The following is a 283,683-nucleotide window of genomic DNA, read 5'->3' on the forward strand; positions in this document are numbered from 1 at the left end:
TTCCAGATCATCCACATCTTCAAAACTAAATGGGTCTAAAATCGAGTCAGGAATTTGTAAGATGATCAAATGCTGCAAACCTTTGTTCCATGTTCTTTTTTAACTGATCAAGGTGATCAATAAAAATTAAAAAAATTTCTTCAGGAAGTTCATCATCCACGATTAAACTTTTTTTTAGAGTCGGAAACAGGATAAGTTCTTAACGGCCAATAGTTGCCTTGTGGATTTCGAATTTGGCAATGAATGCTGAAATTATGCTTTTGGCCTTGATGAGGCTCATCTTGTTTCCTTGAAGCTTAATGTTGACTTCGTTCATTTCTTCAAAAATGTCTGAGATACGCAAGTTCCAATTTGCGCTGTTTCAAATTCTCACTTAAAGCAGGATCATGCAAGTCGAGAAACTCAGCTACAGAGTCGAATAATTCAAAGAAACGGCTTTGGAAAGCTATCTCACAGACGTATGTAAAAGCAAGCGTTCGAATTTTTCATCGCTTTCATGGCAAAGCTCTCGAAACAGGCGATCATTGAGAGAATTAATTTTGATCTTGTTAATACCAGTAATGACTAATTGTAAGGTTTCATGTAAAACACCACTCAATTTTTTTGCAGCCAAGTGTTGACGATGAATAACACAATGGATGGTAATCACTTCTGGCACTTCTTTTTTAAGGTGTGCAAAAAACCCAATATGACGACCCACCATGGCAGGGGCATCATCTGCTGCGCAAGCACTTACATTTGTCAGTGGAATTTCTTTTTCTTCAAAATAATCCTTCACCACTTTAAAAATCAACGATCCCTTTGTATCAGTAATCAAAGTTCTGGCGAACAACATTTCCTCAGTTATCTCTTTCAGCTCATTAATAAACCTCACATAAACTAATAAAATAGTTCTGTTATCTGTCACAGTTGATTCATCAATCTGTAGTGCAAATTTACTTTGTTTCAGAACATTTATGAGTTTGCACTCATCGTCAGCAGCCATTTCATCTATTCTCCTCGAAACTGTGTTGTTACTCAGGAGGAGAGATTGACTTATCTTTTTACTGAAGCCCCCCCTCACCAAGCAAAATTTCAACCATTTTTTTGGCAGCCGGTAGAATAAGAGATTCACCAATCGTATGAGGCTAACCACATTTTGCTATCAAAAGAGACACTTCGTAAGAAGCAAGAAGCCCTTTGTCAAAATCTGTTGCTTGTCTTCTACGTAATTCACCCACCTTTGGCCGTTTATCCGCTTTTGTTTTGAGGTCTTGAAAATAACTAAGAGGCTTATTTACCTCACCATGTACTCTTGACAAATGCTCTTTCATTCGCGAGGGCTTCATCGCTAGAAAATATTTTATCGCACAAAAGACAATGCGGAAACTGCACATTTTGCGGTGGGTCACGTGACAAAACCAAATGTTAAATACTCTGCTGAATACTGCCGGCACTTCTTTTTCGAATTCATATCGAGCTTCCACACTACGAAACATGCACAATTAAACAGAAATTCACTAAATCAAACAATAGAAACTACGTAAGGAGGCTTATGCGCCGATGACAAGATTCTGAATGACAACTGATAAGTAAATGCAAAAATCCATTCCTACACATATCCATCCACTTTTCAGGCGTTAAATATATGCTGGCGCCAACGGTCATGCACAGTGCTTACAAGATTTTTTTTTCATCCTCGTGAAAACAGCAACAAAATAAAAGAAATTATTTTTCGCTTTTGGGATTTTTTTTATCAAAACAGATTTGATTGAGCTGTAAATCATACATGCCTTATTTTCTTGGAGCGACTTTCTTTGATTTGGCATGCTTGGTTCGGAATGACACTACATAAGTATTCTGAAAGATATTTCTGAATTGTGTACCGATTTTTTTTAATAAATATAGTTTTTGAAAGGTCAAGAATTTCCCATTACCAGGTATCCGAATACCGGTCGCCCCCTAGAAGAGTTCGGTCGCTCCTTGGGGGCGATCGCCCCCAGGTTGGGAATCACTGTTCTACAGCTAATAGATATTCATACTGAAATTTAAGTAAACAATTTTATATAAAAACAATAACTCCTTTTACTTTGTATTAAAAATAAAACAGCAAAGGTCCATTTTTTTTCGAAAGCATCGGCCAATTCCATCGGCTTTTCGATGTTTTTTACGGCCGATGGGCCGATGTTACCTGCAAGTTAGCATCGGCAGCCGATGGCTAAATTGTTGGACCATCGGTCGAGTCCTATTAAAGAGTGCTAATTATACAAATAAATCATTTTATAGTTAGTTACAGATTGGTAGAGTTGAAAAAAAATATTCAACATTCTATCAGTTACATATTTAACGTGAACCAATTTAAAAAATCAGTTCAGGGTAGCTAAACAGTTTATTTAGTAAAATTTTTCTAGAAAAAAATGTTAGATAACTTACATTTACAACATTAAAACATTCAAATCGTGCAGGGAATAAGTAAAAACAAAGTTTTCCTTTATTTCACTTGAAAATTTCCTTCCCAAAAATCCCAGTTCATTCCCGGAAATAAATCCATTTTTTCTCTCTTCGCATCTTTAATCGCATGACACTAATATAAAAAGTAGTTTGACATGGAACGATTCTCAAGAATTTTGCCAAGTCACTAATGGTCAATAACAGTTAAAAATAAAGTTATTAAATAAACTAGTTAACCACAAGTCTTTTACGATTAATTTACGAGAATCTCATTACTAATACACGCACCTATTTTTTCTGTGCCAACAAATTTTTAAAACTTACTTTTATCATTATTCAATTTACTATAAAGAGAGATCAGACACAAATTATAAATAGTTTTTTAATAAGTTATTTACATTTTTACAAAAGGAGCAGACAGATTCATTATATACAAATATGTCTTTTAAAAGTTTCACTTGGCATATAGTGATATCATATGAAAATGGAAATACTAGGTAGAAATTTAAAAACAGTGATTGAAAAAGTAAAATTTAAGGAACGTAATTATGGTATAAAGCAACCATAAACTTTTTTAGTTTCAGGAAGCTCTAAAGCTCACAAGGTTTTAAACAGTGAGCAGATGTATTGTTAAAAAATTAAAAACTAAGTGACTAAGTTTTTATGCTTAACTATGTAGATTTTTTTCAAATCTGCAAAAAGAAATGAATAAATTTTTAAACAGGATTGTGAATACCAATAAGCTGCAGAAATGATTAGGAAAGTGTTCTCAATTTTACTTTTCAGATTAATTAATCTGTACAGATTTTTTGTGAATGCATTTTTTTTCAACGATAAAACGTTGAGAGAAGACTTGACAACCCTCAATTTTGGGAATTGACCAGGAGACTCATGCCATTTATCTTGAATTTTCTTCATTTATATCAATACATCTGGACAGGAAATAACCTAAGTTAAAAAGAAAATTAAAAAAAAAAAAAAAAAGAAGAAGAAAAAGCAGCTCAGCCCAATTCTTCTCTCTTGGTAATTCTTGTGAACTAAGATCTGCTTACATCCCCTGCTATGTAATACCATATGATAAAAAAGACATAGAAGTTGACAACAGCAGATATACTCTCCACATTCTCCAATGAATAAGTTCATTCACATGTTTTATTCAAATCTATATTCTCCAAGTCCAAAACTCAAGCATTTAATGCTTCTTCCCAAATTTAGTTTCTTAGGATAAAAAATAGATTTTTTTCTTTTTTCAACTTCATTTAATCTTCTCAATGAAGCAACAGCGCCGGATAGGCCCTTTTTCAGAATTCTATTCCATGTTATCCTGCTCTTGGCTGAGATGTTACAACTTGTCACCTTCATCATCTTTGGTTTATTTTTGGCAGGCAACCAATCTAAGTTTCGGTCCCCCTCTTTTTCAGGTATGAGATTGTTTAGCCAAGATTGCTTAAGTAACTCGATGGTTCTCCAATCTCATGAGGTGCCATGCACATTTAATCTCTTGTATTATTATGAATTTAATATCTGGCTCATATAACGAAATCAATTTCTTGAAAACACAGCAAAATTGTCCGTTTTTTTCTATAGAAAGGCATCAAATGAAGAACTTAGTCCAACAAAACTAACAGATTAGAGTCCACTATAAAAAAATTTCCTATATGATCCTTGAAAAAACTTCCTTACACACAATTATTTTCTTGAATATTCAAAATTTCATAGAAATTGGTTCAGCATCAAACACAAAACTATCTTCCACTTTAATAACCATAGGAATATAAACAACGAATTCCCAACTTCGTTCTGAACTAAATTGAAAAAAACTGTATGACTGCATCAAAGGAAAAAAATGAAGATGACAGAAGTATATTTTAGTATTACTTCTTTCTTCCAAAAAGTAAAATTTTCTTCCAACAAAGACAAGTGGTCTACAGAGAGATCTTGCAGCAATTTTCTTGGAGATATGAAGTTATATTTTGTCAACACTCTTCGCTAAAAGAAGGAAATTTAGCTTCAAGATTGCGAGATGAGGATGAATGGAAGATTTATTTCCAAGATAGAATGAGCTTCACTCATAACTCAGCTTCAACCGATAGCACACAACTTCTTTTTGATGAAAATTTTATGATGCTTCACATAAAGAGCTGAACCACATTTAAGGAGAATTAATATGAAAAGTGATCTGCTGATATTCAACCTCAAATCATATGGGAAATTGACATAACAGGGAACTGCAATAGATGCCCCACTGCTACTAGGAATTTGCTACAGCAACCATTGATTCTTTGCAGTTGATAACACCGGAGCTTGCAAAAACAATGCTTGCTTGATTTAAAAAAGCCATACAGTCCTCAGAAGATGAAAATGCTAAGGCACTTTCGATATAAGATACCGGTAAGTTTGGACGAAATCTATGAAAACAATACACAATTCAGATTAGTCAACATAAATAAGCACAGTATAGACACCAGAAAATGGTATTTCAAAATTTATCAACATTTCAGGCGTATCAGAAGGATCTTACCTTACACGAATTTTTTTCTGAAAGATAGTAATGAGTTCATGCAAATAAAAATAGTTCAAGTGAAAATTATTTAAACTCTTCGTAATCAAAGAAACTTGCATAAATGAAAATGTGTTTAAGAAAGAATACACATAACATTTCAAAATAAAGAATTTACACTAAAACATAAAATTCAAATTATACCATACTTACCAGAACATATTACAATGTATAAAAATAATAGAAAAATACAAAAGGATATACGTACGATTTTATGATGGCTTTAAGGGCAGTTTTCCTAATTCGCTCAATAAACCAGTCAATAATAAAAGAAGACATCTTAGGAGCATTTAAATAAAGCCTAAAAAATCTATGATAATTATTGTTTGACCATGCTTTAGTTATTTTTAAAGCATGTGATACCACCTTATCTTTCTTTTCATCAGTTGCTAATTCTGCTAATATATTCTTCATTTCTGTAAATAAAATACATAAAATTATGTTTTATTAATAAGCAAGTAAAGTAAAAAATATTTTCTACAAAGTAAGCTACACCAAGCAATTAATTTTAATATTGTTCTGATATTAAACATATTAAAAATAATTATTTTTTAATAACTATAAACATTAAATACTCAAAGACCTGCCAACCTTATGAAAAGAAAAAAAGGGAGATCCAGTCAAAGCTTTAAGGGAGAAAAAGGGAGATTTTAAACAATGCTATAATGAATAAAAAACACTGTTATATCACGTATTTCTAGTTTAACGTAGATTGATGTTACATAATGAATTAATTTAGTACCAGCAGTATGCTGCAGTAAATAAACACTCTGCTCTAGTTACTTCATGCTTGTTGCTGAAAAAACTGTTTATCTCAGCATGCTCTTTGGATGCTTTGGCTCTTGCTTCCACATTGTTTATGTGCTTTTTCATTTGAATGTGCTGCACGATGTCATTTCTTCCTCCATGGCTGATACTAATGTCTGTAGTGCACTTTGATTTTTTCTTGAAAAAGAACTCACTCGTATAATGGCTCTTCTAAGTTAGTAGATATTTCTTTTTTCCAGACATAGCTAAAGATGAATGTTAAACTACAATACACGCTGTACATCAAGGATCAAAATGAAAACACGCGGCGCAGTTAGCATGCTTCTGAAAACTGAACGATACTATGAAAACCGCAACGCCGCCTGCGTGAGATAGAAGTAGAAGTGCGAACGTAGAGTTAAACCAAAACACCATCTCCAGAAGCGTTTTGATCAACACTCCGAACGCACCCATTGGTGCTTGCCACTCAGGTTGCGTTCGACGAACCTCACCGGTCAACCGGTAAGTAACCAGTTACTAACCGCGGCGTTCTATGATCAACCGGTTACCGCAGCAGTTACCATTCTAAGTAGTTGATTGGTTGATTGGAGCACGTGATCATTAGCTGTCACGTGCTTAACAAACCGGTCGCTCTCGGTCGTGCTCGTCGAACGCACTCTCAGTGAGCAGTGCAGATTTGCTCTGCTAGCCACGCCATCTATTAGGACTGTGAGTAACTATTTTAATAAAGAAAATAATGCTTAACTTAAAAAAAAAAGAAGAAAAACCCGAAAAGAATAAATAAAAGGGGGAAATGGATATCCAAACGTACAACTGGGAGAGATGGCAAGTCTGTACTCCTGATTATACGTGAGTCAATCGACTATTATGAACATGTATTTTCGCAGCAAAAAGCTAATACCAATAGCTGTTTTATTGTTGTAAAGTTGTAAATTTAAACTCAGTTGCTTTTATTTTATTTATTTTTTATGCTTTCTTCATCGTACACCCTTGTTTTTTTAATGAGGTCAAGTTCTGTTGTTTAAAAATACAAAGCATTCTTTCCCAACTGTATATATTTTTACTTTTTGTAGAAAGTATTGTGCATCAATACAACTAAGATAATGAGAAAGGACAATTTTGAATTTATTTGTCCCTCATTTCACCCTTTTTGCAGTTTATCCACGGCCTGGTGAAACTCAATTTCGGGGATAATTGGAAGTTAACTGTACATAGGCTTTGGTGTGCCCCCACGCAAGATGAAAACTTTTTTTTAAAGTGTTATTTTTTTAGGGCGTGCGCCCTCATACCATTTGCATCCGCCATGTGCCATGGGAGTTGTGGGGGGTGCTATGCATGACACTAGTAAAACCCCTCTTGCTGGTTTCCTTAATCCAGAAGACAGAACCAAATTCCATTTTCATAATGTTTGCATTTTGCTTTGACATTATACTGCAATTTTCAACATTGAACTTAAGTTCTGAGCTTTTACGGAATTCTTCTTCTCGACATTTAATCTACATCTGAAAGATTCAATCACACCAAATTGTTGTACTACCTTTGATGCACTTTTTAGTTGCTAAAGCATATCGAGAATCCTTACCCTTTCTTTGATTGTCAGAAACATTTTTTTTCCCCCATCTACTATGGATGAAGCAGCATGTTTAACCGCCATTATATTCCATAACTTTTCATATTTAGAATGAGAAATGCAGAGTGGTTCTGTAAGTGATGCTAAAGGGATGGAAGTTCATTCACGAAGCCCATATTTAGTAACCAATAAAGAAGTTGACACCTAAGCACCGTTTTTCCCTCCCAAAAATGAGGAATTCGCACTAGCTCTAAAGTCTGACGCGTGAAAAACTCTGGTTAGTTGAATAGTTCAGAAAAAAGAACCTTTCAAATACTTCCAAACGGAAAATTTGTCTAGGGTTGCCTGGGTTTCCTGGGATGATCTTTGTAGATGATAGAGTGAACCCTTCCTTGAGTTAGTCTCTGATTTCTTGGGTCTCTTAATCTTTCGATTAGCTTGGCTCATTTCAATAATGAAGGCAATGGAATCATTGGTGATTGAGATGTGTGCTTGCCACGGTCTTGGCAGATCTGATGTCGTTTGCCGCCCTTAGCCGTATTACCGCTCGTTCCGATTTGGATGCATCCATGAATAGCACTACTTTCCTTAAGTACAATTTCCTCTACTGCAAACAGGTTTAACCGCTGAACGGCATTTGAGATGCATACCTTATACCAACCTTCATATACTCGTGTAGTTGAGCTCTAATTGAATCATTCATTCTGATTTTATTGCACATGTCCACTTTTCATTTGGGAAACCCTTATATTTTTTAGGTTTTTACAGATTATATCAGTAACTTTACTTGATAGAGTAATAATCTCTTTATGGTAAATAACAAATTTGAGTTGTTTACTATAAAAGCTGTGCAAGTTCATTTCAATAAAAAGATAGCAAATAACAATGAATGCAGTATGTCACAAGCTTTCTATCTTTAAACAGTTCTAAAAGAAATCCTTGAATTTTTTTTTATTTTGTCTGGATTAATTTAATTGATTGAAATACTTATTTGTAGGTGTTGCTGACGTTATTTACAGAGCAAATGGATTAAACAAAGAACCAAAAAGTACATACCTAAAGTACTTTCAGTAAAAATTGTGTAAAGTATATGGTATCCTTTAAATTCCAGGGCGTTGCCTTCACCAATTTCTTCATATAAAACTTTTAGTTGAGACTGACACTGGTTGAATTCAGTACGATCTCCCTAGAAGACATTTTGCATTATTTAAATATTAAACTTCAAACAAGGACATAAGTAATCAATGCAGGGATGCACAAATTATGGCCCATGAGCTGAAAGTGTCAAGTGTCTCACAATGCTTGAATTGGCCTATCGGCAGTTCTAAAAAAAAAGTACTTTTGTTTTTTAACATTTTAAAACCTAATTTACTATTTATCATTCAATTTCAGGATTTCAAGTTTAATGCTGCCGATTTTACTGCTATTTTTGTTACCATTTTCTAAAAAAACTGGACTAGCACAAAATCGGTACATTAATGAAAAAAAAAAAAAAAACATGAAACAGGATGCTGTGCCGATTAATGCAAACATTGTATGGGCTTCAACATTTACTTGTTATGCATTTGGGAAATAGACATTTGGCGCATTCAGAGGGTTGGTGCAGCAATCTTAAAACATATGAGCCGCTCAGAAGCCAATGCGGTTAAGTCCATTTTTGGATATTTTCTGATTTTTGGAAATTTTGATAAAATAAATGTTAATCTTCTTAGTTATTAAAGGATTTACTCGTTGGTTATTTTTTTCTTGTTAGACAGCCCTTTTTTTAATAGCTTCTGAACATGTTGTATAATAATTTCAGAAGCCATTGTGAATAAGTCCACCTTTTATTAATATTTTTTTACATAAACTTTGAAATAAAAATTAAATTCTTCTTCTTCTTTTGATATTTGTTGGCAACACTGAAAAACAAGAAATTCATTATACAAGAAGTCATAATCCCAGTGGCAGATACTTGAATTCAGATTTTTCTATTGCAAAAATGTATAACCTGTATGTCGAACAATGTAATGAAGAGCAAATTGTACGAGTAAAGGAAAAGTTTTATTACCATATATTTTCGACAAAATTTAACTTACATTTTAAGCAACCTTCAAAAGATACTTGTGCAACATCCGATTATTTGGTAATAAAAAAGCAATCTACAATAGATGAAGAAAAAAATGCAGCTGAAGTTGAACATGACGAACACTTGCGAAATGCAGAAATTGCCCGTAATAGTATGGCAATGATCGAACTAACACCGGTATTCTCCACTCCGGTTAAAACTCGGACCAAGGCTTAAACCTCGAAGTTGAAAAACTACTCTATTCTCCATCCCGGTTTGGCTTTAAACTCGGTCACGGAACGCCCACTTCCAGAGCTCGGCTTGTAACCGCTACTTCGACGGTTTAAAACTAGATTTCCTTCCCATCATTCCTTTGTGAGCAAACAAAATGGACGACGGCTGTTTGGATTATTTTGAGTGATTCGCAAATGCTAGAAACTATTGATAAACATTCGCTAACTTGACGTCAGAGAAACAAAGATTAATTACAAAATTTAATCAGAATTAACATCCGTTATAGGTGTTATCAAAAAGGACGGCCGAAAACATTAATGCAATGATCAACAGAATGGTGCGAAAAAAATCATTTTTTTTAATTTCAATGCCACTGTAGCGCGGAAAAGTTGCGATTGGTAAGCATTTTTTTTTTTTTTTTGAAATCTGATTTATTTCTGCGCAACTCCTGTTTCTTCGTATTTTAAACTTTCACCTCAATTAACAACAAAAACGTTACAAAAGAATACTGCATGAAAAAATAACTATTTGGGGGGGGGGGGGGAGGGATTAGATGCCACTTCTGAGAGAATATCTTAGAACACTTTCGTCCCTTACAAACTATCCTTTATCAAATATTTTCTTGAACACGAAAACTTATTATTTTTTTAATGCAGCATTGCTCCAATTTTAAAATGCAGGTCAAACAATTTTTAAACCGCTAATAGTTTTTTAAACATTCTTCCTTGAATTACAGTTATATAACGTCACAACGGAGCTTTTATAATTGCTAAAGTTTTGTTTTAAATTTGTGAAAAATGTGGCAGAATAGCACTTGCCATTATTTTTATGAGTTTGGGGAAAATGAAAAATGGTCTGAAGCAAAATAATCAGGAGTGCTCACCTCGGCTGTGGGAGGAGGGGGGGGGGGGGGCGTTATGGCGCAGAATATGCCATGAAATTTTTCGGGAGGGGGTCTGTTCAAGGAATAATTTCTTCTTTTTTTAGATGGGTCATCCAATTTGGGGGGGTCTTTGAAGTGTTCGGGAGGGAGGGGTGTGCCCTTGCTCTTAGGGAGGGCGGGGGCACCCCTGGAAAAATCAATTACTTTTCTTAAACAGTAGTACCTGTTGCAACTTTTTTACTCTAACAAGGTATCTTGTCCAATTGAGAGACTCTGAATTACATAAATCATTCCAAGACAGAAAATGACAGAATGAAGTTGAAGGTTCCACAAAATTTCAATGCCCAACACAATAATACCTAAATGAATTTAAAATTCTCTTTGTTTCAAATAATTATAAATAAAACGGTTCAGGAGATTTTTAACTGCAACAGAAATTACTATTACGAGCTTCACAAACACATTAATGTGGAAAAATATTCTCAATGGATGAAATAACATTTGATTTTATGCTAGGGAATGTAAATATAGAAGCAATTAGAATGTGACTTTATTTTTGCATACAAACACGCATGTAATTACAAGACAGGGGATGAGAAAGAGCTTTGAAAAACAAGTAATTGTAAAAATTAAGGTGTGAATGATAACAAGGAATTTTTACATGGGCGTCCATATGCAAAATTTTAAGAGGAGGGGGGGGGGGGGGACTCAGGTATTTTCCATATGTTTTAGCAGGATATTTTCCCGCGGAAACCGATTTCAGTACAGATTTTAGAGCGAATAAAATTTGACATTTTTACTTATTCAATAATGGCTGGAAAAGAAATGTTTTTACATTTTAGCAAAGAAAAAAATACTAAAGCAAGGAAGTTGTAATTTCTAAAGAGGTTGTGGGGGGGGGGGGGGGCTTGAGTCCCTAATTGCCCCCCCCCCCATATGGGTGCCCTTGAATTTTTGGATGATAAAAATATAAAATTATTTTTTCAACTTTTAGAAAGGACTATATTGTTGGGAAAAATAAATTCTTCACATGGAAAACGAATGCAAGGCAAAATTCAGTTTATGAATTTGCCCTGTGTCGTTTATATTAATAAGTTTATGGATTTTAAAGACAATAAATGTTAACAAATGTTTCATGAAATGGAACAGATGGAGGGGGGATGGGATCGGGTTCTAAAGCTAATACATTGTAACAAGTTTTTAATAATATTATAGATTATTTTTCTTTTCTATGTTTTTAATTCTTTTCTTTATTTCTTTCAAATGCATTTGCAACATAGTAGAAAATATTAAGCTTCTATATCATTCAAAAATGTTTACTTCACACACAAGAAAAAAAAACATTTATGACTGACAGATTTTCAATATTAGAAAGAGATTAATATATTAATCAGTAGTGTATCTAGATTGGGGGGAACTACAGTCTGCTCCGGAATTGCATCCAAAGTGGATTTCAAAGTTAGTAAAATAAATAAATTTTAATTAATTCTCTGAAGTTTTCCCTTTTTTTCTTAAATCATATTTAATTCATTAAATGTCAACGAAAACAAAGCACAACATTGCGCTTGGACGGAGCTCGTTACATATGCGTCTAGGGCAAATTTTACATAAAATTTATTCGTAAATATTAAACTCGTTTTTTTAATAGTTACAACGCCAAAATAAAAATAAGTTGTTGTTTCTAAAAAATAGCACGAACTTAATATTTAATAAAACATCTTTTGGAAAGAGGGGGGGGGGGGGGGGCGGATTTCGTAAATTACAGCCCGGCCCAGATGAAACCCTTGCCAAGAATGTGACTATATTATTGAATTAGTTTTTATTTCATCTTGATTAATAACAAGATGGAAAAAAAACATTTAATTAATAACAAGATAAAAAACTTTTTAAGTTTCTATACAGAAACATTTAAAAAATGGATTAATGTTTTTAAATTTCAAATTGAGTCTAATAAAAAAAAAATTGCATGAACTAGATCCATTTTGCTACTCCCAATTCTTATTATATGTCAATCATTCTTCTGCGCGCGAATTTACTACCACGTGGAATGCGGTCATGTAGAAAATCACGTGAGTCACTCTACCCAATGGTAACAGCCGTTTCATTTCTCCTTCAGTTAAAACTCGGCTCCCCTAAATCGTGCTTGAAATGACTTGAAGAATACGCACCGCGTTCAAAACTAGTTTTCCCTTATTTCTCGGTTTTGGGGAGCCGAGTTTCATCTCCGTTCTGTGACGGTATTGAGAATACGGCCGTAAGAGCTTCAGATGAAATATGTATGTTCAGTTTTGATTTCGAAAAAGCATTACCATTTCCGAAACTATCCACATCAGTGGCTTATTACAAGAGAAACTTATTTGTATACAATCTTGGTTGCCATGATTTAAAGACTAACGAGGGCTACATGTATATTTGGCCTATAACCCAAGCATCGCGGGGTTCATAAGAAGTGTCATCGTGTTTATCTAAACACATTAAATTGTACGCAAAGGATTTTCAAAAAATTATAATGTATTCAGATTCATGTTCAGGACAGAATCGAAATATAAAAACTGTGTTAAGTTTAATGAAATTGGTTCAGAGTGAAGGCATAAAGGCTGAATCAATTGAGCTTAAATTTTTATTAAGTGGGCACAGTTATTTGCCCAATGATGCTGATTTTGCACTTATAGAAGCTTATGCAAAAAAATTCTGTATATTTATAACCCTAGTGACTGGTATCATATAATACAAAATAGTAAAAGGAAGAACCCTTTCAGAGTTGTCGAAAAGAATCCATGAGAATTTCTTTTCACAAGACCATTGGAAGAAGCTGTTACCAACAGAAAAAAAATCAACAAGTGGATTAACAGTCAATTGGCTTAATATGAGATGCCTAAAATTGGAACCCAAGCAGCATTAAGTTCAAACATAATTTTGACGAGGATGATACCTTTCATGTAATTGATTTTAAATAAATAAATAAAAAAAAGGTAGGCCAGTAAATTTAAAAAATATAACTCAACCTATATTCAGAACAATTTCAAGAGAAACAAAAAAAGACATCATATGTTCAGTAAAGTATATACCTCCAATTAAACACAACTTTTACAGGACATTAAGGACAACACATGGAGATCAAGATTTACATTTAAATAACTTGTAAGAAGATGGTTTTTGTTATGATGAATAAACATAAAACTTATGACAATAAATGTTATTTTATTATTTTTACATAAATTTCTTATATTTTTCATCTGCCAAAAGGTATTAGTCCTAAAATTTTTAAGATGCTGTCATTTAGATATACTTTGAACTAAAAGAAATCTAGAATTTGTGCAAAGTTCTATGTTGAGTTGGAAGATATGTGTCAAAATTCAGCAGTTTCTGCAGATATTTCATATTCTTTCATACTCTGAATTGTTTTATTATTTGCTACTCTAACTCAACTCATTTTATTTATTATTTTAATAATTTATTTATTAATTAACATTATTTAATTTCTCCTTCATGCATTGTAAAATTAACCAAAAAAACGTGGTTCGACACCTAGGTTTGGATTTTTATAAAATATTGTATCTTTGCTCTTTCAATGCATTTTAGAAAGCATATATATATATTTTTTTTTGGAGAATCTCAATCAGTTTAGGTTCCACAGAAATGCATAGCAACAATGAAGTTTAAAAACCTCCTGTATAAAAGGATTTTGATTTAGGGCTCCCTATTTGTGGAAAAGGTCACGTTGGTTACCTGTGTATACAATGCTTGAAGTACTTGCAGAACAATTTTGGTGAAGTGATTTTGCGTCGCAGAACTTGGTTAAGTGTTTTGCTTTGGGGATTATTATTATTATATTTTTTTTCATTTTTCCATTAATCTTATACAGCAATTTTTTTTAAATGATTTTTTTTTAAAAATGTAATTAAGAACATACTTTAGTATAAATTACTTTTCTAAATAGAATTAGGTTGCGCTCTTTTGTTTTTGTTAAATACTAGAATTTTGATTACAAGTTTTCGTAAAAATAGGATATTAAAAGCTTTCAAATGTCAATACTAAATTTCATAAAAATGGGCAGTAAAAGAAAAATACTGGATTGGTCCCTCTACTTATTTGTTGGCAGAAAAGTGTGCCTCTTTTAATACAGCTGCTTGTGGCACTTTCTGCAATAATTTGAAAGAGTCCAAAACTAGGAAGAAGGGATGAAGACTTTTCTGTTTTGTCTTTTTGCTAGTTGTTTACAAACCCAAAGTGAAAGAAGTTGAAAAAGATACAATCTAAACTACCTCGTTAGACATATTTGTGTGTCAAACGTTAAAGACCTACTCTTTAATATTTTCCCTACATGAGTGCAGAAATTAGTTATGGTATTGTTAAGTTATACCCCACCCCCACTGGTCCACAACCTGATCAGTTCCTGTCTTGCTGTCCTGCCTTTCTGTCACAAAAAAGTTGTGCATCCCTGAATTAAAGAAACTACAAAACTTACCTTTTCTAGTGCAATCCGAGCATGTGTTTCATAAACTTCAATTGTAAAAGAATTTCTTATGCACTGAACCTAGAACATTATAACATAGGAAATAAAATATTTTCAACAGTTTGATTTTGTTACACATTTCTTATATGCAAAACAGTCTTAAAAGTCTAAGATTCCACTTTATGAGGAACTCTTAAAAAATTGTAAGACAGATTTTTTTTTTTGCACAATTAACACAATTTAGCATTGTTTTTGTCCACTAGAAAAAAGTGTTGTGTAATATCCAAATATAATTTAATACCATAGAATATCTTTAATATCTCAGTAACATAAAAATAGTTTCACTCACACATTGTAAAAAAACGAAGTATCATGTATTACTAAATATAACTTTCACATTTAACTTCTGGATTTTTAACAAACACTACAGTTACATTTATATTTTAATTAACCGTTATAATTTCTGTCTATGAAGTTTTTAAACATAAAATAATCTATTCCAATCTAAGATTTCTTTATCCTTTTATATGTTCATATTTAGTAAAGTGCACTTAATTTTACAAGCTTTTATAAAAACCTTTAAAAATATATGACATGCACATACATACCGCAAACCAATTCTGAAATAAATTGATTTACACTAATTTCCTGTAGAAAAGCTGCATCGAGGTAATTGTTGCACTCAGAAAAAGTGTGACAAAAAATAAAAAATGCTCAGAAAAGCTGCATCACCAAAATGGCACACTTAAAAACAACTCAACCATGGTAAGACAGGGCAGCAAATATCCATTAAAAGTTTTCTTTAAACTGTTTCAAACAAAAAAAAGTTTGAACCTGTCTGCTCAATTTTAAAAAAGTTGGGGGGGGGGGGGGGGGCAGACAGACTGAATGACACATTTTCTCTATATCAGAACCCTACATTTTAATTTTTAATGCTTTAATATTTTTAAAACTATTTTATTAATTTTTAGCCCCTTTTTTTTGTTTTTAGCCATATTTTTCAGATGCAATTATCCTTCTTTTATTTTTTCTCTTTTACTTTTACGGGAAAGTAGGTTAAAAAGCTTCTAAACAGTGAGCACGTCAAGAACAATCGACACCTTGTTACAGGTAAAAAATTCTGAACAATTTATTATTTAACAACTAATAAAGCAGTGATCAACGTTTTACAATGGATGCAGAGGCTCAGACAGCCGTGTGCAAATGTATACACAGGCATCTTTCTCCGTAAACGGAACAAAGAAATTGGTAAAATAATTGAACTAATGTGTAGCGGTTAATGATGACTATGTTGAGACAAGTTCACAACATGTAAGAGCAATAAATTTCCTTCATTCTGATATCTCTCTTAATATTTTATTTCATCAGAAACTTATTTTATACTATTGGGGACATTATCAATTACACCTTGTATATAATACATCAGTATTGCCATGGGAAGTTAAAGCATCGTTTCTGCAAATTTTTCATGCTTATTTATTATTTTTTTGCTATCTATGGTACTTTAGCCTTGCTGTACAAGCTGCTTTTCACCGAAAATGAAGCACAAAAACACAGAAGTCAAACTCCAACATTTCCCTATAGTTAGTATGGAGAACAAAACGACTTTTCTTAAAATATCCTAGAAACTCTTTTCTATAGATACTGCGCTTTACCTTTCCACAGCAGAGGAAACAAGCTTACCACTAAATCCTGTCTGATAGACTTTAGTTGCTCACATGCATAGTGATAATCTTGATTTGTAACCCAACATTTTTTCACATGAGCTAAAGATTTTTTTAATATCTCTTCCGGCCGAACACTAGTAGGGTCAACAGCCTGCAGAAAGAACCATTTTAGGTTATTTCCAACAAATCTATAAAAACATATATAAAACAAAAGGAGATAGAAGCAATAACTGTTTAATAATTTCAAACATACTACAAATCAAATGAAACACTTAAATGAGTACCAAAGATTATTACTTCTTGATAAGAGCATTAATTTCTGACAGCCTATGGGTTCCCATACGTAGTGAAGCAGATAAAAATTATATAATTCTCCCACAACAATTTAAATTTAAAAACTTTTGTCAGGAATATTTAACAATAAAATCCTTGGTTTACAGTTTATTTTATGTTTCATGACAGCTTAATCTCCACTTCAAAAAAATTCAACTTTAATAAAACTTATCAATAAATAACATGTTTAAGGAAACATGAAGGCTTTTGTATTTTTCATCCTGAAACTTAATACAGTAGAGTCCCAATTAGCCAGGTTAATGTGTACCAAGACTAACTCAGATAACGGGGGAAAAAAAAAAAAAAAAACCTTGGTAAAAGCGAAAAGTATAAAAAAAAGAAAGTAAAAGAGTAGGTATAAATGAAATATTTTAACAAATATAAAATTTATAAGAGTACAACACATACAATTCAAATTCTAATTTAAACTTAAGCATACTTTACGAAAACTAAATAATTTTTACACAAAAAAGTTCTTAATCATTTTTTAAAAATCAAAATATTTGATGGCTCCTGTTAAAATGGAAATTTGAAAAAATCAGGATTCTACAGTACATTTACACTTTCTATATTACTCATTCAAACATTTTACTTATTAAGAAACTCTTACATCTAAAATTAAACTTATACAAGGCATTTTTCACTTGAAAATCCACATAAAAATAAGTCAATTGAATTAGAACACCTGTTGCACACACTCATCATTGCCTTAAAATTAAATACATACTCCAGTTAAACGTAAGAATGGCTTTTCCAAGTCTTGGCAAGTTCCTATGATAGCATCAGAGTCCCATACACCATCACCATTTTCATCAATAATCTGTGAAAACAAATAATGTATGTTTACGTAATTCAAGATACAATTAGGAAAAAAATATGAATGATTGAAAGAGAGAATCTATCTACAGAACTAATTTAACAATAAAAGAATAGGTTTTTTAAAAATTGGTGTAATAAGCTAAAAAGAAAGATTAATTTCACAGATCCTCATTAAACATGATTTTAGTATGCACATTTAAGTTTTCTTTTCACATTAATAAAATAAGCATGCAAATATGATAACAACGTTTTTAGTTTCAATTTTCATTCCTCTCTGATCCCCCCCCCCCCCCCCCATTGTTATCTAAAAAGATTTGAGTACATTTCAATTGTATATGCATTCTGGCTCGCTAGAATTATTGCAGTAAAAAAAAGTTGGACACCACATGTTTAAACTATTATGGATGTTGTGGTGAAAATATTTTATATTCCATAAATCTATGTTTCATTTCTAGCTGATATCCTTTGAATTATGTTATCTAAGATATCTGTACATTATGCTGTCCATCACTGTATTATGATAAATATTCACATGAAAGTAGTAGTTTTTATTAAACTCAATTATTAGCTACGTTTTCGAGTAGTCCAGTAGTTTTGAATTAAAAACACAGAGTTTTGCAATGAGGCAAAAAAAGAAAGTTATCTCTACAATTTCACTACAAATTGAAGGCTCTAGCTGTAAAGATTTTCATGTAAATTGGTATGGTTTTTACCTCGATACTTTTAATTTCAAGATAAATAAATGATTAAATTAGAAGATGGATAACTACGAGTGGGTAAAAATAAATAAAGACCTTCTCCCCTGCCAGGTATAAGCATTTTAAATTCAAATATTGAACTCTTTCTAAGATTCAACAATGTACAAGGGCAAGGCAAATAAAAGTGAGCCAACCAACCCTACGCAAGAATGGTTAGGTCCAGCATTTGCAATGAACACGCGTAGCACATAGATACCCCTCATTTTAAAGTGATGTGAAAGTGTGGATGCTCCAAAATAGGAACAATGGTGTGGTCTGGTTTGTGATAGCTGAAGTTGTTTCACTAAAGCAAATTAGTCGTTGTATGGCTTCCGTGAATGGTGCACATTGCATTTCATAAGCCATTGTGAAACATTGGAGCAAACGGTTCAGAGAAGGACGTGAAAGTTGCAAAGATGATCAAAGACTGGGCTAAATAAAGTTGCAATCCCTCCCGACACAATTGCGCAGGTTGAAGAGCTGATCAGACAAGAACAAAGGATAAGCATCGATGAACTGGCAGACATTCTCCATAAAGCCCAGATTTGTAACCAAGAGACTTTCACATTTTCAGGAAACTGAAGAAACATATCAAGGTAACAGATATGTGTTGGACGAGGAGGTCGTGAAGGAATCGGCTACAGACTATTTGAATTAGCAGTCCAAGAAACTACTTTTAAATAAAGTACTCTGCCATATATTCACATTGGCTCACTTTTATTTGTCTTGCGTTTATATTTTTTTTAACATTGAAAAATGACTTGAATGTGACATTAAAATGCGAGACTTGATTTTTATAAATTTCAAACTTCATGATATTGAGCTTTTAATTCAACGACATTGAAAGAAAAAAAAAAAAAAAAACTTAAGCTACATTTCACATGCATAACTCAAATTTCCTTCAAAACTGTTTCTAGTACAGCTAGAAACTAATGATACATATTGATCAAGAACTTCAAATGATTGAATGCAGGGCTCAATATGTGCAGATGGAGTTGACAGCAAATGTCGAAAGGATAAAGGAAATCATTTTGTAAAACTGGTATCTACTCATAAGCTTCTAAAGAATCCCGAGTTAGGGATACAAAAGTTGAGATAACATAAAACACTTTATCCCCCTCCCCCCAAAAGATCTAGATGTAAAAAGAATGCTTCGTATTCCCTTAAAGATATTTTAGTCACCCTTTCAGTTAAAACAAACTATAAAAATAATTTGATTAAATAATCAAATACTTACAAATTTGGGGGACTCCATTTCAGTTGTGGCAGTGAAAATCATATTACTCTTAGCACTCTTCCCATTTTTGTTATCAAAACGAGCTGCCCTTTTCTGCAGACGTTCGTCTGAGGCTGAATCTGGCTCCAAAGTAAATACCCTGATTTTACCATAAATGAAACAATTAATGCATTGAAGGCAAAACAAAAACTGAAAATACAGATATTAAAGCTTGCACAAACTTACATTTTATTCTTCTTCTTCTTCTTTTTGTTTTTATTTAAGTTAATACTGCTTTTTACATTTCGAAAATCTATTGGTCCGACAACACTTGAATTAAGAGCTTTCTTTGAGCCTCGACTGTCATCACTGGAGTCAGATAAGCTAAGAGAAGCAAAAAAAAAAAAAAAAAAAAAAAAGATAGTATTAACCAATCAATCATGGTTGTTGAATTTAGTGGCCAAAGCCTTTAGGGAAGGATAATTCCACATTGAATCAACAAATTGCATGGGTCGTGTAACAGCACTTTTGATTTTGGTGAAATTTGGTAGGTAAATAAACCAATATTCTGTACCTCCCTAATAGTTATATTTTTGTTTCGAGAAAATTTTTATTCTTGAGAAACAGTAAACACCTGATTATCCGTGAGTCAATCGACAATAATTAAGAACATGCATTTTAGCAGCAAAAAGCAAATACTGTACCGTAAAATCCCGAAAGTAACCCCCCTATCGATTATAGCCCCCCCCCCCTTTTTTAGTGGAAAGTGAAATCACTTTCAAATCCTGAATATACCCCCCCCCCCCCTCCACCTGAAAATTTTCAGATCATCTTCATTTGCCACTCCCTCTAAAAAAGAAGGATATCATTTTCTGCTTTACTTAGAAAGCATTTACAAAGGTTTACTCCATGTGCAGTTTTGCTTTTTTAAAAAAAAACACAATGATTTAAACAAAAAAAAAAAAAATGATCTCACAGTTTATTCCTTTCAAAATGTCGAGACTCCTTTTGATGCAAGGGCGCCTTTTTTTTCATATGTATTACAAAAGAAAGTCATACATTTTTACTGCTTTTTATTCATTTTGGAAGGAGCATTTTTGTTTTGACTTGTGAAACTGAACGATCTTCAATTCGGCGCCATTTTGAATACGTGACACCATTTTGGAAAGGTGTTGCTTAAAAAGTAGCGCGAAACTTAAAAATAACCTCTTTAAAAGGAGAAATAATGTAATTGAGCAAGTTAAGGATCATCAGAAATGTAAATTTTACTAAATCGAGTAAGAAATGTCTGTATTTGCGTTCGCGAACTTTGCAAAGCTCAGTTTTCGAAATTATGATCTTCATAACGAATTTGCGGCCGTGATTGCGATTTTTGCTTCTATTCTGAAACAAGAACATTAAGATTTTGCTTCTTTTACTGTAACCTTATTACATTCAGTACATAATGAATTTTAAAGCGATAAATTATAGGGGTTTTGCCAACTTAAGTTGCAAAATTCTTTCTTTCGAAAAAAATGGTGCCCTCATGCAATTTATTACTAACTAGAAAATTATGACAGGTTTTTATTAATTAATTTCTCTCTTCATTAATATTAACTCTTATTTACTTATTTCTTTTCTGTACTCTAAAATTAATGCTACTAAAAACAATTTTTTTGGCTAATTTTTCAGAAAAATCTCGATTATAACCCCCCTTTCTGAAATCAACAAGTTTTGTTTTAAAAATAGGGGGGGGGGGGGGTTACTTTCGGGATTATACGGTATATTTTTTGTAAATTTCTAAATTTAAACTCTGTTGTTTTTGTTTTATTTATAGTGCTTTCTTCATTGCACCTACACCTGTTCTTTATTGATGTTAATTTCTGTTGTGAAAAAATAAAAACATTTTTACTGTACTGTATATATTTTCACAGTTTGAAGAAAGTATTATGTATCAATACAGCTAAGTTTTTGAGGAAAAGGACAATTTTGACTTTGTCCCTTACTTCAGCCTTTTTGTAGTTCATCTGCGATTTTTATCATCCGCGGTACTTGTGCCACTTAATTTTGCGGATAATCGGGAGTTAACTATATAGCTATTCTTTTGCTATGCAGATGAGTAAATTTTGGCATTTTGGATCCTTTTTTTTTAAAGCTTTAGTTATTGTATTCAAATAAGTAGGAAGATGAAACACGGCTAATTGTTAAAGCTGAAAAACTATCTTTCATTTGTACAGAAAAAGAAATAATTTAAGTTGAGCCTAATCAGAAATTTTCCGGGGTTAAATCATGGTTCGAAAAGTGATATTTTCGTCTTGTGCAGCCTAAAAAAGTCGATGAGTGACTTAAAGTAGGAGGAGGTAATTTATGGTAGGAGTTTTTCCTGTTGCAATTAGCTGCGCCTACTAGAAGAACGGGGAAAAATAGGCTGATACTAGTAGTCTTTCATGATGAAAAAAATTGCTTAAAATTTACATTGCCTTTTGAAGCAAAACAAAAACTGTTTTGTATTCTAAGGCAAAGAAGAGATAAAAAATTCTTTAAATAAAACATTTCTTATTGGTGAAAAATGATGTTTTGTAAATATAGTTCATAAAAATTAACATGTACTTGTTGTGTAAAATTTTATTTCGTTAAGGCAACAATTAACAGTTAAGTCAGTCTGCATAGAGGACTGGATTACTTAAAGCTACAAATGTCAAAACACGTTATCTTTACAAGTAATGGGAAAGAGTTGGTAAGTATGGATAGGTATTAGTGGTGTGGTTTTCCTTTTAAGCTGTCAAAAACGGCATGAAAAGCTGTCAAATCTCTAGCAGTTTAATGCCCGATAAATCATAAAACATACAAAATGCTCAAACAGGGTTCATACACTTTTGGTTAAAAAAAGTTCCCTGACTTTTCCTGGTTGTTTTTTTAGAAAATTCCAGGTTACTCGCTTCATTCAAAATTTAAGTTTAAATATTAATATTTTCAAAATAATTAAAATTGTTTAAAGTAGCGATGCAGAAGAACTGAAACTTCTCCCCTTAGATTTAAAAAAAAAAAAAAAATTTTTCGTTTGTTTTCTCTGTCAAAATTTTAAGTTTGTTTTAAACATTTTGTTCAAAATTGTTTTAATTTGTTTACTATTTGTTGAAAACAGAGTACTTTCAACTTATTTTAGCGTTTCTTTGATGTTACGCATAATATTATAGCGTTTTGCTGTAGTCCTGCAGCAACCTTTTAGCATCCGCTTTTGGTTTACAATACTTTTTATTTTCTTATAAGTAGGTTACACGAAACATATTGAGCAAAATGCAATGCTAAATTTCAGTATAAAAATGATTAACTTGTTGCATTAATCGGCATACCATGTAATGCATAGTAACAAAAATCAACATCCGCTAATCATAGGCCAATGCCAATAATCTTTTTTCTTTTTTTTCACATATTAAAGGACGCATACATTAAAATTTCAAACTTTCTTTTCCAGAAAGTAATAGTTAATTTTCAAAAATTCATAACTTTTTGCACATTTAATGTTATTTTCAATATTACACATTGATATAAACGTCCAATTCTGTTTCTGGAAGTTTAAGTCTACTTCCATTGTGCAAACGATCAAATATGGCGACAAAGTGAAAAATTTAAAATAATAAGTAGATTTTTGGATTTGTAGTATAAAAGTAGTAATAAATAATTAATAATCCTTAAAAAACTACAATAAAAGTAAAATAGTCAGTATTTAGCACATAAGAGTCTAAATCAATTAAAACAAAAAAAAATGTTATGAAGATTAAATTTTGCATTTTTCGAGAAAATAATTACAAATTTTCCGGAAAAAAAGGGCACAATTTGTGTTGTTTTCAATAGTTTGCATTGCAATTAACATCCAATGCCGTTTTCGGGAACTTAGGCACCTGAAAAAGTGTTGTGTACTTCCATCTTGGGAATGACCAAATATGGCGGCTATGCCCAAAAATAAGAAATAACTTTTTTTTTTAATTTGTTGCATGAAGGCAATTAAAAAATAATAAATCTTCATGATACTACAATTCTTTGAAAAGTTTTTATCACATTTGCGTCCGAGGCAGTGAGGATAAGATTACGTTTTAAGAACAAAAATTTTCATTTCTCAAGAAAATTATTTCAAATAATAATAGAAAAACAATTTGCAGACCATTTTTTGTTATTTTCATCAGTTTTCAATTAAAGAAAACATCCAATTCTGCTTTGTTTTTAGAAACTTAGGCGTTTTTGGATCGTATCTACTTCCATCTTGTGAATGACCAAAGATGGCGACTATGTTTCACACGTAGCTGAAATGATTTTCCGATCAAAAAAAAAAAAAAAACGATTTTCCCCGATCGACCCTCCCATCTACAGGTTGTGCTTCCGAAACAGTAAATTGTCTTCTCTCCTGTTGAGTTTGTGCATAATTGCTGTTCACCTGATTTTTTTTTCCCTTGGGAACTACTGAGAGCCAAAAATGGCGGCTGCTGAAGATTTTTTGGGTCGCCACTTTTTTCATTGCTTTAAAATTGTTACAATTTTTTTAAAATACATCGATAAAAACGAAGATTAGATCTTATAAAACGAAATTCCCTGGGAAAAGAAAAATTTTGGGGACACATTTGGAAAATTCCTTGACATTTTTGACTAAGTCATTTTCCCTGATAATTCCAAGTTTTCCCGGAGCGTACGAACCCTGAACCGAACAGAATGTTGTGGCAACCCATCTAAAACTTTAGGCAGTAGAAAGAAATGCGTTCCCCTCACTGACTCCATGCAAGAAAATCTGCGCTCTTTTGGCGCATTTTTCGTTGTGAAAAAAAAACGTTCATTTTTCGATTGCAGTTTTTAAGTGCCAGCGTCGGTTTAGATAAAAATTTACAATTTTTTTCGTGAAATCACAATAAAAACGAAGACTAGATCTCATAGTACTTAATTCCTTGGGAAAAAAAATTTTTGGAGGACAAAATTTGAAAACTCCCTGACTTTTCCCTGACATTTTTGACAGTGTCATTTTCCCTGACAATTCCCGGTTTTCCCGGAATTCCCAGAGCGTACGAACCCTGTCAAAATTTATACATTGTACAGAAGAACCTTACAAGTTGGGAGCTCTGGGCTTTTTTTGTTAAACTGTATATATTCCAGATTATAATTTACGAAATAATGTCTTATACCTAGAATGTCTTTTTCTCCTGAAGACTTTTCTTGGTGGTGTGCGGGATCTTGATCTGGAGCGAGAATAAGATCTTGACCTTGATCTACAAAATTAAAATGATATAGGAAGGGAAAACAAATAAATAACTATAATAATACAAATAAAATATCTTTACCTAGACCTAGAACGATATGTGTAGTTATTTCGATGCTGGAAATAATGCTTGGGACTCTGAGAATTAGCTGTCCTAAATGCAACCTGGGTTTTGAAAGGTGGTGTCGTCTTCTGCTCTTTTTTCAACTTCTCACTGTGAAGACTATGAATTAAAACAAAATTTAATAAGTATCATAAAAAAAATGCTATCAACTTTACAGATTTTTTTTTTAATTTAAAAAAATCCTTACGTTACAATTTATATTAATGATGTAAAAAAAAAAAGCATAGAATGTAGAAATGCTTTTGAGGAAATAACAGTTTAAACTTGAGATAAAAATGATTTTATTATGGGGAAGATGACAGGGTGCAAATTTACAAGATAAAATACAAAATTTTAAGATTATGAAGATAAAAGCTGCGTGTGAATATTTTAAAGATTTTGAGGATAACAGACTCTAAGGAATTCAAAGTTTTGTTTGCATTAGCTTATGCATATAATTAGTTAATACAGTAAAATCTCATTACAACAGCTTCAAAGGGAATGCAAAATTTGTTTGTTGTAACAGGAATTTAGGGTTTTTTTTAGCACTTTTGTCATTTATTGTACGTTAGCTTTATTACAAGCTTGCTTATTTGATTTCCGCCGGGAGGAAAAAAAAAGAACAACGTATAACTCCAACATTTTCTTGTTGTTTGTATTAAATCAAAAAATTGTTTCTTCAAATATCTTGAGAGCTCATCTTTGCAGTTTACCTGCTCATGGCAGTGTATATCTAACATATGCAAGGTATATCCACAAAGTAAGTTCCGTTTGCTAATATAGAAATATCGTATACGGATACAGGAAAATATTTTTTACTGTAAAATCTACAACTCCTACATTTGTCATAGCGTGGTAAAAGTTTTTGTATCCCTTCTTCACAGAAGGTTCCCGCCTGCGTTTTCAACTACTTGGTAACTTATTCTTTCAGCTCATCATTGCTGTTGAAGTGTTGCCCATCAAGGAAAGATTTCGGCCTGCAAGAAGAGGTGAAAATTGCTAGGAGCGAGGTCGGGGTTATAAGAAGAATGGTCAAACATGTTCTAGCCAAATTCCTGTAGGAGGTCTTTTGTTACATGTCAGGCATTATTGTGAAGAAAAAAACACCTTTTGACAGGAGACCCCTGCGCTTGTTCTGTATGCATGGTGTAATTTCTTAAGTGTTTCACAGTAAACTTTTGCACTGATTGTTTGATCTCACGGCAAGAAATCAACCACAAATGTGCATTTTCATTAAAACATCATGTAAAACTTATTTCTAGAAACCATTAAAAAATTAAGATTTTTTTTTTCGCACCTAAATATTACATATTCAATAACATTTCTTTAGTGTTGTGAATTTCCTTCATAGCTTTACTGTTACATTTGAGAAAAATATTATCAAATACACATTAATTAAAACTTATTGATATTTATATTTATGTATTACAAACATCGCAGTAAATACTAATTGAATTAGATTGTACCCTTTTGGATTTACATATTTTTGGACAGTTTAAGACAGTTAAAACCACCTATCCTGTCCTAAACCAGTTTTGGAAAGTCTAAAACCCAATCCTGACACAAGCCTTGGTACAAATAAAAGTTATTGCTGTATAACATTTTGTTATATAGCAGATTATAAAGAAATCATCATTTTCCTAAGGAAGAATTTTTTAACGTTGTCTTAACAGCAATTAAAACTGGACTGAACATTTATTTCATTTTTAAGGATATTTTATTGTACTGTTATTCATTGAAATAAGAAATTTATATTATACATACTTCATTCTACACCTTATCAACAAATCATATTACAAAAAAATCTTACAAAATTCCTAAAATGAGTTCTGGAGATAAGTTTGATACAACACAAAAACAGGCAAAATATGCATGTTACATAACAGTGATATACCTTGGTAATGGTTCATTAGCCCAATCTTTTTCATAAATGGTGCCTTCCCTCTCAGCTTTCAGCAACTTGGTGCGTAGAATGAGTTGCACCTGATCCTTATCCTTATCATCTTTACATCTCGAAAAACTAGCATCAACATATTGCCTGAAAATGAAAGCATGAAATTGTATCAAGAAAATATACCATTATGACATACATTTATCTATCAAAAGAAAGTATTAAGGAATTTTAATTGCAGTGAACCAGGGTTAACTATACAATACAGAAGTAATTAAGAGTGCAATAATGCTAATGCATATGAATCAGTGTTAAATAACAGAGACATAGCATATGAATGAGTAGTTCATATGATATGTATTTTTACTAATTATGACTTGTGTCATCAATACTAAAATGTAACTTTATTCTTAAGGACCAGAAGTGTCTAACAAATAACTTAATGTTTTTGAACTTCAAGGTATTTTGGGTTTGTACTGTATTTTGAGAAAACATAGTAACACTAACAATCACTCACCACTAATAAGAGAATTAAATTAAACAGAAGTCTGTTACAGAATTCATCACTAATTAAAAATTAAACAGAAACATACCCTTTTTAGTCAGTAAAAATAAGTCAAATCTTTTAAAGTATTAAGGAAATTTGTTAACAGTCATTCATTTTGTTAAGTAAAATTCTATTAGGTTAATATTTAAAACATGAAAAATATATATGAGTCTAAATATTACCTAAGAGAAATTGGATATCTGTCAATATCAACAGTAGAACTTCTATAAAATAAAGATTAATTTTTACTTAAATGTATAAACATTTAGTCTAATAACACAATACATGTTCTAAAACATATACTGACAACAAAAATAAATCAGAAGTAAATCTATATATATATATATATATATATGTATATATATATATATTTAATCTGAAACTTGTTAAAAGAAATCAAATCAATAACTTTTGATCGATTCATTTTCTACAATTGTCTAATGGTGCCACAGTTTTCTGGTTCAAATGCCACTCTGAATAGCAGTGAGCCAGTGACCTTTTTGAGTAGTTCATGCAGATGTAACCAGAGGAAGATGAAAACAGAATAAATAGAAAAATATTTTTTGTGATGGAAAACAAAAGGAAATACTAGAACAACAGGAGGTAGCTTTGATCATTCTGAAGGGAAAAATGTGACTTACAAGAAGTTCTTGAAGTTCTTAGAACTTCAAGGAAAAAGTAATGATTTCAGTGAAAAAAAAAATAAGCACCAAACTCTGATTTTTCCATAGTTTTGGTTGGGACTCATGAAAATTAATGTAAGATTGAGAGCGATTCACAAAAGCAGGAACAAATAAGTGGCTGAATTAACTTAGGTTTACACAGGCATCAGAACACACAAGTAAATTAAAAGCTGCAAAACATTGGAGACATTTACTATCAAAATATCTCTCTGAGAATCAATGCTACAGGACAACAAAAATTATTTTCATTTTGTGATCTTGAAAATACTGATATTTGCATGCACTGATTAAGTGTTTTAAAATAAATAAAAGATGACTACTTGATACATATCAATTAAATATAAACATTAATTACAACAAAATGTAGACACATCATTTGCACCCATGACTTTGAAAAAAGTTAGAAGTTCCTCTGAACACCAAAAGCCATCAAGTTTCTAGAGGGTAGTTCAGCATCATCAAATTCTCCCTATTTGTTGTTATCATCTCTATTCTTCCTCACCTGTATTAGCTTGAATTTGAGTTACAGTATCCTCAGAAGTGATAACATTAGCATTCATAAATATTTTTTCAAATTCTTTTCTACAATAAATGTAGAAAAATATATTATCACTAGCTCTCAGGATTTATGACTCATCTATAACTTTAGGTTGACTTTGGAATGTGAAAGGAATCTTTCCAAAAAGTGCAAGCAGAGCTGGAAAATAATAGAAGTTTTATGAATTACAAAAATATTGCTAGCTTTAAGTGGCTTTGCTCATTGAAAGAGAGTTATGCTCCCAAATATTTCCGACTTTTTTCATAAAACCGGATTCTTGTTAAATCAGGGCTCGTTATAAACAAGTTTAACTGTAATATTTCAATAATAAACAATCAAATCAATTTTATAAAATTATATTAACTGCATGTAACATACTTGTATGCTGTTTTTTAAAATATTTCTTTAAGAAAAGCTGTATAAAAAGAAATCCCTGTATTTTATGAACAAATTTTCTAGTTTTCTATTTTTTTTTCACAAAAGAATAAAATTCTTTGGTTTTCTTAAAATCATAAACAAGGGTTTTCTCAATTAAGAAAAAAACTCTAGGACTTAGAAATCTTCAAGCGAGCATGGCCACAGGATGGGTATGCAAGACCCGAACAGAAGATAAAATATAAGATACTAGTCGACCCGTGCGGAACTCCGCACTGTGCTTTGAATCGTTTCATAAGGTATTTCTCTCTTTAAGAATTTCAAAGGAAGAACATTATGAAGAAGAACCGAAAAAAAAAAGTAAGCGTAGAAGAGAAGGCATGTAATTTAAAGACATCAGTAACAAAACCTCGTTAAATACAACGTTGTGATAATTTGATCATCGCTCACCTTTTGGTCGTACATATTTTCAATTCAAACATAAATATCATTAAAAGTGTGGCTGAGTAGTGACTTGTGAAAAAGCAATAATTGTGCATGTAGAAAAACAGGTTGTGGCAAACAGAGTCCTGCCCATGTGAGCATCTGACGGGAAAAAAAGAAATATTAAAGAGATATTTATTGGCACGGATTCGAATTGGCACCATTCTGAGTAATAGCCCGACACCCCAACAAACCTAGCAATTGCGCCTTCCTTTTCGAAAGCTATTCATTGAAGGAATGCGTAGTAAAAATCAGCAAAAACCTTTTTGCCAATAATAATAATAATAATAATAATAATAATAATAATAATAAGATCATGCTTCTATGTTTTGTCATTAACCAGCATGACAAGATTTAAAATTATTCGAAAAGCATGGAATTTGATTAAAGAATGACGAAGATCTCACGTAGCGATTGAAACGAACATTCTAGAGAAGTAATAAATTAGATTGAAAAAAAGTGTTTTTATCTTTGAATATTGAACTATTTCACATAGAAGGTTGCTTTAACAGTTACGGCTTAAATGCCCGCACATGTTTCTCTTTTAATCGAACACTTAAAATTCAAAACCAAAACCAGTTGAACTGAGTCTGTTTTTTAAGTGTAATTTTTCGAACGTGGACAAAATGTTTTTTTTTTTTTTCAGCAGAAAGCAGAGGAGTAGAAAATGATTTCTTGCTAATGAAGTTGATAATAATTTTAATGCTTTATATCGTATTCGCGTGAATAAATAAAAAAAAATTGAAAAAAAAAAATAGAACCGACTTCAAAATTGCTCTAAAAAGTGAAAAATAATTTCATTCTTTAAACACCATCGATAATGCTTTTAAACATAACTTTTGAAGTTGCCGCAAAAACAAAACGTAAAATCCAGTGTAACGATGCTTCGTTCATATTTTTTTCAGAAAAGCATCCAAAGTTACGAACGAAACATTTATATCGTTATTCAAATATGTTGTCATCAATGCATAATTTATGTGATAGTGAAGAAACTGGGCCTGGTTAAATTTATAGTTGTCGTTGAGTTATGACTGTGAATGATTTTATCTATCGTTTTTGCGCCAACTTCAAAAATTATGTTTAAAAGCATTATCGATGATGTTTAAAGAATAAAATTATTTTTCACTTTTTAGAGCAATTTTGAAGTCGGTTCTATTTTTTTTTTTTTTCAATTTTTTTTTTTATTTCATTCTTTTTAGTGTAAATGTAGATATTTTAGTAAAAGTAAGAAGTTACCTAGTAAGAAGTTCGGCTCTATATCACTGTATTGCTTTAGAAAAGCCTTTATTCAAAATTATTATTACAATTACTATTAATGTTACATGGCACCAAACTTTTATAACAATGAGTTTCATATTGTCACGTAGATGAAGATAGCGAAGACAATGTGAAAGCCAAATGAAGCGAATACTCGTTAGTCTCAACTCGAGATCTTTATTCAGAACCACGAATGAACGTTACATCTCCTTATATACAACTTGAGAAAGTGCTGGAACTTTCCAGACTTGAAAAGATACAAAAATTAATAGAACATTCGAGAAAATACGGGAAACAGTAGAAACGAAATTTTAGTAAAATTCACTTTGTCCCAGTCGGGATTTGAACCCGGGTCGCTCGTGTGGAAGGCGAGAATTCTACCATTGAGCCACCGTTATCCACGAATGAAAAGTGCGAACTTCGCTACAATATCATTTAAATCATTTAATAGGGAAATTTACTGTTTTTTGCCCATAACTTTTTTCTAAAGAACAAATATGGTCAAACAAAGTAATGGACCTAAGTTGAGCCATCCCCTATCCATTAAAAAAAGAATCATCAAAATCGGTTCCCTAGGTGAGACGCTATGAGTGGACAAACCGCCTCCTTTTTGAAGTCGGTTAAAAATTAAAGGTTTACTGGTTGAAACTCGTAGTTTTAATTTGGCGTACTATTTTTTCATTTGTACAAAAGGTCGAACACTGCTATTAGAAACATTTACATTTCAGCATACAATGAAAATGTTTTTCTGCACGAAAAAGATTTCCTTTTGGTAAATCTAATACTTTTTTATGCTTACATTATGCTGAGTGGTCTAGATGTAGTCAAAGCTTAAAAAAAGGAAGAACACTCTTCGATTAACAGTCAACTTATCCGAATGATAACTGTAGCCTGCATAAAGGAGTCGAAACACCAAGTAGCAATCCCACTGCATTTATTTTATTACGTTTGTATGTTATGAGTACATGTAATGCGTAATACTAATATAAATTTGATATTCTTTCGGACAGCCCAAACTTGCCCGAAGTTCGAATAGTTTATAGCCGAACGCTCTACCGAAAAAAACTTATCAATTTAACCGAACAACTAAGTCCAGTGCTTTTAAGGTTTATTAAAATATGAACGCACACACAGGCTATTTTTTTTTTTTTTTTGCTGAAAGCGACGTAAAAAATGGAAAACTGCATTAGAACTTTGCTTTTAAAAAATGCATAAGAACTACAGGCATCATCAAGGTTTTGAAACAGCAAGGGACGTTTTCGAAAACTTGATTTTTCGACCGTAAGTCTATTTTTCTTCATTAGCCAGCCTGATAAGTTTTAAAATGAGAAGGGAATAATATATAAGATAAGATATTGAAGAAACATTTTTTATTCTTGAAAATTTTTACAATTTTTTACCGCAGGCTGCTTGAACCGTTATGACTTAGATGGCAGCACGTGTTCATCATTTAATAGAACGGTTAAAATACAAAATAAATTGAACTATGCTCTTTTTTTAAGCGTAGCTTTTCGAATGTAGTAAAATTGTGATAAGCTATTTGTTTTTTTGCAAAAAGAAGAAAAAATATATATTTTACCCTTCAAATTGAGGTAGTATTTTTTTTATTTGTACAAAGAGTCAAAAACTCATTAGAAGAATATATATTTTAATATACGATTTATTATTTTTTTTTCTGAACAAAAAACAATTCTATTGTAGTCTGAAATCTTAAACCTGTTACTTATATTTTCGCTTACATTATGCTTTAATTTTCTTACCAGAGCCAAAGTTTAAAAAGAAAAAAAAAACGTACAATTCCGAAGTAATTTAGCACAAAGTCACTCCAAGTTTCCATATCAGCAAGGAGCGTTTCCTTCTCATTTATTCTATTCCTTCATAGTCGTTATTCACTTAATTAAGTGTTCATGTAATGCGCGATATTGCTTTAATTTTTTGTTGCAGATTGTCCGGACGTGGGCCCGAACGCGCATTCTCCTGGTTACGAAGAGAACGCTCTGCCGATCAAGCTATTCAGCTCTGTCGGTCCTAGCGCAAATTAAAGTTATAAGTTAAACCGAAAACCTCATTCTGGTTCTTTAAAGCAGGTTTTTCGGCTGAAAAAAACAATTTTTAGACCGTGGGTCTATTTTTCGTCAGTAGCCAGCACCATAAGCTTTAAAATAAGACGTAAATCAAAGAAATCGATCAAGAATTGAGGAAAATCTGGCGTAGAAACCAAAATCAGGCTACAGAAATAATATATAAGGATAGGAAAGACTAAAAATAGTGTTCAATTGGCAGGTGTGCATAGTTTAATATTAAATAAAAAAGAAAGCATAATTATTTAAAAAAAACATTTTGGTTTGCTTAGTTTTATTTTTTCACTCAAAAGTCAGGGATTTTTTTCACTCAAAACTCAGAGATTTTTTCACTCAAAACTCAGAGTTACCGCTGTACAGAGAAATTTGACACTTTGTGTGACATTTATAATTTTTTATAACACAATTTGGACACTAGATAAAAATTACAAATGAAATGAGTCAAAATGAAATTGGGAGAAAAAATAACATAGTGGAGATCAGATAAAAGTCATAGTAAATGCAAATTCAGGTAAAAATCACAAAAAGGTGAAAGTTCACGGAAAATTGGAGGATTCGTATTTGTTAAAATTGTACAAAAACAGATTGCAGCATAAAGTCACTGTTGGAATTTTAAATCATATGATAATTTTATTTCAAAATGGAGAATTCAATACTTTAAAGACAATAATAAGGTTGAAAAACAAACTTGATACTTACGAGTTTTGATGCAACATATAAGGATGTAGATTTGTTTCACATTTATTCGAGCCTTGAAAAGTACTTTCCTTACTTTGAGGCTCTGTTGATGGAAAAGTTTTATTTGGAGGTGTTTTTTTAGGAAGACTAAACCTGATGCCACCACTTCCAGGTGCTTCTGCAATACAAAAAATTAAAAAAAATGAATAGCAGATTTTTTTTCTTAAATCTATACAATGCAGAAAAGTACATAAACTTAAGGACAATGTACAGTAACCTAAACAAAAATATAAAGGAATAAAAGAAAACTATTTCTCATGTAAATTTGCCGATTCTTCCACAATCCAGGGAGAGTGGCATTTATCAAATTAGAGACATTGAAACTTTAAACATGGACTCTTCAAAAACATTAGTCTAAAAAAAGAATCTAGAACAGGTATCCATTGGTAAAGTAAATTTTGTTAAGGTATTTATTTCAATTAACTTTACTCAATTTTCATATTTTTTTGAGGCAAATATTGTTTTTAAAACTAAATTTCAAAAAATATAACTGTTGGAAAAATATTTTGAATAATCTTAGTAAATACACAAGCATACACATATAGTGATTATTAGAAGTTTCAAAAACTCCTTAAAACCATGTCTTTTCTTTCACTGTACTTATAGTTATTTACAGATTATATGAACGACCACTTATATATACTCACGTTTGTACGAATGCTTGAAAAAGGAGTTATCATTATGCATGGAAGATGGTGGGGATGAGGGAGGCGGCGGAGGAGGTTGTGAAGCTAACGAAGAAACTGAAATGTTTTTAGTATTCGGCTCTTCTGGTTTAGATTTTTCACACTTAGTCTCTGCTATAGAATTTGGAGGCATTGGCAGATTTGGATTCGGAGGAGCCACTGGAGTTGTATAAACAGGAGCATTGCTACTCATCATATAGTTAAGATTCTAAAATGAATAGAAAAACATTTTTTGCATGAATATTTAATCTGGGCACTACAATTTAAACTTAAAAATCTTTCACGGGACAAATAATGTTGATAAAGATTTTTAAGAATAATCATTTAATTTTACACAAAGTATTATTAATTTTATTTCTATTAAGTTTCAGAAGTTGATTTCTTATCATGAAAAAAGCTTTCAAATAGAAAACAAGTCCACAACATAGCTAAATAGGTTTACAATAATATTTGTTTGGAGAGAATAATTCGACTTTTGATTGGGAAAGACTGGGAGGGGGCACAACTTGCATTTAAAAAAAAACAGAAAAGAAAAGAATTAGATAATGCAGCTATTCAAAAATACTTACGTAATGATAATAAGCATAATTAGTTGCATATGGAGGGTACCTAATAAGAAAAATATATTATAATTTAATTACATATTGTTTTTATAAAAACATTGTGAAAAAATACTTCTTTGAAAATATCTGAACTATTAGCAAAATACAAGGACAAATGCTAAATTTGTTCACACTATAATTTTCTGAAAGATTTCAATTTTCATAATGCCTTCAAAGAAAGGCACATGTCATAAATTTAGAATTTTAATTTGTCAAGTTTTTCTTCAAGGGCAGGAAGGACTAATTCATTGGCGTAGCTAGGGTGGGGCGGAGAGCCCCGGGCAGCACACTTTTGGGGGCAGCAATTCAACACACCCAAAAGAAAAGAATCTAATCACTTTAAACAAACAGAAAAAATCCTTTGGAATGTAAGGTTTTGATATAACTAGACAACTGCATTCCTCAATGTCCAAAAGCTAAAATTTGTCCGTAGTGAGCACCTGAACCTCCTTCAGCTCCTTAACGTACTCTATGATAGACTTAAATTGTATTTTTAAAACTTAAATTTTGGAAAAAATTCTAGAATAGACCCCGACTTTCTAAGGTCAACAAAGGCTAAAAATAACTTCAGTTTTGATGAAGATTCGGGATGCACTTTCAAATGTGATTTTTTGATGTATATTTAGAATGTTTCTCTGGGATAGGTGCCGGACACCCTTCTCTCAGTAGAAATAATACAGATTAAATTATTTTCCTTTCTCCCTCAGATAAAGTCAGGGTTCATACTCTATTCGGATAAGAAAATTCCACGACTTTTTCATGACTTCATAAAAAGTTTCATGCCCTAGTTAAACAAAAACTTGCCAATTTTTGAAAATGTGAATAAGCAAAACTTCAGCGTGAATGCTACTACTTCATCAAAGCACTTGTTTGTGATTGCAAAAACATCAGTGCAAACTGCAAAAACTAAACTATTCTTATTTCTCTGCTTTATGTAAATTTAAGCAAAGAAAAAATACAGTGAATATACAGTAATGTAATGATGCCTAAATGTCTAATTTTTTTTTTCCATAAAAGAGCAGAATGATAAAGAATGGCACGAAGGTTGAACGAGTCATTCCTAAGTTTGGATAAATTTGCTTTAAAAGTTGCCTTTTAGTGTCAACAATGCATCGAATCATCCATGTAACTTGTCAGTATTTTAGTTCTTTAAAGTAAAACCAGTATGGTTTTACTTTAAAGAAATTCTTCAGTTAATTCATGTTTCTAAAACAGATATTTAAAAAAAACATTCAGATAAATCTGATTCAAATGAACTTTTTTACTAATTTATGCATTTTTCAAATGCATATAAATTAATAGGGTTCGAAATTCTAGAACCTAGTGTTAGATTCCGAGGATCAGTTTTGCGGCTGTATGTTGGGCACTGCTGTTTTAAAGTATTAGAATACCCTTATTTCTATATACTATTGCCTCATTAAGGATCTTTTTTTCCCAAAACCTTCAACAATCTAAGATAAACTTGGATAAATTTGATAATTAAGTTTTCACGAGTACTGAAACAAACTGGGATGCAATTGAGCTTCGTTTTTTGAGTGGGCGTGGCAAAATCAAAAGCATGCAAGTTCGCTATTCCAGAATATAAAATATAAGAAGTGTTTAAAATAGAGACATACCGAGTAGCACTTTGGCCGAGTAGCTGAGTACTCGGCCTTTCACTACTCGGCTGAGTACCAAGTTACCGAGTACCAATTAGGTTTTAAGAAGAACCACCGACACATACGTAGTACATTTTGAACTTATTGGAATAGTAGTATAGACCTTCATATTCACATAATAGTTTTTAAAACAAAATTTCAGCTGAAATTTAATTATACATTTAAAAAATTTTGTTTGAGTCAAAAATTTTAGGAAAAAGTAATTTCTAAAATTAAAAATAAACAAATAAATAAAAAGTATGATTAATCAAGTTGAAATTAAAACAAATTATACCAATCTATTATAGTTCTAGTCTGCCAAACATAAATAATTTTTAAAAGCAAATACAGGAACACTGCAGACACGCCCTTCTGCGTTACAAGGAACGTCTTTTTCAGGGCATAAAATGTGAGCTAATGAATGTAAAGACATTCGATAAAAAAATCCGACTTTTGTCGGATGTTTTTATTTTTTAAGCAAAAGTATTTTTATATTCCTTATAAATAATTTTTGCTCGTAGGAAAAATCCATTTAATGATATAAAAATTCCATATTTTCTATACTTACCTTTTTTGCCCAATTTTTTATAAATAAATTTTATTATTTTAGGAGACATTAAAATAAAGATTTACTCCATTGAAGCAATATAAACTTCATTATTCTCAAAATTTAACCTTGGATTGTAAATTTGAATTGTCATTGATTGCAGTATATTATATACCTGCGTTTATTATTAATTGTAATATCTGTCTTGAACAATATTCAACTTTTTGCAACTACTCAGTATTCGCCGAGTATCTGATCAAAATTTGGCCTAGTACCGAGTACTCGGTACGTCTCTAGTTTAAAATAATGATAAATTCAAAACTAGTGATGGCCAAGCAGCAAAACCATAATGCAAAAAAGAAGGGCGGCTGCTACAGAAGTGGATGCTATGGGATTTCAAAATTCAGATTTGTTTTTGGGATTGTTCAATTTTTAAAGTTTTAATAGCTTTTATATGCAATATTGTTAAATCACTCAAGATTTATAATGCTCTTTCAGCTAATGTTACTTTCTCTTTACCCAAGACATTTTCCCATGACTTTAAATAAATTTCCATGATTTTTAACAAAAATATTATTCTTCCATGACTTTTTTAGGTCTGAAAATTCGTTAATTTTTTCCCCCATGACTTTACAGGATTTCCATGACCAGTACGAACCCTGAAAAGTTTTCAATTTCAATAACTTTCGATGGTTTAATGCACTATATATGTCTTAATGAAAGGGTAGCAGAAGCTGTAGCTACGCCACTGGACTAAATATGAATGAAGGTCAAGTGTAACATATGACCTTCCTCTAGAGAACCAATAAATTGTTTTCTTGGGTTTCAAGAACACTTCGTAATATTCAAGATATAGAAACAGACATTTACCTCAATCAATTCAAAACATTACAGAGAGAAAAAGGTTTCACTAAGGATATGATCTTTTATGCTCCAAAATATCAAAAATTTTTAGTTAATTGTTTACTCGTTACAAAAGCTGGCTAAAAAGCTACTTTTCAAATTGTTTTTTTCAACACTTACCCTGGAAAAGTTTGATACATATTTGGATTCGGCCAAGCCCCATAACCACTTTGAAATTCATTTGAAACAGCTGAATTTTGAGTATTAGTTTCTGAGTTGTTTGTTTTTGGTTGTTGGACTGCTTGTAGAGCTTCATTGGCTTTTTGCCATTCTTCTGGAATTGTTGTTGGCAAAGAAGGCTTACACATTCCTGGAATCGGATATGGCCTAAAACAAATAAGAAAATATTAGCAAGATCAATATCTAAAAAGGTTCCTCCGCCCCACCATTTCCAATTAGTAGGGTCTAAATTAAAAGTATCAATACCAAATGCAGTAAAAACCTGTTCAGGCCTCTCAAGGGACTGATATGAAACTAAAGGTTATAAATGAACACACATAATTTTAAAGAATAGCCAGAAAAAGGGGTACAATTTCTGTAGAACCAGGAAAAATATGGTGAAAAAGATGAGCAGTTATACGGATGCAAAATTGTTCAATTACACTTAGTGATGTAAAATACCCGGGTACTTATTTTTAGGGGTAAATACCCAGGGTATATACCTGGGTAAATATCCAAAGTGGGTATTTACCCGGGTATTTATTTCAAAAATTTAGATTCAACTAAAATACTTTTCTGTATGTATTCCATCATGTATATATAACCAACCATATACAAGACAATAAATTATTGCTCAAAAATTGTATTTTGATCACATATTTAAAGAATTATTGTGTGAAAAAACTTAGCAATCTAGTATGATATTCACATTAAATGCATTGGTTATGCCTACTCAATGTTGATAACCAAATTTCAGATATAAAAAGCCATTCTACAAAAAGTAAAACGCTTAAATTGTTACAAAAAAAAAAAAAAAAAAAAAAAAAAGCAAGCATCTCATTTAAGTTTTAGAATAGGTCATTCGACATTCTGAGTCTTTTTGATAAGATTTCATTAGCCTTTAATTAAAAAAATAATAATACAGTCGACTCCTGCTACAACGCAATACAACTTACACGAAAGGGCTATAACGCAAGTTTTTCACGAGTAAAGAATTTTAGAGCTAACGCGAACTCCTCGTCGACAACACGATTTTTTTTTTGGAAGGAAGTATTGGGTATTGGCTTCGTTATTGGCTATTAAATATTGATTTCGTAAATGTTATTACATCCCTTTAGCATCACTGACAGCAGCGAAAGTTCTCATACCAAACTACTCTACGTATCGGGTTATTAGTGCATCAAATAACCACTCTGCATCTTTCTTTTTTTTTCATTCTAATTATTAAAGTTGATGAAATAGAATGCGTCTTCGTGCGCTGTTTCATCCAAAGTTTGAAAATAGGAAGAAAAAGAAAGTTCCTGCCAAAAAAAAAAGGGGGGGGGGGGGGGTTAAGATTCTCGATATGCTTTAACAACTTCTATTAAACGTTGACAGTAGCATGAAAATAAGTATGAGTGAATCTTTCAACAATTAAAAGTCAAAACAACAGAACTTAGACTTCAGAACTTAGTTTCAATACTGAACTGCAGAGTAGTGTCTAAGCAAAGTAAATTATGAAAATGGAAGCTGCTGTTGTACTGTGGATTAAAGAATTCAAGAAGAGAGGCTGTTGTCATAAAAAAGAAACGTTATAAAAGACAAGGCGAAGCAACCATATTTAAAAATGTATAAAACGTATGAAATGGGCAATTCCATGAAAAGTGAAACCAGTAGGTCAAAATTTCATATTTGCAGTTATGTCGCTATATCCAGGGGTCTGTCCAGGATTTTTCACAGGGTCCGTTTTTTGTGAAAAATCAAATAATTTTGCAAAAAAAAAAAAAAAAAAAAAAAAAAAATTTTTTTTTTTTCAAAAACGAAAGTTTATAGACTCTTGAGATGGTGGAAACTGCATCATTGACACTTGAAGTTGAGTGTTTTCCCTCTTTTCTGTTGAGAATATCATTCTTTAGTGCTTTTCTAGTATTGGGGGGGGGGGGAGGCATCGCTCACTGGGAGATGGGCACCCCTCAAGTATCAATATTTATCTACCATTCTACATCATGTTAAATAATACTAGAAATGTTATTTGTATAGTATTTAAAACAACTGTAAGAAAAAAAATTCAGTCAGGGGTTCAGCATTTAAATTTTTAACCCAAGACACTGTTTAAGAGCACAGAGTTTCGTTTAAAACTTATAAATTCCGTGATTTTTACAAAAATAAAAAAAATATTTTATTTGTTTACTTCTTAACTAAGCGTACTAAACATCGAAAATGCGAAAAATCAGATTCCCATAGCGGATGCAAAGAGATTGCAATCCTCAAAGTGCCCAGTAGCAGAAACTTTCAAGCCAGTCTGCGACACTTTTGGGCAGTTGAAAATAATCTGCAGCATTATTATTAGTTTTATTTTAAGTTTTCATAAAATACAAAAGTCCCTTCAGATATGTTCCAGCTTGCCAGTGGCCACTAGACCCGAAAAACTTAGTGGCCCCACCATCACCGAATTTTAAAGTATAAAAAGTATAAGGGGGGGGGTCACTACTTTCATAAAAGTATATAGAACTCTGCACACTATGAAAAACAATTATTCAATTCATATTTATTTAAATGTGGAAAATTCAAGTCAAAATAGGTTTTTGAATTATTTTTTTTAATGAATAAATAAATAAATTAGTGAATGAGATGTTGGCAGGAAACTGCATTTTAGATGAATGTTTTGGTTTATAGGAGAGCTTCCAAAGCAATGACGATCAAATACAATTGTGCAGATAACAATTCATTTTTCATGAAAATGATTTTAAAAAAACATGATTTATTGTATATTTTCTGTTACCTTCAATAGTTTGTATTGAAGTAAACTGATCAAAACTTGATCCGATTCTTTTTTTGGGAACTTAGCCAAGTAATAGTCTCGTCTACTTAAAACTTGTGAATGACCAAACATGGCGTCTACGCGAAAAATTCAATGATTATGAATAGATTTTTTTTATTATTTGTAAAGTAGTAATAGAGAGAGATTCAAAATCCTTTCAATAATCAGTTTTTTAGCACATTAGCCTCTAAATCAATGAATATAGAATAATATTGTAAAGATAAAGTTTTGCATTTTTCAAGACAATAATTAAGAATTATCCGAAAAAAATGGCACATTTTGCACAATTTTCAACAGCATGAATTGCAATATACATCCAATTCCGTTTATGAAAACGTAGGCACTTCATGAGTCTTGCGTACCAACATCTTGGGAATGACCAAACATGGCGACTACGCCAAAAATTAAAATCTTCATTTCTGAATTTGTTGCTAAAAATAATTTTAAAATAAAAATCTTGGGAATGACCAAACATGGCGAGTACGCCAAAAATTAGGATCTTAATTTCTAAATTTGTTGCTAAAAAATGATTTAAAAATAAAAATCCTCTTGAGACTACACTTAAGTTGAAGAGTTTTTAGCGCGTTTGCATCCAAAGCAATGAGGATAAGGTGAAATTTTAAATATAAAATTTTTCATTTCTCAAGAAAACTATTTTAAAAAATCCAAAAAAAAAAAAAAAAAAAAGATTTGCTGCACATTTTGAGTTATTTTTATTAGTTTGCAGTTAAATGAAACATCCAATTCTCCTTTGCTTTGGAAAATGTAGGCACTTAAGCATCTCATCTACTTCGATCTTATGAATGACCATATATGGCGACTATGTTTCTAGCTGAAATGCTGAAGCATCCATCGCTTTTCCGGTGAAAAAACGAACTCCGAACAATCTTTTTGCCAAGTTGTATATCTTTTTCTTTCTTTTATTTATTAATTTTTTCGTTCTTTTTGTTTTTTGGTAAAATTAACTGCAGGCCGCTGAAAAATCTGCGACGCACGTCTAGCGTCTCGCAATTTCTGCTACCGGGTCAAAGTGAAGGCATCAAAAGTATAAAAACAGCTTGTAAAATAAATATTTTGGATAAAATTATTTTAGAATTGCATTTTAAAGCCCTATGATAAACATATCATTAATATCTGGACACAGTTGAAGCAAAAAAAATAATAATAAATAAAATAAAAAATAAACTATCGATTCAGCATTTTAATTATTGACTCATAAAAGAAAATGGAATTCCGCTTTAAAAACCTGAAATAAGCTTTGTTACAAAAATAAAGAACCCTTTTCATTTATTTGCATCCTAATAAAGCGAAGTTAGCTTGAAAAAAGAATGAAATATGATTCTCATATCAGATGTAAAAAGATTTCGTTTTTCAAAATGTAGGCATCTATAGAAAAAAAACCGGTAAATAAAAGAGTTTATTTTAAGTTAATTATCCTTTTTAGCATCGAAAAATCAAACTCATATAACTTTCTCCCAAAATAACAGTTAAACATCGCACCGCTAGACGCTAAGTGGTGATTAGTTTGAATTTGGTAACCCTATCTGAAGCGATCACATCCCCCCCCCCCCTACTACCCTTTGCAGTTCTAAGTTCATTTCGCTGTATATTATTGATTATTAAATCATGAGTGGGGAGAAAAGTGCTTACTACGCCTATTCAGAGAATGTTGACGCATTTTCAAAGAAGTTTACAACAACACCGCTGCATAAAACAAACAAGCAAAATTATAAACCAAACTGACTTTCAGCTGTTAATTTCTTTCAAAGAAACCAACAACAGGCATTATATTTATTTGGCCGTAGTAATTATTTATGGCTTGCAGGAGCATCACAAGAGTGCCGATTTTTTTTTTCTTTTGCGAAACTAGCTGATTTTGTATAAGTGGATTCCTCTAATTTAACTTTAAAAAAGGTTCCAACCATTATCGTTTTTATACAGGAAATATGCTGTATTATTTTAATCTGAGATTTGCTCTTTCAATAAACAATTTGTGAAAGATCCGTTTTTGTTTATCAGCATTTTGTGAAGGGTCCGTTTTGGTTGATCGGGATTTTGTGAAAGGTCCGTTTTGGTTGATTTGATTTTTGTGAAAGGTCCGTTTTGGTTGATTTGATTTTTGTGAAAGGTCTGTTTTGGTTGATTTGATTTTTGTGAAAGGTCCGTTTTGGTTGATCGGATTTTTGTGAAGGGTCCGTTAACGGACCCAAATTTGCTCTGGCCAGACCCCTGATATCATACATCATTGTAAAGCTTGAAATGTGTATTTTCAGAATATTGCATTGCTTTTTAAATAAAAACTAAATAATAAATTTTTTTTCCTAGTTGGAAGTATGATAGACGTGTCTTCAAAACAATCCCAAAAAAATACCACATTTTCAAATGCTTATTTCTAATCGCAAAATAAAAATAAACAAAATTAATTGCAGTGCAGCTTAAACTATTAACATAATACTATAATAACAGGCATTTATTTTAATTTTTTTACAAAATAAAATAAGGCAATTTAAATTTTTAAAAAATGAAGTTCAATGTTACGTCCGTAACAAAAATTTAGCAAAAGTTGTCGTTACCTCCTAAAAAATCAAAATTAAAAGAAATCCTTTTTTGTCCTTTTAGCAATTCATCAGAGTAATTGTTTACCATAATTTAAAACATTAGAATTTCTTTAGTTTTAAAAAAAATGGCATTATAGACATAACATTTTTTGTTACGGACGTAACAAAAAGCAGTACGTTACGTCCGTAACACATGTATATTTCCAGGATGGGCAATGAAAATATAGTGTATGACATGTAATATAATATAACGAAACTTCTGATACTCTGTTTTTTAAATTTTTATACATATTAGTGGCTATTTAATTTCATTTTTTTAAAATTATTGAAATACACATCGTCGCCTCAAAGCAAGATTAAGACATGTAATCCCAGGAATAACACTAAGATATCCTACTGTTGCTCTGAGACGACAACATGTGTTCCTCTCAAGGTAAGATTTTTTGTCCCCCAAATCATGCAATAAATTCAATTGGTGTTAATAATTCTAGATTAGCAATTAATGCTTAATAACTTGCATAAAAATATTCTAGAGGGTTCTTTAATTTCTCAAACTTTGCTTCATCAATGCACTATGACACAAAAAAATAGTGTTCTCCAAGTAGATTTTTGTGAAAATTACTTGATCATTTAACCTGATGAAATCCAAAGTATTTTGTGCATAATTTTCACTAATAAAGTTTTTTTTTTTTTTTTCAAGAAATTTATATTACAGATATTAATTATAGTTTTTCTCTTCAAACTTCTATCATTCTGAAAGCATAACCAAATTGATATTACTTCTTATTTAAAAACTAACTAAGAGATAAGAATTTTGTCCTGTTGTTTAATAGTTTAAACCAAAGTTACTCTGAGTTACTTTATTGTTATTTACTCTCCACAAAAAACTCAACTACTGAAATTTGAATTTTTTTCAAAAAATCTGTTATGACCAAAAATTAGGTAAAGATAATCAAATTCGAAATTGCAAAAATAAATAAGCAAATAATTAAACAAGACCAAGGTAATAAATTCTTTAACTCTTTAGTTATTAAAATAAAAAATAAAATAAGCTAATCTGATGTAGCAGTGTCAAAATAACTACTAATTGCCAAAAATATAAAAATATTTACAAAATGCAAAAGGATTGAAATCTCAAACAAGGGAAGCAAATTTTCGCGAATTAAGTTTAATGTTGTCATGTTTCCCATAAAAAAAATTATATTTTACTAAAATTAAACATAAAATATGCTAATCTAAGGTAGCAAATATGAAAATAACATCCGATTAGTGAATATATTTAAATATTTGCAAGATGCTAAAAGATTAAAATTTCAAACACGAGAAGCAATTTTTCGCAAAGTCTGAGTTCGTTCGACGTGGCATGTTTCATATGAAATAAATTTATTTGTTTTTTATTAAAATTAAACAAAAATATACTAATCTAAGGTAGCATATGCGAAAATAACATTTGATTAGCCAAAATATTTAAATATTTGCAGGATGCAAAAAGATTGAAATTTCAAACACAAGAGTAATTTTCCGCGAAACTCGAGTAAGTTCAATGTTGTCATGGTTTCCAAATTAATTTCTTTGTTAATTAATGAAATTAAACAAAAAATAAACTAATCTAAGGTACCATATGTCTAAATATCTTTCGGTTGTAAAAAACATCAAAATATTTACAAGATGCAAAAAGGATTGAAATCCCAAACACGGAAGCAATTTTTTGTGATGTTGCATACAGAGCACATGTTCAGAAAATTGCATTGGTGAAATACTTTTTTAAAACTTTTGAGCACAATTCGTTGATTTTTGAGAGAATTTAAGCACTAAGAAACTTTTTCAAGGTTTTAAAACTTTTTCAAGGTTTTCAAGCACTTGAAAATGAACTTTTTTTTTCAAGCACTTTTCAAGGTTTTTCAAGGGCGTACGAACCCTGTATACAACAGAAAATTTTTTTGTAGCTTTTAATGTAACCAAATTAAAATTACGCATATTTAAAGTCTGTGATTGTTACGTCCGTAACGGTGGAATTGCCCAAATGTACTAAAGGAGCATAAATCATCACTATCTTTATTTTTCAACTGATGAATATTTTTATCGCATCTACTGTACAGAGTTATAGTGCAGCATTTTATTATTACTACATACTGTATGTGCCGTGTTGTTTTATTTTATGTCTTTCCCTCCCATTGATCCTTCATTTCGTGCAACTTTAAGTATTTTATGTTGAATAAAACGGCTTTTTTTATTTTTTAAAAACAGTATAAGTTCAGCTCCTTCATGTGAAAAACTAATGTATAGTTGAGGAATACTTTAAAGCAGTTTAAGGGGTGTTCAACAGTGTGTAAAAGAATTTGTTGTGTTTTTCTAAAAAATTGTATACGTAACATTTCTCTACAACATGAAATTCCAACTTACGCGAGGAGTCTTGAAATGCATCCCTTGCGTAAGTTGGGACTTGACTGTACATAAATTTTTATATTTTTAATATTTCATTTTAGGACCATGTTTTAAAAAGAAAATCATTACCTTTGATACCAACAAATTTTTTTTTGCAAAATGCGCAATTATTAGGGGATTTACCCTGCCTTCGGATGAATACCCCAAAAAATATTTACCTCCCACCCTTCATCACTAATTGCGTGTATTTAAAAACAGTTTGAATAAATCATCATGAAGTACCGGGGACCAAATGCAAATGAGCAAGGCAAAAGAAAACAATATTTTAATTTTTTGCTCATTAATGTAAAAACTATTTCTATATTTGCCACGTTATCACTTAAACAGCAATGAAATAAATAAATAACATCACAGTCTTAATAACTTCTCAGTTTATTCTTCCAAACATCCCTCATGCTTCTCTTTTTTTTTTTTTCATTTTGGATATGACTAATCTAGATTGTGATTTTGAAATTCTGAAGTTCATCATTGAATTGCTTATACTTCTCCAATTATGACATTGAAAAGAAAGATTCTTTGTTTCACGACATGTTTCTTTCATAATTTCATCAAGTCTTTCAGTAAAAAATATTATAAACTGTGTAATATATATGTATGTATTAGTTTTACCAATTATTTCATATTTAGATTTAAAAAAAAATCCCATTCACTGGTTGCATTTTTTTGCAAAATATCCAGTTTTTGGGTATTTACCCAGGCCTTGGGTAAATACCCAAAACATATTTACCTACCCGCTGGGTATTTACCCGATCCACATCACTAATTACACTTGAATTCTAAGAAGAGAGAGACTCAGTTATCTTATAAAGCCATATTAAAGTCCAAATTCTTTGATTTTTCCTTTATTTGCTGCAATAAAGATCAATTTTTATTCTTCCGCAAATTGAACCAATTTAGATTCGCAATAAATTAAGAATATTTTATTGGCTAAAAGCATCCAAAAATAATTTGAAAATTGTTTTTTAGAAGACAAATAACTAAAGGGTTGCCTAAAAATAATGTCACACTTTTTTCCAACATTTTTGACCCCCTTTGCTACATTTCACCTTACTACTTCTTCCTTGTCACCTGTCGCACTATTTTTCATAAATAGCAAGTGATATCATACCTTTTATTATCCCGCCCTCCCCCTTATCAAAAGCTCACAATTTTACAAATCCCCGCCTCTCTCAGGGCGTGACATTTCTGTACAGCCCTTACGTGCCTTCCTGTTTACAGTCATATTCAATAAGGGAAAGGGTGTATATGATTTAGGTGATCAGAACAATGTTAATTCAATCTCACATTCGATCAAACAGCACAAAAGAAGGAGTTAAACATTTAAAAAAAAAAAAAAAAAGAAAAACAAACAGCAAATGAATTTTTTAAACTCGGATTTCTGACAAAAATTTCCAACTCAACTACTTTATCTCCATAATGTTGTACAATATTTTGTTCCATTTTTTTCATTAGAAAGATAATCATTTTCTCCTCAAGATATGCACTAGACTGTCCCCCCCCCCCAAAAAAAAAATTCTTTCTTAAATAAATCAATATGCATACCAGCTAAAGTTGTGCCAAATGACATTTTAAAGGTGTGGTAAAAATTTTAACCAAATATTTTAAGATTTAACAGACCTCTCATGAAGATCCAAAATCATTTTTTGCCCCTTTTTGGACACAAAATGTGCATGAACAATAAATATTAAACCAAAAAAAAATATTTTTGTTGTTCATTTATTTGTACATCTAAACCATAATAAAGTTTAAAAAGTAATGTTTTTCACATTAAAAGCAATTAAGAACTCTGAGTCTCTTAATTTTAATCAAAATCGTATGTAGCAGAACATTGTCGTTTTGTTCCTGACTTAAAAGTTAAGTACCACTAAAGTTAAAATTGCATGTTAGCATTTTGCACACAAACTAATGCTTACATTATTTTCATTTTTGATAAAGTTTTAATTATTTTTTTAATTTTTGATTTAGTTTTAGGTTTTTTAAAATCTTTATAGTTAAGTTTAATTTTAACTTATAGTTGAGCTTCACTTTAACTTATAGTTAAGTTTTTTAATTCAGAATGAATTTCAAAAGCATCTCCTATTTTGGAGATTTAGGTATCACATACTAGAAATGCTGGCTACTAATATGTTTGAACTATTCTATTCATCATCAGAACCACAAATTGCCATTTTTGCTCGATTGAAAATGAAAAGCAGGGTCATTCCACGTCAAATCAACCACAAAAATGGGATTTTAACACCCACCGTCTCGGAATTTGATAAAACTTGGTATACTTCATCCCTTTATGGTTATAAGCAACCCCCTAATTTTTTTTTCTTTCAATATCAATTCGTTTTGATTTTATAGCCTTTTGAAATTCGGCGATTTTGCATTTTTTATCATTTTTGAGACACTCAAACTGAGAAGATGTTGTTCATTAAAAAAATTGTTTCTTGGTAAGTAATGCTATAATCTTTCTGAAAATTTTTGCATAAAATGTAAAGACTTTGAACATGTTGATAAAAAATATCTTAATAGTTTTAGTTTACATAAGAAATTTTTAAAAAATTAGAAAAGTGAAAATTTTAAATTTTTTTTGTCAAAAAAAGGTGCTGACATAATTCTGAATTTCAACAAGAGGGTCAGCTTTAAAAATCATAATTTTTTTAAAAAATGATCATGAATATGTATTCTAACTTATCCAATAAAAAACATTAGGGGACTTTGAGGGATTCTGCCCCCCCCCCCCATTCTGAAAAAAAAAAAAAAAAAAAAAAGCAGGAAACGTCATACAGACAATCTCTTCCATATTCTTAAAAACAGAATTGTCAGCAATTACGACAAAAATTCAAATATACAGTGTGTTGAACATTGGACTGAAATGTAAAAAAAATCTAAGCTTCTTTTTCATTTGAAATAACTTAAAAATATGGGGTAGTTCCACCCCAAATATAACGTAAAAATGGGATTTTAACATGTACCACCTCAGATTTTGATGAAACTTGGTATACTTCCTTATTTTGTGGTAAAAAGCAACCCCTTAGTTTTTTTTTCTTTCAATCTCAATGTATTTTGATATTATAGACTTATCAAATTTTTTGATTTTGCATTTTTTGTCATTTTTAAGACATTTAAACTGAACTGTTGTTTAATGGGAAAAAATTGTTTCTTAGCAACTAATAAACTTACCTTTTTGGAAATTTTCATAAAAAATGCTAAGATTTTGAATGTTTTTATTAAAAATATTATAATAATCTTGGTTTATACTAAGAATTTTTAAAAAATTGGAAAAAGAAAAATTTTGATTTTTTTTTGATGAAAAAAGCCATTGTCCAATTTTTAACATCAGGGTCAGTTTTAAAAATCATGTTTAACAATGAAAAATGATCATGAGTATGAGTCCTAACTTCCCCTATGAAAAAGGTTATGGGTCTTTTAGGGATTCTGCCCCCCCCCCCCCCTCTTCAGAAAAAAACGAAAGCATCAGAGAAAAGCTCTTCTATGGGCAGTTCTCAAAAGGTGGGAACAAAAAAGTTAACTTTGAGCAATTTCAAAAATTTTCGAATTTGATATCAATTTTTCTTTTATTCTATAGTATGCATACCTAGAACACAAAATATGAACATGAAAAGACAGCAGGTATTTGTAAAAATTGTTAATTAGCAAATTAAATCAGCAATCTGTAGGTAACAGATTTTGGACATTGTTGTCATGTAGGTAACGGATTTTGGACATCATCATAATGTAAGTTTCACCATTTTTGACAACTGTTAATCTGATTTTTAACTTTTCCAATGAAAATTTATTTACTACTTTTTGAATTTTGCAATTTAATGATGAAGAGGATATTAATGAAGTACTTGAATGGCTATACATACTGCTCTTTACACATAATAAAGTTTTGGAATGATTTTGAAGAAGTTGATGAAAGGTAGAAAAAAGCTTCATGGAAATAATTATACAAACTTGTAGTTTGATTTATTGGGACAAATAAGGAATAAAAATAGAAACAAATAAATACGACATATATATTTTTAAAGGAAAAATAAACAAAATATGCTTTAAGAAAGAATGTAAAAAATGACATCAGTTTTAATGACGAATATTTTTTCTAATGTCATAAGAATTAAAACGATGTCTGAAAAAATTATTGAAAAAAGAAATTCGTATTTCTATTTCGAGATCGTTAAATTATGTTTAAAAGAAAGAGAAAAAAAAATTCTAAAATAATAAAAGCGGCGGGAAAAAAAATTGCTAGCGCAGGTGATAACGTCGCCAAAACCTGGTGCACGCTGACAGATTAACTACATTTGTTAAACTGGAATCCCCCTCTGGTAACCTTGAGCGTATCGTATACTGTGTTGTCGCCAATGTCGCCAGCGGAAGTTTGCTTGGCGATGTTAGCGCAAAATGGCTTTCGTTCGATCATAGAAAGCCATGTTACTACTGTAATTTATGCATTGTTCAATGTGTAACGTATTAATTATGCAAAATACCAATGGATTAAAGAAGATAACATTATAATAACCTTTTTTATTGAGGTTAGAAGACAGTGGATCATCAAAAATTATGAATAAACGGACAGAATTATCGGCATCAAGATCGCACGCCATTTGGACATCTCACATGTATGTTTAAGAAAAATCATTTTTCTTCTAAGATACTGCATAAAAGCTTATGAAAACACTTTTAAACAATTAAAAATTGATTCTGAGGATCGATAAATACCTTTAAAACGAAAACATCATATACTTAGTACTCAAATAACAGCATTTTAAAGATCGCAACTTTTGGACATACATCAAATTTCAAAGTTACGTTTTTTTAAAATCGTTTACAAAGTAAATAATCTATCTTTATTTTTGTTATCTGTGTAAAATATTAACAAAAAGTTATTCAGTGTAAGATTCATACCTTTAATTTTTTTTTGAAACGTATGGAAATAATTAAAAAAAAATTTTTTTTAATGGTACATTTGCTCAGTTAACGTTTTGGTATGTCCAAAATTGTGCCTTTTAGCAAAGAAAATATTTTTTTAAGGGCATTTGAAGAGCTTTTTTTCCATAATTTATGTCAATTCTTGTCTCTATACAGCATTATAATTTACCTCAAAAATTTTAGAGAATTAAAATGAAAGTTATTTGGTGTTGAAGCTTCAAAGTTGAAGTCTGTGTTTGTTCCCACCTTTTGAGAACTGCCCCTATGTCTTTGAAAACAGAGTTCCCAACAATTATTTTTTAAAAAATATATATATAAAGTGTGTTTAATATTGAAGTCAGACATATAAATTTAATATTCAAAACTTTTTTTTAAATTTGAAATAGTTAAAAATTGTTTAAAATATAGACATTCTGAAAATAAGATATCATGAAATTTAAAAGTTACAGACAATAATATCTGCATACAGATTACTGCATTTTAGTTAAGACAACGAAAAACAAAAATTAACTCTTAACACCAATTTATAATCATGCAGTTTCTAGCACTTTCAGGTTCCCCCCCCCTCCCACCTAAACCCTTATGTTTGAGAAAAATTGCTATAGTGGAACTGTATTTTGTAGTAAGTTACCGCCCTAATTCTCCTGGCTTGCTAATTCTGTATTAGCTACCAGTTTGTTTGGCTCTCTTGGCTCCCTTAAGAGATTTTTCGCCTCCAGCTCATGTGATTCCTATTCCGGGCTGATGAGTGCTAAAAAGCATGAAACTGCAGTCCTCGGATGGAATAACTGAGCTGGCGGTGTATTTTAAGTACAGTGGAACTGTTTTTCATTTTAGTGTTACTGCTGTACAGCAACAAATTCATCCTTTTCATTTCTTGAAAATAGTTAACACCCCTTAAAAGTTAATAGCTTGATTGCTTAGTAATAATATGTTCTAAATCTTCCCCCCTCCCTTCATAGCAAATGAGGAAATAAATTGCATCTCTCATATTCAATGGATTTTTGTATATTTTTTAATGAGAATAAGAAACTAAATTAGTATTTGCAAGGGAAAAAAACAATATTTGTCCGGATCCCCCCCCCCAACATAACTAGCATCTTTTCCTCAACTGCTTTTGGGAGTGTACACTAGTGCAATGGAATTAAGTGCAATAAATATAATAGAGAAAAGAAATTAATATAAAATGTGCTAATTCAAACTACAAAGGAACCTCCATAACTCAACAAACCAAGGAAACATTAAAAAATTTCGACTTAAGTGGACGTCAACTTACTGGGGTTCTAAAATTTTAATTCCTAAAGAGTTTCTGTGTGTACAACTTACTTACTGATGCTTAATATTCACATTATGAAAACTAATTCCAGTAAAGGAATTTTCTATTCTTTTCGTTTTTTCTTTGAAAAGTATATAGTAAAATCAATAATATATTTGAATATATTGTGAAGCATAAATACATAATTGTTGAAAAGAGATAAAAGCTTCTTGTTAGTCATGTCTGTTAAAAATAAAAAGTCCTGCTCACACTTATTTAGAATACAGGTATAATGGTGCCTTCTTTCTCTACAGTTTGGTATATTTTATCCTATCCTTTTAGAATTGCACTAACAGCACAGAGTGGTTACTTACTCCCCTGGATAAAAGATAGAATTCTCTAAAAGAGATTTCCTAAAACTCTGAGAAAAAGTTGATATGAAAGAATGTTGGTAGCAAAAATTGAACTAGAATAGCAATTGGGTGTGGACTGATAGGGGGTTCTCGCAAATGTGTGTCAAGCTAGATAGATTTTCAGTCATTGAATTTGGCATTGGGCCAACCCTAAGAAAAATAAATGTCCAGTTACAGGGGTTATCAGTGTGTCCAGTTACTGAAGTTTCACTGTATTTAAACAGGAATATTTAGAGTAGAATGTTTATAAATCATTTGTATAAAATAAAAAGTGGCTTTAAACAACATACCGTAATTCAGGGGCGGATACAGAAAAATCTTTTGGAGGGGGCACGGGAAATTGAACTTTTCTGGGCTTATCTGTTTGATAAGCGGAAAACAAACCCATGTTTCAGTTTGATATTGCATTAGATTAATGAAACAAGTTAAAAGCTCTGCGAACTAGAAGTGTCTAGCTTCGAATTTGTCTTTTAGTCTGTTCTTTGCCCAGTTGGTTAGAGAAATCATTACTGGACAGATATCAAATTTTTACTTGTATTTGGCCTAGATCTGATTACACACAACACAATAATTAGAATGACATACATATTTTCTAATCTTCTTAGTAGGAAAACAGACATAAGGTAGAAGGAATTTAAGAACTATGAGCTGGTATTTATAGGATTTGTGATACTTTGTATTAATTGCCTAGTTATAAATTAGAATTAGATGATTTCTCTTTTAGTTTCTATGTTGTCTTAATGCATACTAAACAATAATTTTTAGTATGCATAAATTGTTGTAGGAAAATTTCGAATTTCGCGATAACCTGTTTTTATTGTTTATTATTAATTTATTTAATTAACTACTTTCAATTCAAAAAAAATCTTGAGCATTAAAATGTTTAAATTTGGGTTCAAACACCAATGTATGTCATTATTCAAATTTTTTTGATGCTGTTAGTAATTAGCTAAGTTTGTAAGATTGTGATCAATTTTTTTTCTTTTATCAAAATAAGGGGGGCAAGGGGGCAGAATCCCTCAAAGTCCCCTAAAGATTCTCATTTTATATGTTAGCACACATGTTACTGATCATTTAAAAAAATATATAAATTATTTTAATTTAGACCCTCATGCCAAAAAATTAAAATTTTCAGTTTGTTAATTTTTTTCAATTGCTGAATATAAATTCAGATCTTTGATATATTTTTTTCTAAAATGCTTGAAGTCTTAATGTATAATGTGAAAATTTTCAAAAACTTTTTATCTTTGTTGAGAAATAATTTTTTTTGCAAACAGCTGCAGTTCATTCTGAGAGAACTGTGAATGACAACTAACGCAAAATCTCAAAACTTTGAAGGGTCATAAAATAAAAACAATTTTAAATAGAGAAGAAATACTTTAGGAGGTTACATAGGACTATGAAACATAGAAGTATACAAAGTTTCATTGAAATCTGAGATGGTGGGTGTTGGGGTGTGGTTAAACTGACATGGAATGATCCAGCAGTGGTTCCCAACCTTTTTGACTTAATGACCCCCTTTTCAATAACTTTAAAACATCCTGCGACCCCCTATGTGTCTATATACAGGGTGTTCCGTTTTAATGTGCAAGACCTTTATTTTCGCAACCGTTAATCCTAGATGCATACTTTGAATTGCAAAAATGTTCAAAATCAGATGCAGAGTTAAGATATTGAAAGTTTGAAGCAAAAATAAAAATGTGTCAAAAAATTTTACTTTTTATACGGGCCCTAGATCACCTAACATATTTAGGGACATAATCTCCATTGAAAAATATTACTAATGCAAAAAACTTGACATTTGTGCGACAGAAACTCAACCAGATATTAGAGTTCAAATTTTTAGGGACCATACAGAAGATGAGATTAGAACTTTTCGCGCTCTCAGAAGAATGACAGATTGTCGATATATTTACATTTTTTAATATTATTCAAAAAGAAATGCAAATGTTATGCCATGATATGCAAAAAAAACAGTACAAAACCTCGAACAATTTGAAAATCAATCTATGCACACATACAATTTTAAACCGTTCTTGTCAGCTATATTTCCCCCCAAAAGTTGTTATTGATGGAAAGTGAAAAGTGATGTAAGTCACAAACGCTGCGTTTCATATCTCGGAGAATGTTGGTTGTACTAAATGTCAAACTTTTTGTGTTGGTATTATTTTTTAATGGAGATTATTTCCCTGAATATAAGTTAGGGGACCTAGCAGCTGACGCAAACTGGCAACACTTCCTGCTATCATTGCAGAGTGATTCATAATAAGAACGGATTATTTGCGAACGATCTCTCACGATTCGTCGTTTAGCCAAGAATTGTTAAACATGCCTACATTGAAACACGTGTCTCGCCGAAAATTGCGTGTCTATATCGTGATTTCAATCCCTTTGCACCCTGAATATATTTCAATTAGTTTAGTACTTTTTAGGTATTTTATTATATACTGCTGTAACTCGACTTGTTTGATATATTATATTAGTAATTCATTTATTTATTAACATTATTTTAATTGCTCATTCATATTGCGTATTTCATATTCATACTATGTAAAATTACCCCCCCCCCCAAAAAAAAGAGTGACACGTTTTAATAAAACTTTACATGATTGTTTTTCTATGTATTTGGAGAATCTTGCACAGTTCAGGTTTTACAGCCTGTTCAAATTTTGGGAAATTTATAGTTTTCACGATCAACTAAATTTTGTAAGGTTTCTACATGTACAATGCTAGATGTACTTGCAGAACAATTTTGGGCAAATTATTTCACATTGCAGAACATCACAAAATATTCTGCTTTAGGGGTAAATGATTGTGCTGAGTGAGCAGCAAAATTAGCAAGAGATTTTAATTTGCAACTTACTAATAATGATGAACAGCATTAACTTATTTATCAAATGGCAGAAATAAACTGAAAATTGGTAGATTTTCCAGTTTAAAATTTTTTATAAATAATTTCAGGAAAATGAATATTTACAATTTTAATTATTGCTCATTATTAAAAGAAAAGTATAAGAGAAAATGTTTTTGTGTTGTGCAAATTTTATAAAACTTAGAAAAACAAAACTATTTCTTAATAAATTAGGTTTTTGAAACTCTTAAGGGTGTTGAGCTGTCATTTAATACTCTACAAATTGTCTAAAATTTTGCAAGACAGTTATTTACATCAAACGTCACAATTACCCATGGTATACGAGTTGAAATTCCAAAAAATGTTTTTCCCCATACAATTTTGAGACAGTCTAATATGCACCATTGGGAAATACAGTGGAACCTCTATTTTACACTTTCTGTCACACCAGTGATAAAAAATGCTCCAAGCGAGAAAACGCAAAATCGGGATCTTGTTAAAAATTGAAGCATACTGTTTAAAAATACTTTTATCCAAGTACTGGGAGAAATGTATAAGGGGCATTCCACGGTATTTTTGACATTATGTAGAGTCCGTAACGTGACCTTTTTTTGCCATAACTTTTTAATTTACCGTTTGATTTGCAAATTATTTTAATTTGAACTGGAGTGTTGGTAGGAAAAGATCAAAATAAAATAATATGCTAATCAAACAGTAAATTAAAAAGTTAGTGCAAAAAAGGTCACGTTACGGACTCTACATAAATGTCAAAAATACTGTGGAATGCCCCATAATCTTTTACTTGATTTAGTTATTCATTAAATATTTTAATTTATAGCACAATCTTTATCTGCAATAATATTTTTTTTGCAAATTTGCTTCTTGGTTGGCATTTACAATTAAAAGTAATTTTATAATTTTTATGTTTAGAATCTCTTGATTAGCTGTTAGGGACACCCTTGATTATTGCTTCTTCTTTTATATTAACATCAAAAACGGGTAGTAAACATAAAGAGAAAATTCTTGATTTGATAAGGTTACATGCTTCGAGAAAATTTTCAAGATGAGTAACTTTTCACTTCAGGGTCCCTCGTACCTACCAGTTTATGGGTTAACCAGTTGGATGGGATTCTAAAGACAACTCTGATTTCTTTTTATCCAGACCAGCAGCCAAGCAATCCTTGGTCTAGTACCCCCAGGGATATCGTCTCACTTGGAGGATTTTGTGACTATGAGCATATTTAATATCCCCCCAATCACCATTAATGAAGACGGTGGATCTTTGAACGGCTAGGACTGAACTCGGGATCCTCCGGTCAGAAGTCCGATATCTTACCGATCAGGCCAAGAGTGTCAGCAGCTCTAGTTCTCAATTGCTATGAAGAAAGCTTGGATGATCAGAGGAAATCTCTCACAAAATATAATTAAAACAAAAAGAATGCCCGAGCCGCTTCAAGCAACTATAAACGAATTTTCTTGAAAAAATAAAAATATTAGGAAAGGTTTGTAGATGAAAAATAATTTTTATCTGTTTGTAGAAAAACACATTGAGGCAGGGGTGATAGTGGACTCAAATAAAATTTTCCGGAGACAGTGAAATTTTCGGAAACTGAGGAAGCTGCTAATTACGTACTGAAAGTCTGAACTTGGCCCTTCTAGCAAAAGAACAAGCTTTAAAAGTAATTTTTTTTTCAAAATGGCAATTCCTGTCTATGTATAGAGTTATAATTTTACTCAAAAATATTTCAGATAATTAAAATGAAAGTTACTTAGTGTTAAAGCCAAAACGTTTTGATCTGTGTTGCTCTCACCTTTTGAGCACTGCTCATGACATAATTTAAGTTAAAGGGAAGTAGAAAACTTCAATTACCATATGAATGAGAAAAAATAGTATTCAAAATGTCTTGACAAAAGTTGTGACAGGTACAAATGATTAAATACAATGCTTACCAAGTGGCCATCTTGCACTTTAATTAGAAGAAACCTAAAAAGAAAATTTTATTAATATTAATGATCAATAAAATTAGAAACTAAGTAAAAATAGCACAGAAGTGTATGAAGTATTTCGGTAATTAGGAATTTGATGCGGTAGCATAACATTGGACAGTAATTGTTTTATAGGACATTATTCTGCCAATTAAAGCAAGGTCGAAATACAATGAGAACAATTGAAAAAATTGGCGGTGCTTACTCCCACTTATCGAAATCTTCCCCGAAAGAGTAAGTAACACCACAAGACGAACTGAAGAGTGAAAAAAAAGTATTTCATTGCAAACCAATTTTATAAGACTTTATTTTAGTGTCACGGAAGACCGGGTACATAGCTAGTTCAAAAAATAAATAAATAAATAAATAAAATACTGGGTTTGAGCAAATCACACAGTATATTTATCAGCACGGTATTCACAGTATTCAAAAACTGAGCACTTGAAGAAATTTAAAAGAAAAATCTACAGAATTTCGCAGCTTTACAATGGGAATAAAATAGGAAACCATACATACCAAGAAATTATTCCAGGATTGCGGACTGCCTACGAAGTCAAAATGGCGATCGTATGAAATATGGGTGAAAAAAAGCTAGGTTGGAACTTTCAATTACACTTCTGCGTGTGAATTATTTTGAAGGTTCAAAATTCCTGCAGGAATAAAACTTTGAAATACTACTTCATTGTCATTACGTCGTAATGGCTTCCGCTGCACGAGTAAACAACACGTACATTGCATATTTCACCCATAAGAATGAAATAACTACGGATAATGAGAAATTAAAGTTTCCTCAATTGAAAATTATGAATTTTATATGTTGACGTAGCGACGAACTAAACTAATTTTCAGTAAGCTTGTTATTTGCTTTAAATTATTTAAAAAAAAAAAAAAAAATTTCATCCCGTACAACTCAACACGAATTTCCTTAGGATTGAATTGGATTGGACGATTCTTGTGTGTCAGGAATGTTTTGCTTTTCTGAGGAATTTATCTCTTCGGAAGACTTGAATGAAGTTTTTATGTGCTATTTAATTAAAACTATAATTATTGTTTGCAAATATTAATGCCTAAATGAAGCTAGAAAATTATGGTTTGTAATAGATTTGAATATCATAAAAATACAATTTTAAACATTTATAAATTTAAAAAGAAATCTTCATTTCTTCCGTATAATTGTTTAAATGAAAATGAATACAGTGTTATGATAAAATAAAAATTTATTACTTGATTCAAATTAACTGTATGTTTTAATGGTTATGATTATCGATTTTTAAACTCATTTCTTTGATATTTGTTCTAAATAAGGTGTTTTGATTGTGCCTCTTTTAACTAATCTATTTGCAATAATGGAAAAATAATTTGATACGTTCTTGTTCTTTTATCTATGTTGTTGATTGGAATTTGCTTATTATTTTGCATTATCTTGCCTGCAGAGTATTGCTTTTTTTAATTGCTAGTATTAGTTTTTGTTAAGTGTTCCCAAAATATCATTAACAAACATGCTATTTATGTTTGAAGTTGCATGCGATACATAAGGCAAACATTTATTCGCCATAATGTATAACTTATTAGCATCTAACCAACAAGCTAATGTTTTCAGCTGTCAGATGAAAGTAGTTTTAAAATTCATTTGACAAAGTGAAAGTGATCCTACTGTTATCTTGATTTTGACCTACACATATGTTAAGAGAGTTTTATAAATAGCTATTTAAATACAATAAATGCTTCTGTTCTAAGGCTTATGACATTCTTCCAATGTATCTAGAATTTCTATAGTATAACTATTCGGATGAATGCGTAAATGACCTAGCCTTTATGTGCATTCATCAAGACGTGTCTAAGAACACTAAAGGAGTGTTTTTAATTAATCTCGTGAAAAAACCACGAAAATTGGATATAAGGTGAAAATAAAGGCTATTACAAATATATGTTGCGCCCCTCCCCCTGTTCTTCGTTTTAAAGTCATCGACACATCAATAAAAATAATTTATTTTAAGCAAGCCAGCAAGTGGTAGAAATAAATAATTACTAAGCCATAAAAACAGTTTGTAGCATTTTCTCATAGGAAGATGAATAAAAGAGAAAGCAATATTTTCGATTTTGGAAACTCGTTCCAGAATTTTTTTCTGAGTACTCCACTACAAAAACCTATCTTAAAATTGTAATTTTTAACTTGTGGCTTCTATTTTTCTTATATCACAATTAATTTCACATAAAGAATTTCTCAGTATTAAACTCGTTTAATTAATTTATCTTGTTTTTATTTTTCTTTTTTTAAGTTCAAACTTGACATGGAAGAGAAGTATGTACTCCCAATTATTTATGCTAATTAATACATGGGTGTTGTACATGGATAATTGACAGGGGTCTGGCCAAAGGAAATTTGCATCCGTTAACGGACCTTTCACAAAATCCCTATCAGCAAAAACAGACTCTTCACAAAATTCTGATTAACCAAAATGGATCTTTCACAAGTTGTTTATTGAAAGAGCAAATTTGAAATCAGAATAATGCATATTTCTGCTTATGTATTAAACATTAAGCATATTAACCATAATTTTTGAAACCTTTTTTTAAAGAAATTAGAGGGATCAGCTTATACAAAATCTGCTAACTTTGCAAAAAAAAAAAAAAAAAAAAAAAATGGAACTCTGGACTCTCTCTGGACTCTTGCAATGCATCTGCAAGTGATAAATAACTAATGCCAAACAAATTTTATGTGTATTTGTTTTATCATAGCTATTTTGCAGTGGTGTTTATATAAACTTTTCTGAAAAGTTAGAGTAAGCACTTTTCTCCATCAACACCTCCCCCCCCCCCCCTGCTCATGATTTAAACAACAATGATAATAATAATATATGTCAGCCAAATGAACTTAGAACTGCAAAAGGATAGTAGGGATGGGGAAAAAATGCAGGGTTACCAGTTTTTAAATTATCCCCACTTAGCATCTGGCATCTAGCATTAACATTTATTGTGACTTGATTAGAAACTAATTCTAATCATTTCACCAGCTTGGCAATATTTGCATTTTTACGGTGCAATGTTAGAACCTTATTTAGTGGAAGAAAATTGTATGGGTTTCAATTTTCGATACTAACAATGATTAACTTTAATGAACTTTTTTATTTTCCGTTTTTATACTTTTGAAATTCAATCTGTTTACATCCAATATGAGAATCATATTTTATTCTTTTTTCAAACTAAGTTTGCATTGTTCGCATGCAAATAAATGAAAAGTGTCTTTATGGAACTGATGTGATATACCCCACCCTTGGCGACTTTTTCCTGTTGGCGCCAAGAAAGCGTCGCCAAGAAAACGATGTATGATGACATATGTCATACAAGCGCCAACAGGAAAAAATCAGATAAAAAAACATGATCAAAGCACTTCAGAACACAATATATATAAAAACAACATAAAAGCACAACAAAAAACATCACGAATATATGCTTCAAAAATGTACAGGGCCGGGATTTTTTGTAAACATATTAAAATACAATTAAATAAATTATTGTATTAATTACAAGTCGAAATTAATGCGTTAATTTTTTTTTCATCATTTCTCCGGGATACGAGCCCTCGGTCTCATAGTACTTTCGTAATGAGACCTCGGCTCGCCGGCTCTGCCTCGGTCTCATTACGAAAGTACTATGAGACCTCTGGCTCGCCAGGACCTCGCTCCGCTCGGTCCGTTATCCCTCCGACTGTTAATATACATTACAGTCGGAGTATGGTTACAGTTATGTATATTTTCATGGAGACACCCAAGGGTGGCTCCTTCCGTTCAGTGTACAATAATGACACAGTTTTAAGTGTGAAATATGCACCATTATTGTGCAGATTTATTAATAAAATTCAGCATTTTTAAGAGTACAACCGAAAGAACTTTCAATTGTTAACATAAAATTCAGTACCTAAAGGAGGCACGTTAATAGAATGTCTAAATAATTCGTGGCATCGATAAGAATTAACTTTTAGAACAAAATAACCGTACTATTTCTGTAAAATTAATTTACATACAGTAAAAATAAAGTTAAAAACTACACGAACCCCTCAAGGATTTGTAAAAACAAAGAATTTTGGAAGTGAGAGGTTTTTTTTGAATTCTAAAATAAAGAACTTACCTTTTTATATGGTATAAATATTCACACTCAGTCTAAAACAATACATCATATGACAATGGCACGTTACAGATACACACCACGTTGGAGTTAACTTTTAATTAACCTTCAAGTTTGAAGAAACTGGCATTTTCTAATGTTTTTACTTCAAAACACAACTACTGAATCTAAACTAAAACACAAAATAAGCATTCCTGTAAGGTATATTGCACAAAACAACACGTATCTCTCCTGCGTAAAACCAAGTAAAGAACCCAAGTAAACAAGTTCGAACAAGTTTGCCTTCGCGTTGCCAACCACAGGTTAGTTTCACCAGGGATGCCATGCTTAAAAATTTATCGCCTTATTGGCAAGAAAAATATTTCAATTTTGTGCAAAAAATCGGATGTCGCCAAATGGGTGGGTCACATTGTACCGTCTTTATTTCTGTTACAATGCTTATTTCAAGTTTTTAAAGCGAAATTCCATTTTCTTTTATGAAGGCAGTTCTCAAAAAGTGGGAGCAAACACAGACCTCAACTTTGAAGCTTTAACACCAAATAACTTTCATTTTCATTAAATTAAAAAATTTTTGGGTTAACTTACAATACGGTATGGAGACAAGAATTGACATAAATTATGGAAAAAATGCTCTTCAAATACCCTTAAAAAATATTTTCTCTGCTAAAAGGTACATTTTTTCGGACATTCAAAACGTAAACTGAGCAAATGAACCATCAAAAAATTTTTTTTTTAAATTATTTCCATACGTTTCAAAAAAAAAAAATTAACGGTATGAATCTCAAACTGAAAATTTTTGATAATATTTTCCACAAATTACAAAAGTAAAGACATATTATTTATTTTGTTAACATTTAAAAAAAAAGGAAGTTGGAAGTTAGATGTATGTCCAAAAGTTACGATCTGAACAATGCTATTATTTGAGAACTAATTATATGATTTATATGTTTTAAAGGTATTTTTGGTTCCTCAAAATCAATTTTTAATTATTTTAAAGTGTTTTCATATGTTTTTATGTAGTATCTTTGAAGCAAAATCATTTTTCTTAAATATATATGTGAGATGTCCAAATTGCGTTACGATCTAGACGCCGATAATTCTGTCCGTTTATTCAATATTATAAATTCCATCCGTTTATTCAATATGATCTTCTGTCTTGTAACCTTAATAAAAAAAAAGGCAATTATAATGTTAATTTCTTCAATCCATTGATATTTTGCACAATTAATACGTTATGCATTGAACATTACAAAAATAACTGTAGAAACACAAGTTTCGATCGTAACGAAGGCATTTAAGTAAACAAAATGGCAGCAAAAATCGCCAAGCAAACCCTGATTGGGGACAAACATTGTACAATAAGCAGAGGGTTACCAGTGGGGAATACCGGTTTTCGCCAACAACATGGGTTTTGGCGACTTTATCAGCTGGGCTGGCAAAATGGATGGATTTTTAATCGGATTCTACGAAACCATAACCATGGGCCAATCCAGGATTTTTTTCTCACTACCTATTTTTGTGAAAGTATTGCATCATCCTATTTTTGTAAAAGTTTTTTTTTAGCAGCATTGTTTTTGTGAAATTTTAGACGCATCCTAATTTTTGTAAAAGAAGTAGTGGAACAAGTGAAATTTTAGTTCGAAAAGTGTAACTGTCCTCTAGTATTATTTTAAACAGGTTTTGTTTTTTTTTTGTGGGGGCGGGGGGAGCTAAAAACCTAAGAAGTACGAAAAATACCATTGTAATTTCAGCTTCACGGTCTATGTACTGCGTACAATATATTAAATTATTAGAAAAACAGTTCCTAAAACAGATGTTTAAAGATTACGATAATATTGCATAAATACACTTTGGTGATAAACAGCTAAAAATTAGTTAAAATACTACAAAAAGGTTTCTATTTAAGCAATTGTTCATATAAACCTGCTTATAATTTTATTTTATGAGTATATTTTGTTTTAAACAGATAAACAAATTTTATATTTTAAAATGAATTTTTGTGAAATTTTCGATGTTTTTTGTGAAGCTACTGATTTTATTACTTGATTTTTGTGAAAGTACCGATTTCAAAGCAAGATTTTTGGGAAGGTACCGAAAAACGGTAGCAAAATCAGCCTGTATTGGGCCCTGATAACAAAATTTTATTATTTAAAGACCAGCATATAAAGTCATTCATGTACTTCATAAATCCCTTATTTTTCATTGCAGAATTTAAAAATAGATAAAATTTTCATTGGAAAAGTTCAAAAACTGAAACTTTCATAATGGTGATGTCCAAAATCTTACCTACTGGACAACTGTATGTTCACAATCTGTTACCTACAGACCGATCATTAAATTTGCTATTTATTAATTTTTATAAATATCTGCTGTCTTTTTATATTCGTATATGATGCTCTAGGTGTACATACTATGCAATAAAACCAAAATTGATGTCCAATTTCAAAATTTTAAAAATAGCTCAGAATTAACTTTTTTGTGCCCACCTTTTGAGAACTATCCATGAGTCAAAAATTAAAATTTTGAATCGATGGTTTAATTTTATTTTTCTTTCCACTGTGTCAAAAAATATGAATGATATGTTTATCATAGGAGGCTAAAATGCAATTCTAAAATAATTTCACAAACTATTTATTTTACAAGCCGAATTTATACTTTTAATGACTTTGATACACTTTGAGGATTGCAATCTCTTTGCATCCGTTATGGGAATCAGATGTCTTGAATTTTTGATGTTTTGTTAAGAGGTAAACAAATAAAATCTCTTTTGAATTTATAGATTTTAAACGAAATTCTGTGGGTGTCTTGGGTCAAGAAGTTAAATGCTGAACACCTGCCTTCTTTTTTGCAATTATTTTAAATACTATATGTGTGTAACATTTCCAGTTCAATTTAATGCAATGTAGAATGATGTATAGATATTGATACTTGAGGGGTGCCCATCTTCCAGAGAGTGATGCGACTCCTCAACCCCACCCCAAATAGCAAGAAAACTCTCTAGATTGATATACTCAACAGAAAAGAGGAAAACATCTGACTAAAAGTTTCAATGATGCAGTAAAATTTTGTTTTTACAATTTTTTTTTTTGCAAAAATATTTGATTTTTCACAAGATTATTTCATTTTTCACAAAAAACGGACCCTGTGAAAAATCCTGGACAGAAGCGTGATTGAAAAACACAGAGAGTCCGAAAATGACCAAACATGTAGAAAAGTGTGTATTTGGAGGCTATGAGTAAAGTACACGGTGGTGTATAAAATACTTCGGATTTAAATATGATACTGTACTGATACAAAAGTAATACATTTGTACTAGTAATAAAATATGTAAAAAAGTTTAGCATAGTTTTTAGCTTTAATTATTTTAAAAATTAAAATTTTGACTGTACACATAATCCGCACACGGATAAACGGGAGTACAGTGTAGGTAAGAGTGTGTTGAGATTGTTTAGAGTTTGCTACTGTGCAATGTTTTATTCAGTAAATTACCGCCCATTAGCCAGGGCTAAAGCAGAAATACATGAAATACACCACCAGCTCAGTCATTTCCAGCCGAGGACAAGCACGAAACTGTATAAGTGAACTACACGAAACTGTATAACTTGATAAGCATGAAACTGTAGTCCTCGGCTGGAAATGACTGAGCTGGCGGTATATTTCAATGTTTTATTGTTAACTTGGGGGGGGGGGGAGGGAATTAAAAAGCACATTGGGCATATAAATGTCATATTAAATGGACTTTTTTAACTTTATTATTTATTATAGGGCTGTAAGATTCCAGTTATTCAGATTTTGCATTTGTTTTATTGCCACTGGATTGACAAATGCAAACATTTTTCTAAAGATGGAAATTGAAGTCATAGAGCCAAAGGTATGGTATAGATTTTAAAACTTTGATTCTGGCATAGAAATTGATAGGGATGCAATTGATTTAAAAAAAATAACAAAATACTTTTAAATAATGATTTCAGAGAGCTCCTCTAGAATTTCCTGTGGATGTAGATGGAGCACCAGTGGAAGTTGTCGAAGTGGTTAAAGCAATAAAAAAGGTTTCTTGATTTTTCACTGTAAAATGTTTTATATAGTTACTTTTTGCAGTCCTGAGCTTTTAATTCTCTGTTATTCCCCTTTTTTCCTCAAGAAAAAAAAAGTATTAGGTGTGTTTTTTCTTCTAAAACATTTTGCAAAAAAGTGATTTTTTTATTTTAACAAAGTTAACCAATGAAAAGTTGTTGGTTGCATCCGATACATTAATTTTTTGACTTTTGTCCAATATCTTTACATTCCTAGCTCACTTCTTTTTGCAGTGGGCTCTTGTATTCAAAGTAAGTCTGCAGTTTTGCACTTTTATAAGCACATTATTGTTGATCTTACAGTTATTTTTTGTTTGTAGCATAGTTATTTATTTCTTAGCTTCTTTTGACACGTTGACTGCCAACCACAAGATAACTCATACTTGTTTACTTGGTCATTCTAGTGCAGCTACGATTAAACTCCGGATATATCAGTGATAATATCAATAGATGGTTTCTAGGGGGGGGGGGGGATCAATGTATGACCAGAAATTTTATTATAAAGCAAACAAAAGATATCATTATAAAAATTAATTCAAATTCAAGAAATAAAATAATATTTTATTGTTTGTAGAACTTCTTAAAACCATCTTCCACACAAAGGGCTGGCTTCTCTTTACAGGCTGGTCTGTGTTTTACACCGTTTTTTGCATGGGGTATACGACATGGTTTTGTTGGATACTGTTTTTTTTCCGTAGGTGGTTTCATTTCTTATGCTTTTTGATGATAACTATGCATTAGAATGAGGTTTTTAGTAATATAATGTGATTAAATAAAATTGTCAGTTTAGGCCAGATTTCTGAAAATTGCTGTGGCAGTCAATGTGTTAATCACACAGATTATTTATTGATGGTTATGTTTTTTCTGTTGGAGGAATAATATATTACCTTAATCATTAATTATGCACTGCTGAGCAAGTCAGATAAAATATACATAAAAATCGTAAAGAGCTCATTATTTTCAGTTTTAATTAAAACTAAATGTAATTAAAATTTTTTTACAATGACTAACTGAGACTGCAATCGTTCCACCTTGCTTATCGACGAAGTAACTTACTTTAAATGTGCAAAAAAATGTATGAACTTAAATTTTGTTTTATTTCTCAAAACGCAAATGAAAAATCATTTCATGAACTCAATTCGATTCATAATGTTATAATCAATGCTCGAAGATGACGATAAAAGATTTTTTTAGCTAAAATGCAAATATGTAACAACAAAATATAGTTTTATTATTATTGAAAATATACATTGAAAAGTGTGTGTTTATGGTAAACAGTAAAGGTGTGATTTATTTCTCTTCTATAACCATTTTCTTTAAAATTTCAATTTTTGTTTTTAGAATAGAACTACTACAAAATATTTTTTGCTAGTTGCATTTTATAATAACCTCAAAACTGTTGTACAGTACAACCTTGTTTATCTGTACAACGTGGACCAAAGGTAATCTGGATAGGATTAAGCAAATCTTTAACTAAGCAGACTTACTGTTCATTATGACAAAATACCATATTTTGTAGTAAAATTATGAGAAGTAGTTTACGAGACATCAAAATATGTCAAAACAATTTTTGTACAACTTCTTAAAAAATAATGGGTTTCTGGTTCGAACACAAGTGGCGTTTGAATAAAGCACGATCATCCAAATGCTATAGTTCAGCTGCAGTGGTGTTAGTTAGATTACAATAAATTGTACAATCTATGCAGGAACTGTACGTTTAATAAAAATAACCAGTGAATGTTTGGTGTACGTTTTTACTATCCTACGTTCTTACTTGGTACTTACGTTCTTGCTATCCTAATTTAAAATTATCTATGTAAGCATAATTTTTTTTAAAGGCTACAAATTTGATCCGGAAATTTGTATAAACAAGGTTCTGCTGTACTTGAATAAAATTTGTTTCTGGGGTTACATTTGTAAAAGTTAAAATAATGTTTTGATTATAGGTTGTTTTCATTTATACATTGTTTTACTCCAGTCTCTTGAGCGACCTATAAACTATGCTTTACTGTAAACACATGAATCAAAATTAAAGAAAATTTCAAACCGAAAATTGCTGCTATCATTATTAGATACTCATTTTATAAATGCCAAGTTTATATGTTTTGCATAAATCAAATTCTGAATAATTGGCTCCAAATTTGTGGCATTGTGACTAATTGTAATTTTTAATTTTAATAGTTGAACAAAACAACAGGCCATATTAATCAGCATTGCTGGCCATATGTTGGGCATCACTGGCTTATATAAATGTTATATTTCTATTAAAACTGATAATAAATTGTAAACTTTTTTATCTATTGCACACCAGGCTTTCTAACTAAATAGATTTTGAACTATTTTCAATACCACTTAAATTTGGGCATTTAATGATTTGGAATTTTTTCAGTGAAAAGGGATAGAGAAGTAGAATGATTTTTTACATAATTTCAAGAAAATTTTAAGTTTTGCAGAAAATTTTAATTGAGGCTTGTCACACTTGTTTGAAACATATGATCCATGTATGCATTTCTTTCTTTATGAGAAATTAATCATTTAATCAGGAGTGCACTATTATAGCCAATATCTATATTTATATTCGATAAATTTGTACCAATTAAGCAGTGAAAATTATTTTTTTCTTTTAAATACTTTCAATATGTCTGGAACAAAATAACTATGCTGAATGATTTTATTTATGATAAGTAAAAGTAATTGATTTTTATTCAAAAGGAAAATTAAATCAAAGAATTAGGAAATGGTTATATGCGTGTCTGATGTTCCAAACTTTTCAGATTATATTTGCATTGAAACAAAATCTTTTTCCCTGTAATTATATGACTAATATTGTTAAAATTTTACGTAAGAAAATTCTTTAATACTTCTTTATTCTTATGCACATTTTTGATGCTTCATTTTCCTTAAATGTATTTTGCATAAAAGGCGACTCTTTTTATTTTAGGTTGCAGAAAAAGTTTTATATCATTGGGATGTCTTCCCAATTGTTTTACCTCCCCCACTCACTGTGGTTACAAGTGAAAATAATGGCAACAAAAAAGTATTTATGTTCAATATTTATATTATTATTATTTTTAAAATAGCAGGGGCCATAAAAATAGCATTGTAATTTTTGGAAAAAGAAATTGAATTTTTGTATGTTTCTATTAGGTGTGGGTTTTCTAGAAAATTTGGAACTTTTCCCAAGTACAGCCAAATCTGGTTTTGGCGAAGTATGCAATAGGGAATTGTCTTGTTTTAGCAAAGGCTTTGGTAATTCCCAACTCATTTTACGTGAGAACAGTGTTAACATTCAAAATATCGGTATAATGAAATTTATTACGGTGAAATGATTTCACTGGTCCTTTGGACTTTGTTGTATCTAAACAATGAAGATTTTGTAAAATTTTGCTTCCGTAACCTACAGGCCCCTTTTTGCAGAAGTTATTAAATAATTAGCAAATATTAAAGCTGTTTGCAAACTTGTTTCTGACTGGAATTTTAAAGTATTATTAAAACAATCTCGAGAATATATTGTAAACAAAAAATCAAAGAAAATTTTACAAAATAAGATCTAAAATAATTGCTTGCACAATTCTCTGCTAATAATGAAAAAAGGGGTCTGGGATGGGTTTAAAAAATAGGCTACCTCTCCTTCTATTGTTGTAATACAATGATCAACCTTTTGCACATGCAGAGCGTCCATGCACCTGCAAAGTTATGGAAAGTCATGGATTTTGACTATAATCAAGAATAGTCACGGAAAGTCATGATTTTCAGCAAAAAGTGCTTAAAAATCATGGAAACTGACAACTGGTCATGGCTTTTGAGTTCAAAAACCTGCAAATTAATCAAATTCTACAGATTAGGTCCAAAATTTATGAATCTTATCCGTTTCTTACGCTTTTATGCTTCAGTTCCAATTTTTCATATTTCAAAATTCGATTCTATCTGCTTCTAAAATGCTCGCTTTTTTTCTTTGCAATGTGATTCTACCATTTGGTCATTTTTAACTATGTGTTTAGCATTATTTTTAACCCTCCTTTTTGTCTAATTGTATAGTTGAAGACTATACTTTTAATTTTACCGCACTTATTCAATCCAAAAATTTTAAGTCATTTTTACCCAGTCAAGTCCCCCACCCCTCCCAGAAAATAATGTTTATAAATGGTACTCTCAAAAATGGAAAAAATGCCATAATCAACTGAAAAAAGGTCGAGATTGACCGGTTGATTGCAGTGGAGGCGTTGCCGACCGCTGGTGTAGATTATAATTATTGTGGAAATCTTAATCATAAAAATGTCATCTTTCTTTTTTTTTAAGCAGTTATGTTTGTGATTATTCTTTTTTGTCCTAAAGAAACTTAAAACAATACATTTTTAATATTATGCTGAAAAAAATTTTCTGTGGTTTACCTGTTTGGTTTTTCCTGTTTAATTTGATTTTCCTATTAATCCATGTTCATGATGTTAATTAAATAATCTAGAAAAAATGCTGATATATTACTGTGTGGACATGCCACAGAAGGAGTTGATTCTATAATTCATTAAATATATTGAAAAAATATCTTTGATTCAAATTGTTATGATTATTAATTTTTATTCAACTTTTACAGTCAAAACCTCTTATAGTGCGAGACTTGTTTATAGCTCCAACATTTGAAGAACTAAATCTTGTTTCCATCAACCAAAAAGGAGAGCCTCAACCTCTAACTCAAAAACAATTATTACACATCAGAGAATCTGGGTATGTTTTTTTTTAGTCAAATATTAAACTAGCAGTTAAAATAAGTGATTAGTAAACATTTTAAATTAAATATACAGTTTAAGTTTTGGTTAATCAATTCTAATTACGTTAATGTATTTTAAGGTCGTATTTATGCATCACTTATGCTTACTTCTAATATTATCATAAAAAGTTTTTATTAGTCGTAAATAATAGAAGTTTTGAATGATTAATTTTGAGGTAAACTGGAAATAAAAATATATTTTTCATAAATCAAATTGGCATAATCATGTACTGTATGCAGTAATCTTTTTTTTTCCCCCAGAATTTTTTGATCAATTAAACTTTGATATGCACGAGACTGGAAGGGCTTCTATATTTTTATTTTCCTATGAATCTGAGTAAATGCCTATTTGCCCATATTTCTTAGAATTTTTAGTCCCTGCTTCCTTTCAGCTACATTTTTTCCCTCTTGATTTTCAGACACCTCGATTACTCTGAAAAACCATATTTTTAGAATCTTCCCAGTTCCAAACACAAGCTTCACCGAAAAATTGTGTGCCTTGTTTGATATTTTAATCCTTTTGCATCCTGTAAACGTTTCAACTAATTTGAAAGTTTGTATTGTAACATATGCTACCTTGACTCAGCTTATTTTATTCATTATTTTGATGATTTGTTTATTTATTAATTTTAGTTAGGCAAACAAGGTTCGTACTGCCTTAAAAAACTCTTAATTTCATCAAACAAAATTAAGGTCCCTGAAAAACCTTTAAAAATTCTTTAGATTTCTGAAAATTTCCTTCATTTTTGAAAACTATATCAAGTTTGGTCCCCGTTTTCTTATTTTTTCTATTGTCCTCCCTCAACTCTTCATCCTCCACAATATCTGCCGCAGGGGCGGATCCAGACAGAATTCTCAGAGGAGGCCATTTGGAAAAATACGATGCTATGGAAATTTTTTGAGTTTTACAAATATCAATATGGCCCACCTTTAACTAGAGCATTTTTTAAGGAATTTTCACTAGGCGACGCAAGTTTAACATAAAGGCTGTTACCATCCCAATAATTTCCCTCTTTTTCTTAACAAACGTGTGCATATATTGTCGCCTCAAAGTGGTATTCTTGTATTTAGTACTGTGTTCTGAGGCGACTGTATAGTACTTATGATTCAAGAGGAAACCGATATGTACCAACCGTAAGTGTAATATTAACTCCAAAGTAAAGAGGGCCTGGGGGTTTCTCCTCCGGAAAAATTTCGAATTTGTAGTCTTAAAAACGCATTTTAGATGATCTTTGGTTGGTTAGGGGTAGTGATGTAAAATACCCGGGTATTTATTTTTAGGGGTAAATACCCAGGGTATATACCCGGGTAAATACCCAAAATGGGTAAATACCCGTGTATTTATTTCAAAAATTTATATTCAACTAAAATACTTTTCTGTATACAACCAACAATATACAAAACAATAAATTTTTGCCCAAAAATTGTATTTTGATCACATATTTAAAGAATTATTGTGTGAAACAGCTTAGCAATCTAATATGATATTCACATTAAATGTGTTGGATATGCCTGATCAATGTCGATAGCCAAATTTCAGATATAAAGAGCCATTCTACAAAAAGTAAAAAGATTAACTGGTTACAAAAAAAGCAAACATCAATTTTTTAAGGTCCTAGGCTTTTATAACGCAGTAATATGTCCCTGCATCAAAATGTAACGAAATGTCGCTCAATTCATTATTACTATTTATTTACGTATATCTTATGCAGAAATTTCCTCCAAACTTAGTTCAATTGTTCAGGTGTATTCTGTATCACACATACACATATATATACACACACACACATAATATACATAAACATTTAAAATTTTTAATCTTTTATTTTAGGATTTATGTTTAAAAAAGAAAATAGTCACCTTTTAATACCACCTAAAATTTTTTTGCAAAATGCGCAATTATTAGGGGATTTACCCTGCCTTCGGAAAAATACCCAAAAAAATATTTACCTTCCCACCCTACAGGGGAGCAAATGCAAATGAGCAAGGCAACAGAAAAGAATATTTTGCTTTTTTTTGCTTATTAATGTGAAAACTGTTTCTATATTTTCCATGTTATCACTTAAATATCAATAAAATAAATAACACAATAGTCTTAATAACTTCTCAGTTTATTCTTCCAAACATCCCTCATGCTTCCTTTTTTTTTCATTTTGGATATGACTAACCTAGATTGTGATTTTGAAATCCTGAAGTTCATAATGAATTGCTTATACTTCTCCAATTATGACATTGAAAAGAAAGATTCTTTGGTTCACCATATGTTTCTTTCATGATTTCATCAAGTCTTTCAATAAAAAAATATTATAAACTGTGTAATACATATATGTATCTATCAGTTTTACCAATTATTTCACATTTAGATTTTTTAAAAAAATCCCATTCACTTTTTTGCAATTTTTGTAAAATACCCAGTTTTTGGGTATTTACCCAGGCCTTGGGTAAATACCCAGGTAAATACCCACAAAAATATTTACCTACCCGCTGGGTATTTACCCGATCCACATCACTAGTTAGGGGAGAAGAGGTTCGATGTTGCACCTCTGCCTATTTTTCGAAATAGTAGCTCTAAGAATGCAGTTTTAAACGATCTTTTATGATCTTAGAGGGAGGAAAAATTTGAGGGCCCATCTAAGGAAAATTTTCTGATTTGTAATCTTAGAAATGCATTTTAACTGTCTTTCGTAATATTAAGGGCTTGGGTGCACCCCCCCCCCCCCCCCGGCCCATTTTTCAAAATTGTAACCTTAAAAGCGCAAACATTCTCTCCAATAATGCTAAGAAGAAGGAAGTTTGGGGTTTCTCTGGCGCATTTGTTTTTGCCATTGTAGAGCCAAAAACGCAGTTTAATACGATCTTTTCGTGATGATACGTGGAGGAGATATTCGAGGGCCCACACCAAGAATTTTTTTAAATTTGAAGTCTTTAAAGCTGCATTCTAATTATCTTTGGTAATGGTAGGGGAGAAGAGTTTGAAGCGTTCCCCCCGAAATTATAGCTCTAAAAAGGCTGTTTTAGACGATTTTTGATATTAAGGGGAAGATAGATTAAAAGTCCCTTCCCAGGAAAATTTTACTAAATTATTGACGTAAAAACACATTCTAGACTATCTTTGGTAAGGTTGAAGCTGAAGAGATTCTGAGGTCCACTCCCAAAAATTTTCAAAATTGAACTCTTTAAATTGCAAATGTAGGCAGTGCCAGATTCATGAGTAACTTTTAGAGGAGCCACAATTTTTCAAAATTGAAGCTTCAGAAACGTCAAGCTCTTGAAGCAAAACGTAGGTCAATCTTGAAGAATGTCAGCGAAAATGAGATGTGGGGGACCTTCCCCTGGAAACTTTTACTAGTTATTTTTTAAAATGGTGGTTTGTAAGCGATCTTTGGTACTATCAACAAGAGAAAGAGGAAGGGTTTGAAGGGTCCCATATTAAAAAGGGAATGCAGAATACTTACATAGCACTGCATAAAGCCAGGTTAAAACTTAAATTCAATTTTAATTTAACGCGCAATCATTAAATGTACAACTTTTTATCAGACACTTACTAACACATATCCCTTTTCTTTCCCACATGGAGGAAGTAAACACATCTAACAAGACGAGCACATTATGCTAAATGAACCCAAATATTTGGTATACAATTATTTTTTGAAAATTTCGTGTGGAGGCCATGCCCTTCTTCTGGCATTGTTTCCATTCTTGTCGGACTTCACATGGATAGCAATGAAATCTTTTTTCAATTTAAGCTGGGAAAGAGGGTTTAAAAAACTAGACTTGAAACTTCCTCAGTGTGGTTTTATGGCTCCCCGGTGTTATTTTTATGTTCTTGTTAGACTTCCAGGAATAATAAGAATTTTTTTATATTTAGCTCTAAAAAATATTTTAAACTATTTCTGAAACTTTTTCAAGCTGGCCATGACATCGCTCTCATTGTTTTCCTTATTGTTAGACTTTGTATGTGTTATAACGGAAATTTTTTGCATTTTTGCTCAAAAAAAGGGGATTTTAACTGTTCTTGAAATTTTCTCAGAGGGGCCATGGCCCCCTCCCTGTATCCGCTCATGATCTGAAGAAAACGTATGTTTGGGAAACATGCCAACAATGTTAAACACATGTTTCGTCAAAAATTGCATGATTTGTTTGAGATTTCAATCTTTTTTACACCCTGCAAACATTTCAATCATTTTTAATGTTGTTTTTTTTTTTTTACCATATCATGCTACTCTATATCTACTTATTTTATTCATTATTTCAATAATATTTTTATTTCTGTAATTTATTTTAAAAAAAATGCAAAAGCTAGTCAAAAAAATGTGGTTCAACTCCCAGTCTCGGATTGTATTGAAACTTGGCATGGTTACTTTTTATATGCATTTGAAAAAAGCTTTCAAAATATTAATGGTGAATCTCTAATGGTTTAGGCTTTACAGCCTGTGAATTTTTTTGTAGTTTCATGATTAAATTAGGCAAGTTGTTCTTTTGATCCTGAAATAATATTATGAAGTTTTTAAAACCAAATTTTGAGTTTGAATGCAAGGATAAAAGATAACCAATTATTTTTTCTTTAATTAAAAGAGATATTTTTCTCTGAAAAAAATATGAAAAATTGATATAATTGAGTGATGTACCAAGATTGAACTTGAGCTCTCTCAACCCTTTATTTAAGAACTCAGGGGTTAGAAACTGCTGCCTCTCTTTCTGAATTTAAATTTGTATAAAAATAAACCAACTTGCAAAAAATGGTGCAATGCAGTCAGCAAATTATGGTGAAAGTGTAACCTTAATTTCATGAGGTTATGAATAAATCAATTTGATTTGTTCATAACTGGGAAAGGCAAGTTCGGAAAGGTGTAATTTCTTGCTAAGAATGAGTTGTGTTTCTTGTATTCTCGGCAACACTTTCTTGAGTTGATTGTGAGATTATTTTTTTGGGCCAATTGCTTTAATGACCAAATTTTACTTATTCAACATATTTTTATGTTTGTGAAATAAATAATTTTTAAATAAATTTGCTAAACCTGACTGTCTCAGATTTTTTTAAGAAAATCGCAGAAATCACACTTTGGGACACCTTAAATACATTCAACCGCTTGACTATTTATTAACACTCTGTACTATTTCTTGAATATTTGTTGGACAGTAAAATATCAGTATTTTGTGTACATTATTTTTAGAAAATTTTCTGAAATTAATATCAGAAGTACAATAAAAATAATGTAGTTAATGTAGTGTCCATTGATATTTTTTTTAAATCTTTTTTTTTCTTTTTTTCAAAATACTCTCCAATTGATCCCCCCCCCTCCTCCATATTTCTCAGCTTCTTAGTTTGGCATGTCTGGGTATGTGCATGATATTCTCATTTTGGATAAAAATAGCTTTTTATGTTGAATGAACATTGTTCAATTTTATATTAAACAGGGAGTTTGAAGTTGATAGCATGAATTTCCCTGGACAAGTTCACAAATGGAAATTAAGTCAGGTACTACAAAAAGGAACAAAAAATGTTCATGACACTCTGTTTCAGGTAAGTTTAACTTCTGTTTATGTATTTAATATTTCTTTTTCTTTTTTTTTTTTTTTGGTTCATTTTTACAAAGTATTATTATAATTGTAATGATATATCTTTCTGCATGAGTTGGTATTGCACATGTTTGTTTGTTTGTTTCTAAAATTCTTGGTTTTCTTTATAATAAATTTCAATTTCATGAAGAACAAATTTTGCAATGAAAACTGCATAAATGTTTCAGAATTCAGTGCAAAGAAATAGATTTAAAAAAAATGTATAGTTAAAACTTTTTGAAAAACCCAACGAAAGGTTGTGAATACACACCAAGATTTATGCAAAAATAGAAGATGAATGAATAATTTGTAAAAGCTAGAATTCTGTGTGTGTTTTTTTTTTTTTTTTTTTTTTTTTTGTCTTTTCAATCTTCTTTTTAAAAGAAACCTATATTTTATTTCCCATTTTCGGACTCTTTTTTTTTTCTTTGCTTTTGAAGGTATTGATGTATTTTATATAACAATTCAGAGTGCTTCATTAGCACGTTTATGTTTAGCTGCCATGGCGGCTGGATTAGCCGCCTACACCGGATTGGTGTACATCGAGAGCTTCGTCCCTATCTTGCCACCAGTTGCGGTACATTAAGATAAGATTTATACACTCTCTTTTTAAGTAAAATTGATTTAAAAAAAGATGCCTTTGTTGCCAAAATTGAGAGATCTTAATGTTAATCTTTCTTTTAAAAAAATCTGCAATATTGCTAAAATAATATAACATTTATTCTAGCAAACAAGTGTAATATTCTCTTTCAATATTATGCTTGTGAAATAAGTTTTTACTTTGTGCAAATAATTATATATCTAAAATGTTCAAACAATAAAAATAAATTAAAAAAAAAAGAAAAAAAAAAACCCTACTCGCGCTTTAAATTTAAAGATCCCACATAAATTTTTGGTCAGAGTGAGAGATCCTACCTTACTTTTTTCGTCTAGCGTAAACTCTAATCAGTGTTTTTTTTTCCTGTGTGTGTGGGAGGGGAGGGGGGTGCTGGGTAATATCTCTTGCTCTTGGCGGGCATATACAGACTACATTTAAGGAGGGAATGATGCTGAGGATTGACACCCCCTGCCCCCTCGAACAAAGCTACGGTTTTCAGTGCAAAAAATTTCTAAAACTGCTTGGGTGTCGATAAAAAGCATTAAGTTAGCCAGGAATAAGGCTCCTAATAGAGTATAACTGTTACTAATTATTTTTTAAAGCAATGAATAGAAGTCGTGTTTCAAGTTTTTACCTTTAAAAATAATTCATGAATTGAAAAGATTACAAAAGATGAAATTGTTTATATTTTGTTCATAAGTGTTTGAACATAATGGGAACAGATAATATTGTTGGCGGTTTAGGGGGGTCATGACCCCTATGACCCTGCCCTTGTTTCTACCTCTGGTGGGATAAACACCCCTGACTTGAGGGTCATAAGTTTATTCTATTTATGCCAAAAAGTAATAAAATTATAATTATTAACAAACATCCATTATCTGTTTTTTAAATTCTTTTTTCAGCAAAATCTTGAAACAACTGCAAGTTCTCTACTGCATTTGATATTTTTGTTTCCTAGTTATTAAGACATTGTGTTTAATTTGAAAGAACGTGATTAAAAGCAATAAACCTCTCCCAAAAGCAATTTCTGTATCTGCCACTGAACCAGGGTTACTGATAGAGCACAAGACCGCAAGAATGGGCGCTTAAAAGGAATTTCACTTGAAAAATGTTTTGTTGCAGGACTTTCTCATAATTTTGTAACACCTGTTGAATTGAATAACAAGCATCTTTAAAAATCTCTCTCAATTTTTAAAAATCTCACTCTAATTTCAACAGAGGGTGAAATTTTCTCACCCACATTTTTTCCTCTAATGGGAAGCTTGCACTGAACTGCAGTGATAAGCATAATTTCTCTAATTAGGAAATTTAATTTTCTTGTTAAAGTAAACCTTCTATTTTCAGGACATTGCTTTATCAATGCATTTGTTAGTAATAATTGCTCGCAATCGTCTACTTTCCAAGTTCTTCAGTGTTTCTCAGTCAATGCGTGCCTTCCTCCGTGGGTTAGCTATCCTGTTAGGTATGTATCAGGAATAAAAATTCATTTATTCTTATTCTGTTATGTTTCTTATTGCTCTTTAGAAAGTTTTTTAGACCGGTTTAGCTAAAGCGTTGTCAAAATATTCAAAGCAAATGCTATTCATTAGATTGCATTCATTTTGTTAATTTTGAAAAATGTCATTTTTTTTTCATATATAAAATTTTGAATTTCACAAATAATTTGGCCTTAAATTTTGGGCAAATGAGCTTGGAAGTGTCCAAAACATTTTTTTTTGGGGGGGGGGGGGGGGGATTAGCCTGAATGGAAATCCACAAAAGTTGAAATAAGTTAATAGTTATTATTTTTAAGGAAAATTATGCAAATCATTTTAAGTAAGTTGTTTGATATTGTTTTTTTACATTCTACATTTTCTTGATACTGTTCCCTTGGCACTCCTTCTTTTTTAAATTTTTTTAATGCCCCTTCTTTTTTAATCATGAGGTAGGCAGATGTTTTCATAATCTTTAATGTTACATTTTAAATTGCTGGAGAGGGTAAGGTAAATTGGGACTTTTTATGGCAAAGGGGAAGGAGAGAGTCAAATGGGTTGAAAATGTTGAAAAAAAGTGTGACATCATTTGTGGATAGATTCTTTCAACAGATTCAGTCTCAGATTGAGCTCTATGACAGTGACATTACTGATTTTTGGCCAAAGAAAACTCCTCCCATGTGCTATTATCAAGCAACTTTTCAACTTTCTCCGAGATCTGCTGTCAGCTCCTTTATAGTTGTAATTCCCGAGCTGAAAAAAAGCATTAGGGTTGGTTGGGGTAAGTGGATTACTGGGGTAAGTGGGTCACCCCCTAAAACTGAAATATGGATAAAGTTTTCAAACTTTTTTGCACAGATCACAGGGCTGCCATTGCATGCTAAAAAAGCGACTATTTTGAAGAGTTGTAGACTATAACGACTATTTTGTAAAAAAAACTGCTACTATTTCAGCCGAAAAGCGACTAAAATTTAAAATACATGAGAGATGTAAAAAAAAATGGAACTTAAAAAAAAACGCTTTAGCTTCAAGTATCATCGGCTGAACTTTTCTAATTTCGAACTCACTCAGGTGTGCCAAATTACTGGAAAGTTGCTAATAAATTACCATTACAATTATATGGGTGCTAATTAGGGATCCAATTTCTGAATACCAATTAATTGGCTGTTGATAATTGGCAGAGTGACCTTAATGATTTTTTTAAATACTCCAAATTTCTCCATCATATTTTTCTCTTACAATTTTGATTTCAGAAATAATTAATTGTTTACTTCTGAGAAAAGATTTGTTTTTCTCCAGTTTCCTAATTTTCCCAAAATAATTTCAAAATTTCATCCAATTTCTTTGAGCGACTCTTCATATTATTGTTAATTAAATTACACTATGTTCACTGGGCATGAAAATTTAAAAATATTAGGGTTTAGCCTGAGATCAGCAGGCTTATTTAAAACACATTTAATTTAAATTTATCTTTAAATTATTAGTAGCCATTTAATCTTTATTTTTTTACAAAAGTTTTATTTTTTATAAAACACTTTTATTTTTTACATAAAAATTAAGATTGAAGAAAAGCGTCATCATATGAAAAATCTTGCAACGTTATTTACATGTGTATAGTTATTCAAAAGAGAGAGAGAGAGGGAGGGAAAAAAAACATTACTTAAACCATCGGTTTGTTAAAAAAAAAAAAAAAAACACACACAATGAAGTATGTATATTTTGTTATTTAATCAAATGATATTAAACTAGGTCCCGTCCCAAATTCTTTCGAGTTGAAAAAACGGTCTGTCTGTCTGTCAATTAATATTCTGTAGATTTTTTTTTGTTTTAAAATATTATGGTATGCATGTTATACCACAGTATACTCGCACGTACGCTTCTTGTTTCGTTTTTATGAGGTTTTGAAAGAAATTGATTCACTTCATTTCCTAACCAAAGGAGACCAAACTTTACTTCCCCGTGAACATTATAATCTTCCCATATCAGGGTTGCCACGCTCCGGGAAAACCTAGAATTGTCAGGGAAAATGAAAAAGGCCAAAAATCATCAGGGAAATGTCAGGGAAAATGAAAAATTGCATAATTTTCTAGAAATGTCAGGGGAATTTCTTTTATTTTCAGATCGTTCTTGATCGTTCTTAGCGTTCTTGATCGTTCTTAGCGCGGCCTGCGGTCTATGACGTCAAAAAAAAAAAAAAAAAAAAAAAAACTTTCAGCCTTGTTTTTCCCATTCGTCCATTCCCATTCGTTGTTTTGTCATTCCCCTCTTTCTCCTTCCCCCTGCAGTTCTTATTATCGACTCTCTGCCATTGGCGCGCACTATAGCAATCCGCAGAGGACATGCGCAGAAAGTAGTCCTTTTCTTCCTAGTTTGAGCGGGCTCTATTTAAACGCTGCTTGCCTACGTCAGCAATTCTGACGCAGTACATTGTTTTGTCTGCGAGTGCGACTGAAGTTCTTAATGAGCTGTAATAATCTTTTCATATTTTATATTATTTCTCTAAATTAATTAATGAAATCATATTCTTCTAAACAGTTTTGTTCTGTAAATTTAGTTCATTAGACAGTTTTAAACTTAGAAAGTTTCTTTTTTACAGAAGTATCGCTAATCTTTTAGTATTTTGGTAGTGATCTTTAAAGACTTTCAATGTGCTTCTTTCTTTCAAAATAAAAGTAATCCGATTAAAAAAAAAAATCTGCACATCAGAGAAGCTTCTGATCATTGCTCAAAATTTAACTTTATGACAGGGTGCCATCAAATTTTTTTGGGGGGATTTTTTAATTATTTATTTTACTTTATTTTTATTCAAATTATTTATTTTATTATTTTCATCTGTGTATTTTATTGCGGAGGGAGCACAGAACTTTTCTTTCAACACAATAATAATTAAAAATAAATAAGAAGGTTAAAAAAATAAATAAAAAAAGAGAGTTGAAAATAAAAGAAGTGCTAAGACGTTCAGAAATATTGAGGAATGGGGGGGGGGGGGATGATTAACAAACAGGAGAAATATGTGGAGCTAAAAGATGCATGATTTTTTTACAGGTCAAAGTCTAAAAGCGCTGTGAATTTAATGGATTAGAGGAGTGGAAGGCAATAATTGAAAAAGTTTAGGTTTCATAACTTTTTAGTTCAGATTATTTTAGCAATTAACTTTATTTTTGTGATACGAATTTCACAATTGTTAATTTAGCAGTTCTTTCACTTATGAAAGGCAGTGGCTCTTCGCTATTGAAAAGAAGATATGCTACATTTACATAAATTCTTTATTACAGTGATTTGCTTCACTTGTGTTAGTACATTAAGGTGGTACAAAAATGCACTTTAAAAAAAAGGTTTCTCCTAAAAAACAGGACACCACTCAATGTTTTTAGACTTGTGGATAGTAATATACTGGAAGAATTTTAGCTTCCTATTTCAACTGAAAGAGGATGCTCGCCCACCTCCCCAAACTTCATAAGTATGGGGAGGCGGTTAAAAAAATACATTGAACTAAAAAAACAATGTTACATACTATAATATGCACGAGTTATATGCATATACATTGCAATAAAATAATTACTTACATTAAAAATTTAAAAAAAAAAAAACAGCTGGGGAAATTAAATGTTTCTAAATTTGTGACTTTTTCTATTCTAGGGGTAGTGTTAAATTAAGGGGTCATTGAGCAACCTTTTAAAATTTGAGTATGAGGCTAAGACTTTTACAGCACAATACTATTAGTAAGTCTAAAAAAGATAAGGGGTGTCTTGGACTTGAGCTGAGAAAAAATTTTTTTTTTGAACCACCCTTAGTACATATTTTTGATTATTTCAGCTTGAGTAAATTAAATTTGGTAACCACTGTTTGTAAAGTTTGAAAATGAGGTAAGTTTTATCAAAATTTGAGATGCATATATTAATATTGCAAAATGAAGGTGGAGATCGATAACCTGGAATTTTTCTCAAAACCACTTGGAAATGTCATTGAATTTCATTCTTGAACTTCCTTGGCAACCCTGCCATATGTAACGTTGTTCGTATGACCTTCAGTTTTGATGGTGATGACATAAAAAATTTTCATTAGAAATTGTGCAAGGACCTTGGGGGGGGGGGGGATTGAGAAATATTCCTGACTGACCTGCTGCTGATCCAGTAAGAATAGTACGGTAAATCATATTAGTCCATATTGATTTTACTTGGGGTCCAGTTCCATTGCATATATAAGGCAAATTAAAGTTTCGCAACAAAATTATTGGAATACTGTCTTTAATTTTAATAGAATAAATGTGGACTCTTAAAAGTATTCTTAAGATACAGAGATTGTACAGAGTCCCTAAAAGGAGATGACTTTAAACAGGCTTAAAGTATATCTGCACGCGTTCATCAAGGGAACCACAGGAAAAGTTTGGTAAGATTCACCGGCAAATGCAAATGACACCACTCTCAATGTTGTCTTAATTAGCGTTCCCGTTATGCGTTTTTCAAAGGGCGCGGCGCCCTGCCCCTTTTTATTAAAGAACTGATGCGCCCTGCCCTCTTTAGACCCGAAGAAACGCGCCCTGCCCCTGCAGTAGAATTTTAATGATGCGCCCTGCCCTTTTACTGGTGTACAAACAATTTATATTTACGATATCCGAAGGGGAGAAAGGAAGAAACGATGTCCGAAAGGAAGATTCAAAATCATGACGTCAGCGCTTTCGCTCCCCATCGAACGTCGATGGAAGGAGGGAGGGAGGAGGGGCGGGAACTGACCGACCCAGCTCCTCACACCGTTTTTTTTTTTTTCTTATTCCATGCGGTGAACTGGGCAAAGCACGTGCAAATTTCCGGTCCGAACGTTTTTCTGAGATCGCTATTCTGATTTTTTTTTTTTTTCCCCGTCATGCCTTCTATGAATCGCAAGCGGAAATACAGGGAAGATGCAAGAACAAAAGAAGGAGCATACTGTAAGAAAATAGTAGATATGTTCAAAGAGTAAGTGCAAGAATTTTATTTTTACATTAATTTTTTTTAATACTATCTTAGGATCGGCATCGCTTCAATTAGTGTCGAAAATCGGAGCAGCCACGTGCTGTTTTAAAGTAGAAATTGAACTACAATATTTCCTCCTTAACGTACCTGAAATTATCATTCTACAAAATAAAATAATGAAAGGGGAAAAAAAAGTTTCATAAATGAACTTACGATTTAAAAATAAAATAGGAAAAGGAACTAGCTTGCGCAAGAAGAGCGAACCTTGGTGATGCGAAAGTATTTTATTGCAATTTTTTGTGATCATCTTATTATCATTTTTTAAAATTTTAATTGTGTCCCAAACGAAACACATATGAGTAATTTCTTTCTTTTTTTTTTTCTTTTTATTATAATCGTGAATGAAAGCTGTTTTTTGCTTTCTTCGTTTGTTGAGCACACTTGCTGCAACAATCTTTCAACACCTGCTTTTGGACAATTTTCCATATTCCAAATTAGTGAACAAAATTAAAGGTATTTATCCAGAATTCAGAGTTAAATTCAATTTTTAAAGGATGAGTTTCATTTACAAGATATACTGCACTTAGTGCGCAGCAATCTATGAACACGTGCTTTTGATTTATCATTTTCTTTGTCAAGTTAAACAAAATCGTAACACTAAGTTTATTCATTTCATTTGAAACATTGAATTATTTTAGCGATTTTTTAATCCCTCCTTCGATTGCATGTGGTAAAAACGCGTGCGGTATTTTAGCACTATGTATTCAGTTGCTTTTCCGTAGGCATTGACTAATGGCGTAGCCGGGGTTTAATTTAGGAGGAGCTACAAGCGGTTCGCATAGCGGGACAACTCAATCTCACTTCCCAAAACTCCTTGTCCCTCCACTTTTTAAATTTCAAAACTACAGATTGATCGAAAAATAATACCGTTGATGAATTCATATGTTTAACGAAAGTAAAATTGACTTAATAAGTGAATTTTATATTTCTCTTTAAAATGGTACATCGCGCGATTTTTTTTTCATTTATTGTTTTATAATATTGCGCTGTTTCTTTCCCCACAATCGTTTTCAGGAAAATATTTATCAAATGAAATATTTGCAACCATTCGCATTTATATCGTAATATCATTCATGTCGTGAATAAAGGGCGTGAATCAGTGATGGCAGATCACCAAGACCCAAGACCTCCCCAAAAAGGTTTTTATTCATCAAACCTGAATCGTAACATTATAATTTTTCTTTTCCTTTTTTTTTTGAATGATTTTCTTCTAATTAAGTATAATGTAAGTATGGTATAAGTGCATGCATCGTTCAAGAAATTTCATTCGGTTAAATTAGATTCCCCTCCCTCTCCTGAAAATGTAAGTTTCAGCCCCCCTTCCCCCTTCTATAACCATTTGATTTATTTACGCTGCTTTATTTCACTTTCATTTTAAATAACACATGCATAATTCTAGCACAGCGCTGTAAGCCAAGGCGAAGCTCTTTATACTATCGCTATTTTTAAAAATTAGTCTCTTTATATCGCTATTTGAAAATTTCGTGTATTTTCGATCTTTTCCCTATTTCTTAATCACATGTGACTATTTTTCTCTCTCTCTCTTTTTTTCTGCAATCTTTACGCGCACGCCGAAGTGTCTAAGTTCATCGGCAACGGAGTGTACGCATGACGTCATCTTCGTGGAATCTGGTGATGAGGTTCTAATAAAACGCTAGTTTTGGGCTACGGAGGCAGTCTCCCGAATAATAATCGAAATGCTAATTGCGACGATCTTTGATGAGCGTAGGGAAAGGTGTTAAGTTCAACCGTTCCAGTTTCTTTTTTTTTTTTTTTAATTTTTTTTTTTTTATAAAGCTGAATACAGCCCTTTTTTTTTTCTGATACAATTATGCGAGGTAGTTTTCCTGAAAGGCTATTATTGGCCCAAAGTGGAGGATTGTTAGTATCGAAAATGGGGCGGGGGGGGGGGGAGTTTTGGAATACAAATATGCAGGTAGGAGTGGAGGCGATTTTGTGATATAATTATGAGAATTACTTTTTCCAGATGGTATTGGCCCAAAGAGAAAGAATTTGGAAGTTGCCAGTCTCAAAAGTGATCCAGAGGGGAGTGAGGGAAATTTTTGTACTACAATAAGGGGAGAGGGACGTAGGGCCGATTTTTGTTATACAATTATGGGAGTTAGTTTTTCTGAAAGGTATTGGCCCAAGGAGAAAGAATTTGGATGTTACCAGTCTTAAAAATGGTGCAGGAGGGTGTGGGGGGATTTTTGTGATACAATTATGCAGGGAGGAGTGGAGGCGATTTTTGTGATGAAATTATGGGAGTTAGTTTTTCTGAAAGTCATTGACCCAAAGAGAAAAAATTTGGATGTCGCCAGTCTCAAAAATGGTGGTGAGGAAGGGGGGGGGGGTTGCAATACAACAATACAGAGGCGGGAGGCAATTTTCGTTATACATTTATGGAAGCTAGTTTTTCTGAAAGGTATTGATCCAAAGAATTGTTGAACTACGCACAAATTTTGCAAACAGATTATGTAATTGTTGATAAAAGTTTGTCGCAGACAACTACAAAACTTTCTGCCACTGGGGCTGTTGGAGATACCCCCAAAATGTTTTTGAAACAGCTGTCTTAAAAAATTTAAGGCTCACCTAAAAAATCTCTTAGCAAAAGCATTCACTGTGAACCAAATTTATATTTCAGTTTGCAATGATATCATGATGTAAACCAAAGCATGGAGACCTCAATTATTTTATTCATTTATTTCTTCAAAACCGTTAACATTCAGCAATAACTTTCTGAAAACACGGTAATAGTGCATAATTCCTCAATGCTGCATGTGTCGCATGTCATGCTTAATATTACCATGTTAGTGTAATCGTATAGCCATCTTTTAATCTCCGTTTTGGGCTTACGAACCTTTTTATTTTCTCACTAGTGTACAATACTATGCATATTGAACTAAAATACAAAAATATTTTTTGCATAATTATTTTTGTTTCTTTTATTGATTGGCTATTTGTATAAGGCACAGTAATCAAAGGTGAAGGGGGCCAGGGTGCCCCCCTGAGAGGGGGGTTCATAGCGCAGATTCAGCCACGCCATTGAAATTTTTAGGTGGGGTTGTTTGAGGGCATTTTTCGTTTTTTTTTTGGGGGGGGGCTGTTTATTTTGAGTGGGAGGTCTTTGCGATAATTAGGGAGGGGTGAGCCCTTGCTCGGGGAGGGGGACACAATTTGAAAAACGTTACAAATATTTCATGATACTAAATTTTTTCGCAATTTCTTGAGTTGGGATACAAGAAAAATCAAAACAGGAAAACATCAATTATTAGAATTAAAATATGAAACCTTTGCGTAGGTATTCAAACTTAAAATATTTTAAACCCTCAGTTTTATACTAATAAATAGATAAATTTCATCATTGAATAATTTATCTACAATATTTTACAACTACAGAAATGCAAATGCACAACATATTAATGGAACATAAGTTTTTCACTGCATACTACATGCAAAAACAAAATTGAGTTTTAATTCAAAAATGTCCTTTTCAAAAAAAATGTAAGTAAATACAACAAGTTTATTTAACGATTAAGCAAGCTAGCCCTTATTTAACAATCAATCCAAAGTAATAATTTTTTCCTGTCAATTTCGTGATTTTTGATTACATAAATATCAGTTTAAATATTTAAATAAGGAAAATAATTTATGCCTCACACCAGGCTGATAATACAAGGAGAATAATACTCTATATTTTAAATGCATCAGAAATACAGAATGCTGAAATAAGTCATCTCAAGATAAGCCAAATGGCTCTAAAAGAAAGCAGTTTATTGACTAAAACAGTTTCAGCATTAGTAGATGCTTAATATTTTTGTTTGATGCAAAAAAATTTCAGCTCACTCTAGTGTGATGACACTTTTTTTTTTGAATCAATAAGCATAATATTCTTTGTTCATGAATAACACAAAAGTTTTTTTTTTTTTTTTTTTACTGACTAAGCAAAATATTAAATATATTACATCAAAATTTTTTGTTCTATAGTTTGTGAATTAGTTCCCTTTGGTCCCTTTAGAACAGTTAATTTATGATTCCACCAAATAATTCCTGGTATGTAGAATCAATTTTGGCAAATTTGCCAAAACTATAAGTAGAAAAAAAAATGAAAACACTAAATGACTGCGTCTATGTAAAGTTGGCTAAAGAAGAACCATTATCAACATTCAACCCATATAAATCTTGAAGGTTTTCCTTCAGGTAAGTTTCACAAATAACTAATCACCAGCTTTTGTTGCTGAACTCTCAATTCCTACTAAGTCATCATAGTTGTCTTGTATTTCACTAATACAAATCATCAACATATCATAGTTGCTTTTGATTTTCAAATCCTCACTGTTATGGGGGAACCACTTACCCCATAGAGTGGAGACCTCTTATAGCAAAATTTTAAGTGGTAAGTGAGGCTTCTCCTCTTAAACAGTTTTTAATAATATTTCACTCAAATTCTGATTTTACAGTATGCACTTTAAGTTAAACTGTACGTGAATGTTTACTGATCATAAAAAAATAAATGCTAACCAGGAAACACTTTGAAAAATGCTGCTTAAACTCGCCAAAAAAAAAATTTCAGATTTTTTTTTTTTACTTAGTTCTCTGACCTAGAAAAAAAATTCCACGTAACCCAAATACAGTAGAAGACCATTATTATGCACACCTTGGGATCAGAGATTTTGCGTTATACAGGTTTTTGCGTTATATAGATGATTTCACAAATTTTTAAGCTAATATTCAGCATTTATCTATATTTTCGCACTTCAGAATGAGTTTTGTCTGCAATGTGTATTAAAGCACTATAATATTACAATTAGCCATTCACAAATAAATATGTTTCACAATCAAAAGAAAGTGAATTATCCTGCACTTCTGCAAGCTTCATGGTTTGCATAACAACTGCATTTGTAAGAGCCATTTGGTATATTCTGTTTACTTTGAGTACTAATTTTCATTTAAAAGCTTTGAATTCAGATGGAAAGACGAAAAACTGTCACAGAATTCAATTTGCCTAACAGTTTTTATGTTTGCAAAGAAAAACAGAGGGATTTTTTAAACTACAAAACCTTTTGTTCACTTCTGAAAAGTTGTGTGGTTTTAAGAGAATTGCGTTATATAGGTCAGCATTATAAAGGTATTCTACTGTATATGCAAAACTAATCACTGTGATGAACCATGATATGGATATTTCAGTTTTCGGGGGTGACCCACTTATCCCAGTGTCCCACTTCCCCCAATCAACCTTACTTTTGAATTTACTTGGTAAATTTTGTTTCAGTATATGTAACCTATAATTTACATATTTATAACTGTAATCATTGTTATTTATTTACATTTAAGAGCAATAGTTTGCATCCAATATGAACAATTTACGTCCGACACCAAGCTAAAAATACATTTTAAATAATTTTATTCGTTATAATATCATTTGAAAACTGAAATATGCTTAAATCATTAGTATACTTTAGAATTATGCTGTTTTTAAAATTAAAATGTAAGCCAATTCACAGACTTTTAACAATGCTTAAGTTAACCATCAATTTTACTATTTGTGTGTTTACGTCAGACACCAACTCTTTAAATTTTTTTAAATTATACTTTAGGGATCTATTTTGATGAACTAACATGATTTTTTATTCAGTAGGATGTAGTAAGTATCTTTTGATAAATTTGTTTATGTTGGAACAGTTTATATTTGGTAAATAGAATTAAAACTGAGAAATGTTTCTTCATTTTTTACCTCCGACACCATAGAATTGCCCAGAACGTCCTTTTAAAGAAAATGTAACTATCTCTGCTGACATCTTGAGAGTTACTTAGTGTCATAAAAATTAATTATTGATCACTAGATATATAATTTGAATCTAAATGTGAAAATTATGAGTATATTCCTGTGAGTTTCTTCCTTTTAATTTAATGACTACAATACATATAGTAGTACATGGTTTAAAATATGTCATAAAAGTGTCTTCAGGTTCACTCCAAACCCGGTTGTTTAGGAAGAAGAAATTCGCAATTTTTTCAACTTAAATTTGACCCAATTATAAAATACGACCATGCACTCACACCTAGATCTAATAGGGGGTCATTAAGTGTTATTTAAAAAGAAAAAAAAAAGTATGTTGCATTATTGTCAACAAATTTGCTGAAGCGGGAATTTTTAGAAGCTCCTGTTCTTCTTTTTTGGGCGGGGGGGGGGGGGTCTTCGTGATTTTGGAGGGGACGCATCGTTGCTCTTGGGGGGGGCACCCCTTGTGTTGACCTCCTACTGGGTTACCCTCCCCCCCCCCCAAGTGCCTTTTTAGTTCCCGAAAAGTGCCTCTTTTTCCATGGAAAATGCCCTCTCTGAGAAATTTACCCTGCCCCTTTTCGAAAAAAATGTGAACACTAGTCTTAATCTTTTAGTTTGTTTAGAATCCACGATTCTATATACAAACAGTGACTCATCAAACATCTGTAATACATTATGAGGCAGACCTTTTGAAGACGCTATCCAAATGGCCCATTTTTTTTCTTATGAAGCATACGAAGTCTTTCTGAAGGGAGCCATTCAAAGGAGCTTAAACCTGGAATGGTCAGTTTTTCAACCACTAAGGAAAATTGCTGCAATTAAGTTTTTCAAAAAATAACTACAAACACATCCTCAGTCTGCCTTTTGATTTTGGTTAAATTTTTAAAACTTTTTTCAGTTCCACCATGTATGTGGATAAACATTAGTTTGCATTTTGGTATCATAGGGGAGTCGCTGATCCGTTAATAATTTAATTGCTTGATTGTAAACGTACTCATTCAGTAGGTAGCAATCATGTATTAATCTTGTCCAGAACATATAAACATTCAAAATAAACCCTTTCTCGTTATAATATTAGTAAAAAAAAAAAACCCTCAAAGGGTAGCCCGAAATTTATGCAGCTTTTAGAATCACGGATTAATATCCTCTATTTGTACTACTGGAATTCAAAAATTAATTTGCTCAAAGCAAATCCCAATTATAATTCATTTGAATAAATTTTGATGCATTAACTTTCTGCGAGTCTAAATGTTTCGCAAGATGTACAAAACTAGACTTCTATATACCTTATCCTCTGCAGCCTCAAATACATGCACAGGTTTTGGTGGTTCTTATGCCATCATCATTATTTTTTTTACTTGTTTCTATTCCTTAGCATTCAGTTCATAGGGAACCTTCAACTATTTTATCAAAGCTAGTGCGAGACCATCAGTGCTTGTGTTTACGTATATAACAATAGATCAGTATGAAACATAAACTGGTAGCATATATGCATAATTTAAAGCCTATGTCACTTAGTGAGAATGCACCTTTCATATAGTGGAAGAATTTTTCAAATAGCTGCAATTGTTCCGGAGATTACCTCGAACACATAAACACACAAAAATCCACCCTCTCTCTTTATAATATTAGTATAGATAATAATTTTTTGTGGAATCAAAAATTAATAATTTAAATTGTAAGTTGTAAAATGTATGATGTAATCATATGATTATTAGAAGATTTATATAATCAGTAGTATTATAAATCTAAGTAGATTTATATAAGTATTTTTAAAGTAGATTTATATAATTAGAAAGAACAAAATTACTGAAAAAAAGTCATTAAAAACTGGGGTGAGGGTATCTTAACTGAAATTTATTAAATAATCCTTTGGTATTTCAATCAGTTTTACACACTTTGTTTTTACTCTGTACACTCTCATTCTACATGCTACAGTAATGTTTCCAGGAAACTACATTTATTTATCGTCAACAAATGTATTCATCCTAGTTTTTTATTGAAGATATGCTTAAAAAGATATTTTTTCCACAGATAATTTGACAAAAATTAGCTGATTACAAATGATCGGCAAAGTGTCTGATCAATCAGCGCATCTCTAATTATTACTATTTAAAACATAATATCAGACAATTTTAGATACTATTTTCTTTGTTTGGCGACTATTTTGAAGACTATTTTAGTAAAAGGCTACTAAAACGACTAATTTGAGGACCATAACTCAGTGGCAGTCCTGAGATCATATTAAACTTCATCACAGTGATTGGTTTTGCACATATTTGGGATTTTGTTGAATTTTTTTCTAGGTCATGGCTCTTTGTCAAAAAAAAAAAAAAAAAAAAAAAAATTCCCCAGAGTTCAAGCAACATTTTTCAAAGAAGTGTTTCTAGGTTAGTTTTTGTTATTTTTCACGTATAGTTTAACTTAAAGGTCATGCAGCAACACGAATTATATTATTAATAGAATTATAAAATATAAGTGTTAAAGAGGAGGGGTCCCACTTACCCCGTACATTTTTGCTATACGGGGTAAGTGGGTGCCTCTCACTATGGGGTAAGTGGGTCTCCCTGTAATAATGGGGATTTCAAAATCAGAAGCAACTCTGATTAAATATTTTTATTGGTGAAATACAAGAGAACTGAGTTGGAATTGATAGTTCAGCTACAAAACATGCTAAAGCTGGTGATTATGTATTTGTGAGACATACATGAAAGAAAATCATTAAGATTTAAGTAGGTCTAATGTTGGAACTTGATAATACAAATTAAAAAATACTGTTGAATTTGCAAACATGAATAAAAATAGTAACACTTTTTATTGGTATAGTGCAGATGATGTTGCAATAATTACTGAGGATTAAGCGATAATGGTTCTTCCTTTGAAAACTTTACATAGATGCAGTCATTTAGTGTTTCCAATTTCTTTTTTAACTTATAGTTTTGGCAAATTTACTCAAATTGATCTCTATTAACTGTATTATGTTCATTAAACACACCTTTATGTGTAAAAGTAAAATATATCCCTATAGGCTTTCAAATAATTTCACAAATAAAATTGTTTTGTTTTTCGTTTTAAAATTTTCTGTGATACAGATTTAAAAGACGGTAAATAACTCATAACTGGATGCATTTACAAAAAAAAAAAAAAACCCTCACACTAAAAATGTACATACTTTATCATATAAGACTCCCTTACCCCTTTTTTAGATATGCTTCATTTAAATTTATATAAAAGGGGGTTGACCACTCACCCCTTACTATGGGGTAAGTGGGACACTCATCCCATTTTTTAAAAATATAATCGTTAAGAATATTTAAAGCATTATTTTAGAAATAATGATGAACTTTTGTCGATTAATAATGTCCAAGATAAAATAAGACAATAAGTTTAAATGTTTTTATTTCAAAACTGTTGTATAAAGGTGTCCTAAAATGGTTCGGTGGGTAAACTTGACACATCGAATTCAAAAATTGGCAAACACTTATTGAAGGTTAGAAAAACATTTTAATTAAGAACTGTTAGTTGAAGCGTATATACAGTGCACATAAATTATATATATCGAAGATTGGGAGCTCAAGTCCCATCAAAAAGGGCGACTTTCATCACATCGAAATCCTACATTCATCAACGGTAATGCAGTGGCGACTAAACGCTCGATTCAAGTTCATGCTAGGAAGCGTTGAATGGCTGTTGCCATTCCAAATCAAATCATTTTCCACAAGGTTTCAAAAACGGACTATTCTCAAAAGAGGTCCCACTTACCCCAACCAACCCTACATACTTGTTGAATTCATTTTCATCCATCAGCTCACTTCTGTTGTATTAAAAAGGGATTGTTCCTTGTTACCCCAAAACACGTGTATTCTCTGAAATTTTGTACGAAATGATGTAATTTTTCCTTTTACTTTTCTGCATAAAGATATTTATTTATTTGTTACATAGCTATATATGTTTGTGTATTTACTTGAAAAATATATTGATAAAATTTTTTGTATTTTAAGTTTCTAATTTTCTTCATTTTTTCTAGATGTGTTCATAGGTATTCCTTCTCTGTCTGCCAAAAATTTAGATGTTCGAATTCAAGAAGAAAGGAGTAAATATTTAGTTGCTGAACTGACTGTTAGGGTAACAGGATCTATTGATTACTCAGTTTCATTTTGTGTGTTTTTAAAAATATTTTTCATTAAAATGTATTAAAAGTTTTACTTCATTTTTTTTCTTGAAAAACTTTTAAATTGGTGAATATCTAGAAATTCACTGCATTATTTTTACACTTATTTTCATGCAAAGAAATAAATTGAAAATTTCTTCTTTCAGCCCAATTTCGAAGATGATATTGATAGCTTGTGTCAATTTGTTAAGCATCAGATTCGAAAGCAAACAATGGAGAAATACTGTTTTGTAAGTTTTTCTTTCATGTCTCCTTAAGAGAAATGCTCTTAAAATTTATTGTAACAAAATTGTTGGTTTTATTCTTCTAAAGTTTCGAAATTCTCTAAAACCTATATTTTTAATGATATGCAGTTAATTCCTTAAATAGAAGGATGAAATTTTAACATATTTGATAATGTTGAAGATGCACCATTTTGTGATTGACGTGGTAGCAAAAAATATAAAGTGGTGTAGTGAAACACTTTTTGTTGCATTTACCTCATTTGAGAGCCTTTCATTAGAGACAACTAAACAGCTTTGTTGATGCATATGAGTGTTTTGAAGATTTTGTCTTTTCCCTAATGAAGCATTTTTGCTTTTATTTTGTGATATATTGTAGCATTTGTTGAGTTTAAAAAAAAGTTAAAAAAACATGTATATTGAAATTTGTTTTATTTTACAGGAAAATGAAAAATCCCCCCCTGTCCCATATTTGTTCCAAACGCCTAAAGGACGTGAGATTGATTTGCGCCTATTCAATAAAGGTAAAACTTGATTTAAAATTTTATAGTAGTTTAATAATCCTTTTGTATTTGCTTTTTTGCCCAAATTATAAAGTGAGATCTTGTTATAACTGATATCTCTTTTGTTAGTTTAGTACGTACCAGGTCTACTCTGTAAATGGAATTTAAAAATAATGAAGCTGCCCTTATGTTTAAAATTTTTTTCCTAAATTTATGCATATGTATTTTGTTTAAAAAAATTTATTATGGTAGACTCAAAAATCTGGAGTAATGAGGCCGAATTATGAGTGACTTTAGTTAGTTTTGTGGAAACCCGGAGTGCTAAGAGTGAAAAATACGCATCATTGTGGAATAATTGCATCGGTTTTGCCAATTTTTTAACTTATTTTCATAAACTTATTTGCACATAGATATTTTTCTCTTATGGTTTTAATTAATGTTAATTATAGATTTTTAATTATTATGTATGCAAATGGTGTAAATATCTCCAAATCTTTGTTATAGAAACTATACGTAAAGCCCTTCCTGCTATTGCAAATATTTTAGAAAAAGAATCGAGAGGGTGGTTCTTACCATTTAGAGAAAAAGTGATATCAGAATTAAAAAGTAAGTCTGTAGAAATTCAATTTTGTTTCCAGTTATGTATTTTTAAAATGAATTTTTTTAAATTCAAACATTTAGTAAATATGCAAGAAATGTTAGTTAGGAATATTATCCACCAGAAAACTTACGATACTTGTTGCCACTGCAATGCGGCTTTGTTTTTAAAATTTAGTAAAACCATTTTTAATTTATATGCTCATACACACTTATCTGTAATAACATAACCTCATGCATTATGAAAATAAGATAGAATTGTTGAGTTTTTTATTCTATGTGTGTTACGTGAAGTAGTTGAAGTAGTGAAAATACTTCTCGGAGAGTAGATATAAAGTTAATTTTCATTTAAATTTCAGAATTTGTAGCATCCTTGAACCTGTTTTTTTCTAATTAAAAATTTATTATTTTTCTACTAATTATAGTTATTTTTAATATCCTCAGAATCATGGGCGCTTATGTGCAAAATTTTAAGGAGGGGGGCTCAGATATTTTCCCATAGAAACCAATTTCAGTACAGATTAGAGTTATTAAAGTTTGACATTTTTAATAAATTATTCATTAATGTCCGGAGAAGAAATGTTTTTACATTTTTGCATAACAAAAAGTACTAAAAGCAAGGAAGTTCTAATTTCTAAGAGGGGTTGAGGCTTGAGGCCCCACTTACCCCCCTATATGGTTGCCCTTGCTTACAATGAAACAATGTTTTGGAACATTTTTATTTTAAAAATATATTTTATTGCACTCAATTATTTTATGGTTGATGTCATATACCTTCATGTCTTTGGGTGTGTAATAATTTGAAATTGGTCCTGATTGTGCACTTCTTGCAGCCCTCAAAATTTTCATTTCTGAGGTTTGAACTCTGAATCGTTCGTTGGATTTTGACAGTCCAGGTCTCTGATGCATTTAAAAATATCCGCATTACCATTACTTTAGAAAATTTTGTCAGAGTTTCTCAGGGTTTTATTTTTTAGGATTCACCTAGGTTCAAAGATCCACAAATGTGTTGAAATTTATGCAGTTTATTTTTTAAATCTTTATTTTTGTCACATGAGGTATCTCATCCCCAACGTCTAAAGTATGAGACTTGTTCTATTGTCTTGTTGTCTAAGACGATTTTAGTTCTTATATTCTGTTTACCTTTGAAGGCCTTCATTTTGGTTGTCTTTAAGGATATCTTCATATTATAAGTTTGACTTAGTTTACATAGATAATAAATTGATCTTTGTAGGTCATCTTCATTATCCTGGAAAATTGTTTGCTTGTTAGCAAATAATATTGTATTGGTTGCAGTGGCCTGCACAGAAATTTTTGGGCGCGTCACAAATGACTTTTACGAGGCCCCTTCCATATCCTTTACACCTACGTCTCTACAATAATTTCACCAATCTGGGGCCCTTGCCAACAGGTGTCTCTTCTCTCCCCGTGCACATCGGTGATTGATTGATGTTTTGGAATCAATAAACATACCTTTGGGTATCATCTGTTTCTATGATTTTATTAAATGGTCAATGTAAATGTTAAAGAGTGTGTGTGATAAACTGCAACCCTGTAAAACTAATGAATGTGCTACAAAATTGATGTTTTTTCTGATTCAAATTTGATACAAAAATTTGTTTTTTAAATTCCACATTTGCATATTGCTGCACTTGTCCCTACTTGTCCCTGCTTTTTAGAGCCACCTTTTCAGAGTTAAAAAAAAAACCTCACAAATTACTATAAAACATTGTATATAGGTAAAATATGTTATTAAAATCCTTCTCCTGACAATAATTTAATTTTGATAGAAAATGCAAAACTGTTGTGCTCAACATGGCAGAATAGTACATTTTGTAATTTGCTTATGCATGCCTTTGTTTATTTTCCTAAATCTGATTTGTTTTTAAATTTTTCTTCTTACCCTTTCATAAACTTTCAAAATTTTAAGTTACTTTTATGTTATTCCAGCCAAAAAGCTTTCTGAAGATGAGCTTGAACGGGTAAGTGTAATTTTAACGTTAAGAGAAAACAAAAAAAAAAAAAGATAATCTAATGATTATCTTATGTAATTCTTGTTTTTTTTTTCTTTTTTTTTTCAGCAAGCAAATATTTTAGTTTTGGATGAATATTTGAGAAGAGTTTTTGCAGCTATTTTAACCCATCCTCAAATTCAGGAATTAGGTTCTGGAATTGGTAAGTTTAAGAAGCTCTTTAATAATGAATCCAACTATTATATTATAAGTTGTTACTGTGCTCCATCTCAAATGATGTACCCTTATTTGCTATATAAGTATCATGATTTCTGTTTTAAAAGGTTCACTTTTGGTGGAGCAAGCTCAGGCTGTTATATTGATGCATAGAGCTGTTGAAAACATGCATCGACGTCTTAAGCAAACTCTGTCACAGGTTTGAAGCCGCTATTATTTGATATTATTTTTATTTTGTTTTTCATAAATTAGCTTTAAATTTCTTATTTATTTTCCATATTACTATTTATCCCTTCTTTTACCATTGTAGCTCAAAAGATGTTTAGAAGAATTGAATCCCGTATTGTCTCGTATTCAGCCATGGGTTCAAGAAAGACTTCAAGTAGCTGAGGTACGTAGAATCGATATTGTTCTTTTTTTTTTTGGGGGGGGGGGTCTTTTTACATTGGTTCTGTATAATTTTATTAAAATTCCCTATGCTATTAAATATAATCACGTAATAACATTAAAGTATGACCCAATTATAAATAATAATAATTGTTGCAAAGTCATTCTGCAGTGCGGAGTGACTTTGGCTGTTGTGACAGTGTGGTTTTTCTGAAAACACATTAACCTACTATCTAATCGATCTCTAATTTTACAGTTTTGTTAATGTGTAGTTTGAATAAAATTTCTACAGTTCATTGTTTTATATTGTTACTTATTTTAATGCATAGACATTTCAAAAAGTAAAGTAACAAGAGCTGTGATGGATGTGCAGCTTCTCTGTGTGAATAAAAATCACCCTGAAGATACCGAAAATGATCAGAGCTCTCAAATAGTGCTGGTGGATGGAGCTGGAAGTCCACTGACAGAACAAAATGGCAGTTTGTTAGAAGAAGGCTGCATTGACGGCTACCAGTGAAACAAGTAGTATGATAAGGTTTTTACGTTGGAACGTATTGGACCACCCTCCTTACAGTCCAATACCTCCCTACGCCAAAACCTTTTCACACTTATTGTTTCATCGGCAGGACATGTTTCTGTCAATCTAGGCATCTTCTAAATGACATTTTGTCCTGTTAGTGGACACCCAGCTCCAACCATCGGTAATGTTTGAAAGCTCGGATCATCTTCATTATCTTGAACATGATTTTTATTTATGTAGAGAATCTGCACACCCGTCAGAGAGCTCTTCTTACCTTACTTTTCAGAATGCTCCCATGTAACTGATTTGGTTCCATCTATTTTTTTTAAAAAAATGTATTGACTGTTTAATACTTGTCAAAGCTTGAAAAGACAAAAATAAAGAATTTCTCATTTCATGAGAAATTCTTTATTTTTGTATTTTCAAGTATTTCATAAGTATTGTGACAGCAGAAAAACATTGTTTAAGGTAATAAAATTTGACAAAGAGCATACTAGCTGCAGATTATTTAAAAAAATATATTAAACATGTTTACAGTTGGATTTCTTTCACCTAAATTCATTCTAAATTGTGCTTTTTCATTGCTTAAACTTGCTCTCTTGCAAGCACAGTTTTAAAGCAATGGGAGCAGAAATGATGTTGCTGTACTTCATGTAGAGGTAAATCAGTTAAAACCTCAAAACCTTAGTGCATGGAGAAAACTAGCAAAATAATTTTTTGCAAATTTTCTACATTTATTGAAGTAATTGCAATGCTGTGTAGTTGGGGAAAGAGAACACTGTGTCTTGAAATATTTGTCTTTCAAAAGTAAAAATAATGCAAATGAAATACAAACTTCTGAACGTCAATGAAATTTTTCAAAGGTTAATCAGCACAGATAATGGCAAGGTAGTGAAAAACATATGAAATTGCTAACTTAGTTTTTTTTAAAATGAAGTTTAGATTAGAATTTCAAGTGCTGAGACTTTGCTGACTTACCTTTTTGTGCAGCAGTGGTTTAGTTGATTGCAAGTTAGTTTAATTTTTCGAAGTGAAGGATTAAGAGCCAATGTTTGTAAGAATCAGGCAGTTTACGGCATTTGTGATTGTTGACATTTTTAATTTTCTTTATTTTCATTTATTGTTCCTTATCATGAATGTAATGTTTGTGAAAAATATGAGCTTTGTCTGCCTTACCGTTTTTGGGAAATTAAAATTTTAAATTTAGGGGACGTGGCACATTTTTGCGTGTTTTTCAAATTTGCAGATTTTAAAGTTCTTGTTGCTTTACGCGCCCCTATAATGACATGGATTTTTAAATTCTATACTATTATATGGTCTTCTTAGATACTATTACAGCTGTCAAATCGGTGTCACTACGAGGGCGATGGCCACAAACTCCGTTTAAAAATGACCGAAAATGAATTTTTTTACTACATTCAATGCCAATTTTCTCAAAGCGCCTTCATGATGACACCAACGTTTTTACATAAATTCCTAGCTACACTTGCATACATCAAAAATATGTAATAAAATTGGTGTCACTATAAGGGCGCCAGAAGATATTAGAACTTTTATGTGATAAATTTCACAAAAATGCAAATGTTTAAAATCTAACTACTACTCTCGCCCTCATAGCAGAGATCTGAAACTAATTACATTTGATAACCAAGATGTTTGTCTAACATATGAAATAAAAAAATCGGTGTCACTCCTATTACTTTCGGAAATATAATCATTTGAAATTAGCATGTTATGGAGTTATTAAAAAAAAAAAGACTTTTCTAATTCGAATGGCTTTTTGCATGGTTCGTTTTAAACTTGAATATAAAATTACAGTAGTGACACCTAAAATAGTTTGTTTCTAATGCTTTTTATAAAAAAAAAAGCTTTATAAAAAGCATTAGAAACACAGTAAATCGATATAGGTACAGATGGACGTATTGTGTAATGTGCATTATGGCTAAAATAGTCGTACTAATATTCATATTTTTCCAACCATACTAATTTTTTATCTGTTATTTATATTAAAAATGCAACTATTTATAACATAATGTCTTAAATAGTAACGAACATAATGTATTATATAGCGAGCATTCAGAATCTGAAACATAATTTGAGAGTGATGTAGACTAAAACAAAGAAAACGTAAAAAATCAAATCACCCAGTTTCAGAAAGACGGTCATCTCTTATTGATATCTGGTAATTTTGTAGCACTAAAGCTTGGGAAAACATGGTCTCCCGGACCAGAAGTTGACCCATTTGCTAATCTGAATACAACTAGCCCCCTCATAGCAGAGATCTGAAACTAATTAAGTTTGATAACCAACACGTTTGTCTAACATTTGAACTAATAAAACTAGTGTCACTCCTACTACTTTTGGAAATATAATCATTTGAAGTTAGTATGTTGAGGTGCATTTTTTTCATTTATTATTATTATTTTTAATTTATCTTATTTCTTTATTTATGTATTTTGTTAATTTAATCTTATCACACCCAGATAGTGTTTTGACCATATTTATTTTTAATTTATTACAAAGAAGCAACGTTTAACATAAACAGCTTTGGGCAGTGAGAGCGTCTTTATGTTGAATAGAAAATGCTTGTTTTGATATAGGTACAGGTGGATCTATTGTGCATAATATGTTTGGATTATCATACCAATACTCGCCTTTTTTCCGGTCAAATAAATTTATTTATTCCAATCCTTCTTGCCATGCATTTGACCTTTACTTGCAAATGGTCAACTTCTACTATTTCTCCGGGATACCATGTTTTCCTAAGCTTTAGTGCTACAAAATTACCAGATATCAAATAGAAATGACCGTCTTTCTGAAACTGGGTGATTTGATTTTTTATGTTTTCTTTGTTTTAGTCTACGTCATCCTCAAATTATGTTTCAGATTCTGAATGCTTGCTATATAATACATTATGTTCATCACTATTTAAAACATTATGTTATAAATAGTTGAATTTTTAATATAAATAATGGATAAAAAATAGTATGGTTGGAAAAATACGAATATTAGTACGACTATTTTAGCCATAATGCACATTACACAATACGTCCATCTGTACCTACACTCAAGAGCCAAAACATTATGACCACCCCTAACTTTTTCAAAGAATTCGTCTGGATGACGTGGAGACTACATGATGAAGTGGGGTTGGTATATAACTGAGGCTGGAGAAGGTCATGCTTCATACAAGCACTTTCTTTTGCGAATTATGGGAAAGGATAACGATCTCAGCGAATTTGATCGAGGGCAGATTGTGATGGCCGAAAGACTCTAAACGAGCATCTTAGAAACTGCAAGACTGGTAGGTTGTTCATGATCTGTCGTTGTTAGTACTTATGCGAAGTGGAAAAAAGACGGTGAAACCAACAGTAGGCGTAAAAGTGTTGGATGGTCACGCGTCCTCAAAGATAAGGGACGTCGGAAGCTAGGCCGCTTGGTAAAGCAAAATCGGAGGCAGACAGTTGATCAACTGACAGCTCAATGCAATGCAGTTGCGAGTGAAAGTGTTTCCAAACACACAGTTCAGCGGACACTGTTGGATATGGGACTGCGCAGCAGACGTCCTACTCGTGTGCCTCTATTGACCAATCGTCATCGCCACTACGCCTACAGTGGGACCAAGAACACCGAGATTGGTCCTCGGATGACTGGAAGAGAGTTGTCCGGTCTGACGAATCATGATTTCTGGTTCATCACATGGATGGTTTTGTCAGGGTTCGCCGTCTTACAGGCGAACAGTTACTCCTGTCTTGTACCGTTGGTCGTAAACAGGCTGATGGTGGCATTATTATGGTCTGGGGGATTTTTTCTGGCAGGCTCTGGGACCCTTAGTTGTGGTAGAACATACCATGAAGGCTGTGGATTGTTTGATCATCGTGGCAGATCAGGTGCTCCTGTACATGGCGTCGGTCTTCACTACTGGAAATGGCATCTTCCAGCATGATAATGCCATATGTCACAGGGCTATAATTGGGTTGGAGTGAACCCAGCAGCATGAAGAAGTATTCCAATTAATGCCTTGGCCACAAAATTCACCGGATTTAAATCCTATCGAGTACGTTCGGGACTTCACGGAAAGGCAGCTCAGAGCTGAAACACCCCCATGTCAAGAAATCTCAACTTAGCCTGACCGCTGCATTAACATTGGGTAAAATCTATTTCCAGACGTCTACCAAGAGCTTATGATATCCATGCCAAGGAGAGTCGCAGCTGTTTTGCAAGCCAAAGGTGGCACAACGGGTTATTGACTGGGTGGTCATAATGTTTTGGCTCATCAGTGTATATCGATTTACTGTGTTTCTAATGCTTTTTAAAAAGCTTTATTTATAAAAAGCATTAGAAACATATTATTTTAGGTGTCACTACTGTAATTTTATATCAAAGTTTAAAACAAACCGTGCAAATAGCCATTTCAATTAGAAAAGTCTTTTTTTAAATAACTCCATAACACACTAATTTCGAATGATTATATTTCCGAAAGTAATAGAAGTGACACCGATTTTTTTATTTCATATGTTAGACGAACATGTTGATTATCAAACTTAATTAGTTTCAGATCTCTGCTATGAGGGCGAGAGTAGTAGTTAGATTTTAAACATTTGCATTTTTGTGAAATTTATCACATAAAAGTAGCAATATCTTCTGGCGCCCTTATAGTGACGCCAATTTTATTACATATTTTTGATGTATGCAAGTGTAGCTAGGAATGTATGTAAAAACGTTGGCGTCATCATGAAGGCGCTTTGAGAAAATTGGCATAGAATGTAGTAAAAAAATTCATTTTCGGTCATTTTTAAACGAAGTTTGTGGCCGTCGCCCTCGTAGTGACACCGATTTGACAGCTGTAATAGTATCTAAGAAGACCATATAATAGTATAGAATTTAAAAATCCATGTCATTATAGGGGCGCTTAAAGCAACAAGAACTTTAAAATCTGCAAATTTGAAAAACACGCAAAAATGTGCCACGCCCCCTAAATTTAAAAATTTAATTTCCCAAAAACGGTAAGGCAGACAAAGCTCATATTTTTCACAAACATTACATTCATGACAAGGAACAACATATGTGAAAATAAAGAAAATTAAAAATGTCAACAATCACAACCTGCCTGATCCTTACAGACAATGGCTCTTAATATTGTTTGATTGTTGTCTTTTGGCTAATTACTGTTTCTTAGAACCTGACATTGTTCTATGCTTTAATAATAATTATTGTGCATTTTTATGCATTCTTTATTTGTGTTATATGTGATGTAAAATGTTATTAGAGCAAAGAAAACTTTTACTGTGCACTTGACGTGCTTGTATTTAAAACTTATTTGATCTTTCAGGAGGAATTTATTTTAGATCATCGTTGGGATGCTCATGAAGAAGCTCTGGCTCTTTGTAGGCAAAGTCACTTGGAGCAAACTTCTTATTTCTTGCAAAGAGATTTAACTTTCATGCGAGAAGTATGTCTTAAACTTGAAAGTTAGTGCCATGTGCGTTAATCTTGTGCCACTTCTTGATAATTTTTTAGCTTTTTTTTCTGTGTTTATTGATACAATAAAATTTAAATTTTACCAGTGTAATAAAATCTCAGAATGAAATTCTAAGCAGGAAAAACTTCATGTACGAAGGACAGGGGGAGGGAAGGGAGATTCTATGTTGTGTCACTTTCTTGTGTACAGAAGCGTCTTTGGGCCATCCTGTTGTCTCATTCAAAATATGTTGAGCTTGCCCCATCATTGTTGTAGCACTCAGTTATTCATAATTAAAAACTTTTCAAACGTTATTTTTTAATTTTTTCTCAGTTTTTTTTTTTTTTGTCAAGTCTTTTCAATTCTGTTAGGTTTATAGTCCAGACTTTCTCCTGTCTTGTCGGCCCATAACTGAAAAATGTTAATCAGAAATTCTCAAAACTACCTCAGTAGCAGAAACTTTCTAGCCAGTTCGCGACACTAATTTGGGCAGTTGAAAATAATTTGCAGCATTATTAATAGTTTTATTTTAAGTGTTTATAAAATACATAAGTCCCTGACAAAGGTCAAGATTGAGAAATTTTCCAACTGGGCAGTGGCCACTAGACCCAATGAACTTAGTGGACACCACCATCGCCAAATTTTAAAGTATAAAGGGAGGGGGGGGGGGGAGGCAGTTTTCACTACTTTCTTAAAAACAAATAGAACTCTGCACTCTATGAAAAAAATATTCAATACCTATTAATTTAAATATGGAAAAGTTAAGTTAAAATAGGTTTTTGAATTTTTTTTTTAATGAATGAATAAATAAATTAGGAAATGAGAAGTTGACAGGAAACTGCATTTTAGATGATTTATTGAACATTTTACATTATCTTCAAAAGTTTGTATTGAGGTAAACGTCCAGTTCTGTTTTGGGACACTTAGGCAAGTAATAGTCTCATGTATTTCCATCTTGCAAATGACCAAAAATGGCGTTGACGCGGAAAATTCATGATTATAAATAGATTTTTGAATTTGTTGCATAAAAGCAGTAATAAATTGAAAATCCTCAAAAAATACAATTTAGATGAAATAGTACGTTTTTAGCACATTAACCTTAAAAGCAATGAAGATAAGATAATATTCTAAAGATAAAATTTGGCATTTTTCAAGATAATAATTAAGAATTATCTGATAAAAATCACACATTTTGCATAATTTTCAACAGTTTGCATTGCAATAAACATCCAATTCCATTTATGAAAGCGTAGGCACTTAAAGAGTCTTGCATACCAACATTTTCGATTTGACCAAACTGAAATGGCCAAAAATTAAAGCCAAAATGGCCTAAAATTAAGATATAAACTTCTAAATTTGTTGCAAAAAAATAATTAAAAAAAAATCCTCATGAGACTACTTTAGTTGAAATGTTTTTAGCACTTTTTCATCTAAAGCAATGAGGATAAAGTGAAATTTTAAATATGAAATTTTTCATTTTCCAGGAAAATTATTTTAAATAATCCCCCTCCCCAAAAAAAAAGCGATTTTTAGCACACTTAATAAATTTTCCATTACTTTGTAGTTAAATAAAACATCCAATTCTGCTTTGTTTTTGAAAACTTAGGTAGTGAATCATCTTGTCTACTTCGATCTCGTGAATGACCAAATATGGCGACCATGTTTCCTGCTGAAATGCTAAAATATCGCCTTTCCGGTTAAATAGTTTGCCAAGTTGTATTTCATTTTTTTTCTTTTATTTATTTATTTTTTCTTTTTGTTCTTTTGTAAAATTATCTGCAGGCCGCTGAAAAATCTGTGATGCACGTCTCACGTCTCGCAATTTCTGCTACCCGGAAAACTACTCTATAAAGTTGAACTAATCACACTAAATGTTTTTAAGGATTTGTAAGTTATTTAAAAAGATCTTTTAATAGTATGCAACTACTTAACTTTTTATTTTTGTTATAGATAGATTTGAAAGGTTTGAAAACTGTTCTGTACATAACAGATTTTGATTGCTAGCAGGAGAAATTTTGCTTTTACCGTTTTGGACTGAGTACCTGCAAGTGGCATTTTAAAACTTAATTTTAAATGTTCAAGTTTAACTAATATAAAAAAATAAGGTCTGGGCTCTCCTTATTAAAAAACGGGGGGGGGGGGGGGGGGGGGGGGGGCAAAATTGTCTGTTATATGAAATTATTATTTACACTGCTCAGTATCTGACTCTTAAAATAACTTTGTGTTTTTGACTTTTAAAATTTTCTTTAGAGGGAGCCTGTTCTTAAACAAGAATTAAGTAGAGTTCGTAATCCAAATCGTTATTTTCACTGGAGAACACAAATATGGTGTCCTCATCATTGGAATGTACGAAAGGTATTTCAAGGTGAATCTGAAATAGTTCCTACAGTTATTAGTCGCACATCATCTTCTCTTGCTCAGCCACGCTCAGATCCAAACCAGGTAAATTCTTTTCTTTTTCTGAAGCTCAGGCTTGCTTCCCATCTATTTTTACGTCACTCAATGTTGATGCATATTTCTAAGGAAAAAATAATATAGACTGTTTTTAAATATTTGGTACCTTTTAAGTTTTGTAAGAAAATATGACTATTAAACTTCATTTTTATTTGTAAAAAATCAATTTTTCTGGGAAAAAACCTTAAAAAAAAATCTATGGCTTCAAAATTTCCTGAAATTTTGCATCTCTGAATGTGCCTGACTCTTAAATGTTAAAAACTATTCTAATTGCAGTGTATTTAAGTGAAAAATTTTCCTTCATTTTTACAAATTAACTGATTTTTTAGATCATTCTTCTTTTTTTAAAAAATAACATTATCTTTAGCAGAGAGTATATGATTCCCCCCCCCCCCCCATATTTACCAGTGATTACAACTATGCTAATATTTGTCACTTTTTAATTTTGAGGTAAAGGTTCTTTTTTTGGACCCTTTTCTAGATTTCAAGTCCATTTTCCCCTTCAATGCGAACTGGAAATTTGCTAGTAGCTTCTGTAAGATTTTTTTTTTTTTTTTTTTTTTGCGAAAAATTAAGTAACAAAATAACATTAATAATAATAATAATGAAATAATAATAAATAAATAAATAATAATAATTTGGCAAAACTTATTTTTTGTACAATAATCTTATACTTTTCCCTTGTTTAACATAAAATGAAATTTCTTCTTTTAAAAAAACCCATGGGGTATTTGTGCAAAAAATATTTTTGACAGTCTCTGCCTTGTTCAGTTTTTATATTGACTGGAGTTTTGTTTAACTTAAAACATTAAATTAATGGCAAATATTGGTGCAATTAAAATATATCCCCTACCCTTTTTGTTAGCTGAGATATTTGGGTTTCAACTTCTCCCTTTATTTATTGACCCTCCATCATATTGTAAATTTCATGTAAAATTAAGCTTTTTCAAATGGTTTCAGAGTGTGCATTGGTTTTTGTGTAGAACCTAACATACCTTTTCATTTTGTGCATAAAAATTAATAGTATGTTCTTTTTTTCTCCTATACAAATTAAACCGTATATCTTTATATATTACTTTATATGTTACTCATGTGTTGTATTCGCCATAGCCTGTATATTTAGTAGAAAAGCAGCGCATGCATACCACAACTACTAGAACTGCTTTCTGGAGGTGGATAAACTACTGTTATCGCACATATTCTTGGCTTTGTAATGCCATGTTTATTTTTGGGGTAAGTGTCTTTGAAGAATGTTTTATTGGTATTATTTTGCGTTAAAAAGATTCTTAGTATAAACATTTTTAAAATAACAGGTTATTATTCCATGGTGCAGTCCAGTGAGCCTTCGTGCTTTATTTTGTATTCGCCCATTCATACCAGATTTAGAAGTAAATCAGATTGATGTGAGTATACAAGTATTTCTTATATATAAGAATTTTTATATGCTTAAATTGTTAATCCTACTTCATTTTTAAATCTAAAAATTAAAGGTTAGGGAAATATCCCCCCCCCCCCATCCCAATGTTTGTTGTCTCAATTCCTCTTGATTATTGTTTAACAAGTCCTCTACTGGTGCTGGGAATGATTTTTTTTTTTTTGTTTCATTAAGAAAGTGTCTACTTTCTTTTCTTTATAATATTGTTTTGATCTCAAAATATTGTTCAAAATGTAAGTAATAGATGCATGATGTGATACAGAAAAATAAATAAATAACAATAGATACATTTGTTTCTTATTCATATGAGTTGAAAATAAGTAATGTTTCAAATTACACCCCCTCAACTCCTCAATTTATTTCTGAATATTACTATCTACATCAAATTAAAGTAATAATTTTCAACTTTATTCAAATTAATATTTTAACCAAGAGTGCCTACTGAACCACTAAAATATTTAGAGGTTCTTGGTATTCTTTCTTTCTTTTTTTTTGGGGGGGGGGGGTTACCTCATTTTGATCATCTACCTATTTCTAGTATTGAATTTTCAAATTTTCCTTTGCATATTTATCTTTCAAATTTTTAATTTAATGTTTAACTTAATCACATTTAAATCAGAAAATTGTACAGGGTAAACGTAAACATGCAATTTTTTTAATAGCAAACCATTTTTATTAGTAATACTAGCAAAAATACCCGGTGTTGCCTGGGTCAGTAATAATTATTAGAAAAAATCGTTACTTGCTTTTGTTTTCTGTTTTAAGTAAAAGAATTTAAAACACATCTTTTTGACGTGATTAAAAATCGAGTTTCTTCCTTACCCATAAAACTAAAATAGCAATAAGTATAAAAACAAAGTAGTATTGATTTAGAAACGAAAGCACTATATTTAAGCATATACAAATTTAAAAAACATGAAATTAATCTTCTCATGTTTAAAAAGATTAATCTGTTGATACTTTTTTTTTAAATGGAGTCTAAAACCTTCTCTGTATGGCTAATGAAGTACGAAGTGATTAAAAAAAAGTAGCTGCGCTCGTAATCCCCTTATACTTGCTTTAGTTATTTCGGGAAATTTCAATCATTGTGGCTCTTGGTGCGATTTTACCGAATTTGCGAAAGTCGTTTCGAGGTACCTTCGATGATGCTCCCCCATTCTTTCCTTACTTTATAAAACGATATGATATTAATTTTCGTTACAGAGATATCGTCGCCAGATGCTGAGATATTTTTGGTCACCATAAAATGGCGCTAAACAGTTTCATCCGAAATGTTACCAAAATAAGTAATAAAATTTGGTGATTGTTTGAAATTGTGCAAAAAGGAAAATTAATGGAAGTTTTTGTGCTGTTTATGGATTTGCCTAATTTAGTTGCTGGATTATTTAACACAGTAAAAAAAAGTCTTTTGAAAATTCTTTGATTGGCGATATTTTGTTTACATGGTGAAAGCTGAGAAACATTATGACGTAGTCTTCGGCTTCAAAAACAGCAACGTTGAAAAAACTGCCAAATGCATCAGCTACGGAAATCTTTCTGCAAAAATTTTGGCGATCTGCTGGTTGTTTGGATAATGAGTAAGTGTTCAATCAGCATAAATAATAATAAAAACCATTAATTACATTAAAGTTCCGTTTAAATGGAAAATCATCAGCCAAATCATGTATTATTTGCCAATCTTGTGCAAAAATCTTACTTCAAGATTTGACTTGAGAAAAGCCTTGAACAATCACGAAAAGCAAAGAAAGTCAACAATACAACAATTGTCGCTATCGACAGGGAGTTGAGATGATACACTAAATACTGTATTGAGTTGAGGAAAGCCTTCGAACATGGATCTAAAAAGCTCATAACTCGTTTTTTATTCTACTTAGAAATTTCGAACAGGTGCCATCTTCAGCAGAAAAATCAGAGCTTTCGATGGACATATAATATAAATATGTGCAAGTATTTTTTCATCCCAATATTAGAGAATTTATACAAAAATTGTGTTTTATTGCCCCCCTAAGGGGGTTTTGCCCCCCATAACGGGACGAAAACTACCCTATGTGTTATTCTGATGCATAAGCTATATTATTGTAAAGTTTCATCAAAATCCGTTCAGTAGTTTTTGCGTGAAAGAGTAACAAACATCCATACATCCATCCATACATCCATACATCCATCCATACAGACAAACTTTCGCATATATAATATTAGTAAGATAATCAAGAGAAATTGTATGTTTCTTCAATTTTGTGAGAACTACTGAACAAAAGGTAAAGCTTTTTCTTATGCAAATGTTTAGCTAAGCAGTGATTTCAATAATAAAAAAAACATGTGCAAGTAAGTTATTTGCAATCTACTCGCATTCCATTCCATGGCAATCAGAAACCTTAAAAATGTGGGTTTGACAGGGGAAGTGCAACTACTGCTTCGAAAATTTACGATAATTAGGAGCAATGTTTATTTGAGTATATCTGTATTCCGTAAGGTTTGTTATTTCTTACACTTGTGATGCATACACATTTATAGGCCATAAGTGTATTATGAGCCATAAATGGCTAGTTTCATTAAAATCTATCCAGTGGTTTTGAAACAATATCAATCAAAACTCAAATTATTTTTGAGCACCAGCTTGTGTATAAACAGAATTTTCTTAAATTCCCAATGCAGAAATACACTTAGGATTTCTTATTGCAAAAAATGAAACTTACAGTTCAGAGTTAAGCATAGAAATGTAGGTAGGGTGGTAATAACATAGTCAATAATTTTAAATGTCCCAAAAAAAAAAAAAAAAAAAGAGAAGAAAAAAATGTTTTGTAAATTTCATTTTAAGGTTTACAATTATCTACATATGACGTCAAACTTTTTTGCAACAGTTCTAATCCACCTACCTTTGTCACAAAATGTCACACTCACCATACCCCCTCCTTGTCACATATCTCACTGTATTACATAAACATGCATGGTTGCAGTCTACTGTTTTAAATTAATGTTATGTCCTAGTTGCAGTAAAAATTTTTTTCTTATCGTTAAGTCAAACAAATTTTGTATGCCAAGTCACCAGCGTAACTAAAACTACCTTAAGCAGGCCTGTCATTAAATTTTTTTACAGTTGGGGGGGGGGGGGCAAGGGTTTTTTTGCTCAATACCTGTACATTTTATTGGGAAGAGGCTACAAAATACATACAATAGTGCCTAGTTTCATTATGTTTCTTGAATCCAGGGAGACAGAGGTCAATTGCTCCCCTCCCTCCTCTGATGGCCCAAAATGATAGGCCTTGCCTTGAAGACTATTTTCAGAAGCCCTGTTTTTTCAAACTGTGAGAAATAATTTGTCTGCCGCATAAAAATTTCCCTTGCCTCCTTAGATTAAAAAATGTTTGTCTGTCTCTGCTCCTTGTGATATAGTAATTTGGTCAATTAAACTTACTTTTTTTTAGTCAACTTTTTTACCACATTTACTATGCATTACAAATTAAGTATTGCCTTGCATCACAGACGAAATCAGCATCCATTTTACAAACTGTAATTTTGCTAATTATTATGCTAAAGTTAGTCAGTATTTTGTAAGTTTTGGTCAGTAAAATCAGTATTTTTGATCTTCCAAATAGTTTTACCACCTCAATTCATCAATAATGAAATAGCTGCTATTTCTCCATCAAAATTCGCACGTTTCCCAGCAAGACAGCTAGTACTTGAATATACTCCAGCACTGGCATTTTAATGACATTTTTGGTCGAACCATCTACGTACACATGAAACCAATTGTCCAATGGGTACTTGCTATGTTATGAAAATATTGAATGTTCCCTCATTGATACTTTCATTTTTCACAGCATTACTGATGTTTATCCTTTTTGTACCTTTTGTGAGTGTATATTTATTTGTCGATATATATATATATATATATATATATATATATATATATATATATATATATAATATGCAAGCCAAATACCAAATATTAAACAAATTATGAAAAAATAATGATGATAAAAAGGAAAATTGCAAACAGCTATTTAATAGGAAAAGACAAAGTATGAATCCAGAGCTCATCAGCCATGGAGGATTTAATATATATGGTCAAAAGACCAAAAAATTTAACTATGAACTAAAAGAGAATGTTTGAGCTCCAGTACATGCAATATAGAGTAACATTAGGCTAATGTACCACATGTTAAACTATAAACAATAAACAAGAGCTCAGACCTAAAATTAAAAGCAGGGGGTTTCGCCTCGACTAATTAGGAAAACAAGTTTCGATAATTAGCCATTCATTTTTGTTTAGTTTATAGTTAAATTTTTTGGCCTTTTGACCATATTTATTGAATCCTCCACGGCTGATTACGTGGATGGCTAATTATCAGAACCTGTTTTCCTAATTAGTCGAGGCGAAACCCCCTGCTTTTAATTTTAGGTTTGAGTTCTTGTTTATTGTTTATAGTTTAACATGTGGTGTATTTGCCCAATGTTACTCTATATTGCATGTACTGGAGCTTAAACATTCTCTTTTACATCATAGTTAAATTTTTTGGTCTTTTGACCGTATTTATTGAATCCTCCATGGCTGAAGAGCTCTGGATTCATACTTTGTCTTTTCCTATTAAATAGCTGTTTGCAATTTTCCTTTTTATCATCATTATTTTTTATATAATTTGTTTAATATTTGGTATTTGGCTTGCATATTTTACATTTACTTGGCTTTTTAGTTTTGCTGCATTGCAAATCTATGGGCTTCTGGTGTGGTCTTTTCAGTATTTTACACTTTTATTATATATATATATATATATATATTCAAATGCTTTTTCGAACGTTTATTTCTTTAGGGAACATTATATCCAAGGAAATCATCTTTAACTCACACTTTATGCTCAAGACTGTTATTATTGTGGAGGCATATATCTAAGTCTAGAACAGAGTTTGAATCTAGACCTGATACTGGTGAGTAAAAAATTTTCTTATAATTCTTTGTAAATATGTATGCTAGTGTTCAACAATTGGAGTCAAAAACATAATTGCAAATTCTAAAAACTTTGTCTGTTACACATATTATTACCAGAAAAAAAAAGTTTTTGCTGTGGTTTCCAAACTTATTTATGCAAATATTGTTCTACCCCCTTCAATTTTCTTCAGTAGATTCTGATTAAGAAAAAACTATTTTAGTCTTCCAATTTATTTAGTGAGTTAAAAAACGTCGTATTTTAGCTAAAGTCGTTTTTGCACACCTAAGCATAATTAATTATTATTTTATTATAATCTGAGTATTGATAGTTTTATTACGTTTGAGGAATTGTACCAAATTTCAGAAAAATAGATGTTAATTTAAGTGAAAAATTTAATGTGATGGATGGCTTCGATTTTGAGTGTAAATTTTTTCAAACTGTGGGGTCATTGAAAACATGTCACTGCTCTTGGTGCAGGTGCTCAAATCTGAACACTATTTTCTGATATTTATTTTCCATCATTGGTGATATGGTGGTAAAGGAGGGCTAGCGTTTAAAAAAAAGGAAGACTTTTGCAAAGGGGGCATTTTTGTTGAAAAAAGTATGACACCATGGATGTTTTGAACCTAAGAACTTAGTAGAAACATTAAAAGAAATTTTCATCAGCTTTAGTATGCATTTTAATTTTTTTGCAAGGCTCTGTAGACAATGAAAATGGTTTTTTAATGTGCTTCCACTTTTCTTGGTATGAACAGTATATAATTTTTTTTAAGGATTTATTGGGAAAGGATTCAGCCGCCACTTGAATCGTCTGTGGAATTATTTGGTTAAAGGTGCATTGGGAACATTACTAATTGTTTTCTTCATGCCAATCATTTGTTCATTCTTGTCATTCCTATCATTATGCATTGCTCTTTCTGCTCCGCTCTGGTAAGTTTAAAAAAGTCGATTTTTTTTTTTATTTTTATAAATTCAACTAAGTATTTCAAATGTGTAATTTGATACTCTTTTTTTTTTTTTTTTTTTTTTTTGTGGCGTAATATTTCTCTGGAAAATATTTTCTAGTATTTTGCTTCAAAGTAATTATGTTTTACAATTACACTTCTGTTTTTATTATTATTTTGTTCTTTATTTTTGAATTTGTATAAAATATTATTCAAACTACACCTTTGAAGTAAAAAGATTTATATGCTTAAATTAAATGTAAATAAACTGATGCATAAAAGTACATGAAAAAGAATTTAGCCACTACTAAGAAACTGGCAATAGTATAGTTTTTGAGTGAATAAATGATCAGAAATTGGGGTGAAGAAAGAGTTTTATTTATGAGTAGCAATAGGAAAAATGTCAAAATGGTATGGGGTGAAACTGCTCCTAGCTGATTCTTGATTAGGCATAGGGTTTATTAAGTTGCCAATATCCCAGTTCAGCAGATATGTCTCAAATGAAGATACCGATCACAGAATTGGGACATATTTGTACACAGGCAGAATTTGCTTGACCAATATGTTTGATAGACTGCAAGTCTGAAGACTTCAGAGGCCAGTTGTGGCAATGAAGAGGTTGAAGACATTGTTGGGAAAAACATACCTGGGCCCAAAGTAGCTCACAGCAGAAGTAATAGTGTATGGTTGTCCCAACTGATCACTCTGCAAGCTGTCACACCTTGCGTTGTGGTTTGTTCAGTAATGAGTATTATATTGGAATGCTCACTTGTTAGACATCTTACACACATAAAGTAGACTTCTGCAGTGAAAGTACAGAGGAATTTGTGGCTAAGGATCACATTTATTCAATTGGACACTGACTAACTTAAGAGCAGCATCATGCAAGATGATACTGCTTGTGGAAGAATGTCAGTGTCAAGCATCTTAATGGACATTGAGATTCAACACAGTACCCCAACCCCCGTATGACACCTATGCTAGGAACACCACTGATAGAGCATGAATATCTGAAGCTGAAGTAGTGGAGAAAAATAGGGTGCTTTAAAGTGTTTTGTTTTCATTAACGAATTGGTGCTAAAAGTTTAATCACTTATGCAACACAAAAATGCATTTCTATTCTAAGTATTGTAGTTTGACTCAATTCTTTCTTGTGCATATTTTTTGGCTCAGATGTATTTTTTTATATTTTGAAATAAATCTTAAGTTTTTTTCTTTTTTCAGGGTGCCTGCAGCAACTTTCATTTTTCATTTAGCCATGGTGTTTTTATATGATTTTGATAGCCCTGGTAAGATTTTTGTTCTGTTTTCACAAATTGGCACTGGAATATAAAGTGGATATTTTTTTAACTGACAAGTTTAAAATAAATCAATTTAAAATGTAATATGAATGTAACTGCTTATACGTAAATAAACCAAAAGGTTAAGATACATATGTTTCATTACATGTTGGCATTGCCCTCACTGGAGGCAAAATTAATCAAATTAGAAATTCTTCAGAGCAACATGTAAACATATAAAATATAGGACAACAGTTTTTGTTTCAGGTTCTTTTGTGTCTCAAAGGCAAAGTTTCAATGAGGATAACACTTCACTGTTTCCATGACATAAAGCTACTAAATGAAATGATCTATTTGTACTTTTTAGTAGTTTGTTATGTGTGGCTAGAAGTTGTGTTTGTAGTTTTACTTTACATGATCATTTTAGAAAAGTTCTGAATTATAGTCAAAAACAGACAACATTGCATAGGTTTTTAGATAAAAGATTCCTAGGCTCTATTAGTGCTAAAAAGCAAACAAAAGAAAAAAAACACATGAAAAAGGAAATATTTGAAGGTCTGTTACCTGATGTTTTTGTGAAAGGTTACTCCCCTCTCAAAGATTTGCATCAACGTCCCTCTTCCTTCCTCTCCGCATTCCACTCAATTCTTCAGCAGATGCAAAATGTACTTCATTTTTTTACTTATGCATTTCCTGTGCAGTACTGTGTATAGTATTGATTGTTTTTCATCGTTTTATGTAAACAGTCATCTGTGATCTGGAACCAGATTAAGGCAGTTTACATTATATTTTATGTGGAAAAGTGATTGGTTATTTGTACAAATCATTATTTGAACTGCCTTTTGGAACTAATTGTGTACAAGAAGTGAGGTTCACTATAATTCCTTTAAAGCTTTTAAATAGAAGTTGATCCTTTATTGCTGAGCTTACCTATTTAAATTGATCTCTAAATTTTCTTTATGAATTTTCATTGTTTGCTCACACATACATATACAATGTCAATATTGTTTTGAAATTCTTTCCAGGTCTTCCAAGAAACAAAGTATGTATAGTAATGGAAGCTTTATTGTGGCATATATGTCTCCAAGGTGTTTTACAGCCTTTTTTAGCGGTTGTGGTGGCCTTCATTATTTGTCCTATCACATCTCTTGTGGTGTTTTTATGTGAGTGTAACTTTTTCGTTTCTTTTAAAATAATAAATCTATTTTTTAATCTTCTAGGCTCCAAGTTCACGCACTGCTAAAAAAGCTCCCTGTATTGCCGTAAATGCTTCCTAAATTGTTTGTAAATCAGAAGAAAAACAAATAATTCCCCCTCTGCAAATTAAAAGACTTTTTTTAATGCCTACTTTTCACTTAGTTTATTATATAATTACCTATATTCTCTAAGTAAGATATACCCAAATAAAGTACAATTTATTTATTTGCAATGAATAAATAAAAATCACTTATAAATTGCTCAGGTATGATTGTTTATCATCATGTAAAATCCTATTTGTTCTTAAAACATCTTCAGTTTCTTAGATTCAAATTTTTTTCACTGAATTTAATTTCTTTACTTTTTAATATTATGCATTTTTTAATTTGTGCCATTTATTCTTTTTTCCTAAGTTTCAATTTTGCGGTGCAGCTCTAGAATATTGTGGGACATTTCTATATTTCATCTCATTGTTAAAAGACGTGGTCGTGTGCCATCAAGTGATAGCTGGTTAGTGAAAAGAATTTCTGGCCCTGGACTTTCAAATGAACATTTTTTTCAGGTGAGGCTGTTTATTACTAATAATAAAGCTGAAAGTCTCTCTGTCTGTTCGGATCTCTGTCAAGATCTCTGTGACGCGCATAGTGCCTAGACTGTTCGCCCGATTTTCATGAAATTTGGTACAGAATTAGTTCGTAGCATGGGGGTGTTCGCCTCAAAGCAATTTTTCAAAAATTCGATGTGGTTCTTTTTCTATTCCAATTTTAAAAACAAAATTATCATAAGATGGATGAGTAAATTACGAAATTATCATGACATGGAACCGTAACATGGGCACAAGCCAATTGGCGAGAAAATTCACCATACATTATTTGTAAATATACAGGCGAACCAAAAGACCTTTTAATTTTCTATTACGGGCAGAGCCGTGCGGGTACCACTAGTATTTAATATAAAGTGTTCTGAAGCTCATGATTCAAAAATAGGGCAACAGTAGTATTCACCAATATTTACCAAAAGTGTTAATTTGGCAAATACAGTAAAATATTAGGGATGATTATCAGGCTCAAAATTTTGAAAATGCATCATTAGGGAGAATAATGGTATAAATTTATATGTAAATGATAGAAATTTAATGTTTTACTTTCACTATTAATGATGTACTCATTCTATGCACATCCAAGCTGGAGGCAGATGATGAATGATACTCATACCTGCAACTAAGTTTTTTTTTTTTTAATGCATGCACTAATGCTGATGTAGCATTATGTTTACTAATACACAAATTGTTTTTTACTGGAAGCTAATAGTCTAACAATTTTTATAGCCAGTCTCGTCATTTGAGTGATCTAGGGGGAGGGAGCTTGATTCCCCTCCTCTTGGATTTTAGAAACATAATGAAATTAAGCTTTTTTGTATGCATTTTGTTATTTCTTCCTTATAGAATGTGGTGAGCACAAACCCTTTGCCCCTCCCCCCTCTCCCTGGAAAATTTTGAAATGATAGCCCTGCTTATAGCACTTTTAAACTAAAAATATTGCACTCTCTACATTAATAATTCTATGTTGAACATGGAGGAAACTTTTTAACATTGTTCCCTACCTTTTAGGAGACAGTTTAAGATTATCATTATTAGTTACAGCAGTAGCTTCAATTATTGAAGTACTGCTTAAGATATATGCTTTAAGATCCTGTACAAGCATATTTATGTAATTATTAGAATGCATAACTAATATTTTGTGAAGCAAAATTATAAATAAAAATCCTAAGTGGAATTTAGATTTAAGTGATAAATTGGAAATATTTGGTTCATACTTTTTTGTTATTTACTGCTTTTAAAGTACAGTTGTTGACTTAGATTAGAGGATAAAATTATATTTATTTTTTTGTTCAGCTTTTGTATGATTTGAAAGTTTTTCTACAGTGGGATTTTTTGATAATTAACAAAATGTTGCATTTTCCCCCCTTTTTGTGTGCAGTCAAACCTTGTTAATGTGGAATTCACGGGACCATAATAATTATTTCATGTTAACTAGATTTCATCTTATCTGATAAACTTTGTTTTGATTTTAACTATCGGCACTAAGCAAGCTTTTCATGTTTAGCAATGCTTGTTAATGTGTAGTGTAGATGCTTGTTAATTAGATGTGTATTAGATGTTTGTTAATGTTGTTTGTAGTTGTGTTAAGTGATTTCATGTTAACAAGGTTGCAAGGTTCCACTTTATTTTCCCCCTATGTCTGCATGTGTATATGTGCTGAAATATTGTGTTTAACAGTGTAAGTCTTTTCATAAAATACAGTCAATTCATGATAACTCAAATCTAAAAGTACCGACAAAAAGCTTCGACTTATTGGAAGTTTGACTTACTGCTAGTTTTGGTTTTCAACATTTTTAAAGAAAAACCATCGAATATTTTAATTAATATGTACATATAACAGACAAAATTACAGAACTTAAAAGTTTTGAAGCACAATATGCACAGTTCAATAAAAAATATTGAGAGAAAAAAATCAAAAGCATGGTTTTCATTTCGATATACTGCTGGGACCACTTGAATAGAGCTGATTCTACTTCAGGAAAGGTGCACATCTGGACCCCATGTGAATAGGTGCCCATTAGTTTTTGGCACCAGTGTTTTTGATATGTCCAGCCTTTCTTACTTCTGTCAATAGCTTACTATCAGTTTATTTCAATTATTATTGCAAATATGGCCTTAATTAGTTGTTTTTCTCTGAATTAAACATAATTTTCTTAAAGCGTTAGTTTATTTTTTGAAACTTCATAATTTTAAAGGTACATTCTTTTAAAGAGCCCCCATAAGCAACCACCTTCTTGATTGATCCATTTATGATAGACCAACAGATGTGCAGCTGCAGAAAAGTTTCACTGCAATTTTAAATTGCTGCATTTCAATGTATTAATTTAAGAAAAAGTTGGAAAAAGTTATCTCCGAGATTTTATTGACATTTTGTATTCATGCCAGTATGTCAAATTTTCATTAGCAAATTTTTCCTTTCAAAGATCACTCCGGAACAAGCATTGGCTGCTTTTGAGGCTAAATTAGAAACTGAAGAACTAAATGCTTTTAAAGAAGAAGTAGAAAGGATAATTTTACTTCCTCAGCAAATATATAGGTTTGTTTTCTTCTCCTTTTTTTTAATAACTATTTTATACTTATAAATTGATCAGCATTTCAAAGTAAGTTTTCTAATTACTGTTTTTTTTATCGTGAAGTTCATTAAAACAAAATGCAGATTTTTAACAGAATTTTCCTTTTTTTTAAAAGGGAGTTTGTATCTCAGTGTTTTCACCCATTTTCTGCTACTTTGTGCAAAGAAGGTGTATATAAGGATGTGGAGAAAGAAGCTCAAGACCTTTTGACAGTTTTAAGAGATCAAGTTGAAAGGTTCAATAATTTGATTCCTGATTTAAAAAAAAATTATAAAAGTAGATACCATTTTCTTTTAATTCTTTATGTAGTATAAATGACTATTTATGCTCATGCTTAAGGTTCGAAAAAAAAAATTGTATGCAAATGTTGCAGTGCTAGTTCATGAAAAGAAAAGAAAAAAAAACTTATTCTAACGGTGTAAGAACTTGGGAGATGCACTTTTGCAGCTTTGATATTTTTTAATTAATTATTCATTAATTTTCAATTATGATTTATATATATCTTTTGAAATGATTTGAAATACCCTGGTATGATCAGTTATGGTCCCACTCGCTTAGTATTTTCATTCTGAACACTTGCTATGGTCATGCTAGCTGAATTCAATTATTTTCAGGAAACACATTGAAATTCAACAATATTGAAACATTTGTTTTTCTTACATTATAATCAAATTTAAAGTATCTTGACTTACCAACGCAAGCAACATTAAAATTAATTAAAAAATAGATACTGTCAACTCGCTTTTGAAAGGTTTGTCTGAACAACAGCAACGGAAATTAATTAAATTAAATAGAACTATTCTACTGCTGCATTGTTTATTTATCCTTGCCAAATTTAATTTAAGTTTTATCACCAATCCAAAATAATAATTTTAAGTTAAGAATGCCCCTCCCCCCCTCTCAAAGTCATATGTTCCCATAGGTGAAATACTTAACTTTTAATTGACTAATTATGGGCATATTAAAATGAAAAGATCTTATCTAAATTATTAGCAAAAATACTCCTGTATGATAGAGGAAGCTAAAAATGTATTTCCTCAGAACAAGAATAATTATTAGTCATTTTATTGTTTTGTAAAGATATAACAAAAGGATTAATGATGTCTGTGAACAAGCAGGATGCCATTTTCAACCTTCAGTGATTTTCCCCCTCTGTTCATACTCTCTGAATAAAAGTAATTATATTGATATGATGCATATTAAGTAACAAAATATAACAGCACTGTTTTTCATGTATATAAGAATTAAATTATTTTTAGCTTTTTTATATGAACTAATACTGCTTTCAAATGAAATTTGTTTTAAATTAAATGCCAGCATTTTTTTAGGCGAAAAAAAGAACTCCAGACTGGTCTAAATGTGAATGTGAGATCAAAAGTGAAATTAACTGCAACTGATCTTCAGGTAGTAGCTATGCACTGCAATATCTCTTTGTTGTTATTCTTTGCCAGAAAAAAAATATTTATACTTATCTGCATTCATTGCATTGTTTTAATTTAGAGTGTTCAATTTTTTTTTTTTTTTTTGTAGCATGTTTCTAATGACGATAATCCTACATTTTTTCAAAAAAAGTAAATTTATCTCATTTGTTGCTTTGATTTAAAAATGTTTTTGTATCACTCAAAGCATTACAAAACATGTCTTACTCCATGAATACAAAATTGAATAAATATGTTTTTTTTCTTTCTTTTTTGGGTCTTAAATGATCTTATCCGTCTCCTAATTTCAAAACTCGAAGAAAATGGATTTTTAAAACTTATAACTTCTATATTTTGCTTTTAAAAATTATTTAGTTATTTTTGTTGTTGTTATTATTATTATTATTATTATTAATATTATTATTATTTGCTTCTTTTAAGTCTTAAAATTTTGATTTTATCATTTATTCCGTGTTTTTTCCTATTTGTTGAAAAATATTAGTTTATGGGAGTACCTTCGTTTATTCTAGTTCAGACTCCATTTGCAATTGTTGAGGTGACAGCAAGCTATTGTTTTTTTTTTTTGAGCAATCACAATTGCTTATTGTTCTCATTTGACAGTCCTTGGCGTTATGGTTCCTTTTTCAGCTTAGACCAGGGGCCTCTGCAGCCCCACCGGCTTCTGGTCCTGAGCACTGTCCCCCTTTAGCCGCTTTTCTTGGTCGGTGGCGTCCATATCATACACACACACCCTCGCAAACATACACACTCACACACACGCATTGTTATGCACATACACACTCTTACACACATACTCACACACACCTAAGGGCATACACACAGGTCTACGCACACACACAAGCCTATACATGCATGCATCCCACCCCTTCACATCTCATTTTTTAGCCTAATAATGAGCTTTTAAAACTTCAATACCAACAAATTCCTGAGGGCAGTCAAACCCTGACCCTTCCCGTAACTTGGTTAAAGATAGTATGTTCCAAAATGTGGGGGGGGGGGGGGGTATTTAAGACATCAACTTCGAACTTTAAAGTCCCCATCTCATTCAGAGTCTCCCAAAATAGCTTCAGGTTGGGTTTTGGAAACTTTATTTTCCAAAAAATTCTAAGGAAGAGACTCTAAATGTCCACGAAATCACCTAAAGTCGTCACAGTTGGCTCTAAATTTTGTTTTTAGAAATTTGTGAGGGAAGCCCGCAAAGCCTTTTTTTTTCTCAATAATGAAGAAATAACAATTTTAAGCTCAATAATAAGCTTAAAATGAGCAACAGTTTCGAAGAAGATTTCAGGTGGGAAAACTTTCTCTGAACTCTCTCTCTCTCCTAACGTTGTTCGTCAAACAACGGATCAAGTCCCGTTTTTAGGACGTCATTTTCAAAGATTTTCCAGGGGAGACGGGGGAGTCCCTAACTTCTTCCCAACGTTTGGTAGACTTCCAAACATATTTCGAAAAATTTTCGCCACCCCTTTACGCTACCAATGATAGCCTATAACAACGTTTTTGAAACTTCGGCATCGGAAAATTTCCAGAGAGCTCCCGAACGTTCCCTACTATCTTTAACGTCATCAAAGATGGCCTACAATGGATTTCAAGTTGGAAAATATTTCGGGAGGAAAATCCAGTATTTGTTGTAGTTAGGGTTCCCTTACACAACTAAATACAAACTATACATGTTTTTAAGTTCAGTTGAAAAACTTTCCGGACAGCGCCCCTGAGCCTTCCCCGATCTCTTCACGTATCCAATAGATAGCCTAAAATTACTGTTTTAACACGTCAACTTCGGAAAATTTCCTTGAGAAGTCCCGACCCCCTGACATCACCAAAGGAAGCATAAAACTGCTTTTAATTTTGAAAAAGAAAAAAAAAACATCTGGAGGGAGCTCCAAGCCTCTTTTCCATTAGTATTACTGAAAAATCCCTGAAAATCCGATTTTTGACTTAACTATTGGAATTTTTCGGTGGGGCTCGGAATTTCTTTTTTTTTTCCTTCTGCAAAAAAATATGAAGAAAAAAAGTTTATTTTCCTCTTAATTAACACCTTGTTATTTCTTTAAATACTTGAATTCACTAGCTACTTCTCACCAGAAGGGTGGCGCATTGGGGAACCACCCTGGGCGGCAGAAAGTGTATCTACGCCACTGGGGAAAGGGTCCTGCTCGTAGGAGGGGGGCTTCGGGATATTTAGACGGAGCCCTTGCTCTTAGGAGGCACCCCTGCAGAAAATCTATATTCTCTTCTCGAAAAAAAAATTAAAGAAAAAAAGTTTGGACTATACTGGTTTTTGCATTAAAGTCCTCAATTGTAGACTTAAGACTATCGTTAGTGACTTTAGGACTACAAAGGGATCTCATACCTGAAGTACCTTAGGGACCCCGTTAAGTCTAAAGCTGGCCCTACTTACAAGTAATGTTACTCAAAAAAAAAAAAAAAAAACTTGCCCCTCACCCTCCTTTTATGGAACTCAGTCCTAAATCCAAGGAGCTCTCCTTTCTAAGTCTAAATTTGGTCCTGTTTCATATTATGTTGATCGTAGTCCAGACTTGCTACCAGACCCGTATGTGATTCTGAGATGAAAAATCTTGCACAGCGATAAATTACGACTGAGCAATGAAATCTCTTGCCAACTGATAGCATTTAGTTGAATCTGTCACAACCAGTGAATACCAGGGGTGGGCACAGAAATTTTCGGGCCCGTTACAAATGACTTTTACTGTCCTCCCTCCATCTTGTTCACCCCTACATATAATTCACTCCTCATTTAAAAGTTTCGGGCCCCCTTCAGGATCGAAACCGGGCCAACAGGTGCCCTCCTGCCTTGTGCATGCCAATGCTAATGTATTAACCGTTTAACTGCCAAACTATTGACGGAAGATCAAATTTGAGTAATTTTTTGAAATTATGTCTATTTATGTCTAGTAAATACAGAAATAAAATAAAATTTCCAGAAAAATTTTTTTTACTATGTTTTTCAGTGTGTTCCAATTTTGGAACATTGGCGCTTTGCATGAAGTTTTTTTTTTTTTTTCAGAGAGTTTTTTTAAACTAAGAGGTTTTGAATGCGGTTTTTATCTTAGCATACTTTATTACAGAAAAAATAATATTTTAAATTGCATTTATGTACATACCAGAATTCAGAAAATCCAATACAGAAATATCTAATGCCCATGATATGAAAGGAAGCATTGCTGGTGAAGTCGTTTGTTGCAGTGGAAACATTTCTTAGTCGTATTTTTTTTGCACACCGCACAACATCCTTGGGATGCAGATACAATATAATGTCCGTCTGACATTCTTGATCGTTTATGTAAATGACAACGAGGCCCTGGATGACTTTCCTTCCACTGGTACTTTTCTTCTTAAGAGGTGAATTGTTATTTCTCTTCGGAACTCTAAATGTTTCATCTTGACTTTGTGTAACTCACAATGAAGTAACCAACTAGCTACAACTGAAATATTCAGACTAAAAAGATTCCACCACCATTTTTTACAACTAAAATTAGGTCTGTAGCTCCCTAAAAGTTTATCCAAGACGTCCACACCCCCCATTCCTTCATTGCATCTCTTGATAAGATGAGGTTGTGGCACACTTGCATTTCTGCTCATTTGAGTAACGTTTTACAGATGCAAGTGGCTCATGTGTATAACAATTAGATGCTACTGTAACCTCTGCATTTTCATTCCAGCTGCACATGTACACTGATCCATCAGATCGATAGTCAAAATTTCCTCAATCTTCTTTAGAAAGGGCTTTTTTGGATTTCAGTGGACAATGGCCAGTTCGGTTTTTACGAATTGTTCCTGTTGCTCGTACACCTTTTTTTGATAGCTGAGAAATTAAGTCATATGATGTAAAAAAGTTATCAAAGTATACTTCATGCTTAGACGTGTCAGTCAAAACTGAGAATAGGTCATTTACAACTCTGGATCCTAATTGCACATCAGGGGATCCTTCTTTTTTGCCTGAATAAATCTGCATGGAATATGGGTATCCACTTGAAGAGCACAGCATCCAAATTTTGAAGCCGAATCTTATTGTTTTTCCTCTAAAAAACATTTTACATGAATGCCGACCGTAGTAGGGAACCATAGATTCATCTATGCTCAATTTTTCATGAAATACACCAAATTGTTGAAGGTTTTTACACAATTCTTCGTAAATAGGGTATACTTTTCCAAGTTTGTCATTTTGTTTTAATTCGTGGTTGTCCATCAAATGAAAGTTGTTTTTTATTTTTCGAAAACGATTTCGAGGCATAACTGTTGGTACAATTGGCACAGATGTATCTTCTGCACTGCTCCAATACATATCTTCAGAAGGAACGGAATGGTACCCACTCAATAGCAGCAAACCAAAAAATTGTAGGATTTCATCTCTGTCAACATCTATTGATTCTCCTTTTTGCAATGCATACAAGTTTGTCGTAGTATTTGCTAAGTGTTCAACATACTGCAAAGGTAAAATTTTAAAAAATAAATCAATTGGAGATAAATTCACTATATTCGGAAATGCGTGTCGAAGCGGTTCAATACTTTCTGACGAAATCAGTTTCTGAAAATTAGCTTTCTTCTCCCAAGTTAAATCCATTTTCATTCTTTTTCTACTTTTATTGCCTGATAATTCTAACTTTTTCTTTTTTTTCCGTTTTCATTCGCTTTTTACTTTTATTATCTAATGATTTCAGGCTTTGTTCTTCCTCCGATTTTTTTGTTAAATTTTCACGAGAGTTGACGGAAAAAATGTCCACCTGTCCACATACATCAATTGGTGTAATAGGTTGTAACTCGTCTTCTAAAATGTCTTCTTCCTCAGTGATATTGCCTGGTTCATCAGGGGGTAATTGGCATATATCTACATCTGACAAATCCAAATCTGACAATGTCTCTAAATAAGCCACAGCTTGTTCTACAGTAAGAAATCTTGTAGACATTTTTTAACATTTATGAACAGTTGGTATACGTCAAACAGAATTACGTTTCGCTCGAAAACAAAGCTAGCGAATTATTGAACTGCATGTAAAATATGAAGAATAAAACGCTCACTAATATTTTTTATTATCACGTCACAATGCAGCTGTCCGAGCATGTGCGGATTCGGAGCCATATAGTCCATCAAACAGTAGACTGTTATTATTTTCTTTGCTAATGAAACGTCATATCCTTTCAAAATATAAACTTACTTGGTTTTGCCAACATCTACATCAGAGTACATTCAAAATGAGAAGAAAAAAGAAACATATATAATGAAAAATGAAATTTCACCTTTGAAGTCGAACGATTTATTTCTTGGAAATTTGACTCCCTAAAAGCGCCAATGTTCCAAAATTGGAACATGCTATTTTGAAGGGGTACACCTTTTGGAAATATCATTGTACATTTCTACAAGCATTTTAAAATCATACATTGAAGTATTTTTCACAACTATAATAAATCTCATCACATTTTCTGAAAAAGCCAATTTTTGGTAAATTTTATAAGAAAAAGTTGCAAAAAGTTAAAAAAACATGCATCTTTGAAAAATCGCAGTAAATAATTGAAAATAAATAAACAATCAAGCAGAAAATCAAAAAATACTTTGAAATAAGACTAAACTGTGTTAAAAAAAACTTGTTTATTTTAACGTTTTTTCTTAGGAAAATTTTCAGTTAAATATGATGTTCCATTTTTGGAACATTGGCGGGTAAACGGTTTAACACCCCCAAAGCATAGCCATGGCCGACTCATTCATAGCATGGCCAGAGCCACTTTGCCTAATGGTGCAAGTCTCTTCAATTTTTGTTAATAGATATAGATATTTTGTTAATAGATAGACAAATATAAGTTTTTAACGCTCTTTTTTCGTTCCAGGCCCTTTTTCAGGCCGTGTCAGGTCCCAATTCTTTCCCTCCCATTTCTTCAATGTGGGAGCCATGGCCCCCAAAAATAAAAATTAGAGAAAAAGTTGATGAGAGAGGAAAGTATTTGTACGTGTGGACTTCGGCTATTTACTTTGGTTCCCGCTAGGATGGGGGGGGGGGGACCTGTTTCCAAGCGCTTTTTTTATATAGAGTAAACAAATTACATGATTTTTTTTCTTGACACTTTAAAAAGTTTTATGTGTGAATTTAACACTAGAAAGACGGAAGCGGTCATTTGGACCGCAAACGATTTTCAAATACTTATATCTGCTGCGTTTAATTTTCAAACTCTTTTTCCTTCAGTGACTTTTCCTAACTATTTATTAAGATCTTACAACAGTAATTTTTGTCCTTTAGGATTATTATTATAGTCGCTATAAATGTTTATACCTAGAAAGACCGACAACAGTCATTTTGACCGCTTTGTGAACCTTTCTTTATGCATCCGTTTTCTTCTTTTTTCTCTTATCAGTTGTGTGTACTATGGACTATTGTTAGCTGTCAGGGTGAGTAATGTTCTTCTGTGTTTGAGTAGTATCTGCTGGGTCAGGTTTAATTCTTTGAACTGTTAGGAAAATGCGAAACACCTGCTGGTTTCATGGTTTCAGTTTTCTGCTATCTACACACTACACAGGGGGCAAAGTTGAGAAAGGTAAATTTGAAAAGCATGTGACTGGACACGTGAAATTACTTTGTTTCTAAAAAGAAGTAAATATAAACAGGTGAGTTCCAAAAATGTTTGCTGGAATTGTTTTGTGCACCAAAACATGTGCTTTGCTTGAAGCATTGACGTTTATTTTCTTCGGTGATAATGAAATGCTCAGTCACATAATTATCTTCATGATGTCAAGAAGAACCGTTGACAAGCAAAACTTATAGGAACATTAACTCCTGAAACAGTTGCAGATTTATATCTAAAACAGATTACGGTTCGAATGAACAGTGTGACTTATCTGAAGAGAAATATATTCCTTGCGATGAGAATAGTTTGCTTTCATGAGGTTAGTGCAAATATTTTTCGGAGCCTAGATTTGCAGAAAAGGATTGTTCTTCTGAGTTAGAATCAGAAGAAACCTCGCTAATAAAAACTGATGCTCAAAATATAAAAAGTAGTGAAAGAAAAAGGGAAAAGTGCCGACGCCGAAAAAAAGGGGCAAATTTCAAAAACAGAACTCCTATTTCTTCAATTTCCTCCAAGTCCCCTTCACTGATCAATTTTGCTGCATATAAATAAGTATCTACCTCAGAAAAAAGATTAAAATAGTGTGAAATTAAATTATGCGGAAATAAAACTACGAGCATTTGTTCTAATTGCCAAAAAAAAAAAAGAAAAAAGAAAAAACTGTTAATGGCTAATATACAGGTGACGCGTTAACATATTAAGTATTGCGAAATACTGTAAAATAGTAATGCACGGTATCTTGCGATATTAAGATATTTTTAATCCAACACATGCATGGTTGATTATAGTACTTGTTAGTTATTACATGCTATAAAAATTTCCTCTTTTTTGTACAAATTTGCTCTTTCTCAATGCCAATGGTGTAAAGCATGTGTATTTCACTTGATCGAACATAAAATTAAAAAAAAGCTATCCGAGACTCATTTGCAGACTATATTACGATTAAATAGTTAAATTAAACTCTGAAATGTTGAAACAAATCTTTTCTATGGATAAAAATCTCGAAAGGAGGAAATTTCCTATCTATTAAGTACGGCGGTCAATGTGACCGCTGCTCGTCTTTCTAGGTATACGTAAAACGCCGTCTTTCTAGTGTTAAATATATTAAGTTCAATAAAAAAAAAATTGCTTGATGTGGCCCACTCGGCGGTTGGCCCAGTCGGGGATCCCCGACTAGCCGACCTGGCCAGTTCGCCCCTGTATATATATATAATGTATTCCTCTTGTAGTATTTTATTCTTTTCTCGTAACTTTTTGAAACAGCATGCATGATTTAGCTTGTGGCCTTATGTTTCTTGGTCCTACATTATTTCAATTTTGTTATTTTATAAATTGTTTAAAAAATGTGGTTATCTTTAAAAACTTTTGCTTTATTTGTTTGATTTTTAAGTTAAACTTTCTTTTTCTTTGCAGCCTACTCTTCATGTAGCTACTGTCATTCTGCAGAGATTTTTTCCTGTTCATGTGTTGAAAAGACTTCAACTCAAAGAAGATGAATTCTGGGATAAGAAAGGATTATCATATAGGGATTGGTCTGGTAAGTTAAAAAAAAAAAATTGCCTTGTATATGAGTGTCAAAATAATGGAGAACAAAATCCTAATTTTCAACTGTCAATTCTCCTCTCTGTCATTTTATTTCGTTCTTTATTTTAACATCCTGAGTTATAAACTTACTATCATATGCTACTGAACTAGTTTGTTTTATTGTAATTTTTATGACTCAACTTTACAAGCATATTACAAAATTTTCTATCATTCACAAAACTCAGTCACTCCATTTCACCTATTTTTTGCATATAAGGTAATATATTAAGTTCTGCACATAATTTTACCAAAGTGTTGATAATATAATGATATTTTTCAGGATTTGCTGCTCAATTACTATCAGAAATTTTCTCCATTGATTTTTTAACACCACTTGAAGAAAGTGACACATGCTATCAACTAGAAGTAAGTCTAATAAATTCATGTTAAACGGTGCTATCAATATGTATCTGTGTATCATTGCTGGGTAAAATAAATAGCAGATAACACCTTTTTATTAATCACTGCACAACTTGCTTTATTTTGTTGAAGTTAGTATAAATGATTTAAAAATTAGTATTAAATTGATTATATTAAAAAAGAAAAAATATTGCTGTTAATAAAAATGTATTTGTTTAAAAATCTCAGTTAAAAAATGTCAGGAACAAAATTATAAACAAAACTGAAAAATGTAAAATTCTGGATTCTAGTGAAATTTTGTTTGAATCCCACATTCTAGTGTGTACCCTGAATTGAAATAAATGGTGTTTAGTCCAGTCACAAATAAAAAACATGTGTTGGCTTGAAATTGTTAATGTGCAAATATCAACTGTTTGAAGAAGTGAGTGTATGAAACTAGTTCGAGCTCCCAACCAAGTGCAAAAATTGTTTTGATGGTCACTTTTGTTGTTTGAGTGAAGCCATTCAAATTCTCTTTCCCCTGCATTGTAGTCCATTTTGGACATTTTTCGATCAACGTAGAGTCAAAACTGATCAGCTGTTGATAGCAGTGAACAGTATACAATTTGCTATTGTTATTTGAAGTTTTTTTAATTTTCATTTTTGTTTAGGCCCATGGAGTGAGTCTTACAAGATACACAGAAATGCTCCAGTCTATTGCACATCAACCTCAGGTAGATTTCACCCATGTTATACACATACCAAAAGGTAAATATTAGTTAATATTTTCCATGTTGTACTAAAAATATGACATTTTAGGATTTCAAATGTTTGCATTTCATTGTATAAAACTTTTTGTGTTGCTATCAGTTTTGTTGTTATATTGAAAAAATGAGACCTTGTACTAATTGATGAAAAAGATAAAAGAAAATGTGTACACAACTTTGTATTGGTTCTGCAATCATTTTTCATATGTTACATGTATTGGTTTTATTATAAATGTCAGTTTTTGAAGATTTGTTTCCAGTAATGGCAACAACTTGCGTTTAAGATGTTTTAATGATAAGTTTTTTTTTTATAAGGAATCATGTATCTGGGTTTTGCACTTAGATGCCAGTTGCTGGACTTAAGAAGCCAGTATTACTTATTCAAGTAAAATTTGATCGTACTGTCAGTGGCAATTGTTATTAAAGTACTAACTCAAATTTTTTTTCATTTTGCTAAATCCACCAATTGCCGACAAGTTCAGTGTTATGGGAGGGAGATGAATAAGTCATATTGCAAGTCATTTTTGACTGTGTCATGTAACTCGACTCATAAAGTCAAAGTTCTCCAAGTAGAGCTTAGTCATTTTGAACAGGTCTACTTCACATATCTCAAATCGCAACTCCTGGTATCATGTGATAAGCAAGTCTAAAACCAGAAATTGTATTTTTTACCTTTCACGCTTCATGCACAGAAGCATAATTAGGGTGACAGAAATACACACATTTCGCATTTTTTTTCAATAAAATAAAAAATATTTGATTGTTGCACCATCTCTGATTTTTTTTCATATGTTGTACGTTGAATGTATAATGATAATAATTTAAATGAACATAAGGGTAATTCTCTCCAAATAGGCTAAATAAGAGTTAAAAAATTTTTTTCTATCAACTTTGTTAAAACAGACAATTTATTTTTTTATGAGTTAATCTGAGCTCATCTATATTAAGAAAACTATTGGCTATGATTAATCATATTTATTTTTTCTTACTTTGCACATTTTATTATCTTTTTTAGTATACGAGGTTTGTCCGGAAATAAGTATAAAACTTAAATAATAACTTTATTTTGCAATTATTCAGGTATTACAATATGATCTCCTTCAAAGTACTCTCCCTGAGACAAGATGCTCTTCTGCCAATGCTTTTTCCACTGTTGATAACAGTTCTGAAAGTCTTAAGTTGTAATGCTGTTCAGTTGCTGTGTCGTTTCTGCCTTGATGGCTTCCAAACCTCCCAAGTGCTGTCCCTGAAGTACCATTTTGCATTTCGGAAACAGGAAGAAGTAACAAGGGACTAAATCGGGTGAATAAGTCTGGTGGTCTGTCACAGTGATTGAGCTTTGGGTTCAAAAACTTACGCACAACAAATGACACGTGAGCGGGCGCATTTCTTCATTTCAAGTTTTTGTGTCAGAATTTCGTGAACGATTGTTTTGGGCATTGCCAGCTTGTCAGCTATCATTCTGACTGTCAGTCTGTCTGACAATCAATTTTTAAGAACACAAGCCCGAATTTGTTCAACATTTTCATTAGAATTCGATGTTGAAGGGCGTCTTTTCACATCTTCTCGGCCTTGGTTCCCTAAGAGAATTGTCTCCATAAAATTGTTTCAAAACACTCAAAAATCTCACAGTCATTCTTGCCTAGCTTTGCAAGAAACTTGATGTTGATGCGCTGTTCCTCAATCGGAGAAACTTGATGTTGATGCGCTGTTCCTCAATCGGAGATAGCTCCATGCCGACGGCAGGTGAAAAAGGGTGTCTTTGAACTAGCAGCCACACACTCCTACTTACACACAGAGTGCTCTGACTTGAACTGAGCATTTAGGGGATTGGCTACAGCAACTGTCACTTCCTGACGCCCCCATGACGCCGTGATACGTCACTTCAACACATTTATACGTATTTTCTGGTCAAACCTCATATAAATGAAGGAGTGATGCTAATCATAAAATTTACCTAAGTGAAAATGGCTGCAAGTTTGGTGTGTTGATTAGCATTTATTTATAAAAACGATAGTTTAATTTTAATCTCATAACATAGTAACCTAAATTCATCTCTCCTTTATCAGTTACATCACTTCTTTCTTATGAGGGAGTAATGAAATGGCCATTTATTTTTTTTACAATCATTTGAATTGAGATTAGGCTTACTGAGCTATGCTTAAATACTTTTAAATCAACAGTAATAAGAACTTTTTAATATTTACTGGTATTCAGAGGTGTTAATGAGGTAAAAAACTTTCAGTCTACTCCCTGTCAAAATTTCCCTCTGAGAAAAATAAAACTAAAAATCAAGTTACTTTTCTTTTTTGATACAATGTGCTGTGATGGCTACCAAAACATTCTAATTTCGTCAAACAGCTTTATGTGCCCTCTAGAAGCAGTTAGACAAACTTTGATAGATCATTGAGGGAGTGACATAAGAAGGTGGAGACAACATTCAATAATGATATTCAAGAAAATATTTTCAGTAATAAATTTTACGAATGTCAGGGGTAGTCTGTAACAAAGTTGACAAAAACGCAAAACATATGCTCAAAATAGCAATGTTTGTATTTGTTGATACTTTTTATTTATTGTCCTAAAAGTGTTTTAAAATGTTGTCTAAATTGTGTCCTATTCTTTTCTAAATCCACCCCCTGTTTTGTTATTTATTTATTTTTTAAATATAATTATAAGTTAAAAAGTTCTATCATTCTTGACATGCTTCACATCAAATCATTTTCAAGTGTTTTCAATATTTCTTGCATTTAGTGTATTGGAACTTCTGTATTAAAACTCACATTTTCTTTTAAAACTTCATCTTTAGGTAAAGTTCATGTTCATTCTCCATATTTGGATCTAAACACTTTCAACCCAATAAACGCAGCTGCTAATTCCATTCATAAGAAGGAACCTAAAAGGCAAGATTTTTTGTATTAAGTTTTCTTTTAATTGCAAATAATTTTTAATTTTCTTTTGCTCATAATATTTTTGTTTTCAGGCAAAAGTTATATCCGTGGAAAGTAAAATGCATTAGTCATTCAGAGAAGCTATTTATTCCTTTACCCTTGCCACATCCTGTTCAGATTTCTGTCATTATCTTCAATAGAGAAAATGAAGACCCAATACCGATAGAAACTGATCTTTGTTTAGAAATCTTAAAGGTAAATATTTATATTATACGGTTATAAAATCACATGTGAGTAATTGGATTTTCAAGAAAAGATTTTGATGAAGATCTTAAACTTGACAATCAGTCTGTTAACTGCTGCATTCAGCCTAGTCCCACACATGAAGCCACAAGGACTGTTTGCTGACTCATTGTTTTATGAACTTTGTAACTAGGCGATTTTTTTCTTCTCTTAATTTGTTTAAAGGAATTTTATTTAAAAGTAGGAAAATATAATTTTGACCTGAAAAATTAAAATTTTTTAAAATATCCGTTGCTTTGATAGTTTACTTGACTGTATTGTCACCGATATTCTAGGTTTTGAAAAACTCCCAGAAAGGTCAGAAAATTTCACTTTTGAGGTTCTATCGACATCCTGACTGTGGGAAAAATCTATAAGGACAGAATGACAAAAATGTCTTTTTTGAAATGCCAATTAAATGCAATGAGCTTTGAAATTTTGTAACTCAGCAACAAAAGCAAATTCATGGTGGGTGACAAATGCTGCTTCAGAAGAAGAATTTACGTCCATAAAAACCTTAATTTTTTAGTATAATAACAAAGCATGAATAATAGGGTGGAGTGAAAAAAAAAAACAATTTTAATCACCAAGTAATAGTGCAGAAAAATTGCCTTTTGTAGAGATGCAGTCAAAACCCTTGAATGCTAACTCCCTTAGCTCAAAATTTTGCTTAATACTAAAGAAATGCTTTTAATAAAAACAAAGGAAAGAAGCCATACTTTTACAAGAAGTTTTCTTACAAAACAAACTTTGGAAGGTTGAAAGATCTACACTTCAACGCAAGCCAGTGTCTAGCCATGCATGGTCATGCATCAACATCGTAATGCTCTGTAATTTGAGATTAAGTATAGAAGTGATTACTTTCGATGTAAAAAACTTTCATATAAATTAAATTAATCTTTACGTACGTATAAAAAATTGGAGCAATCAAGCATTTCTTATATTAGATGCAACTTGTAACAGCACAGAACCTCGAAACAAAAGATATTGCTAAATAAATTCACCTGGCTTTTGAGTCTTTAAATTGTAACCACTTTGCAAACCACAAAACTGGCTGGTGAGTATGACTATTTTCTTGACTGCTGACAATGTTACCTTAGTATTATAGTATTACATTGTGGCATAAGATTTCTGGACTCTTACCCGACGTTAATAAATCTATCTTTCTTAGTTGAACCACAAATTAGCAGACGCATCTTTGTCTAATGTTGCATATCTACTCAATTAGTGATTGCAATATCGGTATTTCGAGCAATTTTGCAATTTCGTAATACCGGTATTTGCTGAAATAAAATACCCGTATTTTTGGTTTTAGCTAAAAATAATAAATAGTTTCAATTAAAGATTTTTCAATTTATCTTATTAAATATATACTTAAATTTTAAATGTACATTTCTTTTTCAATGATATATAACCAAAATCAATCTATTGATGTAAATATTAGGCTTCAAAAGTGCAAACTAATAGAATATCATTTAACAAAAGTTGCGGAAAGATCGATAAATAATATTTTCATTACTCACAATGGTGAGATGAATCACATGTTTGTGCATTTTTGAGCACTATGTTTTAATTTTTTCTATTTCTCTGATCACTCACTTTCCTTTTTGTGAAAGATAAGTTTGAGTGTAATTTTAAATGTATTTGTTCTCTGAATAATTTATTCCAATCATCATTTGCAGTAATACTTTATGATATTTTCTTTAAATATTTCTCAACTGTACTGAATTTTGGCAAAAAACTTTTTCGTGTTCAAGCCAAGTTCAAATGGTAATTTGTTGTCACTGGTATTGGTTTGTTAAACTGGTATTGGTAAAAGAACGTGAAAAGGGATAAGGGAAACAATATCAAATTTAATCAAGTTTATCGTAAATTTCAAACCAAAGGGCTAATAATAAAAATCAAACTCAAACCTCTCCTGCTCAAGAAAAAATGATGTTAATATTAGAAAAGTATCATCTCTCGGAAAAAAGTTACAACTAGCTATAAATGTAAAAAAAATATAATAATACACACAATACAACACACACAAAATGATTTTTCCAAAAGTAACGTGCAAAAGGTCGGAATTATTTGAAGGTGAAGACTTCTTTACCATTAGAGGAGGGGTATCGTGTATTGTTTACAATATCACCGACCTGTGTGAATCCAGAAAGAGTATTTTCAACTGTTGGAAAGTTGAGCATTAAATGAGTTCCAGGCTTTGAGACAATTCAATAGATGCATTATGTTTTTTAATATTATTGATTTTTTTATTACAACATGTGTTCCTTCATTTGATATTTGTTCAAAATACGTATTCATAAACTTAATAATGCAATTTGATAATGCAATTTTTGTATAAAATTATGAAATGTGGCAACGAAACAATAGGTCTACAAGCATTTTTTGGCAATTTCAAATACCGATACTAATACCAGTATTCCAGTATCACGTTTCAAAAATATCGAATACAGGTATTGAATTTTTGGTTCGGTATTGCAGTCCCTATTTTCAGTGTATGACGTAGGAAGTTTTGGAATTTTAACAATTCAGTATAGATATGCCATCAGGTGGCATATTATTCAAAGCTTTTTTTGAAATTCCTCTAGTACTGTTTGACCATGTATTGTATGTAATTTGGCAATCGGCCAAGTAAAGACGATTCCATCTGAATGAATCTGACAGGTGAGAAGGGAAAATAGCGATGGGATATTGGCACACACGTTTTGTGTCACTAGTGCCTTATTCATTTATTGCATTCTCTAAAATAAAATGAGGGGAAACAAAAACAGTTACTATGGAAACAACAAAAACAAAATAAAATGTTTTCATTTTGTTTGGGAATGTAAAAGAAAAATGGTAAGCTCAAAAGTATGTTGTGAATAAATAAATCAATTTTTGTAGTGAGAATATAGACTGAATATACTTTAGATTAAAATAATATTGCCGTGAGCAAATTTTCATTTTTACAAAACTGGGGCTAAATAATAGAAAGGCAAAAGTACACATATGTAACAAACAAACTAACACTACCTATAAACTAATAGATATGTCTATTTCCGCCTATAAACCGGATATTAGCCTTTCCATTTAATCAATGGTCAGACAGTAAGTGAAAGCTCTAATTTTTCCTAGTTCTGCCAGTTGAAAAGTTCATGGCAAATGTATTTATTTTCAGTGCAAAGGAATTGTTTTATTTTTCAATACTTTTATGTTGAAAAAAAAGTGTCTTTGTGCACAAATATTACTCTGCTGTATGTGTGACTCCTATAACTTAGTATACAGTAGAATTCTGCAGTGGGAAGGTAAAACTTAGTGTCTATAGGAATGAGTTTTGTTGAGATATTTGAAGAAACGCATTTTGAATTCTTTACTCACAACATGGAAATGTTGAAACTGGATGTTTTCAGGGGTTTATTTTCAGTGGAAATCAAATATACAAGCTTGTATAATAAAGTTAAAGTAAAATATTGGACAGAAATACAGAAAAATAAAATAAATAAAATAAAATGAAATAAATAAAATAAAATTAAAATTAAAAATTTGCACATTCTTGACTTTACTTTCCCATGGCAGAATTCTTCCATTACATAATGCTTGAAATTTTTTCTTGATGCTCAAACTTATGTAAATGAAAAGATTAATTCTTTAAATCATCATCTTTGTTTTGTTTTATCCCTACTTTTGTTTTCAGGCTATAGCAGATGGTGCCAAAAGTTCAGCAGTAATGATGTATGAATATGAAGACAGTCCTATGGATGGTCAGAGTTTGGCCACTACTGCAGATGATTATCGTGCTGCAGCTTCGGATATGGAAACTATGGCTTCCGAAGATCGATATAGTCGATCAAGTCTGAGTTGTAGTCATAGTCAACAACTAAGTGCTGGGGACAGTATCGCTGTCAATTTGGCATCAACTGAGGATGTCACGTTAGAGCCAGAGGATCAAAAAGTGACATATAGTCACAGTTCATACAGTACAACAGTATAAGCTTAGTTGCCTGAATTGGGGAAAATTTCAGTTGATTGATTCTTGATGAGAGAAAATTGTATAAATAGAGTAGAAAGTAATTATTTGCTTTATTTAGGAGACAAAAGGAGATTGCCTCTGTAAAACTATAGTGCCTAGAAAGAGTAGTGTGCCCACCGGCGCTTTTCCCCCCTCGATTCTTGAAGACAAATTTTATGAAAACCGCTAGAGGGCAGTGAGGTCAGAGTGCACGTTCAATTTCGCGGTGTTTACGTTAGTAGACTTGGGATTTTGTTACAATTTAGTTCCGCATTTCTCTTTTTTACCTTTATTTCGTGAATATTTCATGAATTAGCGTTTAAGGCTTTTAATGGAGGCATCAAAGTTGAACATTAGAAGAAGTAAAGCTTCATCTTGTTTTGTACCAGGGTGCAAAAGTGGGTACAAAACATGCAAGGAAAAGGTTTCGCTTTTTAAAGCTCCAGCAGATAAAGAAAAACTAAAGAAGTGGAACTCGTTAATTCCCAGGTTAGATAAAGTTTTCGATAAATATTGCTAAATTTGTGCTCTGCATTTCGAAAAACATTTTATTGAAACACATTTTAAGCACATTATAAATGATGAGGAAGTTTTGATTCCTTGGGGAAAACCTTTTATGAAAAATGAGGCAATTCCAACAATTTACCCAAATCTGCCAACATACTTTACTAAAAAATTACCAAAGAAAAGGTCCATCAGGAATTATGCAGTTAAGAAAAATGTTCCCAGTTTGAAAAAAATAAAACTTGATCTTTCCGCAGATGAAACTGAAATAACCACGTATAAAGCTATTATAAATGAAATTGTGCATATTAATTTGCCTAACAAATATTGGGTTTGTATGAAATTTAAAAAATCTCCAAATATTGTAGTTTTTGTATATAATGAAAATTATGTGGAAAATAATATTGACGATAAAAAGATCATTATTGAAGTAGAAGAAAATTTACAAATCAATGCTACTATTTTAGTCAAAGGTGTAAAAGTAGATTATCCTCTCCTTAAATCAGTATTGGATGTCAGAAAACTTTTTATTGACGTTGAAGCTAGAATCCTGTGCAATGGTATGGGTACATTATTTGGGGTACTTAATTATTAGTAGAGAAATAAGAGACGTGCAGTTATTGAATACTTATAGTCTACTATTTTCATTGAAGATAAATTAGCATTAGGTAATTTTATATGCTTCAAAAAATAAATGAACACTCATGTAACAAATAGCACTTGCATAACGTATTCCTCGAGCGCAGCGCCATCTGGATTTTCTTCAGATCTGACCTCACTTTTTCTCCGTCAATCGGCACACTTCTCTTTCTAGGCACTATAGTAAAACTGCCAAAATAAGCACTATTTGTTTTTTACATTCTTGTTTAAAAGTTCTCTGCCAGTGTTAATTTCAATTCTGGGTGCAATTGTTATGACTGTATGTTGTATCACTTCATATCTTTTTGTCTCTTGATATTTTTTTAATAAGGTGTATTTTTAAACAACTTAAAGCTGGGTACAACTTAAAAGAAACGTTTCTCATACTTTCTTCAAAAGTTGTAGAGGATATAAAGCACAATTAAAAAGCATTTAGACATTAAGCATTATTTTTAGATAACTTTAGAGAGATGCCTGAACATTTTTTCTTCTTAATTTGTTCTGGTTTCTTAATGTCCTTAGGAATACATTGTTTGCTGGGAAAACTTATATTATTAATTATATTGTGTGTGTTTGGTGATAAATGAAGCAAATGTGTTTTGCTAGTAGTTCTCGTACGAATCAGGAAAGATTTTAATTTTTAGGTTATATTCATTAAACAATTTTATGTATATATTGTTCATAATCGTTGCAGAAGCTGGTCTTCAGAAATGATCTTTTTTAATATACATGTGACTCATAATTTAATATATAGGTTTTTTTTTTTTTTGTTTTTTTGTGTGCTGTGATTGTGCAAATGCAGCCTGTTGTGCATTTTATAGAGCTTATATGTACACCTTGTATCCTGTAATATTTTAGCATTAAGTATTCAACATATTTTCAAATTTCTACTACTTAATATTTATTTTTTGGTTTTGAACGACTCTCCAAGCATTACATATTTTAACGCCTTCATTAACAATAACGTCATACCAATGAATTAGAAAATAATAAATAAAACCCTTTTTTGTATTGCAAATTTTGCTGATTTTCTTGTATAGTTTAAAATAAACTTTATGATGGAGATATTTCAATTAAGGTTCAAGGGTACTTTTTTTTGCAATTATTAAGGATTCTTTTCTGCACAAGGCTGTATGTAGTATGTTTTTATCTTTTGTTAAATTATAAATTAATATATAACTTGTTTTATTCATTTACACTTAACACATTTGTTATTTTAGTGTCTATATTTTTTATTTTGTATGATTGGTTACTCAAGTTCATTTGTACCTGTTCATTATTTTATTTCATTGTTCGTTCATCACTTTTTAACACAAGTAGAAGTTTTTCTGAATATTTTTCTTTGAGAATGGAAATGTGCAGTTTTTATTTGCGAACCTTTTGAAAATTTTACCATTTTTTGAAAATATTTTGAACAATTGATTTTTAATTGAAAATCATTCGACAAAAGTTATATACAGTAATCAGTTTCTAAAAGTGAATTAGTTTAGATTTCATTATGGCTAATGCCTAAGATTCTATTCATCTATTTTTACTGCCTTAAGAGGTTTGAATTTCAAATTATTTTATTACATTAGGATAATCTCATTATATAATTACTTCTGGCTTCATGCATGTTCTATAAATATGCTTATTATTAAATATAGTTTAATTCTACTGAAATATAGTTTCTACAAAAGTAATGATTTGGTATTATGTGAAAATCGAAGTGTTTGAGTAATATGTTCTAATTCATGCTATTGCTGAATGGAAACCCTGTGAATATTATATAACAATATATTGCTGAACGTCCTTAATCCTAGCTGTACAAACTGACTCATTAATAAAATATATTGAATTCTTTTAAGGTTCAATTACTTGAAATTTATGACTGTCATTTATGAAAAAAAGAAAAATAGAAGTACAGCAGTACTTCTCTAATGTGACTGCATGCTTCTATAAATGGGATTAACATGATTTGGTGGTGTGGTAATGCTGTGATTAGAATCTGCGATAGGGGAGTTAGTTTTATTAATTCCTGTAAGAATACAATGTGGATTCATACTATTGTCGACACTTTAGGGGGCTGGGGTCATGAGCCTCCCCTTGCATCTGCCCCAGCTGCTGATTCAACCTTCCCTACCTATATCTTAGGATGTTAGGGACATGACTTTCTGGAGAGTTTTGGCTTCATGGTGATTATCTTGTTTTGCTAGGCAGTCTGAGATCAGTAACAACAACAAATCAAAATCAATTTAAAACTAGGAAAAAACTGTGTTGGGTGAATGTGAATCTAAATCTCTTGAATCCAGTTTTGATTTGATGCGTCAAATGTTCACATGCATTTTTGGACCTCTGTAGCGAGGATAAGGATCGTGTATTGGTCTGGATTGTTACTGGGGTGAAACTGGGGTTCATCATTATGAACCTGAGTTTAAGCAAGACTCCATGCAGTGGCATAAAAAAGAAACAGCACCGCCCAAGAAGTTTAAGGTGACGCAATCGGCTGGAAAACACAGGGCGACAATCTTTTGAGATTTAGAAGGAGTGTTATTGATTGATCATAAAGATGTCTCTATAACGGGAGAATATTATGTTTCAACATTAGAACAGTTGGAAGATGCAATCAAAGAAAATGAGAAGAAAAATTGATGAAAGGTGTGTTGCTCCTGCATGACAGTGCTCTAGTTCACAAGAGTAGTCTTGCGTTGGCTGCCCTGCACAAAGTACGCTTTAATATTATAAAGACCTGGCTTCTAGCAATTATTACCTGTTTCCCAAAATGAAAAAAGTGTTACATGGGAAGAAATTTAAAAGCGATAAAAGAGACAATTTCAGCGTATTTTCGGAGATTGATTCAACATTTTTTGTGAAGATATAAACAAATTGATAGATCTGAGAAGTGTATTCGAGTTGCATGTGAATGTATTGGAAAGAAAAAATAATATTGCATTTTTATTTACTATTCTTGCCCTCCATTCCACAAACTTAAAAAAGACCCCCCCCCCCTCTGTCTTTCACATATTTGCAAATTTTTGCAGTTCACTTCAAACCACAATTTTGTAAAAAATTTACAAAACTGAAGCTCTTAGTTTCTTTTCTGAATATTAAATGGCAGCACTCTAGTCTTGAAACATTTATTTTTTCTACACAGTTTGTTTTTTAAAATGCCGTTTTTTTTTTTTTTTTTGCAACTACAACTACTCATTTAAGATTAAATAGACCTAAAAATACACTAGTGTGTTATTCTACACTTAGTAAAATATTTGGAAGCTATTATATTCCATCAGAATAACTCATAAAAGGTAGGTAATACACTGGTGGACAATTGCTAAGGACGGATGGCAATAGCAGCCTTAGCAACCACAAAATGGAAGGCAAGGAAATATGGAAATTAGCATAAGTTCGGACACAGTAAGACGTGTCATGAGTATGCAAATTTTAGACTCATGATGTTGTTGGTCACGTAATAGCCCTGATAAGCGATATAAAGGATTGGGCGCATAATGACAATTGTTGTTTAAAAGCAAAGTTTGATGGGAAAGAATCCTTTGACGAACTTGCATTTTTCAGTATGTCTTCCCGACATCCCTTAGATGATTTTGTGGGTGACCGTGTGGTTGGCAACATCGAAGGAGGGTAGAAAAATTTAGGTGTTGCTAGGGAGTTCGATGTCAGACACAGGGTTGCTTCTAGAGTTTGGAAATCGTTTCAAACAAATGGAATGCATAGCAAATGTCACGAAGGAGGTCGTGTATGCAATACGACGTCAGCAGAAGATCGGTACTTAGTGGTAGCAACAAAAAAAAACCCAGCGAAACACAGCAACTGAGGTAGCAGAGCAATTTCCTGCTGCTACTAGCAAGCAAATATCCCGAAAAACTGTAGCCAGAAGTTTGAATGCAGTAAGACTATACACCTGTCTATCTTGTTTTGTACCTCCCATTGTCTACTAGTCAGTGTTTTGCTCGCTTGTAATGATGTCTTCAGCATCGCAGTTGGAGAGAAGTCCTCTGGCCTTGTGTACTACTCTCAGATGAAAGCAGGTTCAGTCTGTCCTCTAATTGTGGACGACAACTAACCTGGCATGAGAGTGGTATAGCATACAAGTCGGCAAACATAAAAGAAAAGGACTAGTATCATACAAGTTGTGTTATGGTATGGGTAGGATTATGATCAATGCCTGTACGTCGCTTGTGTGCTTCCAGATAAGACGATGATGGCTAGTGATACATTAACGTTTTTCTACTGCCTCATGTTCACATGTTCTGTGTTGCTGTGTGCGATAACTTCGTTTTCATGGTTGGCAACGAAACATGTCGATAACAATCACCTTCCGGGAGTGCCTAGCTTACTCAAAATATTCAACCTATCGGATGGCCAGTACGTTCTATAAATCTGACACATATTGAAAATGTTTGGGATGCTTTTGGGAGCAGTCTTATGGGTCGACAACAACCTCCAATAAGCAAGGACACCCTTATTCGTGACTGACAGAAGAATGGGATAAATTATCCCCACAGCTGCTGGCTAATGTGGTGTAAAGCATCACATGAAGTGTGGAAGTTTGCATCGCTCTCCATGGTAGCCATATCTCATATTGACTTCTTACGCCAGAATGCCTGGGGGCGGTAAATACATTGACTCAGTTTTACGTATTCATCCCAAAATGACCGTTTTGTCTTTAATCACTTTTCAACGCCTTCTGGATTTCAGAGTACAAAAAATTATCGTCATTGTAATGTTCTAGAGTTCTGGCATTAGTTTATTTCACTTGGCATCGAATTACACTGACTTTGTTACGTGCTACATAGCCGATTGGAATCCGTCCTTAGCAATTGTCCACCAGTGTATAAGAAATTCGAAAGCCGTGGGATACATTATATAACTTTTAACAAAATTCAAGAAATTTAACCAATGTATTTTATATACTGCACCCAGGTACGTCTTGATGTTAGAGCACTGTAATCCCCGAAAAATTAATTTCTTCATTCGGCAAATTTTGTCTGAGGATTTGGCAAATTCGGAGACATATTTGAAAATTTTAAATTACCGAATGTCCCTTTTCATTAGATATACGTATGTGTGCATATCTGTATGTATCATTCAGCAAAACTTGGAGTTCCATTCGGAGAATTGAGAATTCTAGCTCTTCCAAAAATTTAAGTTCAGGGTTCCATTGACTGCAGCTTAAAGGGGTGTATAAAAATATACTAATGGTTATGTGTTATAATATATAAACCTATAACTTTACATGCTGTCCATGACTTATCTTAAAACAATCTGAAGAACACTCTTTCAATTTATTAGATTGTTAAAAAGAAGAATAAAGAAAATAAGAAGAAAAAAATTACTTAAATTCCTTTTGAAAATGCTTTCACAAACACAATATAGAATTCTAAATAATCGAACAGTTTTAAAACTTAAAATTTAATTCAGCTAAAACGAAGCAAACAAATGATTTTATTAATATTTACATTATTGGAGAGAAAAGTGCATATCACGACTTTTCATAAGTTTTAATACCCCTTTGAGGAGTTAAAAAAAAAAAAATGACATTCATTCAGTAGCGTTGTATAAAATAAATGCTTTGATGAGTGAAGATGGGATGCCAAATAATGTTCTGCTTACAGGCACTAGGCTTCCCAGCATTTTTCATTTATGTATCCATTTTTTTAATGAAAAAAAAATACAGTACCCTGCACAAGAATTGGCATTTCATAAAACGTGACCTACAAAATTGTAACCTCTTAGCCACTTTTATGGAATCTGGGTATTTTCTTATCTCATTAAGGTATTATCATTTCACTTCATCCAAAATGATATCAATTTAATCACTGATAATCATCAAAAAGAAATGATGGAATTGATGATATCACCTACACACTTTTTTCGTTCCTCCATCGTTTACATTTTCATCAATGTTTTTTGCACTATCCTTTTCTTTTCATTACTGCATAATTGACACAACTCTGAAAAATAAGTACTTCAAGTATGCTTTTCAAAGTTCCATGTTCTGTCAATGAAATCCTCCGATAATTTTTTATCAAGAGCGAAATATTTTTCGTCAATGTTCGTAGCATTTTGTTTAATATTGTTCATATCATTTGGCAATGTCTCGGATGTTTTTCTATTCTTGTTGGCATGTCCTTGTTCTGCATCAGGACGCCGTTCCTTTTTCGCTCGACGTTCCCCGCGATGTTTCGAAGAATGTTTTCCTAATTCATCTGCCTTCACTAAAGGCATGTTGAGTTTTGTCGATGTTCCCCCGCTTGATGATGGCAACGATTCGTTAGTGTCTGTTCCCGACACTGGAAACACTTTCAAAGTAGACGGAGTCTTTGAGCGACTTTGTCGTTGTTGTTGCTGATGACGCACCGAAGGCACCAAATGTACCGGTGGCAAGTTTAATACTTTTTGGGAAGGAACTGATTCTTGTTGGGAACCCAACCAGCTGATTAATCTGTCCCTTCTATGTATGGTCAGTAATGCTGGGGTTGGGCTTCCGCAACAGCATACTTCACGACCACTGATGACACAGCAAGCTAATGACAGTAAGCTATCTGCTGTAGCTGTGGCTAATAGCAACAACTGAACTGCAAATGGCGATGCATTTTCAACACCACGCCACACTAAAGCTCCAGCTACATCTTCCATGTATACTTCGGCTACTAGTCCCATAGCTGTAAATGTGGCCAAAAGACCAGTGTTGAAGAAACCAAGCACAGAAAGAATTAATAATGCAATCAGAAGAGACTTTCTTTGTGGCTTTTGCTTTCTAGCTGTTAAAATAATGCATAATCCAGTAAAAATGGCAAAGAGTCCACTCCATATGCCGCCGTACATCCAAGCGGACCAAGCTTGCACATAAACGGCCATCCCCCCCAAGAGAGCTAAGCATGCTCCACATAAAAACTTGGCTGTTCCTAATCCACTTGCTAAACGAGTTGGAAAACCAGAGTATGGGATCACTTCATCTTCACTTTCAGCACGAACAGCAGGATAGAATAATGATGGCCGACCATGGTATGCCAAGAGTCCATTTTGACCCTTCACTACTTGCTTTTCCATTTTCAGTTGCTCGTGTTTGTCATCAAAAGAGCCTAAAAATGAAATATTTCTATTATAATTCATATAAAAACCTCGCTTTTTAAGATACATTTATTTTGACTTGCAGATATTTATTTTTCACACTTATAAAAGTGATAAAATCCAGAAAGGCAGAAGAACCTTCTTGCAGATTTATTTGAAATAGATCTATCGATAAACCCAAGCATTCTGTTAGCTTCGTTACTTGCTTATCATGTGTTGTGGAGGAATTCACAGTTGTGGTTTTTTTATTACAATTTTAGCAAAAATTTCGCCCTCGTTGTTAATTTGACCGTTATGATCCTGTTCCAAATAGAAAAAAAAAATCATGTTTGAGTATCAAATTTTAGAATCACATTTATAAACAAAAATGCCTGGCCAACCCCAGACCATTACAAGTCTGATAAATGTGGTGCGTGTGAGAGCATCCGTCCAAGAATCCCCAAAGCATTTAACACATTAACAAGCAGCTGCCTAGAGATTTTCTGATAGGAATGTATAAGGTGACCATGGCCGTGGAGGAAAAAATAAATGGTCACCTTAGGAATGTAAGGAAAATCCTGCATAATGTGAATAATTTTACTTGCAGAACAGGATTGTGTTCGCCAAGTTGAAGCCAAAGACGAAATTTTTGCTGAATAGCAGTGAAAAAACCGCCATTGTGAATATACTCCTCCACAATGCATGACGATGATCACTGCACCATGCTATTGCTACTGCTGTAAATAGCAGGTATACTGCCAGGCCCATCATTTCAAATTTTTTCAGGATGTCAACGTGCCTCGTTTTGCACTTTTATTTTTCTGAAACTTGAGAAAAATGGTCAATCCCAACGTTACAGGTATAAAAGATTTTTCAAATCAAGTAAAATCTTCTGCGAGAAGTATGACCTCGAAATTTGAAAATTATGAACAAAAGCACTAAGTTACATTTGGTCAGATTTTTGCGTTTGGAAATCTCAAATGTGCTGAAAATTGATCAAAAGGTTAGTATCCTTAGAGAGGGCAAAAATGCCTCGTTTAGTGCTTGAAGTGCTGCTTAAATTCAGTAATTTCAATATTTTGAACAGAAATACTAAAGTACTCGCTAATTTAGTTACAGTAAAAAAAAAAGTCATACTTTTTGTGTTGGAGGATGTCAACTGTGATAAAATTTGATGTTCAAACCAAAAACGGTCAGTGAAGTGACCTATTTTTTATGACTTAATTAAGTCATGTGTTATAGACTTAACTAACCACCCCCCCCCTCCCCATGTGGATTCCTGAGCATCAAAGGACCGCTGTGCCGAAGGCGAGGTAAACATGGGAGCCCATATGGGGGTGGGGACTCAGCCCCCCCTCAGAAATTAGAACTTGGTTGCTTTTGATACTACTTTTTTCTTTGCAAAATCGTAAAAACATTTCTTCTCCAGCCATTGATGAATAAGTTATTAAAAATGTCAAATTTTAGTAACTTTAATCGGTACTTTTCTCCGCACGCACCCCACCTCTTAGCCGTAGGCCTTAGGTTCCATCTCACGGGGGGGGGGGGGGTCCGCGTAGCGGGCCCCCCGCGGGACTGAGTGCGGCGGTCGACTTTAATCGGTACTGAAATCGGTTTCCATGTGGGAAATATCGGAGCCCCTCCCCTTTAAAATTTTGCATATATGTGCGCCTATGGAAGTAAAGGGACACACACAGTATCCATTTTTATTAACACGCTTTTATTAGCTTCACCTGTATGTATGTATGTATCTTGTAACGGAATTTTGCAGCTCAAATTTCGCCAACTTCCTGCGATCGGATTCTTTTGAAATTTGGCACGCGACCTCAGACCCGATGACAATGCAATATTCTATAGTCAAATTAATTAATTAACTCTTTTAATTGTGAGTTTCCTCCAATTTTAATCAATATTTTGGCATAAATCCAACAATGTGGAAAAGGAAAAATTAAAAAAAAATACTTTAAAAAATACTCGCAAAAATTATTTAAAAATATCTACGAAAACCTTTAATTTTTTTGCATCAGACAAAATTTGTTCCAATGTTCCAAGGTAATTAGAACATGAAATTTAATTGTTTTTAACTGATTTCATGCCAAAATTTAGGTGAGCCTTCAACTGGAAATTCATTGCTGATCAGACCATTGTTGAACCATGGCCCCACTGAATGCGCTGGCGCTTAAGTATTCAGTGGGGCCATGGTTGAACATAGCTTTTATTCAAATGCATCTCAAATTTTCAAAGTAATGTAGATATGATTTCCGCACACATGCATCGATGACTGAGACAGTGGCGGATCCAACCGATTGTTTTGGGAGGAGCCATCCGAAAATTTTGAACAAACTCCGAACTCCCCAGAAAATTTATTAAAATGAAGTTTTAAAAACTCGATTTTCGGGGTATGGAGACATTAGGTGAGTGGGTGGTTTTAGGAATCTCCCTCAAAAATGTTTCAAAATTTAAATTTCCGAGTTATTTTTGAAAATTATGAAACTAAAAACGCATTTTGTCTATTTTTGATGATGTACGGAGAAAGGTCAGGTTTCGGGCGTTGGCCCCAAAATACTTTTTGGAAATAAAGCTTAGAAACCAAAATATTCTGTCATTATACGTTAAGAAGTTAGAAGAGGAGGGGTGCTCTTCTTGCTCTTCAGCTGTCCAGCCTAAAAATGCACCTTTAGGTAATGTTTGCTTACATTAAAGGAAGTGTGAAGGTTCTTAGAATCCTTCCTTCCTGGAAATATTTTGCCTTTGAGGCTCTAAAAATTCCATTTTTAGCTATATTTATACATATTTTAGAAAGGGGTGGAAGATTCGTGAGCTCCTCCAAAAACCTTCTTTTTAAGCTATCATCACGATATAAACTAAGGAGGGAGGGGGTCCTATTAAAAATCGTTTGTAATTGAAGTCCCAAAAAAATTCATTTAAGTTGCTTTTAAGCAAGTTAAGTGATAAGGGCTGGATAAGCTAGTTTCCGTCGACATTTTTTCCAAATAAAAGACTTAAAATGCAATTTTTTGCTGCATTTGTGAAAGGGCATAGGAAAAGGGAGTTCTCCCCCTAGTTTTGAAATTAAAGCCATAAAAACGAAAATTTAGGCTCTCTTTGTTCTTGTGAACAATAGGTATACTCTGAGAACAGCAGCATTTAGAGATCGTCCAAGTGTCTGTAGTTTGAATCGAGAAATGATGTAAAAGATGGAGAAAAATTTTGGAAATAAAAGTTTTGTTTTGAGTATAGGAATATAATTTATCTCCCAGTTAAGGCCTACACTTCTTTTTCAGTAAAACACATGTGCTAAATGTTGTTATCTTCTCATAATATTTTTTCTTTTTTTTTTTGTTAAAAAAAAATTCCTACAATCACAAGGCTTTGGGAGGGGCCATGGCTCCCATGGCCCCCCCTCTAGATCCGCCCCTGGACTGAGATGGATTAGCATAAAAGATTTTGAACAATGTTGAAATGAATATTTTTCGTAAAACAAGTTAAACTAAAAAGTAAACAATAAAATAATAGTTTAAAAAACTATTAAAACACGCTTTCGTAAGAAAATGAACTAAAAACTGACAAATAATCTTTGGATGATAGTAGTTGACCAATCACTTAATTTTAATGTAATACAAAAAAGCGTGGGGGGGGCTTCTTATCAGTTGTCTTGAATTTCCTCCATTTGTTGTCCATGCAAAAAATGTAAATAGACAGCACCCCACGCTTTTTTGTATTACATTAAAATTAAGTGATTGGTCAACTACTATCATCCAAAGATTATTTTTCAGTTTTTAGTTCATTTTCTCACGAAAGCGTGTTTTTTTAGTTTTTTAAACTATTATTTTTTATATATCGTCGCCTCAGCGGAACAGTGAGAAAACTAGTCCCAGGAATAACAGTAAGATATCCATCCTATTGTTGCATTGAGGCGACGATATCTGCACCTCAGTCAGAGGAACGAAATCACATTATGATAATTTTACAGTAAATAGAAAAAACTTTTTTCTGGTTCACATGCAAAGGATGGGACGTACGCTCTTTTAACCCTTGTAAAAAGCTGAAAAGGAATTTTTTTAAAGAATTACGTTCACATGGCTCGATGCAGCATAGGTTTCTACATCTAAAGCACTAATAAACAGAAAATCGCAAATTTTGGAACGTCCTTCTATCTCTGAGGTACAGATATATAGATTGAAATAGATATTCGTGAAAAAGCTAAACACAACGAGTATGTTTCACCGTAGGGGGCAGACAATTTATCGTCTTTCAGTTCTACCAGTCATCGCAGTTTGGCGCAAGAAATAATTTTCCAAACTATTTCTTCAACATAAAGAAGACTAATAAAATACGAAATCCAACATAAAAAAATGTAGAAACTTTTTGTCTGTTGGCATTGGCTCGACATAAAGTGCAAAACCATCAGATTCGTAGTGCCGTTCTTCATGAGCGAAGATGTCTAAAATTTTGGATGTCACAAGGTCATAAAAGTTCCCACTTCCGTGTTCTTCCCATCCTGCATTTCACAACAAAACCCAGTGCACTTTTTCAGATTCGTATCTTGAGAAATTGGAAATGAGAGTCGATCATCCTTTTTTTAACGATGGGAGAGATTTCTAAAAGAAAAAAAAAATAAATAAGAGATTGATTTGGATCGTAACCTGCGGGTTGCTTTGGTAACGGGTCAGTCATTTTAAAATTGTTTGTATAGAAACAAACAAAATTGATTCCTTTCATTCGATTTTGACTGCCGTGTGTTTGCGAAAAAAATCGCAACTCATGTGCACTAACTATCGTTCAGTGAAGCCATGCATGGGATGATACCAAGTGTAATGATGAATAAATAGTTATGCTGCTGCTCTTAGGTTTTATAAAGTGACTAGACGGCAAGATTTTGGAGGAACAATCTCGCTTTTTGTCCCGCCAACCAAATGTCTTGATAAAATGGTCCGCTTTTCGTCTAAAGCACCGCTAAAGTCCCACTTCCACTAAATGGAAGAAACTAAAAAAATTCAATTTTAGGCATCTTGAATTAAAATTTTGCTTTGCGCAATTACGAGTGTGTGTGCAGACATGTATATGTAAGTGTAGGGTATGGACACAACCGCCCTGGAGAAGTGGATTCTGCTGGAGACGGTGCTCGCTGGAAGAGCAGCCCTAGCGGTGCCCGTCAACGGTGGTGCCCCTGTCCAAAACTGACGGGCAGACGTCCTTCAGCGGTAAAGTGAAAACAATTAGCAATTCGCGATTGCTCAATAAAATAGATTTTTCAATACTTTAGTGGGCATTCATTGCTTTCTTTCAACCATGATAAACTTTCAGTATTCACTCAAGGAATTTTTAGATTTTTTGACAGGCGGTGAAATTGCTTCTTACAGTAAATATGATTAATACTTTTGTCGATACATGTATACTGTAAGCTTAGTGTTATTGACGCGCATATTCAGTTACTTTTCAACTGAAGTTTTTCATAGGTACATGCGCCTAAATTATTTCTCACTTAGTAGTTATGTTCTTATTTCAATATTTAAGAACAACTGCTACGATTTCATAAAATATGTATGCTGCAAGGGGGCTTAGTTCAAAATTATTTTGCACTAGAAAATTGCCGGTCAAGATATGGCGGATGAAAATTGCTTCCACATTTCAACGAAGCAATTGCCTGTTTGGTGATAGTTTGATAGTTGAAATTGACCTCCTCCGAAATAAAATCCTGGCTTCGCCACTGGCTATGGTCGTCCGAAACTGCAGCCATGAATGATCAAGCTGACCACTTAACCCCGCACCAAATCGAAGTTATTTTTCCTACTTTACACGTTCGGCTGGAATTAGAATGCTTCTCGTTCTGCATCATTACTGGAGCTTAGTTTGCGCTCATTCTTTCTATTCCCGTTCCGCCATTTCTTTGTTTCTGAAACTATAAAAAGTTACGTTCGCGAGAAAAAAGGAGAAAGAATAAATTTAGAATAAAAAAAAGAGGCACGCTTCCGACATACCTGATGATTTCCGTGTGCCGCTCAAGACTGAAAATGCTGAGAATTTCAACTTTCCAGCAGGTACGATCAGGGATGGACTGTAATCTACTTTATGATGGATAGGGTTTAACTCTTTGAGGATCACAAGCTTAACGACAGTATATGTTGATTAGAAAAATAAAATTATAGACAGGAAAAAAAAAAAAAAACATCCAGCATCCATCTCCATTCATTTGAATTTTGACATCTTGAATTCAAACTTTGTTTTTCGCAATCACGAATTGCGACGGGTGGAATCTACTCGTTCGATTTCTTATTTCTACAAATGGAAATGGAGAAGAAATTCGCACCCATCATATTGTGATTAGTGATTTTCTATATTTTGTAATACAAGGCGTGCCCATACAAAAAAGTATTTATGGTGCTGCAATAAGGATATGGTTATTAGGGCCAATTTGCAGCTGTACACTTCCGATAAAGATTATATTTACAGCATATACCGTTATGGTAGTCTTAAATGATGGGAATTAGTAATTTGGAAATTTTGCATTTGGATGAAGTTATGCTATTAAAGTTCTTCTAACTGAAGCTAAGCAGTACATAGATTGTTTTTACGACATGGTAGAAGATTTGAAACAATATTACAAGTATGAGGAGTACCAATTTCTGCATTCTTTTGCTGTAATTTTTAAATACGTTTGAAAACTATACTCGGGGTGGGGATACTTGATTCTGTTACTTTGATGGAAGGTGAATTCATGATTCATTTACTAGAAGATAGTTTCAAGCTATTAGTGGCGAAAGAATCTTTATAGAATGGGACTTGGTTTAAGAAAGTGATTACCCCTGGATTTTCGAAAGAAATTTAGTCCTGGTTTAAGGAAAGAATGTTTGGTGAGTAAATGGTCTTTATTGATTGCATACCACTCTGAATTCTTTGAAAAATGTTTGAATAAAATCAAAAAAATACCAGCTTTAATATTCAGTACAGCTGGATGGCGTAGCGGAAAGGCGTGGGCCTCCTGCGTCTTAGTTCCTGGTTCTGACCAGTGGTGGCCAGTTGGTGGATTTTCGAGATTAGAAAATCGTCAGCGCCCATGTCGTGTGATTATGTGGCATTTGAAAGATACCTTGGGTATTCGTTTGGCTTTGAAAGCCCTAGGCAAACTTAACCCCTAGTGCAGTTTCGCATCGAAGAGAGCCCAGGTTCTTCCATCTGGTGAAACCGGATGCCAAAACTATCTACGCCATTGACATCCGCGCCTTAATGGTTTCACATGAAACACTGGATGCCATATCATAGGATCGCGCGAGGTGTATAAAAGGCTAATTAACCCAACGCGGCACCATTAAAAAGAAGGGGGGGGGGGAAATCAGAACAGAAACATTCAAATGTAGCAAATACCGGGAAAATTTTTTTGACCAATATGTGGTGACCAATTTGAGACGGAAGAAGTAGTTTTTAACTTAATTTGTTGCTTAAAATTTTAAAACAGAATAAAACAAAATGCCAAACATTACAACAGATAAATTCTCTACTGATTTAACACTCTTTTTCATATCATCCAGGGTTATATGCGGATGGTCCTCATATATACAATAGCCAATTCGCATGTGCCAGAAACCACTTCGATGCGAAACTGCACAAGGGATTAATTTCGCCGTGGGCATTCAAAGCCAAACGAATACCCAAGGGATCTTTAACATGCCACGTACTCATACTACATGGGCGCTGACGATTTTCTGAATCTCGAACATCCAACAACTGGACAACGCGGGTGTAACGCTGATCGAGTAACGTTGACGTCATCAACAATGAAGCTCGTGCCATACCATGATTAATTTGATAATATTTTCTGGAAAAGTATGACATGCAGGGAAATGCTTTATTTTGACAATGCTAAACTGGATCCGGTACTGTTTTACTGGAAAGACTGTCATTTTAGGAGAATGAACGAACGAAAAAGTGGTCAACAATGAACGCTGTTTACTGGAGTTAAGGGTTCATCCACTGGAGTTAGGGTTAAAATTTCAACTATCAAAATATTGTAAGGATCCGGCGCGACTTCCAACTTTCTTGAAAGGACGACACAGTTCTTGATTAAAAACACAGAGAATTTATTTACACTATGTACAGGAAAGATCGTCAACAACTGCTAAATTAATCATCAGCAATTAAGCAAAAATCACACCACACCGTAAACTCAACGGTTACACACGTATTTGCTTCCAAATACGAAAAACAACACAGCGAAAAGCCTCGCAATAAACAGAGCTAATACACTCTCAGTTCGAATCCTCAATCGAAACTAACTTTTTATCTCGCGGGGCGCTTTTATAAACATCGAAAGAAATCTCTCAAATATTCCTCAAGATTCCAAACGCTTCTTGAAAATAGTAGACCGTTATCAAATTTTATCAATGAACAAAGAAGAAATAGGGGGATCGTATACTTTAGCCGAATGTATAGGGGTTGTATATTTAATACGGGAAACTATTTACCGGTTACGTTACTACAATAATTACTATTTACAGAATTTGTAACAATATCTTCAAACAGGCAATTGCTTCGTTCAAATGTAGAAGCAATTTTCACCCGTCATACCTTGACGGGCGATTTTCTAGCCAGATGAGTAATCAATTTAGTTTTAGTTGATGTTTATTGTTATAAAAAACTTCCATCTTGGTGCATTGTACGTCTTAAAACTTTCACTTGGATTCAGAAATAAAATTTTACATTAAAAATAAGTAAACAAAACTTACTTTAACGTACGATCATGTGTGAAGAAACATTTTTTGACAGCTGTCTTCTTTCACATGTGATTCTTCAGCAGACTGCAAGATGAACTCTGCAAGAGAGAAACTTATATGTTAAAAACACGGTGACATACTTCGTAAAAATAAGAGCAACCCGTTTGACTCGGCAAAAAGGCAAATTTGGATCAAGCGTAAAACACAATTTTGAATTGTTTCATTCATTAATATCAGGTTTACAAGTGAGAAGGGTCAAACACTCATGCGAATATTTTTAACTTAATCGCAGAAGGGAATGAAGCTTGTGGCTAATTAAGAGCCCAGCAAGCACAAAATCAATCTCGTTTTCAGAGTAATTTGAGCAAAGTTGTTGAGTTGTGTTACCGGTTTGTTGTAGAAAGTTTTTAGCCCTAAGGAAAATGCACAGAAGTTTCCATATGCGGATTATATCTGGCTTACCGATTATCAGTGATGTTTGAAAATCATCTATGTCATTTTTATAGGAACAGATTTTGAGACGCTCATTCGTTCACCAGGGGTGCCCAAGTGGAGGGGGGGGGGGGTCATGGCGTAGACTGCGCCATTTAATTTGCTAGGGGGGGGGGTGTTGAGGGGTGCTTCTCACTTTTTTTGTGGTGGTGGGGCTTTTGCTTTTTTTTGGGAGGGGGGTCTTGGTGATATCTAGGGGAGGGGTGCGCCCTTGCTCTTAGGGGGTGGGCACCCCTGCGTTCACTACGGAGATAAGAATGTGAAAAGTTATAGCAACCATCATTGATATATTCCCTAGCAAACACACATACACATATACAATGAAACCTGTGTATAACGATATTGTCTATAACAATAAACCTGCCTATAACGATATTTTCCTTTTCATGAAGAATGAAAGCGTCTACAACGATAGCCTGTCTATAACAATATTTTTTTCGGTCCCAACAGTATCGTTGTAGACAGATTTTACTGTATACACAAACACACTCAAAAAAAGTGGGGGGGGGGGGAGTAAAATTATTTGAGAGCACTGGGATAATCTATGTTTAAAACTAGGACCGCGTTATCGTCAGGATATAGAGAGTAATCATATACGTATTTCAAACAGTGGATTATCAAAAGTCAACTTTTACGTACACTAAATGAGTGTAAGTGCGTTCAATTTCTTTCTTAAAAAATCTCGTTTGGAGGCCAAACTTTAGAGCCCACTGAAAACAAAAACGCATGATCGACATCAGACCGTTACAACGCTGCAAAGTCGTGGCACACGTGATAGCGTCTATCCAAGAATCACCTGTTTAGCCTTTAAACAAGCAGCTGCCTAGCAATTTTCTGATACGAATGTAAGAAACATTCTGCACAGCGATTTTTACAACACGAATCGATTTTTTTCTATCCGAACATGATCATGTCGACCAAGTTGGAAACGATTGTAAAATTCTTGCTGAGCAGTAGTCAAAAAACTACCATGACGAATAAACTCCTCCACAACACACGACGATGCTCAACGCGCCATGCCGTTGCTACTGTTGAAAATGACGTGTAAACTGATATCTGTTGATAGCACTTCCATTACTGTATCCCCACCACGATCAGCATCACCAAATACGAGAGGAATATATATAGAGAGAATGCTGTATTAGGCATGTTTTTTTTTACATTTTTAATAAAATTTATCAAGTGCGCGTGAGGCAAGGTGAAATGGTTCATTTTGTTTATTTGTTCATTCATTTATAAAATTCCTTACGTATCCGCTTATTTATTAATGCATTTACGTTCCTTCATTTGAGGCAGTGAGAAGCAAAGGGATGTCAGTGGGCATTTTCAAATTTTAAGCAAAACGCGTTTTAAAGTTGCGGTCCTAGGTCGACTCTCATTGAAAAATTGTACTAAATCGTACTGTATAGCAGCACCTATCAGCACTACTAGTACTATCTCTTGCCCCAAGATGAGAGGTTTAATTACCATTTGTACTGGTTATCTCCAAGTTTTTAATTTTGCCAAAAAGGCTGTGACCAATAAAGGGTAAGCAAACACACAGCGACAGTTACATATTCTTATTAGCATGGTTCCAGTGATTAGTTTTTGCCGTATTTCATTTTGTGTTTCCGTCCCCTACGCGAGTTATCCCCCTGGAAAATGAGTAAAAATTTTACGTTTGACCTTGAACTTTAACCTGTTGCCATTATTTTAATTATTAAGTTGCAGCCACGTAACTCAGCATGTGAGACTATCATCTTATGCACTTTAACACCAAAGCGTAAAATTAACTGCCATAAATGTTATTCAAATAGATTTTGGCAAAAATGCTAAGGTCTAAAAGTCCCATTTTTGACTGCGAAAATCACTTTTGATGACCTCTAAAAAATCAAGGGTTAATTAGAGAAAAAATAAAAGTGGTTTTAAGCATCATTCATATGCATCTTTTTGTGATATGAGTTCCAAAAAAAAAAAATAAAAATGGTCGAGCGCACTCATCCGTTGAATCTGTATGGAATGAGCCTTATTCATTCATTTGAAGCAAAATATTTTTCATATTTTTTTTTTGAAAAATAATGTTTTAATTCGAGATTTATTGCAAATTACAATGTTCTTTCTTTATGTTCAATAAAGTCGCCCTTCAAGGTATGACGGGTGAAAATTGCTTTTACTCTTCTACATTTGAACGAAGCAATTGTCTGTTTGGTGATATTTTGATATTTGAAATTGTAACCCTAACTTCAGTGAATTAACTCTAAACTCCAGTAGGTAGCGTTCATTGCTAACCATTTTTTCCGTTTTTTCATTCTACTGAAATGTCAGTCTTACCAGTAAAACAGTTAAGTTACGTGAACCAGTTCTGCCTTGTCACAATAAAGCCTTTCCCTTCGTGTCAAACACTACCGAAACATATTATGAAATCATCATGCCGTGGCGCGAGTTTCATTGTTGAAACTTGCGGGTTACTTGATCATTGGCTATTATATATATAATTATTGTAATTTCGAAAACTAATTTCCAGTTTGTTTATTTTAAAACAGATAAGATATCTTAACTATTTTGCTTTGCAACACATTCCCTTGCGAAGAAATTGGATTGACAGGCTGTTTGTAAAATATTGCTTTGATGCAAAAGTATTTTGTTTCCTGTAAAATCGTACTATTTCTGTGTTTTCGTACGCATTACTAAAAGAACTGTCTGTGTAATTTTTTACTAATTTGATTTTCTATTAAGGTTACTGTGATTTGCTAGCAGTTTTTTTTACTCAATTGGTTTCGCTTAATATTCTGCACTCCCATATTTCAAACATTTGCACCGAACTACCAATTGGCAGAAAGATTAATTTAAAACATTCCTCTAAATTGTTTTTCAAGTCTCACACTTTTAAACATATTTTAATGACCTTTCGTAAATAACTTTTTTATGATAAAATGTAATGTGTACCGTTAAGTGCGCCAATTTTTGCGACACTTTTTGATGATTTTAAAGCGTATTAGCTTTATTTACCCTCTAGAACTCTTGCCGTGAGGAAAATACTCACAGCAAGGGGAAAAAATATTGTTTGATTTTGTTTCGTCAAATGTTTTATTTGTTTCAGCAAGTATTATCATTTTGTATAACATGTGAGATGCTTAGAATCAGTAGTCAATGAAATATTTTCAAGTACAAAACATTTCTGGCGTTTTTGAGAGAAATACGTGATGTGAGAAAAATTCTCACACGACAAGTTGTCAGGTCAACCATTTAATTTGACGTGAGTTCCGGAGAGTTAAGATAACGGGATGGGGATTTTACCCAGTATAACTATACACATTTCAAAAATGTAATATCGTGACTGGAGAAAAAAAACAGATAGCTAGGGTAGGGGGTGGAGAATTTTCTCGTGCGGCACAATGTTGGATACATGAGTGCTCCAACTTATTATCGCAACCTTTTTATTGTTCAAAAAAAAAAAAAAAAGAAAGAAGTTCGGTCTGTTATAATATTGTCACGCTCAATCATTCACCTCCTGTGGATGCTGGTATTTCTCGTTAGAAACAAGGCCCAATCTAATATTAGATCCATGAGGCCCGGTCTAAGGGCCCCTTCTAGAATGGAAGGCCCCTCAAAGTTGTAGGTCCCTTCAATTTACGAGTTAAACCGTACCATTGCTGGTGGATTCTCGCTAGTGTGCTAAATTTCCTTTATCTACCAGTTCGTTGGCGCTCTCAGCTTAAATGAGATAACAATTACCCACAGTTCAGTTATTCACCATTCCAGACTGACGAGCTCTAACAGGAACGAAACTGCAGTCTCTGGAAGTAATAACTGGGCTGCCTGGTATATTGCATATAGTTTTGATTTGTTTATTATGATGTTTAAAATCAAGAGCGGAACATGAATATTAAGTGTATAGCAATGTCAGTTTTTAGGATCAAAACAAGCATTTTTTGCAACTAGTATTTTATTTAGGTAGTTTACTTCCTAAGTGTGCCCTAGTCCGTAGCATGTGCAATAAAGAAAATGGTGTGCTGTAGCAACTCTACAGCACTTTTTTTCGGTTGTACAGTTGAAGGGAGTTTCCACAGATGTCTGTGGTCTACTGTCCTAAAGTTTAGAAATCAGACGCTGGTTAGAAACCCCTAAAGAATCGTGGAAGTGTTGGCTACAATTTGATTAAAGCAAAGCCAGGTATATAATAGGAACTTCAAATTTTCGTCCTACTTCAAGTTTAATCATGAAACTGGATCATTGACATTTACATTTCGGACAAAAGCTGACATGGACTAGTAACATAGGTTTACTTAAGCAGTTTAAGTAATTTAAAACTTAAACTGTTTAAGACTTCTTTAAGTGAAAGTGACCTTTAAAAATAACTCATTTTAGCGCTTTTTCCAGGAATGCGGAAGTGAAAACAGAACAGCAAAACTATGAAGAATTTTTTAACACGAAGTGGAACAAATTTCAAATAACGGCAAGAAAACTTAAAAAAAGAAAGATAAGACTCTCTTGTCTTTAAGAAGATGTGAACTCTTAAGACTCATTCTTGAATGTCGAAATTATGCTTGAGTAGAGCAAAAAAAGACGACACTTCTGGTTTTGACTGAATAATAAAGCAATTTGAGGGCATTTCGCACCACACTCGCGCTAGTTTTCGAAGTAGAGAAAGTTTTCGAGAATGGGGACAGAATTCATGTTGATGATTCGTCAGCTTTGAGAGATATTCTGTGAAACAATTAGTCACGACATCTTTCATGTGATGTTTACGCATTGGATCTGCTGTTTAGAATGAAGAAATGTTTGAGTGAGATAGTAATTACAAGATTCCAGTGCAAGCAAAATGTCGGAACGATGTCATTAAAATATGATAAAATAAAGTAATTAATATCAACGTCAAAAAGCACAAATAGCAGATTACTGCAGACACGTGTTTCAGCGTTACAAGGAATGCCTTTTTCAATGCAAAAAATGAGCTTATGGATGAAAAGACATCCGACAAAAGTCTTTTCATCCATAAGCTCATTTCTTTTGCATTGAAAAAGGCATTCCTTGTAACGCTGAAACACGTGTCTGCAGTAATCTGCAATTTGTGCTTTTTGACGTTGATATTAATTACTTTACTTTTCAGCACAAAGGTATTTTCTTATCTTATGATAAGATAGTCCGATCATAACATAAACAGTTAGTTCATAGTTAAAAAAAAATTGCCACGCGTAAAGTTATTTCACTTTACTTTCAATATCGGTTTTTTTTTCTTTTTAATTTTCATTTTTATGTTTCTTAACTATGTTAGCTGTAAGTGACAAAAGCAGAAGGAACTCCACTTTCTATGCTTTTATCCAATTATATGTTTTTTTTTTTTTTTTTAAACGTCTTGAGATATGTTAGAGGCGGGTGGCATTCGAGGAAGGGTGTTATTTTTGAAAAGTTTTAAGTTCAAAGTGAAAGTGTGTAATACATAAAACATACAAGGAAATTAATTTTATTTAACTAGACGTTCCGCGGACTGTTTACAGTATCGTACTTTTCATTTTTATTCATAATTATATATTACCTGATATAATTATAAATTACCTACAGGATAAATTACCTGTTAAAACACCTACTGTTCTTTGTCGTGATCATTTTATTCGACTAGATGATCTCAGAAACAGTTTTATAGCTCGGTTTATAAATATTAAAATTAGGCATACAAAAAAAAATCGAGAGTAAAAAGCAAAATTAAATTTACAAAACTACAACGATGCTCAGTAGAAAGAGCGTAATTACTGCAATTACACATCCAATTTATAGATTACAATAGATAGCGAAATTACATCATACCGCGAGAAGAAGCCGTTGCTGAATTGAGCCGTGATCTACGTAATTAGTGCCTACAACTACAATCATTGTTCAGGTGACCATTGAGCAGCGGTTCATCCAACTCGCTATCGAAGCCAATGACCGTTTAAGGAACTACGACTAATTCACACCTAACCTTTTTTTTTTTTTTTTCAGCAGCACTTAATCATTTTCGCTGACCGGGCGATAAGTGAAAGAACTCTGCGAAAACATGTCAGATGTACCATCTGCTTTCGTTTTCGATATAATTTTGTACTTCATCTTAATTCCTTAAATATAGATATTTAATTTTTTTTTTTGCGTACATCAGTAGGTGTCTAAATTAAGATTTCCCTTCATTAGATACAAACTAGCACATATTTTAAATATAAAGTAATTATATATATATATATATATATATATATATATATATATATAATTACTAATTATATATATATATATATATTAATATATATATAATTGATATATAATACGAGCATACTGCCCCGATTTGCTGCAATTTGTGCTGCAAAGAAAAAAAAAATAAGGAACAATTTTGAGTTTTTCATTCTTTTCTCTTCTGTTTGCCTTCTTACATTTTTCCCTAACGAAATTTGCCGCCCCTAAAATCTGATGCGGTGGCACAGGTCGCCCACCCCAGGAGCCGGGCCTGGAAGTAATTAAGGTGACTTGATAGTTTTTACTGCTTAGTTACTCCCAGGGTTCGTTGATTTAAATCAAGAAATTAAAAATAATGATTTAAATAAATTGATTTAACAAAATCTCTGATTAAAATCAAGTGATTTTTTTAAACAAAATCATTGATGAAAATCATCTGATTTTATTTATATAAACTAATTTTGAATTTTCAGAATGTGTTGCTCTAAATTTAACTACACTACATAATACAACTGGCTTCAACTGGCAAAACTACAAGATCCCTCTTTCTGTATAGCAGATTTTCAGACTCTTGCAGTATTGCTTTTACTCCAAAATTAGTTCAGAACAAAATAAAAAATTTTCTCATGCATCGAGACTAATATTGTTAAGAAAAGTAATTGTTCAACATATTATTTTACACTAAAAATATATGTGATGTCGGAAACCTTATCTTTAAGCAAAGCATAAAACAAAATCACATCTTATCTAAACTGTATAATGTAAAATCGTAAACAATTACTGAATATTTAGAGAACTTATCCTAATATGTAAGCTGAATGGATTCATTAGTTTAGATTGTTTTATTATCAAGTTTTACCACCACTTTCTCCACTCTCGATTGAATCCGTTTCAAAACTTTTGTCGACTCTAAACTAAAAAACATAGAAAACAGCAAAATTTTAAGAATGTTTTTTCTAAAAAGTATGAAAATTATAATTCCAGGAAACAGTGGTACCATTAATTAGATATAAAGTTGCTTTTTTATCTATTGTATGAAATATATTATGTTTGTTAAATATAAAATTATTAATATCTCAAAGAAATAAAAAAAAAAAAAACTGATGATAAAAAAAATTCGATTAAAAAACAGTTCGTTTTTTATTTAAAAAATAAATAAATAAATGGAATAAAATTAAAATAAAAAAAAAATCACAAACGCTGCTTGCTCCTAGTATTGAGTACACTTCATTTCAAAAAATAAGCCAACAAACAGTAAAATTAGCTCAACGCGAAAAGAAGAAAGACTTAAGCAATAAACCTTTGCAGTGAAATGGCTAATTGATTATAGTCAGAAACGCTCTTATATTGTCAGCCTAACACCAACACTAACATCTGGTTTAGGGCTCGACCGATGGCATTTTTTGGCCGATGGGCCGATGCCGATTGTTGGCCGATTGTTCAAAGACGGCCGATGGCCGATGGCCGATTGTTTTCCTCCAAATGGCCGATTGCCGATGGCCGATGGCCGATGCCGTTGGCCGATGCAAAAAAAAAAAAAAAAAAAATCAAACAGAAATTAATTGATAAGATTATCAGGGATTTAAAGGATCATTGATTTATTTCACTTTACTTCCTTTCTAGGAATAAGGAAGCGTAATCACAAAAAAAAAAAAAAAAAAAAAAAAATCAGATTTCTCGACCTAAATTTCTATTTTACGATCACCCAATTTAAACTTCACAAGTTTTTTCGGCACATCTGTACATGCCTATGTACCTAAGAACATATAGATGACCAAAATATCCATTTTGAACGCCTCCTCAGTTAATTATCGCAAATTCTCTTGTGATGTCTTCATGCGCGTAAACTCGCGTCACTTAAAAACGTTATGAAGTAGTAAGTTGAAAACGCATACGTACGTAGTATGATCTAAAAGTTCGAGGACAAGTTGTATAAAACCTTACCCTGAATAGTTCACATTACCGAAGCACATTTATCTACAAAATAACCTTGGACGACTGTGCACTTCTGCCAACGTTCATATAGCTTTTAGAAGCACACCTGGAAGACATTTTTCGCAACCTCCTGTAAAGCCTCTTGCGCTGCTGCTTTAACTTCATCGTGGGTAAGAAGGCGACTTTCATGTTGCAGATGCAATGTTCGATTGGTCAATAACCGTCGTCATTAATGGGGACTGGGCGACGTTAAATATGCTCGTGGTCTCAATGTCCTCCAAGTGAAACGATACCTCTGGGGGTGCTAGTACTAGGTAGCTATTAGCTCCTGGGCTAGTTCAAAATTCTCACTAACTGTTCGATCCGGTGATGGTGCTGCCATCTATCGGTATATAAAATAATAGAGGCAAGGCACATAGTATGCAGTCCTCGACATAAATACAGTTGAAGTCAGTTGTGACTCTTGAATAGAATAGAATAGGATTGGTCAATACTCTGATATGCCAAACAAATAACCTAACGTTTCGTCGAACTTAGCTCCGTGTGACTTTTACCTGTTCCCAGCAAAAAAAAAAAAAAAACATTTGCATGGACGCCGCTTTCTTCCGTCAGGAGAAGATAAAGCTGCGTCATAGAAGGTAGCGAAAAGTGGCTTCTAGGAGTGATTCCAAAAGTTATATGAACACTGGCAGAAGTACATAGTCCCTCAAGGTGACCTTTTGAAGGTGGATGTGCTTCGGTAATGTGAACTATTCTGGGTAAGGTTTTATACAACTTGTCCCCGAACTTTTGGATCGTACTACTTACAATTTGTATAGGGTATTTGTACAATGTTATGCTTCTCCTTTTTTGACTGCTGTATGATGAAATAGAAAGAACAACAGCCAAAAAAAAAAAAAAAAAAAAAAAAAAAAAAAAAAAAGGAAGATAAACAAAGAGACTGTTTAATAACCTATTGATTTTTTTTAAATTGAACATATAACTAAGATTTCAGTAATATTGAAAAAATGTATGGATTTAGGTACACTAAAAATAGTTTAAAAACATTAAATTATGTTGTTTAATCATTCAAAAAGAAAAAAAAAAAGAATAAAACTATGAAACCGTCAACAAATAACGCAATTTAAGTGGAAAGATTGCACATAGACATTTTTTAGTCATCAAATTAAACAAAAAAGACAACAGATAAATTACAATATTAAATCATAATAGGAATATTTTCGTACTTATTTAAAATTTATGAATAGAAAAGTTTGCATTTTTCATAAATTTTGCTGAAAAAAGAAATAGCCATGAAAAGAGCGAGGTTCTTAAAACGCAGCTACAATAAACAAACTCAATATTTACACCAAGTTAATAACTGAATAAATATACTACTTGATCTGTTGTTTACACACATAATATTGAACAATTTGGTTGTTTAATCTTTTATGAAGCTTTACAAAGAAGTTCAAATTAAATTTTTCAATTTAACAATAATTTTCTGAAATTTAAAAAATTGCATAATAGAAAGTCCTTGAAACTTTTCTATAAAAAAACGAAAATAACTCATTCATTGATTTTATAAAAATACATAAAAATAGTTACTTACAACAGAAAAAAAATCGATCGCTATTAATGATGCAAAAAAGATGGCGCATTACGAAATATAGGTGAAACAAGTATGAGAAATACGCAAAATGACATTTCTTGACCAAAATAAATAATCGCTAAATATTTAAGAAATGCTTGAAACGACGAGGGATGGTTTGGGAGGGGGGCCACCCTCTGATTGTGGAGTAACTCACACTTCGGCCCCAACTTCGACCTCATGGTTTTAGTACAGAACCGCTACCACCAACGCCTCGGAAGAGTTTCTGAATCTACTTCAGCACTTCCGAAGAAAAAATTCAAAAGTCCCTTTGATTTCCAAATTATGTCACCATTCAAAACGTCTTTAACCAATTTCTTACATTAATGCTCTAAATTCTTTCGAAACAATAAATTAAGTTTGAAAAACAAATCTTTAATTTTATGAATGGTGTTAGTTTTAAACAACTCAGAAGTACAACTAGAGTTTAATTTCAGAAATTGAGGGAGTGGGAGGAGGGCCACACAAGTGTTCTCGGAAATTCAAAAAATAGTCGTAAAAAATAAGAGTTCAAAATAATTATAAACATGGAGCAGAAAAAAACTTTTAAAACTTGCACCCGAGTTTGTTTTGACGTGCAGTGGCGGATTTAAAATATAGCAACTGTTGCAATTGCGCGAGAGGCCTCATAACCATAGGGGCACCATAGGAGTTACAAAAATCCTTATGCTATAGGTTTTACAGCTTCCGTGATAGAGAAAGAGGGCTCCAAAATGTATTTCAACGGGCCCCAAACTTGTAACTCCGCCGAAGCGATACAGAAAAGACTGCATTACTGTGATTCATATTACAAATATCAAAAAATTAAAAATTACCGTCGGTTCAACGGGAATCTAGCAAAATGACCCAAAAAACGGTTTCGCCATCTCATATTTGTTTCCATAGTCTCCAATTTGGCAATATATCACCAAATAATCGTCAGTCTAAGACGCTATATTAGTTTTGCATTGAAATATGTAATTAATAGCCGCAAAAAATGAGTAAACTGGCTTTTCAGAACACCCGATCGAAAACAAAAAGGAAAGTGCACAACTGGAACGTACGCACACCCCACATGCGAAAATTTAACCTTCTACAGCTTAACATTTTTGAGTTATGACTTATGAGAGATATATACGTACATCCAGCTGCAAGAAACAACGCAATAATTAACTTGTTTGTACCTGAATGAAAAATTAAAAATTTCTTCAGGGGTGACTAAAAGAAATTCGTACTGAAATTCAAGTAAAAAATTTTATTAAGAAAACAATAACTCCCTTTACTATGTATTAAAAAGTAAAACTGCAAAGGTCCTTTTTTTTTCAAAAACATCGGCCAATTCCATCGGCTTTTCGATGTATTTTAAGGCCGATGGGCCGATGTTTCCTGCAAGTTAGCATCGGCCGCCGATGCCGATGCCGATGGCTAAATTGTTGAACCATCGGCGCCGATGCATCGGCCAGGCCGATGCATCGGTCGAGTCCTAATCTGGTTTATGGTTACTCAGAGTTATTTCCGACGCGTTTCGCATGTGGATCATTCTGAATTTGTGTGCAGATTTTATATGCATGAAAAAAATTACTTTTTCCAAGTTAAAGGTTTTTTTGCCCTACTGGCGGTGACTTACTTTTAGCACAATCTTATATAGGTAAAATATGAAATTTTCTAACAAAAATGTAACGAAACAAATTCTCAATTGTTGAAAAAGAAATTGCAATGTGAACTCAATGTGACCCTACAATCACCAATTTCGATTGACACATTCTTAAACTAGCGTTTTCTTTCCAAGGCTAAAGATGATTGATTATTTTGATGAAGGTTAACCTGTATACTAAATCATTTCAATTGTATATTTCAAGTTTACCAGGTTATTGCAGTTTTTTTCCATCAATCTATTCTGTAATAACTTATTTCAGATTTTTGACTGATTATGAGTTTTGCCTCATTACTTTTACTTTAGCAATTTGAACTAACCCGCTCAAAAGAGAACAGATTGATCTCTGAAGTTACTGACGGCTAATCATTATATCAGTCGTACTCCGCTTTTTTACCCCCCCCCCTCTAACTATTTCTGCTTGTTGCAACACAAAATTTAATGAAGATTCTTGCATTATAAAGAAATCATTCTTTGGTAATTTTACTGAATTCGTTAAGTAAGAAACTCTCTTAAGGGTCAAACCAATTTGTAACTGCTTTTAAATAGGAAACATGTGCAATTTTAGAATGTACCCGAGCACAAATAAACTTAAAGTTTACCATTTTCTTTTCTAATAAGAAAGCACCAACAATTGTTGAATCTTATCGAACTTGTATGAGAATAAATTTCATTTTTCAAAAAGACTAATGTTATAAAACGTTTAGTGCCTTGAAATATGTAATTAGGAAAAAACGGACGTCCCTAAATTGCTTTTACTATGCTGTCCGTGTGTTGCAAGTGGAAACAATAGCTTGTTCGCATCTCGAAATAAATATACCAAAATTGAGAATGCCTGTTGTAAACGTACGTCCGCAGAAGCAATACCAATTTTATAAAATTCAACCAATGCAAGAAAGAAAAAGTAACTGTAATTAAAACTAATTGCGTTCTTTGTGACTACTCCGGCGATGTAGGCCATGTGAAATTTTTATAGCTCTTGATTATCTTTACAATGGTGCAGTAATTATTTGCTTACAGCGTTATGTAACCAGTTTCGAATTTCAACTAAGGAAAAAACACTGCTATTTATATTATGGCGTCGAGGAAGGGCGATGATCACCTGAAGGAAAGAAGGTTTATATCTGCGCATTATATTAAGACAACTGATTTCTTTGATGTTAATAGTTTTCATTCCATTGTGAGCTTGCTGCCTCATTATTAAAAGTAGATGCATTTTATAGGCAAACACAAAAACAGAACATGATTAACATTTATTCAATCAGGAATGAGCTTTTTTAAAACGTAAATTCATTTGTATTTTTATTTTACGATTTTATTCTGAATTAAGAAGAAATGGCAAAAATTTATTAAGCTGAGAATACGTAGTAGAGATTTATTTTGCCTATAGTTGGGCAAACCTAACCTAGCAGCACCATAATGTTATGATTAGGATCAGCGTATCCTCTACAATGCTGCTAGTTTAGGTTTGACCCTACTATAGTTGATACAATTTGATTGCAGTTTCAAAATTATCAATATTCTGATGTAGATAAGCCGCTTCCTACAACCAACCCACAGGAGACAGGAAGCTTGCAGCTCAGGTACACTCACTTAGTGGCCTATCAGATGTAGTTTACGGGAAAATGTGTTCATTATGCACCCATTTTAAATTACATTAAAAAAAATATCCGAAATTTTTTTGAAACATCTTTTATTATTTCCCAAAAGTATCCAATCAATTAATATAATATTAACTTTTCAAATTATTCGTTTTTTTTTTTTTTTTTTTTTTTTATGAGTAAAATCTAGAAACTTCTAAACAAGTAGTGTATTTTGACCGCTCAACATTATTTTCAACATAATAGTTTCTATTTAACTGTCAATAAAAAAGCATGTGACTCTAATTTACAAATTAGTATTGTTGTAGAATTTTTGATTTTGATGGATTTTTCAATTAAATATATGCCAATAATTATAGCAAAATTGCAAAATGAGGATTGAAAGGTCGATTGAAGGTCACGGGAAGTCAATGTGACCTTCCAAAAAATTCCTTATTTGGCAAATTTTGCTTGACGATTTGGCAAAATGATCGTCATTCGGCAAAAATTTGGAGTTCTATTTGGCAAAATTATTATCATTCGGTGAACTTTGGAGTTTCATTCAGCGAATTATGAATTTCCGCCTTCCAAACATTTAAGTTTGGGGTACCCTTGCAATGGGGCAAGCCATTACGGCCAGCTCAGTTTACGAGACCGAAAGCTCTGGGGTGCAAGGCAGATGTCGTGGTTAGGAGATCAACCGATAACGCGGAACTCTCAGGGTTTAGTTCCCAAGCACGTTTGGTACTCATTTTACCGACCAACTGAAGGGATGAAAGGCTGAATCGACCGTGCCCAACCGGAACCGATCCCAGGTTTGCGGCTTGGAAGCACGAAATGAGGCGGACGGAAGCGCGTCACTGATCTTTGGATACATTAGTTAGTGCATGCAAAATAAGAGATGAAAAAAAAAAAGTTTCATTGTTCCCCGTCGTTTTTCTACATCATTTATACCATATGGGGCCGTGGTAGCCTGATCGGTAAGGCATTGGACTCGGGGCCGGAGGGCCTCGGGTTCGATCCTTGCTGGTCGAAGACCCACCGTCGTCATTAAAGGGGACTGGGCGACGTTAAATATGCTCGTGGTCTCAATGTCCTCCAAGTGAAACGATACCTCTGGGGGTGCTAGTACCAGGTAGCTATTAGCTCTTGGACTAGTTCTAAATTCTCATTAACTGCTCGATCCGGTGATGGTGCTGCCATCTATCGGTATATAAAAACAGTGGAGGCAAGGCACTTAGTATGCAGTCCTCGACATAAATGCAGTTAAAGTCAGTTGTGACTCTTGAATTTATACCATACTAAAATATGACATTTCGCTCAGAAATATAGTGCTGGCCAAATTATTAGACTAAGACTGTTTTAAAAGCAAATTCTTTATTGATTACATAACTATGGACACATTAACGAACAGTGAATTAATTATCTAATATTTAGTATGCATTCCCTTGTTCTTATTGAGCATTTTAAGTCTTTTTGGCATACTTTTCACAAGGTGTACACCATTTCTTAACTTTTTAAAAAAGGAGGTAAAAAATTGTTTATATTCACTATTATATATACTCACATGCACATACTCACTAATTCCCTAAAACTAACTTTAAATATAACAGAACAACTAATAAAAAGAACTAGTGAACTGTTTGAGCTGATTGAGGTTATGTTCCTGGTTGGTAGATAAACAAAGAACACATAAACAAAGCATTCATTGCTGCCACCTGCAAACATTAAGCTATGCAAAATAACGTAATAATCAGTGTACAGTATGTACTGTACTTTAACAGTAAAATAAATATTATTTTAGTACAAATAGTTTACAAAAAAAAAAAAAAAAACTCTGTAGTTCAATAATTTGGCCAGCACTGTAAGTATTAACTTCACCAGAGTTAAGGCATAAATATTGAGCTAAAAACTTTCAAACTCGTATGATAAATTGTATAATAATTGGTTGTATCTTAATTGAGCATGTTATCCTTTGGGCATCCCACGGAACAACTCAAACAACGTCGAGCAATAAAAGCTCCTCAATCTCTTTGATGAGTACCAACTTGACATAAAAACATTAGCCAGAAACACATCATGATATAACTTTCAACGGCTGCAAACAAAGGCAGTAGTGTCAAAGGGAGGAGCCGGTGAAAGTGAGTGAGCCTCGGAAATCGTGATCTCGATCAGCGGCCATTGTCAGCACCTAAAGTACGTATATCTGGTTTCCACATCACAATGGACTTGCCGCCCAATTTTGCCGCCGATTCGAAACAATGACATGACTCAGATTCGTGAGTCGGTGCACATCAGAGTTACCACGTGGGAAATGGGGAGGAAAATCAAAATCGCTTCACTTCAGTTGATATTCATGGCAATGGAAAGATGATTCTAGGGATGTCCAGAATGGAATTTTGGGAATCTATTGTTTGGGTGAAAAGAGTGTTGAGCTTGTGATCACGTATTTTGGGAAAAGATGCTGAAATGAGAGTTAAAAATAAATGAAATGAACCCATTGTCATTTCGTCAAATGGATGTTCCTATCATTCTCATGTGGTAAATAAAACTTTGAACTATTGCAATTTAGAGAAAAATGGACATGCATTGCAATATGCTTTTTAGAAATATTGTCTTCAACGAGTGAATGAACTTAATTTCCCTTTTTTTATTTGCAAAGCATAAGCATTTGCTTGTACTTTAGAGGCAATTTCTACTAGAGAGAGCAAATTTGTTTTGGCATTGTGGCAAAAGCTTCAGTTTTACGTTACAATCCATTAACGATTCTTGACTGTTGTTAGTTTAACTCACTGAGATGAGATAAAATGGAGGGAGTGAAGACTTTCATTCGTGAAGGAAAGACCCCAAGTCACGAGATAGATTTTAAAGAAAAACATTGGCAGAAATCAGGTTTCTTTCGCTAGTTTCATGCAAAGCGCGTCAATCATTCGTCGTTGTTGAGTCACGTGATGTGAGGTCTTTGCTTAAGCTTTTGCTTAGCCAATGATTGGACTTGCTCCCTCCATTTACTAATTCCTGCTCTAAAAGTTTAACCATACTGACTGGAATTTTCAAAAGATTTCTCGTCAGAAAATCGATGAATAGCAGAATAACTGCACGGAAATTTGGCAGCATGACTGAATTTCAGGTGACAATCAAGCAAAACCTGACTCGTGTTGATGACTGGAAAGTAATCCCGATTCATGTCTATTGGACTCTGCTTAGGGGTAACGTAGAGTTATCTTTTTTTTTTTCTTTTTAACTGAGAACATATTTGTAAAGATATTTTATGTTGTTGAAATCATTGCAACTTTTGTCTATGATCTAGATAACCCAACGCAAGTACTCTGAACCTGAACCGCAATGATGCGTTAACCACAGTAACCTTTAATGTAGATAGCAGTGCTTAGTTATTCTGACTTAATTAAAAAAAAATAGAAGTGGGACAGCTTTAAATAAGTTTAGTAATTTATTGTAAAAGGTTCTTATATAATTAGTATTTTTCAATTTTTAATTTCAATACGATTTTTTAAGAGCCTTTCTTCAGTTTGAAGCTAGTAAATGCAGCGAAGGAATTAGAATGTTAGTTGGGCAGTGAAAAATATTGAAATTGTAAAATGAAGTTAGGCAGAATGACAACACGTAAAATATGTTTAGATACATTAATTATTTTCGGATATCATATGAATATTTTCATAACACCCTAAAATATGTTTAGATACATTAACAACACCTAAAATATGTTTGGATACATTAATTATTTTCGGATATCATATGAATATTTTCACTTGTTGAATAAACTATGAAAAATGTGAAAACTTTCTCCCGTGTTCCAAATATGGAAATGTTTTACATGTGTTATTGTTGTTGGTGGAGGCTTGAACAATTTTAGCGAATTTCAATGTTCTAAATACGAAAATGTTTTATACGTGTTATTGTTACTGGTAGACCACGGGACAGTTAAAGCAAATTTCAATATTCCATATATAAAAACGTTTTACATGTGTTATTGTTACTAGTAGAGATCAGAAAAGCCAAAAATCTAGCAAGACATCGTTGAATGCAAAACGTTCAAACCATAAAAAACATCGGACCCTTGTCTCCTAATAGGGCCGGAAATACAAAATTCAACATTTGAATAACATTACCAAAATTTAAAATTTTTCTCATGAGAAAAATCCTTTTTCTGGCCACTTCCCCCCCCCCCCAGAAAATTACATGGTACAGTCCTGCTTCCAGGATGTACCATTCCTTCTCTAATGAATCTTTCCAAGCCCTGCAGCGACCTCTGACACTTCATTATGAAATCAAGGCAAAAACTTCGAGAGACATACTCCAGTGCTAGCGTCATCTAGCGAAATGTAAAAGGAAGCCCAGCCTTTCAAAATATCCTCCCCGAAACAGGTTGTGATGAGCACCAGCATAAGGTGGTGTTTCGTATTCATGTCATGACCCTGATCCGCCCCAGCTCCATGTATACATACGCAAATGATGGCTGGGATAATAATACAACTCACGACGAGCCGCATCGTGCAGCGAGGAATATTTTGCACCCATTCACGAAATCATCTTCACTCACTTTCGAGCGTACGAGCTCAATAATTGAAGATTAGGAAAAAAAAAAAAAAGCTGCAAACGCCATCCATTCCCTCCAGCTCCTATTCCAATGCAATAAAATAGGGTTGAAAGTTATTTGATGATTGGTTATTAGCTGCAGCTACTGCTAAGTTCTCTCTACTAATATCCCAGCTTCAATGAGAGGACATCTTAGGCAGTGAGAAGCAAAGCGATGTAAGTAAACCTGATTAAGTTTTAAGTAAACTTTTGAGACATTTCTTTATGATTAGAAAAATTTTTAATGGCTTGGTTATGCTCCAGTCAGGGCGGATTAGTATGTCAGGGGGCCCAAAGCCAAACGCGTTTTTGGGGCCCTAATGTAGTTAAATCATACATTTTTAGCCAATTAAGAGCCCCTAAAGAGCGGGAGCCCTAGGTCATGGCCTAGTTGGCCTATTCAGTAATCAGGCCCAGTATACAGTCATTACTCAACTCTGTTACACTCCAAATGTGACAGTCATCGACATATTTGAAAATTCTTCACAAATTACATATGTACAAACCATTGATACTTAATTGTACATAAAATAAATAAATGAATAAATAAAAATAAATGGGTGGTAATTATTACAATTGATTAAAAATGCTCAAAAGTGCCGTACACCGTTTGTACTATTTTCACAAGAATGACCCGGTAACAACTACAAGATTAATTTTATTCCTTGCTTACGTCAAAAACGACATTTATTATTTATGTCAAAGATGACATGTTAATAAGTCAAAGTGACACGCATTTTTCAGCTTTTGCGGATGCTGTACAAGGTTCAGAAATTTCGTACAAAACACACCGCTCAGAAGCACGCGGGCAATCTGTTACAAAGGTAAATGACGTGTTAGTGACAGACAAATCTTGAAAATGATTGGAATAAGATTATGATATCACTCTTCTTGATCTTAAAAAAAAAAAAAGATTTGATTCTTTTTTCTTGAACAAAATTATATTCTAAGAGATGCAAATCGCGGCCATGGTTATGAAAAAAGCTCTTAGTCATGCTTCAAGAACTTTGGAAATCAGAGACATTGCTTTACAATGTTTGTCTGTGAAGCGGGAAAAATGTCTTTCCGCATGACTTTGGGCATTTGACAGTGGCAAAAAACGAGACCTTTCGAAAGAATGAGAAACAGAAAATTTTAGTTTCATAGAACAAGATATTATTTCAGAGCACTTGCACATTGCGCCCTTTTGTAGATATACGAATCGGATTCTTCATCAGAGCAATAAGAATGAACGTCTTCTTTGTCGAAGATCACAAATAAACAATAAATTTTTGCTTTCCGTAGTTGTAAAAGTGCTTATGTTTACCTTTCTTGTCTAATTTTCACTAATTGTCAACAACCACTTGTTATTGGTTTCACCGGATCCACTTGTTACCATTTTACAGACCCTATTTAGTTGTCTCTCTCGTTGATTAACACCGATTAACCCAAATACGTTCTTTTAACCACAAACTGGGCCCATTTAACTGAATATTATGCTGAAATTATCCAGTGGCGTAACGAGCATGGGTGACACCCGGGCGTTAATTTGTGGTTTCACCCCACTCTACAAACTTAAAAAAAAAAAAAAAATAATAATAGAATAAATAAATAAAATATTTTATCGTTCTACGTAAACATGAAATTCATACAATTTTCAGAAACAACTACATTTGTGTACAACGAAGTTTTAAGCGGGTTAATGTACAAAAAACAAATAAAAACTATGAACGCTGCTCTACACGCATATGAGCAGGGATGTCCCGTGGTCAAAACAATAAGGGGGTGTGTATGAAATGGATGGTCCCTTATTTTTTCAAATGCATCTCAAACACAGGAAAATAAAATGGGTTTCAGTTTATTGGTTTAAGAGAAAGTCACTACTAAAGCATTGGTTTCCTAGAAGCAAACACGCTTAGCGTCGGCGTCGTTCCTCGCCGAGGCGAAAACTTGATTCTTCTGCTCATGCGCGCCCGAGCCAATTCGGCGTTCTGAGTGGTCACGTCGGAATCTACTTGACTTTGATTTCAGCGTTACGTCGATGAGCGACGTCGAAGATCGGCGATTCGCTTCTAGGAAACCAAGGCTTTAGTCTAAGTATTGACAATATGAACCCAATCCTCTGCAAATTATTCACTCATTGATATGGAGGGGGGGGGAGGAGGGCGGGGGGAGGTCCCGGACATTTTTTTTAATTTGTAGTCTTAAAAATGCATTTTAGCTTCATATTTTTTAAAAACTTGCATAATCACTTTGGGTGCAACACCACAGACGGGTGACATCCGCCCCTCGCCCCCCTGTAGCGACGTCCCTAAATTATTATTTACCCATTCGTAAAAGGTGCTGGAAATTTCTTAATGCGATTATCACGTAAATGATGCTTAAGCGTGCCATTGTGCATCTTGGGTTATTTTTTATTTTTTAGACCAGCCCATTCAGGAAAAAGAAAATAACAAGTTACACTTACCAGACTGAATCATTAAAAAAAATTTTTCTCTTATGATGCATTGTTTCCTTAGCATCAACAAAAATTGAAACGACGTCTAATGAGGGCTGAAAACAAAGCCTTGCTTTGAATATGAAATGTGGGTTTAGATCAAAGCATATTGAATTAACATTGAGGGGGGAAGTGATATCTAATTTTTGGCCTACATTAAGACCATTGTTCTTAAGTTGCTTTTCAACAAATGAAGATTTCCCGATGCATTTTTCGCCTCAGGATTTCGTGTAAGAGCATGTAATTCAAAATTAAGTATACGGCATTTCCATGTTTGACGAGAATGGAAGGTACGTTGGTGAAATAACGGATTTATCAATATTGAAAAACAACGGTTAAATTTCGGTGACATTTTATTTGTGTATGGCGATCTAATTGTCATTTTGTTTTGATCAAAATTTACATAGAAACTGTGTATTTGGGGGGGGGGGGACTATCCATTATTTTCTCTTTTTTTATTGGACTTTCTTTAAATTGGCATATTTGAGACACTATATTTGAATAGAATGTAATTGCACTGGATTTATATAATAACTGCGTATTATACAAACTTAGTAATATATTCAACTTGTATATTAAACTTTTATATACCTAATATACAAGTTAAATATAATACTAGGCGTATTATATTTAATTTGTTTTTAAGTGCAACGCTTTTTTTTCACACATGATGTTAAAAATTCGGTTTTTAACCCAAGAACTAGAAACTAAGGTAGATATCTAACCCGGGTAAACTCGGTTTTCAGCATTTTTAGCAATTCAGATCGTATTTACATTTGATAAAATTGAATTTGCTCTTCACCGGTTTGGCAAAAGATAAATAAATAAATAAATAAATAAAATTAAAAAATGAATAAATAAATAAATACATCTTGTACTTATGAGTCATTACAGCTTTCAGAACGATTTTACCTGAAAAAAAGAAACTCATGGTGTAAATATTTATCCTGGTTCGTAGTTTACAGGTAAAGACATGGGTTTGTAGTTCTAGAAGAAAAACTTTATTATTCTACAAGCAAGGCCTAACACACGTACCAAACTGAAAATTTAAATTGAAATTAAACGCAGAATTTCTTGTTTGATATGCAGTAGCAGCTAATAACTGTGTTTTAAATCCAAATTCCATTGTTCTTCTCTTTAAAAATATAATTAGTTTCCTACTCTAAGGAAATGACATGTTAGAAGAATACCTTCCGTAAAAATCATTCCAAAATAAAATTTGGCATTGTGGTAATTTCGACAACTTTGAAGGTAGAAAAACCTATACCATTTGCAATTGCTATTTATGTGGTACTGTACATAATTTAACTCACTTCATTTGCTCAAAATTACTTAAATTCACACAAAAGGAAGTCAGTTTAAAAGAGATTATTCATATGAAGGTTGAAGTCCTTTAGTTTAATTAAATGCATTATTCTCATATTTTTACCGCGTTACCTTGACCAAGTTATGTACTACATTAGTCTTTTTAAAGACGCGCTAAAAGCGATTCCGAGAGAATGAGCAAATTACACCAATAAAAGCTAACTTGCATACCTTATATTGTTTATAAGAATTGATGCCGTACGAATTTATTTTGCCCCCAGTTGCATGATTACTAGTAAAAGTATATTTCTAAATATTATACAAGCTTTCATTTTTCGTGTGATGAAATAGAAGTCTCTTTTATCTTCGTTACAGTAGTTAAAAGTGAGGTGAAGGTTTTAAATGTTGTCAAAAAGTCACATTGGTTTTACCAAGCCAGTTTATTTAATGTTAAGTTTTCCAGTCTCGTTTGTAAAATTTTGACAATCACTTTTGTATGTTTCAATGTTAGACATGGTCGATGAAAATTTATATATAAAAAAAATTCAAATTCTGCAATACTGTTTTTTTTCTTTTTGACGAAACAATAAAATTAAAATTTAGTAAATAAAAGTTACAACGACGGACGAATATAACCGCTTAATATGTATTTTTTCATTTCCCTTATTCTTTCAAAAATTTTCGCGCTTGTTAATTCCAACTGTTGCTAAAGTAAAAAGTTTTTGCATTAAAATATCAACCGTTTCTTTCACATACTAATGATTATTCAGTAAATGAAAAATACCAGAAGATTATTTTTTTTTAAATAGGAAAACATGTTTGGGAATTTGTCAAATAATGCTACCTGGACATATAACCGGTAGCTGAGTGTGAACAGTGTAATCTGATCAATATTTCTACTCACAATGCCATTTTCCATAGAAAAATTAGTAGCTTACAAGCTCAAGTCGTTAAAGTCTTACCTAAATTGTTCGTATGTTTGATTTTACTTCGACTGTTGCATAAAGATTTTATTTTGATGATATAGCTGTGTACCTCAGAGTCAGAAGGACATAAGTCCAAAAATTTTGATTTTCCGTTTATTAGTGCATTGTACAATGTACATAGAAGCAGGGCTGTGGAGTCGGAGTCGGACTGTTTTTGAAAAAAAGGAGTCGGAGTCGTTCGAAAGCATGCCGACTCCGGGTTTCTTTTTTTCTTTAATTTTGACTCTCCTTGCAATTTTTAATAAAACTGACTGCCACTGAATTTTATAACATGTATAAAAGCCTACTCGCCTACTAATAAGAAAATAACTGTCACTGTAGCAACCAGCTGGCTTAATTGTTTATCGAACTTTCAGTAACAGCTACCTAAGTCGCAATCTCCTAGTTCGCTTATTTTTAAACTTTATTTAACTGATAGCAACTGTCAGCAAACAGTTTTGTTGCTTAACATTTTCTATGTAATCCACTTTCATATAAAAATAATAATATATTTTTTACCTCGATCTCAATTATAAAATAGTAAAAGGAAATTATCATAATATGACTTACGTCCTTCTGGCTCTGAGGTACAGATATTAGGAACAGAATCTTTAGTGGGTTGAAATTCTATATTTGCCGAATCGAACTCCAAATTTTACCTGATGAAACGATACGGGTATGCACACATAAGTGCATCAAATAAAAAGAGACATTTGGGAATTTAAAAAATTCTAATATTGCTACGATGCCACCAAATTTCTCGAATCGTCAGACAAAATTTGTCTAATATGGAATTGTTAGGAGGTCACAGTGACCTCCCTTAACTTTTCATCAGGGCGCCCCCTGTTTTGCAATATTACTTTTTATTCATTAATGTGAGACAAAATAAATAAGTCGTTAGGAGAACGAAGAAGCCAAGAAGAAACTTAGAGCATGCGGACTTATCATTTGATTGTGCTCATTTTAGTAATAAAAGTAGCTACAGTGCTGCTGTGCGACGTTCATTTTCATTTATAGCTTTGATAATAACCTACATTTCGTTTTTTTTTAGCGACTAATAACTTCTTGTTCTTGTGCAAATTACTGCTAGAGACGAATAGCAAATATTTGCCTTCTTAAGACATTTAGGGGGAGGGGGGGGGCATTCAAACCCGTTCCGACATTCCAAAAACTGTTAATTTCATCCGCAGTCGTAAAAACACCAGAAAAAACTTTCAACTAAATCGTTGTGTATGTAAGATTACAGTAATATCCCCTTTCTCGCTTTACAATCAAAGAATTTACGATGCCCAGTGTAAGAAGGGGTATTTGAAATGTCTTCTCTTGGTCACGCAACATTCCGTGCAGTTGAGTTACCTGTTTTCTCTTTCAGTTACAAACTGATGTTGTGGTTTTAATTAGAGGGAAATATTTTTTTGCAGTGTTACAGATCTTTGCTAGAGAGAGAGAGAGAGAGCAAGGTTGGTGAAACAGTAATGGGAAATAACATTGTGCTGTCAAAACTAATGTCCTATTAACACTTTAATGTTGTGAAAATGTTGGATGAAGGTCAATTTCGTTCATTTTAACCACAGAATTATGAAGCAAGTTAGAGCGAAAAATTTTAAATGAACAACTAAAGCGATTTTTGAACTGTTATAAGCAAAGAGAGAAAGAGAGTTGAGCTATGCGATACTATTTTTACAAAATTTCAATTGTAAATCTTTTTAATCCGCAGGCAGTATAGAATATATTAATTATATAAGATTATTCTGTGGCTGATACTAAGCGTAATTGATTTTCAGGATTTTAAAATAGTAAATATTTTGTGCAGAAATTAATTTTTCAACTTATAGTATGGCAATGATAACAAGACGTTTGGGTTTGGATAAGATTATTTCTGCTTGAGAACGAAAAGGAGGAATTCTCATAGTGGCACCCGTGCTTAAATACCCCCAACAGTCTAACTACACAGTGGCTTTTAATCTCAGCTTTTTAAGGGCCACAAATTACTAAAATTACTTAAGTTCTATTCTATTGTTTAAGAAAAAGTAAGAAAATGACGGTTTTCTCCTTTATTTTTTCCCTTTTCTTCTGATTACCGGTGTGGAGGCTGTGTACTCTCACAAACATATTTTGAGCGAGTGTTCCCTGAAATCGGCTTTTCTGGTTCTCCTTGCGTGTGTGCGTAAATTAGGTTTGATTACAAAGGTCTCTACCCTCCTCTTACAAAAAACGATTTTTCCAGTATCCCCGATATTTCTATAGGGCCCTTAAAAGCACATGGACAATAACTATCGCACATCGTGTTGGCCGAAGCAATCCGACTATCCCCATCTTTATTTCAACAAATGGAATCTTTTAATTCTTCGTCTTTCAGGGTTTGATTTATTAGAGAGAGAGAGAGAGAGTAAGACTATAACTCCTTCCAGTATATGACATCAGTATTGAGGAAAGACGGAAAGCGATTTATCTCGCAGCACTTACAATGGAAGATGAGTATGCAAGTACGCATCAGAAATGAATTATTTTGTTCCGTGTCTGTGGCTGTAATTTCGAATCGATCCGGAATTGCTGTCTTTAATGACGCAGCCAAAAGAAATACCAATCATAGAAGTTAAAATAATTTTTCCCTTCGCAAGTGTTTTCACCGAAAGCAAGGCAGGTTTTTTACCAACACATCTTACCTAAGGTATGGCAAAGGTCCATTTAATGTTCGTCTTGCTGGTACTTAAAATATTCAGTACTCGCTCAGTATCGAGTCGCAGGAGAACGTGAAAGATCAGAGTTTTTTCAAGTAGTCAGTTCTCTATCCATTTTGTACCAGTAAACTTTTTGCAAAGATTTTTGTAATTACATGAAGAGTAATGAGACCAAATTAAAGAAAAGAAAATAACCTCACAATTTACGATGAGCACCAGATAGGCTTACAATCAAGAAAAACCGATTGAAAAGGAAGAATTTTGTGTTGAAAGAATTTTCTGCTAGTTTTTAAACATTTCTTAGAAAAACGTTTTTGAAAATCGTTTGTCGTAAATGAAAAGATGAGTTCGCAATGTCACAAAGCTCACGTAATGTTGGGCGCCGGCGAATTCGAAATCGAAACATTTGGACCGGCTGTGTCCAACGTTCCATGTGTCCGCAATGAAGTCCGTCACATAAGAAGCGTCCATTGTTTCTCATTAAACTAAAGATAAGACCTTGTTACTAATTGGCATCTTTTACTGTTCCATTGTTTGACACTTGTTCAATGAGACCACCCACTTCAAATATGTAATTAATTTTCTTTGGAGTTGTCTCGCTGTTACTTTTCGATGGATTAAGGTACGACTTCTGTAAAAATGACGTTATTTCCGAAGACACTAGTTCTTTACTATTCACAATAAGGCATCTATAACTACACTGCCGTGTGCAGGTAAACTGCAGTATCTGCAGAAATGAGTTTTCGAGATATTTGAAGAAATGTGTCTTGGATTCAGTACTAACAATAGGGAAATGTTGGAGTGAGACGTTTTTTTCGCGCCTTTTTTTTTTCCAGCGGAAACCAAAAAAGCAAGGTTGTACAATAAAGCCAACGTACAACCAGATGACAAAAATGCAAAAAAAAAAAAAAAAAAAAAAGGCAAATGAAAAATTTGCAGTTACTGCTCTTAACCTGCCCACGGCAGAATAGAAGGCGTCTCAGTACATATTTGGTTTATGGCTGCTGATAGAGGTAAAACGAAGAGCAATCCACTTACACCTGTTCAATAAGACATTTGCCTCGTCCGCCAAAAACTGAAATATTTTTACGTCTTAGACTAGTTTCTTAAGACATCTCAAAGTGGATCCAAGTTCTAGAACTGAGAATTTAGTTTAGCATAAAGTTGGTAACATAAATTGTAACTCGGATATTTCTAAGAGGGAGCTCATTATTCGTATCAAAATTTTAAATAGTCGATCTTCAATTGGTTTATTTGAATTTGGCGTTCAGTTTTCAATTAGAAGAACAAAATTAAAATTAAATAAAGGTAGATATTATTTCATCATTAATATTTAATTCCTTTGTTTAAAAGAGAAAAAAGATAACTGGTGTTATTTTACGCTATTAATTATTCGTCTGCAGTGCATTTGAAAATTTCAGCTGTAGCAAACGATTGGTAGATATATGTGTTTTCGAAGGCAATAGTATCTAACAAAGTGGAACAAAATCTAAAATGCGGCAAATCTGCAAAAAGGAAGAACAAATAGTGAAAACGTTAAGAAAAAAAATGATCAAAGATAATGAGCTGGCAAAACGAGTAATACATGCGCGAGGGGAGTTAATGAATCGAAAACATCTCACACTGTTGTGAATTTCGCCTCGCTCTGAATGAGCTACAATTGGTCGGAAAAATACTTTCACGCATGGTACCAATTTGCAAATGCTTTTTTCTAATTTTTTGAAACATAATAAGGAAACAGTTTGATTTTTGATTTGTTCAGTGCTTGTTCAGTTCATTGCTTGCAAATTTTATTTTTATTTTATTATAAATTCAAGCGTCAATTGAGGTCGTTTGCTTGAATCGTTCAGAACATCAGAAGCAAAATGTTTACCTTTGTTTAGAAGCATTAAGTGATAAAAGCAATGTTACTAAAGCAACAAATTAAAAAACATATTGCATTCACGTTAAAGTATAAATCAGAGACCTTCATGCTCAGTTTTATGGAGGGAATGAACCCCAGAAGTTTCTTAAAGAAAGCGGGTCGACACTCGCAAAAGATTTATCAAAGTGAAGAAGGTTGAATACTCCCGGCATAAATCTGTATCTCAGAGCCAGACGGATGTTAGTCCAAAAATTGCGATTTTCTGTTTATTAGGATGTGCATTTAGGCTTCTGCATTGTATGTAGAAGCCTATTCCGCAACGAGTCATGTAAACGGAATTCTTAAAAAAGGGGAAAAAAAATATTTTTCAACTTTTTCACCAGGGTTAAAAGGGCGCTCGTCCTATCATTTGCGTGCGGCAAAAAAAAAAAAAAAAAAAAAAAAAAAAAAAAAAGTTTTTCCTCTCTCCTGTAAAATTATCATAATGTCACTTACGTCCCTCTGACTCTAAGGTAAAGAAATTAAGTGCGAAAAGCTGCGAGCTTTGAAGTAGGCGACTGTGGAGTTAAGTGAAATAACTGAGACACTTATCTTTTTCAAAATGAATGAGTTGGAAATTGGCTTGGAAAATGGCAGTACATTAAGGAAGAACAATATGTTTAAAATAAAACTTGCATTAAAATTTTATTTTTAATTTTTGGCAGTAAATTTACACCATGTGAAAAAAAAGGTGGAAAAAGTTCATTAGTTTTTACACAGAACAAAGTGAAAAATTAAAAAAACAAAAACATTTCTAATAAAATATTTTCTATTTCATTATTAAAAACATTTTTCATCAACTGAATGAATAAAAGCAAAAATAATGAAACAATAAAAGAATAAATAAATAAATAAATAAATTAATATATGAGAAAACAATGAGTGAATAATATAGTGAATTAATAAGAAAGTAAGTGAACGAATGAATAAATAAGTTGATTAATAAGTGCAGGATTGTTCATGAATTAATTAATTAATGAAAACGTAAGTAATCTAATAAATAAATGAATAAGTAAACGAAAAGATATAATGTAAAGACACTTATTTTCTCGAGCCGTAATTTACGCGAAAATGAAGATATCAGTGATTTTTCAAATTTCACATGAACAGAGCCTAAACTTGATTATACAATATGACTTTCAAAGATTTTGTGAGGCAAAAATTTTTGTGATTATGAAAGACTCACGAAAATCGCTAAAATTACAGCCTCGTGAAAACAAAAGCTTTTTTTACTTAGCTCCGCCTGCACTTGACAAACTATATCAAACTTTTAAAATGAAAAGTAAATATCTCTCTGGGCAGCAGTAGATCTCAATTAATACTTGAAATGTTAATTCAAAACATTTATCCTTTCATAAATTATATTTTTTCCATATTCTGAGACATCGAAATCTTAATATTGGGGGGGGGGGGGAGAAAAAGAAGAAAAAATTAAAAAATACGCATAAACTACTTTTCAGTTGAAGATTATTTTTTAATTAAAGATTAAATGCGGATAATGTTAACATAAGGCAAATATTTCTGATTAAAATTACAAACTACTTAAGTTTTAAAAAATAGTTGTTGCTTCTCAGCTGTAATGAACCACATGTCCCATACATTTACACAAAATCTACTAAACCACTTTTCATAAAACTTCACATTCAGTATGTTGTTTACGCTACCATTTAATAGTTTTATGTTAAAACATTGACCGTACTCTACAGCAAAGGTTATGGTTCTCAAAGGGTTAAAAACATTTTACATTACGTAAAAAATGTCAGTTTCAATTCCTAATTCCTTCCTGTAAAACATTTATTACCAATGTTATCTAATTGAGGAAAAATGACCTTTTAGGCAGTGAGATATCCTTTTTCCTTTCAGTGACATAAAAAACAATCAAACGTTGTGTTATCAGCCTGAGGACTGCTGTTAGCGCAGCCAAAGTGGTAGATCTAGCATCTAAAAGCAGGTCACAGTTGAACGCGCGTTTTCATATGACGGAGCAAATCGGGTTGAAACAGGATTTTAATTGACGTATGAGGTGGGGGTGGGGGGAGGGTGAAGAACAAAACAATATATTCTCTGAGCTTTTGTTTCCTTGAGAACTTCTTCTCAATATTTCCCTGTTTTAATGCCTTATTTTTCTCAAGTTAATGCTCTTTGACTGCTCGTTTGGGACTGATTATTCCAAAATCTCTTCTCTTTCTCATACAAATCGATTTTGAGAGAAGATTTGCCTCTGATTCTTTTTATATTCCCACAGAGCTTTTTGATATTATTTTCGATCGTGGGTCAGTGTTCTGGTCTATGTTTTATTGGATGGAATCATAGCTTGCAGTTAACAATTGCATGACAAAACATTTAAGTTTAAAGTAATATTTGCTTGCGAGTGTATTTTTTTTCTAACAATATGCTTGGATGGGAATGTAATGGGTATAGACTTGGGTAAAAAATATTTGATGAGTTTTGACCAGGGGTGGGTACAGACTATCATTTAGACTTATCATTTTAGACTCTCGTTATTCATCATCATGTGCGAAGCTACGGTTTTGGGTGCGAAACGTTTCTAAAACTGCTTGGGTGTCAATAAAAAGCATCGAATTGGCTAGGAATAAGGCAACTACTACAGTATAAAGGTCACTAATTAATTTCATAAGCAATAAAAAGTAGAATTTCAAATGTTTACTTTTAAAAACAATTAATGAATTGAAACGATTAGGAAACCGTTTACATTTTACCAAAAAAAAAAAAAAAAAATGTTTAAACACTATGCGAGCGGATGATACTGTCGAGGTTTGTATCTGCCACTGGTTTTTACAACTTTTTTTTTTTTTTCTTCAATGTTCCTGTTTAAATGTTAATAGTGGCAGAATATTTTCTTTTCAGCTTAAATCTTTTTTCAGTGTTTTTTTTTTTTCGCCTTTTTTGGACTGCTTCTGAAAATGCTATTAACAACTGAAATCTTCACTTTGTCGCTATCAAATATTTGATCTCCCAGTGCTATAGTAAGCTTTACATTTTTTTTTCTATATTGTTGAAAAAAAGTTTTTTTTTTCCTCGCGTATCTTTATTTCCCAACAGATTATGATAAAATAAAGCATTCAAAGGGCAATTTTGTTGTGAAATACGGGACGTAAAATTTAATGAGTGGAGTCAAATTTTTTGCTGTGTGAAATTCTTTTACAGTTCAGTTCAGGCCGAATTAATGCACATCCATTAATCCGAAAAATAAATATTTTACACGCTTTCCCTTTCGCTTAAGCAACTAAGGAATGCAATTCGCAACGTGACTGAATTATTCTTCTGACAACAGTAAATAAGAATTAACACGTGACCAAATGACATAATGACATATTTTTTAGCATATGTATTGAATATATTATTGCACTGCTTCAATTAAAATTGCAATTCTTTTTTTAAAAATTGTTCTGAAAAGCGAAAATTCAGACAAATTTTGTAGCTGGATAGAAGGGTTAATATTTTCAAAACTATTTCCATGCAAGAACTTTAAAAAAGGAAAATGTTTTGGAATGAAAATGTCTGAAAGCAACTAATTATTAAAAGTGAGAAACAATTTCTGCTACCTTTTAATTTTTTTTCTCAAAGCGTAAACAAACTGCTGTTTGAAGGATATGTTTCTACTCTTTCCAGAAAGAAAAAAATTCCCACTTTATAAGTTAAAAGCATTCTGTTAAAATTTCCAAATTCAAAATAAACAACATTATTTATATTGAAAAAAAAAAGAAATCCAATCCTTTTTGAATGTATGAATAAATTACTTTTGGTTTGATGAGTGGATAATGTTTTGAGAAAAATCATAGAAAAGTGATCACAATTTTAAAATTAAAAAAAAAAAAAAGGAATTTTATAGCTATAATTATTTTTTCTTTTGAACATGAATTTTTGCTTGAAACTACAACGAAGACCGCTCAAAATTTTTCTGCGGAAGTAGTGGTTTAGAATTTCTATTTTAACACATCTTCAGACACAAGAAAAAAAAAAAAAAAAAAAAAAAAAAATCACAACTGAAAAAATTAAAAACTAACGTTCATAGATAGATAAAAATCTTGTTCCGGACATACATATCGTCGAAGAACATTTTGTAGAACAAGTCGCTTTGGTAAAGGAAGAATTTTTACTGTCGGAAAAAGGAGAGAAAAAAAAATAAATAAAAATTAGAGGTTCCTCAATGCAAGGAAAGAGTTTGTAATTATCTCTGGATCGGGTAAAACCTTTTATATAGAGATAAATGCAGATGCATTGTGAATTTTGATGAATCAAGAATTTGCCTGAACGACCTGAATAAACAAGTCGCTTTGGTAAAGGAAGATTATTTATTGTCGGAAAAATGAAAGAAAGAAAATTAAAATAAATAAATAAAAATTAGAGGCTCTTCAATGCAAGGAAAGGGTTTGCGATTATCTCTCTACTCTACTATAACCCAAATTAAAATAAGCAGAGTAGAAAAATATGTTAAAATCAACTTAATATTTAGTTTAGATTAAATTCACGTATATTTACAAAGAAAAGTCCATTTCTCCATTCCATTGACTTTCAAAGGTACAAAAAGGTACATAACATGTTTGAAATACTATTACTGCATGCCTTGGAGAAATGAAAACTGATTTAAGAATGTATAAGTACTTTTCTAACGTATTCCAGTGAAGTTCACTGACGTTTCATGGATGAACGAAGCACAAGCCCACCTCGATTGAGGGGTTGTAGAAAGCAGTGTAATAGAGGAACAGGAAGCCAACTTCATGGAAAGTCCATGAATAGCCGAGGTTTTTTTTATCACAGGAATCACAATGCTTACCTATTGTACAGAAAAAAATCTGTCAAACTGAAAAAAAAAAGTACCAACGAAATGGACATAGCTCTAAAACTGTGTGGGTGCAGAAACCTACTTCAGTTAAACCGATTTGGTCAACTATTTGAATGAAAGTTTCGGTGAAACGATAAAGTTCACATTTTCGAATGTTTCAACGTTGAGGCTCGCCTTTCACTTATTTTTTTTCAATAGAAATAACAAGGAAGGGGGGGGGGGAGATTCTAACAGAATTTCAGATGAAAAGATAATCTAGAAATATGAGCAGGATCTAAGAATTAACCGATCAAAGATTGGAAATTTAAGATCAAACTAAATTTTAAATTGCGTTTTAGATAGCAAATATCACGTGTCAAATCCATTTCTGGACTCAATTGGTCTGAACCGATCTGATGCAATAAAGCAAAGCAAAGCAAAATTTACAATTTCTGCTTTTTCTCTAAAATGTTTTTCTGCTTTTTCTCTTAAATATTTCTTGCTAAAAATGGCAATTTTGAAATGAAGTTAGACCACAAAACAAATATTTGCTGAAGAATTAGCGATATCGTTATTTTATTCCGTTTCATTTGGGACGAATACATTTTTCTTCAGTGTCGAGAACTCCACAAACAAAACACCAACCTTTCCAGCGCCTATATTCGATACCATTACCAATACAAATTCATTCTAAAAATAATTTAAAAATAGAACACTGTGCTGCCTTTATTTATTCACATTCTGCCAACAATAATTGATTAAATGCGTGTCAAATTTTCGATGTTGCCCGGTAATAACACTCTACGCTTTTGCACAACAATAGAATTGTTTCTGTTTCGATTTAATTTTTTCATTATAATTTTTCGTCACGCCCTACTTCAAATACTAGATGTTACATTGAGTCAAATCGCCTTCAAAGTACAATCAAGGAAACAAAAGAAGTAGAATAAAGTCTGCTAAGGATTTTATTGACAGCTGATGCCATAACTCGGCATTCAAAGGACAAATAGTTTAACGGAGCACAATAGTAGTGGAGGGACGCATAACGGTCCCGGCGGAAGCAATGTCACGACCAACACGATATCAATTGACTTCCTCCAAGAAGATCATTAAGATTTAAATCACGTAAAAGTGATCGGAATTATAATAGAGGGCCTACGCAGTTTGTCTGCTTGAAACTATGTTCGGTATTTATTCAAGGTTGAATTCAAGTGTTTTGTCGGGTTTGATGAATGGCGTAACGTAGTTACCAATTTTTGTGCTGCATCGTATAGACGTTATCGCATCGTGACAACATTATGTCAACGGACACGACAAGCGAAGAGCTTTCGAAGCAATATATTGCAAAAAGTTGAAAAAAAGCTGTTATAGTAAGCATTAACTATATTTATTTTCCGTGATAAATGATATCCAAACAGTGTACCAATGCACTTGGAGGATTTAGAAGAAATCCGTAAGTTTTCTACTGTGAGAAATACTTTGGGAGCAAGTAAGAACTCTCACGTAAATCCATGGTGAACTGAAGTTTCAAAACAAACGATAGAAAATGTAAGACAAGAAATTTCTGGGAGTCGACAATTCAGATTTTTAAGCAGTTTTTGATGTCTCCACCAGTTTTCACAACATTTCCTTCCCCCCTCCCTCTGTTTTTCAGTTTTAATCATATTTTTTGACAGGTTAAAGGGGGGGGGGGATTTGAAATTTTGATCAAACTCATTGAAGTATGAGTAAGGGGTGAAACTGGGGATAAACCCCGCATTTGGAGGGGGGACTATTGTTGGAGGAATGAAGCCATGGGGGGTATTTGAAAGCATTTGAATGATCATGTTCTCTCTAGATATGCACTGTATTTTTCGTGAGCGTTGAATGCTTCAGTGAAATTTAGGCAGAGCGTAAATACAGAGAAGAAAGAAATGATTTTGAGAGCAATGTTTTTGGGAAAAGTTACTAATGTATTAGCAGGAACATGGGAATCAACGGAAATTTTTCCTAGGAAAATACAAGGATAACTTAACTGCTGTAATCCAACGGGCTCTATGGCAGCGTTTTTCAACCTTATGCCTGTGGACTGGTGAAATTTATAAAAACATTTCTCGAACCAATGTTTTTTTTCTTTCTCAACAAAAAAGCTTTCATTTGAAAAAACTCCCATAGAAGTTAATTTGCGCAATTTTATTACAATTTACTTTATATAATATTAAAATACAAAGACAGGTAATTCCATCAACTTGTAAAAAATATTCAAAAAATGCAGTCCAGTTAATAACAGACAAAACAAAACAAATAAATGGACAAGGAAAAAAAAACCCTTCTAAACATAACAAGTGGTAAATGTGAGAGCATTCTTGCATTGACAATCTCCCGAGGCAATACACTACCTAGATCCTAAATTTATGGGCTTTAAAATAGAAAATATTGTGAACAAAATTTTATAATTCTTGATTTTAAAAATAAACTTCCTTTTTCACGCAGACAAGTGAAAATCTCAAAGGGCAGGTAGAATTTCACCGGGAACCGGTGCTAATTCAGACTGTTGGATCAGCGGTTGAGAATACTAGCTTGACAGAATACAAACATTGTTACTTTATTATTTTTTTCTAGTAGTGCATGTATATTGGACATCAAACCAAAAGCTTTATACAGTCAGCGATGACTGTAAGTGGTTCAACCGATCAGGCACAACAGACAATGAATACCTTGCCTTAGGTGACCATTTATGTTTTTTTCTCAAAACGTAACATTTATTAATTTTAGGCATCCGGGCGTGTTTGTTAAAAAGAAGAAACTTCTTTCTTTGAAAAGTTTATGACAGACAAAAACAGAAATGAATGCTTAAAAGAGAAGAATTGAGCATTGAGATTTATAAAAGAGATTAGCTTGAGTCCATTTGGTGCTGATTTTAAATAAGGATGAAATTCTTAGCAGAATTTCATGCAATTTAGTCATACAAAATCATTATTTCTTAAAGAACTGCGATTTCCAACTGTGCTTTTCCGCCTGCATACAAATTCATCATGAGCAAAAATATCCTGTCTACAAGTGCAATAGCCCCGGGCAAACATAAAATATATTGAATAATTATGCTTGATTTTATTTTTTGGTATGAAAATTCTTAAACAACGCCACCCAGTGATTTTCGGTTGAAACAGTCAGTGTTCGTTTCGTCAATTCAGAAAAAGGAACATTTCAGTATGTGGCGGGAACAACTGGACACTGGACAGTATACCTAAAAACAAGACTGTACCGCACGGTGGTTCAAAAATACATGTAAAAACGAAGTTTCACCTAGATAACAGGACACCCCTCAATATTTTTAGACTTGTGGATATTAATGTACTGGAAGAATTTTAGCGTCCTATTTCAACTGAAAGAGGGTGCTCAATCCCCTCCTCCAAACTTCATAAGTATGGGGAGGGGTGTTAAAAATACATTAAACTGAAAAAACAATGCTACATATTATAATATACACGAGTAATATGCATATACATTGCAATAAAATAATTATTTACAAAATAACATCTGGAGAAATTAAATGTTTCTAAATTTGGAATTTTCTATGGTACGGCTAATGTTAAATTGAGGTGTCATTGAGCACCCTCCTAAAATTTGAATAAGAAGTTAAAACTTTTACAGCATAATATTATTAGTAAGTCTTAAAAAAATAGGGGGTGTCCTGAACACTAGCTGAAAAAAAGTTTTTTTAAACCACCCTACGTGTACCGTCCAAAACAGGCCTTATGGTCATCTTAACCATGGCCCAAATTGGCATTCGACTTTTGTGTAAGAATGCTTGTAATCAACATAATGGCCACTACAACGGTTACTAATTTACCATAATTTTCTACTTGAAGCGTCCTTGCGCGCTGCTAATTTACTTCTGTTGCTGAAACCTTGATGAACGCGTCGTCCGAATATCATTCTTCTTTGCTAGGAGGTCACTTTTTACCAGTGTGTTATGAAACCAGCATTTTTGATTAAAAGGAAAAAAAAAAAAAAAAAACTAAGTATTAAAATATACACGGAATAATTTAGATGTGATTTAGTATTGTGCTGTTTGCTGTTAAAGAATCCTTTTGATGAACCTTATGATGCAGGTCTGAAAAGACCTTGACACATTTTAAAAATTCATAGAAAAGCAAAAAATTGTCGTATCAATATACGGTTTGTGCCATAATGCTTCACAGGATCAAATGTTTTTTTTTTTTTTTTGACATCTTGGGGAAAGAGAGAAAAAGAAAAAAAAGGGGGGGGGGGAGAAAACGAAGCAAAAAGTGTTATATTGACGGATATATCGTCACTACAAGGAATTCTTACTGTGACGATACAGCGATTACTTATTGCTATTTTTTTTCTCTTTTATCCTTTTCTTTTTTTCCCTTTTTTTACAATGTCATAATATTTTTTTTCTGAACCTATGAAGTATTATGGGTAAACCGCATATTGATACAGTAACCGCCACTTATAAAATCACTGGATTATAAAGTCAGCCGCTTTAAAAAATCAATTCTGGAAGGACAGAATCATTACAATATCAAAGCGTGTTAAAACCATCTTTCAATAAAATCACTATCGCCGTTTTATGAAATCTAGAATTTGGAAAGTATTTGATAGAAATTTAAAAAGACAATTATTATAATGTCAAAAATTGAAGCAGACATAATAGATTCCGAAGTAATGTCGCACCAAAAAGTGGAGGAATCAGCTTCGGAAGATGAGGAAATTGAAGTGCCAAATTTGCCCTCTTCAGTGGACGTCAAAAAAAAAAAAAAAAAAAAAAAAAAAAAACGCTTGGTTCCATACGATACACTTTAGAACTAAGAGAAAGTAATGATAAAACTTTCATAATCCTTTATGAACTTTCAACTAATGTTGAATCTGTATTTCAAATTCTGTTAATGAAACAAAAATAAGTCAATATTTTCAGACCTTTGTGTAAACAAAAACCCCTCATGCATGTTACGTCAAAATGTCAACTGTGTTTTGAAACACTAAAAATAAAATATAATTAACCGTAATTCATTTCTTTTTAGAATAGTTAAATTTTAAATCCTTTTATTTTTTTAAGTGTAGCTATGCCGGTTTATAAAATCAGCCGCTTTATAAAATCAAATGTCCTCAGAACGAATGCGAATTCAATAAGCGGCGGGCACTGTAAGACAATTTGTTGCTTTTATGTTAATTTTCAAAATGTATCAAGGACTTTTCGGACACAATGTACAGTCATAAATTCACATTATTCAAAATAATACTCTTTCTTATGTGTTAACACGGAAGATCGGAGGTTGTAACACACAAAACCGAATTTAGCTCACTTGAACTCCTTGATTGGCCTGAAATCTGCCGCTCCCTTCTCCTCAAAACCTTAAACAGAATTTTATTTAAAAACATTGCCTGCTCAAGATCCAAACTGTTATTCTGATTTCTGTACCTCTGAGCCTGAAGGACGTAAGTCACATTATGGTGATGGGGTCGTTTCTAAAATTTTAAAAGTATTATTTTTCGGTAAGATCATGCTTAAAAACACAGAATCTGACCATTTTTCAAATAATTTCTTTAAGTTTAATATTTTTTAAAAATTATTTAGATCGGTACTCTTTCATCGTTTAACGCTTCTGCCGATGACATCACAAATGATGAAATGCCATTCCGTGTTGCCATTCACGGTCCAAAATATTTAATTCGCATCTTTACTCAAGTGTATTGGCAACGATATGGTTGATAGCAAGCGCAGAACGTAATTTTAATTCGCTGCTTGATTATCATAACGTGGAAATGTAGTAGAAAGATGCGGCAAAGTGCATCATTTGTGACGTCATAAAAACCACGCCTTGTTTGAAACATCGGACATTTAAAAAAATTAATTAAAAAAAAAAAAAAAAAACTGGTGGGAAAATGAAAGTATTTTCTGGGTGCATGTTATTTTTTTTTTGCTCATTCTATCCATTTCAATGACTAAAAGAAGTACTTTTGACTGAAGGAAACCACCCCATTTTACAAGAGAGAGGATTTTTTTTTCTGGCGCATGCGCAAAGGATGGGATGTGCGCTCTTTTAACCCTGGGTAAAAAATTGAAAAATATAAATTCTTAAGAAATACGTTCACATATGGCTCGATGCGGAATAGGCTTCCACATTCAATGCAGTAATAAACGGAAAATCACAATTTTTGTACTTACGTCAGTCTGCCTCTGAGGCACAGATTTTTCCAATCTCTTTTAGTGTCTGACTGGTCTTTTTCTTAAATACGATTGAAAATCGGTAACTCGGTACTCGCTTTAAGTGCCACCCGGCGTGCGCACTAATACGTAGGGTAAAATGTGCCTTTATTAATTGAATATGAAATGGTCGAAGGAAGAGGGAGAGCAGAAATAAAAAAGATGAAAAAAAAAAAAAATTCTAAAGAATCTTAATGATAATTTAAAAAACCAAAGAACTAAACCGAAGAATTGACTAAAATTTTGAAAGTAGGGGAATGGGAGAGGGGGGGGGGGGGGAGTGGGCAAAAGTGAAATAGTTAAGATAACTTATCCTTTTCACAATGAGCAATCTGGAAATTAGTTTTGAAAACTGCAGTACATAAAGAAAGAATAATGAATTGAAACATTATTTTTCATTTCTGGCTGTCAATCAGAACCTTTAAAAAAACGTGGAAAATGGTCACCTTTTTTTTCCTTGGGGCAAAAAGAAAAATACAATATTTTTCTAGTGAAATGCTTTCTATTTCATTATTCAAAATAGTTTTGATCAAATGAATGAGTAGATAAAATATTTAATTTAATGAGTAAATAAATAGATAATGAAACAGTAAATGAATAAAAAAAAAATAATTCATTGATTAAGGTATGAGAAAAAATAAATGAGAGAATAAAATAGAGAATGAGCATGAGAATAGGGGAATGAATGAAGAAATAAGTCCATTGTTTAGTGAAAAAACGCAAATGAACTAATTAATAAATGAATATGTAAGTGATTTAATAATTTACTGAACAAGTAAGCAAAATGAACTATTTCACTTTGCCCCATCCACTTTGCTCCTCATGCTCTTGACTAATTGTAAGAAACATTAAAAATGAAAACAAGTTTAGTATTAAATATATAAGTAGGGGAATGTGGGACAAAGTGAAATAGTAATAGTAAAATATTTACTCTGCTTCTAACGCCACCTACCTAGTAATATTTGAACTATGTAGTATCACATGTTGTCTATTCCAACCAAGAAAAAGTTACCTCTGAAAATCAAAGATTTTGATAATATAATCAGTTTTCAAAAATGATAATAATAGTGTAATTAATTTGTTGTAAGTCAAAAATTATTTTTGGTATTTTTTCATGATAAAGTTCTTGTTATTAACATTTTAAATATTAATTGAGACCTACTAATATTCGGTGCAATATTTATTTATTTAATATTAAGCTTGTTTGATGCTTTGTACAGTCAAGCTCATGCGCGATAAAAAGGAAGAGTCAAAGTGAAATAGTTTATATTATTTACTTATTCAATCCTTTATCAAATCTTTTACGTATTCATTTATTAATTGTTTCATTTAGTTTCCTTCATTTAATAATTCCCTTATTTATTCATTTATTCACTTATTTTCTAATCAATTCACTATTTTATTTAATCATGTACTTTTTTTCACATATAAACTTATTTATTTATTTGTTTGTTTATTGTTTCATTTTCATTTATTCATTCATTCTTTTATTTGCTCATTTATTTGATCAAAAATTTCTTTAACAATCGAATGGAAAATATTTCATGAGAAAAAAAATTTGTTTTTCACTTTGCCCCATGAAAAAAAGAAGTGAAATTGTTTCACGTTTTTTCGAAGGTACAAATTTACTGCCAAAAATAAAAAATAATGTTTCAATGCAAATTTTATAAAAAAAAAAAACTTATTTTTCTTTCTTTATGTACCATAATTTTCAGAACAAATTTTCAATTTATTCATTTTGAAAAAAGCGAGTTATCTTAACTACAAGTATTTCACTTTGCCCCACATTTCACCGAAAATTAGTAGGTGTCAATAACTATTTTAAGTGTTAATAACAAGAACTTGATCACTATATTATATGATTTTTTTTTGATTTACAACGAAATATTAGAATATGAGTATCAATATTTTAAAATTGCTTGTACGTGTTATCTTATGCTTAGATATTCAGTGATAACTTCTTCCTGACTCAAATAGACTACTTCCATCATAGACTAATAATAAGAGTAGACCGAGCTTTTTCATTCTTGCTGATGAAGAAAATTGGTTCATTGATGTATCACGTGACTAGTGGAAGGGCTTGGCGAAGACTTTGGCAGCATGGTTGCTAGATGGCAGCATTATCTATAGTTTGACACTCGACATGTGTTTTAAGACAATGTGTTTTCATTAAAAAATTTTTTTTCCAAGTGCAGAGATTGAACTGTTTTTTTTTTAGTTATGCATTATTTTGACATTAGTAATAGTTTTTGGTCACAGTTTTCAGTAACTTCTATTTCATTCGGAACTACTACGTCAGCGTTGGTGTAAACGTAATGGCGTAAACGTTTTGTGTTAACGCAAAAATGTACTAATCAATATCTTAAATTGAAATTGTAGGTAAAAATCTTACCGTTAGTCGATTCTTTTTGGGCGCTTGCAAATTTAATTGCTTAGAGAATTATTGAAATTGACTAAAGAAAATGCACAATACTATCTAAACGAAAAACTCACTAAATTAACAAAATATTTACAACTTAGAATAACAAATTTACAAATCGGACTCCATAAAAGATCATTCTTCCGTGTTGCATCAATTCTATTTATTTTATTTCTCGCGAGCGTTGATCGTCTGCTACGATCAACGCCCGCTGTTGCTAGGATATCCACCAGTCACATGGTTTGGTTTATGAGCAGCAAAAGGGTTGCCATAGCTCGGTCTATTCTTATTATTAGTCTATGACTTCTGTTAATACGTAATTGAAATATTTCCATACAGCTGACGGACGCTAAAAACAGTACATATTTCATCGTTTCACTTTGTCCCGCTATTTCACTTTGCTCCAAATTCTTGCACATTGTGTCTTGTAATACGATTTGAAATATTAATTCAAACATTAATTTAAAAGCTATTAAACACAATCAAAGTTTTCCAAATTCAAATACTTGATTTGCTTCCATTTTTAAGAGCTTGCAATTCCGAAATGAAGTAAGGGCGTTGCGTGAAATCAAGATGCATTTGTCAAAATAAGTATCATTTGTCCTTCGTCTTTTCTAGCATTTGAACATTCTTTCTGTTTAACCTTTGTTAAAAACTTTCGAACATTACATACATACAAAAAGACCTTCATCGCTTGAACGCATTTCGATGAGGTTTATTTCCTTGCTGAAGTCATGAAAACATTGTTGATCTTTCGTTCAACAAGGTGTGGATCCTCTTTTCTTTCCGAATCTTTTCAAGTCCAAAGTTCTTGGAAGTGCTCAAGCATGGGTTTGCGTGCTGTGGTAATTAAAAAAAAACATACGTACGAATTTTGGGTTTTAAATAAAAAAAGTAGACATCTTGACTGACAGGGTTAACAACCAATGCGCCAGCCTGTTAAAAATCATCGAAAGAAATGAAAAGTTCTCAAACTCTAATCGAATTTCAAAGTCAGTTTAAAAACTTGCCCTTCATGTATGTATGCACCAGAGTAAAAGATGCTGCAGAAGAGAAAGCTATTTAGTCCTTATTTTGAGGACTCCTTTTAAAAATGATGGGCGTTTCTGACATTGATCAATGTGATAATTCTTTGTCTCTAATAACAAGTAAATGATTCAATATTCTAGAACTGCATTTATATATTTTGAGGCCTAAAACAATCCTGCAGGCAGAGGCAATCAATCAAAAGAATTAAGACCTAGATTATATAGTTCTTCACAATATTTGTTGCCCATAGAAAATTTCTAAAATAAATTTAAGAATATTTTAAAGTGTCCCTAAAACGAGAGACCCTGTACTGATTTGCTAGCTGCTGTTAAGGGGGAAAAATGATTTTACTGTTTTTTGTACAATATGAGAACTCTAAATGTTTTCCGTATCGTTTGCCTAATTAGTATGGGATTGTAGAGAAAAGTGAAATAGTAAAATATTTAACTTAGTATGCAGTACCACCAATTTGTCAATATTTTAACTTTGTAATTAAACATGTAGTTAGTTCCAATAAGAAAATAGTTACTTTGAAAATTTAATATTTGAATCTTCTAGCCATTGAAAAAAATTCCTACTCATATTGCAGTTATTTGTGGCACATCAAAAGTGTTTTGTTATAAAATGTGAAGATTCTTGCCATTAATATTTCAAATAAGATCTACAAATGTTCAGTACAATATTTATTTATTTATTTAATTTTAGGCATGCTTTAATTTTGAAATTATAAGACAGCTTGTCGAGTGCATGCGAGGCAAAGTGAATGGGAAAAGGGATATAGTTTCTTTATTTCAGCAAATCTTTGACGAATTAATTAATTCCTTCATTCATTGTTATATTCATTCACTTTTCATGTATTGATTAACTCCAGGATACAGTCATTCATTTATTTATTTATTCATTCGAACATTATTTCATTGATTCCTTCATTCATTAATTTGTTCATTTAGGGAAAAATATTTTTAATAATCAAAAATATTTTTCCCTAAATTTACTACCAAAGCTTAAAAATAACAAGTCGTATCATGAAATACATTGTTCATTCTTTATGTACTGTAGTTTTTAAATTTTTTTTTTTTAATTTGTTCAATTTGAAGAGAGTTTTTTTTTCTTTTTTTGAATCGTTTCACTTTGTCACTTCCTCCACTTGAATTCGGAAAATCCAGAGATAGTTACTATTGATGCCAGAATAATTTAGATTTCGCTAGTACTGTATTTCAGTTAACCTGGACGTCGTCACTACTGATTACTAGAAAATCTGGATCCCATAGATGAAGATGTTAATAACTTTGACTGCATAATTTGAGCTTCGATCATACAGTTTCTCAGGTAATTTAGACTTTGCCTCACCTCCATTATAGGAGAATCAAAACATAATTAGGAAAAAGAAAAGCTAAAACGGAAAGATAGGGAAAAAATCCCTAAAATTAACAAAGATATAGCCAAGCGGTAATCAATTTTCATCTATTCAATTTTAATCGAAATCTAAATTATCCGGGCATCAACAGTAACGATCTCTGGATTATCCAAATTAAAGTGGAAGAAGTAAGAAATTGAAATGCTTCAAAAAAAAAAAAAAAAAAAAAAAAAAAAAAAAGCGGTATAACAAGATACTAGGTTGGGAGCCATCGTGTCTTCCTTAAGCCGAGATTCAAGAATTCTTCCTCGGCCTACTTTCGGTATTGAAGTTCCAAAAACGTAATTTTAGACGATCCTAAGTGATGTTAGATAGGGTACGGAGGCTTACTTTTGGAAATTTTTCTAAATTTAAACTCAAGGAAATGCGATTGAAGGACACCTTTGATGGACGTTAGGGTAAGGGATGAGGTTGAATTGACTGATCCGGAAATTTTTATCAATTGGAGTTAAAAAAAAAAAAAAAAAAAAAAAAAAAACACAAAATTTTAAACGATTTTCCACGATATTAAGGGAGCGGAGGTTAGTGAACATATAACATTAGAAATAGTAGAAACGAAACCCTTTCTCCTTGATAATTTCTGAATTCACTCGAGGATACAGCATATGTGTTAAAAACAACAAATATTAATCGGGTTAAATGGTATTTTGAATAATTTTTGCTAGCTAACGAGTATGTGTATCATATTGCTTCCTTATTCTCTTTATGGAAATTTCCCGGACTCAGCGAGCTGTAAACTCAAATCTTCCCAACATAAACCTCAAAATCACTTAAGAAATGCTCAGAAATTCATGAATCTTCAGATAACATAAGCAAGAACCTGTTAATCTTTCTACCATGCTATTTATCAGGTTTTATACGGGGCTGGTTTTAAATTCAAGACATACAAATTAGGAATTATTCTTTTCAACTTTTCTTAGGTGTAATACGATAACCTAAAACTTTTAAATTCTTGTGATATCAACTCAATTATAAAACGTGAACAGAATCTTATAAATTAACATTAAAGGAATAATGTGGCATATGAATGATTATTTTTTTAATTTTTATTGAATACATACAAACAATTCATAAACTGATTTTTTTTCATGTTGTTGAGAGATCATAATCTTAATATTAACTAAAAAGAAAGATAAAAACTCATGGTTGAAAAAATACACGGTACTCTAGAACAGAGGTGCCCACCCTCCTCAGAGAAAAGGCGCACCCCCTAAATATCTCGAAAACCCCCATAAAAGGAAGAGCCCCCCCCCCCAAAAAAGTGAAAAATACCCCTCAAACTCCCCTAAAATCTTCAATGGCTCAGTTTGCGCCCTTCGGAGTCGGACTGATTTTGGGTAAAGGAGTCTGAGTCGGGAGTCGAAGTTTTAAAATTTCAAGAGTCGGAGTCGGAGATTTTCCATCAAAGTCGTCAACTCTGCCAGTGCTTGCGGAATCGGAGTCGAAGGTTCTAAAATTTCCGGAGTCGGAACCGGAGCAGGAGTTGATCATGTTTCCTCCGACTCCGCAGCCTTGCTAATTTTTGATAAAGATTGAACACCCCCCCCCCATAAAAAATCTTAACCTTCTTTCCCTTTTTTAATTTTATCTCTCTTTTTTTCATTTTATTTATTATTTTTACTTTTAATTATTATTATTATTTTATTAGAAAAGTTTTGTGCTACGCCAATGACACACACACTTAAACTAAATAAATAAATGAAATAAAATGTAAACAGAATAAAATAAAAAAAGGAAAAAAAATTAATTTGAATTTTTACATCTTGAATTCAAATTATGTTTTTCGCAATCACGAGCGTGTTTATGTAGGCGTGTGTGTTTGTGTGTGGGGGTATGTGTGTTTGTGTGTGGAGGGATGTGTATATGTGTGTAGGCATGTGTGTTTGTGTCTGTGTGCTGGCATAAGTGTGTGGGTAGTTGTGTATATGAATGTGTGTGTGGGGGGGGGGGTGGTATGTATATGTGTGTGTAGGCATATGTGTTTGTGTCTGTGTGCAGGCATGAATGTGTGGGTGGTTGTGTATGTGTGTGTATGTGTTTGTGTGTGTGTGTGTTTGTGTGCGTGCGTGCGTGTGTGTGTAGTTGTGTATGTATGCGCGTGTGTGTGTAGGACATGGATGCAACCTGGAGACGGCTTTCGCTATAGGAGCAGCATCGTGAGGACCCGGTCGACGGTGATGGTGCGGAGTGTGGCGGTGGGAAAATAAAATGATAGGACATCAAAACAGTCAAATAAGAACAATAAGCAATCGTGATTGCTCAACAAAATGAAATAGATAATTTTAATTAAAAATAAATCAATAAATAAATTTAAATAAATTGAAAAAAATATAAAAAATTTCCCCATAATTTTTTGAGGAACTTCCGCCTAACCCCCCTTTCCCCCTTGCCTTTGGGCACCCCTGGAAACTCTGGTAGTTTTGCATCTCTTATGGATCATATAGACAGGGACGGCCAGAACTTAAAGTTTTAGGAAGAGGGAAATTCTCAATTTGCCGAATGGAATTTGAAGTTTTGCCGGAGGATAAAATACGGAAATGCAACAAACGTACATCTAATGAAAAGGGACGCACGAGCATTTAAAAATTGCAATAGTGCAATGCCTCCAAATTTGCCGAATCGTCAGAAAAGTTTGCCGACTAAGGGCATTCTTTGGGAGGTCACAGTGACCTCCCATCGAGTTACTCCGGCACATATATGTCCCATCAATTAGCACTAACTCTACTAAAACAGCTTTCACAAAACATAACATATATGTTATCTGAGTTAATATATTTAATAGTGTTATGCTTAGTTGATACATTTGATACTATTTAATAGTTTTATACATAAAAAAATTTCCAACCTTTTTCTTTTTCTTAGCTCATAGTTTTTAAAAGGTTTAAAATAAATAAATAAATAAAATAAATCAAAAATGAACAAATGAATAAATAAAACAAAAATAAACAAATAAATAAGAATAAAATCGTTTGAAAAAAAAAAAAAAAAACCACACAAATGCGCTAAGTAATTTGGTATTTCTTTTTTAAGGAACCCTTTTCAAGTATTTAAGTAATCAAATGGTATAATACAAAATAAATAAATAAATAAATAAATTAAAAAAAATAAAAATAATAAAAAAAAGATTTTGTAAAAAAAACATTTTATTATGACATTATTATCAGAGAACAAAGAACTCTGAAATAATCGTCTTACCGTTGTTTCCGAAAAGTCATGGGCCAATTCAATATTCCGGAAAGGAACACTAAAGAAGAGGAAAAAGTGTTGTTGCGTCGGAACTATTATTTTATGCCACACTTCGCGAACGCTCAGAACGAAACTGGCGTGAAATTCTATTTCACCGGCGACCTACTTCAATCACCGCCAGGGGGCCGTTTCTCCGATTCTCCGGCTCCATCAGTGGGCTAGTGGGACAGCCTCATTTTCGCTTTACTTTGCTAGAATACAGCACAGAGGCTTCTTCAAAAGCTTCGATTTTCCTGTTTAATCTTAGAAACTACACCTAAGGGTAAAACATCATGGAATGTGTGTGGATGTGCTGTTTTCCGCCAGTTCGACTCACAGTTTTGACCTGTAAACTTTATGGCAAACGACAAAGAGTCGAATTGAAAGAAAGAGAATGCTTTTGATAAATCGAAAAGAAATTGTTGAAAGGTGTTAAAAAAATATTTCTTACATACTGGTGGCATAATTATTTCTAGTATGTGAATTGAACTTTGAAAACTTATTTCTGTAATTTATATCTTTATTTGTAGGTATTAATAAATACAAAAAATGTGTTATTTGACCTTTTGCTCTGCAGTTTTCGTACGTTCAAGGTCATCCGGCGATTTTCATAAAATCCAATACACAAATACTCAGGACCATGATAAAAGGTATTATACAGCTATTTTTAGAAAGTTCGGTTTCGCTCTTTTTACTTTAGTATCCTAACCAGAGCTTAGGCAGATTTACAAACACATACCAAACACCTCGTTATGCAATCATAGACTACAGTTTCAAAATTATTAGAGGTAATCTGTCTAGAATAGCCACACCAGAACACAGAACGGATACCGTAACGAGCTATTTTTGGCGTTCGTTTGTAAGAAAATGTCGGCATATATTTGTTAAATGGCATTTAATTAACAAAATTTAAAAATATATCTACGTACATATTTTATGAAAAACATGTTTTTTACTTCAAACTAAAGCTACTTGGCTTTACATTACCGTAACGAGCTATTTTTGGTGTTCGTTTGTAAGATAATGTTGACATACATTGTTAAATGAATTTAATTAACACATTATGAAAAAATGTAATAACAATAAATCTATGTATATCTTATATATATAAAAATGGAGTTTGGTAAATTTGTTCCCTAAGATCTCAGAAACTACCCGGCAGATTTGGCTGAAACTTTTACTGTTTGTTCAGTTTGGTACTGGGAAGGTTTATAGACCAGTTCGAAAAAAATCCGATTGATAGTTCCCTTTTTATTTCAATTTTAGTTCCAATTTTCGCATAAATGCCCCATTATGGGGGTGGAAAAAAAGTGCACATATTAACATTATATGTCTATCGAAAGCGCCAATTTTTCTGCTGAAGATAGCATCTGTTCCAAGTTTCTAAGTTGTATAAAAAACGAATTATGAGCTTTTTTGTTCCCTGTTCGAAGGCTTTCATCAACCCAAGTCATTATTTAGTGTGTCATCTCAACTCCCAAGAATTGTTGTATTGTTGAATATTTTTGCGTTTCGTCTGACTTTTTGAGTCTTTTCTAAAGTCAAATCTTAAAGTAACGTTTTTCCATAAGAATGGTTAAAAATAAATGGATTTGGCTGATGATTTTACTTTTAAACGGAACTTATGTAATAATTAATGGTTTATTCTTATTATTTATGCTGATTGGACACTTGCTCACTATATCCAACCAACCAGCAGAAATATCGCCAGAATTCTTTCAGAAAGATTTTAGTAGCTGATGCATTTGGCAGTTTTTTCCACTGTCGTTGTTTTTGAGCCCAAAGACTACGTAATAATGTTTCTCAGCTTTCATCATATAAATAAAAATCGCCAATCAAAGATACTTAAAAAATATACTGTGTAAAATACTGTGTAAAAAACAACAACTAAATTAGGCAAATCCATAAACCGCACAAAAACTTCCATTAATTTTTCTTTTTGCACGATTTCAAACAATCGCCAAATTTTACTACTTATTTTGAAAACATTTCGGATGAAACCGTTTAGCGCCATTTTATTTTGACCAAAAGTATCTCAGCATCTGGCAACAATATTTCTATAATAAAAATTAGTAAGGAGGGGGAGTATTATCGAAAGTGTCCGAAAATGATTCTCGCAAATTTGGTAAGATTTTAAACCGCACCAAGTGCCCACAAAAATTGAAATTTCCCAAAATAACTAAAGCAAGTGTAAGGGGAACACGGGCGGCTACATTTTTGAAAACAGTTCGTACATCAATAGCCATACAGAGAAGGTTTTAGATTAAAAAAAAAAGTACTAACAGATAAATCTTTTTAAACATGTAAAGTTTAATTTCATGTTTCGGAAATTCTTCAAATTTGTATATGCTTAAATGTCGTGCTTTCGTTTCTAATTGAATACTATTTTGTTCTTTATACTTATTGCTATTTTAGTTTAATGAATGAGTAAGGAAGAAACTCGATTTTTAATCACGTCAAAAAGGTTTGTTTTAAATTCTTTCGCTTAAAACAGAAAACAAGGGCAAGTAATGATTGTTTCTCATAATTATTACTGACCCAGGCAACGCCGGGTATTTTTGCTAGTATTTTATAAAAAACATGTTTTTTACTTCAAATTAAAGCTACTTGGCTTTATATTACCATAAAGAGCTAGTTTTGGTGTTCGTTTCTACACTGTAAAAAAAAAATCCGGAAACGTTTCTGCGTATATCGTGCAGCTGTGGTTCATGAAAGTTTCAAAAACGTTTCTGAGTATTTCGGAATCCTCTTTCTGTAATGTCCAGAAACGTGTCTGAGTATTTCGGAATCCTCTTTCTGTAATTTTCAGAAACGTTTCTGAGTATTTCGGAATCCTCTTTCTGTAATGTCCAGAAACGTGTCTGAGTATTTCGGAATCCTCTTTCTGTAATTTTCAGAAACGTTTCTGAGTATTTCGGAATCCTCTTTCCGTAATTTCCAGAAAAGTTTCTGAGTATTCTGTGCAGCTGTGGTTCATGAAAGTTTCGAAAACGTTTCCGAGTATTTCGGAATTCTCCAAACAATTTTCAAAAAACTTTTCCGAGAATTTCGGAATCCTTTTTCCGTGATTTTTTCTAAAATATAATTCTTTATTATAGTATTGCATACCATATCAGTTTCAATTCTTTCATATCTAAGAGCAATAATACAAGCAATTTTAGAATCATTCGTGGATTTTTTTTTTTTTTGAATTTCTAATGACAAATAGCATGGTTAACATCATAACATATGCACAGTTATAAATTTTTGAAAAATTGTGAAATAATCTAGTAGTTTTATTCCTAATCACAAAATCGTCGGGGAATTGGAGTGGGGGTACCTTCTGAAAAGTGGGGATTGTTTGTTAAACAATTTTAAACTTCAGTTTTTCTTTCAATATTTTCAAGACAAAACTATCAACATATTGTATTTTTAATGCAGAACTTAAAAACATATCTTGTATCAAACTTGATAGCTTTTATCTACGGATAAAATTTGACAGAACTTACCTACCCTTCGCGTTCCAGAATTCGTTCACCTCAAGTCAATTTCTCTGACGAACAAAGTGTACCGAAAAGTACCAACAGAGAAATTGATGAATTTAAATATGACACCAAGTCCCCCTGTTGGAACCATTCGGGTTGATTCTTCTGTTCTTGCCCTTTTCCAGCTCATCACAAATATAAATACTTATTCAAAATAGGTTACTGATTTTATTTTTACAGTGTGCGCAAAATGCATTATATATTTTATTTATTAAAACATTGAGCTCTATCACATGATTATTCCATTTCATATATACGAGAATCCCCCCCCCACCATAAGAGTGATGGTGCACCCATAAAATGCTATGAAGCGCCCCCCCCCTTGAAAAAGCAACATCATATACATTATAAATCAAAGTATCATATACATTATAAATCAAAGTATCATATAAATTATAAGTCAAATACTTTAATATGGTGTAAAAATACAAAATTATTTTATTAAGTCTTTTTTTTTTTTGCTTTTGGTAAAATTGAGGCTCGTGAAACGAAAAAAATGAAGACACTTTTAAATACATATATGTATCTATTTGTTAAAGAAATTAATACACATTTAACTAATTTAAAGCGTTTCGCTAATGCAAATATTTAAAGAGATATCGTCATTTAGATAATACTGAAGCACTATGTTCCTAATTACAAGAGATAGTTTTTTTTTACTTCATACAATCTAGCTACACTGTTTACAAGAGAATGAAAACATGCAACCTTAAAGACGAACTATCAAACCTGACAATTTGCATATTATAACATTTAATTCATAATGCTTGATACAGAAATGTTCAGCCAAATATTAATTGAGATTGACACATAAAAACAAAGTACACAATAACACTTATTTAAAGTTTTTTATAATCTTCAATTCATAAATTTTACAGAATAAAACTAGACACACTTGCACTTTAAATATGTGTTCTATGTAATGTAAAATATTTTCAAATTGCAATAGTTCACAACGAAAAAATGATACTGAAGAAAATAGTTTTTTTAACGAGATTTATATGAACTAAATCTCTTTAAAGTAATAGAGTTGCAAAGCGACTTACCTATTCGTCGGTGGTGGTCTTTTGCAGGCTTTGGTCACCAAAAAGGTGATTTTTATGACAGAATAAAATTCTGCCAACAAAAATTACCCATTTGGTAGAAAGAAGAAAAGTATCCAAGAAAAAAGTAAATTACCTACACAAGTTATGCGACGCAATGAATTTACATGGCGTCCTCTAGGCAGTTATTTGGTTTTTAATTTCAGTTTGTATTCCTTACGCGAGCATGCGTCGAGAATTTGCACTTCGTAGTTAAAAATAAGTGACATAGCTTCAAATTCAATCTCATGACAATACATAAGCAAGAAAATATAAGACTTTAAAATTATCTTCAGTGAATTCATGCGAGGAACAAAACTTCTACTAATCCCCTTGATGAGTGTTACTTCGCATACATGAGTCAGCACTTGTTTTCATTGCGTGCTTTCGAAAGTTTCAGTTTGGAATTGCTGCTGGACTATAAAATTGCCGTGTGAGCTGCGCATGCGTCGACTCTTACTTTCTTGCTAAACGGGAAAGGTTTTTGATTATAGCAGAAAACTGCGGAGGGCGTACGAATCTGTGTATTACGGAAAACTTTTTTGTATATTCAGAGAGTTTTCCGAGATTTTTTACAGTGTAATAATGTTGACATACATTTGTTAAATGGCATTTAGTTAAAATTAAGTAAAAATATAATAACAATATATCTATGTATTGTATATATTTCATAAAAAATACGTTTTTTACTTCAAACTAAATATCGCTATCATTCTTTGCATAGATGAACACTGGTCACTGAAAATACATTAAGAAGTTGACGTAACATATAACGATACGTAAACAACATAACATTATAATAACACATAAATTTGAACTTAATAATGAATTCGTTAAAAGAAATGAAAATATCTTTAGTCGCCAATGACTAGCATCTCTCCAATTAGTTGTCCCGTCTTTTTTTTCTTTTTTTTTCTTCAAATAGTGGCCAATTATTTTAAATTCTAAAGTGCAAAGCGATGTTTTCTTGACGTTATTCTAGTTAATATTGCCTATATTATTCAATGCAAGTAGGGGAATATGGCGCACAAAGTGAAATAGTTAAGAAAAATTACTTTTGGTAAAATGAAAAAATTGGATTTTTTTTTTTTTTTGAAAATAACAGATAAAAAAAAAACAATGTAGTTTATGATAAAACTTGTATTGAAACATTAGTTTTAATTTTTAGTAGTAAATTTGTACCTTAAAAAAAAAGGTGGGAAAATTTTCCTTTTGTTTCAATGAGGCGAAGTGAAAAACAATATTTTTCTAAACCAATAGTTTGATTTGATAGTTTAAGAGATTTTTGATCAAATAAAGAGAGTAGATAAAAGAATGAATGTAGAAATGAATAGATAATGGAGCAATAAACGGATAAATGCATAAAGTAATTAGTCAATATACGAGAAAAAAATGAGTGAACAAAATTGTGAATGAATAAGAAAATAAGTTAATGATTGAATAAATAAGTGCATTATTAAGTGAAGGTGTGTAAATAAATTAACAAATAAATGAATACGTAAGTTAATAAATGAGTGAATAAGTAAACTAAACGGACTATTTAACTTTGCCATTTGCCCCATCCACTTTGTTCTGCATGCACTTGACCAATTGGTTGTAACATTTAAAATAAAAATAAGCATAGTGTTAAATAAATGAAATACTGCACTGAATGATTTTAAGGCTTAATTATTTAAAAACATTAATAAAAAGAACTTTATCATTTTATAATAACCAAAATAGTTTTTGATTTTCCGAAAAGTTTTTCATTCTGGGCATCAAGTTTTGAAAATTGCTTGTTTTATTATATGAGGCAGTGAGAAGCAAAGGGATGTAAGTGGCAAAATTAAAAATTTGGAGATAACCAGTACACATGGCAGGTGAGCCTCTCCTCTGTCCTGGGGCAAGAGATGGTACTAGTAGCCCTGGTAGTTGCTGCTATACAGTATGATTTAGAAAAAAATTTCAATGAAATCCTACCTAAGATCTGAACTTTAAACGCGTTTTACTCAAAACTTCAAAATGTCCACTTACATCCCTTTGCTTCTCATTGCCTCATATATGTTTTGACCTTCAGAGATAATTTTTTTCAGACTGCAATAGATTACATGTGTATTACACGGTTAAATATTACCAGATAGGTGGCGCATAAAACAGAATAAATATTTCACTATTTCACTTTGTTCCACATTCCCCTGATGCCTTTTAATAAATTAGAACAGGGATTTCTCAAACGTTTCCGAATCACGGCACCATTAGAAGAATTAAAATTTTCTCACGGCACCCCAGTCCATCTCTATTTTTTGAAATAAGTGCGTAAGTGTGCTAAATAAGGCAGCTATCACCCCCAAGGTTTAAAAACGTAATATATCGCTCCTTTAAGATTGAATTGCTCCGGCTTTTTTATATTCATCAGATAACTCATAAAAACTAAGGGGAAAATAAGTGAAAATTTTAGTTTAAATTCTGTTTTTCAGCTGTTTTAGGAGAGAAATGCGATTTGGCCTTATTAGGAACATGGGCTTGAATAAGGAAAACTTTTGTCAGAGATTATTTCACGCATAATTAAAGACAAAACCGCAAACAATGTTATCAAACTGAAACAAATTGAAAGAATCTTCAATATCAACATACACAAAACTACATTTCATAGCCTCAAAAACATTACCGAAAATTTCATTTACTTCCATGGAAAGGAGAAAGATCAATCGGCATACTCGGGGCAACTAATAATTCGTTACTTTCTGGGGGTTTTTGTCACTCAAGTGTGTAATTCATGCATGTATGTGCAGTATATGCAGCACATGATCATTTCCTCCACCCGATAATCCGGTGACATTAATTATAAGGACACCGGGGCGCTAAGAAAGGCTAACCACGGTCTTAACTCCAACAATCTACTTTTATAAGTTATCAAACCAATGAAAAAAATGACGGTACACAGCTACATTTATCTTTGTGAATTCCTCAATTAGATTAGACTAAAATAAAAACAAACAACATTTTTTATGCTAGTAACCTACAATGAACCATACAGAAGCAAAACTTACAGCAGAATAAGATCAAGTAGTTATTACATCACTCTTCTGTAATAGCGTTAGCTACACTTTTGTCTGGTTGTTAAAAACTGCATGTTGACAACTCTTTACCATCAGTTAGGTTTTCTGCTGATAATGAATCACGAGCATTTTTACTATGCTACATCAAAAAAAGGGGGGGGGGGATCGCCAAATTGGTCTATTTGACCATATTTGGAAAATTCCACCTAACATAACATGGACCGTGGCACCCCTCGCCTCCTTCTACGGCACACCAGGGTGCCGTGGCACCCAGTCTGAGACCCCCAGAATTAGAACATATAGATTGCATTTTGATTTTGAAAGAAAGAAAAGATTTTATCTATTCATTAACGCCATTTGCACATTTTAAGGTCCTTACTGTTTGACCGCGGATTGTATATAATTTGGTAATCTGCCAAGTAATGACTATTCCATCTAAATGAATCTAGCAGAGGAGAAGGGAAAATAACGATGGGATTTTGATGCACGCGTTTTACAATGTCACTAGTGCCTTATTCATTTATTGCATTTTCTAAAATAAGGGAAAACAAAAATAGTTACCATGGAAACAACAAAAAGAAAAGAAAATATTTTCATTTCGTTGACGAACGTAAAAGCAAAGTAGTAAGCTCAAAACTTTGTTGTGAATAAATAAATAAACTAATTTTTGCCGAGAGAATATAAATCGAATATACTTTAGATTAAAAAAATGTTGCTGAAAGCAAATTTTTTATTTTTACAAAACTTAGGCTAACTAATAGAGAGGCAAAAGTGCACATCTGTAACAAACCAACTAACACCCCTAAACTAATAGATACGCCCATTTCCACCTATAAACCGGATATTAGCCTTTCCATGTAATCGATGGTCAGGCAGTAGTTTTTTTTTTTTTTGAGGTGGCGATCGCTTGATGATTTTTAACCGTCATTTTTTACCCTCATTTAGTTACCCTGTGGCAACCACTAAGTTTGCCCCTTAACCTACGTTTCATGAAATATCTTCACTGAAACATACACGTAGTATTTTATCATGATTGTAAGTACATTTAATAGATTTGTTTCTACGCCTATACAAAGAAAGAGTTCTTCATTTCGTGAAATCGCAGAACAGTACGATTCGAAAGAAGGAAACTCATAAAATTTATTTCATAACGTTTTATGGTTCCAGTGTATCTAGAAAGGAAAACTCATCATTTGTTGCAGTTTTCTAGATAACTTCATCACAGTTACAACCCACAAGGTTAAAAGTTCGTAAGATTTACAGCTTTCGTAAAAGTAGCTTTGATAGATCTCTCTTTAAAATGATCTTCAAAAGTTGCATTTTCCAAAAGTTGGGCTTGATTCAATAAATTTGATGAATAAGTTTGTTGTAAAAAAGCAATTTATGCTTCGATAAATGAAAAATAAAAAGCAAAAATCTTGAAGTAGTTGACAATAACAATAATAAATTTTTTATAATAATGAGATATGATAAGGATGTAGAAGAAACTTTTAGATGCAGTACGTAAATATGGTAGCTTTCAATTTAACTGGAAAACTTTATCTTAAAAAAAAAAAGAAAAAAATCTTCTACACAAAAATCCGCAAGAGGAATTTGCTACTCTGTTGATATTCTTTACTATCGTAGAAATGAGTAAACATTAAAGGAAGGCATTTTTAATTAAAAAAAAAATAAAAAAATAAAAAAGAGAAGACGACAAAATTTTTCTTTCATAGCTGGGGTCATAATGACATTTTAAATAACCACCTAAGGTTCAGAATTTTTGAATTTGCCCCCCCCCCTTGTGAATGAAAATGAACGAATGAATATGAGTCAGAACATGTGTTTGAAAAACTTTATATTTCAGTATAATCAAGAGCTCTTTTGCTATGAAAGAAACGACATTCAATTTTCAAAAAAGTATCCATGGTCAGCAAGAAGTAAGTTGTCCACTTTTATGGACTATAAATAGTTTTATTGTGGTACGAATACTCTGTCTATTTGATCGAATGAGACGAAAATTAAACTGCATATAGATACGTTTGAGAACTACCAAGTAAAAAAAAAATAGTTCAAAAAATCACCGATAAGTGGCGCTGTGCAGAGAAAAAAAGATACTCGTATGGCTCTCATACCAACAACTCAGCCCGATCTAAAGAAAAGTCTCGTTTCCATAATTCTTTAACAGAATCATTATGGTCAACGACAGAGAATGTACTTCTTCTACGAGAGAACAAACATTGCTAAATGAGACGGGAGTAAAATTAAGCTAATTGATTGATTTTCTAAAAACATTATTTAATATTTTCAAAACACTAAATGTTTTAATGCGTACAGCGAAACCAGTTGGTGGTTTTCTAACAGTTTTTATTCAATAATGTCAGGAGTATCATTTGAATGATCTGTAGTTCAAACTTCATCTCATTCGAACCAAAACAATGGGTTTTAGAGCCCTCTGAATTGGGTAACTTATTTCTTGTTGACCCTGAATTTTATTTGTTTATCAAGGTTCTACAATTTTATATCTCGCAGCGTAAAAGCTGTTTCAATATTGAGCTATGATGTCACGTGGAATGTGGGGCAAAGCAGAGCCACGTATTTAGCAATTTTTAAAACTATTTTCTTAAATATATTCGTAGGTGTTTCAAAAAGTACGGTAACAAAAGTTCTGACGATTGTGCAGACTCTCTGTATGAATAAAGACCACGCTGAAGATAACGAAGATAATCAGAGATTTTAAACTTTGTCGGTAGAGAAAGAACTGGGTGTCCAACAACAGAAAGAAATGTCTGAAGATGACTGCGTTGCCGAAAACATGATCAATGTGAATGCTGTCCATTATTGTGCCATCCTTTGGGTAGACTGCTAGAGGTAATTTGCCGTAAACGACCAAGAATGCTCGTAACAGGAGTTTTGTTGTTGCTCGACAATGTTCGACCGCACACTGTCCCAGGCAACTTATTACAGCGTTTTTGGTGAGAGGTACTGGACTATTGTCCTCACACCGACCTCGCACCAAGTGATCTCCACTTCTTTGGAAATTTAAAGAAACACTTGGTAGGATCAGAACAAATGTTACGGTTCAGCAATCTATTTTGAAGTATTTTCACAACGTTGACGACGATTTCTTCCATATTGCTTTCGATGGTTCAGTGTACCGCAACAAAAAACAAAAAAAAAAAAAAAAAAAAAAAACGCCTCGATAAGTATGGTGGCTATGTAGAGAAGTAATCTGTTTCTTTGCCTTCTTCACTATTAAAAAATGCGTAGAGTTACCAGTATTAACGAGTGTAACGTTACACGAATTCTGAAGTGTGCAGTATCATTGTTTCAAAAACGCAAATTGTTGGACGAACCTTGCAATATGGTTTCAGTAGAATTCAAAGCGCATGCGTAAAGATCAGAATCGGGTTCGGACACCACTCAGGTTATTAGTGCATGTAAAGTATGTGTTCTTAGTGCAATAAACATGTCTTGTTTGTACATTAAAATAAATAATTAATTGGTGTGCATCGGTTGTGAAAAAAAGATGAACTTGATTAATATTGAGTAAAAGCAATTAGAAGCAAGAGCTGTAAAGGATAATTTTTTATACTGGTTTGACAAAATTTCAAGCATTTTAACCTACTTATTTATTTTTGTGATTTCAATTTAAATCGCATAGAAAGAAATTATTACTTGATCATTTAATGTATCTAGATGATTTAAACCTTCGAATAGTTAAGTTGAAGTTTTAGTCCTTTTGCAATTAAAATCGAGTACCCGTTGAAGAAAGATGAAAGTTTAATGTGCAACCTTTCACGCAATTTCTTTACAAGCATACAGAGAATTCTAGTGTTAACTTGTGCAGAAATGAATTAGACCTTACGCTATAGTTACATTACCAATGGTGTATCCTTCCGCAAGCGATGTGTAACTTTACACCAGTTATCATTGGAGGCAGCTAAGCTGCCACCGAATCTATGGGAGTAAGGTTACACAATTTTTTTACAATGTTGTGTATATTTTTGTAATATCTGAATAAATTTTTGTGCTCTTGGCTGTTACTTTACTATTAAATATAACTTAAAATTAAAGTGCATTCTGCATTCCTGAAACATTTAACGATGTCCCTACACTGTAGCATTTTGTTAGCAATTTTATCAGCAATTAGTTGTGTGGGAAGTGAAAAATCATATCGTTTTCTCGGAGCCTTGGCAACTCAAATTGTAATCCATTGGAACAATTTTTCGAAATACCTTAGGCTCTGGCATATATTTTATGTTGTACAGACACTTGCGAGAAAAAAGAACAATTTATGGTCTCGCTGACATTTGTTTTCCTTCTAACTTTCCTTGAGCCATAAAAACCCAGTATGTATTCAGAGAACGCCAAGAAAAATGAGCATAAGGAAACAAATTGCTAGTATATTGATTAATTTTTTTCTCGCATCCATTTCAATAAAATCTACAAGAGTTGTCAACATAATACCGATTAAAATGAATATTATTCATCGGAGTGAATCGCTTTAAGAGCATTTTTAAGACGTCAGAAAATGGAACGACGTGAATCAAGGCCGGCGGCAGCCTCAGGGCGAAAAACAGACGCCGAGAAAAATTCAGTTTTGTTGTATTTAATTTCGACGCCGGTACAACCAGGAAAAATCAGGAAGGTGTAATTTCAAAAATTATATGCTTGGACGAGAGGGCGTTTGGGAAGTGATTGTGGAAGCATCAAAATGTATCGCTTAATCTTATTAACAATTTAAGAGAATTAAAAAAGAGAGTATATTGTTATCACGTTGAGAAAGGGGATAAAAACATTGCCTGAATTAATTTATCTGCAAAAGAGGTTTTATAGTTTAACAACGAAAGAAAACAATACAACAGCGAACAACAAAAACTAAGAAGCTAAAATAATAGTTATAATAAGAGCAATAACAATAATAATAAGAAGAAACTATACTATAGGTAATATGTATTTAAAGTCTAAAGAAAATGGGAAAGTATAATGATGATGAGATATGTATAACTATAATGATAATGATAATAATAATAACAATAACAATAATAATAATATATACAGCAAATAATAATAATAAAATAATAGTTAGTGTTTACGACTCATTAAACATTGCACAGCAGTTAAGGATTTAAAGCTCAAATGATTGCTATGAATAGTCAAAATTCTTCCATTTAGACAATGAGGTCGTTTCCAAAATTTTAAAAGTATTTTTTTCTGAAAGAGCATGCTTAAAAATATAGGATCTGACCATTTTTTAAATAATTTTTCCAAGTTTAGTATTTAAAAAAAATTACTTAAATCGGGGCGCTTTCATTGTTTACGTTTCTGTCGTGTGACATCACAAATGATGAATGCCATTCAGTGTTGCCATTCACGGAGAGAAATATTTAATTCGCATCTTTACTCACGTGTAATGGCAACAATATGGTTGATAGCAAGCATAGAGCGCAATTTTAATTCGCAGCTTGATTATCATAACGTGGAAACGTAGTAGAAAGATGCGGTAAAGTGCATCCTTTGGGACGTCAAAAAGACCACGCCTTTGAAAAATCGGACATTTAAAAAAATTAATTAAAAAATAACTGTTGAGAAAATGAAAATATTTTCTGGGTCCATGTTATTTTTTTTTTTACTTATTCTATCAATTTCAGTGACTAAAAGTAGTACTTTTGACTGAAGGAAACAACTCCATTCAGTTTTTCTAGCGGATCTGTTATCTATTTTAAAAGCAATTGAATGGATTAATGAAAACTGTACTTTATACTTACGCGATTTCAAAATAAATTCCTTATCCGTTAATGTACTTGAACACTTATAATCAACTAGCAACATCATGTATAATATTTCAAACAGGAAATGAGTTTTTACAAGTAAAATTTAGAACAAAAATAAATTTGGAAAAAGAACTTTTTTTTTAAAATAATAATTTAGCCACGTCACAAATTATAATCAAAATTATTTTGTGATAAAACCTATCAACCTGTTTTTAAAAAATAAGTAAAGAGGTGTCTTTTGATCAATACCAAATAGCATTGAGAAACTACAGATAAATCCAGATGAAGATTTTCAAAAAGTCTCAGAAAAAGTGTCCATCACAAATTATTTTCACAACTAAATACTCACTGATCATACTTTCCTACTTTCTTTAAGACATTTCACTTAGAAGATAATAAAGAATGCAATTGTGGAAATTTTGTGAAATGTTCATAATTACGTTTTTTATTGTCAAACAAATTTTAATATATCTTATACAGATTCACAACATATTCAAAATTAGAAATTTTTATTGGGAAAAGAAAAAAAGCTCACTAAAATAATCATAGATATGTCATCCTTATATATATATATATATATATATATATATATATATATATATATATATATACTAATAGTGAATGATCGAGTAACGCTCCTGACGTCACTAACAATGAAACTAACTTCACGGTATGATAATTTAATAATATTTTTTGGTAATGTTTGACATGTAGGGAAATGCTTTATTTTGACGACGCTGAACTGGATCCGGTATCTTAACTGTTTTATACTGGTAAGTCTGTCATTTCACGGGAATGAAGAAACGCAAAAGTGGTCACCAATGAAAGCTATGTACTGGAGTTTAGGGAAAATCTACTGGAGTTAGGGTTAAAATTTGAACCATTAAAATATCTCCTAAAGGCAATTGCTTCGTTTAAATGTAGAAGCAATGTTCACCCGTCATACCTTGACGGGCGATTTTCTAGTTTATTAAGAAACATAAACATATATTTTTCCTCGATGATACTCTATATGTAAAAAAAAAAGGTCTCGTATGAAGATGATGTATTATTTTAGTGCGGAAAATGTCAAAACTTTAATCCAAGCAGTAATAATCTGAAATGATACCACATTCACTTACAAATAATTTGTTGTTAATTAAAAATATTTCGTTAATATTGCCATTATAACATACTAAAATGTAAATAGCTAAGAAAGTTATATCATTTTCAGTAGCATTTCGTAATAAATGTGCACTTATTGAATTACTTCGGTTAAAGTGTTGAACATATATATATATATATATATATATATATATATATATATATATATATATATATATATATATATATATTAAAAAAAAGAAAAAAGAAAAATAAAGATGCACACTGCGTTAAATATTCAAATGTAAAGGATTTTGAGTACAATTTCTCATTCTGCAACCATGTAACTTAAATCACTTCAATGACTTCTATTATTATGACATATGTTTTAACATAAGTCATAATAATAGAATTTGTTCATATTGTATCACTTTGTGAAATAGTAATGACAATAAAATTCTGGGTAATGTATTTTGATTAACAGCAGACTATAATTATTGAATTACAAGTCAAAAAATTTCATCAACGAGCTGTACAAAAAAGAGTAACGAAGTAAACTTCGAACTTAATACATATATCTAGAACTTTTTGGTGATGGGGCGTATCCGAAATTTTAAAAGTATTTTTTTCTGGAAGAGCATGTTTAAAAACATAGGATTTAACCATTTTTTTTAAATAATTTGACAAAGTTTACTATTTAAAAAAATATTTAAATCGGTGCGCAGACTCAATTTTATTTTTTCCGCTTCTGTGAATTACATTACAAATGATGAACTGCCATTCACTGTTGCTATTAGCACAGGGCGCAATTCACTTCTTTAATCACATGGACTAACAACGATATGGTTGATAGCAAGTGTAGAGCGAAATATTTTATTCTCTACTGAATTATCCTAACCTGGAAACGCGGTAGACAACAAGAGCTAGTGAAGCGCACCTAAGTTCATCACTTGTGACGTCATAAAAACCACACCTTGTTTGAAAAATCGGACATTTAAAAAAATAATTATTAAAAAAAAATAAAACTGTTGGGAATATGAAAGTATTTTCTGTGGGTCCATGTTATTTTTTTTGCTCATTCTAACAACTTCAGTGACTAAAAGTAGTACTTTTGACTGACGGAAACAACCCCATTGATTCTGTTGAAGAATTCGCACACACACACACACACACACAGCCTTTTTCTTTTTGCTCAACATTAACTCTTCAAAATTGTTGCTTCTGCAACAGATTTTAGGTTTGTAATTTTCGTTTTAATTCAAAAAAGGGCTTCGCTTCTGTTGTTTTGGTGCATTGAGAAACGAAGTTAATGGGGGGGGGGGGGAATGAAAGGGCCTTCTCTTTATTTTATTGAATGTAAATCTTTTCTGAAAGTTTTTAATTTCACTTCTGTCCAGTTCATCAAATTTTACTATGTACCCTTGTCAAGTTCGGAAGGGTTTGCATTAAGTTCGTATGACAAAAACTAGTTGCGTGCTTTGCTTTAGTTCAATGGCAAACTTTAACTCTGATATTAAACTTACATTTGAGTTTCATGTGTGAAAGTCATTTCTAATAGTGCGTAAGAATATTTTAACGGATGACTACTTCCTGAATCATGCGAAACAATTTTAAACACGACTTCCTATTCATTTATAATAAATGCATGGGAAACTTTTTTTTCCTTCAGAAATCAAAATAATTCTATTTTAATTCACTCGATAAATTTTTTTTCACTAGGGAATACATATTTTTATTCTTCAGTTAAGTCGTAGATTAATCTGCTAACAGTATTATTAGAGTCGGCTAAACTTCAAACGCGTGAAAAGCATACGTGTCTGAGTTTTTTTCTTTCTTTTTTTGTCTTGATTTAATTCTTAATCCTATCTGTTTTCGTAACTGTAACTGTAATATACCTGTAGGGGGAGGAGGAAGGAAGTAAATTATTTATAAAAATTTTGACTTTGGAATACTTTATGCATACAGTTGATATTCGTTGCTTTTGAATTTCTTTTGATTAAAATCTATTGTTTAATTAGCTTGGTTTTGGTAATATTATTTAAAAAGAAAATTTCTTTTTTAAACTCATAGACTCGGTCACTGTGTCATATTTTTTGTAAACAGAGTGCTACATTGCATTTCATCATCAGCATCGCAATTTGAATGAATTAAAGAAAAGAAAAAAAATGTAAATATTATTGATAACATTAAAATCGAACTATTCATTTGGGAAGCTATCGCAGACTAGCGACGGTAACAACTTTAAGAATAAACTGAAAGCACCTTTTTGTTTATTTTACCCTTCTCGACTTTGGTTACTTGTTACTGAAAGCCATAGGTAAAACCTTTTAGCTCGAAAACTTACGACTTATTTCTATAGTTTTCAACTACCAAATAATAACTTTATACAAGATGATTAAAGGTATGAAAAGTTTTAAAAATAGTAATTGGAAAATTAAATATGTGAGTATATCTAGGATTCCTTTTGTTAGTTTGGACTGCCTACGAGTTTGATCGAATCAGCTGCGACTTTACAGTAAATGCGGAATGAGATGTCGTTGACATCAAACGTACTTTTAAGTCTCAATGGGGTGTTACCAAAATTTTAAAAGTATTTTTTTTTCTGAAAGAGCATGCTTAAAAACATGGATTTGACCCTTTTTAAAATAATTTGTTAAGTTTAATATTAAAAAAAGAAAAACTTAAATCGGAGCTCTTTCACTGTTTACGTCTTCTGCCGATGACATCAAAAATGTTGAAATGCCATTCAGTGTTGCCATTCACAGTGCAAAATATTAAACTCGCATCTTTACTCACGTGTATTGGCAACAATATGGTTGATAGAAAGCGTAGAGCGCAATATTTTTTAGTTTGCTTCTTGATTATCATAACGTGGAAATTTGGTAGAAAGATGCAGCAAAGTGCATCATTTGTGACGTCATCAAGACCACGTCTTGTTTGAAAAATCAGACATTTAAAAAAATTAATTAAAGAAAAAATGTTGGGAAAATGAAAGTATTTTCTGTGTCCATATTATTATTATTATTATTATTATTTTTTTGCTCATTCTATCCATTTCAATGACTTAAAGTAGTACTTTTGACTGAAGGAAACCACACCATTCTCGCCAATATCGTTTCGTGGATTCACGATTGAGGTAGTCCAACAGGGTACTAAAACCTTTATTCGTTTGAAAATTTTCCTTTTATAAACGATCGTTTTGCTTTTCATTTTACAGTCACTTTCTTGCATCAATGTTGTTCTCATGTATGTAAAATTTCGTTTCATTCAGACAACTTTTTCTTTGTGCATCGATTTTTTTTTTTTTTTTTTTTGTTATAGGGTGCATTTTGAATCAAGTGAGGTTTTTCTGCTCTAGCCGAACCTTGGAAAAAAGGATGAGCTGCGATGAGTAGTTTTCCCTACGATACCCACCAGTTACTCCATCTGATTATTATTTTTATTTTTAATTCTGATCGTTGTAACTTTTTATCTGAGTAAGACAAAAAAAAAAAAATCTGACCTTCAAATGACATATTTGAATAGTTTGCTCTGAAACTAATTGATTTTCGGGATTGAGAATTGATAGTCAGATGGAAAAAAGTTGTTCGAAAAAATCAAATTTATTTAAATAAACTTAATGTTAAAAAAAGTAAAAAGAAAATGTTTTTTTCCGGCTCCTAACCAAATCGGGACTGCAGTCAAAATAATCTAAAACTTTCCCCTGAAAATACGAACAAAACGAGATTTTTCAAATGCGGACACTTTGTTACCGTCTAAACGCGGAAGCATGTGCGCAGAGGAAATCTCATCAAAAACAACCCTGTTGTAAAAATTTCCCCGCCAAGAAAACCGTTAACTTTTCCGCACAAAAAAGAAAACCTGCATCCTAAACCCAAAAACCCTCAGCCATAAAAAGTTATGATATCTAGTTTGCCCGCCAAGTATCTGCCAAACTATCATCCTCCCTCTTCTTTTCTTTCATCAAACCTACTTCCATTGGAACCTCCTCCCACATTCAACTCCTCAGAAATATGGATAGATCTTTTAAATTGTTTATCTTGTTTGGCGGGAAGCTTTTTGCTCACCAAGCAACCACTTCACTTTGAAAAGACATTAAAACAGATTAACATTTTAAATATTAATTGAGTCCTCCTAATATTCGAAGCAGTATTAATTTATAGTTAATTTTAAGCTTATTTGTATTTTAAATAAATTGTACAATTAGTCTAGTACATACGGGGCAAAGTGGATGGGACAAAGTTAAATAGTTTGTTTCATTTACTCACTCAATCATTTAATATTAATCACTTAAGTTTTCATCTATTATTGGTTCATTTACATTTCTTCGTTAAGTAATTCCCCTATATATATATATATTATTCATTTATTCACATATTTTCACATTCGTTCATTCTTTTACTCGCTCAATTATTTTTCTGCATATATTAATTGATTTATTGATTTAATTATTCGTTTATTCTTTTATTATCTTTTCATTTATTCACTCAACCTTTTATTTACTGATTATTTTGATCAAAACTATGTTTTACAATCAAATAGAAAATTCTTCATTAGAAAAATGTTTTATTTTCCACTTTGCCCCATGAAAAAAAAAAAAGCGAAATTTTTCCACTTTCTTTCAAAGACTCAAATATACTGTCAAAAATAAAAAATACTGTTTCAACGCAAGTTTTATTATAAAATACAATGTTTTTTCTTTATGTACTGTAATTTTCAAAACAAATTTCAGATTTGTTCATTTTGAAAAAAAAATCAGTCTTCTTAACCATTTTACTTTGCTCCACATTCCCCTGTTTTAGTGTTTGTTTATTTTCGGAAAACTTAAACTTTTTTCTAAGCACGCAGAAAAAAATATTTTATTCGTTAAATGCAGTCCCCCCCCCTCGATATATCGCGCTCGTCGAGAGGCAACAAAAAAGGGCGACATAACCGAGGTCGTATAAAGAGGCAATTAAAGCAAAATTTAGTGACTTGTGCATCTGTAAAAATATGAGTTTTTTCATATGAGGACTATTTTTTTTTGATAAAAACAATGAAAAATTTGTCAACCAACTTTTCTCTTAAACTAAGAAAATATAATTTAAAATTGATTTTGTTTTTTTGGTTTAAAACGAATTGAAAGTTGCCATTTAAACTGCAACAAACCAAGTCTATGGAAAATATGCCAGTTTTTTCCATTGATTTAAAAAAAAAAGTAAATATATTTTTTTTTTCCTGAGAAATATAACCCTTTTTTTCCTACGATGTGAAACGCAAAGCAACATTTTTTAAAGTGTAACTTTCGGGAGACGGAAAAGCGCGATATATCCGAATGAGTGATGTAACGGAGCGCGATGTAACGAGGGGTTGCTGTAACAAGAAAATGTAACTTTATAAGTAAGCACTATGCAGAAATCAATATAAAAGGGAGAATAACAGGAAAATTTTGAAATGTTACTGAATGCCACGCTAGGTGTGCTGTTACTTAATGACTCATGGCCCAAATTCCGTTAAGTTAATCAGCTCCGCTTTTCAAATTTCGAAAGCAAGATGAAAAAACATTTATAGAACAATACATCTCTTTAACTCTTAAGCAGCTTTCATAAGGATTTGACTATTTACCAGAAATCTTTTCTTTTATTTTTACCCATTGTGCAATCGTCATTTCTTCCGAGCCGAGTCTCTTGAATTTGACCGTGAACCATTTTTATTATTATTTTCAAAATTTTAAATCCAGTTCTTGTCTTTATTGAATAATGTTGAAGGTATTTTAAGCTACTGTCAACAGAAAAGTTACTTGCCTTCGCTGGTGCACTTAAGTACACCAACACAAACCAGTTTCTTTCCATTGTGTAGGAAATGAGCTTGCTCATAAGTATAAATTTGCATTAAATGAAAATAAAGTGAAAAAATTAAATTTAATTTAGTCTTCCTGAATTCAAATTATGTTTTTCGCAGTCACGAGTGTGTGTGTGTATGTAGGCGTGTGTGTTTGTATACAGGCATCAGTGTGTGTATAGGTATGTGTATGTATGCATGAGTGTTTTTGTCTGTGTGCAGGCATGAATGTGTGTGTGTGCGTGTGTGTTTGTGTGCAGGCATGAGTGTGTGTGTGTGTTTTTGTACGCGTATGTGTAGGATATGGACGCAACCTGGAGACGGTTTTCCCTAGAGGAGCAGCATCGGGAGGGGCCGGTCGACGGTGGTACTGCAGAGGGAGGCGGGGGGAAAATAAAATCATAGGAATTCAAAAGTCAAATGAGAACAATGAGCAATGTGATTGCTCAAAAATGATAAGAAATACTCAAAATGATATCTCAATATTTATTTCTGAGAAACAGTTTCTTAAAATATTTTCACTTTTTTGCAGTTTCTACTATAGTATCTGGTCGATTATTAATCGTAAAAATGATAAAATGAAGAAATATAATAGCAAATACTAATAATGATCCCTCAATAATTATTTCTTTGAAACAATTTCTTAAAACATTTTCACTTTTTTGTAGTATCTACGACAGTAACTGGTTACAAAAAAACTGCTTTCAAGTTTTTATTTTGTTCTTTTCCTACAGTTCTCGAGGAGTGTTTTAAATCCCCGAAGCAAATTGAGGGTTGAACAAACAGGCCTGTCATTTCAATTTTTTCTAGGTACATCAGCAGTGCCCACCACCCTAAGAGCAAATGCGCACACCCCTAAATATCGCGAAGACCCCCAAAGCAAAAGCCCCCCAAATAGGGAAAAATACCCCACAAAATAAACCCCCCTTAAAATTGCAATGGCGCCGTCTGCCCCGTAGGTGGGTACCCCTGTATTCTCAGTAAATTTTGTAGGAAAAAACAAAAAAAATAGTATGTACACCAATGCATAAGTACGTTATATTTCTAAACTCCATAGCGGCGGGAGGGCAATTTATCCATCCCTGGTCCAGTGGCGGATACAAGGGGAGGATCATGGGGATCATGAAAAATGTCCCCCTAAACCGTCGACAAAAGTATTCCTCCACATTGTGTTCAAACACTGCATGTATAAAATGTAAACCATTTCAGTCTTTTCAATTCTTAAATTATTTTTGAAAGTAAATATTTGAAATACTACTTTTTTTTTTTCATTGCGAATAGAATCAATTTGCAGCGTTTATGGCTATCAAAAGCCTTATTTCGTGCTTTTCATTGATATCCAAGAATTTTGTGAAATTTTTCGTGCCTAAAACCGTAGGTTCGTTCGGGAAGAGGGGGGTATTCTTTAGCATGACCTCACCTAAACTGATAGTCTATATCCGCCCCTGCCCTGGTCCACCTAATGGATGGATGACCACGGCTATCATTCCTTCAAACTGTGACTCAACCTGTTCCACCAGTAAGATCGTTTATTCAATAAGGTATAAATGAATTTTTAAATCATAAATAGCTTAACATCACAAAACGGAAGCACTCACAAACTGTCCATTAGTTTACATACCACTTTAGCTTTCTATGACTTTTTTTGAGCTATCATGGTTGCTTATTTCTTTCACTTGACGGTCGTTGATGATCCTTTGATTTTTCAGATTACCATGACGACGAGAATAAATCTAGCTCGTTGTTTAATATTTATTTTTAGAGGCTAATTTTTGTCATCGTAGTTAGAAATCGTCTGCGGTTTGCTTCATTCATATTTTTTCAAGGCTTAGCTCAAACAGATTTTACATAAAATAACGGGTTTTTTTTTTGTGTAAAATCATACTTTTTCTAGGAAAAACATCTACATAAATGAACTTTAATAACAAAATTTCATTGTTTTGTATTTTAGTTTTGTATGAACAAAACTTCCCAGATTACTAATTCTCAGCATTTTAGACTGATAAGAAGCAAAAATACCATAACAGTATATGTTGTAAATTTCATCTTTGTGATAATTGTACAGGTTCAAATTGACCAAAATAACCATTTCTTTTTTACCGCATCTTAATTACCATTTCCCTTTTTTTTAAATTTTATTTTTATGGATATGCCTCATATTAAGTAACCTAAAAAAATCACCAGTCATAATATGACGGTGCAAATTTCTTCTCCATTTCCATTTTTAGAAACAAGAAATCCAACGAGTAGGGTCCTATAGTAATTCGTGATTGCGAAAAGCATGATTTGAATTTAAATCGTCAAAATTCAAATGAATGGCAGAGGTTAGATGCTGGATGTTTTTTTTTGGCTGCGTAAGTGAAAACAACTTCTAGTTTTTTACACAGCGAATTAAAAATCAAAGAAGCATCTAAGTATCTAGCTAGAACTTAATGGAAAATTGCTTTAAAAAGTGTTTTCCTATTTAAAAATAGTTTCAATGCTTATTGGTAACATTCCGTTTCTAATGATTTTTCTGAATGATTTATATCCACTTTTCTTATTTTTTAACTCTTTTTATGAGAGAGAGGTCGTCAAACTGACACACTTAGCTACAGTGAAATTCGCTTTTATTTTATTTCTTCTTGAAGTTTTCGAAATAAGTTTTGAGGACAGTTGAAATTTAGTTGCCAGTTTTCGCATTCCTTTCAACGCTCTTATTTTTAACCTAGATTAATTTCACTTTTATTCAACAGAGATTCTCTTACCACGGAAGAGTTGTTTCGATTTCTTCAAGATTGGTATTTTCATCAGCGACAAATAAAAGCAAAAACTTTTCTCAAGGAAATAAGGCAGTAGTAATTAGCTTACTGCAGTTAACGATTTTCCAGTAAACTCTTAATTGAAAATGGTAACAAATCATTATTAAAAAGCAGAAACGCCCTGTGATTAAAAATATGTTTTACTAATGGTACTTGCACGGTTTGCCCGTAGTGGAAAATTAAAAGGTCATTTGGTTCACTTATATATTTACAAATAATGGATGATGAATTTCTCGCCAATTTGCTAGATTCATTTGCTTGCTCATGTTGCCAGGTTCCACGTTATGATAATTCCGTAATTCATTCGTTCACGTTGTGACAATTTGCTTGGTAAAATTTCTTAAAAATTGGAATATAGAAGAAACAAATTCGAATTTTCGAAAAATCGTTTCGAGGTGCACATTCCCACGCTACAAACTAACTTTGTGAAAAATTTCATGAAAATCGGCCGAACGGTTTAGGCGCTATGCGCGTCACAGAGATCCAGACATCCAGACAGAGAGTCTTTCGCTTGATTATTTGTAAAGATTATTATTATCATTAAATCCCGATAAATTTTGCAAATGTGAGGAAAAAAAAAGAAGCCGGCGGAACAAAGACATGGAGATCTTTAATGTAACAATAAGGTAGTTGAAAACAGAATTTTTAAAGCGAAAAAAAAAAGCTATCGAATCTGTATACACGATGAAACATCGAAATTCATAATTATACCTGAAAAACCAAATTTTGCTTTAATTACCATACATTTTAAGTGCGCATCAATAATTTTGCTTTTCAGCAAGGATCTTTAGACCCACAGAACCTTTAGACCGGCATTGGATCCGTGGAGAGATTTTTTTAACCGGTTTTCATGTTTTTATTCGACAGGTTAATACATTTTTTGAGAATTTTTTAAAGTAAATAATAGTTTCAGATTTTGAAAACTACAGATTTGGTTTTGAAGGTTATCAACCCCTGAATGTGATTGCATTAGGAAAAAAAAGTGGATTTGATTTTGTGAATATTTTTTATAACCATCAGTGATTTTTCTCAAAGGTTTATTTAGTTATACATCTTTATAATTAGTTTATAAATAATAACAAAATTGTTACAATTAACGTAGGAGGCAATGAGAAGCAAAGGGATATAAGTGAAAATTTTCAAGTTTTGAGTAAAACTCGTTTAAAGATAACATCCTAGGTAGGCTTTCATTGAAATTTTTTTTCTTCTAAATCATACTGTATAGCAGCAACTACCAGGGCTACTAGTACGATCTCTTGCCCCAAGACAAAAGAGAAGTTCACCTACCATGTGTACTGGTTTTCTCCAAATTTTTAATTTTGCCACTTACATACTTTTGTTTCTCACTGCCTCATATGTACGTAGTAATTCTTTTACAAAATGATGTTTAAAAAAAATATAACAACAGGTCCGCAAAATGTTTTGAAATGTCGAATGAAAGACAAGAGCTATCACATGACAGTAACGCAAATGGCAGATCTTCGCTTAACTTTTCTCACAATTCCACAAGGGAACAATAGTCTCTCTACTTAAGTACCTTCTCTGAGGTTATGGTATGTTGTCTCTCTAACTCTCAGCAAATTTTCTTACAAAAGTTTTGTGATTTTCTTCTATTCAACATGCAAATGCGGGACAGCCCCTCTGTGAAAAGCACTTAGCACCGAAACTATCACGAATAAAAATTATTGTGTAATGCCTATACTGCAATAGGTATTATTAGCAGCGCCCCGAACTTAAATTATTGGGAGGGCAAAAATTCTCAATTATCCGATTGAAACCCCAAATTTTATCGAATGGAATTCCAAATTTCACCGAATGATGATAGTTTTGCCGAATAAAATGCTAAGTTTTGCCGAATGGTAATAATTTTGCGAAATCGTGAGATAGTTTGCCAAATAAGGACATTTTGGGAGGTCATAGTGACCTCCCATCGAGGTGCCCCGGTATACTATTCAATGGAAATAATGACATTTAGGTGTAAAATCACTAATACTCCTAAATGAAATCTAAGCAGTATCTTTTAGAAAGATAAAGGGGGTGCGGGTTATATTGTTGATTTAAATCGTTGATATTTACTTTTGCTTCTTCTCCTGTCGATAGCACTTTGAGCTAATTTTCTGTATAAATGAAGTGCAATCAGCAATATTTGCCCTAACTGCGTTGGAAATTAATGAATATTATTCTGAATATTTTTTTTTTTTTTGCAAAAAAGAAAAAAAGAACCTCACGGGTAGCGAATTTTTTTCAGAAGGTTTTACCGGTCCTCGGGTCAAAAAAAAGGTTGAGAAACGCTGGATTAGAGCAACAGAGAAAGTAAATTTCACAGAATTCAGCACAACTTTGTATCTATCCAAAGAACACTTTTTCTCATGATGTGCAATACTTTTCGCCCCCATTGTCATTCCTTTTTCCCCAGCTCCTCTTTGTCTATACGCTTCAGCAAACTTGCCGCTGAGAATCAATGCGCTGGTTGAGCAAGTAGTTTATTCTTTTTAGAACATTAGAAACGATATGCCCTTTGTTCCGTGCATGCCTTTTAAATAATAACTTCAATTAGCCTTTGAAATACGACATTTGTCGAATTGGAATTGTGTGTAGAATTCCAGAGCGCGGGGTAAACCTCGATTTGCCGCGATTGTATGCGAAACGAAGCAGGGGTGCGAGATGTGATATACGATATATTTGCTTTGGGAAGGATCGGAACAGATGAAATTCGCGAAAGACAATTACGCAAATCCCTTCAAACAATCCGTGTCAATGAGAAGCAGAAAATTTATGAAAGAATCAGATGGTTTATTATTTTTTATGTTTCTTTCAATCGCAAGCATCTTAAGGCCTAACCATCCGAGTTTAATGAAAAACTAAATTCGTTTCTTTCAAATTATGTTTCGCAATTGAGGGTTATAACTAGGTTTTGAGACATTGCTACTTTTTACGATGTCTATGTTCTATGGTTGGCTATCTTAAGACCAGGGGCGTGCACAGGAGGGGGCAGGGGAGGAGAAAGGACACCTGTTGGCCCGGGCCCAAACCTGAAGAGGTCCCAATATTTTTAAAATAAGGGGTGAAATATATGGGTAAACATTATGGATGGGGCCCCAAAAAAGTCATTTCTGACGAGCCCCAAAATTTCTCTGCACGCACCTGTTTAAGACTTAACACACAAGGACACAAGGCGGTTAGTTGAATCAGTTTTTCGAAAATGTTGCCAGTTAACTAATTGACTGGCGTTTTTCGTTGTGTTAACACGAGTCAATTTAGTTGAATCATGGCTACGTGTGAATAATCCGCGATCAACTTTTCTTCTGATTAGCCGAATTCATTCTAGCAGCTGCTCCACCAACGATGTTAAATCTGAACTGAATTGACTCAACTAGTTTACTCATGTGTAGAAAATATTTTTTTTACACCTCTTTCAGTATGTTAATTATTTTTGTTTAAGTATACAATTTCTTTTGCCATTTTCTTTGTCTTATTTTGTTAATGGGTTAAAATTCAAGTAAGGTTTTTGGCGAAGAAATCCACGTGATTTCAAGAGGGTGCGACGTAATTCGTCTTTAAATAAGATTCGCATGCCATTTTGTCATACGTTCTTGATGTAAGCCATTCTGGATGTGGCAACAGAATTATTTTTGACTACTTCATGAAATTAGGAAGTGCTATAGTTAGGGAAAACCTAACCTGGCAGCATTGTGAAGGCTGCGCAGATCCTAATTTCAGGATTACGACGCTGCTAGGTTAGTTCTGCCTCTGCTCCAAATATAGTTTTATTGTTTCAATTGATCCCGCAGTATTTTCCATAGTAAAATAAATCTGAAACTAAAATGACACCCTTGAATGTCTTGAAACATCTTAGAACGCAATTTAAATTTAAAAACGTGAATCTTCATCTAACTATTTGTTTTTACGGTGCAACTTCAGCAAAAAAAAAAAAAGTTTTTTTTCATAATTTCAGCAAAATTATTTAATAAAGAAAAAAAAAAGAAATATGAAAACAATTTTGCATTTCCTCGCAATTTCCTTCAGCATATGTTCACTTTCCGAGATCTGTCGTTTCAAAGAGATTTTAACAAAATGGCTAATCTCCTCGAGGAGTTAATGGAGCGTTCATAGAAAGTAGGAGGTAGAAAAGAGATTTAAATCCGGATGCTTTCAGCAGACAAAATTATTTCAATCAAACATTTTCCAAATCTGTTTTTGTTGATACATTGAAACAGGTCATATGATAATGCGAAAAGGAAATCGTATTTTAAACGATGTTGTTGTTTCAAGTATCTTCAATAACAAATTGCACAACATATCCAAAAATATCTACAAGTCTGGATGTTTGCTTATCGTTTAATTTCAATGGTGCCCAACCTTTTTTTGGTCGATGGCCTTCCCTCGTAGTTGGATTAATCACTCGAGTCAAAAGATAATTAAAATGAAAGTATTATTTAAACATTTTTCGATGGATGGGAAAATCCGGAAAGGGGGGGGGAATAAACTGTAGACCAAGAATTGTTATTTTCAACATAATTATTTTATTAATACAAAATTTCCATCGGGTTTTAAGAAACAAATTTTTGACTATTTGGTTTCAAATTGCAGCACTCATTCTTAATACTGAATCAAGATAATCGGTAGTTTTGAAAGGTTCCAGAATTATTATTATTATTATTATTATTATTATTATTATTATTATTATTATTATTATTATTATTATTGATTCGTAATCTTAACTTATTGATTGAACTTATGAAAGGGCCACAGAGATGACGATTGGGAGGAAAAGAAAAAGGGGGAGGGGGCAAAAAAAAAAACGACAAGTAAAAGCCTTAGGATTTTTAGCAACCGCAAAAAAAAAAAAAAAAAAAAAAAAAAAAAAAAAAAAAAAAAGATGCAAATCTAAAAACAAACTCACATTTTTCTTAAGATTTTGTTGAATTATGTACACAATAACTCTCTCCGAAGATAAACTAAGACATGAATTAGACTTACATTATGTCTCAAACATTTAGTAACTATTTCATTAAGCAAGTATAGCTTGTTTAAGTGAAACAATTGATTTACTAATATATAAACAATGAATACTTAAACTAAAAGTTATTGCTTGTGCTAAATAATGTTTCGTAAACTGGTATGCAAAGTAAAATTAATATTTATGATCTGAAAATTTTAACGCTTCTGCTCTTTTAAAAATAATTTCTAGTTTTGGTTTAAAATTGGAAAATAAAATAAATAAGTAAACATAAAGGCGCCCTAATCGCTACCACTGAAGGGCCACATAGATCAGCTTCGCGGGCCGTAGGTTGGGCCCGTTGCTGTATTTGAAAGCTAACCCCCCCTTCACATAATGAAATATATTCAAAACTCTAAAATCAGTAAATCAGGAATCTAACTTTTTTTTTCTTGTGAGGTAAGGATGAAATAAATACTTAATTTTGTTTGCTTTTTTTGTTCTTAGTAAAGGAAGCATTGTGTTCATGAAATATTATCCACTCCAATTTCAGCTCTAATATCTATTTTTTTTCGTTTAATAAATTTTGATTAGTTGGTTTTGTAATGTCCTCCGCTCGGACACAGGTACGGAGGAGAGTATGGAAAACCCAAGCAGAGTATTTTGATAACTTTCATCGTAAATTTTATCTACATCTACAAATACTATTGTGAGGTCTTCCTTATCCCGGGCATTTGCTTTTAGAGGGCCCCTATTAAATATATATATATATATATATATATATATATATATATATATATATATATATATATATGTCATTATTGCGCTATTCGTATGGTCTCTTGGTCAGTCTAAGGCTCCTATATAAGGGGAGCTGACTTATCCGACATTTTGGTTCCAAAGTTGTCGGGCGAAAAACATAGTATTTGTACAAAAGCCTCATTGCTGAAAACTGGTGACCAAGCTTTAGATGTGTTGCCTGATTGATGCTTGATTATTTTATTCTGTAGATGAAGACGATTTAATTAATGCAAATTAAAAAAAATAAGGTGTGAAAATGAGGATTATTACAGTAAACATTTCCCAATACATTTTCGTTGAATTTGTGAACTAAATTATCTTACTAGATTCACCTTAAGTGACATTTTCTATTCTATTCTATTCAAGAGTCACAACTGACTTCAACTGTATTTATGTCGAGGACTGCATACTAAGTGCCTTGCCTCCATTATTTTATATACCGATAGATGGCAGCACCATCACCGGATCGAACAGAAGTGACATTTTACTCAACTTATCATCAATTGTTTTACGACATAGCAACCAACGAATATTATAACGTATTTATAAATACTAGAAACCAGGTTGGATCCAATTTTGTCTTGGAACTAAAATGTAGGATAAGTCAGCCTGTCCTTTTCAAGGGGCTCTAAGTCAGTCTGCCCTAAATTATCACGTAAAGAGGCATTTTCATGAGAGGCTTTCGTCAAGAGGCTTCCGATGTCTTTCATATAGGTCTCACAGAAATTCTTTTCTAGTTAATGCGACTTAAAAACGAAACTTCGTGCAGTCTTAAATATGAGTATTAAAGCCCGACACACATGCTCACAGACAGAAAGAAATGGTTGGAATGGACTCTGTGCAAATCCGTCAAAATTCGAAATTTAAAAGTTTTCACGAAGCCAATACTGCCGTGCTGAGCACAGAAGTCGTATCTGCTCTTTTTATCAAAACTGAGTTACGGTTACTAACTAGTTCTTTGTCACATATTTCACCTATATGCAATTTTTAACGATCATTTGCCAAAAGGAAATGGAAATATTTGAAAAAAAAAATCTGAAAAAGTTGCATCTGGATGAAATACATGGAAACTCAAAACTTTAATAGGCAATTTTTTATTTTGAAATGAACTGCAGATACGACTTTTGCACTTAGCACGCTATATATCAGACAGAATACTGTCTGATAAATATGTTTTTAAAAAAATCTTAAGTTACCCTTTTCCACAGCGAGGAATTTCGACCTACGCGAAGTACCTTGGAACGCATATCTCGCGTAAGTTGAGACTCGACTTGGTTCTTAATTTGGTGATACTTTTTACTTAGGTTTGATAATCTTAACGCAAAGCACCGTTTTAATCGCCAATAGTTTCCGATGTGGTAACGTTACGATGGTAGAACATTTCCGAATCCTATTTCGCCGCCCTTAGATGTTCGGAGCCGCATGTGTGCTACATTTTAATTCTTGGATGTAGTAGCTGAAAGTGATCGTGCTGCTTCAACACACTCTTTGGCATTTGAAGTAAGTTTTATTCCGTAATAAATTTGTATTGAATGGTGATATAATTTTCTAATTTTTGTTGTAGATGTGAATAAATTAGTTGGTATCGTTGTTGAACACAGAAGGGTTAATCTTTCCGGGAAATTTGTTCCATGTTGTGCTGTTTTTTGCATTTAAATTATTTTTTTTTGCTTTCAATACAATTATCGTGAACGAAATGGCTCACCAGGGCAAGGGCGTTCATATGGGGGGAGGGGGGCTTAAGTCCTCCCCCTTTAAAATTAGAACTTTCTCGCTTTTATTACTTTTTTCTCAGCAAAAATGTAAAAACATTTCTTCTCCTGCAATTAATGAATAAGGTATTAAAAATGTCAAATTTTTAAAACTCGTAATCTTAACTAAAATCTGTACTGGAATCGGTTTCTATGGGGAAAATGTCCTGCTAAACCATGGGGAAAATATCTGAGCCCCCCCCCCCTTAAAATTTTGAATATGAGCGCCCTTGCACCAGGATCAACCCTCCAACTGCAGACCCTTAGTTAAATTCCAGCTATGATAGTGCTTTTACATGAACTCTGGGATTTTGCTTTTTAATTTTAAACTTAAAAATCTCGTTTTCCTACAGTAAGTCACTGATCCATAATTTAAAAATATCTCATTGTAGAAAACCAAGTTAATTACTAAAGGTTTAATGATTAAATTAACCTTTTGGAAGAATGTTATGTATAACGGGGGTTCGGAAGCTGGGTGTCGCAGAATTCTGTGGTACCATAGGGATAAGTGAGAGGTGCCGCGAAGTGTTCACGTATCATAATCTTTGCTATTAGTTGAAAAAAAAAAAAAAGGTATACTGGTTACTCATCAAGCACTTACACGGTTTCCTATCTTTTCCATTAATAAAAACGGAGGTGCCCACCTACCAAGGGTCATGGCGCAGACTGCGCCATTAGAATTTTTAGGGGGTTGTTTTGAGGGGCATTTTTTTTCATTTTTCGGGGAGAGCTCTTGCTGTGGGGGGGGGGGGTTGCGCCCTTGCTCTTAGGTGCTTTCCCTGATAAAAACATGACACAAAAGGTCATTCTTTACACCAAAATTTTAAAAATTCTTGATTTCATTAAACACACAATCTTATTTCTACAATATCTGGTCTTTCCCGCAAAATCCTACTTGTCTATCTCTACGTACGTACATAAACATACAGTTCTATTTAAGTACAAACAAATAAATAAATCTTTTTACATATGTGGATAAATAAAGATAGATGTATAGTAGGAATAAATAATTAGGGTGCCTTGAGGAAATTTTTATTGTTCAAAGGGTGCCTCGAAAAGTTTGGGAACCCCTACTGTATAGAAATCTAATTTGTGTAGAAACACTGCTGAAAATTGTTGTTAGTATCATTACTTATTTTTTTTTGCCTTAGTGAAGATGTTTGAAAGGAAATACTTACATTTGATTTTTTTACTGCAGATGGTTAAAATCTGTGTTTTTCCAGAATTTTGTCATAAATTTTCTGACTGGAGGCGAAATTCATCTTATAATGGTATAAAAGTAATTAAACTGTTTCAATAAAAGATATTTTTTTTGTACGATGGATTTATTCATTGCTTTTTGAGTACCGCTGTTCAAACAAAGCACTATAATTCAATCCATTCCACAGATATGACATTTGAAAGCATATATTATTACTTTATTACAGGGGTGTCCACACCCAAGATTAAGGCCGCACCCTCCTTAAATATCACAAAGACCCCCAAAAACTATATTCCTCCCCAAAAGTCAAAACACCCCTCAGCCCCCCCCCCCCTTCCCCTAAAAATTTCCATGGAGAGATACTTTTTCTGGCTTGTTCTGATCAGCCCTAGGAGAAATTTCTGGATCCAATCCCGGACATATTTGCGATGAACTCATTCCTATTCCTATTCCTACTCAGAGTCACAACTGACTACAACTGTATTTATGTCGAGGACTGCATACTAAGTGCCTTGCCTCCATTATTTTATATACCGATAGATGGCAGCACCATCACCGGATCGAACAGTTAATGAGAATTTAGAACTAGTCCAGGAGCTAATAGCTACCTGGTGCTAGCACCCCCAGAGTTATCGTTTCACTTGGAGGACATTGAGACCACGAGCATATTTAACGTCGCCCAGTCCCCTTTAATGACGACGGTGGGTCTTCGACCATCGAGGTTCGAACCCAGGACCCTCCGGCCCCGAATCCGACACTCTACCGATCGGGCTACCACGGCCTCCGATGAACTCATTACGACTGAATTTCTGTTTGAAAAAACAAGACCGCTTATTTCCATTCTAATGAAACAAATAAATTAAAACCAAGCAGAACCTTGAACATTGTATTGAAATATTGAACTCAAAAAGTTATGTTAAGTGAATCAGTCGCACATTTTACTGGAAATGACTTTTCAAAGAGCTTCACTTTAATTTTTTCGAAGAACTTAAAAAACATTCAAATTTTAAATTTCAGCATTTAGCATTTGCTTAACCCAATAAGAACTAATTCTACCTTCCTTATGCTATTAAAATGTTTCCCATAGCTGAAATAACTGGAACAAATGCTCCGAGTAAACACAGTGTAAATTTAATAGAGGCATTGATGCATGACAAATATCAGATTTTAAGAACACTTTAAGAATTTCTTGCTATTTTTTTCAAATGTATCTTTTACTGTGGCTTTTTTTTCCGAATTTAAACCAGAACTTAGCTTTTATTTTTGAATTATTTGGTTCAAAGGTGTGCGTTCATCGAATAGTTCATCAATATTTATAATAATATTTTACATTTCAATTAAAAGCTTGCACATTCTCTTCTAAATTGGACCACGCAATTTCATTTCAACATCTTGGCCCAAAATTCAAAAAACAAAATCCTTCCTGATCATAAAATTCTCAAAACCCAGAACTGTCACTTTAAAACTTTCCAGGTGTGTGTGGGGTTGGAAGAGTTGGGTCATTTGAAAGGGATTGCCAATTTTCATAAAATTTGGCATAAAAGACGCATATGCCATCAAGGCATATGCGTCTGGCAATGCTGCCTGGCAATTCCAGCCAGATTTTCGTTTTCTGTTTTGAAAATTGTTCAAAATCACTCCGCAGATTTGGTCATCAGCCCCCTCCCACCTCTTGGAAAAGATAAAGTTCAGTTGCGCTACTGCTTGTTCAAAATACTTTGTTTCAAAGAACAAAATTTCGAATTCAATTATAAGATTTCTTGTCCTTACATCCGATTTTCGGTTTTCCGGCGTTTCCTGTTATTTTAGGGTTGTAACATTTTAAAAACACAGGGAGGTGCGCGGGGGAGCGGGAAGAAGAGAAACCTGTTGGCCCAGGTCCGAGTTTGAAGGGGGCCCCAAGATTTTTGAAATGAGGGAAAAATGTATGTAAGGACGTAGGTTAAACAATATTGAGGGGTCCCGTAAAAGTCATTTGTGACGGGCCCCAAAATTTCTGTGCACTCCCCTGAGTCGACAAATGAGGCAGTGAGAAGTAAAGGGATAAAAATGGACATTTTCAAATTTTGAGAGAAACAAAATTAAAGTTGCGGTCCTTGGTATTCTTTCATTGAAAAGTTTTTCTAAATCATGCTGTACAGCACCACCACCAGAGTTATCTTTTGCCCCTAGACAGAAGAGAGTTCACGTACCATTTGTTCTGCTTATTTCCAAATTTATATTTTCGACACTTACATCCCCTTGCTTTTGACTCAAATAAAAACATTACTTTAAAAAAAAAATTGTGATACATATTTTGTTTTTTTATCACATAATTCGGATTAAAACCAGGGCTGCGGAGCCGACTTCTTCTTTCACGGACTCCGCAGCCTTGGTTAAATTAAGAGGTATTTAACCAGATACAAATAGAGCACAAGACAAATCGAGAAGTATTTGTCGTTAATGTGATATGAATGCTTCTGGTAAAAACGCATTTCGTCATATGGGTACTATTTATTTACTAGAAAGTCGCCTGTCAAGGTATGACGGGCGAAAATTGCTTCTACATTTGAACGAAGATATTGCCTGTTTGGTTACATTTTGATAGTTGAAAATGTAACCCTAACAGTGGATGAACCCTAAACTCCAGTAGGTAGCGTAAATTTTCAACCACTTTTTTTGTTCTTCAGTCCCCTGAAATGACATAGTCTTACCAGTAAAACAGTTAAGTTGCCGAATCGATTTCAGCCTTCTCACAATAAAGCCATGTTAAACATTACCAAAACAAATTATCATGCCGTCGTACGAGTTTCATTGTTGAAACTCGCGGGTTACTCGATCATTGGTTATTATATACAGGGTGTTCCGTTTTAACCTGCAAGACCTTTATTTTCGCCACGTTAGTGCTAGATGTATACTTCCAATTGCAAAAATGTTCAAAATCAGAATTAAGAGAGATAAAGTTTGAAGCAAAAATAAAATTAAGTCAAAAAGTACAAAATTTAAATTTTTATACGGGCTTTATCATATGTTTTCCATTTGAACGAAGTATTCTATTTTTATGATGTGCTTTAGTACTTCACCTCAAGACAAGGTATAGATGTGTAAATATGTCCATTTAAAACTAAAACAAAACAATGTTCATTGTTCCAAGTTAAGGACCCCCTCCCTAAATTGGGACACTTATTATTTTGATCTTTCTTTCATGTATTCTGCAATAGATAATAGTTTGGGACACCAACTATCATTTTAAAGAAATTGATTTTACAACTCAATAAAGAAAAAAACATCATTAGATAGAAATAATATAATCTGGTAAACTTTCAATGATTTCAGAATGTACACTTGCCTCTAAAAACATTGAAGTCCCCCCCCCCCCAGCCTTCTTAATTCTTTTGAATGTAATACTGATGCTTTTCCCTCTATATTTAGAATCATAAAAGCAATTGGTGAACCCAAATAATTATTAACACACCTTAATTTTAGCTATCCATGTTCCTTATTTCACATCTTTTCACATTCATTTTCGTTCCTTCATAATACGTAAAATTAACTACAAATAAACTAGCCTCATCTATACTTTGCTACTCATTATCATTAGCAGAACTAATACATGTAATATTTTGGCAAAACTTATTTTGCTCATCAATAGATTCAATTTTTTTTAACACTGACAACTGTTCTGTCTTGTAATGGTATGACACATTTATTGTCATCATAATAGTCCTCATTTTAGAAAATTTTGTATCTATACGTTTTTGTTAATACAATTATACGCTTTATTTCCTCAATATTCCTTATAGGCACTTTTTATGCCTTATTATCTGAACTTGGAACAGTGTCCCAAGTTTGAAGCATATTTGCAATTTCTCAAATTTATGAATAAATAAGTTCAACTGAAGAAGTTGGGTGGAAATGAATTTGTCCACGTAAGGCACAGATACATAGCCGAGATGAATTGTGAAACAAATTCAAACTAATACTGCTCAGTTAGCGTAGGCAACCAAAGTTATTTCCATACTTAAAAATTTCATATGTTTTCGAAATTTTCAAAATCATAAAAATAACACGTAAAGCTGATACATCAAAGTTCAACTCACATAGCCTCATAAGATGACCATTCATTTATTCTGAAACAGCATTTATTTCTGACTGGTGAAATACCAACAGTTGTACCAGCCCTCAAAACTAAATTCGGCAAAATGTCCCAAGTTAGGTTACTGTTCCAAGTGTTTGGCACTTGACTGTACGAATGTTCCGAAAGAGTTTTAAATCGGCTTCGGGCAAATGGTAGTCACAATAGTGAAATACATTACAAAGATCACCAATAAATAAAAGCAAGGGTCCTGAACTAGAGCTTTGCATCACGCCAAGAATCATTAGTAAAATAATCCGAAATAGCACCATTGAAATAGATATAAAACGTACATCAACTGAAGTAAGGGAGAAAAAAAAACATTCAGTAAGATTAGTGCAAAAAACATCGAAGTCAACCGCATTAAAGGCTACCTCAAATTCAGTGTAACATCAAGTTGGATAGCACTTTCGAACGAAGAAATAATCTTATCAGTTAAACAAAACAAATTTGTACTTCTAGAACGTTTCGGAAAAAAACCTTGCTGAGAAATTGAAATTGAATTTTTTACTTGGTAAAGGAGTCTTTTATGGGTAGTAGTTTTGAAAATTTTTGAAAAAGGGATCGAAATTGTGACGGGACGATAATCACAGTCATATTTACTACCCGTTTTAAAAACAGAAATAATTTGAGTATGTTTCCATGCATCAGGGGAATGTGTTTGTTTTTAAAAAAAGATGAAACAAGATAAGTGGAGGATAAATTGGCCGATCAGCGCAACTTTTACAATAAAAGAGGGCACACCATCAATCTGTGCAGTTGAGGAAGACTTTAAATCATTAAATGGCAAAGATAACATCAGATATACTTTCAATCATAAATGAGGCACAAACAGAGGCGGCGATGATTGGAGCTTAAAAGGGGGGGGGGGGAGGGGGGAGGGAATACAACTAAAAGCCATGGGATTTTTAGCGGCAGCAAAAAAAGAAAACTAAGCACAAAATTTTGTTAGGGGTTTTGAGAATATTGAAGCACATAACATTTTTCTTAAGGTTTTGATCAATTTTATACTCAATAACTTCCCCGAAGCAACACATAGACAGGAATTAGACTACATTATTTAACCCGATTTATTTTGAGGTGTCACGAACACTGGGCAATAGTTTTATTTATTACTAGTGGCACCCACACGGCTTCGCCCGTAATAGAAAAATTAAAGGTCTTTTGGTTCTCTTGTATATTTACAAATAATGTATGGTGAATTTTCTCGTCAATTGGCTTGTACCGACGTTACAGTTCCACGTTATGATAATTTCGTATCTCGCCAATTGGCTTGTGCCCATGTTACGGTTCCACGTTATGATAGTTTCGTAATTTATGATAGTTTTTTTTTTAATTGGAATAAAAAAAGAACCATATCGAATTTTCGAAAAATCGCTTCGAGGTGCACACCCCCATGCTACATACTAACTTTGTGCCAAATTTCATGAAAATCGACCGAACGGTTTAGGCGCTATGCGCGTCACAGACATCCTACGGACATCCTACAGATATCCTACAGACATCCAGACATCCTCCGGACAGAGAGACATTCAGCTTTATTATTAGTAAAGAAGTATGGCTTGTTTAAGTAAAACAATTGATTTACATTTACTAATATCTAAACAATGAATACACAAACTAAAAGTTATTGCTTGAGTTAAGTAATGTTTCGTAAACATAAACGAAGTAAAACAAATAATTGTGTTTCGAAAATTTTGATGCTTCTGCTTTTTTCATAAAATCTAGTTTTGGTTCTTCAATTGGAAAACACAATAAAAAATAACCATAAAAAGTAAGGGGCGGTTGCGCCCTGCCCTTGCTCTCCCCCCCCCAATCGCCGCCACTGGTCACAAACGTTGTTGTCATTAAGACTAAAGTTTCTGTCTTAACCAATACTAGCTTGAGAAACAGAACTAAAATTGTTGACGAAAGCCTCTGCAATGTCATCTGTTCTACTTTTCTCTGACATTTAAATTTCCTCTCCTCTTAAATGTAACAAAAGGTAAGGTTGAAACAGAGGGAGGGGGGGGGGGGGCAATTTCATGTCGGCGAAAAGTTGAGGAATCCAGTATCTCTTATTATTTCAGCATGTATTGTTGTAAAACATTTTGTAAAGCGGGAAGTAGTTTTTATTAAAGTAGGATCAAAACATCTTAGGATCAGAAATACGATTATTTTCGGTGTTACGCTGTTTTTATAGTAATTATTATTAATGCTGTTTTTAAGATTAGGTCTCAGAGTTCTGATCGCATTAAGCAGATCAGAATCACTGTGATTGTTAGAAACAGTTTAAAATAGCATTTTTTGAAAAGAATTATTTGAAAGAGACAAATCAAATCTCTAGTTTAAAATTTTGAAAAACCTTTCTGTAAAGTATGCTTTGGATTTTATTGCAGGCGAACGGACGTGCAATTTTTTTACTGCATTTTTTTTTTTTTGCTCTTTTCTGATGTCCGAAAACGCATGAAGTAACCATGCCTTGTTAATCAATAAAAAGGTAAGAAACTGCGCTACCACGAATTAAACATAGACAAGCTGCATTTTTATACTCTCAGAAAATTTTCTTTAAGTTTTGTCGTTAAGTTATACGCAAATGCGTCAACCGGTAGGTTAAACTCAGTCAATTTGTCTTTTAGGATCTTTTCCCCTTTGCAGGGTTGCACATCCAAGGGGGGGGGGGGGGGTCATGGCGCAGGGACTGCTCCATGATTTCGGTGCGCCTTTTTCAAAAACAATTTTTCAATTCGTTTGCTTTCAAAAACAATAAATGAATTGAAAAGATACTGTAATCCAGTGGTGTAGGAGTAAGGGCGCACGCTCTGGAAAAAATTACCCTACGTTAAAATTATTGAAAAAAAAAATCTTTCGGGGGCGCAGTCATAAATCCTGCGCTGGGGGGGGGGGGAGGCGCACCGAAGTCTATGTACGCTACTACTGTAATCGTTGACGTTTGAACACAATGTGGACGGATGCTGTTGTCGACGGTTTAGGGAGGGGGGGAGGGTCATGACCCCCCGTCTCTTTCCTTGTATCCGCCACTGACAGCACTGCACTACACGCAAGGGTCCTCCGTACTTTCGACTACACGTAGCAGGCTTGATATAGCCTTGAATTCAGCGGTGTTTTCGATCCAGGGAAATCCCTGATCCCGCTTCAACAGAGGTACTGATTTGAAATGGAAGCTTAAGGGTCTTGGAGGTGACCATGGCAGATTTAACGTGCACCAGTCACCATTAGCATACGTGGAGGATCTTCAACCGATAGACAGCGAACTCGCTACTTACCAATTGTGAGTTCAAGGCCACCACGACCACACCACAGTTTGTGTGCATGACGAACCAAAACACCGCTCAAAAAAATTCTGTGCTCGTATAAAACGATTCCATCAACATGGTGAAAAAAAGTTCAATCCCAAAATTTCTTAGTTTATCTGCATTTAGATTTATAGCTCATGATAAATCGAAGCTCCTTCAAAAAGTTGTAAACTATCAATGGGGGGGGGGGGGGTACCTAATGTTATGCCTTTATCTAGTGTTCTAATTTCGCCAAATCGGGGATTTGGGGGGGGGGATGGCATCACAAATTGTTTATTGTTTTCACTTAACCATTGAATGACATCCGCATCCTTTGATTTTAACTTTTCTATGCTTATAATGCATTTTCCCACATGCTTCGGAATCGAATTCTTTATAAACGACCTTCTTTACTTTACACAAACCTTTTTACGCAAAAACAGTATCCAGCACATAACATCCTTGCATCCAGCCCCTGGTATTTATTTGAATTTTGACGTCTTGAATTAAATCACGATTGTGATTGAAGCCGTTAGCAAAAACAAGAAGTCGAACGAGTAGGGTGCTATCGCAATTTGATTGCGAAAAACATAGTTTGAGCATTCAAAATCTCAAAATTCAAACAAATTTTATATATTTTTTTTGAAGTCGATAGCACAATTTATCGAATGTCACACTCAATACCCGCCTCATTTCAACATTTACCACCATCGCATATCACTCACAAGTTTCAATTTTAAAATTTAAGATTTATTTTCGTAAATCGTGGGGTTTCAGCTCTTTGTTGTCGATTGAATTACCCGTTTCTACCGCTTCAAATTTCATCTCAAATAAGAACAGATTTACATGAAATACACCGCCAGAACAGATTTATTCTCGTTCAAGTAGTAAAAAAAAATAATTTGAAATTCTGTGAAAAATAGCACACAAGCACGCGTTTTTTCCGCATTTCTAAGAAAAAATAACTCATCAGGCCGGATTGATTCGCCGGGAAATTAAAAATATTTGCTTTGCAGGTTTTGCTCAATGTCGGAAATTTTAGAGCGCGAGACTACTTTTTTGATTACGGAGCGCAACTCATTTGCATACGATCGTTTCGACAGTTCATAGACGAGATTTAATTGGTTGATGATTCGCCGGGCATGTTGGGGGAATTTTCTTATCTCGCCCTTCGATTCTATTGCGTGTCGTGTTACTTTTGTTAACGCCTTGGGAGAGTAAAAATGATTTTTAAGTCAAATGGTGGGCTGTCGTTTTTTCAAGCGTTTTTCCCTCTGCAGTTTGGAAAGCCAGGATAAGAAGTAAGTTTGATTCTGATTATTGGTACATTCGTTCTTTTTTTTAAAAACAGCTGCATTGCCCGGCTCTGCCCAGTTCACCTTGAAAATACAAATTGTGTCAAATGACGTATACACAACAATCAGGCTTAAAAAAATTAAAAAAAAAAAAAAGTTTGAATTTTGTCATCTTGAATTCAAATTATGTTCGCAATCACGAGTGTGTGTGTGTGTATGTAGGCGTGTGTGTCTGTGTGCAGGTATGAGTGTGTGGGTAGTTGTGTGTATGAGCGTTTGTTTTAGGGGGGGGGTGGGGGAATGTGTATGTGTGTGTAAGCATATGTGTTTGTGCAGGTATGAGTGTGTGGGTAGTTGTGTGTAGGTGTCTGTATGTATGCGTGTGTGTAGGTGTCTGTATGTATGCGTGTGTGTAGGTGTCTGTATGTATGCGTGTGTGTAGGTGTCTGTATGTATGCGTGTGTGTAGGTGTCTGTATGTATGCGTGTGTGTAGGTGTCTGTATGTATGCGCGTGTGTAGGTGTCTGTATGTATGCGCGTGTGTAGGTGTCTGTCTGTATGTATGCGCGTGTGTAGGTGTCTGTCTGTATGTATGCGCGTGTGTAGGTGTCTGTCTGTATGTATGCGCGTGTGTAGGTGTCTGTCTGTATGTATGCGCGTGTGTAGGTGTCTGTCTGTATGTATGCGCGTGTGTAGGTGTCTGTCTGCATGTATGCGCGTGTGTAGGTGTCTGTCTGTATGTATGCGCGTGTGTAGGTGTCTGTCTGTATGTATGCGCGTGTGTAGGTGTCTGTCTGTCTGTATGTATGCGCGTGTGTAGGTGTCTGTCTGTCTGTATGTATGCGCGTGTGTAGGTGTCTGTCTGTCTGTATGTATGCGCGTGTGTAGGTGTCTGTCTGTCTGTATGTATGCGCGTGTGTAGGTGTCTGTCTGTCTGTATGTATGCGCGTGTGTAGGTGTCTGTCTGTCTGTATGTATGCGCGTGTGTAGGTGTCTGTCTGTCTGTATGTATGCGCGTGTGTAGGTGTCTGTCTGTCTGTATGTATGCGCGTGTGTAGGTGTCTGTCTGTCTGTATGTATGCGCGTGTGTAGGTGTCTGTCTGTCTGTATGTATGCGCGTGTGTAGGTGTCTGTCTGTCTGTATGTATGCGTGTGTGTAGGTGTCTGTCTGTCTGTATGTATGCGTGTGTGTAGGTGTCTGTATGTATGCGTGTGTAGGTGTTTGTTTGTACGTGCATGTATGTATGCGTGTGTGTAGGTGTTTGTACGTGCATGTATGTATGCGTGTGTGTAGGTGTCTGTACGTGCATGTATGTATGCGTGTAATTGTAGGATATTGATGCAACCTGGAGATGGCTTTCGCTAGAGGAGCAGCATCGTGAGGAGCCGGTCGAACTGTTATGCAGGCAGAGGGTGCTGGCGGGAAAATAAAATGATAGCACATCAAAACAGTCAAATGAAAGCAATAAGCAATCGTGATAGCTCAAAAAAAAAAAAAAAAAAAAAAAAAAATACATGCAAAATTTCCCTTCCAAACAATGACGACAGATATTAAAATACTTTCAAGAAATTAAATTAACAAACATTGTGAATAAATTGTGTTAATTTTGAGCTCATATTTGTGAGCTTTTAAATGTTTTTTCGAGATAAATGGAGAAGTATTTTCTCACAAGGAGAGGGGGGGGGGGGAGTGATGTTTTGAGAGAAATTTTTAAATGTTCACCGAAGGGGGGGGGAGAGGAAATGAGTTGCTAAGGAGTGAACATTCTGAAGACACTTGTTTTTTAATGGGTTTTAACAATGCTTCTTTATGACTGGCAAAACATTTAAAGCAATCTGGAGCGGGGGGGGGGGGGCAGTGTTCAGGAAAATGATTTTGAATTAATCACCAAAGTTGCTAATATGTTTTGTCTTTTTAAATGAGTTTCCACAATGCTTCTTATCGGTTGGCGAAACATTTAAAGCGCAATCTGAGGGGAGGGGGGAGCGAAGTTAGGGAATTGATTTTTAACTATTCACCGAAGTTGGCAATGAGTTTTGTTTTTTAATGCGTTTTCACAATGCTTCTTATTAGCTGGCGGGACATCTAAAGCAATCTGGTTGGGGGGGGGGGGACTTCATTTCTCCCCGCCTTTTCCTTGAATGAGATTATAGATGCCTTTCTGCTTTTTGTGCTTCAACATATTTCTTGTTTAATGTTTTTGCTTGCTTGTGTATAAATCGTTTTTTATTTGTTCAAGAACATCTTTTTTTTTTCCCATTTCTTTTTGATGTTTTAGAAGCAGTGCAGTTTCGGAAATTTTGTTACAGTACTACTCATTAGCGTTTTCAAAAAGAGAAAAGGGGGCGCGATGCTCCTCCCCCCTCCCCCAACTGTAATAGCAGAACTTCATCTGAATACAAAATTTCCGCATTATGTATTTAAGATTGATAAGAAATAAAACTTATGTGCTAGTATTAAAGACCGAAATTGGAGAATGTCGACTTCCACCGGTAATTCATCAGACATATTTGGTCCCTCGCCAATGTCTTTGATACGTAAATGCTGATATTCACTGGCTAATTTGGACAGTTACTAGATTTTGGACTTTCGCAATAACATAATAATAGTAAGTTAACGCCCTTAAGCAGGTTAAGAGAAAACTACATGCTACCTACAGCCCGGTTACCGCATCCTGAGACTACAGTTTCGTCCTTGCTATAGACTCACCTGTCTGGAATAGTAAATAATCGAGTTGGAGGCAGAAAGCAACTCAGTGAAGCTCAGAGTGCCATCAACTTGTAGCTAAAGTAATCTATTGACATATTACAAATTGTTCTGCCTAAGCCCTGACTTAAGGGCGGTTCGGGACTTATTTTGAAAACATTTTTATTAAACAATTTAGGGTTTTAAAATTTTTTGCACTGGTTCACCATCTATTTAATAAGCAAAATCATAATATAAATATTAAAAACATTTTTTTTTTAAATTTAAATCTAATGTATTTAAAAAAAGGGTGTGTGCTTTAAATCTTAAATTCAAAATGTTCTTGGTCAATTTTAAAATTTTTTTTCAAAAAATTTTTGCATAAATATCTGAGCTTTAATTTTTTTCGGCAATTTAAAAAATATTAATTTAATAAATAATAGAAAATATTTGAAAAATTTCGAAAAATTCTTCGCCAAAATTGGCGAATAAAAAATAGAGTAAACTGTTTGAAAAAGATATGTTCCTAATTTCATTACTTTATCTTTATCAGTCCATGACTTTTAAGAGTTTGAATGCGACAAAAATCGGGAAATATTGCATCATGGAGAAAAACGTGTATAAAAGTTTTAAAGTTAAAAATACTAATTAAATGCATGCAACAAAAGTAATTATATCTTTCGTTCTAATTAAGATAGAAACAAAGTTCAACCGTCATTTTAAACAGAAAAAAAGGAGTTTTCATAATGATAAAAAAATTGCAGAACTTGAAGATTCTTGTGTTTCGAACCCCCTTAGGATGGTAACATACCACTTAATCCCAGCTTTGCCTTCGACTGACGAGTTGAACCGGATCATGGCGGCGGACTCTCGCTGGTTTGATAAATTTACTTTAGCTACCTATTTGTTGGCACTCTAAGCTTCAATGAGATGACCGCTGTGTCATTCACAATCCCAGACTGAAGAGTTCATAACAAGACTAAACTGCAGTCTCTCTATGGGACAACTGTGTTGTAGGTACAGGCGTCCCTCGTATAACACGGTACTTGTACAACACGGTGTCTATATTACACGGTACCAAATTTGCGGTTATTATAACACGGTTTCGAAATTACACGGTACGAAACTTGAATTTAATACTTCATGCTGTTGATCCAACACGAATGTTATCTTTAAAAAAGATGGAATTTCATTTCTATAGAATACATTCTGTTAACGTTTATTAGCTCTCATAAGTTTTTACTTTGTTTTTATGAAATTTGGTTTCGATATAACACGTTATACATCCCTTGATTTACATTATTTCTAAGTTTCGTATAACACGGTTTCGATATAACACGAAACACGGTTTCGGTGCAACACGTTACATATTGACTTGATTTTTGCTATGTACATGATTAATTAGTATAAAAAATGTTAAGTTATTTTTAAAAAAGTCTCGTATAACATGGTTTCGATACACACGGAATGAATTAACCGTGTTATACGAGGTACGCCTGTATATTGCATGCATTGATGTTCCCATCAGTTTTTCTGAGGGTATACTCCCAGTAATCCATTACGCACGACATGTGTATGCGATCATACACATAATGTGTCATAATATGAAAATTTTTGAAGCTTGAGGGTGTACGCTATGTGTCTAAAAATTGTTTGAGAGCATACGGCGTATATGGAGTAGGGTCTGGTGGGGTAAAGTGGTCATAAAATCGTAGGTTTTCAACTTAGGTGGATAATAAATACAATGAATTCTTTAAACACTTCAACTTTTGTTGTTGTTATTTTACCTTGCATTATTAAAGAACACGGTACATAGAATTTCAGGGGAAGAAATATTGTGTTAGGTATTTTTATAACACTTTCATTTCCCTATTTATTTATGACCACTTTACCCCATGGGGTGGGGGAAAGTGGTCATAGCATGGGGTAAAGTTGTCACAGTTTAAAATAGATGCAAAACCGTTATAAATAACCGTAATATTTGTAAATTTCGACTATAGTCGATTATAGTTACGAGTATATGCAAGAGTATATGCGGGTATACATAAGCATTTATACGTGATTACCTACAGTATACGTGTCTAAACGAGTACATACGTGTCACGTGTATATACAAGTATATACGCGTATAAAACGAACATCATATGCGTGTATGCACTTCTTTCTAGAGTATATAAATGCATACCTGAGTATATTCGTGTATAGTAGACATATATACGCATATATAGGTATACATACATACATTTACGGGTATACACGAGTTATTTCGTGGATATATCCAGTGCGTGTTTGTACATGTCTACTCACGTACATATATATGGAAGCAGCGAGTATATACGTATGTTTACGTGCAAACACGATTATGTACCAGTATAGACGTATATACGTACATTTACGTTCATATCAGTACATGTATGTATACACAGGTATATCCCCTAATATACATATATGCTTACAGAGTGAATCCACGGTCTGGGGCAAAAACCAAAGGGGTGTGTGAGAGGAGAGGATACGAAGCAAAGAATCATAATGAAATTATGGTCGCTGACGCGCTGCATGCACACTGAGCCAGAAACTGATGGATGCAAAACAGGCCACAAATTTGTTACACAAACATGATTTACCTGACCGGCTGGTGGCGTGATGGTTCGGCGCTCGCCTTGTAGGTCTGTGGACCCGTGTTCTGAACTGGGGATGCCGGTCGGTGGATTTTCGACATGAAGAAAATCATCAGCGCACATGTCGTATGATTATGCGGCATGTAAAAGATCCCCAGGGCTTAGAACTTTTGGACGTTTGGGTTAGAACTCTCTAGGAAAAAATTAAATTCCTAGTGCAATGTCGCATCAAAGAGAGCCCAGGTGCCTCCACCTGGTGGAAACTGGGCGTCAAAAAAACTACTGTGTCATATGCATCAGCGCCTTAATGGTGACCACATAAAAAACTGATGCATTGTAGGGGAGCGCACTTGGTCTGATTATGGCCCAGACGCCTCTTTAGGTGGGTCTCTTGTACAGCCCGATTGGAAAAAAAAAATGATTTTAACCAACATTTTAGTTTTTACGAAATATTTAGAGCAGATGTTAAAGTTACGGCCTGTAGTAGCTCTAATCCACGCATCGCAACAAAGGCACAGCGACTGATAAAAGTTTTTCAAAAGTCTCATTATTGCAACAGAGTGCTTTGTGATTACGACGCATGTATTACAGCAACCGGCCACAAAGTTCATCAATCACTTTAACACTTTCTTAAGAGCTAAAATGTTGTGTAAAATTGTCTTTGTGTTATAAATTTGTGACCTGTTTTGCATCCCTCAGTTTCTGGCTTTGCGTGCATGTAGCGCGTCAGCGTTGTGTTTGTGACCATATGTTTCTTATGATTCTTGTTTCTTCTACTCCCCTCTTACATCTTTTAAGAATTTGCCCAAGAGTTTAATCTTATCCTGTATACGTGTATATCATATGCTTGTGTGTAAGTGTCTACTCGAGTTTCGAGTACGTACGCATATATACGTGTCTACCTGAGAAAATAAGTGCTCGTATATATACGAGTATAAGCGGGTATATACGTGTATAGTCGAACGTATACCTTTATAGACAAAAAATACTTGCAGATACCCGTATACTACGCGTTTATTGGTGCATTTATGTGAATGCGTATGTATACGTGCCTACTTGAGTAATATGCGCATGCATACTCATATACTCGTATATTTAACCCTGTTTACTGTAAAAGCAATACATATTAAGTAAAATTAATATTTCATTTGTGTCTGCCTCATACTTAAAGATTACGTGACGTTAGAAGGACAATGTTGGTTAAGCCTAATATTATGACCACTTTACCCCAACTAACTTAAATTGTTCTGAAAAATTAACCAAAACAGATTCAGTTAACTGCTAATGAGTAAGAGTTCTTGATACATGTAGGAAGCTTCCTGTGCAGTCAATCTGTTCATAATTCTAACAAACAAAATTTTCCAAGAAAGTTGAAAGAGGTGTTCAGATTTTGAAATTTTTCATATTCACACAAAGTATTTTATTTTATCAAATAAATTTTTGTCAGATGTGAAACTTTGTATTCAAAATGTAGTTTCTAACTGCCCTATCCTAAAATAAAATTTTCACGTTCATTCGAACATTTATTTCCAAGCTATAGCCATTTATCTGACGAATGACCACTTTACCCCATTGACCACTTTCCCCCACCAGACCCTATAACCCTATGGGAACACCACTGATTGCATGTAATACATAATGTTGACTGACTAAAGGTAGGCGACTGTTTTGTGTCCTCTTTTAACGTATTTTTCTTTTCTGAATGGTTTCAGATGGCGATCATGTGACATGTGATCAGAGAAGAAAATTAACCTGAGCCGTGATAATTCTTCCTACGTTGTACTCTGCTTACAGGTATGACTTTATTACATAAACTAGTGTCGGTCCGAATTTCTCTGTTCTTTTTGCATTTTTAGGCAAGTAAAATAATCCTGAGAAGTAATAAATACATAGTTGACAATTTCAGCGTGAGTCCTCAAACCTTTTAAACTTATTTTATGACAGTAACTGAAAATATAGCTTTACTTTATAACTTTACTAGCTGCATTGCTCGACGTAGCACGGTGAATCTCAAAAATAAATATTGTGTCAAGAAACGCATGTTCAACAATTACGTTTAAATTAAATTAAAAAAAAATACGTAACAAAATTAAATATTTTGTTCGGTTTTTAGTTTTACGAACCGATTAAATATATTAAGAAGATAGTGTATCTGAAAAAAAATGTTAAAAATTCAAGTGTCATGTTTCGGAACTATTTTCAACTATATAAAGTCGAACTCGCTTATATCGAGTCCTGATTTAACGAGAACTCGGATTTTAGCGAGAAAATCAGAAACACTTGGATGGTACAATGTTAAGTCAATGGGAGCATAACTCGCTTTTTTACGAGAAAACTTCTGTTGTCTTCCAGCTCAGTTGAACCTTTTTTGGTAAATTTTCTTCAACATTCAAAGTCAACCAAAGTTTGTGACAAATTATAAATTCTGAGAACAAGAGATGACAGCACTTTTTTTAATTGGTTAGTAAAGGAACACTTAAAATTATGTATGTGTGTATATGTGTATTCCTCTGCAGTTTCGTCTTTAGTATGGACTCATTGGTCTGGAATAGACAATAAACGAGCTGGAGGCAGATGTCATCTCAATGAACCGTACCATTGCTGCGGACTCTCACTGGAGTGCTAAACTTGCTTTTGCTGCCAGTGTGTTGGCACTCTGAGCTTCAATAAGATGACATCTGTCTCCAGCTCGGTTATTGTCTATTCCATATTGATGAGTCCATAACAAGGACGAATCTGCAGCAGAGACTGCAGATTCGTCCTTGTGATGGCAAAACCAGGTTTTCGGTATGATTCGTGATTAGAAAGTGTTTTTTTTTTAAATTTAAAATTGTTTGCTGTTTACAGCAAATAATTTGAATTTGGCACTTTCCACTAATGTCAACAAATTTCATTTGAAATACAAAAACGCTTAATTTTAAATGAATGAAAACTGCCCCGATTATTAGGCAGTTTCTATTAGTAACTTAAACGTTTAATAACAAGAACTTTATTATTTTACTGCAGCAAACGAAGTTTAAGATTTAAAATAAAATATTAAAATATGAGTGTCAATTTTTGAACATTGCCTGATACAAGTATCATCATACTAGAAAGTCACCCGTCAAGGTATGACGTGTGAAAATTGCTTCTACTTTTCTACATTTGAACGAAGCCATTGCTTGTTTAGTGATATTTTGATAGTTGAAATCGTAATTCTAACTCCAGTGAATTAACCCTAAACTCCAGTAGATATCGTTCATAGTTGACCACTTTGTCGTTTTATCACTCTCCTAAAATGAGTCTTGCGAGTAAAACAGTCGAGATACCGGATCCAGTTCAGCCGTGTCAAAATAAGGCATTTCCCTGCATGTCAAACATTACCAAAGAATATTATCAAATTATGCCGTGGTTCGAGTTTCATTGTTGGTGACGTCAGGAGCGTTACTCGATCATTCGCTATTATATATATGAGAAATTAATGACGACCTTTTGAGAAGTTGAGGTGTGAAAACATTACAACCAAACGAACTGTTATAAAAAAAATATATATATATAAAAAAGTATCTCAATTTGTAGCGAAATTTGAGGTCATTTGTCCAATTCTTTGACAGAGCAATTGCAAAAGTTGTTTTCTTTTTGCCTGGCATAGAACTCCGGATTTGCATTGCAAGGAGTGGTGCTCAAGAATTATTCAAATCAAAATTTATTAAAAGTTTTTACTGACACGTTTTTAAATGCTATTCATAACTACTATTAAATGATAACAGACGTTTAACTAGTATTATGAAAAAAGTGGTCCGAATGCAACTAATGTAGCTGGAGAAGTAAGTGAAAATAATTTTAAAAAGGCTTTAGAAATCAAAATATTTCCTCCTGAAATATAACTCCTGACTGGAATAGATTTCATATGTTACTCATATTCAAAATATTGCCAGAAAGCTGGCGCTGCAAACGGTAAATATTTCACTATCTGACTTTGCCGCACATTTCCCTACTTCAAGAGTGAAGGTTAAAGAACGCCAAACGCGATGCATTGCTTCCAAAAAGAAAAAATAAATAAATAAAAGAAGAAAATGGCTTTGGAAATTTGTGACAATTTTTTTTTTCTTCCCGTTTTTGGAATACGGAAAATGAGGATTTTTTTTTTATATTTCTCTCACAAAGTTTCAGGAAACGTGTGAGAAAATGGAGTTTGAGAACGTAATATGCAATTAAAAAAGATGTCCGATGACTAAATGAAGTAAAATAATCTAAAAAGAAAAAGAGTAGATCTTAATCGAAATATTTGATGTTAGCATACTAACGTAAGGATTATTTGTGGTTAAAATAAAAATTGTTGAATTCTGAAATTTCTTTCTGTTGTAACTTCAATTACGCTTACCAAAGATTACTAAAATTGTAAAAAAAATAGTAAAAAAAATGTGCTGTTTTATTTATATTATGTTATGAAATAAAAATCCATGATTTTATCGATGTGATCATTAGTTACAGGATCAGCAAACTTAGCTATCTTCCCAAAAATCTTTTCTTGAAAAAGGATATTTCAATCAATTATAGAAATATAAACATCCATTGATTTTAATGAGTCTTACATTATGATTCGATGCATTTTACAAAATATTAGCCTACGTAGTGTATTAAAAAGGAATCACTCTTCTTTATGGATTTGTATCAAAAATAAAGTGTATATGTTACTGTAAAAGTACGAAATCTTTTAAATGTTGACATTAGCCATTGAATATAACATTCACATGACAAAGACTTCAATAAAAAAACTGGATATTACTGGAAATAACCTGTTAAAGAGTCAACTTCCGAAAATTTAAAGTCCACGGTAACAAAGATATCTTGAAAAAATCTATATTCATGCCAAAGTTATTTTCTTCAATGAATGTAATGGTGTGTGAAAATATCCATGTAAACTCTGACATGTAAGCAAATGCAGGGTATAATGTTGCATTAAATTCGCGTAAATGTCTCTCCGGAGCAGGAGGCATGCTATTATGGCTGGTAGCTTCGAGTATTTTTCAAAATTTGTCAGGAAGAAGACTGCTTTAAGCGTCTTCATGCGATTCATTGTTCAGAAGGGCTGAAAAAAAGCCCTTCTTAGCAGTGAGTTTTATTTCTTTAACTACGACAAAAATTGTTTTGTTTATAAAGCTACCTAAAATGATAGCCTTTGATTTCAAATTTGTAGGACTAAGATTAAGCTAAATATACTACAATGCTCCATTCATTTGTAAAAGTTCTCTCACATTATCTCTGATATAGTGCTTAAAAGGATAACATTTCACCTTGAACTTACGCGTTTGGCAAATTCCACATGTGTGCTTGTTACTGTAAAAAAGAAAAACATACGTACTCTTTTTGTTATATGAATTTGGTATTGGGTGTTACAATTCATGTATATTCAGACCTGTGAGCAAATGTAGGGTATAATGTTGCATTAAATTCGCGTAAATGTCTCTCCGGAGCAGGAGGCATGCTATTATGGCTGGTAGCTTCGGTATTTTTCAAAATTTGTCAGGAAGAAGATTGCATGAAATGTCTTCATACAGATCGTTGTTCAGAAGAGCTGAAAAAAGCCCTTCTTAGCAGTGAGTCTTATTTCTTTAACTACCAAAAAAATTGTTTTGTTGATAAAGCTACCTAAAATGATAACCTTTTAATTTAAATTTGAATTACTAAGATCAAATTAAATGTACTATAATGCTCCATTTAACTGCAAAAATTCTTTGTTAATGCTCACACATTTTCTTCAATGATATTATCTCTGATAATATGCTTGAAAAGATAAACATTTCACTTTGAACTTACGCGTTTGGCAAATTCCATATGTGTGCATGTTACTGTAAAAAAGAAGAACATACGTACTCCTTTAGGGAACTAAGGAATCGAGCAATTGGTTCGTAGAAGCTGCATATTATCTCTGCGGGGGAGATCCAGTCGGTTCCGACACTACTGATAACTCTTGATTAAAATGGAAACCCCTAATGTAATATCGCAGTTGTTTAAATGTATTGGGTGTTGCAATTCATGTATATCTAGACCTGTGAGCAAATGCAGGGTTTAATGTTGCTTTGAATTCGCGTAAATGTGTCTCCGGAGGACAAGAATGCTATTATGGCTGGTAGCTTCCAGTATTTTTCAAAATTTGTCAGGAAGAAGACTGATTGAATAGTCTTCATACAGATCATTGTTCAGAAGGGCTGAAAAAAGCCCTTCTTAGCAGTGACAGTTTTATTTCTTTAACTACGACAAAAATTGTTTTGTTTATAAAGCTACCTAAAATGATAGCCTTTGATTTCAAATTTGTAGGACTAAAATTAAGCTAAATATACTACAATGCTCCATTCAATTGTAAAAGTTCTCTCGCATTATCTCTGATATAGTGCTTGAAAGGATAACATTTCACCTTGAACTTACTCGTTTGGCAAATTCCATATGTGTGCTTGTTACTGTAAAAAAGAAAAACATACGTACTCTTTTTGTTATATGAATTTGGTATTGGGTGTTACAATTCATGTATATTCAGACCTGTGAGCAAATGCAGGGTATAATGTTGCTTTGAATTCGCGTAAATGTCTCTCCGGAGCAGGAGGCATGCTATTATGGCTGGTAGCTTCGGTATTTTCCAAAATTTGTCAGGAAGAAGACTGCATGAAGTGTCTTCATACAGGTCATTGTTCAGAAGGGCTGAAAAAAGCCCTTCTTAGCAGTGACAGTCTTAATTCTTTAACTAGGACAAAAATTGTTTTGTTTATAAAGCTACCTAAAATGATAGCCTTTGATTTCAAATTTGTAGGACTAAGATTAAGCTAAATATACTACAATGCTCCATTCATTTGTAAAAGTTCTCTCACATTATCTCTGATATAGTGCTTAAAAGGATAACATTTCACCTTGAACTTACGCGTTTGGCAAACTCCATATGTGTGCTTGTTACTGTAAAAAAGAAAAACATATGTCCTCCTTTAGGGAACTAAGGAATCGAGCAACTGGTTCGTAGAAGCTGCATATTATCTCTGCGGGGGAGAGCCAGTCGGTTCCGACACTACTGAGAACTCTTGATTAAAATCAAAACCTAAAGTAATATCGCAATTGTTTAAATGTATTGGGTGTTGCAATTCATGTATATTCAGACCTGTGAGCAAATGCAGGGTATAATGTTGCATTGAATTCGCGTAAATGTCTCTCCGGAGCAGGAGGCATGCTATTATGGCTGGTAGCTTCGAGTATTTTTCAAAATTTGTCAGGAAGAAGACTGCATGAAGTGTCTTCATACAGATCATTGTTCAGAAGGGCTGAAAAAAAGCTCTTCTTAGCAATGAGTTTTATTTCCTTAACTACCAAAAAAAAAAAAAAAATGTTCTGTTGATAAAGTTACCTAAAATGATAGCCTTTAATTTAAATTTGAATTACTAAGATCAAATTAAATGTGCTATAATGCTTTATTTAAGTGTAAAAATTCTTTACCAATGCTCACACATTATCTTTATTGACACTATGTCGTATATAGTGCTTGAAAGGATAACATTTCACCTTGAACTTACGTGTTTGGCAAATTCCATATGTGTGCTTGTTACTGTAAAAAAAGCAGTGACAGTTTTATTTCCTTAACTACCACAAAAATTGTTTTGTTGATAAAACTATCTAAATTGAGAGCCTTTGACTTAAATTTTAAGTGACAAATATTAAAGTATGTAATGCTCCACTTAATTCTCAAAAATCTTGAATAATGCTCACATTGTCTATTTAGCTATTGATCATGTGCACAACATGTTCTTTTCATTTGTCAACATCAGTTATTGTTTGTGAAGTAGAGTTTTGTAATAGAATAACATTTGTGAAGATTTACATATATCTTTGTAAAATACATCGAAAAGAAAAAGCGTATTGCAAATTTATGTTGAAGAGGAATGTGGGGGAACTTTGTCCTTTATATTTGCATTGTATTTTGAAATCTTACTGCATTTTACTTGTATGGATTTGGAAAAAAAGCGACTTTACTTTTAGAGATTAATTTGATTTTTTTTAAAGCACTGGTTTTGTTTATTGTTAACATTCTTCAGATTCTTGATCAGGCCAGTGGGACTAGGAATCGAGCAACTGGTTTGTGGAAGCTGCAGATTTCCTCTGCGGGGGAGAACCAGTCGATTTCGAAACTACTGGGCATCCTTGATTAAAACTAATTCTAGTACCCAAGTTGTTTTAAGTTTACGGTTTTTTATGCAATGTAATTTTTCAATTATTTTCAATTATGCTATGTAATTTTTTATGCAATGTATCATTGTTTTCATGTCCATGAATAGCATTTACCATCAAATTATGCTGCAAGAAGACAGCATTTAGGGGACTAAGGAATCGAGCAACTGGTTTGTAGAAGCTGCAGATTATCTCTGCGGGGGAGAACCAGTCGGTTCCGAAACTGAGAATTCTTGATCAAAATCAAAACCTAATGTAATATCCCAGTTGATTAAGTTTTCTATCTATTGTATATATATTTTTAAAAATCAAATTGTATTTCTTGTGCTAATGTCATGTCTATGGATAACATTTTGCATGGAAAGTGGGGATCGCCATTGCTTCAGGAACTTGACGGCTAACAGAGGACAGCTTAATGGACGAGAGATGTCGCCACCAGCCATCTCCACTTCTACAATTTGGACATGAGACTGCTGGAGGAAGGGGAGGTGGGAATTTTCCAATCTCCTGTGCTCGTGGTACTGACCAACACATCCTACTGTTTTTACAAGCATGAGTTCTATATCAACTTGGCGTAGTTTGGTAACCTGAATCATCGAACCCGGGTTTCTCCGATCCGGGTCCGATGTCTTATCTACTATGCTCCCCGCAGCCGAATATTGTTTTATAGTTTTAGTTTGTGATGTGTATTTGATGCTGAATGTATTGGCAAGAATATTACAAGCCCTGTAGTTCCAAATATGACAACGTTGGGAATTCTACTACTATCTGATAAGAGTGGAAAATGCTTGCGTAGTACATTATGTGAAGTATTTGATCAGAAATTTCAGAATTTAATAACATGGTTTGAGATATTTCTTTTATTCTTCAGAAATATCTTTTGACGTTATGTAATAAGTTTATATGTAATAAGTAACTGACATTTTAACACAAGTAAGTTATATTTATTCAAATGTATTTCATTTATAAATATATTATATAACTGGAATATTTATTTATTTGTAAAAGTTAATGAAGAATAAGTTTGAAAACATGCTATTATTTGCTAAGAGTTTTTTTTGTATTAAGTTTTAAGCGCTATACATACGTTATTATGTAAAATATTTTGTTTCTAAAGTCTTTTTAAAAGTATTTTCACTTATTTCTCCAGCTACATTAGTTGCATTCGGACCACTTTTTTCATAATACCAGTTAAGCATCTGTTATCATTTAATAGTAGTTATGAATAGCATTTAAAAACGTGTCGGTAAAAACTTTTAATAAATTTTGTTTTGAATAATTCTTGAGCACCACTCCTTGCAATGCAAATCCAGAGTTCTATGCCAGGCTAAAAGAAAACTTTTGCAACTGCTCTGTCAAAGAATTGGACAAATGACCTCAAATTTAGCTTTTGATAATAGTACACAACACACATCTGCGGAACAATTTACATGAAACAATTGAGAGATCTGTTTCAATCGGATTCTTCCTTCAAGCTATAGGCAGCTACAAATTGAGATACTTTTTTTAAAATTTTTTTTTAAATAACAGTTCGTTTGGTTGTAATGTTTTCACACGTCAACTTCTCAAAGGTCGTCATTAAATTCTCATATGTATAATAGCGAATGATCGAGTAACGCTCTGACATGCAGGGAAATGCCTTATTTTGACAAGGCTGAATGGATCCGTTCACTTAACTGTTTTACTGGTAAATCGGTAATTTTAGGAGAGTGACAAAACGAAAAAGTGGGCAGCTTTTAACGCTACCCATTGGAGTTTAGGGTTAATCCACTGGAGTTAGGGCTAAAATTTCAAGTATCAAAATATCACCAAACAGGCAATTGCTTCGTGTAAATATAGAAAAGTAAAACAATTTTCACACGTCATACCTTGATGGGCGACTTTCTAGTTTAGTATAAGCGTTATCAGTGGTACATAACAGAACATAAGCATAAAGAAATCTAAATTTGGGAGTGTCTTATAGAAAAGAAGTCATATTTGTCCGTTTTTGCATCATGTTAAAGGCCTTAAAAAGATGCATAATGTGCACTTCACTCAAAGTTCTAGGGATAGTTATAATCTCTCCTAATTCTAAAAGAAAAAAAAACAGTGAAGGTTATCCTTTTTAATATAATATCGTCTGTTTCGTAATCATAGTTATATGTGGAAAAACGAGTGATTACTTTTTGTTATATATTCAAAAAGAATAATGGGTTTAATTTTTTTTTTTTTGAATATCGTCGGTGGTTTCTGCCAGTTTTAATGGATCTTTTGCGGAACACAATAGATTGGCAAAATCTTGTTAAGTTGATGTATACGTTAGTTTTTTGGAATTACGTTTAGTCTAAGTTTTTAAACCTTTTCTTGAAATTTTCTGAACTTCGTTCATAAATTGATGCTGTTGTCGACGTGAAAAGAGCGTGCTTGATGGTGGTTCATATACATATGACTGAAGTTTTGGGATTAAAAAATACAAAGAGATTTAAATTTTGAGTCATATAAAATTGCTCTTTTCTATACATTGAAGCCAAATTTTCGACTTTTCTTGCCTTGTCGCTGAACATGCGTCACTTAACTCACCTTTTATTTTCGATAATGCCATAATTTTCCCTTGGTGGTTGATCACTACAAGCCATAACTTCCTTTTGGAGGATGTTGATTAGAACAATCCTCATCTGTTATGTTAACATACTAGGATTGACAACTGTGGCTTTAATCTAAGGCTTTTAATATAAGTGTGCAATTGTAACCCGCTCCCCTACTCTCTTCACCCATGAGACAGGTACATATTTTGAGTAAACTCAGTGAAAAGGCTTATGAAAACATGACTTTTTTCTTTCTGCAGTTGAAACTAAATCAAATGATTCGATTTTTTTTTAAAGTCAAGTTAGCTGCTGAATTTACCGTGTAACATTTTCAAGCACCCTACGAATTACACTAAAATCTTCTTGAATCGATGAAAACGAAACCAACCTTTTTAGATAGTCATGAAAATTGTTGAAAACAGCTCAGTACTTCTATAAATTGAAGAATTTATTATCCACGAGATAATGTGCATTTTTAAATACCCCAAACCATGTAAACTTACTTTTCTGGAAAAAATGGCAACTGCTGGTCATTAATAGTATATTTAAAATTTTCAGTGCTTGTGAAACCTTAAAATCTGCAGTATTTTCTTAAAAATACACTGATTGGTTAAAATTTTCAAATTCAATAAGCTCTCGCTTATTTGCGAGAGGATTATTCACGAGTCATTCAATAATCAGAAGCATGTATTTTTGCAGCAAAAACCAATGGCTGTTTTTGTCTCAAAATTGTAAATGTAAAGTTATTATAATCGTTTTTGTTTTATTGGTTTATTCATTTTTGGCGCTTTCTTCATCGTACATGTCTTTGTTCTTTATTTTGATAGGTTCTGTTGCACAAAAATACATAACATTTTTACCGTACTGCATATATTCCATGTACAAAGTACTATGTAACAATACAGCCGTATTTTTCAGGAAGAATAAATTTAACCTTTGCTTTGTTGTCCCTTATTTTAGCTTTTTTGCTGTTTATCCGCGATTTTTATTATCCACGTACGAAGAATGCCGCGTGAAAGACTACCAAAGTCCGTCTACTACTATCAACTCAAAGGCAAACGAGACCGCGGTCGACCTATAAAGCGATGCTCAGACCAGGAAGCCGGAACAGGCTGAAAGCCTAATCTTTGAAGAAGATGATGATGACGGCACTTGTACCACCCAATTATTTTAATAATTAATAACCCAATAATTATTTTTCGTTTGCAGAGTGCCAACGATAATCAGGGAGCCCGAGTTGATCGTGAAGCTACGGATTTTTCTGAGATGTATGGATATTAAAGGAAAATTCATAACTTTCTCACTCTACATGGTGTAGTTTGTGTATCTGACGCATTATATTTACACTTAGGGTAACTGCACCAGTCACAAAACAAACGTGCTTAACTTACGAGCTTAAAACATCGCTCCCAGGTTAACTCAGTTTTCTGAGCTTTTTAATGAATTTCGACTTTAAACTATTTTTCTGTCATGCAACAACATCTCTTCTAACGCTTGGCTGCTTCTGGGTCCTCTGAATTTGTTAATTCTAGTTTTATTCGCTCATGTTCCAAAAAAAAAGAAGGTCCAACCCTAATAACAGACACCGAAAAATCTGAAGATACCCGGGAACAGAAAGGAAGAGTAAAAGACAAAACTACCTTTTTCTCTTCAAAATGTGCAAAAATTCTTTATTTTTTAGAACTAAATTCAAATGAACATGAAACACCAGATGACCTCGCGGTAGCTGTTCATAACCTTCCACCACTATAACGGGCAGGACGGGTCAGTGGCATTATCTACAAAAATGGCTTATGAACTATAATTGAGGAGTTCACTTTCAAAACGGATTATACCCAGTTTTGAAAAAAAGCTTTTTTTTTTCTTCAAAATCTATAATATAAGCCCCATCGACCCCATTAATTTCTTTCTTGACGAAGGGTTTAAATCTACTGTTAAAACATGCGCAATCATTGGTTTCACCAGCTAAACGGTGTATATCCATTCCCTTATTTCTCGCCAGGTCTTGTACAGCTAAGTGGAACTTATCCCTTATTTAACGGTATCCACTCATTCACTTTCATATCAAAAGGGCACATGTCCAAATATGAATTTTCCACTTCTAACTCAAAAGTATTTCACAAATAAAATAGCGAGCGAAGCACTGGCTGAGCATTTCCAGTCAAGCGTGATACCCGTCCATATTTAAGAGATCACAGCACCTTGCGCCTTGTGCAAGTCTGTTATCAGTTAGGCAAGCGTGACCTCAAACTGTGATTATTAAATTAATAATAAATAATTAATATTACTATTGAATTGTGATTAATTAATGATTAAATTGTGATTAATCGAAAAATTGCGATCTATTCTGTACCTCAGAGTCAGAGTGACGTAAGTTCAAAAATTGCGATTTTTTGTTTAGTAGTGTATTGTATGTAAAAATCCATTCCGCATAGAGTTTTGTAAACGTCATTCTTAAAAAAAAATCTCTTTCAATTTTTTATCAGGGTTAAAAGAACGCTTTTCCCATCCTTTGCATGGGCCAGAAAAATGTTTTCCTCTCTCCTGTAAAATTATCGTAATGTGACTTACGTTCCTCTGGCTCTGGGGTACAGATTAATACCTACAACGTTGTTCTTTGAATCGGCTTGGGTGGTTTCACTGTTCTTTTTTTTTATTTTTGAAATATTCAATGAAAAGAATAAGTAGGAAGGAATAAGTGGAGTAAAAAAAGTATATATATGTATTAAAAATTGCACAATTTAATAAAGTTTTTCTAAAGAAAATGGGTGTTTTTTTTTTTTGCAAAAGGGATGATATCTGCTGTTTGACACCAAAGAGGAATACATCCAAAATAAATTTGACAATTAAGGTCTTGTAAAATTGAAGAAAAATTACTAGACTTATGCCAATAGTGACTTGTTATTCCACCAAAACATTGTGAGACATTCGAAATTCTAGCAGTTAGTGTTTGTGCGTAAAACGTTTTTTTTTTGTTTGGCCAAAAAAGTATGAAACAGGATATAATACTTTTTAAAAGTAAACTCCTCAATTGAAGAAAAGCGTATATGATTTCCAACAAACACTAATATTGTTAGAAGGTGATGAAAAAGCTTCACTGTTAGTGGAAATCTAATAACCATGTTAATACAATCCAATTCTGAGATAGATAACAAAAAAGCCAAAAAGTGAAAAACGAAAAAATATAGATGATGCTGTGCCATTTGCTTGCCCAGGGTAGATCTGATTTCAATAAGCATTTTCAAGTGTTACCGGAAAATAGAAAAAATAATTTAACTGATCAGTTTTTAGGTTCTTTTATCAAGTTTTAGGTTTGAAACACACAGAGTGTGAAAAGATCGAGGATTAGGAAGAGGCAAGTCAAAACTGTATTAAGAGAAGACTGGGAGAAGTTTACAAGAAGTGATAGCTGATCATCTTAAAACCCCTTTGGCGATTTAAAGATAGTAACTTTCCAGTAAGTCAATACAGCGTTTTTTAATTAAAAATTTGCGGTAAAGAACTAGCTTATAAACTATTTTTTATCTTGTACCGGAAATAAATGAAAGATAGTTGAAATTAGTTTAGTTTCTTTTAGAGACTTGTTGAACGTTCTGAGGAGGGAGACCGGAAGATGATTGTAAAAAGTGATTTGTATAAATCTTCAAAACCTCTGGCGATCTAAAAGAAGTGTTTTATAGGGTAAGTAAATGCTGTTTAGTTTTATTACTTTTTTGAAGTTAAGCTCATATAAATTGATGGAATATTTATTCACCGATTTTCAGCTTTTTAAAGTAATTTTACATAGTGCGAGAAATCTAAAAAAAAAAAAAATAGTTCAGTTTTTTTCCAAGAGTTTTATATTTGAGATAAACTGAACTTGCGAAGATTTATTTTCTAGAATGCATGTGTATAAAACTACACACTAAGACGACAGTGAGATGTTTATTAGGAACTAGCTGCGTCGCCGTCGCCCGGCTTTGCACGATCTACCTCGAAAATAAAATTATGTTAAGTGACGCGTGTTTAATAATCAAGGTTGGACAAAAGAAAACACCGCAAAATTTCTCGTCAGAGTAATGACGACAGCGCCTAAAAATTCCCATTAAGCATTAGTCTTTAAATATTCCCATTCGAATGAGAAAACTTCCAAAATAAAGTTAACACTCCCCTAAAAATCCCAATACTCGAATGAAAAAAAGAGAAATATAGGTAAATGGGTCATTGGAATAAAAGCAGGAGCTTCAAAATATCGTCAACAGACCCTATAAACCCTCATTAGAATTATCACAACTGTCCCGAAAAATCATCAATACATTCTCAAAAGTAGATTACAAAAATCCTTACTTTGGCGAAGACAACAGTCCTTAAAGCCTCCCCTCAGAATAAGGAAAACAGACCCAAAAAACGCTCAATAAAATAAAGACAATCGTCACAAAAACTCTCCAAAAGAAGTTACCGAAAGTCCTACATTAGGATAAAAACGTCAGTTCCTTTAAATCCCGGTTTTACTAGTAATAAGGGTTACAGTTTGAAATCGCGTCAACAATCCGTCTTAAAAATCTGTATAGATGAGGAAAGTAGTCTCAAAAATCCCTTTCAGAATGAGATAAAATTTTAAAAGATCAACATTTGGGGAGAGTGAATTCCAAAAACTCTAAATTTGTAGTTTTTGATTCTTATCGCAAAAATTTCAGTTTTATTTTCTAGCAGGGTTCTTGAACTTCAAAACAAAAAGTTATTTTTGTATTATTTCATACCCAGTATTTATTTATTCACTGGGGAACAATTTGTAAAACAATTTCTGTTGAGTTAGGTTTTTGAGCTGTTTTATAGTTAATTAGGCATGCTGGTTTCAAAACTGTAGTTAGTTTTATTCCACCACGTCAAGTTTTTTCTCTACACCTTATGAGAATGTGACTACTCCCCGCGGAATCGAGCATGAATCATTGGCAGGCTGGCACTAACCTTCTCCGATTGGCGCCGGGTAAATGACGCATGGGAGCACAGCGACAGGTTTATACTGGTCTGGGGTTGTTCAATTACGCCTGAGATACTGTAGTGAGAGGTTGTATGTTACTCTGAAATAGTGAATCACATTCCAACGTGGAGTTTGAGTTCTTGTTTATATACTGTTCTTGTTTTTGAGCGTTTAGTTTTCATTTATACATCAACTGAAACTTTTCCTTATGGCTAGTTCACGTCGTAAGTGCTTAAACAGCCCCGATTCGTTTTGTTATATATGTGGCAGTTTTACCATTCCCAGTCAAAGGATAAACATCAGTACATTTGTCAGGCAAGTCTATTATGCCTATTTTAAAGTGAAAATTGGAGATCAAGACAAATCATGGGCTCCACACAAAGTGTGTAAGCAGTGTGTTGAGAGTTTACGGATGTGGACAAAGGGAACACGTGGAAGATTTCCATTTGGTATCCCTATGATTTGGCGAGAGCCCAGAGATCATTCAAGTGATTGTTACTTTTGTATAGTGAAAACATCAGGATATAATAAGAAAAACAAATGTAAAATAGAGTATCCTAGTTTACCATCAGCTATACGCCCAGTGCCTCATTCAGCTGAAATCCCAGTGCCAGTTTTCAATGAATTACCCTGTTTGGAAATACAGGAATACGAGTCTGATGAAGATCGAAGTGACCCCAACGATAAAGATTTTGAAATTGAATGTGATTCCGTTCGTAAGGGATTTGAGCAACATGAGTTGAATGATTTGGTACGAGATTTGGGATTATCCAAAAAAGCTTCAGAGCTCTTAGCATCAAGACTGCATGAGAAAAACTTGCTTGAAAAGGGAGCTAAGGTATCATATTTTCGATCAAGAGAAAGCGCGTTTCTGCAGTACTTTCGAAGTGATGATGGATTTGTGTATTGCGATAACGTACATGGTTTAATGGAAGAGTTGGGAATTTCAGCCTATAACGCAACTGAATGGCGACTGTTTATCGATAGTTCAAAGCGGAGCTTGAAGTGTGTTCTTCTTCACAATGGAAATTTATTTGGTTCAGTCCCGATAGGCCATTCAGTTCATTTGAGGGAAGAATACGAAGACATAAAGAGAGTCATTGATTTGTTGCAATATCAAATGCACCAATGGATCATTTGCGTTGACCTTAAAATGGTTTGCTTTCTTCTTGGCCAGCAACGCGGATATACTAAGTATCCCTGCTTTTTGTGTATGTGGGACAGCAGAGCTCGTGAGAAACATTGGATGCAGACGAACTGGCCGCCAAGATCTGACCTGAAACCTGGTGATCCAAACATTCTACATCATCCACTTGTCGACAGAAAGAAAATTATATTTCTACCTCTGCATATAAAATTGGGTCTCATGAAGCAATTCGTAAAAGCTTTACCAATTGAAGGAGACTGTTTCAAATATCTCATTTCAGCATTTCCTAGCCTGTCATTTGAAAAGATAAAGGCCGGTGTTTTTGATGGTCCACAGATTCGGCAGCTTGTGAAAGATGAAACGTTCATAGGAACAATGTCAGAAATTCAAAAGAATGCTTGGTTGGCATTCAAAAACATTGTTAAAGACTTTCTTGGAAATACACGAGCCCAGAATTACGCCGAATTTGTCCAGCAACTCTTGGAGAGCTTCAAAATGCTTGGTTGCCACATGAGCATCAAATTGCATTTTTTACATAGCCATCTTGCTAACTTCCCGAAAAATCTTGGTGCAGTCAGTGATGAACAGGGCGAGCGATTCCACCAAGATTTGAAGGTCATGGAGACACGATATCAAGGTAGATGGGATGTATATATGATGGCTGACTATTGTTGGAGCATCAAGCGAGAATGTCCACAGATTAAACACTCCAGAAAAAGCTATAAGCGAAAATTTTTACCTTAATATGTATAAATACACAATTTTACTTGCGGTAACTATTATAGCCTTTGTATGAATAAAATTGTTGATTGTAAACAGTGCATTTGACAAGTTTTTACTTTTATTTTCCTTTATATGCACAATTTGTATGACTTTTGAAGGTATCCTGTAGGTTGAAAACATGACGTGATAGACAAAAACTGCGAATATTTTTGGACCCAGAGGCCAAAAGTTAGTTGAAATCAAGTCACAGATTTAAGACAACGAAATTGCTGTTCCCCAATGTTATCAAACTTTACAAACATTTGAAAAACCCGCTTTGCCCTACCAAGGAGCCCAAAGCAGATAAGCTTAACTAATTGTGATTTGGTACATTTGCCAATCAAATATGAAGTTATAAATGATTAAAATAGTTGACTAGCTACTTGCCATTATACAAAAAATATAAACAGTTGTACTTATCCAATTTAAAGTCAGCACATTTGTTTATAAAACATCAATAAATAACTGATTAAATTAATAGACTAATTAATTGCCATCCTAAAAAATAACTTTTTAAAGTTATACTTATTTCAATGGAATAAGTATAACTTTTATAATCTTACATTTAAAAAAGAAACAAACGAAATGACTATCGTAGTTTGTAGGTGATGGTGTCAAAACAACATAATATTATTGGCAGTCAAAAAAAAAAAAAAAAAAGCAGGTCTTCGACTAATCACAATTTTAATTTTAAGCCAGGTTGCGCCATGCCGCTTCACTGCTGCTTCATTGGAACTTATTAAAACTCGGTGGTGTTCATGTAAATACGACGTACGTATGCATGGCCGCTTACACACCATGGGGGGCGGGAGCATACGAAGGCTTACCCGCTTTGGGCCACCCTCCGCTATTTATTTTTTAATTTAAGACCGTTTAAAAATAAAATATTACCAGCCATTTAAAGTAAGAGTTTCAAACTGTCCTAATGTAAAACATCCTATTGTACCTTGGGACACGTTGTACCATGGACACTCATCATGATTCAGGAAACAGCCATATACTTGAACCGATTTTGCCCCCAAAAAGCGAAAAATATATTTTTTCGTGGCAATAAATTCAATTATGAACCGCCAAGGGCGGATCCAGGAATTCTTCAAAAGAGGGGCGAAATTGTGATTTTAGAACTTCAAATTTGGAAAAATTATAGAGCGTTTTCAAAACCTCTCCCCCTAATATAATTGAATATCGTTTGAAAATTGCATTTCTAGAACTACAGTTTCCAAAAATTTATTGGAAAGTGCTTGAACCTCATTCCTTCCTCTAATGGTAATTAAAAAAAATTTAAAATCGCGTTTTTAAGACTTCATGTTTGAAAATTTTTGAAACACTTCTGGTAAAGATGACCGTTAAATTCATCACAGATTGTCAAAAAAATACTTTTAGAACTTCAATGTTGAAAAATTGCCGATAGAGCCTCTCCCTTGTATCCGTCCCTGAAATCCTCATATAAATAATAGCCGATGATTGAGTAACCCGCGAGTTTCAACAATGAAACTCGCAACACAGTATGATAACTTATGTTTTGGTAATGTTTAACATGCAGGGAAAGGCTTTATTGTAACAAGGCTGAACTCCATCCGGTCAAATGACTGTTCTGCTGGTACGACTGTGGACTTACCACTGGAGTTAGGGTTACAATTTCAACCATCAAAATATCAAGAAATAGGCAATGGCTTCGTTCAAATGTAGAAGCAACTTTCACTCGTTATACCTTAAAGGGCGATTTTCTAGTAATAAATAATGAATTATGAATAGTTAATTCATGATTAACATTAAATGTGTTTAAAAGACTACATCAGATTAGAATATTTTTCCATGTTCCTAAACATATCTTTATTAGTAAGAACCATGCATATATTGTACCTTGGGACGTGACCTGAGGTACAATATGTTTGGCTGTCCGGAGGTACAATCACTACTTTGTGCTGTATATATTTGCACTATTTGAGGAAAGTACACTCATGTTTGTGAAAATTGCGACACTAAGAAGGAATTATGCAAATGAACTGAAATTCACAGGAAATGTATAGTAGGATAAGATATGCAAATGATTAGAATTACGGAGAGGTCGCGCACGTGTGGACCGAGTTACGCCCTCTGAACTGCGGCGCAGACTCTGTATATAAAGGGCTGTAAAGGTATTTTGGAATCATTGTATGATTATTTGCCGATGGTAGATGTTTCTCTAGTACTCAAAATGCCGTGTCCAAAACGCAGAGCGTCATATGAACGAGTAATGGAGTTCGAATGTAGCTGCATAATCTGCATGCGTGAGGGTGAACGCATGCAGATCATTTGGCGGTGTATAGATAAATTAGTGTCCGCACGTGTCGTAATGCCTCAACCTTGGTGCGTATTTGTAAAAGATGGACAGTGGACAATGAAATAAGCGGAAAGACTCGCGCCAGCCCACGCAACCGGTCGACCCTACGAGATTATCGACACCTCATCCGCCTAGCTGTGATGGATCGTATAGCGTCCTCTCTCGTATGCTAGCACAACGTTGGAGTATGGCTACAGATGTCACACTTGCTGCATCCCCGCTTCGTCGACGTCTGCTGCGGGAGGGCCTGCATGCAAGAATTCCCCTCTGTAGGATTCCCTCTACCCTTAACCATGGTCACTTCCGGCTTCAATAGGCCCACCAACACACCCAATTGCGTGCGAACTAGCAACAGGTCGTCTTCTCAGATGAGTCTAGATTTAATCTGCACCATAACGTTGCACATGCGAATGTCACCTCCCAGAGTTTGTAGTCCGACGTTATACCGGCATAAAGTCAGTAGCCATGGTCTGGAGCGCTATCAAATATCAAGGGCAGTCCCATCTAGTCCGAATTACGAGTAACCTCAATAGCGAGTGCTGCTTCAGGGACACTGTGACGCCGGAGGTACTACCCTTTCTTCAGAGCATCCCTGCTGCAGTGTTTCAGCAGGACAATGCACGTTCACATGTCGCACGTAACGTACAAGTGTTCTTCGGTGCACGACAGGTTACGCTATTCCTTGGTCTGCCCGTTCTCCGGATATGACGCATGTCAAGCATGTCTTGGATTCCGTTGGTCGGAGACTCGCCCATGTGTCTCGTCCGGCAGTGAGTACGGAGGAGTTTTGGCTTCAGATTGAAGCCATATGGGATGCTATTTCCAATCGTGACATTCAGAACCTCTATGATTCGATACCAAACGTGTACAGGCTCATACAGCTTGCGCGGGGTAGCTACATTCGATATTAATTTACGCCAGTTATTTTCATTTCAGTGATCTGTAATTTTGATGCTTTATTTGTAGCACTATGAGTAATATGTGCAATAAATTTTACCCTTTTCCAATGAGTCTTTCATGTTGTTGCAATTTTCACAAACATGAATGTATTATGCATCAATACAGCTAAGTTTTTGAGAAAGGACAATTTTTACCTTATTTGTCCCTCATTTTAGTATTTTTACGCGATTTTTATTATCCGCGGCAGTTGTGCCACCCAATTTCGTGGATAATCGAGAGTTTACTGCATATAACTATTTTGCACATTGTATTTGCAGTTAAGGATAATATTCAGAGAATTTTGACGAAACGCAATAAAAGGGTTACACCGTACAGCTCGCGGTTCGAAGCATTTTGGTCAAAGTTCGGATGGAAAGGTTCTAAGTCGATGAACTCAAGTAGCTCTATGAGGGAAAGGAGGGGGGAGAGGGAGAATATCGGGTGTTCACCACATAAATATAAACAATAAATTACCTAAAATAAGTGCCACCTTTATTGTGGTTCTTCGGTTGTAGCACCACTACCACTAACCATCTTGCTTGCGCACTTATATTTTGCTAAGCAGGCCCTCCCTGGAGGACCTACAGGGGTGCCCGGCCCCTCAAGAGTGATGGCGCACCCCCATTTGTTCTTGAGTGATGGAAACTCCTTGTGTTGGAAATAGTAATAAAGTGTTTTATGTTAACTAAAAGGTGCCCATCTCCCTACAACATTGGTGCACCCTCCCCCCCCCCCCTATAATAGCAGAGCATGATTATTGAGTTGGCAGTCTAGGCCGTGGCCTAGGGCCCCCACTATTTAGGAGCTTCCAAATGTTAAAATTTTTTTTAGTCAATGCCTTTTTTTTTTCTCAATGACTAAAATTGTTTTATCCAATGGCTAAAATTGTAAAGTTTGAAAACAGGAGGCCGCGAAAAAATATTTGGCCTTGGTCCCTCGATATCTCTCTTGCCGTGCCAAATAGCGCATATTCCCCTCAGGAACGAGAGCTTGTTAAAACACGAAAAAACACCTCTAAACAAACACGCTAAAAGTTTCAATATCTTAGTCTGCGTTATAGCCATGAACCCCTTGTGGGGCCTCGTTTGTTTCTATATTTCAGCTCCAGATGGCAGCACTACATACTTTTTTCCGGTTTCTCCTAGTCACTTTTGCGAAATGGGTGCATTTGGTTAATTCGTAATATTATAAAATCGCAAAGCGAGGTTTAATTCCTGAAAAGAAAATGTAATTATTATTATTTTTTTCAGAACTGAGTTTCCTCACAGCTAAAGCACTAGCTTGTGTGTGCGTGTGTTTAAAACGCAGTTGCCTTATCTGCATGATAAAGAATTGGTTCTTCATTCTAATACTAGATGACGCCACCTCATACTTTCATTTCTGCATTTCATCTTCCTTACTTTTTCACTCGTTTTTTTAATAGGCTAATGGTGTGGTCGGGTGTGGTGACCAAAATTTTCAGCATAGGTGGGCACAGTGGGTGGGCACCCTTGCATCAGTTTGAGATTAGCTGCGTTGTCTGACTTTGAACGGTCTACCTCGAAAATCAGTTATGTCAAGTAACGCATGTTCAACAATCAGGCTTATTTAGCGAAAAAGAAATACTGTAAAATTTCTCTTCAAAATCATCATTATAAAAGAAACAAAACGGCAAATCAAAAATTCCCGAATAAATAAAGCGCAACCCTCCCTAAATACAACTAAAATCTTTGATTCTCTTCAGCTGGCAGTTAAAAAAAAAAAAAAAAAATCTAGTAATAGTCAAAAAGGGAAATTTTTACCTCAAAACAAAATTTCATTTAGTCACAGTTGAGGGGGAAAAAAAGTGGCAACTTTCTGAATTCACAACTTCAATTAACTACAGAAGGCGCTGCAGCTACTATATAATGGCGGATGAAAAAGATAAAACAAACAAATGCCGTAACTTATAACTTGCTTTGACGCTTAGTGAATGACAGTAATTGTTCATCGTGTTTGGGGGAAACTTCCTTTTTTATTTTTCTGAAATTACATTACACCACAAACTGTCCGAAGCCTATAATTTACCCCAAACAAAACACGTGGAATGGAATATTTTACCTTTTTCGGTAGTAGTGTTAATCACCGCAAGGTAGCGTATACGAAATCTTTAGTTGCGAATAGTTTTATTCACGTTAATTTAAAATGAGATAGCGCAAACGAAAATTTTCCGACATGAAAATTCTGTTCCATTACGCTTAAAAATGCTTATAACTTTTTCCCCAATGATTTTACAGCTTTTTTTAAAAATATAATTTGAAGAAAGTAGATCAATATCAGGAGTATTTTTCCCAGGTTTTCGAATGGGACTTGATTTTAAAAAAAAAATAATTATTTTGGGTAGAAAGAGCCATTTTATGCCATTTTCGGATCCTAAATTTTAAATTCGAACGGTTAGGTACTTTTTTTACCTTAGACCCCCCCCCCCCTACGTCAATTCTCGGGGGCCCAAGTACCTACCTCCCTGCCAAATTTGGTTGAGATCCGACGTAAACTGGATTTGTCTAGGGAGCATACACACACAATTTGTTTTATTTGTATAGATTACAAGCCGAACTGAAAAAAGTAAATCCATATCCTATACGTTAATTGCTCTGACGGTGCTCTCAATTTGGCCGGCTCTAATGCAGCAAAATGTTTTAATCTTGCGAATTTTTTTTCCACTCATTACAGGTACTCTACAATTTTTTCTGCATCTACTCGCCGCAGGGGCGGATCTAGAGGGGGGCCATGGGAGCCATGGTCCCTCCCAAAACCTTGTGAATGTAGGAATTTAAAAAAATATATATATATATAATGAGGAAAATTTAAAAAATAACACATGAGTGTTACTTTAATAAAAATTTTAAGTTTTAAATGTGAGAGAATTTACATCCCTCTTCTTGAAACAAAACTATTTTATTTCTAAAATTTTGCTTCATCATATACATCATTTCTCGACGCAAACGATGGACAATCTTAGGACACTTGGACGATGTATGGATTCTGCTGTCCTCTGAGCACACCTATAGTTTACAAGATCAAAGAGAACCTAAATTTGTGTTTTATGGCTTTAATTTTGAAACTTTTCTTGAGGAGTGCCCCTTATTCCCACGCTCCTCCACAAATGCCCCCAAAGGTAACTAAAAATTGATGTCCATTTCTTTAAAGCAATAAATTATAAATGAAGAATTCTTTGGTATTAATCTTATCTTTAATTTTATTAATTCCCCCTATTTCTATTGTTATTTTTAATTTCTACTTGGCATAAAAACTTGAAGACGGGTAGGGGCGGTATTTTTTCGGAAAAATCAGTGATCTGGCACTGTTTGAAAAGTGACAGTTAGGACAAAAATCTAAGGAAAGTGAAAAAATTCCAAATGGCCCCTCCCAAAATGATCGGCTAGATCCGCCACTGACTCACCGATGGCACGGCATAGTCATTTCCAAACCCAGTGGCCAGTGAGAAGGTCCAATCCGTTAAATTGTAAGTACACCCAAACCTATTTTTATGCGGTCTTTTTTTGTGCGATATATGAAAATTTCAATCAGATTGGACTTAATTGACGAAGTTATTTTTAAAACGAGTGCGAGGTAGTATCTTCAAATGACGACATAGGCACCCTTATGGAAAGTTACTGTGACCCCTCCCCCCAATTTTTTTTTCAGACTACTCAGGAAAATTATCTTTTGGTTTACTTTGATTTGTTTTAGAATTGGGCAATTATAAGTTATTTTGTAAGTTTTGGGGTTATTTTCTACTAGAGACTTTTTGATATGCGGTCCTTATCCACTACACACAAAAAAAAATTTAATTTAACTGTGTACAACAACTTTTTAAAGCTGCGCGTGAAGTTTTGATCCATTTTTCTTTTTACGAATTTTTTATGCGGTTCCTACTCACCGCATAAAAACAGGTCTGGGTGTATGGCGGAATGGTCAGCAAAAGAAAAAGCTTGCAAAAGTTGAATTAGAAATTTTGAGCTTATTGAAAAAACTACGAACCTAGTCGAGATTACGATCAAGATGAGAATGAAATTGCAAAGAACAAAGCTAAAGCACTTTCGAAATAACTATTTTCTCTTCAAACAATGTTCATGGAACTGTTTTGGGGAGATGTTTGGAATGAACTCAACTCTGTTAGCAAAAAAATACTGTCCAATCGAATCAACTTACACACTCAAACCTGTTTTTGTACGGCCTTTTTTTTTTGTGCGGTGTCTGAAAATTTCAATCAGATTGGGACTTAGTTTACGAAATTATTTATAAAATGAGGGTGAGGTAGACGGATCGAAGTACTGTTCGCCCCCAAACAAATTTAACAAATTCTAGGATCTATAACGAACTACTTGATCTGCTTTGATTAGATATTTATACGGCTGAGGACATTATAATACAACAATGTTAAAATACAGAGACAATGATGCACCTCCTTTTTTTTAACCGACTTCAAAAAGGAGGCGGTTATCAGTTCATACCGTATGTATGTTTTTTTTTTTTTTGTTTGTCCACTCATAGCGTCTCACCTAGTGAACCGATTTTGATGATTCTTTTTTTAATAGATAGGGGATGGCTCAACTTAGGTCCCATTACTTTGTTTGACCATATTTGTTCTGTAGAAAAAAAGTTATGGGCAAAAAACAGTAAATTTTATGCAATTAAAATGATATTGTAGCGAAGTTCGCACTTTTCATCCGTGGATAACAGTGGCTCAGTGGTAGAATTCTCGCCTCCCACGCGAGCGACCCGGGATCAAATCCCGACTAGGACACAGTGAATTTTACTAAAATTTCGTTTCTACTGTTTCCCGTATTTTCTCGAATGTTCTATTAATTTCTGTATCTTTCCAAGTCTGGAAAGTTACAGCACTTTCTCAAGTTGTATATAAGGAGATGTAACGTTCATTCGTGGTTCTGAATAAAGATCTCGAGTTGAGACTATTCGCTTCATTTGATTTTCACATTGTCTTCGCTATCTTCATCTACGCGACAATATGAAACACATTGTTATTAAAGTTTGGTGCCATATAACAGTAAAATTAATAGTAATTGTAATGATAATTTTGAATAAAGGCTTTTCTAAAGCAATACAGTGATATAGAGCCGAACTTCTTCTTTTTACTAGGTAACTTGTTACTTTTACTGAAATATCTACATTTACACTAAAAAGAATGAAATAAAAAAATTTTGAAAAAAAAAAAAAAAATAGAACCGACTTCAAAATTGCTCTAAAAAGTGAAAAATAATTTTATTCTTTAAACACCATCGATAATACTTTTAAACATAATTTTTGAAGTTGGCGCAAAAACAAAAAGTAAAATCCATTGTAACCATGCTTCGTTCATATTTTTATCAAAAAATCATCCAAAGTTAGGAACGAAACATTTATATCGTTACTCAAATATGCTGCCATCAATGCGTAATGCATGTGGTAGTGAAGAAACTGGACCTGGTAAAATTTATACTTGTAGTTGAGTTATGGCTGTGAATGATTTTATCGATCGTTTTTGCGCCAACTTCAAAAATTATGTTTAAAAGTATTATCGATGGTGTTTAAAGAATAAAATTATTTTTCACTTTTTAGAGCAATTTTGAAGTCGGTTCTATTTTTTTTTTTTTTTTTCAAAATTTTTTTATATACGGATATAGATAGATCTGAAAGTTAAAATATTTTCGATAGATTTTATGAAATTATTTTCTTTAAGCTATCTTATTAATATTAAAATCATTTTTAAAAGATTAATCCCATTCTTAATCATTTACAAAATGATGCACCTCCTTTTTATGCAGGTAGGTCTAAAGGTTAAATGAAATTTTTTTCAATAGCTTTATTGAGCAATCACGATTGCTTATTGTTCTCATTTGACTGTTTTGAATTCCTATGATTTTATTTTCCCACCACCTCCCTCTGCCAGTACCACCATCGATTCAACCGGCCTCGCGATCCTGCTCCTCCTGTGAAAACTGTCTCCAGGTTGCGTCCATATCCAACACACACACATGCCTACACACACACACATACACACACTTATGCCTGCGCACAGACACACACAATCCTACACACAAACACTCATGCCTATACACACATAAACACATATTCCTACATACACACAGACACGAACGCCTACACACGCGCGTACACACACACAGCACTGCATACACAACACGCACACATGCATGCATACATACACACACGCACGCACCCACACACATGCGCCTACACAAACACACGCGCATTCATAAACACACACGCTCGTGATTGCGAAAAACATAATTTGAATTCAAGATGCCGAAAATTCAAATTAATATAATTTTTTTTGAAGTTATTTTCACTAAGCAATCTTATTCCAGGAACTGATTTCAATATAACACTAATAAATGATGGGTTAAACTTATAATTAAGTCACAAAGTGTCCACAGCAGAATTTAACTCTCTCCCAATCAGCCGGCTTTGATTATTTTAGCTCAATTGGTCGGATTTCAACTGATTATTATCTATCTTGATTCCATTTCTGTTATTGGGACCCAACAACAGTCTACTTGGAATAGAGTTATCCGTAAAAAATTTAGTTAATTTTTTAAAAATATCGCTCGCAAATTTAAAAATGGTTATTGTGCAAAGCTAAAGATGAACTTTCTAAAACAAATTGCTTTTTTTTTTTATTGAAAGGAGATATATGGTCTACGAGCAAAATGGACAACAAATAATTATTCAAAGCAGAATAGTTGTCTTTCCCAACATTTCAAAAAGTAACAAGGAAATTACCTTTTACCTATTACCCTTCCACCATTGACAAATTATGAAAACGAGCTTGATTCCTTTTTGTCGGGGAATATACAATTAATTTTTGCTTTGATTGTCCCAGAATTCTGCACTGATTGAGGTCAGTGTTAGGTAATGTTATGTGGGCTTGGAAAAAAACAATGCTACGAGAGAGAAGGATCATTGATGGCATAACTACAGGAATTCGATTCTAGAGCGGCGAAATGACGTATGGTTGAATGGGGTAATCATAGTGAATATAAATATTGCTCTATATTCAGATGTCTGTTTATTTTGTTCTACTGATGTAGCATCTGCGTAAGCCAGGTAACTTGTTCTTTATTATTATTACAGTCGAACTTGTTTATAACGAGCATGAAGGACGGTGTTATTTGCTCGTTATAACCGAGTGCTCGTAAAAAAATGAGCTCGTGAAAAAAATCACAAATTATACATGCTTGTTTTGTTATTTATATATTTCTGCATAGTACCAAAGACGCTGGTTATTTGATTTGAACTGTCTTGTTGTCTCTTTCTCGTTATTGTTTTCGAAGAACGAGGTGGTCCAAAAAACATCGCCATTTGCATCCGTGTTTTCAAAATAGTATGAAGTTTTTCTGCATTCTAGAAGCCAAGTATGTCGAGAGCTATTTAGCTTCAAATTCTTTATATTTGTCGCTTTCTTCGACTTTCGGCTACACTATCCTCAGAAGTATATCTCCTAAATGATAACTCTTCAACAATTATATAATTTTTATGTGCTCCTCTACTCTACGAATTTCAAAAAATGAGCCGTGTCATCACTTGTTCTCACGGTTTATGTCTTATCTCTAGCTTTCGGTTGAATTCAAAATTTTATGATTTTTTTTTCAAAAATAGAATAATCCTTTCTGAGGAAGAAATCAACAGACATTTTAAGAATTATAAAAATATTGCTCGCTTTAAGTGGAATTTGGTCTTTAAAAGCGAGTTTTGATTCCATAGACTTAACATTGTAACCAACCAAATCGTTTTGATTTCCTCGCTAAATTCGAGTTCTCGTTAAGACAGGGCTCGAATCTGATTGTATTTCTAGAAAATCGTCCGTCAAGGTATGCCGGGTGAAAATTGCTTCTACATTTGTACGAAGATATTGCCTGTTTGGTGATATTTTGATAGTTGAAATTTTAACCCTAATTCCAGTGGATAAACCCTAAACTCCGATAGATAGCGTTAATTGTTGACCACTTTTTCTTTTTTTTGGCCTTCTAAAATGAGTCTTACCAGTAAAACCATTAAGTTACCGGATCCAGTTCAGCCTTGTCAAAATAAAGCATTTCCCTGCATACAGTGGCGGCTCGTGCCTTGAAAAAGTGAGGGGGCCAGATAGCATGTGCACTCTCCCCCCTTTTAAAAGTATATTTTTAAAATAAACTTTCTTAAAATAATTATTTGTGTTAAATAAATAAATTAAATTCATTTTAAACGCAGGATAAGCTATGAAATACTTAAATTACAAAGTAAATCACGAACGATATCAACAGTATCATGTTTATGTCCATGATTACCGGTAGGGTGGTGCACTCTCAACCCCTGACTTTCATAAATTTTAATTAATCAGATAGGGAAAAGCTACAAATACATCACGAAAATTATTTATGTCCAGCACGCTTTCCGACGCAGCAGTACGCCTCCCTTGCAGCACCGGTAGGGGGCTGCAAGGGAGGACTTCGGAGAAGGAGAGGGTGATCCCTTTCACCCCCTTTCTGTTCAAAATAAACTTTTAAAAAAAATATTTATCTAATATATTTAATGAAAATATTTTTCATCTTTTAATAACTAATTATTTTGAATGAGTAAAATTAACTTTATTTTAAGCGAGGTCAAATTACAAAAGTGCAAAAATATTGTGATCAGAGAAATATGAAAAAATTATAAATTAACTACCTTTAACAAAGATGAAAATACATCTCAGTATTCGCTTTTAAATAAATAAAATAAAAATTGATAAACTAAAAATAAATTAAAAAACTAGTACAAAATAATCTTAGCATCTTATATGTGGGTGTAACCTTCTGCATATGAATCTGCCGACGCCCATGGGGCAGACTCAGATTTTTTATCAGACAAAAAGAAAAAAATATTTATATATTTTTTATTTTCTTCAAATTATGGATAACTTGTCACGTTTTCTCTAATACTATATAAACAGTAATTTAAAACAAGTAATAATTTCTGTGTAACAATGGGAAGACTTTTTTTAATTAAAAAAATCATCTTGTAACGATACGTATATGCACACACGTACATACAACACACACAGTAGCACATTTAGAAAATATTTGTTTCGGGAGGAGGAGGGCACAATAGCAAAAAAATCTCATCGATTTGATTTTTTATTTGCTAATCAAATCTCTCAAATTTGAAACTTGTAGTTTTAAAAACGCAATTTTAGATTGTCTTTTATGATGCTAGGGGAAAGAACGGTACAGGGGACTCCGCGGAAATTTGTAGAAATTGAAGTCTTAAAACGCGGTTATAAGCCATATGGGATGGAGCTTCGGGACTCTCTCTGATCTTTTTTTCCTTCGTTTTTTGAAAAATAAATAGAAATCAATTCCTCCTCCCCCTTCAAATTTTCGGAAACGCAATTAGGGACAAACTTTAAAGATTTTTACGGGAAGGGGTTCTTGAGCTCTCCCCTGGATTTATTCTTTCAAAATTAGAGTCCTGAAATCTGTCTGAAGAAAAAAAAATCTTCGTAGAATCCGCGGATAATACGATCAATGAAGTTTTGATTTAACATACAATTTTAGCAACTAAATTAAGAACGTGAAACGATACCTTTTAAGGTTTTTTCAAAACTAATATAAAAAATGATTTCTTTTCTAAATTGTCGTAATAGTAAGCTAATTACTTGAAGACTAAGTCAAGAAAGGAGCAAATTGGCTAACCTTGTGAAAATGAAGGCTTCTTTTACGGCATGTTTATTTCACACAGGCTGAATCGTGTAACAACATACAGGCAAGGTAACGGTCTCGGCGAATCCTGCTGTAAATATTGAGGTTCAATGCGTTGGTGTTGAAGGAAAACTTTTTTAACACTTAACAGATAATCCGCGAATTGTACGTAGGGAAATGCGTTACAATCGTTTTTTTTTTTAATTTTTAAGCACGTGTGCACGAAAAAAAAAAGAAAATAAATAAAAAGTTATAAACTATTGTCAGAAAAAAGTGGCCCCTCCCACGAGTCGCCATTGCCTGCATATCAAACATTACTAAAAAATATTATCAAATTATCAAGCTATGGCAGGAGTTTAATTGTTGATGACGTCAGAGTGTTACTCGATCAGCGAATTCGCTATTATATATATGAGAATTAAAGACTATTTGTCAGTTTACTTTCGCCGTCATAACCCCACGTTTAGCTTCAAGTTTTTAATTGTTGCCAGAAACAATGTAAAATAATAGTGATTATAAAAAGTTATCATACTTCCGCTTTTTAATTGCTGCCAAATGATGAACAATGAATAAAAGATTTTTAATAAATTTAACGAATTAATTTCAAGGTTTAACATAAGCATGTACATATTTGTGGGCGTTATTAAAAGCTTTTTTTTTCTCGCTATACTAGTTCTTCAAAACTGCTTTTTAATTCGAACATACAAATTGGCAATATTGAAAAAAGAAATTTTATAAATATAAGGTACTCTTTTTAGGTGCAATAAATTTTTTGAAAACGAACGTCAATACGTTTTTTACTTCCTTTTACAAAAAAGGAAGTATTGTATTCGCGAAAAAATTTTCACTCGAAAATCGGCCTCAATTTCCATTTTGCTCGCATTCGAATGAATGTTGAGTTTATTTTTTCAACCCGACCCACACGTACAGAGGAACGTACAGACACCCGAAATATCCACTTTGACGATCTCCGAGTTAATTACGACGAGTTTTCTCGTGACGTATGTATGTGTGTATGTATGTTGCATAACTCAAGAACGGAATATCCTAGAAAGTTGAAATTTGGTACTTAGACTCCTAGTGGGGTCTAGTTGTGCACCTCCCTTTTTGGTTGCATTCGGATGCTCCAAAGGGGGTCTTTGCCCCTTTTTGGGGGGATGTCATTGTTAATTTCGACGTAAATTCAAGTGGTGTTATAATTTGGCGGACACTTGGCGATATATCGCTAGTCTTTTGGTCGCCAAGTTTTCTCGCCAACTTGGCGACAAATTCGGCGATTTTTTTAAAAAAATTTATTTTTTAAATCTGGTTTCAATTTGGCCACTGTTGGTGATATTTAGAGAGTAAATTATTGAATCACATTAAAACTGCCAATAATGATAAAAATACATTAAATTAGAATAAAAGGAAGTCATGTGCACATCAGCTCGTTTTTTTCAAGAAATCGCACTTCAAAAGCGTAAAAACTCTAAATTGAAATGTAAAACATGTTTTTAATTCTAAAGACTATATAGTATATATGCTTGGTTTGCACTAAAAAATGGTTTTCGCTGTTAGGAAAAAAAAAACCTTGGAGGGGGGGGGGAGTCTAATTTCAACAGTTCCCTACTTTTAGTGTGGAATCCGAAACGCTTCTCTTCAAATATCTCAAAAACTCGTTTCTGCGAATACTGCCATTTACCTGCCCACGGCAGAGTTGTTTTTTCACAAATATGATATTACGCGTTATAGATGTATTCAGCTCTGTTTGTTGCAGTATGCAGCAATAGTAAATGCACTTCGATAATTCACCCACGTTGTTTTCATCCCGTAAAGTATTCAATAAGGTCATTCTTAGTGAGATATAAAACCTAGTGACTTATGTTCAAAGTTAAGTACTTAGTAGTGTTTTCTTTTAGTATGAGTTGATAAAAAAAAGACGCTACATTTCATACACATCCATTCAAAAGACACACATTTTTTGTTTTGAACAAAGTGCACAGCTCAAACCGCACAATATGAACAGACAGTATGATTTAAAAGCAGCCAACATGAATTAAGAAAAGAAAATATAAAATTTTAAAGCAGACAATATGAAGTAAATTAGGACACCGAAGCGTGGAATTATGCAATTGAGGTTGTAAGGAAAAGTGTGCGAGTGTTCTTTACAAAATGTTTTGAATGCAACAATCATTTTTAACCGACTTCAAAAAAAAAAAAAAAAAAGGAGGTTATGATGTCGTCTTGCGGCTTTTTATGTATGTTTTCGTATTCCTCCAAGAATACTGGACCGATTTGGAAAACTATTTTTTTTGGAAGGGTATACTTTCCAGATAATCCCATGTTAATTTTATCTGGGTCTGATGAGGGGTCTCGGAGAAATCAGAAACTTTAAATTTCTTACGTTGTGGCTACGTGGACCAGCTGTCGTCATCTGAGTGACACGTCACAGGTCACGTGGTTTTGGCATGAACGGTGCTTTTTTTCGACGGAGGAATCTCTTCGTGAACAATATTTAATTCTCACTCATCGGGAAGTTTGATTTTCTTGGCGCCGCCTGTTAATTTTAATTAGTCTTACTAATGTATTTATCACTCATGTAGCAAATCAGTAAATTAAATGTACTTTGCTACGAAAATAAGTTGAATTAATTTAATATAAATTTTTTTCTATTAATTAACTTCATTTAGTCATTAATTTTTTTTTTAAACTTCAGTTTTGAAATATATTTAGTGTTCAATTCAAGAAGAATTGAAGACAACCCCCCCCTCCCACCCCGCCAACGATTGAATGTAGGTTCTTTAATAAATATATCGTAACTGGTGTCCGATTTCTGAAGTTTGACAAGTATTCTAGATTTAATATTTCATGACGCCGTCAGTTTTCAATTTAAAGTTATGGCAATACTAATTAACAGAATTCGTTGGAATTTTTTTTTTTTTTTGTACTATGCCCCCCGATTACTAGAAGACGCCTGTACAGTTAAAGAAAATTCTTTTTCTGTTTGAAACGGTATACTTCTCCCTTTCGTTTCATGGTCTTCAGGTCCGCGTATGGGGGGAGGGATCCTGGAGAAATCGAGGCAACTCTTCAAATTTCCTACTCGCGCTTTGTTTGTAAATACACAGCATCTCACTTAGTGAAACGATTTTTATGGTCTTTTTGTTTAATGGATTGGAGTGATCTAATTTAGGTCCCAAACCTTTGCTTCACCATATTTGTTCTTTATAGTTTTTTGCACATAACTTTTTTCTAAACTTCATTTAATTTCAATATCAAACGGTTAAATATAAAATCCACTGTTAAAGAAACTGCCCATAAAACAAAGGTACTTTCTTTACTCGGTGTTAAAGAATGTACAGTAAAACATTAATATTTATCAGGGTGCCCCTTGATCTGTTATTTTGAGGGTTATTTTTCCTTTTTAGGGGGCTCTTGCTTTGGGGGAGTACTTGCCCCTAAATATTTCCCCTGTATCAATCATTAGTAGTCATATCGCAAATTTTGAAAAGACTCCTCTGAAACAAACAGGAAATTGATTTGAAGAGTTTACTTTCAAAACGGATTATATTCAGTTTTATATTTTTTTTGGCCAAACGAAAAAATGTTTTACGCACAAACACTAACTTAGCATTTCGAATTTTCCACCATGTTTTGGTAGAATAACAAGTGATTATTGGCATAAGTCTAGGAACTTTTCTACAATTTTATCAGACTTAAACTGCCAATTTTATTTTGGATACATTCCTTTTTGGTGTAAAAAAGTGGATATCATTACTTTTGAAGAAAAAAACGCATTTTCTTCAGAAATAAACTTTAAAGTTGAAAGCGCAAGGTGCTGTGACCTCTTAATACGGACAGGTGTATCACGCTTGATTGGAAATGTTCAGTCAGTGCCTCGCTGCGCTTTTTTGTTTGGGAACTACTTTTGAATTAGAAGAGGAAAATTTAAATTTAGGCATGTGCTCTTTTGACATGAAAGTGAATAAGTGGATACTGGCAAGTAAGGGATACGATTAACTTTGTTGTAATAGAACTGACGAGAAATTAGGGGATGGATATACATCGTTTAGATGGTAAAACCAATGTTTATGCATTTTTAACTGAAGATATAAATTTCTTCAACGAGAAAGAAATTCATGGGCTGATACGGCTTATACTAGAGATTCTGAAAACAAAAAAAAAATTTTTTTTCTCCAAAAGTCGATACAGTTAGTTTCGAATGTAAAATCCTCATTTAGTACCATTGATCAACTAGTATTTTGATCGTCATATATACAACATCACAGTAGATACTGTTTCTAGTGTGGTGTTGATCTATAACGGGACCAAGTACAGAGAAATGTAACTTTTTTCACGAGTTACGTGCTACGTATTATTGTGAAATATAAAATAATTAGGAAAACCATTGACATTTAAATGGTTCTAACTAAATTAGCGCACAAATAAATGAAGGGCTTGGAGCAGGAATGTGATAAGCCACACTTTTGAAATTGAACATTTTTTGTTCTAAATGCTGCTTTTATAACTGAAATAAGCGTGACAATGGACTAGGTCACTGTCAGAAAAACGCATCTGGTTTTAGTATCGCACACTATAGAATGTATAATAATCTATAAAAAATATTCGTAGAATTTTTCAAAAGTTGGAGATTGGCCTACCAGGAAAAAAATTGATGTGACATATCGCATTCTTGCTCTGACTGAGCCCTTAAAATCTTGGAGAGAAACAAATATCAGTTCTTAGTGCCAATCGCATAAAATGTTACGCGCAATAAGATTTTTTCTTTTTTTAACCGACTTCAAGAAATACGTTCTCAACTCGTCGGCATCTTTTATGTATATCCCCCTTAAACCCAAACACGCATAGACCAATTTGAAAAATTATTTGTTTCTCTTTTGAAAAGGTAAATACTTCTCAGGTGATCCCATGGTCATCAGGTCATGTCTGATGATGGGATCCTTGAAAAATCAAAAAAAAAAAAACTCTTCAGTTAAACCGATTTCTGTTTTCTTTTAGTGACTCGTGAATTTTTTTCGGAAATCATACTTTAAGTCAGACTGATGATGAAGACAATTTTCTTTGTAAACAATTGCGCATTTAAAAAAGCCTTTCTTCAGTCTACGGAAGCCTCCGAGACGCTATGCCCCATATATTTCTCTATTGTGCTCATCTTTGCTGTTTTCCGACTCCTGTGCTCGAATCTAGATGTACGTAAGGAGTGTACCACATACTCGACCCTGTATTTATTTTATATTTACACCACTAAAAAGCAAAAAATAAATTATTTTCAAATAAAAAAAGAACAGACTTCAAAAAACAAAGAGGAGCTAAAAAGTAAAAAATAATTGGTCATACTTACATACGATTTCCTTCCAAAACGTATAAATGAAATTTTTTTTACAATTCCAGTACTAAACTAAACTAAACAACCAGTTATAAAATAAACACTGATTTTAATTACTATACGATGAATTATTTTAATGCCTAACTAATTATATACGATCTTTTAATTTTTAATAACCATTCGAAGTCGGAGCCTCCTGTAAACTACTACCTAACGTAACCGAGCAGGCTTAGTTTTAAAGACTTTTGCGTTTTGTTAAATTAGTGTTTAACTCGGGAATTGGTGGGTTATCAGTTACGTTAGGGTAGTAGTTTATAGGAGGCCCCGACTTTGGTTATCAAAAATTAAGAGATCGTACATAATTAGTTAGGTATTAAAATAATTCATCGTATAGTAATTAAAATCAGTGTTTTTTTTTATAACTGGGTGTTTAGTTTTTTATTTTTGTACTGGAATTGTAAAATTTGATTTATACGAGGAAATCGTATGTAAGTATGACCAATTATTTTTTACTTTTTAGCTCCTCTTTGTTTTTTGAAGTCTTCTTTTTTATTTGAAAATAATTTATTACCTTTTAGTTCCTCTGTTTTTTGAAGTCTGTTCTTTTTTTTTATTTGAAAAAAAAATATTTCTTAGAAAATGCATGCCCGCACTTTCATTTTTAACTCTTTTCATAAATTCTAATTGAAAATATATAAAGGAATGTTTATTAAAGGAGCTCAATGGTTATGATGACAAGATATAATTGACTTTTATGTTAAGGAGAGCTTTTAGAAGAGTTCTGTCAGATGTGCTCCAAATCTTGGACTTTGCAATGCCGTTGATTAAACAAGCACCAGCAAATTGTTTAGATACTCCCTCCCCCCTTTTTGCTAAGTTTTTTTCTTTTTCGTTTAGCAAATAATGTTCTATATTTTCTACAACTAAAAATACAAAAGCAAAATTTTCATCTTTATATTGAATTTCGTCCTTCGTAATAGTCAGCTGTAGGGAGGGCTTGATTTCCAACGAAAAAAATAAAAAAAAAAAATGTGAGCGCCTTTAAATCATCGGAATTCATTTCGATTCATCAGCGTTTCTTGGCTTTTCAGCCCTCTCCACGCAGTTAATAATCTTCATTTTCATTTCGATCTCGAATCATAAAATAGCAACATAAATATTAATATTTTGTGAGCATTTTCTCGCTAGAGCTATGAAATGATCTTACCTAAAAATCAGCTTCAAAACTGGGAACTTAAAAACTCCAAATACTAATGGAGTTCCATCTTTTGCATTGAATAAATTATTTTTGCTCAACATCAGTTTAAATTTGTTGATGTTCTAGCTTCTAAAGCGTACCCCACGCATTGAGAATAGCTGTCATACATAAATAGTTTGAATTCCATAAAATATACTGAAATTGCTGCAAGACTAAAAGAAAAAAATACTGGAGCTCCGATCCCACGAGATCTCATGCAAATTAAGCTCTGACTGTTGGGTAAAACGTCCCTCATTCCATTATTTTGGTCCTCAACCTTACCAGTCTAGATTTTCCCTCCCTTTACATTTAACATAAACATGTTTGCTGTGCTCTTGTCTTAATGTTCCTTTCAATAAAAAAAAAAAAAAAGAAAACTGAAATAAAAAAATATTTTTTTTTTTTTAACTGCCAGGAATAAAATCAAAATTTGAAACATAGTCTGTTGAAATTCTCGAAGTGGTTTTAAGTTATCATTGTCATAATTACTAAAACGAAAAGAAAATTACTTCCTTGTATCTTTAAAATGAAAACCGAAACAGTTGGCACATTGAAAACAGGTGGCTCTTAACATTCTCTTCTTTCCGCGATTTCGTTAAATGTTCTTTTAATTGTTCGTTGTTGACAAACTGGCTCTTCAGAAGAGTAAATTTTTTCCTTATTCAATTCATGGTAATTTTGTTTATTAATACATAATCTTCTCTCAATGTCTAAACAGTGGACAAGCGTATCAGTATTAACTAAGTTCGAGAAATGTAATACCAAAATACATTATTCCACAACAGCTAAAATTGAATGGTAGAAGGTAGAAAAGGTAGTGTATGTCTTCCTAAGTTTTATCAGCGTAGCATTCTTCTGGACACTGTGCTGGTTACTTGCAGTTGTAGACTAAGTGAGTGAATTCATTTTTATATAAATGTATCTTTTTGCGAAAACCATGATTTGCTATCGTAAGGGAAATAGAGCGTATTGGTGGAAGGTTAATACTTATTTTGAAAAAAGTTCTCCTCCGCCATACCCCCCCCCCCCCAACCAATCAAAAGTTTCAGTATTTGAATGATAATACAGTAGCTTTAGGAAAAAAAATGCCACAGAAGATAAAAGCATGTGGTAATACAGGCAATTTTCAAAAATTGATACTGATATTGTAATATTTTGTTGCACGTCAAAACTTAATTTTGTTATTATAAAATGATCAAGTTCTTGTTATTAACATTTTAAACATTAAATGATGTCTTCTAATACTCTATGAAATATTTTTTAAGTTAATA

General features: G+C 32.9%; 3 protein-coding genes across 3 annotated transcripts; 1 reads left to right on the forward strand and 2 right to left on the reverse strand.

Annotated features, from left to right (window-relative positions):
- Window positions 1-2,799: 2,799 nt before the first annotated feature.
- On the reverse strand, window positions 2,800-58,186 carry LOC129226619 (leukocyte receptor cluster member 8 homolog). The gene is made up of 18 exons (XM_054861247.1): window positions 57,913-58,186; window positions 57,361-57,394; window positions 38,133-38,339; window positions 34,893-34,932; window positions 34,285-34,531; window positions 33,599-33,755; window positions 27,665-27,706; window positions 26,939-27,082; window positions 25,024-25,164; window positions 24,868-24,951; window positions 19,967-20,104; window positions 19,742-19,880; window positions 17,676-17,768; window positions 16,632-16,766; window positions 14,961-15,029; window positions 8,385-8,514; window positions 5,199-5,406; window positions 2,800-4,838 (listed from the first exon to the last, which is right to left on the reverse strand). Exons 2-18 carry the CDS (start codon window positions 57,369-57,371, stop codon window positions 4,682-4,684), a joined length of 2,142 nt encoding a protein of 713 aa, XP_054717222.1. The 5' UTR covers window positions 57,372-57,394; window positions 57,913-58,186; the 3' UTR covers window positions 2,800-4,681.
- Window positions 58,187-65,326: 7,140 nt separating this feature from the next.
- LOC129225725 (uncharacterized) lies at window positions 65,327-136,097 on the forward strand. The gene is made up of 32 exons (XM_054860219.1): window positions 65,327-65,392; window positions 65,493-65,570; window positions 68,536-68,631; window positions 70,186-70,316; window positions 75,778-75,883; window positions 77,861-77,978; window positions 92,813-92,910; window positions 93,103-93,186; window positions 93,620-93,701; window positions 94,185-94,286; window positions 96,228-96,263; window positions 96,363-96,452; window positions 96,574-96,665; window positions 96,777-96,857; window positions 102,706-102,825; window positions 105,085-105,276; window positions 106,399-106,521; window positions 106,602-106,691; window positions 111,535-111,649; window positions 112,425-112,581; window positions 113,820-113,884; window positions 114,901-115,038; window positions 115,486-115,634; window positions 118,097-118,209; window positions 118,362-118,481; window positions 119,575-119,650; window positions 127,675-127,798; window positions 128,126-128,211; window positions 128,856-128,952; window positions 131,761-131,854; window positions 131,935-132,097; window positions 135,801-136,097. The coding sequence occupies exons 1-32, from the start codon at window positions 65,366-65,368 to the stop codon at window positions 136,095-136,097; spliced, it is 3,540 nt and encodes a 1,179-aa protein (XP_054716194.1). The 5' UTR covers window positions 65,327-65,365.
- A 6,591-nt stretch (window positions 136,098-142,688) lies between these two features.
- Window positions 142,689-199,581, reverse strand: LOC129226025 (uncharacterized). Its single transcript, XM_054860600.1, has 3 exons — window positions 199,456-199,581; window positions 153,032-153,117; window positions 142,689-144,340 (listed from the first exon to the last, which is right to left on the reverse strand). Exon 3 carries the CDS (start codon window positions 144,306-144,308, stop codon window positions 143,226-143,228), a length of 1,083 nt encoding a protein of 360 aa, XP_054716575.1. The 5' UTR covers window positions 144,309-144,340; window positions 153,032-153,117; window positions 199,456-199,581; the 3' UTR covers window positions 142,689-143,225.
- Window positions 199,582-283,683: the final 84,102 nt, after the last annotated feature.

This window comes from Uloborus diversus, chromosome 7 (genome assembly GCF_026930045.1).
Source record: "Uloborus diversus isolate 005 chromosome 7, Udiv.v.3.1, whole genome shotgun sequence".
Taxonomy (NCBI): Eukaryota; Metazoa; Arthropoda; class Arachnida; order Araneae; family Uloboridae; genus Uloborus; species Uloborus diversus.

Coding starts and splice junctions, on each gene's coding strand:
- LOC129225725 (XM_054860219.1), top strand. CDS start 65,366: ATGGAAATTGAAGTCATAGAGCCAAAG. Junction 96,666..96,776: donor TTAAGCAAACTCTGTCACAG/GTTTGAAGCCGC, acceptor TTACCATTGTAG/CTCAAAAGATGTTTAGAAGA. Junction 96,858..102,705: donor AAAGACTTCAAGTAGCTGAG/GTACGTAGAATC, acceptor TTGATCTTTCAG/GAGGAATTTATTTTAGATCA.
- LOC129226619 (XM_054861247.1), bottom strand. Junction 34,532..34,892: donor ATTATGCTTATTATCATTAC/GTAAGTATTTTT, acceptor TATTCATTTTAG/AATCTTAACTATATGATGAG. Junction 15,030..16,631: donor CTATCAGACAGGATTTAGTG/GTAAGCTTGTTT, acceptor ATAATGTTCTAG/GTTCAGTGCATAAGAAATTC.
- LOC129226025 (XM_054860600.1), bottom strand. CDS start 144,308: ATGGAAAAGCAAGTAGTGAAGGGTCAAAATGGACTCTTGGCATACCAT.